The 288,358-nt window shown below is 40.6% G+C and overlaps 5 protein-coding genes across 7 annotated transcripts; 3 read left to right on the top strand and 2 right to left on the bottom strand.

Annotated features, from left to right (window-relative positions):
* Window positions 1-20,500: 20,500 nt before the first annotated feature.
* Window positions 20,501-84,444, bottom strand: GAPVD1 (GTPase activating protein and VPS9 domains 1). 3 transcript variants are annotated; one of them, XM_052648064.1, is made up of 26 exons: window positions 84,323-84,444; window positions 61,417-61,634; window positions 59,321-60,164; window positions 57,521-57,607; window positions 56,520-56,654; window positions 56,180-56,369; window positions 53,522-53,682; window positions 52,938-53,067; window positions 51,716-51,841; window positions 49,435-49,608; window positions 47,476-47,616; window positions 45,825-45,959; window positions 45,201-45,320; window positions 41,031-41,108; window positions 40,529-40,902; window positions 38,793-38,880; window positions 37,721-37,801; window positions 34,242-34,364; window positions 32,981-33,110; window positions 30,881-30,990; window positions 30,416-30,575; window positions 28,640-28,827; window positions 27,918-28,131; window positions 25,913-25,985; window positions 24,517-24,714; window positions 20,501-23,286 (listed from the first exon to the last, which is right to left on the bottom strand). In XM_052648064.1, the coding sequence occupies exons 2-26, from the start codon at window positions 61,599-61,601 to the stop codon at window positions 23,146-23,148; spliced, it is 4,386 nt and encodes a 1,461-aa protein (XP_052504024.1). In that variant the 5' UTR covers window positions 61,602-61,634; window positions 84,323-84,444; the 3' UTR covers window positions 20,501-23,145. The 3 variants fall into 3 exon arrangements, with proteins under 3 accessions (XP_052504024.1, XP_052504025.1, XP_052504026.1); XM_052648065.1 differs by having other exon boundaries at window positions 51,716-51,817; XM_052648066.1 differs by lacking the exons at window positions 47,476-47,616; window positions 49,435-49,608; window positions 51,716-51,841.
* A 17,479-nt stretch (window positions 84,445-101,923) lies between these two features.
* HSPA5 (heat shock protein family A (Hsp70) member 5) lies at window positions 101,924-106,226 on the top strand. Its single transcript, XM_052647902.1, has 9 exons — window positions 101,924-102,004; window positions 102,086-102,315; window positions 102,414-102,645; window positions 103,055-103,192; window positions 103,475-103,587; window positions 103,682-104,072; window positions 104,196-104,433; window positions 104,743-104,910; window positions 105,318-106,226. Exons 2-9 carry the CDS (start codon window positions 102,191-102,193, stop codon window positions 105,878-105,880), a joined length of 1,968 nt encoding a protein of 655 aa, XP_052503862.1. The 5' UTR covers window positions 101,924-102,004; window positions 102,086-102,190; the 3' UTR covers window positions 105,881-106,226.
* Window positions 106,227-107,478: 1,252 nt separating this feature from the next.
* Window positions 107,479-130,620, bottom strand: RABEPK (Rab9 effector protein with kelch motifs). Its single transcript, XM_052649274.1, has 8 exons — window positions 130,595-130,620; window positions 129,354-129,412; window positions 126,790-126,947; window positions 120,030-120,182; window positions 114,612-114,773; window positions 111,332-111,481; window positions 108,066-108,215; window positions 107,479-107,771 (listed from the first exon to the last, which is right to left on the bottom strand). Exons 2-8 carry the CDS (start codon window positions 129,404-129,406, stop codon window positions 107,479-107,481), a joined length of 1,119 nt encoding a protein of 372 aa, XP_052505234.1. The 5' UTR covers window positions 129,407-129,412; window positions 130,595-130,620.
* Window positions 130,621-136,695: 6,075 nt separating this feature from the next.
* PPP6C (protein phosphatase 6 catalytic subunit) lies at window positions 136,696-174,918 on the top strand. The gene is made up of 7 exons (XM_052648505.1): window positions 136,696-136,870; window positions 160,592-160,687; window positions 168,421-168,486; window positions 169,517-169,658; window positions 172,498-172,577; window positions 172,753-172,962; window positions 174,073-174,918. Exons 1-7 carry the CDS (start codon window positions 136,796-136,798, stop codon window positions 174,319-174,321), a joined length of 918 nt encoding a protein of 305 aa, XP_052504465.1. The 5' UTR covers window positions 136,696-136,795; the 3' UTR covers window positions 174,322-174,918.
* A 5,347-nt stretch (window positions 174,919-180,265) lies between these two features.
* SCAI (suppressor of cancer cell invasion) lies at window positions 180,266-287,201 on the top strand. The gene is made up of 18 exons (XM_052649306.1): window positions 180,266-180,483; window positions 181,184-181,228; window positions 234,361-234,492; window positions 248,282-248,377; window positions 248,904-248,990; window positions 250,451-250,549; window positions 255,367-255,463; window positions 256,607-256,705; window positions 256,862-257,014; window positions 257,926-258,027; window positions 258,612-258,713; window positions 260,009-260,087; window positions 261,818-261,917; window positions 263,958-264,039; window positions 275,960-276,032; window positions 278,700-278,873; window positions 279,063-279,163; window positions 287,055-287,201. The coding sequence occupies exons 1-18, from the start codon at window positions 180,266-180,268 to the stop codon at window positions 287,199-287,201; spliced, it is 1,986 nt and encodes a 661-aa protein (XP_052505266.1).
* The last annotated feature ends 1,157 nt before the right edge of the window (window positions 287,202-288,358 follow it).

Raw genomic sequence — 288,358 nt, 5'->3', positions numbered from 1 at the left:
TACAGAGAGAATCAGGTTTTTAACTTTACAGAGACAAGATTTTTGTTTGGTTGGCTTTGGGTTGTTTTTTTTTTTCTCCTGCACGAAGCATGTAGAATCCTAGTCTCCCTACCAGGAACAGAACCCAGGTCCCCTGCCCTGGAAGCGCAGAGTCCCAACCTCTGGACCACCAGGGAAGTCCCTGAGGCAATAAAATATTTGAACTTGGGGTGGTGTCCCATCACTCTGTGACTGGGGGCAGGCATAGATGAGGGTTGGGGTTTGTGTGATGGGTGGTATGAGCCAGACTCCTTATTGATGAGTCAGGGACAAGGGGTCTCCAGCACTGGGGCACCCAGGTGTTGCTTATCCCTGACTCCCCTGCTCTGGCCCCTTAGATCATCCAAAATCCTGCAAGATCAGGTCTCCTAGGGGAAGGGTGGTCACAGCTGCAGGGCCTCAGGCCTGGTCCCGCTCTTCTCGAAGCCGCCTCAGGGGCTCAACCTGTCCCAGCCCAGCATCTCCCAACTCTCATATCTGTCCATAACTAATGAAAAAACCACAGCTTGACTATAACGGTGACTGAGGTTCAGATTTGCTAACCAATCCCTCTCTGCTCCAAATCTCCCCTGGATGGTTCCCTTACTAAATTTGTAGGACACTGGTCTAACTCCCTTCAGGAGGCAGAGGGCCAGGTTGCCCTGCCTGGATGGAGTACGGTGAGCAGCCACGGGTACCCCCAGGGGGCCTGACAGACCAGCACAGCAACTTCTAGGCAAAGTGGACTCCTCTTCACCCAGCTCTGCCCTTGCCAGTGGCCTGGCCATGTGGGCACCTCACATATTCCCCCATCTGCCCCTCACAACCACCTGCAAGCTAGGGATAAACTATTCCCATTTTACAGATGAGAAAACTGAGGAGGGAATTCACCTCCCTATGGTGTCCCAGCTGATAAATGTCAACACCAGCCAACCTGGCCTCTGAGCCTGAACTCTCACACTCAGCCACACAAGTGGACTTCAGAGCTCCATCCCCCTCCGGTGGATCTGCTGGCATGGAGGTGATCTCGGTTGGCCTCGGTCTGTAGTGACTTAAAGCAGGATTTCAGTTCCTGACCAGAGACTGAAGTCAGGCCGTGGCAGTGAGAGCACTGAATCATTGCCACTGGACCACCAGGGACTAGTGTCCAGCAACAAGTCCCTGGCCCATCCGCTTTGTAGAAATAAGCTCCCACAAAGAGACAGAAATTAGTGAAACAAGTAGAGAGTTTATTAAGAGGAAGAAGAGTACGTGTGAATAGGCACAAACAAGCAGATTCAGACAGCCAGGCCTCGCGGAGCTTGAATCACTAACATGGGGCATTTCTTCTGGGTTTCCGTTGGCCAATCATCCTGTTTCTCTTGGTTCTGAGTCCGTACTGGATTTTTCTCAGGGTCCTCCCTGTGTGTGTACATGCATCTCTTAGTCAAGATGGATTCCAGGAAAGAATCCAGTAGGTTGACATCACTCCCTTTTTGACCCCCAGGGAGCTTTTCTGCCCATGTACAGTGGGAAAGGTCTCCACCTCGAGAACAAGAAATATGTGGTCTCCATCTTTTATCTGGGCAGGGCTCAGCCTCTCCTATTATCCTCCTGCTATATCTTCATCTTGGAGTATCTGTCCACAGGGGACAAACTGCAGCTGTTTAGCCTGGGGTCCATCTATCTCCTGCCTCAGGGTGGTGAGCAAGGTGGAGGGAAGTGGAGTCCCAGTGACTACGGCCCTGGCCACCAGATCCAGGCAGGGCTCAGCTGCCAGATGTACCTGGCAAGGAGCTGAACCCGGGCCGGAACTGCCCCTCCAGCCCTAATGGGCTGGTCTTCCCATCCAAGCTCAGGTTTGCTACTGTACAGTGGAGACCGCAATTCCCAGTGGTTCAGGGGAGTCTCCAGCGAGAGCCACCAGGACAACCCTGTGTCCCAACAAGGCACTTACTCCGTGTTGTCCCCTTCTGGGCCCAGGGGGGCCTGGCACACGGAAGGCACCAACAGACACACAGTACCAGACTTGTGGTTTCCCGAAAGGTGAATAATTAGTCAAAACTCTCAAACTCTGAGTGTGGGGTAGAAACACATCCTGGGCCCAGACCCTTAGACCTCACTTGCCATCAGGTGAGCGACAGGGTCACCAAGATCCAGCTCCTGCCTGTAAAACAACAATGAATGCTCCTCCCCCAGCCAGGCTAAAGGTGCAGCTAGAGGAGGGGCAAGGCCATGGAAGGTGCAGAGCCAAGTACAGTGGGCAGACCGAAAGCTGAGCGTGGAACAGACACTGAGAAAACTCCTGTGGCAAATCAAGCCCAATCTTTAAAACACAGAAACGCTGAAGGAATGTTAAGCAATCCACTTAAAAAAAGGGCAAAAGATTTGAATAGACACTTCATCAAAGAAGATATGCATATAATAAGAACAGGAAATTGATGCTCAGTACTATTAGTGGTACTAATTACTTGATGAAAGTGAAAGAGGAGAGTGAAAAAGTTGGCTTAAAGCTCAACATTCAGAAAATGAAGATCATGGCATCTGGTCCCAGCATGTCATGGGAAATAGACGGGGAAACATTGGAAACAGTGTCAGATTTTATTTTGGGGGGCTCCAAAATGACTGCAGATGGTGACTGCAGCCATGAAATTAAAAGACGCTTACTCCTTGGAAGAAAAGTTATGACCAACCTAGATAGCATATTCAAAAGCAGAGACATTATTTGCCAACCAAGGTCCGTCTAGTCAAGGCTATGGTTTTTCCAGTGGTCATGTATGGATGTAAGTGTTGGACTATAAAGAAAGCTGAGCACCGAAGAATTGATGCGTTTGAACTGTGGTGTTGGAGAAGACTCTTGAGAGTCCCTTGGACTGCAAGGGGATCCAACCAGTCCATTCTGAAGGAGATCAGCCCTGGGTGTTCTTTGGAAGGAATGATGCTAAAAGTGAAACTCCAATACTTTGGCCACCTCATGGGAAGAGTTGACTCATTGGAAAAGACTCTGCTGCTGGGAGGGATTGGGGGCAGGAGGAGACGGGGACGACAGAGGATGAGATAGCTGGATGGCATCACCGACTCGATAGACGTGAGTTTGAGTGAACTCCGGGAGTTGGTGATGGACAGGGAGGCCTGGTGTGCTGCAATTCATGGGGTCTCAAAGAGTCGGACACGACTGAGCAACTGAACTGACCTGAACTGAACTGAACTATTAGTGGAGCCAAGTATTGCTAGAGGGATGTGAGAGTCACCATAACAACATGACCCAAACTCAACTCAACTCCTGGTCAGAATGACTCAAATCCCAGAAGAAAGGCCTTGCCAAAGAAGAAATGTGTCCATTTCCAGATTTAAATATCATTTACCAGAGCAACAGCAATGGTGGAAAGTAGGAGACAATGGAATAAACTCTCAAAATTATCTGGGGATGTGACTTCCTACCTAGAATATCACACCCAGCCAAACTATCAATCACACAAGTGCATGGTATAAAGCCATTTTCAGACTCACAAGATCTCTATTATACTGCACGGAAAACAGACTTCAGAGGCGTTAAAGAGTTGGGGAAGAATTAACAATTGGGACATTAAAAAAACTAATCAAACGAAAACATGAGGATCCAAAAAGCTACCAGAGAAAGGAAATGTGATCAAAATTTCTTACAAGGCTCAGATGTGAACAACACTTACATAGATGCTGAGTTCCGATTTAACAAATATTGCTTTATACCTACACTGTGAGCACGGAAAAGAGAAAGGTGAGGGCAGATGAGTAAGAGAATTAAATTTTCATGTTCCATTACAGGAAACGAGTAGAAAATGTCTAAAGCTGCTGGGATGAGAAATAGTGGTACAAATGAATTATTGACAAATATGAATTAAGTGCATGTAAATTGTTTAAGGTCTTCCCTTGTAGCTCATTCGGAGTAATTGCCTTTGGGGAAAGGGACTCTGGAAGGAGGTAGGAATGGGTCAAGGGACAGCTGGCTTTTATTAGGAGCTGTTAGTACTATTTGACTTTTTTTAAAACTATGTGCTTATATATTTTGGGAGAAGGGGGATTGAAATGGTTAAAATACAATGAAGAAAATGATGAGGTTGCGCTGATGGGTCTCAGAAAGACTTTCCAGTTCTGCCAATCTGTGGTTCTACAACTGCCATGGAAAACAAAACAGTGAGGGCCATCAGATCTAGGCCAGCCCTTGACCTCAAGATCTAAGAATCCACTCACAAATTCTTCCAACTGTACTAGTATTTGACTAATATTATCATTAACATTTTAATTACATGGATATATTTCAGAAGGTGTTATGGGTTAAAGTGTGTCCCCTAAGAAGATATATAAAGAAGGCTGAGCACCAAAGAATTGATGCTTTCAAACTGTGATGCTGGAGAAGACTCTTGAGAGTCCCTTGAACAGCAAGAAGATCAAAGCAATCAATCCAATAAGATATCAACCCTGAATATTCACTGGAAGGACTGATGCTGAAGATGAAGCTTCAATACTTTGGCCACCTAATGTGAGAGCTGACTCATTGGAAAAAACCCTGATGCTGGGAAAGATTGAGGGCAGGAGGAGAAGGAGATAACAGAGGATGAGATGGTTGGATGGCATCCCCGACTCAATGGACATGAGTTTGAGCAAAATCCAGAAGACAGTGGAGGACAGACAAAGCTGGCATGCTGCAGTCCATGGGGTTGCAAAGAGTTGGACACAACTTAGCAACTGAACAACAGCAAGATACCCTGAAATCCTAACTCTCAGCACTTGTGAATGGGGCATTTTTTGGAAACAGTCTTTGCAGATGCAATCAAGTTAAGGTGAGGTCATTAGTGTGGAACCTAATCCAATATGACTGATGTCCTTATAAGAAAAAGGGACACACAGAGAGAATAAAGCCGTGTGACAACAGAGGCAGAGGCCAGAGTGATGAAGTTACAAGCACCACCAGAAGCTGAGAGGCCAGGAGGGATTGACCCAGAGTCTCAGAGGGAGCATGGCCCTGCTGACACCTTGGTTTCAGACTTGTGTACTCCAGAACAATGGAACGTGCTGAAGCTGAAACTCTAATACTTTGGCCACATGATGCAAAGAGCCCACTCATTGGGAAAGATCCTGATGCTTTGGGAAAGGAAAGATTGAAGGTGAGAGGACAAGGAGGTGGCAGAGGAAGAGTCACCGACTCAATGGACATGAATTTGAGCAAACTCCGGGAGATAGTGGAGGACAGAGGAGCCTGGCATGCCGTAGCCCATGGAATTGCAAAAAGTCGGACACGACTTAGCAACTGAACAACGACAATCTTCCAGAACTGTGAGAGGATACCCTTCTGTTGTTTTAAGCCCCCCAGTTTGTGGTACATACTGATGGGAGCCTTAGGGAACTAATGCAGAAGAAACCAGAATATTAGCAGGAATTCGCCATTAAATCTATGATCACTGTAGAAAGACTGCATTTTTACTGCAATTGCTTATAACGTCTGGCGTCACAGAGCTTGTCCCTGGAAGTGGCTCAGTCTCTTGCCTTCTAGACCATGCCTGGCTTTGGGACACCTGAGGAACTGGGCTCACAGACGTGCCATTTCTCCAGACACTGTGCCACTGACAGGCTTGAATGTGCTCATTCTTTTCTTAAAAAAAAAAAAAAAGAATATATATATATATATGTGTGTGTGTGTGTGTGTGTAAGTGTGTATATATTTTTTTTCTGTATTTCTTTCTCTTTGGCTGTGCTGGGTCTTTGCTGAGTTTCGGGCTTTCTCTAGTTTTGGAAGCAGGGGCTACCCTCAAGTTGCGGTCACGGGCGTCTCATTAGGGTGGCTTCTCTCATGGAGCAAGGGCTCTAGGGCACACAGTCTCCAGGAGCTGCAGTTCAAGGGCTCTAATAGAGCACAGGCTCAAGAGCTGTGCTTCACGGGCTCAGCTGCTCTGCAGCATGTTGGGTCCTCCCAGACCAGGGATGGAACCCATGTCTCCTGCACACTGGCAGGTGGATTCTTTAACACTGAGCCACTAGGGAAGCCGTCTTTTTTTTTTTTTTTAAACTAATTTATTTGCAGCATGTGGGATCAAACACAGGTTCCCCGCATTGGGAGCACAGAGTTTTAGCCACTGGACCATCAGGGAACTCCCCAAAGAGTTCTTTCTGCTCAAGAACTCCTGCAGCTCAAGAGCTCTGCTCAAGGTGGGGCTCCTGCAGCTCTCAGCCCTACTCTCCAAGTAGAAGGGCAGGATAAAGGTCAAGAGGGAGGTGCTTTTGCAGCTCAAGCAACTGCACATGACCATAGGTTCAGTTCAGTTCAGTCGCTCAGTCGTGTCCGACTCTTTGTGACCCCATGGACTGCAGCACTCCAGGCCTCCCTGTCCATCACCAGCTCCCAGAGTTTACTCAAACTCATGTCCATTGAGTCAGTGATGCCATCCAACCATCTCATCCTCTGTCGTCCCCTTTTCCTCCCGCCTTCAATCTTTCCCAGCATCAGGGTCTTTTCCATTGAGTCAGCTCTTCACATCAGGTGGCCGAAGGATTGGAGTTTCAGCTTCAGCATCAGTCCTTCCAATGAATATTCAGGACTGATTTCCTTTAGGATGGACTGGTTGGATCTCCTTGCAGTCCAAGGGATTCTCAAGAGTCTTCTCCAACACCATAGTTCAAAAGCATCAACTCTTCAGTGCTCAGCCTTCTTTGTGGTCCAGCTCTCACATCCACACGTGACCACTGGTAGACTCTCCCTTTATAAAACACATATATATTAATTTTTGGCTGTGCCATGTGGCATGTGGGGTCTCAGCTCCCCAACCAGAGATCAAACCCATGCCCCTTACAGTGGCAGCACAGAATCTTAACCACTGGACCACCAGGGAAGCCCAAAGGTAGGCTGTCCCTTGAAAAGGTTCTCTTCTCTGTCCCTCCCCGCCTCCCCCCAGTGTCTTCTGGCCCCCATGCCTCTGACTCAGTGAAATGAGCTCATCTGTCTGGAAGACAGGCTTACAGAGAGTTCCAGAGTAAGGGATGGTCTGGAAGGGGGTCCAGGCCGATAGGAAAATGGAGCCTGAGGTCATGAGGCTAGCCTCTCTGGAACTTGGCCTGTGTGTGCGTGTGTGTGCATTTGTGCGTGTGTCCTGTGTGCACGTATGTGAGTGGTTATGTACGTGAGCGTGCATGCACGTGTGCTTAAGTGCATGTCTGTGTGTGCATGTGCACCCATGCGCCTTGTCTGAGTATATATCAGGCTGGAGCAGAGCAGCTCTGTAAATCCACCTAGGCCCACCCCAGATGGCTTTCCACCGCCAAACTTTTGGCCCAGGAAGTTCATTTAAACATTCTTCCACCTCCTTTCTTTCCCTCCATCACTATTGATCACGAAGCTCCCACCCTCTGGGTCCTCCTTTTGGAAAGTCTTTTTCTGCCTGGTGCTCACCAGCTCGTGACCAACTTCCAGGTAGAGTAAAGGATTAAATGGAAGGCACAATAAGAAGTGAAACAATTAGAATTTCTGCCTCATTATCATGGTAATCTTATCAGTCGGATAATGAGGTATTAATGGAGATTTAATGTGCATCTCATAACAGAATCCCTTGGAGAAAACACACAGGGAAATTGCTGTAAATCCACTTAATGATGGAGAAGTCCCAAAACACCATATTCCAAAGGATGAAAAATGCAGGATGCAAATGAGAAAGAATCAAGGTCAATAACACCACGGGGACAGGCCTAATGGCAGATTTGGAGATATATGTAATAAAAATTGCATGTTGCTTTTAAACCTCACCCTCTGTTGTTTTCAAATGTGTATTCCTCGTAATGAAACACAGAAGTGCAGCCAGAATGATTTGTATGTTTTAGAAACCATAGGGGGGATGGAAACACGTCTTGCAACCCATCAGTTCCCCTGCGGGGAGCCACAGGAGAAACGGGGTGCTTTACCAAGAGGCCTCGAGAGAAGGAGGGCAGAGGGAGAGCCCCTTGCTTAGCGGAGGGAAAGCAGCCTGTCTGAGTTCAAGGTCATTTGGGAAACACTAACGGAGAGAGCCACGTTTATTCACACTTCCACTTCTTCATTCAATCAGCATTTGTCAGGCGCCTGCTGCGTGGCTGACCACAAGCAGCTCAGAAAGCTGAAGGACACGACAGATACAGGCAGAAAATAAAAGCTCTAATTCAGAGAGCACCTACTAAGTGCCAGGCATTACTGAAATGCCTGATCCATGGATGATCTCATTAATTCCAACAGCAACACCAGAACGGAGGAACTTAATTAAGAGACCCATTTTTCTGATGAGACACTGAAAGTGAAAGTGAAGTCGCTCAGTTGTGTCTGACTCTTTGTGACCCCATGGACTATCAGGGTCCTCTGTCCATGAGATTATCCAGGCAAGAGTACTGGAGTGGGTTGCCATTTCCTTCTCCAGGGGATTTTCCCAACCCAGGGATCGAACCCAGTTCTTCCACATTGTGGGCAGACGCTTTACCATCTGAGCCACCAGAAGCTCAGAGATATTAAGTAAGTTGTCTCCAGTTGCTCATGGCTTGAACTTCACCGCTATTATCTGAGGTTGAACCCTATGAAAATGATGATATTTCAGTGTTGGGGATCCAGAAAAAGACTATTTTCATATGGTTCAGGCTAACAGTTTACTTTCTGCCTAGGGACCCTTTCTAGATGTGGATGCCTCTAACAGAGGCAGGAGGGAGGGACAGAAACGTGACCTGAGTTGAGAGTCACAGAATTCAAGGAGCCTCACAGGGGACCAGGGCCCTCCTGCCTTAGCCCCTGATAGCCTATGTTCCCACACCAGCCCTAGGGGCTCAGGCCGTGGACGCTGAGTAAGTGGAAAGGAAGCCCTGAAACACTCATCCTGCAAATTAAAAGCAGTTTGTGGATTGAAAAACACTAAGCAAATGTTGGCTATTTGGTTCTTATAATTTATTGATGATAATAAATAACCCTTGGGCCTTCCACACATTTGCAAGCATTGAAGGTAAAGTTAGCTCAATTTTTTATTTTAGGGAACTTGGAAAAGCAGAGTTTCATGGGACTTTGAAAGCAAACTGACTAACTGTCCCTGTTTTAGCTCTAAAAAGCCCACATCCTGGGAAACCCCACATCCTGGGCAAACTGAGACTGTTGGCCGCATCATCCCAGAGGGACACCGGGATGCCCGGGGTCATGGACAGGAAACACCAGGCCAGTTCCACCCAGCGCTGGGCAAGCAGTCCCTATGTGCCAGGCTCTGTGCTGGGTCCCCATGGTAGCAGTAGACGCAGATTCCCCTGGTCAGGGCTGTCTGGGGGACCCTGGGGCCTGCGTCTTAATGGCAGCTCAGAATGTAAGGGGTACAGAAAGAATCTTCACCATCCAGTTTCTGACTGGTGCCTAGAAGAGCCGCTGAACACCCATCCCAACAGCCAGAGGATCACGAACCCATTACACAGATGAAGAAACCGAGTCGTTGGTGCTGGTGCTGCCCCTTGCTCAGAGTCACAAGCAGTCTGTGAGTGCATAACTGCTGAAGAAGGATGACAAGACCCCACTTGAGGGTAGAAATGGCCTCCAGAGAACAGGTCCGTCTGAGCTAGGAAAAATAGGCGGATGGATATTAGGCAACATTTCTGGAGTCTTGCAGCTGTGTTCCGTTTAATCACAGACTGCAAATTGAATGAAGTGAAGACAGTGTTGCCTCTTTGAATTTCCCCCAGGCCCTGTTTAATGAATAAATAGGCATGATTTGTAATTAGCTGATCCGTTGTGCCAATGCTGCGAGAACACCTGAAGCGAGTTAAACATGCCCCCTGCAATCTGGTCGACAATATTAATACGCCCGGCAAACCTTCCTTCCTGGTCCACGGTGCGTGTCACCCAATGATCATACACATTGCTTTGAAGTGGGCGTATTGAGGGGAAAAAAGGGGGGGGGGATTTTTTTTAGCCTGGAAAGATGAAGACACAGGGTCCTCATGAGCCCTGCCTCCCCGCGTGGAATTTTGGAAGCTACAAGTTCAATTTGTTGCCATCAGCAAGTGCTAGGCAACCCACAAAGTCATCTCACCTCCGCACCCTCAACCAGCCTTTCAGAACCCCACGGCTACTCTCAGGAAACCCTTCTGGGCAGGACCGCACCCTGGTCGAGGGTTCCACGGCTCGGCCGGGATTCTCAGCTGTGCGGGCTGCGTTTCTTTGTGCAAGCTGGCGTCTGTTTGCAGGGGCCGTCTGATACCCACCCGCAGCCGCTGAGTCCACAGATTCCTGCCAAACTAACGGGCATCCTGTATCATTTATCCTCTAATTGGGGCTGCTTATCACGAGTTTTGCCTGCTTTCCATGCTAACCATGCGGCTGGTGCTGAAATTCCGAATCCTAACATTTCCCTGCGCGGAGCTGGTGGGAGGGCCCCGGCCGAGGTAGCGTCTTGATTGCCACATTTTCCAGCAAAGGGGTTTCCATTCATCTTCATCATGGGTTCAATCTGTGCGCCGAGAGGAGGCGGCTGCCCCTGTGGGTCCTCTCCACCCAGTCACCTGGAGGCTCGCTCTCATCTGTTCCTCCGCGTTCACAGGCGCATTTATATTCCGCCCGCCCTGCTGCTTTCTCGGGGCCTGCGAGGGATCTCCCGCCATGAAGCCCTCTCCCTCTGGGCCCCGCGTGGGAGTCCAGGTGCCAGCCTATCGCAACCAAGGAGGAAGAGAAGGTCACCCCTTTCTCTGAACGAAGTGAATCAGGAGGCAGAGACTGACTATCCTTGCCTCGACCATGAACCCTAGGAAGTGGACCTGGGCCTCATGGGGATGGATGCGAAAGTGGGCATTTCCCTGCTTCCCAGACTGCCCACTGGGTACAAGATCCGCGCTGGGCCCTGAGGATGCCATGAGCATCCAGCCCTGCCCTCAAGGGGCTCACTCGCCCAAGGAGAACTGCACACCAGGAGCAGGATAATAAGGCACCGTCAGCGGCCCCGTCCTCTACAGTTCACAAAGCTCTCGCCACTCCTGCTTGACATGATTCTCCCACAATCCTATGGGGCTGATATGTTGCAGAGAAGCAGAGAGGGTCCCCAGTAGCTAAAAATAAGGACTCAGGGGATGTCCCTGGTGGTCCAGTGGCTAAGACTCCACACTCCCAATGCAGGGGACCCAGGTTCCATCCCTAGTCAGGGAACTGAATCCTGCATGGGCATGCATGTTGAGTCGTGTCCAAGTTTGCCACCCCACAGACTGTAGCCCACCAGGCTCCTCTATCCATGTCCATGGGATTTTCAGGCAAGAGTACTGGAGTGGGTTGCCATTTTCTCCTCCAGGGAATCTTCCTAACCCAGAATCAAACCCACATCTCCTATACTGGCATGGTGCTCAGTCCGGGGTATTCTTTACCTCTGAGCCACCTGGGAATCCCAGATCTCACCTGCGGCAACTGGGAAAGATCTCTCATGCCTCAACTAAAGATCCCCATGCCACAGCGAAGAAGGAAGATCTCACATGCCCCAGCTAAGAACCAGCACAGCCAAATAAAAAAAAATAAGTATATTTTTAAAATATTAATATATTTTTTTAAAAATAAGGGTTTGTGAATCCTCCAGACCTGGATCAGATCCTGGCTCTGCCACTGATTTTCTGGGTGGCTTTAGGTGAGCCACTTCACCTCTCCGAGCCTGATTCCTCATCTGTAACATGGGGCTCATAATGCTACCCGGCTCACAGGTGAGGGTTCTGTGAGATTCTGTAAAGCACACAGCTCTGCGCTCAGCACCAAAAAATGAACCCAAGGCATTCCTCTGGCCAATAATACTTCCACCCTTGGCAGCACCTCCCCAGACTGTGGGGTGCACGACACCGCAGCTCTCAGCCCTGTGTCCGGCAGCATGCTGCAGCCTGACAAAGCTGGGCTCCAGTGCTGCTGTGGTTACTCGGGGATGCTGCCTCATCTGCAAAATGGGAATAATAACCTGCCCGTTGTGCGCTCGTCACTCAGTTGGGTCCAACTCTTTGCGACCCCATGACGCTCCTTTGTCTATGGAATTCTCCAGGCAAGCATTCTGGAGTGGGTTGCATTCCCTTCTCCGGGGAATCTTCCTGAGCCAGGGATCACCTGCATTGCAGGCAGATTCTTTACTGTCTGAGCCACCAGGGAAGCCCTGGTCACTAGCTTGCTATATAATACTAATTTGCCCCAATAAGGGGTGGGCCAAGAGGAACCCAGTATATTCGTGTGTCTAGCTCAGGGGATACAAGTGAGTTTGGGGGTCTGCCTGGAGCTGTCCTAGAAAAGAGTTCAGTGAAAGGGTGGGTGCAAGGGGGCTGGTTGGAGCTTCTGAGTCCGAGAGCCTGTGGCCTCCTCCGGAGGAGTCTGAGGGGGGCCTTCGTTCCGCAGCCTTTGCTGCCGCGGGTCTGTACCCGTCCTTGGCCACAAGATGTCGCCCAAGCAACAGCAAAGCAGGGGCCTGGGCGAAACCGGCCAGTCCAGTGTCGACTCGGCGAACAGCGAGGCCCCGCCGCAGCCCTCTCCCACCGCCCCGCAGCTCTTGGACGCCTCGGGGGAGGAACCCCTGCTGCCCTGGGTTCAAATCCCAGGATTTCCTACCCGACACGATACTGCTGCCCCCAGAGGACACCGGTTTGTAGACCCCACCTAAATAAATAAATAAATAGAGATAATAATTACTCCTACTCCTTCACGGTGTAGGATTAACCCGTGCCTGCGGAACATGGAGGGCGGGGAGGCGGTGCAAACAGAAGAAAGACCACGTGGCCCGATTCGAGGCTGCAGCCGGGTGGCGCTCCGCAGGGCCCCGGAGACCCTCCATCCCCGCCCGTGGCTCACGAGGGTGCGGAGCAGACACCGGACAGGCGACAGTGTGGCACGTCCTCGGACCCCGGGGCGGCCCTAGACGGTCCAGCAGGGCCCACACCAACTCTTCGTGGCAGCCACCTGGCACCGGGATCTGGACCGCCAAGTGAGGGAGGAAGGGTGAGACCCCTGGGCTCGGGTGTCCGGAGGCAGCTTGGGCCCCGAGCGCAGCCCCGGGAGCTGGAAGAGCAGTCGAGGGCCAGCTGGAGCTGGAGAACCGTAGGCGTCCTGGACGGCCAGCCTGACCTCCCAAACTCCCCGCCGGCCGCCCGGCAGCCCGCCCTGGACTTGGCGTGGCTGTGCCGGCACTTTGCTGGGTGGGGGACTCCTTATCCGACCCTCCATCAGCTCGATGGACCATCTCGGTGAACCGGCCTCTTCCGCTGGGGATGCGCGGTCCCAGCAGGGTGACCCGTGGGCGGGCCCAGACACAGGCGCGCGCAGCGGGACGGGGCTGCCGGGAGCCTGCGCTCACCTCCTTCTCCCAGGTAGAGGTCCGGGGCTTGGGGCGCAGTGTCTTCCCGAGGACGAGCAGAGCTTTCGCCCCGGACCACGTGAAGGGGAGCGGGGGGGGGGGGGGGGAGAGAGCCCCTGTCCCTGCAAAGACTAAATCTGGGAGGAAAAAAGAGTGGAATTCCCGCACCCAGGGGCTACTGTCTGACTTCCTACCCTCCTCCCCGGCCCCCGACACTTGGGGACACCTGCCAGCTGGGGATCGGACAGTCCCTAAGGAGAGCTCAGGTTCCAGAGAGATCACTACTTTGTAGAGAAGTGTAGGGGGATGAGCCTCCTAGAAGAGGGAGGGAAGGATGTAGACATCTGGGGAGTCGCCCGCCCAGAAGAGCTGGAGAGCCTGCTTAGGGAGAGCACTGAAACCAGAGGGCGCTGCAAAGGCGGAGGCTTAGGGGCAGGTGTTGACTGGAAAAAAGTGCACAATCTGAGGGTTGTGAGTTGTTTTATTTGGGGTCAAACGAGGACTATAGCTTGAGAGATAGCATTTCAGACGGCTCTGAGAAACTGCTCCAAAGAGGGTGGGATGGAGGAGGGCAGTATGTATAATTTTATGCAGGGCGAGTACATGCAATCAGGCACATATTTTTTGCAGAGCGTTTCTGCTAGCCGCAAGGAGTGGAGGTCACCGTGAAGGAGAGGAGATGCAAGAACTGGGCTCATAAAATCATCTCCTGAAATTATCTGTCTGCAGACCCGTTCTGCCAGTTTTTCACAGAGCTCAGAGGGCCTCATTCCTCCTGATCTCCACCCTGAACTCCCTTCAGGGGGGTGTTGAAGGTCAGCAGCTGCAGTGGTTCATAATCTGATCCTCGCAGAGGTAGAGGGCCAGTGCCAATTTGTGGGTGATGCAGGTAAAGCACGATTTACTTTGAGGGGCAGGTGTGGAGCTGGAGGGGAAGAAGAGACAGAGGCATAAGGATGAAAATGCAGGTTGGAAGCAAAATAGAAAAGGTTCTGGACAGAAGAGAAATCTTATCAGACTTGACTGACTCTATGAGAAAGGGGGGATGGGAGGCATGGAAATCCATCAGTTGTGATCAAGGAGGTGAAAAAAAAAAAAAGCACATTAGAGCTGTTTCCTCAAGAGACCCTTCGGGGGGTGTGAGTGATCCAGGGATTGGGACAATGAGGAATAGAAGAGGTGGGTAGACTAGACCACTAAAGACTGAAATAGCCAAATCCAGAAAAGAACGGACAACTAAGTCACTCGCCATCTGCTTTTAGGAGGGTTAGGTCATAGCCACTGCAGCTTGTGACCTTCAACACCCCCTGAAAGGAGTTCAGGGCGGAGATCAGGAATGAGGCACTCCTTCATCTGGAAAAACTGGCAGAGAGATATTTTCAGGAGAAAATTTCATAAACCCAATTTCTTGCATCTTCTCACATCTAGGAAAATCACTAAGATCATTCATGGGGCGCCTTCTCATGACCAGCAGCAACCTTTTAGTGAGACACGCGCGTCACTGCGAGCACTGCCTTCACCCAAATCACGTATGTATCAGCCTTCCCCTTCTTCCAGAGCAGGTCCTCAAAGCTGTTTGAGAGCCATCTCCTCAGTAAGTCCCCAAATAAAACTGGACTCACAGCTCTTACACTGTGCCTTTTTTTTTTTCCCCAGTCAACAGTATAAAGGGAAGTTTCAGAAGTTGTGTCACTATTATTCATGACTAAGTGCACAAGGGAAGCCTTTAGTTAAAAACAGGTGGAGCGGTTTTTGTGTTCATAGGTCGTTAGACTGTTCCTGGGATGTCATGACGCAGAACCAACACTGCCCCTCGGCTCTGCTGGCTGATGTCAGAGAAGAGTGCTTCTTTAGGATTACCCGGCCTGAGCCTGGTCACCCACAGTACATCAGTCCTGGTTCAAGTTCATTAAACCAGATTAGAAAGACGCTGGGTGCCTAAACTGATGTGCACTAGCTGGAGTCTCAAGTCCCTTCTTGAGTCAGCTCAGTGGGCAGCCTCTTCCATCAGGGTTTCCAAACACCTATGGTCCATGCTGGCAACCTCCACAGTGCCACTGCCCTCTACTACATCCCTCCTTAAATGCTGGCACAGGAGAACTATTTCAAGACCATATAAACACACACACACATACATGTATATACACACACACATATGTATATACACACATGCCTGCCTGCCTGCTGAGTTGCTTCATTCACATCCGACTTTGTGACCCCATGGACTCTAGTCCACTGGTCTCCTCCTCTGTCCATGGGATTCTCCAGGCAAGAATACTGGAGTGGGCTGCCGTACCCTCCTCCAGGGGATCTTCCTGACCCAAGGATCAAAGCCTCACCTTCTGTGGCGCAGGAGCCGGTCCTTTACCGCTGAGTCACTGGGGAAGCCCCATATATACATACATACATATATGCACATATATACATATTTGTATATCCATGTATAAAGTCCGTGTATACATATATATTCACCAAGACTGGATGTCCAGGACCACTGAGGTAGTAGAGCCCAACTCAGGAAAAACCCTTCAAAGAGGTTTTCATTGGCCTTAGAATTGATTAGTGGCAGATCTAAAACAAGAACCATTTTCAGGCTCCTGGACCTGACATTACAACCACATACCACTTGAAACCAGTGGCTTTCCGGGAAGTAGCAAGAATGATCTAGATGATCCCATTGGTGTGGCCCAGCTTTGCTGTGGAGGAGGTGTTTCGGGGCATCACTGTGACACTGTGCTGGTGGGACAGCCTTAGCACCTCCCCTTCTGTCACTTGTGACTTTCTTATGCATCTGCCTCTCTCTGTCTCCCCCCACCCAACCAGGCTAGCTCACTCCCAGACTGCTACCCCTAAGCTGCTGCAGAAAGAAAGTTGCTCAGTCACATCCAACTCTGTGACTCCGTGGGCTATACAGTCCATAGAATTCTCCAGGCCAGAATACTGAAGTAGGTAGCCTTTCCCTTCTCCAGGGGATCTTTCCAACCCAGGGATCGAACTTGGGTCTCCTGCATTGCAGGCAGATTCTTTACCAACTGAGCCATCAGGGAAGTGCCAGCTGCAGCAGACACAGCCTCAACTGTCGCCATCACAGCCACAGGAGAAAAAAAAGAAAGTTGTTACCGATCAAAAAGTGAGTGAGAGAGGAAGGGGCTGGAACTCACGTATCGACTGAGAGGATCAGAAACAGGAGGGGAAGTGCCCGCTCACAGGTTCTCTCACTTTCAGCAGAGGGCAGGCCGGGGGAAAAAATCCAGCTGGGGGAGAAAAATCCAGTTAGAAGCTGGGGCTGCTGGAAACAACGCTGTTACTTAACACGGGACAGCGAAGGCAACAGAAACCAAACAGCCATTTAAAAAGCTAAAACAATGAGGAAGATTAGATGATAAGTCTTCACATAGAAATGCAAACACTGTGACTATCAAATGTTTAGCAATTTGAGGTTTGGGAAAAAAACAGTTTTTATATAACCAGAAGATTATCAAAAGAGAAAACATTTGGATTTAAGCAAAATTTTAAAAAAAGAAAAAAAACTATCCTTAAAGGATATCAGATTGGCTACTATGTCCTTTATCCTTCTTCATTTTTGGCCGTGCTATGCAGCATGAAGGATCTTAGTTCCTTCATCAGGGACTGGACCTTTGCCCCCAGCAGTGGAAGTGAAGAATCTTAACCACTGGACCACCAGGAAGTCCCTGCCTGGCCCTGTATCCTTTAAAAGGGGCGCCACCCACCTTGGGGATGTGGAGCCAAAACTTGAGAAATTGAACACCTTTCACAGATCACACATTTTTTAGTTAGCATCAGAGTCAGAAGGGGAGTTTGCTAGGCATGCAGATTTTTCCTCCTGTTCTTCCCCCAAAATTGACTCCATGTGCCCTGTGAGGAATAATGAGTCAGCAGTTTATCATCCCAGGTGGACAGTGCACGTGGTCCTCCAGCCCATATTTTGTGAGATGCTGACTCATGCTGCTGCTCTAAGTTCCACAAAAATCAGTCAGTCACCTGGAGTACTTGTTTAAAGATTCCTGTCCCATCCCCATGCGTGCTGATTTATCAGCAAGAGCACCAGGTGATTCTTAACAGTACGTCTGAAAACAGCGTTTTTACAGAACTGCCTAGGGCACTTGGAGAAGGAAATGGCGACCCACTCCAGTGTTCTTGCCTGGAGAATCCCAGGGACGGCGGAGGCTGGTGGGCTGCCGTCTATGGGGTCGCACAGAGTCGGACACGACTGAAGCAACTTGGCAGCAGCAGCAGCAGCTAGGGTACTTAAAAATGGACCTGTTTTGAGTGCCACCCCTGAAGACTGTGGGCTTCCCTGGTGGCTCAGATGGTAAAAAATCTGCCTGCAACGCAGAAGACCTGGGTTTGATCCCTGGGTCACGCAGATCCCCTGGAGAAGGACATGGCTACCCACTCCAGTATTCTCGAGAATTCCATGGACAGAGGAGCCTAGTGGGTTACAGTCCACGCGGTCACAAAGTGTCAGACACGACTGAATGACTAACGTTTTCATTTTCCCAAAGAATGTAGTTTATTTGGTCAGTGAGTCAGATCAGACAGATCTCTTGACTAAATTCACTAGGAATTACTGATAAGGGACATCAGCAGTTATGTATATTAACCAACAGTCTTGGTGACAAAAGTTCTGTCAAAACTACAAATTAGTAGGGCTAAGGAGAGCTGAAGTAAAATGGTCCTTGTTTAAAAATCACACTGGATACTCTTTTTTTACAGGAGCATAAAATTTAATGATTTGGGCCAGCAATATGCTGAAATCCTCGTTAACAGAAATGAGATTACCACGGTTTTCATGTTCACTGTCAACAACAGGTTCAATGACAGAATTGAGAGCTTTTTCCATTTTAGCACAAAATGTGGAAGATGCTTCCTGGATCCTCATAACTGGATTTTCCTGCCTCTCTGATCAGTTTTTCCCCCCTGAAGTCTTTGTACTGTTATTTGGTACCCTAAGAAGATGGAACAGGATTCTTCTGGAATGAAATGACCGGCTCGAAAGCTCTTCAATGAATACTTAAATCTCTAGGTAGAGACACGTTTACAGCCAAGAGGAGCTTCTGACCTGATTTCACTTTTCAGGATCGTGACATATTTTACAGGCAGCACCACAGGGAGGCCCAGCTGAACATCACTAGCTCTGCATCCTGAGGGAAAAGCCACAGAGCCGCTTAGAGAGGGGTGAGTAGGCACAAATATAACGAGAGTCCAGGTGACATAGGGAATTCCAAATTGGCAAGAAAAGTTGAATTCTATTTTCGGTTCTAGGAAAGTCATAGCATTAATTTTAATACTGAACAGACTGAGTGAAAACTGGACCCTAATCCAGTTTTTAAATGTTTCCTTCCAAATTAAGTGCAATCAATATGAACAAAGTGCTTTTCCACCAGCGAGTAGAATGAGCTGGCCTCTGCCACAAGGGTTCCTTGGCTAATAGAAACTCCCCTCAACTGAGATTAATCAAGGCTCCCGTGAATAACATGATTAGGACTTCTGCACTCAGAACCAAGGCTGATGAATAGCTAACCAAATACAGGGTTCAGACAGGAACCGTGTTAAAAGAGTGAATGTGCACCATCTCATCAGCAACTGCTGGATGATTCCAATTCCTGCCTGTACTGTAGTTAACAAATAGATGTTCAGATGAAAAAGTCGAGTGTGAATTCATGGAGAACCTTAGTTATATCTGAGAAGTCAGAGAAATTTTCAGAAATGCTTCCAAATACAAAAGAGATGATGGAAACATAAAACCCAATGAATTCAACTGCTCTCCCTTTTTAATCAATTTTACACAATGATATTGTACATGAGTAATCACATTAGGAGACAGGATGGGTTTCCTGTACATATACAAGATGGTGCAAGCTCATTCACTGAGACTTATAGGTTTTTATCAGTTTCAAGAGGAGAGGCAGTACAAAGCTTTTTCATACAGGTGAAACACAAGAATACGGTAGACAAGACAGAACAACTCAGCAGAGGTGAATTCTTAAGGCGTGTGGCTCCTGCTCACAGTGTCTGCCACAAACCAGGTGTAGAGGACTCTCTCCCGCGTTATTTAACCTTCGATGAACACAGGCCTGGGGGACATGCAGCTTTGGGGTGATGCCACAGCCCAACCACACCAACCTTGACACTGAAGCAAAGCGTATCTTCCCTTCTCCAAGTATTCTCAAGAGTAATAAAGCTATTTCTGGTCACCCTACTCCTTGGGTAACCTACATTCTAAAATATATGATTATTAATCTGGCAACATTCTCAAGCATTTTGGCAAAGTACCTCAAATAGCTCATCACTGTTCATCTACTCAACTAAAAATTCTTTGAGCTTCAAGAAGATCTTTTCTGACTTCCCCCCTAAAGTATGGCAATTACATATAGAATAAACTTATTAGTTAAAAGAACTAAACAGAAGGCAGACTTTTCCTTACTAAATAAAGCAGGAATGGAAAGGGAAGAGAAAGACCAGGACACACATCAATGGAGGAAGTTGAATCCACTAATGATTCTATCACTTCGACACAATCCACTAACAATTCTGAGCGAGTGTGTTCCTACTTTCCCTTTTCACACCCAATCCCATCAGACACAGAAACTGTTAAATCTTCACGATGTTGATCTTCACTTGGCCACGGAATTCCCACGGCAGGCAATGGGGAGCAGTGCCAACCGGCATGCACAGTCAGGTACAGCTACCTGTGGCCAAAACTAGACCTTGTCACTGCCTGGGACGGGTTTTAGTTCTCTCGCTTACGTACCTCAGGAACATGTAGGTTGAAAGTCTACATTAAACAAAAGCTTCCAGGACACAACAGGGAGAGAAAAACCCATGCATCTCATCCACATCTATTTTCCATCCTTCACAAAGCCTAACCCTCTTACAGTGATTTCATATCTGTATAAAATGGCTTTTATAAACAGGTTTTTGAAAAGAAAAAGTAGGAGAAATCAGTTAACTGTGGCTGAGATTTGACCTAGAGAAAGAAAACAAAATGTTTACTAGATTTAAAAAATAATACTTTTACAAATAAAAGATAATCTTTGATCTATAATTCTATCACTTAACTATCTCTGGAAGCAGGGTATTAATACAAAATATGAACTGATTTTTTTCGTCAGATAGCTCCACAGAATTTCAGTGAACATTTAACATTCATTTTCTCTGTAAATTCCATGTAATAATCAGTGGCTACTGAAGGTTTCCTACGTGTGATTTTGTATTTTTGCACAATCCTTCATATAACCTATGTCCTGGGAGGAACTGTGCTAAGAAACAGCTGAAAGACAACTATTCCTTTCCTGAAAGAATAAAATCAGATTACTCCCTATCTCACGCTCACCGCTGCCACACACACAGTTGTTTAGTCACTGAATTGTGTCTGACTCTCTGTGACCCAGTGGACTATAGTCGGTCAGCCTCCTCTGTCCGTGGGATTTCCCTGGCAAGAATACTGGAGCGGGTTGTCATGCCCTTCTCCTGACCCAGAGATCGAACCTGAGTTTCCTGTATTGGCAGGCAGATACTTTACTGCTGAGCCACCTGGGAAGCCCATGCAGGCAGTTACCAACTCCTAAACTCAGAACTCAACACCATGCTAAACCCTGTTACAAAACTACCAGTGACAGTTAATGCTGAAGTAGTCCTGACTCCTGACCAGCTTCCAGAAGAAAACAGCTTAACCTTAAACAGCTGGGCTGTGCGCTTCTCTGCCGGCACCTGAGTCAAGACACAGGCACCCACCTCCATCTCGGATGTAGCTGTGATGCCAAAGCTCTGAGGTCCTCCTCTCACAACTGTCTCAAGCCCTGCAGAGCCCTACCTCCTGCCTCTAGGAGATACAGACTCACCACCTTCTCCACAGAAAAGAGCCCCATGCAGTGTCCACATCTTCATATTTATTTCCATAGTAACATGGAATAGAGTTAGTAACCACCACGGGGGTGAAAAATTGCATTGACTTCTGAGTTAAATCCCCAAACAATAAATTTCAACTATTCCAAGACTTCTGTTCACTTAACATTTATTGAATCAAGTGCTGAACTCCCCCCTCTGCCTTAGAAATCATGTTAAGACAGTTTGTCTTGTAAAGTATCTATGATGGGATCTGACTTCTAAGACCTACATGAGCTTGACCGTTACAGTCCATGAAGCATGACTGTACACAGATTTCTTGATCTAACGTTCAAGAGGACATTTTTCATACTACTTTAATTTTGACCTGCCCCTAAAAGGCAGAAACCGCATCTCACAATCCTCTGCAACGTATCTCAGTATTTTAGAGTAAAGGAATGAGAAGAGGTCAAGGCATTAAAAAAAAACCCAGCTTCTTTAGGCACAGTGGAGCACAGAGCCCCTGGAGAGACAGCCTCTGTCCTTATCTGCTCAAGGCTGTTGGTCACAGTTCCCTTAAACATGCCTGGAAATGCTGCCAGCAACAAGAGACTCAAAGGAGGGGACCAATGTTCATAGAAGAAGTTAAACACGTTTAGGAATCATGCAGAGCAAAACCAGTCAGTGATGGCCTATGTGTAAGACTTGTGCTTGAAGCTTTGGTGGGCCTCCTTGGCCTGTTTCTCAGACACCAAAACCCAATCCTGATTAATGAGCAACACACGATCAAACCAAAATACAGAAACACATATTTTTGTTCAGAAGAGGGAAACAAAGGCACAGAAACCTGCCAAAATAGATTTTTTTCCCCCCATAAGAATAGTATGGTTGACTAAAATAGTTTATCACTAGTAAAACTCGTATCACTAAAGCAGACAATACAAATTAGTTTTTAAAAAAACTGACATTCACTGAATTCCTGGTCTGTGCATTCAATGTGAATCATCATCAAAAATATATTACAGTTACAGGTTTGTAAGGAGTTCTGGCTGGGGTTTCTACACTCTATTTAGCATTTCAGATGAGAAGTACCGCAAGGATGGGCTAGATATCTGCTGTTCCTTTGTATGCCATGTATGATGATTAAACAAACAGTCTATCTCCTACTGCAGGTTCAAAGATGTCCAGGGTGAGAAAGTCTAAGTGATATATTCAATAAGTTCTATACCCCTCATCAAAGGCAGCCCTGTGCATCAAATTCCATACCTAGAAAGTTCAATAAACTGTTACACTTAAATAAATACTTCTGTGTATTTGTTCGCCTTTTGCTTTTAAGCTCAGCTTAAATGTTGTCAAGGAAACCATTTCACAAGAGGGTACATGACAACCTACTATCAGCAGTATTCCTTGTTTATTAGAATCTGAAGATGTCCATATTACATCAAATATAAATATATATCATATTTACATTTCCTTCTTAGCTTTTCAATTTAGGTGAGTGTATTTATAGATAATGCCACTAATGTCACCACTATTATAATCCTCAGTGCAACCGGCATTTTCCTTCTGTTAGATGCATCCAAGATTAGACAGCATCTTGAAAGAGGTGTACTGTTCTTTTTTTTCTTAATGAAAAGAAAGAATGAGTATTCATAAACAGAGATCTAGGAATTTTCTAGGAGATTATTTTTTTCTTTTTGTATTTCAAAATACCTGAAAAATGTGGTCCCTTTTTGCAGTACTATTCTCTATGTGGGGACAAGAAATTAATGAAATATGTAACTCAGAAAGGAAAAGAACCCAAAGAAAAGAGAACCTGCTTGTTAGCTCATTAATCTGTTTAGTAAAGATCTGTTTTAAAAGGTCTGAACACTGTACAATATTATACAAAAACAATCTTCAGCTTTCAAAGCAGCTGGCACATTTTCTAAGAGATCTGTTTGCCCCGCTAGCAGTCTGCTGCCTCGGTGGGCCTTTGTCTTGTTCACTTCCGGTCATCGATAGTCTTAATGAATTCCACGGCTGCTGTGAACTGCATCCACCAATAAGACTCCTCTCCAGACAGACAGCTGGCATAAAAGCTACTGATGTACTGAACAGTGGACAGCAAACAGGGCGGATTTGCCTAGAGAAGTGAAAAATAAAGTCAATTACTCAGCTGGAGAAAACACTTATGGTAACATCTTTCACATGTTTTCCTGTGAAAAAGAGACACCAGTCCTTTTGAAAATAATCCCCCAAATCCTTTTTGGAACTAATCTGTAAACCTGAGTTACTGTGAGGAGCAACAGTGTATTGGAAAGAAGACTTAGGTTCTAATCCTAGCTCAACTATCTAGAGCTTTCTAGCCTAACAAAGCACTTGACCTCACTGGTCCTTAGAGGGGCTGAACTAATCCCAGTGGCTTCACTCAACATCCCAGGATTCCAGATAAGGAAGGAAATGCTGCAGACAAATTGAGTTATATCAGTTTAGTAAGTACGGGTAGAACCAGCCGAGAAAGAAAAAAAAAAAACTAAAAAAAGAGTAGGCCCTCTGCTGCAGGAGGTAGCACAGAAAAGCTCCTGCTCGTTCACCTCCAGGTTCAGGTGTGTTAAATCAGGAGGACAAGCTAAGGCCTGTTCCTTAAAAGGGGCTTAGACTGGCTCTGTATAGAGACTAAACACATCATCTGTGGAAGAGAGCTGAGCAATGGGCAAGAGGAAGAGTGAAGAAGGCTGACCACACAAACTCAGAGTCAGCGCTCTGACTCTGAGCTAAGAGTTCAGGCTGCAGAAATACTGCAACATTAAGAATTAGTAAGCTATATGTCAAATACACTTTAGACATCACCAGAGGGCTGAGCTGACTGGAACACATATTGGGTGGCTGTTGTGCACCCAATCTGCAGGGTCCCCACCTCCAAACCAAAATGTTCAAAATAAACCATTTGAATGGTGACACTTTAAAGTCAAAAAAGGACAAGAGGTGTAATACTTTGAAAAACAATATGGTACACTTAATAAAACATGAGGTCAAAAGAGGAGAACGATGACAGGAAAATGTAGCAGTTTATGTGATAACCACCATGAAGAATTCAACATGAAAGAAGATGGTAAAAACATTACGGCCAGAGAACCTGCCCTCATTCATTCTTTCAGTGATTACCCACCAAACTCCAAGGAAGACCTTCAGGCACTGCTTAAAAAAGCTGAAAATGTTCATCTAGGAATCTAGCTCTTCCTTTCTTTGGAAAACCCTAACTTCTGGACAGAACATAACTTGACATAAGCTACTTTCTTCCTGGGTATCACAGAGCTGGAAACTTGTAAAAGAGTCAAAGTAACTCTTCTCACGGGAGGTAGCGAGGACCTACCTTGATCAACACAAACACCAGCACAGGGACGAAGTCATCGGCCCCTGGAACGGAGTCCTCGTTGGCCAGGCTCAGGAGGTTCATGATCGTGGAGCACATTCTCAGGATGCACTGCACTTTGTCCCGGGGCGTCTTGTAAGCACTTATTGTCCTGATTTCTGACTGTGCCGAGGGCCATGGTGCCTCCTTAAGATAAACCTAAGCGAGACCACACACAGACCGTCATGCAGGTGGAAGGCAGTGACCAGAGCAACCTCCATGTCAGGAGGCGGATGGGTGAAGCCACTGCCTTTTCCCTTTTTCAGAAAAACCAAATTGCAATTTTCCTTTTTTCAGAAAAACCAAATTGCAATTCTTCCCCATCGTCCTACTTCAGGACTGAAGCCTAACTTTTAAGCTTTTAAATTATTTGCTTTGCATTTTAAAATAAAACCACCCAGGGGAATTCCCTGGCCGTTGAGTGGTTAGGACTCTGAGCTCTCACTGCCAGGGGCCCAGGTTCCATCCCTGGTCACTGGGGAACTAAGATCCCCAAGCTGCATGATGTGGCCCCAAAGGAAAAACAAACCCACCCAGATATATAGTAGAGGCATATGATAACACAGAACCTAGAATTCGTAAAATTTTAAGCAATTATCTTTCTTAAAGAGCTAGAATGGGACTTAACTATGTATTGCAGCTGATTCCAAAAGAACCGACACGCTACTTTTAAAATAGCTTAAAAATTAGTATGTACCTGTGTTGCAGCAGCTCTAGAAATCAAGGACAATTAAAAATTTTACGCCAATTAATATCCAGATTCTAATGAAACAACCAGAAAACTCATATACCTAAAGCTGTCCTGTTTTCTGATGTTGTAAGAGGTGCAACACAGGTAAAAGTGTTAGTATCAGGATCTAAAAGGTAGTTCTGAGGCCACACTCAGATTCAGTTCCCTCTCCTGAACAAGAGTTTTCACACTCTCTTTGAAGTTCCACCAGATCCCTTCATACGGGACATTCCTGCAGAATGTTCTGGAAAGAACACTGGCTGTTGCGTGGTTAGGAGTTCGAGGCTCTATATGATTATAAAAGCATCCGTGGAGAGTGTGGCTGCCGCAGGAGGAGTGAGCTGGGAGCAGGAAGCCCTGCCTAAAGGGGGTGGTGTCAGGGCGGGGGCTTTCCCAGGCTGGCCCTCCCTCCACTCACCTCTCACTACTAAGGTCCCTTCCCAGGCTAGGGAATTTTAATCCACCGAAAGACCTTTGAGAATTTTATCGACTGAAGGACATCCAGTGCAAGTGGTTTCTTTATAACTTACTATATTCTGCTTCCCTGAAAAATTGGTAACATGTACATAGTACACCAAGACACTTTTAATTGAATAATACCATCCATACTGTATAAACTGTTATTACCTCTGGTATCTGAAGAGCTCTGTGATTTGCAGTCACTACTTTAGACAATCTCTGAATATGTTCATGAAGAACCCTGAAAATGCCCCAAAACACATATGTAAATATATAATTCAGAAAAGAAGGTATGCAGGTAGTTGTAGTCGGTTTCCTTAAAACACACTTACACCATTTTAGACTCACTTCTAGATACAGATTACCATTACAGTTGAGACTCTCTCTTAGCTATAAGTATTCTTTCTGTCTTGGTCAAAAACTCTCACATTTAGGATCTGCTTAGAAAGGCTCAGTGAGCCAAGGGGACGCAGGGGGAAGAGTGGGAACCCCTCCTTTCCGGACCAGGGCAGCGCCCACGGGAGAGGTGAGGGAATTCCTTAGCCTGGATGCTTCCTGGACAAGCTAACTGGTGAATAGGCCAAGAAGTGGAGGGGTCAAAGGCCAGAAACTGGAGAGCACAGACGCTTTGACGGAGAAGGGACGCTGAGGACGCTCACCTCTCATTTCAGAGGTGACAAGGATTAGGCCTAAAACGGTGAAGGATCTCCCTAAGGCCACACAGTGGTGAGCAGAGGCTACACCCAGCCTCCTGCCTTCGAGTGTTCTTTCCAGAACACAGTGCTAACTCTCTATAAACCTGCAAAGACCACACGGAGGAGACAGAGGCAAAATCGGCTTCAACGGTGCTCTCTGCAATTAGTTTGAATGTTCCCATTCCTTATCCCACCCTGGAAGCCAAAAAGTGGGGCTCTGGAGAGAAAACAGAACCCAGCTGGCAAATTTCGTACAGAAACTTGGGGAGGGGTAAAGAGCCCGAGTCTAGGAACAAGTGAGAGAGGCAGGTGGGAACGATCCTAACCCACTCACACCAAAGTGAGCTCTCTCAAACATACATGAGATATCTTTAAATTTCCATGAAAAAAAAAATCTTACAGCAACCACCAGTGTTCCACTCTGAGGTCCTATTACATGGGCCCCTCAGGGTCGCTGGCACAGTGAGCCACTGTCACTGCCGGGGGTACACGGCAGCCACTGAGCAACACACTTGGGGGCAGAAACCGGGTCGTAAACCAGTGGTCGAGAAAACGCAGAAGAGGAAAAAATTAAAATGCTGTCTCACTACCCCCAAATAACCACTGTTACCCTTCTAGATATTTTTTTTCAAGATTAGTATTTTTAGGATTGTTTTTAAAAATAGGCTTTATTGAGATTTAATTCATATGCCATACACTTCTTGATACTTTGATATTCAAATACATATCATTCCCAATAAATAAAAAGTACATATCAGAAGTCACACACTGTGCTTGATGCCCTGATGGAGAGATGAATGAAGCGTTGTGTTCCTGTACTCATGCAAGGAACCAGCCGGTGGAGGACGGAGGCGTTCATCAAACAATCACACAAACCAGTGATCTGGAACAGGGGGCAGTTTTGCCCCTAAGGGGCACTTGGCAGTGTCTGGAGATAGTGTGGTTCTCACAGCTGGTAGGGTACTACCAGCCAAGGCCAGCCATGACGCTACATGTCCCACAAGGCACAGGACAGCCTCCCACATTAAAGAATCATCTGGCCCGAAATGTCAGCTATGCCAGCGAGAGAAACCATGACCCAAGTGTAAAACTGCAATGGGGGCGAGTGCTTTGCCCTGCCAGGGCAGCTCACCCAGGCAGACAGGCTAGGAAGGGTTTCCCCTGAGGAAGTGAGGTCCGAGTTCTGATCTGAAGGGTAAGAGCAGGTAGTAGAAAGGAGGGGAGAACAGCCGTGGCAGAGTGGACAGCAGTGCCTTCCACAACGGCCAGACCAGTGTACACGCCCCTCCAGCCCAACTCCCCGCACCTCTGAGAACAAGGCACTTCATTCTCTCCAGTCTGGTAACTCTGAGAGGTGCAAAAAGGAAACATGCATTTTTCCTTTATTACTCAGATATTATGTCTGGTGAATAGCTTGTCTAAACTATGGGGCTGGCTGGGATAGCCCTACTTAGTCGATCACAGGCAGGAGCACTCACTGGTCACGGAGTATGTCCCCGTCCTGATTCGGGTAGAAGGCAAGTTTGAAGATCCGGTTCATCACACTTCGCTCGATGGCCAGCTGAGCGTCCTGAAGCTGTTCCTCGCTCGCGTTCTGCCATATGACGTCCTGGGCCATTGCGCCGTACAGGAACTGCAGAAAATCTTCCACCTGGGCGGTTTTGTCATCAGCGGCTGTGAGTTTCTGAAAGTCTCCAATGCAAAATAATACGCTTTAAAATAGAGTATTTGAACGATTTTAAATAGGAAATCATTAGAAAGTAGTTAAAAATAGAAAACTATTAGAATCATAATCCACTACCTATTCAGCTACCATGCTCTCAAAGCCGGAGGTAACTGGGCATGGTTTCATATGGGGAGAAAATACATCCAAATCATTAAAAACAGGGGAAAGGTAAGACACGTGCAGAAGTTTAAGAACAAGAGGTTTGTTACAAAGTGATATGCTTTGTTTAAAAAAAAAAAAGAAAAATTGGGTGCATCCAAAACTTTGTTAACTTTTCCAACTTTTAAATAAACTATAGATATTCAGCCAGGATAAACATGACATTTATTGGCTGAACATCAAGGTTTAAGTACTAAGAAATAACTGGGAATTTAAGGAACTGCTCTTAGACACGTAGGTACTTAAAAAGTAGCAGAAGAAAACTTCCCAAATCTTCCAGCTAACATACAGCTTCACCGAAGGGCCTCTGGTTACCTTGAATGAACTCCCTGATCTTCTTCTCTTTGCTCTCAAGCAGCAACCTCACACAGACGGTGGTGAAGTATCGATTGGCCACCTCTTTGTCCCGCAGAACCCTCTGCAGTAGCCTTTCCAGGTGAGCCTGCGTGGTCTGCAGTCCTTGTCGACAGCGAGTGAGGTAAGCAATGTAGGGGGCCCTCTTCCTGAAAGGAAAGACACTGCAGGACACCAGACACACGGTGCACACCCTCCCTGGAAAGAGTCCTGACTTTTCTCCAAAGGAAAAAAACGACCTCGAAGACTGGCTTTACAAATGAGCCTATCGGGCTGCAGACAACCATCCTGAGAACTGATTATGTTGCCAGCTCAAGAAACAGAGTCAGGACTTCCCTAGTGGTCCGGCAGCTGCAAGTCCGCCTGCCAAAGCAGGGAACATGGGTTCGATCCCTCGTCCGGGAAGATGTCCCATGCCGAGGGGCAACTAAACCTGCGTGCCACAGCTACTGAGCCCGAGCTCTAGAGACCGCGTGCTGCGACTCCTGAAGCCGGCACAGCCTAGAGCCTGTGCTCTGCAACAAGAGACGCCACCGCGGTGAGGAGCCCGCGCACCACAGTTAGAGAAAGCCCTCACGCAGCAATGAAGACCCAGTGCAGCCAAAAATTATGCAAGGGTCGAATGCACACCACAGAGAACAGAACCAACACTTTATAACAACTGTAACTGAAGTATAATGTTTAAAAAGAGCGAATCACTATGTTGTACACCTGAAACTAATTTAACATTGTAAATCAACTATATTTCAATTAAAAAAAATAAGAAAGAAAGAAACAGAACCATTTACTGGTCTGAACACTCAGCTCGCTAACTCCCTAAACACTACTAAATCTCTTCACATCACTGGTCTGTTCTGCATTGGAGCACAGTCTCCATGCTGGTAGAACCTCATACTTAACAGGAAGCTGACTTCTACAAAAGACTAAAATAACAACAAAATACAGGTTGATATACCATGAGATCACTAAATATACCACCAATTATCTGCTTATAGTCTAAATACAACAATCATTAGAGCACCCATTCCCTAGGCCTCTTTACTTCCTAAGCTTCTCAACTTAAATGTCAGCAGTGACAGGCAACAGGCAAATGATAACAATTCCTAGGACTCCTCCTGCTTCCCTGGTCCATGGAAGCAGTCTTTTCTATCACCACTAAAAGAGGGAAATGCCATCCTAGTTATCCTGGCCCTACCTCCACCAAAGATGCTTTTGGGCAAAGCTGAAGTCAACTGTACTCTGTTAGTAAGATCTGAGTGAGTGAGTCAAAGGCGCTCAGTCGTGTTTGACTCTTTGTGACTCCATGGACTATACAGTCCATGGAATTCTCCACGCCAGAATACTGGAGTGGGTAGCCTTTCCCTTCTCCAAGGGATCTTCCCAACCCAGGCACCACAGGCAGATTCTTTACCAGCTGAGCCACAAGAAGCCCAAGAATACTGGAGTGGGTAGCCTATCCCTTCTCCAGCAGATCTTCCCAACCCAGGAATCGAACTGAGGTCTCCTGTGTTGCAGGCAGATTCTTTACCAACTGAGCTATCAGAGAAGCCCTAGTAAGAGCTGCTCGCTTACAACTACACTTCCAGACTAAATATCCACAAATGTTGCTTGGAAATCTACATCCAGGAAAGCCCAGCACTTTGCAGTGAGCCTAGATTCATTTCTGAAATAAGGGCTGAGAAGAAAACACTTGCAGCTGAAAACGGGCATACAAGTGAAACAGGCTGGGGATGTTACCTGTAGTCCTCGGCGATAGACGCCAGCAGCTTCCTACAGGTCCGGTTATCAAAGCGGCACACGCAACGCATTGTTTCCTGAAGCTGAGCCATTAAGTTCTTATCTTGTAAGTTAATTGCTTCAGCTATTTGCACTTTTAAGAAGCAGACAATTTCATTGTCTAAATAAAAAAACATCAGAATTCTGTTACTGTTGAGAAGTTCCATAGGCTTTATATACGCTGAAGCTCATCCCTCAGCCTGTGGGATGTCAGTTATGTCTGTATCATTAAAATTAAGCAGAACCAATTAGAGAACATTTTCACAAACCATAAGTAATCTAAGTGCCCTTAACTGATGCTAATATAAATGTGTTAAGTTGAACTGGATGGAACTGCTGTATAGTTTAAATACAGTTGAATACTGGCAGTTTCATATGGTTCCTATGAAGCATAGGAAAAAAATAAACTCTCACATAGCAACCTACCTTCTGGGTCTGTATGGTCTGGTAAACCGTTTCTTGTTGAGTGGGTTAGCACTGGGAAAGCCACAGAATCCGCAGAGCAAAGCGCGAGCCTCAGTTTCTTTTTTGCATCTCTAAAAAACAGATGAAAACATAGTCATTTCTTTGTCCAGATATGGTCACATTCTATAAACTATTATCATACTTACTATACAAATTAATGGGCTTCCCAGGTGGTGCTAGTGGTAAAGAACCTGCCTGCCAATGCAGGAGACATAAGCAACACGGGTTTGATCCCTGGGTCGGGAAGATTCCCTGGAGGAGGTCATAGCAACCCACTCTAGTATTCTTGCCTGTAGAATCCCATGGACAGAGGAGCCTGGTGGGCTATGGTCCATAGGGTTGCAAAGAGTCGGATACGACTGAAGCAACTTAGCACACACACACATACACAAATTAATAGGCTAGCTCAGGACTCAAATGTTTCAAATGGTCATAAATAAAAGATAATTTTTAACTTACTGACACCTTGCTTAAGGAGTGGGCCTTCTGGTTTTCTGAGAAGCAAGGCTGTAAAGGTGCTCTGAGCAAGGACAATTTGGTAAAGTCACTAGAATCAAACAAATCCTTTCTGACCTTCCAATATCCACTAAATTCTATGTTAAACGTAAGGACGAGTCAGAAAGCCAGATTTTGCCCAAGCTGGGAAGGAATCAACAGAAGTCATCGGGACCATCTCAGCACCCAAACTAAGGAAGCCTTCTACCACATTTCTCAAGAAATGTTGATCCTGCCACAAGAAAAGCTTGTGACAAGAAGACCTTTCTGTTGCCCTGTTGATCAAACCTCTGTATTGAACCAAAACCTGCTCAATTTCTGACCACTGAACCTCTTGTTACCACCTGGCAGAGCGCCCTTCAACAAGACATCACCCTCCTCAACAACGCAGTCCTTCACCCTGGGAGGGTCTTGGAGAGCAGGGATCAGAGCTTCTTCAGAATGGCTGAGGCTGCCTCCCAATAAAAGGAGTCAAAACACCTCTACGAGCAAGCCAGAGTTTGCTCCCATTGCAGGATTATCACTTGTCCACCTCACCTGACTGGTTCTGAGACCCACCTTAATGGTTTGCTTCCTCAAAAATGAGTAACTTACGAATCACCTCAATCAACTGTAATATTTGCCTACTTTGTAAAGACTCCGAATATATATGAAGCAGTGAAGTCATGGCTGGAAAATAAAAATTGTCTCCCACTACCCCCCACCCCATTTTACCACAGGAAAAAAGTATAAAGCTCCATAATATTTAATGATAAAATGATATGTACAGCACAGGGAATACAGTCATTATTTTATAACTGTAAATGGAGTATGATCTTTTAAAATTGTGAATCACTACGTTGTACCCCTGAAACTTAAACAATATTATAAATCAACGATACCTCAATAAAAGTAAATAAAATGATACGCTATTAAGAGTTTACTTAAATTAAGTGGGGGAGGAAGTAAACATGAAACAATACTGGCCATGTATTAGTAACAGATCTGGGGAATAGGTATATTGCTGTATTTTGCCATTTTGTACAAGCGAGAAAGTTTCTAAAATAAAAAGCTGAAAAAGCTAGAAAGACAGAGACAGAAACGGAGAGATGGACAGATGATTAATGCTTTAAAACTGATAATCCGGGGGCTTCCCTGGAGGCTCAGCAGTAAAGAATCTGCCTGCCAATGCAGGAGACAGGAGTTCAATCCTTGATCCGGGAAGATCCCACATGCCTTGGAGCAACTAAGCCCGTGTACAACTCTTCAGGCTCCTAAAGTCATTTTCTCAAACCGTGTTAGAAATCAAGGGAATAAGGAAGATGATAAACTGGGAGGGCTCCAGTAGGCTTACTGGGGAAGTGGGTTACTCAACAATATGTGGTCCCTGTGAGCCCATGAGGTTTGCTTGGTTTTTTCATTCTCTGAATTAAAGCCTTTGATATATGACATCCACAAGGCAAGCAAAGTCTTACCTCCCTGCTTTACATATTTATTAAGGGACTCAAAAAAACACCTGACTTGAAGTGACTGCAATGGTGATGAAAAATTCAAACCCAAAGGTTCTAAATCGTATACAAGAAATACCTGTAAGAGAAGGCTGAATCCTGAGGGTGGGCCGCTTGGCTCGCAGAATCCGGGAGATCGTCAGCGGAGATGTTCTGCAGGGTTTCGTCACGAGGGGAGTCGTGTGCGCTTTCACCGTCACCCATGACTTCTAAACAAATCCCACCCCCCGCAAAAAGGATAAGCAAGTTAATCCGGAATATTCTGGCACTGGTAGGTATTCAGAGCAACTCAACAATAAATTAAGCTGTGCCTTCTGAAAAGAGTTCTTAGAGAGAAAGGGAAAAAAAAAAAAAGAAACTTCAAACACTATATAAATAAACTGACAGCAATGATAATATATCAAGAGAGCAGTTGAGAATAATCTTACTTCTTATCCAATTGTAATCCAAAACAATGAAAACCTTTATCAACTTAATAAAGATAATACTCTGTAACCACAATTACTGAACCACAGAACTAAAAGGGGTCTCAGAAATCATTTCACATAACACCCTCGTTTTACAGACGTGGAATCCTGCCCACTCAGGAAGCAGCTGGCTGTGACCCTCTCGGCCAGGCCACACTGAGACCCCTCATCCTCACTCCAAGGGACACCCCCGCAGTCCTCCCCGCCTGAGAACGAGCCGGGGACAAATGCACAAATGCAGCCAGCACAGACCTATGGTGTCCCCACAGTTGTTTCTCTGTTTCTAATTTATCCATTTAGATAATACATGCATGTATACAATCCAAAGAAATGAAAAGTTCCTTAGTATAACAAAGATACTGTGCCTACGTGGAAAAAAAAATCTCTATTCTCAGGAAATCATTTCAAATGCTTCAGGAAAAACATACATATAAAAATGTGGCAAAACATTAACAACTGGTAAGTCTAGGCAGATGGAATATAACAGACCTTCACTGTACTATTCCAACTTTTTTGTTATTTTAAAACTTAAAAGTGTAGGAGGTTTTCTCAGGCTCCTGTGAGTCCCCCTTGAGCCAACTCATGTTCAGTTTGTCAGAGACTCTTCCAGAGATGCTCTAATAGTAATCTCGGGGATTATACCATGGTTTTTTGACAACTATTTACAGGAGCTACTGAAAGGCTACTTGGAAGAATGGATACATGTGTATGTATGGCTGAGCTGCTCTGCCGTGCACCTGAAACTACACTGTCAATTGACGATACTCCAACATAAAAGAAAAAGTTAAAAAAGAAAGAGGCTACTTTCAGTTCAGACCACTTTCATGGCAGGGATATAAAAGTTCCCATTCCGTTCTGTATCAGGATGGTCACCTGCACTTTCGTAGTTTGCCAGCGCTCCCTCACTGGGGCTGGTGCGTTTAATGGCATTCCTGTATTTGTCCAGAATGTCCTCAGCGACCTGAGCCTGCGCACTGAGTCTCGGGCTGGGATCATCTGCAGGAGGGAAAGGAGGAGGAGAATCAGTGCCCCTTGGTTTGCATCCACTCTGATGTTAGTACGACACCAGTAGCATAATCCCAAAGGCGGATTAGGAGGTAAGACTTAAAAAGAGCACATATCTCAGTGTTATAAGAGGCACCATGCAGCTGCCTGCTCATCCCAGGTCTAGGTCTGAGAGCCTTGCCAAGGCACGAAATCGGGACGATTAGCTCCACTTTCTCATCATCATCAGATTTCTGTATGACATTGTCAAACAGTTCAGTGCAGACTGAATGGATGATGGGATTCTACAGTGTTTACACCCCAATCACTGTTATTAGCAATGCATGCCAACAGAACTTCCAACAAGGCATTTTTATATGCAGGCTTCATTTATTCAGACATCTCTATGCTGAAGGAGGAAAAAAACGTATTCAGACTTAAAACTTCACCCTTTTAAATACTTTTAAATTGCCTTCCTCCACTTTTCCTCCATGAATTTTTCTCTCTACACCGTATTTAAAACCTTCAGGCAATTCATATTTGACCTCACTGAATCTCACCAGGACAGTTACAGGTGCTGGACTAGACAGCACTTCTGTGCATGCAGTGGTGTCAGAGGCGCTCCCAGAGAATCTAGACATTCTGGGAGACTGCCTGAATTGTACCTGGGGTACACAGAGAAAAGGTTTACCACCATCACAGGTGCAGCCCTGGTTACTGACAGGCCCACTATCCTGTCAGCAAAATAAGCACATCAGTTATGTTTTCCTGGAGTCAGATGGCAAAGCCACTAATTAACAGTTAACAAAGCAAAGAAGTGCTACAGATCTATGGGACAAAACAGAGTTCCATGGTGAAATGTAAATTCCTGAGACAGATCTAGGCCAAGCAGGTAATATCCACACTCTGGTAGAATCCCATTTTTTTTTTAAGTCTTAAAACATATATTTAAAAAAAATCACTAGAATTTATATATTCCTATGTGTTAACTGCAGCTAATGTGAATAGCAGCTGACATTTATTGAGCACTTAGCACGTGCCAGGAACTGTGCCAAACAATAACCCTACAAGGGACGTACCATTACCACCCCTATTTTCAAGAAAAGGAAATCAAAGTAGAAAGAGGTTAAGTAGTATGCTCACAGGTTCTTCTTCTCTTTCTACAAAAAACAATATTTAGTGTTTGTGTCTCTGTAAAACTATGGTAAACTGTAGGGAGAAACAACTGTCAAAATAATTTAATTTCTGCTATAATAATTTCAATGCATGTAAGAGAGTCCTAATAAAACATGATCTTCTTCAAAATGCAAACTTACAAAACCTTTATTGTTACAAAATCTTCTTTCTGCTATTGGTTTTGAGTGCTGTTGAAGGCTCTGAAAAAAGGCTAAAGATAGTGAAAGCAATAATATTGCTTATAACCTTTATTTCTATAATGCCATTAAAAAAAATTTATCTGAGGACAATAAACAATAAGAACAAATAACTAAAACATACAAAAAATGCTATATGTACAAGGGGATGAGTGTTCCAACTTAAGTAGTTTTTCATAGTAAAAAAAAAATTGCATATGATTAAATATCCAAAAGCAAGAGAATGGTTTACATTGCCATAAAATCATGATAGATGACCTAAGAGCCAATAATGATTTAAAAAAACCACCTATGTCTAGGAGACACGGGGAGAGGGTTTATGAAGTAACATGTGGTAAAAGGATACAACTCTGATTTAATCATGAAAAGCCATGTCTAGATATGGAAAGATTCAGAAAGAATATGGAAAAAAGAAAAGTTAAGGTAGTGAGATGATGCAGACTGTTAAGAAATTCATAACATTTCAAAAAATTGATTTAATGATACTTTTCAGTGAGTCTAATTAAGAGTGGGTAGAAATGTCTGCACCAGTCGGGCAGCTAAACTGCTTGAATCAAACACAAACAAAATGGAATATTTTATGGGAAAAATTTAGTCAACTTAGCTTCTCCTTTAGGCACCGAGAACTAAGAAAAATGTATTGCCTAAAGACACGAATAAAAAATAATTTTAAACTTCTCCAAAGTTACTAATTCAAACATTTTGAAAACCTGAGATTTCTTCATTGAGTATTCCACTCTGTAAATGGTGGTGTTGGTCTAAAACGAGGAGGATGGGAAGGAAACAAACATGAAAATCTTGCCAAAAGTATGCCTTTCCAATTCTTCTCAATCAGACTAAGTGCCAAGATTCATGTGTGATTTGACTTAACACCTACAACCCTTAGCACAGTGCCTAGCATGAGTCAGATGTTCAACAAGTATTTGCTGGTTGAATGAGGCCTGACTGCTCTCAGCAGGAAACCTGGCCTGAAAGCACAGCTACTGCTGTTAAAAACCCTTTATTCCAAGACAGTCATTTCATTAAATAAACAGGAAGGTAAGCCGGGACATAGAACTGTCTACATGTATTTCAAAGCTAGACATGACGGGGCTATGCAGTGAAATGGGATTCTACCTGTACTATGCTGAGCTCTTTGAGGAGGATGTTCTTTTGAAACTTATCCCATTTTTAAATAAAAACCTTCATGTCACCTGAGTAGGATAACATAATTTAAAACCAACATAAGAAAAAGAGAGATGAGAAATTAATTTCCTCCAGATGCTCTGCAGTCACTGGAGACAGTACACAGCTACCAAGTTCATGGTTGGGTTGTCAATACTACCTCTCATACGTTTTCCTTTCAGGGTGTTCATTCATAATATGCCAAAAAGAAGCTGCAGAAATACAAACGCTGCATGAGGTAAGAACCCAACCCCTAGTTATATATTCCTTGGGTCAGATAACAATGTTAAAATGATTCAAGCTGTAAAAAAATTGGTCAAGTTTACAAATCTACTGATGTTGTTTGAACACTTCTCAGGGAAAAAAGGAAACGATTAGGTAAAACAGAATTTCAGTGATCCTGAATAATCAAGAACTACAGACAGAAATAAACTGAGACTTCTACGATCAACGTCAGAGGAAACTACTGTCAGTGATCCAAAGATATGGCATGCACAGCACTAAAACCGTCACCACACTTTCCTCAAAGGCATGGGAGGTCATCATCCCACTAAGATGTCGGGTGCTAGGGCAGGCCCAGAGGCTCAGGGTCAGGGACCTCATCATAAACGGAAGTTATGACAATGAGGATGATGATGGTGGTGGCGGTCTGTAGGAAGAGCTCACTGTGGCCGCCAACTGGAAACCACAGAGCTATGAAGAACATACTCCCCACTGTACACACACAGACACACTCGTCTAAAAAGGCAACGTTTATGGCACCCAAGAGAAAGTGTTATGAAATATGTGCTCTGGGAATGAAGGAGCCAGGAAGTCCATGGGTCTACAAACCTGTGAGTGTTGAGAATCTGTCAGGCCCCAGATCATCTTTGTCTTTTTCTTGTTTTTCTTTCTTTCTAAATGGTATAGGAGCTGGAAATTAAATAAAGTCAGTAGTGTGACATATAACATACTGCACTACTCGGCAGACAGCAGTCATTCTGGAGTTAACTGGTGTGCCAACATTTCTAAGTGGAAGGAAGGTGAAAAGTTTAAAAGCTAAGAAATCCCGAGTGTCCACTGATTATCATTCTTAACATAGCACTGAAGGTTCTTAAAGAAGTTTTCAGAATCTGCTTTGAGGTCATCTGCCACAGGAAGAAGGATTTAACAGGAATCTATTGGGATTGAATCAAAACCACTGCCTCTTAACCTCTGCTCAAAAAAACACAACACATTCAAAGCTCTGAGCCTCATTCTCTCCTCCTCTAGTGGGCTTGAGTCTGGCGTGAAAGCAGCGCTCCTCAGCTCCTGAGCACCACAGTGCCAAGAAGAGGCCTTCAGAAGAAGACCCCTCCCTTTAGTCCTGGATAATCTCTCCTTCCTAGAAGAGATGCTTTTGCCAACTCAGATTTCAATACCTACTGGAATGATGCCAGGCTATTCACACAAAAAAGCGAACAATGCTACACAACTGCCTTCCAGAATAAACACTAATATTCAGGGTATTATCATCCTCAATGATTATAAACATAAGAAGCTTAAGTTTATTCCAAGAATGTAAAGAATGAATTTTCAATGTTCATTAATAGCATCCCTTTTTCCTGCAGTAATTATTAGCAATACATATGTCAAAAGTCCTACATGTTTAACTTCAATGGAATATAATGTTTAAACAACTGTGACCTGCCTGACTTTCATTTATGAAACCACTGCCACTTCCTGCAAAGAATAGGAACTATCACTTCTAAAGCTGTACCTTAGCATTCACCTGAGTGAAAGCATTTTCTATAACCTCAAAACGGCATGAAACTTAGGCCCTGTGAGAACCTCCCATAGGAGTTGAAATTTTAGCTCTCTGAAAGAGATTTGGGGGCTTTGCTTCTTGTTGCTATTATTGCATTCTGATATCTTATAAAATTACCTTTGGGCATGGCAGAAACAAAACGCTTTCTCCACCAAGGTCTGTTCCTGTCTGATTTCTCATCATCGCTATCTTTGCGTTCTTCAGTCTGTAGAAAAAGTTTGATGTTTTATTTGTAGTTGGACAGCAGGATAGATTACCATGAAAAGGATTTTAGTTATTCTGTGAAATACAAAAACCACTCATTTGTCTTCAAAGCACAACTGTTCTTATTGTGGTACAGGCAGCTTCTGGAACACAGACGTATACCTTTCAAGCATTAGACTGATTGATTACTTGAGGGTAGGCATTATCTCACTACTGTTAGCAAGCCAAAAGGGTAATGAGTCCAGCATAGAGTAGGCACTCAATAAATACTCATAAGGGATGACTAAATGCAATGCAGATAAAATCTAGAGATTTGGAGAGACGGTAGCAGTAGTGTTAATAATAAAACTAAGTATGTACTGTGTGCCAAACACTGAATGAAAAACATGTATTACCTCATTTAAACTTCACAGTAGCCTTGTGGGTGCTAAGTGGCTTCAGTCGTGTCTGACTCTTTGCAACCCCATGGACCATAGCCTGCAAGGCTCCTCTGTCCATGGGATTCTCCAGGCAAGAATCCTGGAGTGGGTTGCCATACCCTCCTCCAGGGTATATTCCCAACCCAGGGATCAAACCTGGGTCTCCTGCATTGCAGATACATTCTTTACTGTCTGAGCTACCAGGGCAGCAAAAGGGCTTAACAAGAATATTTAGTCTCAGGAGATAAAAATATTATTACTAACCCCTCTTTATAGATGAGAAATATGGGGCTAAAAAAGGTTATCTCCCCACCTTCCCCAAAGTTATACAGACTGGATGTGGCACCGCTGCTCAAAGCTAGATGTGACCAACGGCAAAGCTGCTACTTTGATCATCAATTATGGGTTATCATTAAGACAACATGTCAGAAGGCAGAGACTATAATTCCTTTACTAATCTACGATATGACCTAAGACAAATCATTTTATTTCTGTTTTTTCATCGACAAAACTGGAACTAAAAAAACCTTCTCTGAGGGCATCCACGTGAATGGGATATCACAACCTAAGAAGGGAAATGAAGGCACCCAGGGAGGGTTCAGTGGTGGGGGTGGGATATTCATTACATACAGGGAGACTCATCAATTAAGTACCTACATGAAGAATCATGAAAGCAGGCTTCTCACGGTTGGAGAAGGGAATTGCAAACACAGAATGAGAGACATGAATTCTGCTGTTCTTGAACTGGAAATGCTTCTCTACATAGAAAGACAGAGAGATACGCACTGGAGCATTGGGTTGGCACCTGAGTCTCACAAGGCTGGGGGAGGGAGGCTCTTTGTGTCTCATTCCAACTTTTTTTAGTAACTCTGTGAGTGCTAAAAGATTAAAAATAATAACTTTTTGGAAAAGGAAAAAAAGCAGTTCCTCTATCCATCTCTGAAGGAAACTGTGAGGTTTAAATGAGATACAAAATCACTTGTAGAAAAGTTAAAAGTATCATAAAAATGCAAGATACTACAAAACCAAAATAGAGGGATTTTTTTAGTGGGTTAAGGTGCTGGACATACCAGACTGACAAACCACCTTTAGACATGACTACTGTCCCTCCTTCACCCTAGATGTATATATTCCGCATTAATTTCAGGTATCAAGAGAACGAGGCAGATGGAACACTAACTGTAGCTGCGCGTAAGGAGCAAGTTCTTCGGCATGGCCTGTGTCCCGTACCTCTCCTCTTGAAGAGTCCTTACTCGGGGATGAAGATGAAGAGTGAGGCGCAGCCACCAAAGAAGTAGCACCAATGGCTGCGGCTGGAGGGAGTTCTCGCTCTTCATTCCCTGGGCGTCGGTTCCAGCTGGGGTCGCTCATCGGGCGCCGGACAGAAGACACGACGTCGGAGCTCCTGCTGCGAACTAATCTCTCAGGGTACGAGTGCCTTTGCTTAAACGCCTCCATCTCAGCTGGAGTCAGGATATGGGAACCGAAGGTAGGCAACCTGGCCTCGTTTCCTCCCACAGCCCCTTCCAGGATCGGGGGGTCTGGGGGTGGGTGCGACGGCCTGGCATAGTGAACCTTCGGCCTTACCACAGCAGAAGCTCCCCCTGCAACACAGGAAAAACGTTCTCAGCTGAGACACAGCTGGTCCCAAAAGGCATGAACGAAGGGGTTGTAGTTTTGCTCTTCTGGCCGTGATAAAACAGGGGCCAGAAAGTTCACCTGACTACTTTACCTTCATGCGAAGACAGTGGGTCAAACATGGCAAGCAGAGACTCTGACTGAGACGGAGGCGAGGTCAGCTGGTGGGCACCTGAAAGACAGGGGCAGATGGTGTGATCGGGTCAGAAGGCACGACTCAGGCAGCCTCCACACAGCGGAAAAGGCTCTCTCTTCCACAGTCTTCCTTTTTGACCAGTCAGAACTTGAGGGGCATACCAGAAAAAACAGTCTAATCAACAGTATTCTGATCACATCAGATTCACTTTAGGTTTTTATCTACATACATGGATTTCAATTATGTTTAAGTGGTCTAGTACCCATATGCCTATTACTTTTAATGGCCAAGTTATATTGTGATTATTGCAAAGAGCAGAGCCAGAAGATGAAAATCATCAAAACTTTCAGAATGTTATAAGTTTCCTGAGTCCACTTTGCCTTCACCTATAAAAACAAAGACAATACTACCTACAGAAGGAGCATAAATTAAAAGTTCTAAAACTTGAAATTCACTATTGTTCTCAGCAAAAGAGAACTCATAACAAAAGTGAGTCAAGCTACTTTATACCACAAAACAAACTTGAACTTCTAGAATACGTTACTTTAAAGCCACAGAGTAAAAGATGATTCCTCTGAGCATGAGAGCTCGCTCAGTTATGTCCGACTCTTTGCGACCCCATGGACTGTAGCCCACCAGGCTCCTCTGTCCATGGAATTTTCCAGGCAAGAATACTGGAACAGGTTGCCATTTCCTAGTCTAGAGGATCTCCCACCCCAGGGATCGAACCCACGTCTCTTGCATATCCTGCACTGGCAGGCAGATTCTTGATGCCTGTGCCACCTAGGAAGCCCCCTCTAAGCACATGTCTAAACAATCAAAACAAGAGACTATTAAATCACATAAGAATGCAGAGACTAAAACTTACAAATACAGGAAAGAAACTGATGCTCTAAACCTTCTGAGTCTGAGTTCTTTTTTGATAATGATAGTATGATTTTTCCATGTGATTTTCCTTTTGTTCTGTCTTATAATTACTTTCCTTTCTAAAAATTACAGAAATAGTTTATCATTAGGAAAGATAGCTTAGAATGATCAGTTCTCAAGATTTTGGTCTTAGGTCACGTAAAACATGCTTAAGTGAAGTGAAGTGAAGTCGCTCAGTCGTGTCCAACTCTTTGCGACCCATAGATTGCAGCGTACCAGGCTCCTCTGTCCATGGGAGTTTCCAGGCAACGGTACTGGAGTGGATTGCCATTTCCTTCTCCAGGGGATCTTCCCAACCCAGGGCTCGAACCCAGGTCTCCCGCATTGTAGACAGACACTTTACCGTCTGAGCCACCAGGGAAGTTAAAACATGCTTAATTTCTTTAATTATTTTTTTTATATTTTGGCTGCACCGCACAGCATGTGGTATCTTAGCTCTCCAACCAGGTTCCAACCCACATACCTGACAGTGGAAGTGTGGAGTCTTAATCACTGGGCTGCCAGGAAAGTCCCTTAAAATTTCTTAACCCTAAAACCTTACTTATATATAAGGTTATATATATCTAATATAATTAATATAAGATATAAGATACATAAGATATTTTATATATCTCATATAAGGTTGGTTATGTCTAATGATAGTTAACCATACTAGCAATGAAAACTGAAAAGAACATATAAATAAAAAATTTAAACTTTTAATAAATTTTATATTAAAATGTTATACATATTAATTCAATTGAATACACTCATTAAATGGTAACACAAATAACCTTTTTAGGTGAAAAGTAACTATATTTTCCAAAATAAAAAGCCAGAAGAGTGACACTTTCACATTTTTGCAAATTCCTTCATAGAACACACCTAAATTCTCATATCTGCTTCTGCTTTCCATCCGTTGCACTGTGCTGTTGTGGCTGAAGTATATAAGGAAAACCTGATCACACACAGATATGCAAGTAGGAAGGAGATAATATTTTAACAGCCTTTTCAGGAAACTGTGGATATTACTCTTCGAATACTATACCAAACCTTGGCAGTAGTAACTATTTTTTAAAGGTTAGCTACAATTTGGAAGCTGAAACCAGACCAATGAACTTTTTTGTACTGTTACATTAAAATTCAAGTGGTCTGTCTTACACTTTGAAGGAATCTTTTACCCAAGCATGATTTGGTAACATCATGTGTTGGTCATCTGGAAAATATTGGTTCAACTAGATAAATGCAGATCTTTGAAATGTTGACACCATTCATCATATAATATCCAGAAAAAATGATGCTCTCAAGTATCACCACCAATCTCACCAGAAAAGTTTTTAAATAGCAGTAATCTGTCATACTCATGGAGGTAGACACAAAGCTTTCCAAAATTCTGATTTCTCTCTGAAAGCCTGAATTTTATCACTGGCAACAGACTCTACCCTGTCAATTGTTTTCCTTGAAATAACAGGCTCATTTTGTTAATTTTCAAGAAATGTCTGCCAAATACCCAAGTACCAATAACTACAGCTTATCATTCTGTCAAGTAAAAACAATGCTTCATGAAAAAGCAAACAAGGAAAAAAAACAAAAATAAACCCAGCTACTTCAGCTCATAACTCAATCATATAAGCTTTTCCTTAGACACATCATCATATTTCAGAATACAGCAGAAATCCATTAGGGATACTGCCTGTGTCTTCAGAATATTAGACAGATGTGTGGAGATATAAAAATAATTTTATACCAAGGGTTGAGATATAAAAATAATTTTTACTGCTTTATCAAACACATTCATAATTTTTTTTAACTCTGAGAGAAGAATACAGTGATTGGTAGCCTGGTCCTGCTGTCCTGCTTTCTCCTAAAGGCCTCGGCAAATTTACCCATCTTTGCTTGCACACTATCAGTACAACATCAGTACGGTACAAAGGACAATAACCTTTTATTATATGAAAACAGTTTTGACCTCATACCTCCCCAACCCCTCGAGAGGTCATGAGGGACCTCAGTGGGCCATGGACACTACACTCTGAAAACTGCTGGTTTAGAACAGTGGTTCTCAACTGGGGCTTACTGTCCCACCGAAGTGATCATTTGGCAATGATTTCTGGTTGTTCCCCGATAGCTCAGTTGGTAAAGAAGCCGCCTGCAATGCAGGAGATCCCGGTTCAATTCCTGGGTTAGGAAGATCTGCCAGAGAAGGGATAGGCTACCTACTCCAGTATTCTTGTGTTTCCCTTGTGGATCAGCTGGTAAAGAATCCGCCTGAAATGCGGGAGACCTGGGTTCAATCCCTGGGTTGGGAAGATGCCCTGGAGAAGGGAAAGGGTACCCACTCCAGTATTCTAGCCTGGAGAATTCCATGGACTATATAGTCCACAGGGTCACAAAGAGTCAGACATGACGGAGCAACTTTCACTTTTGGTTGTCACGACTGCACAAGAAGGGGATGGTATGCTTCCAACAGAGGCCAGAGATGCTGCTAAACATCCTACAATGCATAGGATAGGCCCCCACAACAAAGAATCACCTGACTCAAAATGTTCACAGTGTTGAGGGTAAGAAACCTGGCTTTAGAATAAACAAAAATGTAAAAATAAAAGTACTTCAAAACCCAGTACCAAAATCCTGTAAAGCAATTATCCTTCAATTAAAAAATAAATTAAAAAAAAAAAACACCATTACACAGTATATAAAATCACTACTTACTAGCACTCTGGTACTTCTTCCCAGTGCTTTCTTTAGGATACGTTTTGTTTTTTTTTTTTTACATTTTATTATGTTATATATAAAATGCTTTAACAAAATTTCCAAGTGATATTATGTTCTAGGTATTTCTCCAAATTATTTCATATTCTTTAAAGTATTTAAAAAACAGCTGTGCAAGTTCTAATAAGTGGTTACTTCAAAATTCACTTAGCCATTCTATTTTTCAGTTCTTAGGTTGTTTTAAGTTTTCTACCAATATAAATATTATGAAGAGTATCTTGGTGCATAAGACTTTCTCCATACATCAATTGTTTCCTTATGACTGATTCCTACAGTGGATTAACTGAATGAAATTTAGCATGTGAACCTTATTTTAAGGCCTTATACACATAACGCCCCAAAGATGTATAGCAATGGATATCACCATCAGCAATGTGTTAAGGTGGACAGTTTCAGTCATGGATGTGATCATTTCTATTAATAAAAGTCATTCTCATTTCCCCTTCTTACCATGGGTGACTTCATCCATGTCTGGACTAGTGACAGAATCTTTACCCCCAAAATCAGAGCTGCATTCAGATCTCAGATCTTCAATCTTATTGGGAATATCCTCAGAAGTTGCACTTATACCTTCAGAAAAAAAAAAAAAAAAAAAATATATATATATATATATATATATATGGTAAAAAAAATAAAGAGCAAGAACAACAAAATAACCACACAAAAAGTATATGAAGTTTGGAGAAATGTATATAGTCTCACATTTTTTTGTGTCCCAGTTCTTTACAAGGGAGTTGTTTGGTATTATACCCTTTCTTGTACTATTGCTTAAATATATTTACCTTGATTTGCACAACATAATCAGAATTACCCCACGACAGCTAAATACAGTGCCAGAGGCTACCAAGAACAGATAGTTATAGAGGGAACACACACAGACTGTCTATCAACTACTCTGACAAGTTCTATAAAGGCACATAGTAACTTCTCATAGTGTCAGATCCCGTAGAAATAACTGTTTCCTGGGAGTTGCTCAGATCTTAAACGAAATATATATCTTTGCTATTGACTTTATAAAGGGGGAAGTGGGAACACACCTTCAAGCCCCTATTCCCTGAAACAAGACAGACATACCCGACACAACACTGAGGCCTGGTGTGCTGGGGCGGGAACTGACCTCCCTGACATCCGTATCATCAGATGTGCTACCCAGTCCAGAGCAGCTCTCCAGTTCCTGCAGTCGCTCTTCCTGCTTTAGATCTGGGGCCTCTAAGCAGAAGTGAGGTACCACATTAGTGATTCTGCGACACATCACAGTTTCAGCTTTTGTGACCCAGATGAAGAAAGCTACTGGGGCATGAATGGACTCAGTGCAAACAGACCTCCAAGTCTGGGCCAGTTAGCGAAGCCAGTTAGATCAAGTGTTAAAGAAGTCAAGGTTGTGGTTTTTATCCCGATAAGGCCAGTTCACTGTACACAGATGAAAACTCTGCTTCCAGATCACTAATCTCAGAGTATTCTTTCTTCTGGTTAAAAGTGAACTAAAGAATACAGGCGAGCTTGCCATTAAATCAACCACTTTCTAAAAAATAATTCCTATGGTGGCTCCGATGGTAAAGCGCCTGTCTGCAATGCGGGAGACCCGCGTTCGATCCCTGGGTTGGGAAGATCCCCTGGAGAAAGAAATGGCAGCCCACTCCAGTAGTCTTGCCTGGAAAACCCCATGGACAGAGGAGCCTGGTAGGCTACAGTCCATGGGGTCACTAAGAGTCGGATACGACTGAGAGACTTCACTTTCACGGATGTTTGGCAGTGAGCTAATCCTACCATCTCCTTATGGACAGGTTAGCATGTCTGAATGTGGTAAGGTTAAAAAACACATATCAAAATCACTTCATATTTTTGAGCCAAGCAGATGAAACAGAATATAATTCAGATACCTAGTTGCTTATATTTGCATCCTGGTAGTTGATATTTAGTTGAAGACAAGGATTTAAATTCATAAGCAGAAAAAAAGCAGAAATGCAATACATAAAAGAAAGTACAAAATACACCTAGCAGGCTACAGTCCATGAGGCTGCAAGAGTTGGACACAACTGAGCAACTAAACCACCGCCACATTTATAATAACCCTTGGGCTTCCCTGGTGGCTTAGAGGTTAAAGCGCCTGCCTCCAATGCGAGAGACCCAGGTTCGATCCCTGGGTCAGGAAGATCCCCTGGAGAAGGAAATGGTAACCCACTCCAGTATTCTTGCCTGGAAAATCCCATGGATGGAGAAGCCTGGTAGGCTACAGTCCATGGGGTCGCAAAGAGTCAGATACGACTGAGCAACTTCACTTTCTTTCTTTGGGATTCCAGAGTCTCAATTTCAATGCATTTCAAAAATACATTCAGTATTTTTGGGTTAAATTCTCCAAATCTAAACATGCTTATTACCAGGTTCAAGCTGTGCTGCTATTCTTCTCTTGCAGTAAGTTAGTGGGAGACACTGAACTCAATGTTCCACGTAGAACCCTGATAAGTTACTAACAATTGCTTTGAAGATAACTGAACCAAGTCAGAAAGCACCTGTTATCTTAGCCTCTGCCATCCAACACTACATTTTTTCTTGATGGACACAAAACATCCTAAACTAATTTACCATTTGAAGTTTTTAACAATGTTATTGCCTCATACTTGTCAAACATATATCTGACAAAAGGTATACATAATATAGAAATTAGGATGCCTTACATTTAAAACTTCTGTGCAAATCAAAAAGCAAACAATGACAGCATACTAACCTGAGTCACTTGGCAATACCTCTACACTCCAAGCTTCGCTTGTTGTCTCTGATATGGTAGAACCAGTGCAGGGGTCAAGAAGCACGGACCCTGAACCTGGCAGGCACAGTAAACTGCCTAACATGTTCTCTGCTGCTGCACCTGCATAACCAACGGGGAGCAAAGGGTTAACAAAGATCCTCAGGGAAAGAGCAGTGATAAAGGAGAAAGGGCAAACACTAAGCTAACAAAATCTCTCTACTCACAAGAAAAAAGCCAAGGTAAGAGTAATTTTGATCAATAAAACCACTAAAAACACAAATTTCCCACTTGGGTCACAATAGCACAAATGCCTTTTCAATCAGTTTCCTATTATTCACCTTGGTCTCCACTGAGAAAACACAGTTCATTAGGTCACATCATTGCAACGAGCTTTCACTCTTGTTTTTCAGCAAATTTTGTGTGTCCTCAGCACTTCTCTAATAATTATAGTCCTTAAGGGATTAAAAACACTCAGAGACATTTAACCACAGAAAATTATACTGGCCAAATGTTTTTTTCTGGCACATTAGCCACATATTCAGAGCAATAAAGTGTATTTGCAGGAAAATACACATCTCCTTTGTAGCATTCATTCAACTGCAAATACAGCTTATTGCCCAAATACAGCTCACCTACAGGGAAAAAAATCACTTTGACATCTGGAACAAAATAATGCAAAGCCAATTGAGAAATCTATTTATACTTCTTAAAAATACAAACAGAAAGATTAAACACTGTTGTACATCTGTGTTAAAAATAGTCAAATTCAGAACGCTCCACTATTTCTGATTAAACCTAATAAAATTCTATTTCAGTAGATGAAGAACTTTTAGAAAAAGGTTACTGGCAAAAATTACCTTTTAAAGACACGTCACAGTTACCAAGGGGAAAAGATGGGGGGCAGGGATGGATAAATTAAGAGCTTGAGATTGACATATGTACACTACCATATACGGAATATATGGTCATTAGGGACCTATCATATAGCACAGGGAACTCTGCTCAATGTTCTGTAATAATCTACATAGGAAAAGAATCTAGAAAAGAGTAGACAGATGTATATGTGTAACTTGAATCACAACTAACACAACATTGTAAATCAACTATACCCTGATATAAAATTTAAAATTTTTTAAATAAAAGAAACATATGTCATGAAATAATTACAAATAAAATAATGTCTGGAACACGCCTAAACATAATCACATAATCAGGAGAGGGGATAAAAAGGTGGGAGAAGAGATGAAACAAACTGGCCAGGTGTGTATGTATAATTGTTGCATCTGGGTGATGGGTAATGGTGCTCAGTGTACGGTTCTCTCCTGTATTTGTTTGAAATGGTCCATGATTTAAGAAGAAAATAAAGACGGTGATTACAAGACTGTGTGACTCTTTCAGAAGGGACAGAACAGGATTCTTAAAAAGGTAACTTTAACATATGGAAACTGTATCTCGCTAAACTTGATACTAGAAAACCAGGAAAAGAAAACTGCTCCTTCTTTGGAGCTGAATTAAACCAGAAGTGAATTCAGGTTTTAGAGAATCTCAATATCATATTACTCTGAAAGGCTTTACAGCTATAACCTATACGAATTTTCACTTTAAGGCAAAGTGTTTCATTTCAAAAGAAGAATATGCTAATCATAGACTAAGAACATATCCTAGGCTCTGCAAACAAGAATTGACAAGAAGATAATTCAAAAGATTGGTTCTTCTTTTTTGTGTGGGGAAGAACCCTTAAATGCAGACAGAGAAAACACTACCTATATTTCAGTAAAGAGAAAAAAAATACACAAATGCCTTGTCACATACAATTATCTCAGTTTTCCAGTTATTAACATACACACCGTGTTAGAGCACGGAAGCTCCCTCCCATGAAGGGTGGGTGGATACGAATAACTGAACAGCAATCTTCCAGAGACATTCACCAGCAGTTACCTGCGATTTCTTGCAAGCGATCTTCATCAATGTTAGGGTCAAAATCACTTCCTAAGACATCTGTACTCCATGTCTCACTCACTGTTTCTGATATATCCCTGTCATCTGTCAGTCCCATCATGTCACGGATTTCAAATTTCCGGAGCTTATCATCAAGATTATCCTGCGTGGTAGCTAGCAAAAGCAAAATTAAGCACTTTAAAAATCACAGCATAGCTACCATTTTTAAAATCAACTTTAAAGAACTTTGTGTCTTTGAACTCCAAGTTATATATTTGAACACGAACATTCAGCACACAGTACCAAAACACGGAATTATTCCCACATGGATGTACTCTATCACTGTCCGAGCCAAGCTCAACATATGTCCTCCCCTTTCTGGTCAGTTAACTGGGGCAATTGATATAATCAGCTGTCTCCCCGTCCTCTGTAGTGTGACACTGTTCAAGAATTGGGATATATGCCCCCTTCTTCGAATTTGGACAGGCCTGGTAACTTGCTTTGTTCAAAAGGATAAAGAGGAAGTGTGCCAGTTGCGAGGTTAGGCCTCAAGAGATCTTACAAACATCTGCTCTCTCATCCTTGCTTCTGCCCTGAGGACAAGCTGAAACCAGCTTTTTAGGGGAGGAGAAACCACACGGAACAAAGCAAAGGTCATCCTAGACTAGCCAGCTCCGCACTGACCAACAGATGCCCAGCTAAAATTAGCAGAGCTCCCTACTTTGACTACCAGTGATCCAAGAGGCATGAGGGCCCAGGTTTGATCCCTGGTCAGGGAATTGCATCCCACAAGCTGTAACTAAGAGTTCACAAGCTGCAACTAAGGGTCCTTCGTGCCGCAACCAAGACCTGGCACAGCCAAATAAATAAATATTTTTTAAAAAGAATACCAGGATCACCTAAAAGATTTGTTAAAGAAGTGATATTCTTTCAACTTCCATCTTAAGCTAATATTCTAGGTTTCTGCTTTTTGCAGAAAATTTAATCTTAAATAATATAGTGATAAACTGATACAGTGGAGAAGGCAATGGCACCCCACTCCAGTACTCTTGCCTGGAAAACCCCATGGATGGAGGAGCCTGGTAGGCTGCAGTTCATGGGGTCGCTAAGAGTCGGACACGACTGAGCGACTTCCCTTTCACTTTTCACTTTCATGCACTGGAGAAGGAAATGGCAATCCACTCCAGCGTTCTTGTCTGGAGAATCCCAGGGATGGGGGAGCCTGGTAGGCTGCCATCTATGGGGTCGCACAGAGTCGAACACGACAGAGTCGAACACAACTGAAGCAACTTAGCAGAAACTGATACAGTAAAACTCAGCCTTACTTTTATTCAACCCACATGTAACCTGACTGGCAACCCTCTTTTTCCTTTCTAAAAAGAGATTAAACCATGATTTCTAGAAATGAGACATGGGAAATGCCTTTTCTTTTTTTTCCTTTTTTCCTAACTCCCCAGGTGTAAAAAACACCCATTGAAGTCACTGCCTCAAATCCAGTTGAGGGCAATAAACATTCCCATAAAATCCACCAGTGATCTTTAAATGAAAAAAATTCAAAGAACTTTTTTCTACAAGGACAACAGCGATCTATCTGCTTTTCATCCTAACCTCACATTATCACCCTACTTGACAGTTCCTGAGAAACAGCTCCTTGACTTGCTTATACTATTAATATTACTTTACCTAGAGTACCTCTAGTTTCAGCCAATGCCAATGCCAGCCAGGCTTCAAGGCTACTATTTTCTCCCAATAAGCTTTTCCCTACACTTTGAACCACATGTATTTCTTACCCAGAACTGCCAATGCACTTTTATGATAATTTTAATCATTTGTGTCCATTTTCTCCCTATTCTAAGTTCCTTGAGCCCTCAGAATTTATCTTTGTACCCCTTAAAATTGTAATACTACAGAACTGAAATACCAAATATTACACAATTCAAGCAATTCATTTTAATTCTTCTGTGTAATTTAAGCCTAAATAATCCACTTAGCAACTAAACATCTTTTTTCTGGCTCCACCATGCAGCTTACGGATCTGAGTTCCCCGACCAGGGGTTGAAGCAGGCCATCACAGTGAAAATGCCAAGTCCTAACTGCTGGGCTGCCAGGGAATTCCCAACCAAACACATTTTTAAGAACTGTAGGAACTATGAATAAATGCCAGTTTAATGGTCATTATATAATCAACTGAACACAGCCAACTCACAGGAAAACAGACTGCTTATTCTGTGACCAGGTAAATTCTTTGCTACTTGAGCAACTGAATTCGACCTCACTTTACCTTGCTCGTGCTCTAACAGCTGCAGAGCTTCAACTCCATTACTCCCAGAAGGTCCTGCTCCAAGCTCTGACACAGATTCCCCCTCCAGGTCTAGTGAGGACACTGAATTAGAACGATTTGAAGGACCTAGAGAGACGTTTATACTGTGAGTGAACTTTACAAGACAGTCATGAGCTGCCATGTAATGTTTCATGCCTTGATAAGAAAATAAAAGACTGATTAAAGTGCTTTTAATGCTGTTACACCCTAAAAATAAACACACCCTTTAGCCAGGAATTCTGCTTTTAGAAATTTATCCTAAGGAACTAATCAAACTCCATCTAAGGTTGCTTGTTGCAGGATTTCTTATAATGTCTAAAAAGTGGAAACAATCTACTTGTGCAATCATAGAAGAAAGTTTAAATATATTATGAAGACATGCCCATTTGAAGTTAAAGAAAGCAGCCATTAAAAACCATGTTATTTAAGAATGCTCAATTACAAAGGGAAATGTTACTGTTACACTGTTAAACCAAAAAAACTGCACAACAGCGTAAGCCTAATTTTGCTATAAATAAACCAAAATGTTAACTGTTATTAATAGAATGGTAAGGTTACAGATGGTTCAATTTTTTCCCTTCATTCTCTAGAATGAATGCGCATTACTTACATTTTTAAAAGTGAGGGGGAAAAAAGGAAAAGTTATTACTGTTTATGTTATCCTAAAATGTTAATCAGCTTGAAACTCTTCCATTAATAAAGCTTGTCCTTGCACATGGAGTGACATAATCTCACTTTACAATCTTGCCTTTTTATTTCCTTTTTAATTCCTATCCTATTTCCATTGTATCTTTCTGCTTCATTAAAAGGTTAAAAGTATACACAACATCCTGAAATATTATGAGTCCATTTTTTCCATTTAGACATGCATTAATCCCTCTAAAGGAGCTCTATAACCTTTGGTATATTTTAATACTAGTGAAATAAAACTCGGTATTATTCAAGTCTCAGTAAAGACATACATCTTCTCTACTTTATATGACCAAAGGTCTCTTGCCATCTTAATTTTATTCAGAGAAATAATCTTTACAGCCAACTGTTCAAGATCATTAGAGGAAAACTTCATTACTCTCTTCAGTGAGAGGCACAGAGGGCACAATTATAATTTATAAGGCTCCTTTAAAGAACAGAAAACAAAATATTACTTGAATCACACAACTCCTTGAATGAAGTAACCCTTCACCTTCAGATATTCCTTCCAGATTATCACTGCAGAGGGAGAAGCGCAAGGTTTTATCAGGTTTACCGTGGAGCTTGTTTTCATCAACAGGGACGTCTCCTTGTCCTCCATCCGAAAGCTGCATGTTGAGGACCTGAAAAAATAAAACGCCATGAGTTTATCACAACGGAAAGATTGCTGATAAGAAAAACAAACCATGGCAAATGCAAATTTAATTTCTTCTTAACATTAAATGAGCATTTTTTTAACTAAAAACCCATTTACAGGGCCTAAGTGCCCCTGGGATGAAAGTACATCAATGAGAAGAACTGAACCTATGCCTTTCCAGGACCCTACCGGTGTCAGTGACTGAACAGGCAATCAGATGTCAATAGGCAGTTCAGGACTGCAGGAACTCGAGGCTTCAGGGTCAGCGGTCTGTCCCTGATGGTTCAGAGGTTAAGACTCCCAGCTTCCATTGCAGCGGGCATGGGTTCAATCTCAGTTTGGAGAACCAAAATCCCTCATGCTACACAGCATAGCCAAAAAAAAAAATCTAAATTTCTTAAGGTTAATAGCTATCAGTGTGTGTAACAATATAATCATACCTCATTTTCTGACATCATCCCTGGAGTAAGCTGGGGACCTGTTCCTAAGGAAATGACCAACACCTCTTCTGGCTGCACCTCTTGGATGGTTTCTTGAGCTGATCCTTCATGGTCCATGTGCAAGTCCATTAGCACATTAGTGCGGCTTCTGCTCCGAGTTGCTAACAAAAAAATTTCAAGTATGATAATTTACAGAAAAAACAAAATGAAGAAAATGGAACATTAATACAAAAATATATTTTCTATTAATGTAGAACACTTGCGCATGCACAAAAAAGACTGGTGAGAATGTGAATAAGAAAAAAATATATATATCTTCCCAGGTGCTCTTCTAGTGACTGACACAAGCTCTCCTTCAAAACTGATCCACAGAAACAGTGATCCATGGTCACCTGACAGGGAGTGACAAACAGATTACACCTGCCCAACAGCAAACATGCCTCAATCACTTTAAGACTTGGGGGTGACGAGGAAAGCATTATTTTATTCTTTTATCTTTTCAAGATATCTTCAACTGCTTCTACAACATAATGACTTAACTGCCACAGGTCTCCCATACTCATAACTACACTCACAAGCATTAGAAAATTTCATATGGAAATCTGATAGCCATACAAAGTTATACGCATTAATTAGGCAACTGTTAATGAAACAGAATCAAAACAGTGTTTTTTCTGAACTGAATTAAACTCTTTTCAAAGATACAGAAGAGTTCTCTATGTTTGAATACACATTTCCTTTCTGCTTTATGGGAACAGTCTAAACTAATGAAGGACCTAATTATTTTGTGGTGCTTTTGCCCCTGTCTATAAGTAAATAAGTAATAGCTTTAGAAGGTGTTTCATCCTATAGATCTCCTAAGAACTTTGGAAAGGGAAAGATTTAGATCGCTTGTAACAATTTCTCTATGAGTTTCAGTCCTCTGTGATAAGTTTCAGTTTTCTTTCAGAGGCCATTACAATTTGATACAACCAGAATACGAAATAGATACTCCTTCTGTACAAAATAATAAAAAACACAGACAAAGCCAAAACATTCAACAATAACAAAAGCCTTTCACCTTCAGTTTGAGTGAAAGCTGACCTACTTGAAGACAGAAATATAAACAATCATGTTCTCTCCAGAGTGCTGCAGATCAGTTCATCAATCGCTCGTACTTTCAAAAACTCAAAGTACACACCCACTTCCAAAAGTCTAAAACAGGCTTCACTCACACCTTTCTTCACTGACTCTGTCTTCTCTTGAATTGTAAGCTTAAATTCAGCTTTATGAACAACTACATGAATCTTACGAAATAAACTTTATAATTTGTAAAAATGCAAGTAATCAAAATTCATGTAGCAATTTACATAAAGCAAAAGCAACATGCACATGGAGCACGATTTCATAAACTATTTCTTAAATAAAAGTTACGTAAGAAGAGGAACAGCCTATTACCCACCAAACGGGGTTACTAGAGTAATATGAGCAGTAAGACTGGTGGCTGAGGAATCCCAGGCAGTGATGGCTGCTAACTGTTGTCCTGGGTTGCGAAGGCATTAAACAGAAAGAAAATCGACCCTCTGAATAACGGACATAGCTCTTATAACAGGAAATAAGTTCAACGACCAGGTCACACAACTGTACAAAATCACAACGGGCAAACATTTGCAGTTTACTTTCCATGATGCCTTTCCTTTTATATAATGACACTTCTGGATGACGAGAAATGAAAGAACTAATGTACACAAGTGAATCATGGAGAAAAAAAAATCTCTGGTTTACCAAACATCACTTGTTTCTTAATGCTAAAAAAAAAACAACCACAAATAGACTATAATACTGAATGTCAAGTTTTACTTTTTTCTTTCTCCAGTTCTGAAAATTGCATTTTGGGATGATGAAAGCCAAACACGTGAAGAACATGCTGCCACACCCCTACTGATGATACTGCGTGTGTGCTTGGTCACGTCTGAGGCTTTGTGGCCCCATGGACTGCAGCCCGCCAGGCTCCTCTGTCTATGGAAGCTCCCAGGCAAGGATACTGGAGTGGGTTACCATTTCCTACTCCAGGGTACCTTCCTGACCCAGGGGTCGAATCCATGTCTCCTGTGTCTCCTGCACTGCAGGTGGATTCTTTACCACTGAGCCATCTGGGAAGCCCAATTCTTAATAAACTTGACAAAATAAAATGAAAGTTTTGCCTTATTTCATAAAATAAAAAAGATCTTAACTCAGTCATAAAAGATTGACTATTACTAATAATGAAAAATAGTAACTATATATTTTCAACTTTACCAATAGAAAACTTCTAAAATAATATTATTTTATTATATTATTTAAAACTTTGTGGAAAGAACAGGGCTACCTAATTCAAATAATGACTACATAGAGCAAATCACATTTTCAAAACTGTCCCAGACACTGAAATATAAGTATACTGTAAGGGCCATGATTCCAATCAATTACGTCTAGATAAAGCTAAAGCCTACTGATGAACTTTAACTAATCCAGTGCAATATATTTTTAATGTTAAAACCTGAATTACTCCCAGTAAAAATGAAGAGAAGAACTTCTCCAAATTACTGAAAACTATACCCCCTATCACTAAGCAATAGCCTAACCTAATAAAGAAACATTAATTTAAAGGAAAGCCTCAATATGAGAAATTCTCTTTACCTATAGGCAATCGATTCTTTTTATTTGCTGGAGTGGTTGCTGGAGACAGCTGAGGTGTATTGTAGGGAGTCATTTCCAGACTGCTGCTTTTTCCTGGCTTCGCCTGGGGTAGATTTGCCAGTAAGTTGTCAAGAGCCATTCTATCTTCTCTCAGTTGATCTCCAGACATCACACTCTTCATAAAATTCACCTGGCAAAAGTAAAAAGGACATTAGCTGGGGAGATCAATTTTTCAAACAGTGTATATTTCTCACACAATGTATTCATCTATGGGTCTGCCCACGTTTAGATAAATGACTTTTGAGGAAAAAAAAATTCTATTACAGAATAAAGCCATTACCAGAGTAATAAGCTGACTGTAGGTTATATAAACCACAGTTCTGCTCAACCCTTCCAGGAGATTAACGGAGGACATTGGCGGGGTCTCCACTGCACGGCCTCCAATCACAACATCAAGGAAAGCAGCAACACAGCTCTGTTCAAACAGGAGAAAAAAATCACTGTGAAACACTCTCCCTTTAAAGTAAGGGAGCAGATGGGGAACACATGTACACCCGTGGCAGACTCATGTCAATGTATGGCAAAACCAATACAATACTGTGATCAGCCTCCAATTAAAATAAATTTTTTTAAAAAATAAAAATAAATAAATAAAGGGAACAAAATTTCTGATTAAGACAAACAAGCACGTAGAAAGCTTTTCTTCTTGAAAATTATATTAAACCCAACACTGGAAAAAATTAAACTCTATAAATTGATATAAAATATCCAACAAGATAGTCTGGTATGTGAAATAAACATGAGGCAAACAGTGCACACAGTCCTACCACTTGTAATTAGGAAAACATATTCCTAAAAATATATTAGGAATATACATATAGACTTCTTGAGGGACGCACAAAAGATTGATAATATAAAGAACCTTTAGAGGAGGAAATGAAGGTTAGACATCAGAGGTGGAAGGGAACAATGCCACGTTAACTTATGAAATCCACTTAAAATTATACAATCATTGCTGATTCATATATTCATAGACTTAATTTTGTAACAATTTTTAAAAATCAAACTTTAAAAAATAATCTTAACAGCTCTTTGGCTCTCATTACAATGGCATCGCCTCAACATTTCAGTAAGTGAGCATTAGTAATCTTTGCTGACATCTTCCTTTAAATGCTACTGATCCAACACTATATCCTCTACAGCCAAACCAAGCATAATTAAAAAGAATACTTAATTTACATATCACTGAGAGAGAAGATTTAATAAAGAGAGCAGGTTCACTAATATTTTAGCAGAACTTTCCATACAGAGTCCTTCACATGACATAGGATCTGCTCTTACTTTGTCAAATTTTCCAAGGCTGCTCTTTGTCCGTGGATCTCCCTCCTCAGAGCCAGTCATTGCTAACTGCTGCAAAAGGCGGCCAACCTGCAACCCAGAACAGAGGTGGGAAGACGCAGGCTGGAGAGACAGTCCCCACTGTGAAAGCATCTCCATTCTACTCTAAACATCTGTTTCATAAGAATATCCACACCATCTAACCAAGCATACAAAAGGGGATCCCCAATAAAACATGCATCTTGACTCTGTCAGCTTTTACTATATTTTAAGGACTTCTGTTTGTTAAATTTTTTTTTATTTATTTATTTTTGGCTAGACTGGGTCTTCATTGCTGCACAGGCTTTTTCTCTAGTTGCAATGAGCAGAGGCGACTCTTGAGCTGCAGTGCGGTGGCCTTTCTTGAGGCAGAGCACAAACTCTAGAGTGCAAGGGCTCCGTAGCTGCGGTGCACACATCCAGCAGCTTCCCAGCAAGTGGGATCTTCCCAGACCAGGGATCGAACCCGTGTCTCCTAATTGGCAGGCAGATTCTTTACGACTGAGCCACCAGGTAAGCCCACTACATTTTATTACGTTTAGATTGAGCTATAATGAATAAGTAGAAATTTCTGCTTTGTCTTTAATACATATTATATCAACAATAGGAAATGAAGGTACATGACCTTTGTTTCTGCTACTGTACTTACCATATCTTTAAAAACTTAATTTGTAAAAGCTGACAAAATATTAAGTACTTTTTTCTATAGTTCATAAAGTACTCAAGGTAAAAAATTTTTTCTAGACTTGAAAGCAAATAATTCCTACAGAACATAAGCTGTTTTGAAAGTAAATATTAACTCTCAGAGCCAGATCCTTACTGTCAAAAGGGAACTGTTAATCTACTCTCTAAAGATATTTTGCTGAAAGTTATTCTCATATAGCATCATCTTCAAATCTGGGACAATCCCCCTTTTTACTCATTTTGAAAGTATGTGATTCTATCTCTACTGGAATGACAAAAATAGAACTATAATGATGTTATCGTAAGAATAAATTTAGTGTTTCAGAGATGACAAAGAAATTCTAATTTTATTTCAGGGATGTCTATGTAATTTCTAAACACCCCAACATGACAGAACTAATAGTGAAAAAAAAAGCTTATCATTGAAAAAAAAAATCATCCAAAGATATATGCTATTCCAAATAAACTCTATCTTCTTCACAGTATTTTTGGGAATAACATATAATTAAAAGAATCCCTTAAGAAATAAAAACATGATTTCAGTAGTTCAGATGATTAGGGGGGGAAAGTGTTAACATAAATCCAAAAATCTTCTTTTGAAAATGTTTAGGTCCAGAAGAGTTTCAGATTTCAAACTCTGTAGATTTTAGAAAGCCTGGCTACATATACACGCAACACGTCCAGTATTTAGGCTGGCATCCTATAATCAGATACATTAACATTCCTGCAGCAAAACACAAATACTCATTAACACGAAATGGACTATAAATTGCCTCTTGTTAGTTCAGGATAGGTTTTGCTACCAAAGGAAGCATAAAAGACCCTCTCAGTTTTTATTATTCTGGATTGTGAAATCATGGGAAAGGGATGGTAGCCTTGTTCTAGAAAATGGAATCATCTAAATATTTAAAGTGTGTGAGGACTCCATTTAAAAATGAACCCAAAACTTCAGAAGCAAATATTTGGGACACTTTGGGAGGAAAAGAATGTTAAGAACATACAAACAATGTCAGCATACTTCTGTTCCCACCCCAAAGCCCAATCAACTGACCTTACACTGAATGCCCAGCAAAAGCATACCTGCATCAGGTTAAACCTCGCCACCTCATTAATGGGAGCATCGGAGATTATTCCATACTGCTCTGGATTGACAACTGCAGGACAAATGAAGCAGGCCAACAGGAGGTCAGTGCACATGGCCCTGACCTCCCCAACTTCCAGTCTGTCTACACAGGAGAGAGTTTTGTACATCTGCGACACGATCCACCTCAGACTGTGTGGGAAGCAGTAAGTGTTCTGTTTGAGATAACCAATAAATTTGTTCACCAAGGCCACAAGTTTGGCCTCGTTGGAATCCACCATCTCTTGAACCTTCTGCCTAAACCTGTCTGAGCCTTTCTCTCCAAAGAGTTTTTCCTGTTGAGCTGGGGAGAACCTCTCAATCAGCTTGTTTGGGTCGATCTCCAGGTGATCTTCGTCTTCAACAAGCAGCTGCATGATCGGCTCATGTAAAGTAGCTGTGAGGAAAAGTTTGGCAGAAAACAGTCCTTCAGAAAAAAGCTTAAATAAGATGCTGAAGGCACAGGTTCCTCTCCTCAAAAGTCGTCTGGGGTTGTCACTTTCTTTAAGTTCAAATTCAATCAAGTATCTCAGCACCTGAAGGAGGTAGCTTTCATCTTCTTGCATAATGCAGTTGCCATAGAGAGAGGTGAAAACTGTGTAAATGACGCTCTGTGTGTTCTCCTGATTAAGCTTCTCTCCAGCAACCAAGGAGGAGGCGATAAGACGAGGATTTTCCCTTAGTCGGCTCAAGAATTCTCCATAAGCAGTCTCCTGGAATCCCAGTTGCTTATACCCATCGACAAACTGTGTGTCTTCCAAAATCTTAGCATGTTGGCAACATTCAGCAGGGGAAGCTTCAGCACTAAAAAACAGAGCAAACAAGCAAAATAACAAAATTAACAACAATGATAATATAACACATATATTATATTGAAGCATGGAAACATGAGTTGGTTACAGTCCCAGCAATGAGATCACTAGGAATTGCTAAAATCTTTTAGACCACCAGCACCTGAATATGTAAAGAAAGTCAAAACCAAAAGGTACAAAGGAAGACAGATTTCTCATATTAAATCAGGTTCCATGAAAAATACTGGGAAATAACCATTACTCTGATTTCTATCATTGAAGATTGTTGCTGTTGTTCAGTCGCTCAGTCATGTCCAACTCTTCGTGACCCCTATGGACTACAGCATGTCAGGCTTCCCTGTCCTTCACCATCTCCTAGGATTTGCTCAAACTCATGTCCACTGAGTCAGTGATGCCATCCAACCATCTCATCTTCTGTCGTCCCCTTCTCCTCCTGCCTTCTGTCTTTCCCAGCACCAGGGTCTTTTCTAATGAATCAGCTCTTTGCATCAGTATTGGAGCTTCAGCTTCAGAATCAGTCCTTCCAATGAATATTCAGGGTTGATTTCCTTTAGGATTGAAGACTAGTTCTGCATCTTTTTGAATTTCGTATTTATGGAATCATACAGTATGTACTCTTCTATGTCTGTCTTCTTTTCTAGACAGTATACCATAGTATCACTATTTCTAAACTTAAAAACTGCTTCTTGAGGGACTTCCCTGGTGATCCAGTGGTTAAGAATCCACACTTCCACTGCAGAGGGCATGAGTGCAATCCCTGGTTGGGGAACTAAGATCCCACATGCCCTGTGGTGCAGCCAAAAAAAAAAAAAAAAATTGCTTCTTGGAACAATAGAATAAAGAAGTATTAACACAGTGAAAAATGAGGTTTCTAAAACTGCAAAGTAGATACAAAATAGCAAAACATGAAAATGTGTATTTTAAATAATATTAGGAGAAAAGTAGGAAACAAGATAACTTACCCTCTATAACAATAAAATGTTATATAATGCCAATGTACAAAATTAAATGGTGTGGTATAAAATGTTAATGCTGAAGTTGTAATTCTCTACAACAGTGCTTAGGTCAATACATTAATAAACAAAATAAGCAAAGACTCACCATTGGGATGCTGATGTAAGTTATCTTAAACAATGCACTTTGTTAGAAATATATCTGTTTATTTGCAGTTAGCAGTTATGTAACTGCCATAAGAAGAATTATAGCGGTTTATAAAATTTCTGAACTCAAAACCTTTTCTTTACCTGGTGATGATAAGCCGATCCAAATTAATTCTCTGTTGCTTAGCAATCCATGCTGTACGATACAACTTTTCGGCTGTCTTAAGTACATCTGCATTAAGCCTCTGAATGAGCTGTTTTTCAGAGTTCACATATAAGCGTTCCTGCTTGAGGTGATGGGCCAGAGTATGAATATCTAGCTTCACCATCTTCAAATGTGGAGAAGGGACAAAGGCTGATCACTAAGAGTGAAAAAGAAAAACAAAATTATTTTTGGGTCTCTCTGCTCAAATATCTATTGAGAAAGGTCTTCTAAAATAACTCATTCTAAAACAGAGAAAATCACTTATTTCCTCTTCTGACCTTTTATTAAGCATTTGCCCCTACTCAGCATTATATTACATGAATGTTCAAGATGCTTAGAGTGGGGCTTCCCTACTGAAAGGCAAGGACCGCCAAGACTAAGGCTTGTCTGCTTTGTTGACTTACAGCTATAATTTCGGGGCTAAGGAGAGGGTTTGGCTCATGCCAGGAGGTAAAGAAGTATTTGCCACAGGAATGAATGAAATCACACAATTCTTGTTCATCTAATAGCTAAACAAACTGAAAAGAATAGCACACATATTTTAGAGCATTATTATTTAAGCTATACCCTTAAAACCAGAATGCCTGCCAGACCACAAATGTTTTATATCAGCAATAGAAGCGTTTGTGGCCCAGATAGCAGAATACAACGTTGTGTCCAGACAGCAGTCATTAAGTTAGAAAAACGCTTCTCATTAAGAATTAAACATTAGTGGTAGGGAAAGGAAGGACTGGGAGTTTGGGATCAGCAGATACAAACTGCTACATACAGAATGAATAAACAAGGTCCTGCTGTATAGCACAGGGAACTATATTCAACGTCCTGTGATAAACCATATGAAAGTGAAAGAGCGAAAAAGTTGGCTTAAAGCTCAACATTCAGAAAACGAAGATCATGGCATCCAGTCCCATCACTTCATGGGAAATAGATGGGGAAACAGTGGAAACAGTGTCAGACTTCATTTTCTTGGGCTCCAAAATCACTGCAGATGGTGACTGCAGCCATGAAATTAAGACGCTTACTCCTTGGAAGGAAAGTTATGACCAACCTAGATAGCATATTCAGAAGCAGAGACATTACTTTGCCAACTAAGGTCCGTCTAGTCAAGGCTATGGTTTTTCCTGTGATCATGTATGGATGTGAGAGTTGGACTGTGAAGAAGGCTGAGTGACGAAGAATTGATGCTTTTGAACTGTGGTGTTGGAGAAGACTCTTGGGAGTCCCTTGGACTGCAAGGAGATCCAACCAGTCCATTCTGAAGGAGATCAACCCTGGGATTTCTCTGGAAGGAATGATGCTAAAGCTGAAGCTCCAGTACTTTGGCCACCTCATGCGAAGAGTTGACTCATTGGAAAAGACTCTGATGCTGGGAGGGATTGGGGGCAGGAGGAGAAGGGGACGACCGAGGATGAGATGGCTGGATGCCATCACGGACTCGATGGACGTGAGTCTGAGTGAACTCCGGGAGATGGTGATGGACAGGGAGGCCTGGCGTGCTGCAATTCATGGGGTTTCAGAGAGTCGGACACGACTGAGTGACTGAACTGAACTGATACTTATATCTGAGTTACTTCACAACACTGTAAATCAATGTTGAATTTACACTTTAATATGTTGAATTTATATTTAAATCAATGTTGAATATATATCTGAATAAAAAATTTTTTAAAGAATTAAACATAAAGATTGTATACTTAAAAGCTGCTATGAAAGTAAAGCTTTAAATGATATCATCATAATAACAAGCAAATGGTAATTACATGAGGTGAAGGATGCATTAACTAACTTCACTGTGGCAAACTTTTGCAATATATGTGTAACAAATCGTTATTATATAACTTAAACTTACACAATGCTATATGTCAATTATACTTCAATAAAGTTGGGAGGGAGCTATCCCCCTCCAAATAAAAACAAATTTAAATAAAAGAAATATATTAAAAATCTTTTCAAAAATGTTGTCCCAACCAATCAGATTCATAGTGGGTTTATTTGGAATTGATAAAATATAATTTGCAGTGAATTCAGATTTGGAAAGAGGAACGAACCTAGCCCACAGAACTCTCAATATGTTTACAGATCCAATGAAAATACGTTTATATATATGAAATAAATATTTTTGTGCTAAGACTTAAAAAAATACCAAGAATTAAATATTATGAGTCAATGGAAATATATTTAAAGCCACTTTCAAATTTAAATAATGAAACAGATTCAACAATTTTTAAAATAAGGTTGACTTCAGAAATTTTTAACCTTTATTTTAATGAACTACTGATTTCTAGGAAAGTTTCTGGAATTATCATCTAACCTAAATTTAACTGCTTTCAAAAAAACACTTTCTTGTACTTTATCAATTACCTAGCAAACTATTTCGGAGAAGGCAATGTCATCCCACTCCAGTACTCTTGCCTGGAAAATCTCATGGATGGAGGAGTCTGGTGGGCTGCAGTCCATGGGGTCGCTGAGGGTCGGACACGACTGAGCGACTTCCCTTTCACTTTTCACTTTCATGCATTGGAGAAGGAAATGGTAACCCACTCCAGTGTTCTTGCCTGGAGAATCCCAGGGATGGGGGAGCCTAGTGGGGTGCTGTCTATGGGGTCCCATAGAGCCGGACACTACTGAAGCGACTTAGCAGCAGCAGCAGCAAACTATTTCAGGTCTCCCGTATTAAGACCCTCAGACTGCTTTCCTCCCAAAGATTTTAAATATGTCTACTTCACCAAGATGATTTGCTATTAAGTCACAAAAGCATTCATGTACATTCAAAAAAACTGCTGCCAAACATATATAATCTTATTAACTCAGTCTAAAGAAAACACACATGACTCTGTAAACTTCCATGAGGGAATTCTAACATCCTCTAGGGGGCTCTAACTCCACAGACCAAGAACAGAATCACTGAACAAATGGTTTATAGTTTATAGTTAATGAAAACAAAACGGAAATGGGCCCTTAAAGATCTCTATCTTTCATTAGTAGTTCTGTTACCTTGGGTACATAATGCATATTATCTAAACTTCAGGCTTTTTTCTCCATAAAACGTGGACACAATACCTACATTTATTTTGTGCCTGGCATGAGCAACACATTAGGTACTAGGGATACAGAAAAAAAACAAAGATAACACGTAGTCCTCAAGGACTTTCTAATCTAATAGAACCCTCATTCTATTAGACATGCAAGTTAGTGGCTGCCCCAAAATATGGATAATATGCTGAAGGCTGTACAATGTACAGTAGGGACAAAGAGAAGGAGCGACTGAAAAGTTAGGTACCGGGAGTCCGGTCTTAAAAGAGAAGTATTTGGGTGGGGAGGCAGGGGTGGGATAAGAATTTGCCTGACAAAAAGATCTTGGGAAGGGGTAGACTTCCAGATACACAGAGCCAATCAAGCAAAAAGCACAGATGTGTGTGATATTCAGAGAACTACACATGACTTCCTACAGTTTGGGGGCATGTGTGTTTGTGTGTGTTAAGAGTGAGGCTGGAGGCAGAGGACTCAATGTATAATGAGATAAGGCTACAGACAGACTGTACACAGAAGCCAGTGTTAAGAAACTGGACTGTAAAAAAAAAGAAACTGGACTGTAAGAGAGGGGGAAAGAGTTTAAATGGATTAACATGATTAAATTTATATTTAAGAACATAAACTCTGGCAGTAAGGAGAAAGATGAGGAGATAGGGATGGAACTAGATGAAGAAACACTACGAACTTGTTGATAGGCAAGAAATATTGTAGTGGCAGTGGAAAGAATCAGACAGATATGACAGATACTGGAGGCAGAAGATACTAGCTTGCTGACACTTATACATGGAGATGGCGAGGAAGATGTTTCCAACTCTGATGACAAGGGTTGGCTGTGGTGGTATATACCACAATTGAGTATTATGTGAGAAAACACTTTATAAACTGAAAATTCTGCCTGGTGTGGTTCTAAGAACTTTACACACTTCATTCTTTTTTTTTTTTCCTTTTATTATCTGTAAATTATTTTTTTATTATTTTTTATTATTTTTATATTTTTTTTATTTTTTTTTTAAATTTTAAAATCTTTAATTCTTACATGTGTTCCCAAACATGAACCCCCCTCCCACCTCCCTCCCCATAACATCTCTGTGGGTCATCCCCATGCACCAGCCCCAAGCATGCTGTATCCTGCGTCAGACATAGACTGGCGATTCAATTCTTACATGATAGTATACATGACAGAATGCCATTCTCCTAAATCATCCCACCCTCTCCCTCTCCCTCTGAGTCCAAAAGTCCATTATACACAGCTGTGTCTTTTTTCCTGTCTTGCATACAGGGTCGTCATTGCCATCTTTCTAAATTCCATATACATGTGTTAGTATACTGTATTGGTGTTTTTCTTTCTGGCTTACTTCACTCTGTATAATCGGCTCCAGTTTCATCCATCTCATCAGAACTGAATCAAATGAATTCTTTTTAACGGCTGAGTAATACTCCATTGTGTATATGTACCACAGCTTTCTTATCCATTCATCTGCTGATGGACATCTAGGTTGTTTCCATGTCCTGGCTATTATAAACAGTGCTGCGATGAACATTGCAACATCCCTCTGAGATAGGAACCGTGCAGCAAAGGGAATTAAGGCTCAGGGACGTTAAGTAACTTGCATGATGCCAAGTGGGCGAGAGGTGACAGAGCCAGCACATTTCACTATTTCCCTGATCTCTACAGGAATGGCTCAGAAAAATCCGGTGGTTACACAGAAGAACACTATATTTTTCAGAGATGCATGCTCAGGTATGTAGAAGTGAAGTGTCAGGATATCTGGAACTCACTTGCACACAGTCAAGAAAAAGTTAAAAGATTTGTAAAACACTGCAAAATATAAACACTGTTGAATCTGGTTGGTGGGTATATGGTGATCAATGTACTACTCTTCAACAGTTTCTTTATGTTAGAAGTTTTTCATAATAAAATGATAGAGGAAAATATTTTGCCAATTCTCAAACTGTACCTTTCTTGATGCCTTAATACAACTTAACAAACTATCTTACCAACTATTGTTGGAACCTAGCCAGGTCCCCTAATCTCAAGGAGCTCACAGTCCAATCAGAACAGAAATTCTGTTCAAGACAGGATGCATAAACCGTTTCTAACGACATAGCAAAATATGAGCCAATCTATGCAGCTTAGAAGCCAAAACCTTCAAGTAAACCTTCACTTAAAAAAAATTAACACATGGCTGCAACTGAGACCCGGCATGGCCAAATACCTAAATATTTAAACATAAAAAATCACGTGACGGTAATACTTCAAATATCCGAACAAGAACTCACCTTCTAAGCCCTTCGAAAGCCCAAAATGTCTTCAAAGACATTTTTGTGAACATATTTTAAATAAATCCAGAACACTAGGTAAACTTGCTAAGCATTTTCTTTCAAGTTCATCACACTATATGACCTACTACCCACCCTTACTGCTATCATATACTATAGTCTCTCCTTCCCCTACAACTCTCAAACTCCAATGATCATTTGACCCCACCAAGAATTTCAAGCCATTAAGCCTATTTTATATACATATATATATATATTTTTTTTTTTAACTAACCTTCAGCCTCCTCCTGTCTCTGCTTCCTTCCTTACCCAACTAGCACAAATCCCATAGTCAATCATTATGATCACTTGCCGAATGCACTCTCAATTTGCTCCGTGCATGCACGCTAAGTTGCTTTAGTCGTGTCTGACTCTTTGTGACCCTATGGACTATAGCCTCCCAGGCTCCTCTGTCCATGGGATTCTCCAGGCAAAAATACTGGAGTGGGTTGTCCTCTTCCAGGGGATCTTCCCGACCCAGGGATCGAACCTACCTCTAGTACATCTACTTGGCACTGGCAGGCAGGTTCTTTATCACTAGTGCTGCCTGGGAAGCCCGCAATTTGCCCCCTCACTTGACTAGCCCTCAATTCCAGTTAAACCTAATGCTCTCCCAACTCCTACTTTCTACCTGTAAATGAAAAAACCGACACACACAACCATGCTAGCATCACTTCAAACTCACGATCACAAGCCCTACGCGGGCCCTCACTGATGCACGACACACGCCTGTCACTCCCACAAGCTCCTCCACCACTCCCCAGTCCCCAGGCGATGAATCCATACCATCCTCTCTCCTCAGATCCCCAGCCCCTTGCCTCCTACTTTACTGAGAAAACTGAAGCATCAGAAGAGATTTTCCACAGGCTCTCTGCTTCAGTCGTTGCTCTCAGCCTATTCTCAACACAGTGGCCACAGTGAGCCTAAGTGAAAGCCTGGGAAAGCCTAAGTCAAATCACATCAGTGTACTCAGAATCCTCCAAAAGCTTTTTTTCTTGGCTCTCCATGGTCTGCCTCTATCCCCCTTTAGCTCTCTGACTTCACCTCCTATTACCAGACCATATAACTTACCATCCAAACTGGGACACTACTGGGAATGAAAGCAGACACTATTAATAATTTCATCAAGACACACAAAGAAGGACATTAGATCACTCTCTTACCAACCCCCATATTCATTCTATTTCAGCCAGATTCTCAAACCTGCCGGGCATACTTCCACTCCAGTATCTTCCCACCTGCTTCCCACCTGGGTCTCTTACTTCCTTTGGGTCTTACAGTCATCCTCTTCAGTGAAGTCTTTCTCGACCACCCTACATAAAATTCCAACCCTCACTCTGTCACATGTTCATTTTATGTCTCCCTGCTTTCATTTTTCTTGTTCAGTTCAGTCACTCAGTCGTGTCCAACTCTTGGCAAACCCCATGGACTGTAGCACACACCAGACTTCCCTGTCCATCACCAACTCCTGGAGCTTGCTCAAACTCACGTCTATTGAATCGGTGATGCCATCCAACCATCTCAGCCTCTGTTGTCCCTTACCCCTCCTGCCCTCAATCTTTCCCAGCATCAGGGTCTTTTCCAATGAGACAGTTCTTCACATCAGGTGGCCAAAGTATTGGAGCTTCAGCTTCAGCATCAGTCCTTCCAATGAATATTCAGGACTGATTTCCCTTAGGATTGACTTGTTAGCACTGGTTACTATACATTTCACTTATTTCTCTTATGTATTTAGCATCTCCCCAAGAAAATATACATTCCCTAAGAGGAGGGATTTATGCCCAATTTGTTTCCAGTTCTGTTCACACTGACTAGAATAGAATCCATCACATCATGCACATCAGTACACATCTGCTGAATGAATATATGAATGAAAAAGAGGCATTTTAGTCACATATTCATGTTAGAAACCTCATAAGCAGAGGTGGAAATAACATAGGAAGAACAAGTGTGTAGTTTCTGATGGACAGGAAAAGAGGAGAGGTAAATACTATGAAAAAAATCAATAAATGTTAACTACAATAAGCACATTGTACTGAAAACATTAAAAGTACTACACATTCAAAATTAACATTTATTCCTTACTTCTTAGAGGATAATTTCCAAACTTGTTAACCTAATGTTTAAGGGCGAGTTTTCCTTTAACCCTCCCCTCCAGTCCTAATCTCACATTATTTCTCTATACAAACCCTCTTATGCCTCTTCATTTTTATTTTCAATGCACCTTCATCCTATTTGCTCCTTTAAATTTTCAAGGCCTAGCTCAATGAAATCTTCCTTCCCAACCATACAGTTTGCCCCAGTGATAAATTCCAACTATGAACTCCTAAAGCAGTGCTTATTCATACCATTAAATTGGAACTGTTATTTTTTATTTTCATCTTTAATGTCTATTGTCCTTCCAGCAAGAATGAAGGGTCCCCTCAAAGGATGAGAATTCTCTCTTAGACCTGTGTATGCCCAGCCCCCAGTACCACAGGCAAACACAAGAAGTTCTCATATAGTTTTGCTTACTGCATTATCACAAATTGCTCTGAGAAAAAGAACTTAAGTAAAAATCAAAGAATTTTTAAATTAACTTTAGGTATATCTCACAGTAACAAACTGATTTTTTTTTCCCTGAAAGCTGCAAGCATTTTCAAAGTTAGATAATTTCTTTTTGGAGGGGTCAATAATTGAACTTTGAAAATCTATATTAACCTCAGTTCCACTTAACCACATTTTCTACAAAAATAAAATCAATTATACCTATGCATCAGAGAAGGCGATGGCACCGCACTCCAGTACCCTTGCCTGGAGAATCCCATGGACGGAGGAGCCTGGTAGGCTGCAGTCCATGGGGTCACTAAGGGTCGGACACGACTGAGCGACTTCACTTTCACTTTTCACTTTCACGCATTGGAGAAGGAAGTGGCAACCCACTCCAGTGTTCTTGCCTGGAGAATCCCAGGGACAGGGGAGCCTGGTGAGCTGCCGTCTATGGGGTCGCACAGAGTCGGACACGACTGAAGCGACTTAGCAGCAGCAGCAGCAGCATACCTATGCGTGTTAAGTCAGATTTTAACCTTTTTAACTCATGTTAGGAAGACTTATCACTGACAGCCTAGAGGGAGATTTTAGTTGGAAGAAGTGAAGCACATTGAGTTTTTGTATCGTTCCTACAATTGTGTAGAGGAGAGGCTGCCAAACTACAGCCTGTGGGTCAAATTCAACCAGTTGCCTACTTGTACAAATAAAGTTTTACCAGAACACAGCCATGTCCATTTGTTTACATATTATCTATGGCTGTTCTCAGGCTACAACAGCAGAGCTGAATAGTTGCCAGAGTCCACCAGAGTCCATATGCCTGCAAAGCCTAAAACATTCACTATCTGGCCTTTTACAGAAAAAGCCTGTCAACTCCTGATAAGCAAGCATACCTACTCTAACACAGAGCATGGGGAGGAAGCACAACCAGATAAAGTGAAATGCGTGAATTAGAAAATGCGTTCAAAGTTCCAAGGAGGAAACACGTATTACACACGTCAGCAACTATGCCTGAACGAACTCCGGCGACTCAAGGACTCAAAAGTAGGGGGAAATCATTTCAAATGTTTTATGGAATGAGAATCATGTCTCATGATTTCGCTGATGAAAATTTCTAATCAAAAGCATCCCAAGTTAATGATATGCAGCCAAGAGTTTTAAACTTATAAGTAACAGCGAGAGTTTATCTAATCATCTGTCTGTTGTTCAGCCGCTCGGTTCTTTGAGATCCCATGGATCTTTGAGATCACCAGGCTTCAGGAATTTAATAAACTCAAGATCAACTCTGTAAGTCAGTAACAGAAAAACACTCACTACTGTATCATTTTTTATAGAAATTATTTCATACAAGACAATGAAAAGGATACTAAAAAAAACAAACAAAAAACTACAGTAAGAAGATCTGAGGGATTTAAGACTGGGCTCTGACTTCTACTGGCAACGTGATCTGTGGCTAGTGATTTCACCTAAGTTTCTGCTTCCCCATCTTCAAAACTGGGATAATGCTCTTACCTCTTACCTACTTCATATGCTAAATAGTATAGTTCACATGAGAAGACTGTGAAGTATAAATAATCTATGATATAGGACATCACCATTCTTATCAATTATGAGGTAGGGTAGGGAATTTCCTGGTGGTCCAGTGGTTAGGACTCTGTACTTTCACTGCCAAGGGTCTAGGTTCAATCCCTGGTCAATGAGGTAAAATCCCACAAGCCATGTAGCACAGCTTGTGGGATCTTAGTTCCTCCACAAAAAAGAGGCAGAGTAATTTTTATCATTTCGCTAGGACACAATGAGACATACTCCATGTCCTTCACACGGCAGAGGCAACCAAAATGAAGCTTTCCATGAAAGTAAGTGTGAAATATCAGACATAACTAAAAAGGTAAGACAGACTACTTGCTCACATGATGAAACCTACCCTCATAAACGCTTACTAAAAGTGGAATTAAAGGCCAACTAGCTTCAATCAAAGAGCATTTTTATTAACATAATATGCCACACATAGGTATGGCTTTTTTTGAGAATAAAGCATGTTTTGCAAACAAATAATTTGGTTAATTAAGATGACCCAATCAAAAATTACAGAGATAATAACAACTAACTGTAACATATCCTGGATGAGATCCTGGGACAGAAAAAGGACATCAGGTAAAGACCAAAGAAATCTGAATAAAGTATGAACTTTAATTAATAATAATTATCGATACCGGTTCACTGATTGCAGCAAATGCACCATGTCAACAGGAACGTGATGCTGGGTGTATGGCAACTCCCTGCACTCTCATCTGGGTTTTTCTGTAAATTAAACTGTTCTAAAAAGTACAGTCTGTTTTAATTTTTTGTTGCATAAATAACATAATTCTAAATCTAAGCATACAATTTAGCAACTTCTCTCAGTAAGAAAAAATATATGAATTTGAGAACTGCACGTGAACACTGTAACTTATCATTAGCTGATGTCACAGAACCTACTAACATCTGGTAACATACTGCACTGTTTAAACTATCACACTAAGAATATTTTTTCTTTCAGTTCACTGTGATCAGAAACAAAACAGAAACCTCCTAACGCAAAAGTTCCACAGCTGTATTAACATTTTGCACTAATTCCTGGTCAAAAGAAGCAAGGCAAATAAATTTCCCAGCCAGAATTGTTTAGGAAATGTCAGTTTTCATATTAATTTCCACTTAATAGCAAAATTTTTAAAGCCATTATAAGTAATAGTGGTTGAGCTTGAAGAGCAGAGTTTTGGCTGGGGGTAGTAAAGTATGGGAGAAGGCAATGGCACCCGACTCCAGCAATCTTGCCTGGAGAATCCCATGGGTGGAGGAGCCTGGTGGGCTGCAGGCCATGAGGTTGCTAAGAGTCGGATACGACTGACCGACTTCACTTTCACTTTCATCCACTGGAGAAGGAAATGGCAACCCAATCCAGTGTTCTTGCCTGGAGAATCCCAGGGACGGGGGAGCCTGGTGGGCTGCCGTCTATAGGGTCGCACAGAGTCGGACAGGACTGAAGTGACTTAGCAGTAGCAGCAGTAAAATGTACTCGTGCCTAGGAAACAATAATAACCACTGGGCATTTCAGGATTGTCCTTACTAGGGACCAACCAGGTACTTTATATAGAAATTCTCATTTAATCTGTGTAACATTCCTGAAAGGTATTCGTACCCACCTTTTATTGATGAGGAAATTAAATATTCTGCCCAAGGTCAACTCAGTAACTAGCAAAGCTAAGACTAGAATCCAGGTGTACCTGGCTTACGCAGATTTTAACCACCATGCCATCTGCCTCCCCAAAATGAGTGCTTTAATTCACCGTCAAGGTTGCTTCTTCTATTCACCCCTCTTCCAACTATTAATATGTCAGTCAGTAGCTGGACAACCCTCCTCTTCTTCGAAAGTTTCAAACTGTCTGACAAAGTCAAGTTTAGTTGGACTTCAAGACTAAATAACCTAGATCCTACTAAAGAAATGGTATATGAAAGTTTAGAAAAAGTTACTAGGGACTAATCCAGATTCAGTTCAGTCGCTCAGTCGTGTCCGACTCTTTGCAACCCTGTGAACTGCAGCACGCCAGGCCTCCCTGTCCATCACCAACTGCCAGAGTCCACCCAAACCCATGTCCATTGAGTCAGTGATGCCATCCAACCATCTCATCTTCTGTCGTCCCCTTCTCCTCCTGCCCTCAATCTTTCCCAGCATCAGGGTCTTTTCAAATGAGTCAGCTCTTCACATCAGGTGGTCAAAGTATTGGCGTTTCAGCTTCAACATCAGTCCTTCCAGTGAACACGCAGGACTGGTCTCCTTTAGGATGGACTGGTTGGATCTCCTTGCAGTCCAAGGGACTCTCAAGAGTCTTCTCCAACACCACAGTTCAAAAGCATCAATTCTTCCCTAACTGGCACCAGAAAATCTTGGTCACCTCACTCTCTGTCTCTAGAAGCTAACTGGGATTTCCTGTGGGCAGGTGACCTCAGACAGTAATCAATATTGTCAAAGTGATCTATGCTCTGACTGTATCTTCTGCCTTCTTCCAATGTGGGAGAACAGAAAATCAAAATGGCCCTTTATTGGGAAAGGTTAGGAAAATTCAAGATTATCATCTTCCTCCAGTCAACCCTTCAGACTATGAAGAGTCTCATCATCTGAGTAGTCTCATTCCTGGACTCTCCTCCCTACTGCAGGAGACATAGGAGACATGGGTTCAATCCCTTGAGTTGGGAAGATCCCCTGATAGAGGAAATGATAACCTGCTCCAGTTATCTTGCCTGAAAAAATCCCATGGACAGAAGAGCCTGGCAGGCTATAGTCCACGGGGTCACAAAGAGTCGGACACACCTGAGCATCCACGTGCACACACGCACGTACACACACGAAGCCTATATCCTCCTTATCTTTACGTGAACTCAAATTTCTCCTTTGAGGCCCAGCCCCCAAATCTCTTCCCACTGCTAAGTGCTGGGGGAACTGCCTCTAACAAATAGGGTACGTCCTTCCTCCCTTATGACACCGAGTGGGAAAGTTACTCCATCTTAAAGTCTCTTTCAGTTCTCCTATTCACACCATGGAGAAAACCTAAGCGAGGCCCCAGTTTGTCTTCAACATTTCCCTAACACTTGCTGTGCTGTGCTTAGTCGCTCAGTGGTGTCTGACTCTTTGTGACCCCATGGACTGCAGCAGCACTCTGTCCATGAGGATTCTCCGGGCAAGAATACTGGAGAGGGTTGCCATGCCCTCCTCCAGGGGATCTTCCCAACCCAGGGATCGAACCCAGGTCTCCTGCATTGCAGGCAGATTCTTTACCAGCTGAGCTACCAGGGAAGCCCAACACCTGCTAATCTCTCCTTTCAATTAAAGGACAGCAGATCTCAAACTCGGCACCTTCCGCAAACAGCAGCAAGCTAAGTTTTATAACACTGCTGTGTTTTTATTGTATTTAACTTGGTTTCTATTTAGGGCAAGAGATAGTAGCCTTTCATTATGGTAATAACATAAAGCTTCCTTAAAAATATTTTTGAGGGGCCCAAAAAAAGACATTTTAAATAAACAACAGTAAAGCAGTGTGCAGATTCAGGAAAAATTCTGATATTACTCAAGGATCAAGCATGGTAAACATTGTTATATACTACTGCCTAAACCTTGACAGAATTGCCAGTTACTTTTTTTGTTCATTATATACGTACATTTCATCATAGTATTCATGTACTGTTTATACTAATGTGACAAGGCAAAAAAAATGACCGTCATTTTTTAATGACCTACTACAATGTTAGCTGTATAGGATTTTAATTACCCACCACTTTTCAGGGACGTAACCAACCCATACCAGAGATGGGTGTCCACTGCAAAATTTTTTTTAATAAATATAATCATGTTGAATTACAATGATTTGTCTACATGTGTTTCCTCTTGCAACATTTATCTCTTTCGATGCAGGAATAGTTTCTTACTCACTTTATGTTTCTTTAAATTACATATTCTAAAAATCATCAGGTATTAAAAATAATGAGCTCAGCTCTTTCCAGAAAATGGACAGACAAGGACAGTAGGGCTGTATTTAACATACTTGCTTCACTCACCCATTCAAGAAATGTTTACTAAACACCTATGAAGTGCTAGGCACTGATGAACAGGACAGGTTAAGGTCTGCTCTCGAGGGACCTGCATTCTCACAGGGATACATGACATTCTGATGACAATTCTGGGTTGTCAGAGACGGGGTTTCTGCATGTCCTCTGTTTAGAATCCTTTGCTTATTCCTCTTAGTGGTCAGTTAAGTCCCACTCAGGCAGCGGGGCCCAGCCCAAACTGAGAAGCCTTTACCAGCCTCCTGAGTCAGATATTTTCACATAGACTATTTGCAACAGAACATTGTTTTCTCAACAAAACTTCGAGTGCCCTGAAACAGGGACACAGTCATCTTGGTATCTCCATGACTCAGCAGCGGAACTGGTGTTTAGCAGGTACTGAATCAATGTATAAATTTATGAATAATTAATAAACAAGCGACTGAATGATGAAGAGCAATGCTCCAGTTAGGAATCAGCCAAGCTGCTGCTAACTCAGTTCCAAAATGATTAAAGAACAGCAACAAAATTTAAGCTGGAGACACCTACTAACTTCCCAATGAGTATGTCTGAAATAACTATTAAGGTACCAAAAAAAGGACGTTTCTTTACAATGAAGAAATGTGTGTCATGAGGGGAAAATATGGAAATGACTGACACTTTCTAATATCTTTGGTTGACATTTTTGAAACAAAAGTAAGACACTGTTTAAAAAAATAGACTTGGTACCAACTATTCCTGGCACAAGTACAAGGATCTGAAAGACACACAGCTCTGAAGATGTAAGTACCTAATTCAAAGTCAGATAGTACCCAAAATTCAAATTAAGAGTACAGCACTTCGTGTTATGACATCAAAACTCCAAACCCTACCAAAAATAAATAAAATCCAAAGGTCAATTTTACCCCCTGCCCCGATCCATTAATTACTTTTCCAGAGCTAAAAAAGAAAAACCATGAAAATAATGAAATTCAACACATAACAAACAGCTTGTAGATTAAGCTCAGGTTTTATTAGACCACCCAACTGACAGAATAAAACACCTGGACAGCTAATATGCATTATTTAGTAAATACTAATGTAGACGCACTATTTTCATTTTAAAATCTTGGCTTTTTAAAATCTTATTTGAAATCATGACTAATGGGACAGTTAAACAAGATGAAGCATGAAAGACATTAAGTTAATCATGGTACGCCTTCCATGGACTTGTTTAGTTGCTAAGTCATGTTCTTTTGTGACCCCAATCAACTGTAGCCTGCCAGGCTCCTCTGTTCATGGGATATCCCAGGCAAGAATACGGGAGTGGGTTGCCATTTCCTTCTCCATGGGATCTTCCTGACTCAGGCATCGAACCTGCATCTCTTCTCCTGTATTGTCAGGCATATTCTTTACCACTGAGCCGCCAGGGAAGCGGCTTTCCATGTACTGCCACATAATTACTAAGAAGGAGATAGAGGTACATGGAGGACTTCCCTGGTGGCTCAGATGGTTAAACGTCTGCCTACAATGCGGGAGACCCGCATGCCTATCAGGTTCCACTAAGTGAAAAAAGCAAACTGCAGAACGATATGCAAGGTAAGATCCCAGAGGCAGTCCAAGGTTAGTTAAAACACAAATCCCAGAGCAAGACTTCTTGAGCTCAAATCTCAGTTTTGCTGCTCACTAGTTATGCAGCCTTTGGCTAATTACTTTTCCTTGCCTCAGTTTCTTCATATGCAAATGGATGTAAAATTGAAACTTTGACGGGCATGTTCATAAGGTTGTGAGGGTTTAATGGGTTAACAAGAGCTAGTGTTAACTATAATTCTGGGGGAAAAAAATTCCAAATCATACAGTATATGCATATGCAGGTAGGGAAAAAATTTTTCATTTTTGCATTATTTTTATTTTTTTTAACAAAGAATATTTATTACTTTAGTAATTCAAAAAATTTTTTTAAGGAAAACATAATAAAAACTTGGCACTAAAAGCTCCCCTGCTTAAAGATCTGCTAGTACAATTACTTAAACACTCAGGACCAGACAAATTCTGTGAATAATAAAAACTGTGAAATTTTGAAGTCCAACAAAAAGGACACAGTACTTAATTTCTAGGTACAGCTGAACAATAACACACTATACACTAATAAGCAGAACTGCAATGGTATTAAAATTATATCCCCTTCTCCTCCAAAGGCAGTAAGTAACACAAAAATATCCACCTGATCTAGAAACGCATCAGGAACTTTCATGTTATATAAGCCTTAATTAATTTAATTAATCCAAAGTTCAGTTCAGTTCAGTTCAGTCGCTGAGTCGTGTCTGACTCTTTGCGACCCCATGAATTGCAGCACACCAGGCCTCCCTGTCCATCACCAACTCCCGGAGTTCACTCAGACTCACATCCATCGAGTCAGTGATGCCATCCAGCCATCTCATTCTCTGTTGTCCCCTTCTCCTCCTTCCCCAATCCCTTCCAGCAACAGAGTCTTTTCCAATGAATCAACTCTTTGCATGAGGTGGCCAAAGTACTGGAGTTTCAGCTTTAGCATCATTCCTTCCAAAGAAATCCCAGGGCTGATCTCCTTCAGAATGGACTGGTTGGATCTCCTTGCAGTCCAAGGGACTCTCAAGAGTCTTCTCCAGTTCAGTTCAGTCGCTCAGTCGTGTCCGACTCTTTGCGACCCCATGAATCGCAGCATGCCAGGCCTCCCTGTATACCACCAGATCTAATTTCCCCCTATTCAACAATCTCTAACGACAACTCACTAAGACATACAGAAATCTGGAGATCAAGGTAAACTAGTGAAAAAAATCCTATAACCCTTAGAACATTCTACAAACCTTTGAGAGAAAGATTTCACCACCCACATGCTTTGAGGAAGCTTTCGTCCCCAGCATAAACTTAAGTTTCTTCCCTAAATACAGTGGGTGCACAAAACTACCAGATAGAAGAGCAGAAAGAGAACTTTGAGCTTCAGCTGCATTTTTGCTGAGTTGTAATACTGGTAAAGCCTGTTTCAAGATCCAAGAGTACACCCTCAAATTTAAGGAAAGCATGTAAACAGCAGACTGACATGTCTGTGTCATCACATTTTCCAAAATGGTACTTCATAAAATTACAAACACTATCAAACTTCAAACAGCATTATTATCACTGTGTTCTACGTAAAAGGAACATTCTGGACCACAAAAAAAGTAAATAAATAAATCTCATTAGTCAAATGGCTTTTCAAAAATAAATTAACCATTAAGACGCCTCCATAAAATTACGGAATTTTTAACTTTAGTTTACATAATGCCTACAAAAAAAGAAGTCAATAAATGTTAGCTATTATTGTCATTACTGCTATCATGATGTTTTGCAATGATGGAATAAAAACTTTACATGAATTTGAGCAAACTCTGGGAGTTAGTGGAGGACAGAGGAGCCTGGCATGCTGCAGTCCATGGGGTTGCAAAGAGTCAGACTTAGCAACTGAACAGCAACAAACAGAAACTTAGAGGAAAGCTTACTTAATAAGTTACTTTCCATCAGAATCCAAGTTGGCCCACCAGGCCCTTGAATAATTCGATATTAAAAAGCACTTTGTTTTAGAGAAATCAAAGTTAGATTCCTTGGGTTCTAAAGAAGGTAAAGATGAAATAAATTCTGTAAAAAGAATTAATCTATTCTTCCCTAAGCCTTTTGGACACAAATCCACATCTGTAAACATTCCGCAATTCTGCCATAAGTGCTATGACTTTCAGACCTAATGTATTTTTGTCAGGTGGTCAGGATTTATAAACAGTGGAAGTAAAATTAAGACATGGGTCAGAGTTCTCCATTAGAAAGTGAAAGGAGACAGTTCAGAGTGGGCTGAAAATAGATGACTTTAGCCTAAGTCCTAAAAACTTTTAAAATAGATGTACTTAGATAAAATTTGAATTGCTTGTGAAGATAATTTGATTCTGATCCCGAAAAAAAGGGAATAGGCTAACATCCCTTGATTAAATGTTCTGTCTTTTAAATTCCCCAATATTAATCCTTTCAAAGATTCAGAGAAAATAAATTGAAAATATAAATTAGGAAGAGAAAAAATAGAACTGAACACGTTTGACAACTAGTCTCCAGCGTGGGTGTATAGGCATTACACCGGAGCAAGACCAAGCAGGCACCCTTTCAGACAGACATCTTACATTAATGAGCAGACATCTTGCCTGTTTATACAGTTACAGTCTGCTTAAAGCCTTGTATAGTTTATCATCTTTTTATTGAAGTATAGTTGATTACAATATTGTGTTAGTGTCAGGTATACAGCAAAGTGACTCAGATATGTATATCTATCTTTTATCTATTGGCAAAGAATCCACCTGCCAATGCCGAAGACCCAAGACACGAGGGTTTGCTCCCTGAGTGGGAAAGATCCCCTGGAGTAGGAAATGGCAATCTGATCCAGTATTTTTGCCTCGAAAATTCCATGAGCAAGAGGAGCTTGGTGGGCTACAGTCCCTGGGGTCATGAAGAGTCGGACACAACTGGGCACACACACAAGAAGATAGATACATATAGATATCTACCTATATATTGATAGATATCTTTTTAAAGATTATTTTCCATTATAGGTTATTATAAGACACTGGTTATAATTCCCTGTGCCATACAGTAAATCCTTGTTGCTTATCTACTTTATATATAGTAGTCTGTATCTGTCAATCCCATACTCCTAATTTATTCTATCAACCCCCTACCCCCTTTCCCCTTTGAGAACCATAGGTTTATTTTCAATGTCTGTGAGCCTGTTTCTGTTTTGAATATAAAGTCATTTGCATTATTTTTAGATTCCACATATAAGTGATATCATAGATTTGTCTTTCTCTGACTTACTAAATACAATATTTTCTAGGTCCACTCAAGTTACTGCAAATGGCAATATTTCATTTTTTATTATGTAGTCTTATCTTTTTTAAATGGCTTACAGAAAAGGTGAATACAAAGATAATTTTGGCTTAATATATAGCATTAAGTTATATTTTCCTTTTGGGTATAAATACTTAACAAGTATCTAGTTTATCTTCAAACTTAGAAAAGAAAAAAGGCATTATAAAGACCCTTAGGAAGTCTGTATTTTCTTAAACATCTGCTCAACCATTTATTTATTAAATATGAGAACTTGAAGTATCAACAGATATTCATCACTTTTTTTGACCTTTGAATTGCAGAGTTCAAAACTGGGTTTCAGCTTAGAAACAACGAAGAATTCCCCTTCTGAAAATATTTTTACAAAATCATAATACATACTGAAACATAATCCAAAAAAGAAGAAAATATAGGTAAACACAAAGAAGGAAATTTTAATTATCTGTAATTTTACAAACCACAAGTCAAACAATTTGTGCCAAAAGCTTTTTCTGTACACAATACAGAAATTGTTCCTTTACAAATGAATTCTTGATTAGGATTTAAGACTTAAAGCCACAAATAATTCTATGCAAACATATAGAATTTGTGTTCTAGGCAGTTCAAATGTAAAAAAACAAAAACACAGCTAAAATCCTTCTTACCTAAGAAAACATTAACTACAGAGAAGGAAATGTGTGGTGAATAAACATAAAGCTGAAGGGGAAAATTTAATTAGTCACTTGAGAAGAAACTGCTTTTCAATAATTTTTGGTCTTTCCTAAGCAAGTAAAAAGGATTCCACTTATTTTTTTTAACTTATTTTTAATTGGAGGATAATTGCTTTATAATGTCATGTTGGTTTCTGCTATACAACACTGTAACTCTGCCCTAAGTATACATATATCCCCTCCCTCTTGAACCTCCCTTCCATCCCCCCAATTTACCCCAAGGATCCCACTTATATCAGACTTTTTTTTTAATATATCAGACCTTAAATCCCTCAAAAAAAATCATACTTTATCCTGGAGAATGTGTAACCAACTCCCCAGTACACTCACTACTAAAAATAATAATAAATAAAAGTGAAACATCTTACAGTTGGGGATGTATCTACTTTCCTGCTTCAATTTTCTGCAAATATCAGGGGGAATTTCTCCAAATAAACTAATCTAAACTGAAGCACATTACATTTAAAGAGTGGCAAATTTTATATTGTTAGGTGCACTCAACAGAAGTTAATACATATTGTTGCCATTTCCAGAATGCCATTCTCAGGCAGTATCACCTTCTATGGTGCTAAGTGTCACCACTGGAAAATTGCTCACAAACTCACAGCAAAGCCGACTGGGGGAAGTGGGAAGTGACAACACTGTGACAGTGCCCAAGAAGGCACCAGAAGAGTAGTGGCTGTTTTAAAGTCAGGGACGTGGCATGAAGGTGGAAAAGGGTGAAAGCACGTTGAAAGCTGGAACGCCAAAAGATAACCAGCAATTACTGAGTGAAAGCCATGTTCCTGAAGCTACTTCTGGGGTTAATCCTATATGACAACTATTTATCACCTCCATTATACAGAGGAGGAAATAGCTTTAGAGAAGTCAAATAACTTACTGCCTAATCATCCAGCTATTATGCAGCAGACAAGGAATTCAAGACTAGATTTGTTTGACTCCACACCCCACACTCTTCATTTCCCCAGGCTGCCTCTCTGGTTCTTCAGCATAGAGACTTCAGGTTCCCTGTGAGCAATGTCAATGGTGGGCTCTAGGAGGGAGAGATCCATCTGGAGGCAAATGGTCACACACTCTCATGGGGAGCCTAGATTTCTCAGCCTTTGTTCATCCCAAACTGCCTTTATACATAATCTTTTCTTCCATTTTTCCTTTTACACACCTAACGCACTAGATGGATGGATGGATGGATGGATGGATGGATGGGAGGGAGGTGGGGGTGAGCTGTTGACTTAGATGTTTATTTGATTTACAAACTCCTCTGTCCTTGTCTTTGTTCAAATCGTTCCCTGTACCCGAGGCCTCTCTCCAGTATCCCTATAGCTAATCACATCTACGACTGAATGTCCAGTTCAAATGACATATCCACACAGCACTCCCCAATCTCCACTGTTCCATTTAGTAGTAGTAGCTCCAATCTAAATTCTCTTGATCTTTTAGGTATAAATATATACAAATATACAAATAATATGATGCCAGATAGGTACATGCTATAAATAAAATAAAGGGGCAAGGGAGAAAGAATGATGAAAGAGGCAGTGTAAGGACACAGAAAGTATCTGGCAAGACCTCCCCAAGGCAGTGATTTGTAACACGGTGTGTTTAAGTCAACACAAACTATTTCAGCACCAACATCTATTTCACAAAAGACTCTTCCTCAGCTTTCCATACCCTCCCCTAATCCTTTCTTAAAAAGTCTGCTGCACTGGTTTTTCATTATAGATATTATTTTAGAGGGGAAAATATCTCACACAAGATGCTGACAGGTGCTTTACAAACAGGTGCAAACTTCCAGTCACACATATTCTGAAAAAATGTTAAGAGTGATTTGTCAGTGAGAAGTCTGAGGCCAAAAAGCAGCTGAACTACAAGAATTTAAAATGAAATTTCAAGAAAAAGACTTAGTAACTCTTCAACTCTAAGCTGTACGTTTACTTTCTGTCATGTATGAAAAGAACAGCAACAGGAAAACAGACTCGAAGAGAGATCCTGCAGTTTTCACTTTATGATAGAAAAATTAGTCTGGGGAATTCCCTGGCAGTCAGTGCTCTCACTGCCAGGGTCCGAGTTTGATCCCTGGTCACAGAACTAAGATCCCACAATCCTCACGGTGTGGCCCACCACCCCGCATCCCAAAAAAGATAGAAAAATTAGAATATCCTCCCCCCCTTTAAAAGTCACACTGCCTACATGACTTAAAGAAAAACAGCACACACTAAAATTTTCTTTCACAGACTTATATAAGAGTTTGGAGGGCTCAATTCCTTTAATCACTTAGAACCAGGAGGTGCCTTCACACAAAAATCTAAGGGCCAAAGTACTCACTTCCCTTTCTTCCTCAGATTATTTTGTTGATTCCTCAGTACCTTGAGTGAAATATCTGTGGTCCATACTCTTTTTCAAAACAATTACTCTGATTACAGTCAGATTTTTTTATTTCCCTGATCACAAAAATTCCCTCTTTCATCTACACTATTGTCCTATCTGCTTTGACTTTTTTCTTATCTAATGATCCAAATATTCTTGCAAGCCAACTTACAGATCCCCAAAACTTATTTCTGCTTCAGAAATTCTTAAGTCTTTTTGAGCCATGGGTCTCTTTGGTAGTCTGGTGAAGCCTATGGACCCCCTTCTCAGATTGCTTTTTAAATGCATAATTAACTATATTCGACCACAAAAGAAACATTATACTGAACTATTAGCAAAAGAATGAAAAAAAAAACCCTGATATTTTAATATATGTGTACCTTTATTATCAAATAACAAGGTCTAACAGTGGGTCTGATAATACCATAATCCAAAGAAATTATAAGCATAAATGATACTTTAAAAATGTTTTACTGGAGTGTACCATAAATGGTATTTTAAGATACCTGCAACAACTGTAAACATGACACAAAAATATCTATTATTTATGTTGGTGACAAAGTCACAGGCATCGCTAACTCTACTGTGGTTTGTTGCTTATAATGACAATACAGTTATCAGATAATAAAGACGTGTTTTGTTCTCATTCTAGTTCAAGGAGCTCCTGAATTCTATCCACCAAATGGTGAATCCCAGGTTTAAAATCCTTTCTAGTTTAAAGCCTCGCTCAAACTGATTTTTAGCACAAATTTTAAAATAAAAACACTGAGTTCTCCTTTGACTTACCTCTCGTCTGAACGGACCACCACGCCTCCCTGTTTTTACGCAGATTTACAGACAGAACTACCTGTTTATTTCTCTGCTTTGCTTAGCCAGCACCCGTTTAAAATTTTGCCAGTCAATGAAAGACGAAGTTGAAGGAAAGGCGATGGAAGCAACCGACAGCTTCTTATTTACAGACCTCCAACAGGAAGTGGAAAGATGCCAAGTATGGTGTGTATGTTTCTGGTAGGTGGGCTGCCCCTCCACCCCCAGACCGTTGAGTCCAGCTTGTCAAGAGTCTCCAAACCAAGACATCTTCACCAGCGGCACTCAGAGGATATTGCACCTTCTCGCCTCCCATTCTCAGTTCTCCAGCTGCCAGGTCGCTCGCCTGTTTCTCCCTTCCCATCCCATCCCCCACGCGTCCCTCCCTCTTGTCCGCCCCAGGCTGCCTGGTCCCCTGCGCGCCGCCTCCTCTCCCCTCTGGACCGAATCGTGTGCCCCCGGCCCCACGTCTCCCCTCGCTGGAAGGAAGGGCCCAGGGCCCAGGGGTTAGCTGCACCCGGTGGCCCGCCGTCAGGCGCAGGCTGCGGCCCTAGGCCGGAGCAGCACCGCCGCCAGGCAAGGAGCCCGCGCACTGGGCGCGGGGTGATCCGGGGCGTGCACTTACCGAGAAGATCATGCGGAGGAGGGCACCGAGGTCTGCGTCGGACGGTCACTCGGCCTCGGAGCCGTCCCCTCGCCGCGAACTGCCACGGCCGCTGCCCCCGCCGCCGCCACTCGCTAGTTGGCTTCCCTGCGTCCTGCGGCGGCGCTGCCGCCAAGTCATCGCGCTTGCGCAGAGCCGCGGGGACCTCTGGGACTGGTAGTTCGGACCCGCGGCCAGCGGCGCCTCTTCCGCTTTTACCCCCCACCCCCCACCCCCGAGTCCGCCGCGGGCTGGAGCGGTCTTCCGCGGCTGGGTTACCGTGGAAGGGCTTCCGGAGACTTGTTCGCCAAAGACCCGCCCTTGCTGTCGCGTACGGTACCGCTGAATGTTAAAAAATCCGTCTGAGCATGTGTAAAGTAAAACAATTTATAGCATTTATGTTTTCGGTGACAAGTGTCACTTGGCCAGAACACATCATTCGAAACCCATATGGCTCTTTCTTCTTACTTTCTGTTAAAAGTGTCACTAATTGCCTTTAATGACACCTGGGTTTTCAGTCTTAAACCTGATTTCCCACTATGTTTATCAAATTTTACATACTGTAAACTTGACCATACAGTTTTTAGGTCGATTGACAATTTATTTAATACAATCTTTTAAAAATAACATTTCACATATATTCAAATGTCAGGTTAACTGAACACTCCTATAAACCTTAGAATTGGAAGACACCTTAAAAGTCATTAGTCCAACTTCCTCCCGGGCATGAATTCCCTCTTGTACACTCCCTCCAGATAGGCGTCCGACTTCTATTTCAACAGTTCAAATTTCAGAGCGCTCACTTCCTTAAGTAAGACAGCCTGCTCAACTGTTGGGCAGCGTTTAATGTTAGAAAGTTCTCCTGCTGAACCAAAATCTATTTCCCTTTTACTTCCTTCCACTGCTAATAGTTATGCTGCTTACAGCAATATAGAATATTTTCCCCCTGATAGTCTTTCAAAAACTTGAACACAATAATTATATCCTCCAACACTAGGCGTCTCCAGACCAAAAAAAAAAAGAAAAAAAGTGATAATTGTCAGTTTTGGAACAACTTAAATATGATTCAGCTCCCAGACTGCTTTCCATTTAGTCATTCTCCTTGATGTATTATCTTTAGAAATTGTCAAAATTTGCCTCGGATTTATTGCCTTTTTTTTTTAATCACAAGAGCATTCCGTGGTAAGCTCGTCAGGTATTATTGCATCATATTGCCATTCAACTGACTCAAGAATTCGATTAGAGATTATTCCACAGCTCTATTATAAAACATTGTCCAAACCAACCAGAGGCTTCCTTTGTGGTTCAGATGGTAGCTGCTGCTGCTGCTAAGTCACTTCAGTCGTGTCCGACTCTGAGCGACCCCATAGACAGGAGCCCACCAGGCTCCCCTGTCCCTGGGATTCTCCAGGCAAGAACACTGGAGTGGGTTGCCATTTCCTTCTCCAATGCATGAAAGTGAAAAGTGAAAGTGAAGTCACTCAGTCGTGTCCCACTCTTTGCAACACCATGGACTGCAGCCTACCAGGCTCCTCCATCCATGGGATTTTCCAGGCAAGAGTACTGGAGTGGGGTGCCACTGCCTTCTCCGTCAGATGGTGGAGTCACCTGTAATGCAGGAAACCTGTGTTCAGTCCCTGGGTGGAGAGGATCCCCTGGAGGAGGGCATGGCAATCCACTCCAGTATTCTTGCCTGGAGAATCCCATGGACAGAGAAGCTTGGTGGGCGCATAGAGTCGGACATGACTGAGCAACTAACACACAAACACACACACAGCAACCAGTGAATGAAAAAAGCAACAGAATATGGTTTATTATTTAGGGTAAAAGGATAATCACACAGATTAAGGATCATAATAATAAGCTAAGTTATAAAGTGCATTCAGATTCTTGGTAAAAATCTTCATCACGTTGATGGGCCATGACTTTAGAAAGGAAGTAACACTTCAAATTTACTGAATGGTTGGATTTCAAGAAAGAAATGGCATATCACTAAGGAAGAGTCCAGCAAAATGAAATGGATCACTGTTTGCTCTCACTTAACACTGAGTACAGTGCTATAAATGGGCTGGAGCACACAGGCCAGGTTAAAGGGGAAGGAAAGAGCCCCCAAAGTTGCAAGAAGTTCTTAAAGGTTGTGAAGAAATTGCAGTATGTAGTAAGTAAAAAGAATACCGGGATGGTCAGTTAGTCATTCTGAGTCCTCTGTCAACCTATAAATGAAGAACTTGACCTAGATAAGTAGTTCTCAATATTTTCTTCCAGCTAGTACATCCAAGGAACACAACCTGCACATCAGAACAATGGATCACCGGACTCCCTGGTGGCACAGTGGATAAGAATCCACCTGCAAATGCAGGGCACTCGGGCTCCATCCCTGGTCCAGGAAGATTCCACATGCCACAGAGCAACTAAGCCCCAGAGCCGCGACTACTGAGCTGTGCTCTAGAGCCCCGAAAGCCAGAACGACTGAGCTGTGCTCTAGAGCCCTGAGAGCCACAACTACTGAGCCTGTCTGCAGCCTGTATACCTAGAGCCCAGGCTCCACAACAAAAGAAAGCAGCGCAATGAGAAGCCCATGCCCAGGCAACAAAGAGTAACCCCTACTCGCCCCAGCCAGCTATGCAAAGCAGTGAAGACCCACCGCAGCCAAAAAAAGGAGAAAAGGACCACTGTAACAGTAATTCTTATGGAATATGAAGATTATTCTGAACACTTTTTACACAAAGGAAAGTGAACTCAGGAAATGAAAGGATGTTCAGAATCAATTAATAGTACACTTTACAGGAAGAGAGGGCTTCCGTGATAGCTCAGTTGGTAAAGAATTCGCCTGCAATGCAGGAGAACCCCAGTTTGATTCCTGGGTCAGGAAGATACCCTGGAGAAGGGATAGGCTACCCACTCCAGCATTCTTGGGCTTCCCTTGTCGCTCAGCTGGTAAAGAATCTGCCTGCAATGTGGGAGACCTGGGTTTGATCCCTGGGTTGGGAAGATCCCCTGGAGAAGGGAAAGACTACCCAGTCCAGTATCCTGGCCTGGCGAATTCCATGGATTACAGTCCATGGGGTTGCAAAGAGTCAGACATGACTGAGTGACTTTCACCTCACTACAAAGGGAGAGAACCCCCATTTTGTTCACCACTGTCTCTCTGGAACCTGCCATGCGACCTACTTAGGATGTAATACATATTTTCTTTTTTTAAAAAAAAATGAATGGGATGAATAAACAGTGAGCTGTGGTTAAAGCCATTTTCTTTCCACTACATCACAGAACTTTCCTTGACATACAGAGAAAATGAAATTACATGCTCATAGCCACAGAAATCATGCCGGATCTAGATTAGAGGTCAGTTCTTGAGACTCTCGACCTCATAATCCCCAGACTACTCTGCCACAGAAGCAGAGAGCAGTGACGAACTCCATTTGTTTTTAAGTGTTCTCTTTCCTTTTGTTTGTGCACAGCCAGTACTTGGAGGCAAGATGAGAAAGCAGGTGCTACGCTAAGTGATTTGAGGGGCTTTTGGTATTTCCAGATAAAAATATTTTTTCCTTATGTCCATGATAGCTCCCTGAAATGTCATCATTAGTGATAGAAACATTGAATCCTGGATGTTAGAGCTGTATCAGAGATCATCTAGTCCAAAGTTGCATTCATTTGAATTTGGAGGCTGTTCCTCAAGAGATCCCGATTAAAAAGTACATGCCCCTGGAAAAAGTAAAATTTACATTATTGTGCATCTATACATAGGAAAGAAATATGACAGTTAATTGAGAGAAAACTATACCAGAAAGAAAAATAGGGTCATATCTAGAAAAAAATAAAAATTAGGAAGAGGAAGAGCAAGGTGAAAGAGAAACAAAAACAAAGACTTCATTTATGTGAAAGTTTATTTGGCATGTGTTTGGGAAATGAATTAGTTTGAAGCAATGGTACATACTTGGTTTGTGCAAAGATTAATTTTAGTGTCTCATCTGAGCCAATTAGATTATAAACTAGGTGATAAGTAAATATAGGAATAACATGAATAGAAACCAGTATAGCAGAGAATTTATAATTTTACTATTAATTAATTCTGAGACTGTATTTTCAACTGTAAAACAGAGACATCATCAATCCCCTCTATCCCATTTGGTTGTTATTAGGATAAAACCAGAGGATGCAGGCCAAAGCTTTTTATCATGTCAAAATATAAATGTTACACTTTGACATAATTCAAACTCAAACAGCTGGCAAACATTCAATGCTAAAGGCTAACTTGGTTGTTTTCTGTTTACTACATTTCTTGTATAAAGTCTACTTTCAATCCAACAAGTAATATATTCATTCTTGTTCTTATAAAATATATATATATGATACACAACATGGATGGGCCTAGAGATTATCCTACTAAGTGAAGTAAATCATACAAAGACAAATATGTGATAGCACTTATATATAGATTCTAAAAAATGATACAAATGAGCTTATTTACAAAACAGAAACTCACAGACTTAGAAAACAAATTTATGGTCACCAAAGTGGAAAGGTGGGAAAGTGAAAGTGTCTGACTCTTTGCGACCCTATGGACTGTAATCCACAGAATTCTCCAGGCCAGAATACTGGAGTGGGTAGCCTTTCCCTTTTCCAGGGGATCTTCCCAACCCGAGGATCAAACCCAGGTCTCCCACATTGCATGCGGATTCCTTACCAGCTAAGCCACAAGGGAAGGCCAAGAGTACTCGAGTGGCTAGCCTATCCCTTTTCCAGTGGATCTTCCTGACCCAGGAATCAAACTGGGGGTCTCCTGCATGGCAGGCGGATTATTTACCAAACTGAGCTATCAGGGAAAGGTGGGGGAGAGGGATAAATTAGGAGGTTGGGATTAATATATATACACTAGTAAAGTAAATGTTGCTCAGTCGTGTCTGACTCTTTGCGACCCCATGGACTGTAGCCTACCAGGTTCCTCCATCCATGGGATTTTCCAGGCAAGAATACTGGAGTGGGTTGCCAAAGATAATCAATAAGGACCTACTGGATAGCACAGGGAACTCTACTCAATATTTTGTAATATAGAAAAGGAATCTGAAAAATAATAGAAGTATGTATAACTAAATCATTTTTCTGTACACCTGAAACTAACAAAACATTGTAAATGAACTATACTCAATATAAAATGAAAAACTTTATTTTAAAAATGAATAAAAAGAAAATTAAAAATTTTAAATGTATACAATATAAAGAGGTCAAAAATTCCTCTTGATTCCCATCCAATTCCATCCAGGAGCCAAGCTTGTCACCTTGATAGGTATCCATCCAGATTTGGCGAATGGTGGGGTGTTTAACACAAATAGAATCACATTGTACATATTGTTCCATGTTCTGTAACACTTTTTTCATGTAATAATAAATCCTGGCATCTTTCCATATAGATACATAAAAATCTAATTCATTGTTTTGAATCTTACACAATATTTCCGTAGTATACTCTATCCTAGTTTAGTTTAGCATCTCCAATTGATAGGCATTTAGGTTGACTCATCACACTTTGAATAACAAAAAAATACATGTGAATTAACTATATGTTATGTCTTAATGGGAAAATTTTTCTAAACCTCTGGAAAATCCAGGAAGACAGGCATGGACGCTGTCCTATACACAGGTGGCAAAGAGTTCCTTCACAAAGTCCTTTTTTGCACGTACACAGTCCGGTTGAAAGTAGAGAACAAGATTGCAGCCATAGCCTTATTCCACGCTCTGTGCCCTTGGCTGTCCTGCACTGGCCCCCGCTGGCAGGTTCAGAAATACAGATATTCAGAGGTCGGTTTACTGTGAAGCTGATGTAGCTTTTGATTTAAGGCAATGTATTAATGTATTCACATAGTCATTTAGTTTTGTAACATTTGCCAAGGAATTTTAAATTATTGGCTAAATTGAGAACAGATAAAAGCCTAAAATTTGAGACTTCTGGAAATGATAAAAATGACTCCTGTAGAACAGGATCATAAATCATGCAACTCATACTTCAGGGCAATGAAATCTACTATAAAACTTATTTTTCTACCATTGCAAGTTATGTACAGAATGATAGGAGCTATAATGTTAATGCAACGTAAAACTCTGGTGCATTATCTGTATTTGAATTTAACTGACGACTAATTACAATGTATGGGCTTCCCCTGTGGCTCAGCAGTAAAGAATCCGCCGGCAATGCAGGAGACACAGAACACAAGGATTTGATTTCTGAGTTGGAAAGATCCCCTGGAGGAGGAAATGGCATCCCACTCCAGTATTCTTGCCTGAAAAGTCCCATAGACAGAGGAACCTGGCGGGCTACAGTCCAAAGGGCTGCAGAGTTGGACAGGACTAGGCGACTAAGCAAGCACTCAGTCACAATGTATGAAGAATCTTAAATAACAAAATTTTTTTTGTTGTTTTTATTTATTTGCCTGTGCTGTCTCAGTTGCAGTTGAGATCGTTAGTTGTGGCACGTGAACTCCTAGTTGAGGCATAAGAGATCTTAGTTCCATGAACGGGGATCAAACCCAGGCCTCCTGCATTGGGAGCATGGAGTCTTAGCCACTGGACTACCAAGGAAGTCCCTTACAGTGTATGAAGTATCTTTAATGTAATCATATCTTATAGCTTTCACTGATGACTTGTTTCACTGTCTTGTATTACTCTTAGTTTTAAGTCCTTAAAGTTTTCCAAGTTTATTAAGCTCCTGATAGATAAATGGAGATTTTTTAATAACAAAAATGTCTAGACCAAAAAAGTAACATGCTTACACTTTATGTACTTTTTGAAAATCATAGATATCAACACTTTTAATGGCTACATATCAAACTGATAAATCATAACATCATTTCAAAATGGAAATTGTTTACTCCTGATAGCAAATTTTAAATGCAAAATTCATGCAAATTAAAAAACTCTACAATACAGAAATAAATAGAAAATTAATACTTTATAAAGCTTATTTTAAAAATACATGGCATAGGACTCATTGAGTAACTTGCTTTTTTATTTAATAATAGTTTATTTTGCTAAGTTTATAAGTTAATTCTAAAATTTTTGTGGGGGACTTCCCTGGTGGTCCAGCTAACACTCCATGCTCCCAAAGCAGGGGGCCCAGGTTCGAGTCATGGTCAGAGAACTAGATCCCACACGACACAAGACCCAGTGCAGCCAAATACATAAAATTTTAATAAAAAATAAAATTTATATGGAAATACAATTGCCATGATTAGCCAAAGACACTCCTGAAGAAGAGCAGTGTGGAAGGACTTATCCTACCAGATACCAAAATTTATTACAGTTGACTCTTGAACAATGTGCGGGGTTAGAGATACCAGCCCTCTGCATAACAGAAAATCCAACTGTAACTTATAGTTAGCCCTCTGTATTCACAGTTCTACATCCACAAATTCAACAAACCTTGGATTCTGTACTACTGTACTATTTCTTATTGAAAACAATCCATGTGTAAGTGGCTCCATGCAGTTCAAACCTGTGTGTCGCTCAAAGTCCAGCTCTATACAGCTATAGAAATTAAGACAGGGGCTCACAAAACACTGATATGAAAAATGGTGTTGGGACAATTGAGTATCCATATGGGAAAAAATTCATTTTACTCACACTATGTATAACTTACATATATAAAAAAATAAATTCCAAGTAAATTATATAGATCTGAGAGAGACAGGTTTAAAAATGTAAGTTTTAGGGACTTCCGTTGTGGTCTAGTGGTTAGGACTCCGCACTATCAAAGCACTGGTTTAATACTTGGCTGAGAACTAAGATCCCACATGCTGCAGGACATGGCCAGTTAATTAATTAAAACAATAAAAATTAAGTTTTTAGCAGATAATTAAGAACAAGATCTTCTTGATCTCAGGATAAGGAAAGATTTCTTAAACAAGACATAAAAAGCACAACCATAAAAGAAAAAAAATTGATGTTTCCCGTTTGTCAAACTATCTGGCCATCAAAGATAGCATTAAGTTCTAACTTAATTTTAGTGATGGTTACATGAATCTATCCATCAGATAAAACAGTATAAGACTGCTTTCTAGCCTCTGCTCTCAGTAGGGATGTTCTTCTCCGGAGGTTCGGGTGGGTTGGGGCGAGCTGCCACCAGGCCTCTCAGGGCCAGGTCCCTGGCATGCAGACTCCCTGGGTCTGGAGAGGTTCCTGTCGCAACCCTGCTGGCCCGAGGTTTCTGCGTCCTGAACACTGGAGGGCGGTGTCCTGGTGTGGCCTCCACCACGCTGACGGTGAGAACTCAGGAGGCCCCAGAGGCCCCAGGTCTGCCTTTCCATGTTAGGAGATGGGACGATGGGGGTGAGTGTATTGCTCATCGATTGTATGTCAGGGAATTTTTAATAGAAGAGGGGATTTTTTGCGTGTGAAAGGGAAAGGCTTCACAGTATAACTGCAGGTATGTTGACCTTGTCAAAGAGTGAAATCAGGTCAACGTCGAAGTGCCACTTAAGGTTTAGATCTTGATAATTGTGTCAAGGTGCAGAATTTGGCAGAAATGAGTACCACCAGCCTTGCAGGTGAAAGATGGAGGCTTGAAGCACAGATGGCTGCCAGGTGAATACTTACTATCTGGGAGCACACAGATTATCTAAGGCTGTCCTTGGTGAGGAATTTGACAACTTGATATCAGGAGCTGCTTAGACTATTTAAAACTTCCAAGGTTACTAAAGACTACTGCTTTTGGACAGTCCATAAATGTACATATAAAACAGTGGGGCTATAAATTAAATAATAATGCTTCTTGGAAAAAAAAAACTGTATAGGATTATATACAAACATACACACAGGCTAAAAAGATGGTAGAAACTGAGTGCAATGTGTGATCTAGTTAAAAGTAATGGTCTGATGTCAACTTCCTAGTTTTTCCAACTGTGTAAGATGTCACTTTACACCTTACATCCTCCTTCTTGGAGGAACCTGAGTGAAGGGTACATGGGATTCTAGTATTTTGCTGCTGTTTTTGTTGTTCAGTTGCTCAGTCATGTCCAATTCTTTGTGACACCATGGACCGCAGCACTCCAGGCTTCCCTGCCCTCCACTATCTCCCAGGGTTTGCTCAGACTCATGTCCATTAAGTCAGTGATGCCATCCAACTTTCTCATCCTCTGCTGGCCCCTCTCCTCCTACCCTCAATCTTTCCCACCATCAGGGTCTTTTCCAGTGAGTCAGTTCTTCGCATCACATGGCCAAAGTATTGGAAATTCAGCATCAGTCCTTCCAATGAATATTCAGGGTTGATTTTCTTTAGGATTGACTGGTTTGATCTCCTTGCTGTCCAGGAGACTCTCGAGTCTTCCCTAACACCACAATTCAAAAACACCAACTCTCACATCCTTACAAGACTACTGGAAAAACCATAGCTTTGACTATACAGCCCTTTAATGGCAAAGTAACCTTCTGCAAGTCTGCAATGCTTTCAAAAGTAAAAGGTTTTTAAAGACACTAGGAAGAGTTGAAAACAAATGCCACAGTGTGGTGAAAGGATATTTGCAATACATATAACTGAAAAAATGACTAATATGTAGAATATAAAGGACTAATTACAAAATAAGAAACTCTAAATCGAGAAAAGGACAATTTCAGAAAATAAATCAAGAAAGACAAATATGTCATATCGTGTATATGTGGAATCTAAAAAAAAATTACACAAACTTATTTATAAAAACAGAAACAGATTCACAGACTAAGAGAACGGACTTCTGGTTACCAGGGGCAAAGTGTGGGAGGGAGGGATAGATTGGGAGTTTGAGATTGACATGTGCACACTATTATATTTAAAGTAAAGAACCAATAAAGACCTACTGTTTAGCACAGGGAACTCTGCTCAGCATTCTGTAATAACCTACATGGGAAAGGAATTTGAAAAAGAATAAAGGAAAAAACAAGAACACACGCCTGGGGTTTTTGAGCCACTTTGTACTAGTTCGTCTGATTTATACTAACAAGTATGTATTCTCTGGTGAACATCTTCTCTCTGGATGTGCACTGTACACCTGACTGACCCCCAATAAAAATCCTGGAATCCTAGGCTCAGATGAGCTTCCTTGATTGGCAACATTTTGTACATGTTGTCACACGTTGTTCAGTTCAGTTCAGTTCAGTCACTCAGTCATGTCTCACTCTTTGCAACCCCATGAATTGCAGCACGCCAGGCCTCCCTGTCCATCACCATCTCCCAGAGTTCACTCAGACTCATGTCCATCGAGTCGGTGATGCCATCCAGCCATCTCATCTTCTCCTCCTGCCCCCAATCCCTCCCAGCATCAGTCTTCTCCAATGAGTCAACTCTTCCCATGAGGTGGCCAAAGTATTGGAGTTTCAGTTTCAGCATCAGTCCTTCAGTACCCAGGACTGATCTCCTTTAGGATGGACTGGTTGGATCTCCTTGCAGTCCAAGGGACTCTCAAGAGTCTTCTCCAACACCACAGTTTAAAAGCATCAATTCTTCGGTGCTCAGCTTTCTTCACAGTCCAACTCTCACATCCATACATGACCACTGGAAAAACCATAGCCTTGACTAGACAGACCTTTGTTGGCAAAGTAATATCTCTGCTTTTGAATATGCTATCTAGGTTGGTCATAACTTTCCTTCCAAGGAGTAAGCATCTTTTAATTTCATGGCTGCAGTCACCATCTGCAGTGATTTTGGAGCCCAAAATAATAAAGTCTGACACTGTTTCCACTGTCTCCCCATCTATTTGCCATGAAGTGATGGGACCAGATGCCATAATCTTCATTTTCTGAATGTTGAGCTTTAAGCCAACTTTTTCACTGTCCTCTTTCACTTTCATCAAGAGGCTCTTTAGTTCCTCTTCACTTTCTGCCATAAGGGTGGTGTCCTCTGCATATCTGAAGTCATTGATATTTCTCCTGGCAATCTTGATTCCAGCTTGTGCTTCTTCCAGCCCAGCGTTTCTCATGATGTACTCTGCATATAATTTAAATAAGCAGGGTGACGATATACAGCCTTGACGTACTCCTTTTCCTATTTGGAACCTGGAGCAATTAATCATGTCTTAGGTTACCCCACTGAGAGCAGATTCTTAGAAATCTGGACTTCTGATTTCCCTGTGCGTATTTTGCTAATTTTATTTTGTTGTGCTTGTTCAGTCACTAAGTCATGTCTGACTCTTTGTGACACCATGGACTGCAGCACACCAGGTTCCTCTGCCCTCCACTATCTCCTGGAGTTTGCTCAAATTCATGTCCATCAAGTCAGTGATGCTATCTAACCATCTCATTGCTATGTTATGTAATATATGTTATGTAATAAACCATAACTGCTGCTGCTAAGTCTCTTCAGTCATGTCCGACTCTGTGCGACCCCATAGATGGCAGCCCATCAGGCTCCACCGTCCCTGGGATTCTCCAGGCAAGAACACTGGAGTGGGTTGCCATTTTAACTATGAACCCCATAAAAGAAATCAAAATGACCAATAAAAATATGAATAAGTACACAACTCCATTTAAAATCAGAGAAATTAAAACCACAATGAGAAGCGAGTACACATGCCTCAGACTGTCAAATAAAGTTTATATCAAGTGTTGACAATGACATGAACACGTGGACTTCTCATAAACTTCTGGTGAGACTGTACACTTGGAAAGTAGTTCAACATGATCTACTATATTTGAAACATATTTAAACCTTTTGAAGATATTTAAACCCTAGACAGCATGTTAAAAAGCAGGGCATTACTTTGCCAACAAAGTTCCATATAGTCAAAACTATGGTTTTTCCAGGCTTTGGAAAGGAAATCAGTCCTGAATGTTCATTGGAAGGACTGATGCTGAAGCTGAAGCTCCAATACTTTGGCCGCCTGATGTGAAGAGCTGCCTCATTGGAAAAGACTCTGATGATGGGAAAAACTGAAGGCAGGAGGAGATGACAGAGGATGAGATGGTTGGATGATATCACCGACTCGATGGACAAGTTTGAGCAAGCTCCAGGAGCTGGTGATGGACAGGGAAGCCTGGTGTGCTGTAGTCTATGGGGTCACAGAGTTGGACACGACGGAATGACTGAACTGACTGAAACCTTTTGATCCTTGTGTATGCTCAGTCGCTCAGTTGTGTTGGACTCTGCAACCCAATGGACTGTACCCATCAGGCTCCTCTGTCCATGATTTTTTCTGGCAAGAATACTGAAGCATGTTGCCATTTCCTAGTCCAGGGTATCTTTCCCACCCAGGGATCAAACCTGCATCTCTTACACCTCCTGCATTGGGAGGAGGGGGGGCCTCCTCCTCCCAATGTGTAGCCTGGGAAGCCCCCATACTACACACCTGATCTTAGCCAAAACCCTGGTCATACACTGTAGAGAAATTTGTGTACGTGTGTACCAAGAATCATGAAGAATGTTCACAGTAGCATTGTTCATAATAGCCAAAATACTAAATACAACCTAAATTGTGCTGTCTTGGGGATACTAAACAATTGAATGAATTAGAGCTACACATAACAATAAGGATAAAACTTTAAAACAATGTGAGTGAAAGAAGCCAGACACGAGTATATATACTCTTGGGTTCCGTTACATCAAGTGAAAAAATACAAAGGAATCTAAACCATGATGTGTGAGGAGGTATTTTTACATGGTTAAGTTCTGAAGACTGTAACAATAAAGTCACTTTAAAAAAATATATTTATTTACTTATTTTTGGCTGCGTTCAGTCTTCATTGCTGCGGGCAGGTTTTCTCTAGAAACAGTGAGCCTGGGCTACTTTCTAGTTGCCGTGTGCGGGCTTCTCATTGCAGTGGTTTCCCTTGTTGCAGAGCACGTGCTCTAGGATGTGCAGCCTTCAGCTGCTGCAGCTCTTAGCACACAGGCTCAATAGTTGTGAGCACACAGGCTCAATAGTTGTGGGCACACAGGCTCAGCTGCCCCACGGCATGCAGAATCTTCCCACACCAGGGATCAAACCTATATCTTCTGCATTGGCAGGCAGCTTCTTAATCACTGGACCACCAGGGAAGTCCAGAAAAGTCACTTTTTTTCATGGAGGAGGGGACTGTGCTAGGGGAAAAAATGAGGACTTCTGGGTACTGACAACATTCTATTCCTTGGCCTAGTGATTGAATACTTAGGGATTCACTTCATGTTTTTCATTAAACTGTACATTTGTATTTTCTGCATCCACATTGTAATTTATAATAAAACGGTTTAAAATGTATAAAACATTCACCATGTAGTAGATACTCAATTCAGGGCACCCAGTATGACATTAAAAAAAAAAATGAAGGCAGCTGATTTGTGACAATCTCCAAGAAACACAGCCAAGTGGATAGAGGAGCAGAAACCATTTGTGCACTATCCTCTACCATTGGTTTTAAAACTGAGTTACACACACACACACATTGCATGTGAATAAAACATCTCTAGAAGGTACTATCAGAAAGCAGTGAGAGCAGTAACCTTCACTTGTGTAGGGTAACAGGGCTGGGGACTGGGTGGCAGGCCAACTTATTTTCACTGTATACTGTACCCTTTGAATTATATGCTACGTATATATATTTCCTATTTTAAAAATTTAGAAATTTAAGACATCAAATATTGTCACTCAAAATCAATAGGTAGCTCTTTATGTTCAGTCCTTCCTCTTTTCTTTTTTAAATTGATTTGGCTGCACTGGGCCTTAGTTGTGGCATGTGGGATCTAGTCCCCTGAAGAACAGGGATCAAACCCAGGCCCCCAGCCTTGCAAGGGTGCACCTTAGCCACTGGACCACCAGGGAGGTCCCCTCCGTAGCTTACTGTACTTCAAAGGAAAACTTTTAAAATGAACATTTTATGTATAAAATACTTTATAATTAATCAAGTACCTCAATCATAAGTAGCTTTGTAAGGAGGCACAATTACACTCATTTTAAAAGCGAAGTCACTCAGTCATGTCTGACTTTACAGACTAGTAAACAGAGCTTTAGAGGGATTCAGTGACTTACCCTAAAGTGAAGTCACTCAGTCGTGTCCAACTCTTTGGGACCCCATGGACTGTAGCCTACCAGGCTCCTCTGTCCCTGGGATTCTCCAAGCAGGAATACTGGAGTGGGTTGCCATTTCCTTCTCCAGGAGATCTTCCCAACCCAGGGATCGAACCCGGGTCTCCCATATTGCAGGCAGACGCTTTACCATCTGAGCCACCAGGGAAGTCAATGCCAATTCGTGACAGAATTCGAACTCATTTTTATGCCTGCAAACTCCGTGATCCTTCTTCTCTATCACGCTGACACAATATATCCTCCTAAATCCCTTTCACCAAAAATATTTATGTGAAGAACAGAAAACACACCATCTGTTACTTTTCACTTGTGTGTGGGGAAGGTTCTCTATTAACTATTAAAGTCACTTTTTAAGTGAAGACAAAAAAACTTATTGAATGATACATTGCACTATCAGAAGTACTAAAATATAGGATTCATACTTCCTATTACTCTCAGCTTGGGTATTGGGGAGATATACTTTTCTCTCACTCTCTTGTTGTTTAATGAAGGCTGAGGAATTATTCGGTCTCTTAATCAAAAAAGACATCTTATGCAGCCAATACAAGAGTAATTAGATGTAACACTTTTCAAAGCATTTCCAAACATTTTTGTCAGATTCAATGAGATCACCAAACACTACTTTCCATAGAAAGTAATCTTGAAAATTCACTCTCAAGAGGTGGTTTGCTTGAAGACTTCTAAAATTTATTCTCATAGTATATTTACATGATAAATAATAGCATTACCACTACTGTACAACTTTCACATACAATATCTCATTTGATCCTTGAAACAAGCCACCAAGACAAGGAAGGACAGAAATTCCTGACATTCAATAGAAGAGGAAACTGAGGCTCTGGGAGGTTGCGTGTTTCCACAGTCATATGCCTTCTTAGCTGAATATTCTCTCCAACAAAGTATGTGAACTTACCAGGGTGTAAATATTCAACTTGTTGATTACATTGGCCTTTTCCTTCTTGCGCTATGCCTTTAATTCCCTTTCAGAAAGGAAGATTTAGGAGCTAAATAACATCTAATCCTAATCAACTGTAACTCTGCTTAGCTTTCTGAGATCAGATGGGAAATAGAAATTTATTTTCTTATCCATAAGAGCACAAGTAAACTGAGCTTGTTTAAATTACTGGATAAAAATCTACATTTGTCTATCACCAATATCAAAATACTTGCAAACTATGTAACTACTCTATATCCTAAAAACTACAGAGGTCTTATAAACCTGAAGTTCAGGATGACAATCCAGACTACAGAAATTAAAAATTAACCTGCCAAAGCTCAAATTCTGGTTCTGTATCTTTTCAGCTGTGTGACCTCCTGGCCAAGTTTCTTTACCTCTTAGAGCTTCATACTCCTTATCGCCAAAGTAGGGATTTAACAAATATTTACCTAAGGATTAAAAGAAATATTGCACTTACAGCATTTAGCATAGTGTTTAGCACTAAAATATTGATAACTTAGCACTGTTATTATTATTGGTATTTAACATTCAGCAAATTATTTACTGATTTTCCTACTCCATCCATAAATGATTGCACCTTGGAATACACTATAATTTACCTAATATATTTGACTTTTAAAAATACTACAACCACCAATATGTTCAATTCTCTTTAGCAGTTAGCCAGATACCACTTTTCTAAATCTCAGAAAAGGAGAGCTGCAAAGGTTACTCCATTAATCAAGGATGAGGCTGAAATTGAGAGCTGTTTTTAAAGGATATGGACTATGATACATACAGAAAATTTGCTTGAAATGATATGTAACTGCAATGTGGTGGAATGGGGATGTCTATCTTGATAATGGACTGATGTAACCTGAAGAAGGGTAGTTGTTACAGCAGTATTACAAGCTCTGTGAAAGAGATGCATGATGCAACTTTAATTGTAAAAATGGAGTCAACACTGAGTCACCAGCATAACCTTTGAGGAGCACTAAAGGAGAAAGAAAAATTCCTGAGTACTGACTCCTAGGCTCAGCATCTTAGTCAACTGTGTGTAAGATGTTTCAGTGCTATTTGGACATAGTATTGCTCATACCAATGAATCTCAGGAAACCATTTAGTGCAAAAAATACTGGAGTCACTAGCTCCCGACTGTGGTTAAGTCCCACAAATTTATTGTAAGCATCTCAAAATATTTTTTTATCAGGCCTTTGACCCATCTCTAGTAGGGCCTCTAAAATGATATGTTGCATAAGTGAACTTAATTTTAAAAAACTGTTGGGAGCTTCTGTGGCAGTTCAGTAGTTAAGACGCTGCACTTCCAATGCAGGGGACATGGGTTTGATCCCTGGTTGGGGAACTAATACCCCACATGCTCTACACTGAGGCCAAAGAATAAACAAATTTAAAAACTTATTATGAGGATTGGCTAGAGAGTCAAGCTTACTTGGATATCAATAATAACTCTATTACTTAGCAGCTCTGTGACAATTAATCTCTTTAGTCTCAATTTTCTCATCTGTAAGATGGGAAATGCCAAGTATTGAACTGTAAGGACCAAAAGGCAAAAGAATAATGTTTGGCACATAGTAAGGCTAAAGTAAATAGCAGCCTTTATACTTTTTGCTACAAGAGTATGGCAATATCCAGAGGTCTTTGTCCATTAAATACGTTTAGCACAATAGGACCTTTTCCAGAAGTGAAAGTAAAAAGGTATCAATAAAGGATGAAGAAGGCATTGTAAATGATAAACTGAGCCACAAAAGGAAATGATGGCAAGGAGAGGGAAGACAAGAGGTGACAAGCTAGAAAAATGATACATGCCAAGGTGGGAGTGATGGCATTAGCACGCTCTTAAGGGCAGGGTTGCCATGTGTAGGGGACTCTGTATAGGAGCCAATTACTTTGGTCAGGTCTGTGCCGGGACTTACCGTGGGGCAAGGCAATGTGGGGAGACCTGGGAAACACGGGTGCCGGGGCATGTGAGTAGCAGGAGCCATGATTCGCGACCGGGCAGTGCCCAGCTTAGGTCCCAACTAGAGAGCAGCGGCCTGATGAGCAACAAAAAACCCCAGGACACTAGTACCTGTGGCAGCTATAAAGGACAGAGAAATTTGTTCGGAGGTGATTACAACATCTACGCTGACACCTGCCTGCCTGGGACGGGATGGAGGCGGGGAGGAGAAAACAGCCGCTTCCCTCGAGAGGGACGGAGGAAGGTCAGGCAGGCGGGTCGTGGAGAAGGCACTGACTCAAGCCCTACTGCCTCCAGGGGATCTGGCACGCCGGACGGGCCGGATCCCCTCAGGGCCCAGCGTGGAGGTGGGACCTCAGCTGTTACCGGCGGAAACCACCTCGGTGCGAGAGATCCCGTCACTGACAGGCAGCTGCTAAACCAACGGAGCGGGAGCACGGGGCGGATGTTGTGTCTCATTGGTGATTGTTGGGCGCGCCCAACAGCCAATGAGTCAGCCCGGGGGGCGTAGCGATGACGTTTGCTGCGGAGGAGGCCGCTTCGAATCCGCAGCGGCCAGCTTGGTGGCCTGGACCAATCAGCGACGTCCAACGAGCTGCGCCTTCGCCAATCCGAGGCCTCCACGACGGGGCTGGGGGAGGGTATATAAGCGGAGTAGGCGACGGCGCGGTCGACGCTGACCGAGACATCACAGACGCTTCAACTTAATCTTTACGTGCGTTTGAGAGGTAGGTGCTGAGGCCTGTCTTTTCGGACCTGCCCTTCGCATTGTCCGCTGTTCTCCTGATCCGGGGCCCTGTCATCCTCAGCTCAGTAACGTCGGTGCGCTCCTGTGTTTGCGGCCTGTGGCTGGTTTTCCTGCGAAGCCCTATAGCTAGCTGCCTGCTGACCTACTGGCCGACGGTGCCGGAAAGATGAAGCTGTCCCTGGTGGCCGCGGTGCTGCTGCTGCTGCTCGGCACGGCACGGGCGGAGGAGGAGGACAAGAAGGAGGACGTGGGCACGGTGGTCGGCATCGACCTGGGTACCACCTACTCCTGGTAAGTGGGGTTTGGGGAGAGGGGAAAATGGGGCGTGGCCTCCTGGGCTGCCCAGAGCATCGTGGTGCTGATTCCTTCCGTTCGGTTTTTTCCGCCAGCGTCGGGGTGTTCAAGAACGGCCGCGTGGAGATCATCGCCAACGATCAGGGCAACCGCATCACGCCGTCTTATGTGGCTTTCACTCCTGAAGGGGAGCGTCTGATCGGCGATGCAGCCAAGAACCAGCTCACCTCCAATCCTGAGAACACAGTCTTCGACGCCAAGCGACTCATCGGCCGGACTTGGAACGACCCGTCCGTGCAGCAGGACATCAAGTTCTTGCCTTTCAAGGTTCGAACCGGTTTTTTCCTTCTAAATAGATAGTGGGTGGTGGTGATGGGAGTATTTAGGATTAAAAAGTTTAGGCACGAGCAAGGGGGATATAGTTGTCGTGTGTATGTAATTTTATTTTATACTCCTAGTATATTTCAGAACTGAAGATAGTAAAGTTGGCAAGGAAATTTCATGCAAAACTATTCTGTCGACAATAGTTTAGGATTAAGAGAGTGATTAAAACTGAAGTGGCTTGTAATTGTAAGGCACCTTCTACACCTTAAATATTTCTGCCCCAAATAGTCAGCTCAAAGGGTCCAAAATAAACCCAACTTTGGAGAGGGAAGTGTGTCTCAGTTCTCTTTCTTTTAAAGTTTAAAATGTCATTGCTTCTATGTCTGAAAATAGTAATTATTCTCTCAAATAGGTGGTTGAAAAGAAAACTAAACCATACATTCAAGTTGATGTTGGAGGTGGGCAAACAAAGACATTTGCTCCTGAAGAAATTTCTGCCATGGTTCTCACTAAAATGAAGGAAACTGCTGAGGCTTATTTGGGAAAGAAGGTAGGTATTTTCTAGAACCGTGTTGAGCAGTTTTATTATTACTGTTTTTGATTGTGTTGTGTAGATCTTTCATCATTTTAAAAGTCTGACATCCATGTATATCAGTTTTAATTACTTGCATGTTTTACTGGAGATCAAACAAAATACTAGGGTCTTTTCATTTATCACTTACTGCTTGCAAGTCCACATACATATAATTATATATCTTAAAAATAAAATGATTGTAACTTAAAGATTAAACTATGATAAAATATGTCTGACTATCTTTTGTTATCATTTTAGGTTACTCATGCAGTTGTTACTGTACCAGCATATTTCAATGATGCCCAACGCCAGGCAACCAAAGATGCTGGAACTATTGCTGGATTGAATGTCATGAGGATCATCAATGAGCCGTAAGTGTTAAACTCAAAAGTATGGCACATTTGCCAAATGTGGAAAGGTAAAAGTTAAGTAAGGTTTGTTTTTTCTTTCTCATTCCCCTAACAGGACAGCAGCTGCTATTGCTTATGGCCTGGATAAGAGGGAAGGGGAGAAGAACATCCTGGTGTTTGACCTGGGTGGTGGAACCTTTGATGTGTCTCTTCTCACCATTGATAATGGTGTCTTTGAAGTCGTGGCCACTAATGGAGATACTCATCTGGGTGGAGAAGACTTTGACCAGCGTGTCATGGAACACTTCATCAAGCTCTACAAAAAGAAGACTGGCAAAGATGTTCGGAAGGACAACAGAGCTGTGCAGAAACTCCGGCGTGAGGTAGAAAAGGCCAAACGGGCCCTGTCTTCCCAACATCAAGCAAGAATTGAAATTGAGTCCTTCTATGAAGGAGAAGACTTCTCGGAGACCCTGACTCGGGCCAAATTTGAAGAGCTAAACATGGTATGTTCCTTGTTTTGCTAATGAGATCTAGTTAGACTCTGAGTTTGGGACAGTGCATTTAGGGACTTCGACTGTTTGTTGGTATGACAGGCATCATCACAGTGATTGTGTCTCTTACTCTAGGACCTGTTCCGTTCAACCATGAAGCCTGTCCAGAAAGTGTTAGAAGATTCTGATTTAAAGAAGTCTGATATTGATGAAATTGTTCTTGTTGGTGGCTCTACTCGAATCCCAAAGATTCAACAGCTGGTTAAAGAGTTTTTCAATGGCAAGGAGCCATCCCGTGGCATAAACCCAGATGAGGCTGTGGCATATGGTGCCGCTGTCCAGGCTGGTGTGCTCTCTGGTGATCAAGATACAGGTAAGTCTGTCAGCATTGTCCACAGTGCTTCAGTAGCTTAATGAGAAGAGTATTAGCTGTTGCTTTAGAAAGCAATAGAACACAAGCAGCAAGCTCAAAGAGCTAGTGAAGGGTACAGTGATGACAAGACCTGGAAGTCTCAAGATCCTTAGCAGCTGTATTTAATTCACTGCTTCTGAAATGATTTTGCATAGAACCTAACCAAATGGCAAGATGGAGAAGATAAAGTTTCATTGATCGTGGGGACTGCTTGGTATTGCTCCTGGGACTCCTGAATTGGAACTTAACACAGTTAACTTATTTTTGCAGGTGACCTGGTACTGCTTGATGTATGTCCCCTGACGCTTGGTATTGAAACTGTGGGAGGTGTCATGACCAAACTGATTCCAAGGAACACTGTGGTGCCCACCAAGAAGTCTCAGATCTTTTCTACAGCCTCTGATAATCAACCAACTGTTACCATCAAGGTCTATGAAGGTAATTGCTTACATTTGTTAATACCATGATATGTGTTTGAAGAGTTTGACTTTTTTTAATATACACTGTTGAAATGACTAGGGAGAGAAGTGTCTGCTGTTTCCAGGTGAGAAGGCCTTAATTTAGTGTTGAGTTTGGTAGAGCCAGGACTAAAATCTGTTTTTTGTCTGGCACTCTTTTCCATTAAGCTTCTAAAATACAACGAGCAAAGTTCATACTGCTTGCTATAAAGTAGACAAAATTCTGTTAACAGTACTAGTAACTTAATTCACTGCTCTTTTCAGATCCAGTACAACCCACTTTAAGTTGATAAGAGTGCCTTTCCCACTGCAGACTTAAATGTAGAGATCCAAATGTACTAACGTTTATCAGTGACAACTAACAATTTTTGTGTGTGTGACTTCTAGGTGAACGACCTCTGACGAAAGACAATCACCTTCTGGGAACTTTCGATCTGACTGGAATTCCTCCTGCACCCCGTGGGGTCCCACAGATTGAAGTCACCTTTGAGATAGATGTGAATGGCATTCTTCGAGTGACAGCTGAAGACAAAGGTACAGGCAACAAAAATAAGATCACAATTACCAATGACCAAAATCGCCTGACACCTGAAGAAATTGAAAGAATGGTCAATGATGCTGAGAAGTTTGCTGAAGAAGACAAAAAGCTCAAGGAGCGCATTGACACAAGAAATGAATTGGAAAGCTATGCCTACTCTCTTAAGAATCAGATTGGAGATAAAGAAAAACTGGGAGGTAAACTTTCCTCAGAAGATAAGGAGACCATGGAAAAAGCTGTAGAAGAAAAGATTGAGTGGCTGGAAAGTCACCAAGATGCTGACATTGAAGATTTCAAAGCGAAAAAGAAGGAGCTAGAAGAAATTGTTCAGCCAATTATCAGCAAACTCTATGGAAGTGCAGGCCCTCCCCCAACCAATGAGGAGGAAGCAGAAGACAAAGATGAGTTGTAGACACTGCTCAGCTAGTGCTGTAATATTGTAAATACTGGACTCAGGAACTTTTGCTAGGAGAAAATTAAGAGAACTTAAGTCTCGAATGTAATTGGAATCTTCACCTTGGAGTGGAGTTGAAAATGCTATAGCCCAAGTGGCTGTTTACTGCTTTTCATTAGCAGTTGCTCACATGTCTTGGGGTGGGGGGCAAGGAAGAATTGGCTGTCATCAAAAGTGGGTTTAAAAAAGCTGGGTTAGGGCGTGTGTTCACCTTGAAAATGTTCTATTTAACAATTGGGTCATGTGTATCTGGTGTAGGAACTTTTTTCTACCATAAGTGACACCAATAAATGTTTGTTATTTACACTGGTCTAATTTTTGTGATAAAGCTTCTAATTAGGTTAGTCATTTAAGGTTAGACTCTCGTGTGTTGGGAGTGTTCAGGGCTTTGAGGTAAGGAAACATTTCTTTAAATATTCAGTCATTTTGGGAAACCTGCCTAACCTAATCTAAGAAAAGGGGTGGGAGGTTGGTTCATCCATATGCTTAACTAGGCAAGGACCATTTCAAGAGCGGAGTTTTCTTGAGCATAGTTGAAACTTCCTGCTTCCCCTTACCTTTCAAAAACTTACAGTAGCCTTCTATTTACTCAACACTTTACAACTGCTTGGATTCTCTTGAGATTTGATAAGTGATGAATGATAATTTTACACACTTAGATTCAATTCCTAATTTTAGGATGTGAAGGTATATTTTTGAATCTCAACCATGTCAATCTCTACCTCTGGTACAAGAGTGAGAACAATTTAAGTATGATAACCAAGGGCAGGCTGTCGTGCTAACATGAAATACAGTTCAGTCCAAAGATGGACATTTTATACATGGGGCAACAGGCTGCAAGGTTAATTTGTGGAACAGACCTGACGTGTGATTTACTCTGAGGCCTGGACCTCTGTTGTGTTGCCCAAAGCATCTGGACAGGAGGTCCTTTCAGATCAGTTTCCATACAATCATTAAAAATGACCTGAAGTAGTGTGTGCAGAGGGGTAGGGGTAGGTGGGGAGAGACAAAGGCCAATCTTTGCCCCTGTCCCCAGTGGCTCTCCATACCCAAAGTCCACAGTACACCTCTTTCTGAGGAGCTGCTAATATTGAAAACAACTCCCTGGACTTCCCTGGTGGTTGGTGGCTAAGACTCCATGCTTCCAATGAAGGAATCCTTGGTCAGGGAACTAGATCCCACATGCTACAACTAAAGATCCTGCATGCTGCAACTAAGACTTGGTAGAGTCAAATGTTAAAACACCAGCTTGGGAATGTCCACTCACATTTCTACAACTTTTGTTGTATCTTGCAATTAGGATATCTGCAACATTTTTGTGATTAGTATTCATAACCGGCCAGTTAGTTACCTGGATGTATTGCTGATAAAAACCCCTTAATCAGAGGTTTTTGCCCTGCTTGGGCTATCCAGTTCATCTCTTCACCTACCACAGTAGGTAAGAGCCAAAGGGATACATACATAGTGCAGACAATTTTGGAGGTATGAAAACAACTGTTTCACTGAACTTTTCTGAAAGTAACTGACATTTAAAAGCAGTAAAAACATGGGTTTTATTAATCAACTGCAGTCACAATACAATCGTCATAGATTTCCCCTTCTGTATTCATTCCACCGAACACAAAACAGAGCAGTGTGTCAGCCTGGCTTTCTTCATGTGTGTCACCACCTTGAGTCACTCCTTTCTCAGTGGAATCCCCTTTCTCAGCATCACAGTTTACAGTGGCAGAATTTGAATCTTCTTTCTCAGAAGTACACATCCCGGGCCACGGAATGATACACATGGAATGGTCCAACCGACCAGCAGGTGGAGAATTACCAAATTTAAGCAAGGTCCAACGCTGCCTTTCTATTTTCGGGTAAAAAAAAAAAAGTCTGTTAAAAAATTTCCAAAAATGTTCAGTGATGTGCTATATCACTTGAGCCCTAAAAGAAACAGGAAAAGTGGGGGGCAGGGGGACCCTAATGGTACTCTTACTGCTTTGATGATGTCATTCCCTGAAAGTCTTATTCCTGAAAGTTTTTATTCCTTTTACTCCTTTGGCCTTAGATGTGGAGTGGCCAAATTGAAAGACCGAAGCATTGTGATAGTTTCAAAGAAGGGCGATACTTGTTTAAAGACCCACAGTGAACATCTGCTCACCTATGTGATACTGGTACATTGTATTCAGGGCTCCTGTGGGAGTCATTCCTCCGAAGACATACAGGTGTTTCCCCACAGCCACAGCTGAGTGGGCAGCACAGCCTGTGGGAGCTGCCCCAGTGGGCCTTAGCTTCTGCCACTTCATGTCACCTGCCAAGAGATGGAAAGTGGGCAAAACCTGGCGTAGACAATGGTTTCAGACTGAACCTGTCAGATGTCTGCAGTTTGCAAACCAATCCCTGAACTTCACTCACTAAAGAGTTCTCAAGATAATAGAGCAAGGTTTGGCGTGCACAAAAATTACTTGGGGCGGAGGGGGGAGCTTGAAATTCTGTCTGGATAGTCCAGAGAGGGAGGGAGGGGGCTCAGTCATCTATAGTTGTAACAAGCATCCCAGGTGATTCTGATGTAGGTGGTCTTCGGATCACACTGAGGAATGTGATCTAAGCTTTGGTGACCATCACCATTAACTCCTTAGGAGCCCAGGAGCAGGTAGGGGTGTGTGTGTGTGTGTGTGTGTGTGTGTGTGTGTGTGTGTGTGTGTGTGTGTGTGTGGTGTGTGTGTGTGTGTGTGGTGTGTGTGTGTGTGTGTGGTGTGTGTGTGTGTGTGGTGTGTGTGGTGTGTGTGTGTCTGTGTGTGTGGTGTGTGTGTGTCTGTGTGTGTGTGGTGTGTGTGTGTGTGGTGTGTGTCTGTGTGTGTCTGTGTGTGTGTGTGTGTGTGGTGTGTGTGTGTGGTGTGTGTGTGGTGTGTGTGTGTGGTGTGTGTGTGTGGTGTGTCTGTGTGTCTGTGTGTGTGTGTGGTGTGTGTGTATGTGTGGTGTATGTGTGTGTGGTGTGTGTGTGTGTGTGGTGTGTGTCTGTGTGTGTGTGTGTGTGTGTCTGTGTGTGTGTGTCTGCGTGCGCACAAGTGCACACACATGCATGTCTAAAACTAACAGTTACTTTGCAACTGTGTGAGTGCTGACTAGACACTTCGAAAATCTGGTTCGCTTTATTATCAGAGCTGCATAAAATTGCTGCCACTCACTTCTGCCTACTTGCTTTCTGCTTGCAGACGAAGAAACAGGATTTGAGAGGGGAAGAAGCCCCACAGCCAGCAGGTGGCACAGCTGGAACTGCACTCAGGTCTGACCCCCAGATCTGCGTTCTCTACACTAACGTCCTGCCTCCGCACCTACTTCCTTCCTATTTCTGCAGATAGTTGCAACTTTTCAGACAAGCATTTAAAGGAGGCAGGACCTCACCAGATTTTAGGTTTTAGAGAATAACCTGGGTAGGAAAGGAGGAAAAATAGCTAGGAAATAGTTCCTCCTACAAGAGAAAAGGACTTTCTTTTTTTTAAATAAGCATTAAAACCCTGTTTGCCTGCCTGCAAGGAATGCTCCTGTGAAGATATTTTCCATCTGTCAGTTCAAGGCAGGGGTCCAGCAACTGGGTTGGAAGGGAGAATCACTGAGTCCAGCCAAATATCCTTGCCAATGTGGGAATCCCAGCCAGTGTCAGCCAGCCTCCAATGTCACCAAATCAGAGAACTCACTGTTTGGCAAGGTAGCCTGATACTTGCACAGCACTTCTCATGCCCTCTGCCCATGGTTCCAATTCCTGTAGTCTGGAGCAATGCAGAATATGTTCATTTGTTTTTTTGTCCACTTTTTCTTTATTTTTGGTTGCACTATGTGGCAGGCAGGATCTTAGTCCTCCAGCAAGGGGTCATACCTATGCCCCCTGCAGTGAAAGCGTTAAGTCTTAACCACTGGACCACCAGGGAAGTCCCTATCTGTCCACTCTTAATAGATATACGCTGGGCTAGAAGAAGCACAAGCTGGAATCAAGATTGCCGGGAGAAATATCAATAAACTCAGACATGCACATGTCACCACCCTTATGGCAGAAAGTGAAGAGGAACTAAAAAGCCTCTTGATGAAAGTGAAAGAGGAGAGTGAAAAAGTTCACTTAAAGCTCAACATTCAGAAAATGAAGATCATGGTATCCCGTCCCATCACTTCATGGGAAATAGATGGGGAAACAGTGGAAACAGTGTCAGACTTTATATTTTTGGGCTCCAAAATCACTATAGATGGTGACTGCAGCCATGAAATTAAAAGACGCTTACTCTTTGGAAGGAAAGTTATGACCGACCTGGACAGCATATTCAAAAGCAGACACATTACACTGCCAACAAAGGTCCATCTAGTCAAGGCTATGGTTTTTCCTGTGGTCATGTATGGATGTGGGAGTTGGACTGTGAAGAATGCTGAGTGCCGAAGAATTGATGCTTTTGAACTGTGGTGTTGGAGAAGACTCTTGGGAGTCCCTTGGACTGCAAGGAGATCCAACCAGTCCATTCTAAAGGAGATCAGCCCTGGGATTTCTTTGGAAGGACTGATGCTAAAGCTGAAACTCCAGTACTTTGGCCACCTCATGCGAAGAGCTGACTCATTGGAAAAGACTCTGATGCTAGGAGGGATTGAGGGCAGGAGGAGGAGGGGACGACAGAGGATGAGATGGCTGGATGGCATCACTGACTCGATGGATATGAGTTTGGGTAAACTCCGGGAGTTGGTGATGGACAGGGAGGCCTGGCGTGCTGCAATTCATGGGGTCGCAAAGAATCGGACATGACTGAGTGACTGAACTGAACTGAACTGAACAGATATACACTCATCATCTGCGACCCGCCAGACATTGTATTCAATGATGGAAATACACTAAGGGAAAAAGAGACAAAGTCCTTGCCCTAAGGGACCTCAGAGTCTGGAAGAATGACCTCAAAAGTGTCCAGGCTCTTGGGACTTTTTTGGGGTCATTCAAACGCTTAAAGACATTACTCATGTTTATCCCTAACTTTCCTTTTCTCATCATTTTTTAACAATTTAGCATGACAGTTCTGATTGTCTACCTTCAGACACACTCTAAAAGTTATCCAGAGAATTAAAGGCTACAACAGAAATCCAGTCCTTCAGGAAGCACAAGACACAATGAATTTTAATGAAAGAGCAGGGTTGTTGGAAGGATAAGAAAGAATTAATGGATAGGTCTTGGGTTGGCCTTTTATCTTACAGAAAAACTTGGAGAGACTTTCCAGTCAACCCAATACATGGCAAACAGGAAAGACGTGCTTTTATTATTATTATTATTATTCAGGTCACATTTGAGAGAATCTAGCGAAGATTCTACTGGCTGGTTGAGAGCAAGGCTCTAGTCAAAGTATATTTCATTTACTTTTAAGCAGACAAGCAAGCCCCCATGCCCTCTACCCTACTTACTGATATCAATGCAATGGAGATCATCATAGAAATTGTCCCCTGCCAAGCCTCCATGGATGAAGAGCTTTGTCCCTGCTGCCACCATCACGTGACCATGTCGGGGGGATGGAGGTTTTCCCTGTGTCTTTGGTTGTGACCAGGTTAGGGTGTCTGGAAAAACAAATCCCATGACATCAGGTGACAAAGGTATGAAGCAAAAATGTGAGGACTATACCTAAGCCTCACCTCCCAGTAAGTGGAGATGCGCTGAACAGAGAGGGGCCTGGGGGTTATTCACTGCAACTTGCCAGCCCAACCCAGGCCTCCCTCCATCCATAACCTTTACAGCCTTTGCTGGTGCGTGTCCAGGACTGGAGAATTCACTACCTAATATGCCTACCCCTTCCACTGGGCATTAAGGAACCACTTTGTGTTTTGAATTTAAAAAATACCTCCCTTAAGTTTCTTTAACCTAGAACTCCCCCAAAATTAAAAAGAATGAGCTTCCTTCTGGGACAGGCCTTCAGAGTATTCTCTTTTTCAAAACACTATCCTTAATTGATTTGCTGGAAGAGTCGGGGGAAAAAAATTGACTACTTTTAAAGTTAGCAGGGCCTCCTGAAGTGGTTGTATAGGATAATGATTAGAATATAGGATTTGGAGTTAAAACTGGGTTATTTCACTGAATAATTACGTGGCCTTGCACGTGTTAATTTTCTAAGCTTCCGTTAGTGCAGGTATAAAATGAAGAGAAAGAGAATACCTGGTAATACCTACCTCTCAGGGTTGAAGTGTGGATTAAATGATGATGTATGTAAAGCACAGGTGCAAAGAAAGTACTCAGTACATGAGAGTTATTAATATGAGTATGATCCATTAGGATCTATTAAGCGCACATACGTTCTACCTGTTGATAACCCTTCATATCTTCAAAGTTGTACATGTATAGAATTGAGGAAAATTAATCACTTCAACATACCAGAAAAGTCTTAAAGGAGTGCTACAAAAATTATCTTAGACAAAAGCCTGACAAACAATTTATCTCTGAATTACCATTTGCGACATGCCTGAAGGTTGTCCACAGAGCCCTCAGTGTTCCAAGAAATACAATTTGAAATAACCTGAGAAAGTTGATGCATATGCATACTTAAGTGGTAAGTATGTTTACCACAGTATTGTTTATATTAATAATAGGGGAGAACCAGAAATAGCCCCTAAGTCCATTAACAGGTGAATGAGTGAGTTATTGCTACAGTCAGAATATTATGTACTCATTAAAAACACTGAGAAAACTTTGTGATTACTGGGGAAATGCTTAAATGAAAAATACAAGACACAACAGCACATCTAGAATTATCTCTACTATTTTTTAAAAAAGGGCCATAACTGCACTGAAATTTTAACAATTTTGAGGTTACAGAATTATATATATATACCCACACACACATATATGTAGGCACATATATGTGCACATATATTTTTTCTCTCACAGTTTTATGTATTCAAAGCCAATATTTTTTAAAAACTGCTTTAAAAGAATCAGAGTCCATTTTTTCTGGAAAAATTCATATCATGACATGTATTAATTTTTAATCTAAACTTCAAGTTTTCAATTTTGCTTGTTGCCTTTTTTCAAAAAAGGTTTAAAAACACATGAAAATTATTTTTGTTACATGATATTTGTAAAGCATTATTCATAAATGCACACTACTAAAAGAAAGAAATGTAAATAAACGCTACTTAGACAAAAGATTGGCAAGAAGTCTTACAATATTAAATATTCATCCCATTTTGACCCAGTGATTCCACTCCTCAGCATTTATTCCACATTAAATGTTGTGTGTGCTGTGCTAAGTCACTTTAGTCATATTTAACTCTTTGCAACCCTATGGACAGTAGCCTGCCAGGCTCCTCTGTCCATGGGATTCTTCAGGCATGAATACTGGACTGGATTACCATGCCCTCCTTTAGGGGAGTCTCCTGACCCAGGGATCAAACCTGCATCTCTTGCATCTCCTGCATTGCCAGGCATGTTCTCTACCATTAGCACCACCTGGGAAGCCCTAAACATTGTAACACGTACATAAATTAATGTACATATTCACTGTAACACTGTCAGCAAAAAGTCAATCTATAGGAAAATGACGGAATGAATAAAGGATGCCCACAGAAAGATATGCTTTGCAAGGAAATTGTTGGCTTAGGAGAGATCTATGATGTGTGATTAAATAAAGAAATAATACAGTGAAAATTTATTAGGTGTTTCCTATGTGTAATGGCAACCCACTCCAGTGTTCTTCCCTGGAGAATCCCAGGGACGGGGTAGCCTGGTGGGCTGCTGTCTATGGGGTTGCACAGAGTCGGACACGACTGAAGCGACTTAGTAGTAGTAGTATGTGTCAGAACTGCTATACACTGTATCACATTATCATTTAATCTTTCCAATTCTTTGTGTTAGGCACTATTACCATCTCCATTTCATGGCAAACTAAGGCCTAGAAAGATTAAGAAATTAGTCTAAAGTGATACAGAAAGTAGATGTCAGATCTGGTTCCAAGTCCACTTCCTGTGGCTTCAAAGTTTACCCTTTCAACTAAGATCTACCCTTGCATGCATGTGTTTAGTCGCTCAGTTGTGTTTGACTCTTTGTGACGCTATGGACTATAGCCTGCCAGGCTCCTCTGTCCATGGGATTCTCCAGGCAAGAATACTGGAGTGGGTTGCCATTTCTTTCTCCAGGGAATCTTCCTGACCCAGGAATTGAACCCAAGTCTCCTGCATTGCAGGTGGATTCTTTACCACTGAGCCATCAGGGAAGCCCCCAATATCTACCCTTAGGCCCACAAAACTAAAAAGCAGAACAGTGTTTATAATTAGTATTTTCACGTGTGTGTTTTAAGTTTTCATATAATTTCAAAGTCCATAGAAAATTCATAGGTGTTCACATATACATGTCCATATGATTTATAAATGCACAGAAAAATCTGGAAGTTAGACTATTAGGAATAGCTAACAGTATTTACCTCTGTCTGGGCAGTGGGAAGAAAAGGCCTAAGCAGAAACTTTTTTCTTTTTTGCTTGATAAACTATATTGCCTACATTTTTAAAATTGATCAGTTATTCCTCTTTAAATGCAATTTTAGCTATGGGTAGAAGATATCAGCTAAGAGATATACTGAAGAAGTCTAGAATTGAGACCCACAGCCAGGTTGTCATTTTCTGTTTCCTGCATCAGGTAAGCTGCAGACCAGGGCAGCCCTGACCAAGAGGTGACCACAGGGATCTCCCACCCCATTCATACTTGCATCAAACACATGAAGCTGCACATCCTGCACGGGCTGGGCACCTCTCTCTCCGCCCCCAAAGACATACAGCTGGTCTCCAATGGCTGCCGATGACGTGTGGAATGTTCTTGGGGATGGCGGTGGGCCGGTCACCTCTGGGGTAGTCCAAGTCCTGGTATCTGGTCCAGAGAGAAGGTAGGCATCTAAATCCCCAGGCTGGGGGCCTCAGACATTGACTCTGAGGCTGGGTAGGGTCACTTGGCAAACCCCAATCCCCAAGAGGGACAGGGTAGGTCTAGGCAGGGATCTCCTGCCATCAAATTCAAGGAGGGGTAGGGGACAATACTCAGAATGTGTCCAGATAGACCCAAATTCCCACGAGTGAAAAGCCACAGGTACAATTAAGAAGGAGGACAATTTGTTTTTGGAAGCATTAAACATCCTTTCTGCACCCTATTCCCCTTTGCTGACTATCCTGCCCTGTGCTCACCCAGAGGAGCCCAACATGGAGCAAACTCATTCCCACTAGATGCAAGAAAGGAGACGTGCCAAGTTCCTCAGGATATGCGGCCATTAAAAAAAGTGCACAATATCATTACAGTCTTAGTAGTAGTAGTAGTAGTCGTAATAGTAATTGTCCCTACTAAACACCGTGTGCCAAATAAATATTTCTTCCCTCATTTTACAGATAAGGAATTGAAGCAGAGATAGATTAGGTCACTTATTTAAGATGCCATGACCAGTAAATGGCTGAGTTGGGATTCAAATTCCATTTCAACATCAGTTCAGTTCAGTTCAGTCGCTCAGTCGTGTCCAACTCTTTGCGACCCATGAATCGTTGCACGCCAGGTCTTGCTGTCCATCACCAACTCCCAGAGTTCACCCAAACTCACGTCCATCGAGTCAGTGATGCCATCCAGCCATCTCATCCTCTGTTGTCCCCTTCTCCTCCTGCCCCCAATCCCTCCTAGCATCAGAGTCTTTTCCAGTGAGTCAACTCTTCGCTTGAGGTGGCCAGAGTACTGGAGTTTCAGCTTTAGCATCATTCCCTTCAAAGAAATCCCAGGGCTGATCTCCTTTAGAATGGACTGGTTGGATCTCCTTGCAGTCCAAGGGACTCTCAAGAGTCTTCTCCAACACCACAGTTCAAAAGCATCAATTCTTTGGCCCTCAGCTTTCTTCACAGTCCAACTCTCACATCCATACATGACCACTGGAAAAACCATAGCCTTGACTAGATGGACCTTTGTTGGCAAAGTAATGTGTCTGCTTTTGAATATGCTATCTAGGTTGGTCATAACTTTTCTTCTAAGGAGTAAGCGTCTTTTAATTTCATGGCTGCAGTCACCATCTGCAGTGATTTTGGAGCCCCCAAAAATAAAGTCTGACACTGTTTCCAATGTTTCCCCATCTATTTCCCATGAAGTGATGGGACCAGATGCCATGATCTTCGTTTTCTGAATGTTGAGCTTTAAGTCAACTTTTTCACTCTCCTCTTTCACTTTCATCAAGAGGCTTTTTAGTTCCTCTTCACTTTCTGCCGTAAGGGTGGTGTCATCTGCATATCTGAGGTTATTGATATTTCTCCCGGCAATCTTGATTCCAGCTTGTGCTTCCTCCAGTCCAGCGTTTCTCATGATGTACTCTGCATATAAGTTAAATAAGCAGGGTGATAATATACAGCCTTGACATACTCCTTTTCCTATTTGGAACCAGTCTGTTGGTCCATGTCCAGTTCTAACTGTTGCTTCCTGACCTGCATATAGGTTTCTCAAGAGGCAGGTCAGGTGCTCTGGTATTCCCATCTCCCTCAGAATTTTCCACAGTTGATTGTGATCCACACAGTCAAGGCTTTGGCATAGTCAATAAAGCAGAAATAGATGTTTTTCTGGAACTCTCTTGCTTTTCGATGATCCAGCAGATGTTGGCAATTTGATCTCTGGTTCCTCTGCCTTTACTAAAACCAGCTTGAACATCTGGAAGTTCACAATTCATGTATTGCTGAAGCCTGGCTTGGAGAATTTTGAGCATTACTTTACTAGCATGTGAGATGACTGCAATTGTGCAGTAGTTTGAGCATTCTTCAGCATTGCCTTTCTTTGGGATTGGAATGAAAACTGACCTTTTCTAGCCCTGTGGCCACTGCTGAGTTTTCCAAATTTGCTGGCATATTGAGTGCAGCACTTTCACAGCATCATCTTTCAGGATTTGAAATAGCTCCACTGGAATTCCATCACCTCCACTAGCTTTGTTCGTAGTGATGCTTTCTAAGACCTTCACACTGACTTCACATCCCGGGATGTCTGGCTCTAGGTGAGTGATCACACCATCGTGATTATCTTCAAGGTCTATGTATATTCCATTCTTCTGACTTGAGAATGAAGTTCTACCACCTGGGCGGGTGAATAGAAGCTCATTTTTTTTCAAAAGGAAGCACACATTTTACAGAAACACAAGCAGTAACTGAGCACCTTCCGTGGGCAGAATCATTGCCCTAAGCACCCCACCATCTCCATTATCCTCAGGCAATCCTGGGAGCAGGTGGAAAGTATCCCCACTTGGCAGATGAGGGAACTGAAGCTCAGAAAGTTTAAATCCTTTCCCCCAGGTCACAGTGTTGATGAGCAGTAGGGCAGAGCTCTGAACACAGATCTGTCAAAACTCCTATAGTCATTCCACTACTTCTTTCTTTCTTCCTTCCTTCCTTTCTGCCATGCTGCATGGCTTGTGGGATTTTAGTTTCCCGACCAAAGATTAAACCACGGCAGTGAAAACTCCAAGTCTTAACCACTGGACCATCAGGGAATTCCCAGGAATTATATCTTGACTGGGAAATTCTGTGTCTGGTTGTAAAGGTCTTCATTCAATACACAAAGTGGTGCATGAAGCATTTGTAGTATATGTGGGACTCAAAACATGAACCCGGAGACCAAACAAGTCTCAGCCTAGATCCAAAGGATAATGGGGACTTCCCTGATAGTCCAGTGATTAAGACTCCTGGCTTCCACTGCAGGTGTCTTGGGTTCGATCCTTGGTTGGTGAACTAATATCCCACAAACTTCATAGCCAAAAAAAACAAACAACAAAAACTAAAAACTGAAATAACAAAGCATAATGTAATTGCCCTACAGATCTTGGGGAGCTTTTAGATCTTAGGAGGAGTTAGAAAGCATACAACCTTCAGAATAAGAAAAAACAAACCAAAACGAAACAGAGGAATTATGGTACTGTCATAAAACTGAGATTGTGTGGCTGCCAAGTCAAATGCTAGCACAAATAATCAGAAAGGAGTCCTAAGACTGAGGAACTTGCCTTAGTAACACAAGAAATTAATGATTCACTTACATCATTCACATTTCTTGGTCATGGTGTCAAACTATACTTTCTAGGACAGGAAAGGATCTGGCGGAAAGTCAATTTCTTTGACAGAAGCTTTCCAAATTCTCACTGTATTTTATTTAAAATAGATGCCATCACTGAAAAATTGAGAGGTCAGGGTTCTGGAATTGATTTCCATCTGTCAAACCATAGCTACATCAACCACAACAATTACTGAATGTTAACTATGAGCCAGACGTGAGTTAATTCTTGCCAAACCTAACAAGATAGAAATTATTACTATCCCAGAATAACAAAGACCAACTGTTGTACAAGTAAACCTATCGTTGACAAGTAAACCTAACCAGGCAAGAGCTGACTGTTACATGAAAACAAACTGCATATTTAAACAATTAGATACAATCGTTTGTTTTTTTTACTTGCCCATCAAATTAGCAGTGCTTAAAAATGATAAATTCAGTGCCAGTCAGGAGTGAAACAAGAACTATTAAACACAACTGGAGAGAGGATAAGTTGAAAAAAATCCTTCTGGAGATGGAGTTCCCTGGTTGCCTAATGGTTAGGATTCTGAGCTTTCACTCTCTGGGCCTGGGTTCAATCCTGGGTCAGGGGATTGAGATTGCACAAACTGTGCAATGTGGCCAAAAAGGAAAATTAAAAAAAGTCTTCCTGGAGAACAATTTGATAGCATGTACTAAAAGCCTTAAAGTAAAAAAAAAAAAACTTAAGTCCAGGGTTTTATCTAGTTCTTTTATTTCTGGGCATGAATTCTAAGGCAATAATTTGAAATACATTTTCAACGACTTCTGAACAAAGATATTCACTACTTTGTTATTTATAATGATAAAAATCTGAAGACAACCTACATGTTAAAAAAAACAGAGGAATTATGGTATTATCATAAAATTGAGTGTTATACAGCCATTAAAAATGATTTTAGCAAAGCTTTGTTGATAGGGAATGATTTCTGTGCTAATTATGAAATTAAAAAGACACAACAGTGTAATGGTGAAATACAAAGATCTCAGGTTTACAAAAATGCAGAGAAAAGACAGAAAGGAAGTACACAGAACCGTTATTAATAGCCTTAATATCATAGGATTGTGGATGGCTTTTGTCCATTTATTTACACTTTTTAGATGTTTTTCAACGCATATTGAAAAATTTACATAGAACAAAACAACAGAAAAGTGTTTCTAACTGACAGAAAGTCAGGTCCACCCCCATGGGTGGTTCAGCAACATCCTTGCAGCAGTGATGTCCCCAAACTATTTCCTCTGTGACAAAACTGCCAGTGAGACGAGTCAGGAACTTTGTACTTTTTGGCTAAAAGAAACATACTAAGAGGATCTCGATCAGGGTTTCTTAACTTTGACACTATTGACATTCTAGACCAGATAATTCTTTACTGCGAGAGGCTGCCCTATGCATTATAGCAGGGGTCCTCAACCTCCAGGATCTAATGCCTGATGATCTGAGGGGGAGCCGATGTAATAATAATAGACATAAAGTGATAATAAATGTAATGAGTTTGAATCATCCCCAAACCATGACCCCACCCCGCTCCCACCCCTGTCCATGGAAAATTTGTCTTCCACGAAACTGGTCCCTGGTGCCAAAAAGGTTGGGGATCACTGCATTACAGGATTTATGGTAGCATCTCTGGCCTCCACCCATTAGATGCCCTGCCCCAAGGTGCAACATGCCAACTGTCCCCTGGGGGGCACAATCACCCCCATTTGAGACCTCTGATAGAGGTGACTTGGATTCTAGCCTGCTCAAGGCTCTGATTCCCTGATGACTTGAGGAAAGTCATTCCCCATCGCTAGACCAGGTTGCCCACTTGGCATAACTGTTTTCTGAAGTCTCTTTCAGCTTTGACTTTTCAGAAGTTGATAATTTGTGCAACTTAGGAGGAAAACGAAATATCCTTTATGATTTTCAGATTCTATTAGAAGTGGAAATGTCTATCTTTCTATGAGGTTAGCTAAGGTTAAATGGATTAGTCAGTAAAATCCAAATGGGACTTCGGTACAGGAATTGAAATTGGATTTACTTATTCATTTTGGTAAATAAAATAACCATCAGCTACTTACCAGGATTCAGAACTTGCAGGCAGTTTCGATTTCCTGACTGGTCGGCCCCTCCAAACACCCAGATGCTGTGAGGTGTGCAGGAGGGAGTGAAGCTGGTGTGCTCGTACCGGGGCAGGAGGCCCTCTGAGGTGGCTAAATCCCACTGGTGTGTTCCTAGAAAACATTTTATCCAATTCCTAGATTGGGGCTGCCAGTGCTTGATAGTGGCTGACAAACTTGGGGGAGGGTGAAAAAGGAAAAAGGGGTTAAAAGTATAAGTGAACAACCAGCAGATCACTTAAAGAGACTGTGGTCAACCTCCAGAACATTTTACATCAGACATTTTGGGGGCTATCAGCCTGTCCATAAACCCTCTTCTATGGGACCTGCCCTACCTCCCCATCCCAGGGATAGATCCCAGGAGACTGGGTTATACTACACCTTGACTTCCTAGCTTTAGCTGATAGGGTCAAAGGTAGTCATCGGACCCAAGATGAGCCCATCAGAGCCTCTCCCCCAAGAATTTGGAATTCAAATAGATTTCTGGGTTTGGGTGCCCATCTTCTACCACATGTGGAGAAGCAGAGAAAGCCACAGTGTGGGGAGGAGAAGAATGAAACACCTACATCAAGGAGCAGATCCCCCCAGAGACTCCCCTGGTGTCCAATGACTGGGACTCTGAGCTCCCAAAGCAGGAGGCCTGGGTTCGATCCCTGGTTGGGGAACTAGATCCTACATGCCACAGCTAAGAACGCGCATGCCTCAACTAAGACCCGGTTCAATCAAATTGAAAAACAAACAAACATATTTCCCCCATCTTCCTGCAGAGAGTAAGGGAGAAAACAGGCAGTTTTTGACAGCTTTCTAAGTCCTGCCTCCACTCTCTCCTGAGGCTAGGCCAAATTCCCTCCCCAGGGATTCTCTCTCTCTCTGGTTTTTAATTTTTTTTTGGTTGGTGAAGAGAGTTTCTATTACCTCTAGGTAAAGGACTTCTGGCTAAAACAATTCCACAGACTATTAATACCTGACTTCTTAGTGATTTTAATTAGTAAACCACTCACATAGGGCCTTCACAGGTACTGTCTTGTTAGATCATTACAAGTGCCAAGTGAAGTGAGTTATTATGGGACACTGAACCCCAGATGCTTTAGGTGGTTTAGCCAGAGTCACAAAAGTAGTAACAAGTCGCAACAGAATTGTAACTGTACTAGATGTTAAACTTCTTGAGAGATGAAAGAGATTTAATTTACCTTTGAAATCCTAGTACAGTGTGTAGAAATTCAAATCCCTACAGAGGGTTGGAAGAAATTGTGGCGAATGAGAGCCCTACTGATAGGTGGCAGGTCAGTTGCAAAAAATTGTCACCATGCAGACATCCAGGCTTACTGATGTCAGATCTTCCAAGACTAAAACAGAGGCCAAACAACTTCAAGTTTTACAAGTAGACTCCTGCACATGTGGTTGATACACAACTAAGATCAAAACAATAACAGCCATGATACATGAACCTAATACAACACGTTAACAACACATTTTGAACTGTGGTTCTGAAGAAGACCCTTGACAGTCCCTTGGATAGCAAGGAGATCAAACCAGTCAATCCTAAAGGAAATCAACCCTGAATATTCATTAGAAGGACTGATGCTGAAGCTGAAGCTCCAGTACTTTGGTCCCAAAGAGCTGACTCACTGGAAAAGACCCTAATGCTGGGAAAGACTGAGGGCAGGAAGAGGAGATGACAGAGGATGAGATGGTTGGACAGCATCATCAACTCAACAGACATGAGACTTAACAAACTCTGGGAGATAGTGAAGGAGAGGGAAGCCTGGTGTGCTGCAGTCCATGGGGTCACAAAGAGTCGGAGACAACTTAGCAACTGAACGACAACACACCAGTTTTCGTTTGCCATTATGTAGTACATAGTAGTCACTCGTTCGTTCATTCATTCATCCAAATACTTCTAAAGCACCTACTCTGTGCTGGGTGCTATGATAATGGCTGGGGATGCAATGAGAAGTAGTATAACCATGTTGAGAGTTCTCTGATGGCCTAGAGGTTAGGATTTGACGCTTTCACTGCTGTGAGCCAGGTTCAATAAGCTGCATGGCAGGGCAAAAAAAAAGAAAAAAAAATATATTTATAACCATGTTCCCTGTTTCCAAGGAGCTTATACTTTGGTAGGGAAGATAAACAAGAAAACAACCCCATGTGAACAGGGTTGTGAAGAGGGATAAAGATGGGAAAGTACAGGATGCTATGGAAACACAGAGAGTGACTGTGACATTGTCATTTATGTTAGGAAATATATATTTGGCCTTCATCTGTTCTAGGCAAAGAGCTGTGAAAACCTTTGTGATGACCTAAGTAATAAGACTGGTAAGTGTCTTTTGTTATTGATAACAAACCTCCTGTTAACCACACCTTAGTTTATGGGTTTTTTTTGGCCACACCATGAGGCATGTGAAATCTTATTTCTCGTACCACAGATCCAACCCACTCCCCCTACACTGGAAGTACAAAGTCTTAACCACTGGATCACCAGGGAAGTCCCTGAGTTTATGTTAATAAGGTGACTTTTGGAAAACCCCTAAAGATGGGGGCTGGTTGCCAGGGAAGAAAACGTGAGACTACAAGGTTGAATTTTCAGCCACAGACAACCCCACCCCCAGCTCTTGAGGAGAGGAGAGAGATGGAGGTTGACAATCACCAATGGCCATAATGTAATCAATTTCTCCTCCAGAAAAAAGGCAGGGTTCAGAGAGTTTCCTGGTTGGTGAATACATGGAAGTGTTAAGGTAAGGCACCTGGATGGGGCACAGGAGTGCCTTTCCCCACAAACTTTGCTCTAAGCATCTCTTCTGTCTGGCTGTTTTCCTGAGCTTGATGGCCTCTTGAGGAAATTAACCGGAAATTAATGGAAGCTGAGGAGGGTGTCAGGGGACCCTCCCATTTAAAGGGGTTGGTCAGAACCACCGGTGGCCTTGTGATTGGCATCTGAAGGGGAGCAGGGAGAGTCTTGTGGGTCTGAGCCCTTCACCTGTGGGCTTGGAGTCTAACTCCTGGTAGAACTGAGCTGAGTCGTAGGACATCCAGCTGGTGTTGCAGAATTATCTGCTGTGAGGAAAAAATCCCCACACATTTGTCAGTCAGCAGGGAAGTACTGAAGATGTGTCAAGAGGCGGCACAGGAATAGAGACGAAATACAGAAGAGTCGCTCCTTTTCAGTGGCAGTACCTAAACTAGTCCAGATGTACCAGGGCAAGCTTCCTAATGAAGTGACTTTTCTTTTATTCATTTTTGTTTATGGAAAGTAGTCAGATGACAAGGAAAAGCCTTCCAAGGAGATGAAATAATATATGCAAAGGCTTGGAGACCAAAAGAGTTCAAGGAACCAAAGGATATTCAGTGGAGCAAATGTGGGTATGTGGGTTCCAGAGGGCCAGGAGATGAAGTTGGGGAAGGCTTGAAACTGGGGAGTGACATAACCATATTTATAAAATACTCACCTGAGTATCGAAAATGCACAGTACAGGGGGTAAGTTTGGAAGCAGGCAGATCAGTAAGAACGCTGTTTCAAGAGTGTAGCTGAGAGATACTGTGGCTTGGACCGCAGTAGTAGCAATGCAAATGGAAAGACATGGATGAAAATAGAGACATTTAGGATTTGGTGATGTGGATGTAAGAGGTGAAGGAATCAGTGTCTCCTAGAGAAACATCTGATAAATGAGTGGCTGGCTGTCCAGGGCTCCAAATGGACTCTTTTCCCCAAATCAAAGGGGGCTTAGTTTGGTGGATATATTCCTGGAGTCTGTTGAGTCTTTAGGGACTTCTCAGTGATGTTTAGTGAACTAAAATGGACTGGAATGGGTGAATTCAACTCAGATGACCATTATATCTACTACTGTGGGCAAGAATTCCTTAAAAGCAATGGAGAAGCCCTCATAGTCAACAAAAGAGTCCGAAATGCAGTACTTGGATGTAATCTCAAAAACAGCACAATCATCTCTGTTCATTTTCAAGGCAAACCTATTCAATATCACAGTAAGCCAAGTCTATGCCCCAACCAGTAATGCCGAAGAAGCTGATGTTGTATGGTTTTATGAAGATCTACAAGACCTTCTAGAACTAACACCCAAAAAAGATGTCCTTTTCATTACAGGGGACTGGAATGCAAAAGTAGGAAGTCAAGAGATACATGGAGTAACAGGTAAATTTGGCCTTGGAGTACAAAATGAAGGAGGGCAAAGGCTAACACAGTTCTGCCAAGAGAACACACTGGTCATAGCAAACACTCTCTTCCAACAACACAAGAGAAGACTCTACACATGGGCATCACCAGATGGTCAACACCGAAATCAGATTGATTATATTCTTTGCAGCCAAAGATGGAGAAGCTCTATACAGTCAGCAAAAACAAGACCAGGAGCTGACTGGGGCTCAGATCATGAACTCCTTACTACCAAATTCAGACTTAAATTGAAGAAAGTGGGGAAAACTGCTAGACCATTCAAGTATGACCTAAATCAAATCCCTTATGATTATACAGTGGAAGTGAGAAATAGATTCAGGGGATTAGATCTGATAGAAAGAGTGCCTGAAGAACTGTGGACAGGGATTCATGACACTGTATAGGAGGCAGTGATCAAGACCATCCCCAAGAAAAAGAAATGCAAAAAGGTAAAATGGTTGTCTGAGGAGGCCTTACCAATAGCTGAGAAAAGAAGAGAAGATAAGGCAAAGGAGAAAAGGAAAGAGACACCCATCTGAATGCAGAGTTTGAAAGAATAGCGAGGAGAAATAAGAAAGCCTTCCTCAGCTATCAATGCAAAGAAATAGAGGAAAACAATAGGATGAGAAAGACTAGAGATCTCTTCAAGAAAATTAGAGATACCAAGGAAACATTCCATGTAAAGATGGGCACAATAAAGGACAGAAATGGTATGGACCTAACAGAAGCAGAAGATATTAAGAAAAGTTGGCAACAATATACAGAAGAACTATACAAAAAAGATCTTCATGACCCAAATAACCATGATGGTGTGATCACTCATCTAGAGCCAGACAAACTGGAATGTGACATAAAGTGGGTCTTAGGAAGCATCACTATGAACAAAGCCAGTGGATGGAAGTGATAGAATTCCAGCTGAGCTATTTCAAATCCTAGAAGATGATGCTGTGAAAGTGATGCACTCAACATGCCAGCAAATTTGGAAAACTCAGCAGTGGCCACAGGACTGGAAAAGGTCAGTTTTCATTTTAATTCCAAAAAAAGGCAATGCCAAAGAATGCTCAAACTACCACACAATTGCACTCATCTCACACACTAGTAAAGTAATGCTCAAAATTCTCCAAGCCAGGCTTCAACAGTATGTGAACCCTGAACTTCACGATGTTCAAGCTGGATTTCAGAAAAGGCAGAGGAACCAGAGATCAAATTGCCAACATCCGCTGGATCATGGAAAAAGCAAGAGAGTTCCAGAAAAACATCTACTTCATCTTTATTGATTATACCAAAGCCTTTGACTGTGTGGATCACAATAAACTGTGGAAAATTCTGAAAGAGATGGGAATACCAGACCACCTGACCTGCCTCTTGAGAAATCTGTATGCTGGTCAAGAAGGAACAGTTAGAACTGGACATGGAATAACAGACTGGTTTCAAATAGGGAAAGGAGTACGTCAAGGCTGTATACTATCACACTAATTATTTAACTTACATGCAGAGTATATCATGCAAAATGCCGGGCGGGATGAAGCACAAGCTGGATTCAAGATTGCCTAGAGAAATATCAATAACCTTGGATATGCAGATGAAACTACCCTTATGGCAGAAAGCAAAGAAGAATTAAAGAGCCTCTTAATGAAAGTGAAAGAGGAGAGTCAAAAAGCTGGCTTAAAACTCAGCATTAAAAAATGACGATCATGGCATCTGGTCCCATCACTTCATGGCAGATAGATGGGGAAACAATGGAAACAGTGAGAGACTTTATTTTGGGGGGCTCCAAAATCACTGCAGATGGTGACTGCAGCCATGAAATTAAAAGATGCTTGCACCTTGGAAGAAAAGCTATGACCAACCTAGGCAGGATACTAAAACGCAGAAACATTACTTTGCCAGCAAAGGTCTGTCTAGTTAAAGCTATGATTTTTCCAGTAGTCATGTATGGATGTCAGAGTTGGACTATAAGGAAAGCTGAGCGCCGAAGAATTGATGCTTTTGAATTGTGGTGTTGGAGAAGACTCTTGAGAGTCCCTTGAATTTCAAGGAAATCAAACCAGTCAATCCTAAAGGAAATCAGTCCTTAATATTCACTGGAAGGACTGATGCTGAAGCTGAAACTCCAATACTTTGGCTACCTGATGCAAATAACTGACTCCTTTGAAAAGACCTTGATGCTGGGAAAGATTGAAGATAGGAGGAGAAGGGGACGACAGAGGATGAGATGGTTGGATGGCATCACCAACTTGATAGACATGAGTTTAAGTAAGCTCCAGGAGCTCACACACAGCAATTTCCCACTGGTTACTTATTTTATATATGGTAATGTATATGTTTGAACTAATATTCTTAGGAATGATCATGGCCAGCAGCACAAAGCCCTGCTCTCTAGCCAAAGGGCACTTGCTCTGTAGCTTCTGGTCTCTTTTTTTTTTTTAAACCATGCCACATGGCAAGGTATCCTTGTTCTCCAACCAGGGATCAAATACATGTTCCCTACAGTGGAAACTTGGAGTCCCAACCACTGGACCGCCAGGGAGTCCCCTTCACTGTTGGTCTTACCCAGATCTATGGTGTGCACATCTGAGAAGCTTCTGTTTGGATCTGCTCCCCCAACAATGAAGACCTTCCCTCTCTCGGCATCACCAACAGGGGGTAAATATGAGCAGCTGTGACCCACCCGTGCACAGGGGCTGTCTCCAACCAGGGTCAGGGTGTACCTGCCAAAGGGAAGATACATTCAGGAGGCCTGAACAGAGAATAAATGCAGCAGTGTGTTCTTTGCACTCCTCATGGAACAGTCACCAGAGAGAAGGGTCTTATACACACACAGACTTTTAAAATAATGCCCAGCAAAGCAGCATTTTTGTGATTAATAACAGTACCTTCCCTTTGCACATAACCTTTGATTTTTTAATTCTGTCCCTACTTCATCTCACATTAACCTCCTGGGGATGCCTTTGACTAGTAATTGTCCCCATGTGGTAGAGGCAGAAACTGATACACAGATATGTTCAATGGTATGTCCTGGCACAAGATGGTACTTATGAGCACGGCTTGCCCATTCAGACAGACCTAGTGCAAGTCCTAGTTCCCATGCTTTCTCCAGGTATGCCCTTTTAGAAGTCACTTTAGTTTCCTTATTTGTAAAATGAAGACAGCAATAATTAAACCTGTGAAGAATGAGATGCACTCTTACATGGCAGGGAAGGACTCAGTAAATGATAGCCGAGCTTTATGTATAATCACGTGAGAACCAACAGCACCAAAGCTCCCACCACTAGCCAGTGATGCTTCCCTCTGCCAAGTAATATTCTCCATCGTTCGTTGAATTTTAAGAGCTTTTCCAGATTACTCATGAAGCTTGACCTGATGGAAGCCAAAGCTAGCTCTCTGAAAAATCAAATATAGGATCCATTTATTCCGCTCTGTAAAGTTATTCTGAATGCTGACACTTCAACCTTTCTGGTTGGAAAAGAAAATTCTGTAGCTGTTTTTCTGGCATGTGGGACTCTTGGCTCTCCCCTCCTTCTCGTGCCTTTCTCCTGGCCTGGCTTCCCCACACTCATTCCTTTTGGTTCTCTATCCGCCTGTCTGGCTGCACTTTCTGTTTCCTTCTCTGACTCCTTTCCCTCCAGCTTTCTTCCAACCCCCATGGATTCTCTTTGTCTTAGTCTAGGTTTGCTTATCTGATCAATTCTATATGTACTGATGGCTTCAATTACCATCTATCTACATGTTCATCAGTGATTTCAAAATCTGTTTCTTTTCCAGATCTCTCTTTTGATGTCCAGATTCACGTATCACATTACTGCCCGAATGACTGCTAACCATGTACCATGCCTACTGCTAACTTCGCTACAACCCTGGTTTCACTCAACTTGCACAAAACACCTTTGAGGACAGTACTGTTATCATCTGAGTTTTACAGCTATGGACCTGAGGCTTAGAAAGGTTAAATAATTTATTCAAGGGCACACAGTTCTCCAGCTACATGGTGAATAAGACAAAAGAAGTCCCTGCTTCATAGCCCTGCCAGGCTAGTTGGGAAGAAAAACACTAAACAGATAATTTCACAAATAACTACTTCATTTCTGTGCTATAAAGGATAACTGGATATACAGTATAAGAACATACCACAGGGGGTCCCTACTCTGTAAGAAGAGCTGGGTGGGCACAGGGGTGGGCACAGAAGACTTCCTAAAAGCCCCATTTTAACTGAGATCTGAAGTATGATAAGTTATTAATAGCTGGGCAAAGAAAGGGACAAAAGATGGGGGGAAAGGGTGATCCAGGTAGAGGGACCGGCCAGTTCAGTTCCTCAGTGGAACAGTGCAAACCACGTTAAAGGAAGAGAAAGAGAACAAGGTGTGAGCAGCGGGTCGTAAAGTTAGAAAGGTAGGTAGGGACAGATTATGCAGGGCCCAGTGGGTCATTTTATGGACTCTGGTTTCTATCCTAAGACCAACACAGAGGAACAAAAGGCTTTTACTCCAGAGAATACCATGATCAGATTTACGATGGGTAGAGGGCAAAAGTGGACATGGAGAAGGCAGATCAAAGGATCTCCTCCAAGGTCCTGCAGAAGCACTACCTCCCCTCTACAGCCCTCTGTGAGCCTTGCTTCAGCACTGATCACTTTTCATCACCATCATCAGGTTAGTCCGCAGCCCCCCCACCCCCCACACTGAGACTATTCATTCACCTTTGTACCTTCAGCACCTACACTGTAACTGCCCAGGTCAGGCCAGTGTTAGCTGTTGAATGAAGGGTGGGCTGAACAAGCACTCAAGAAACAGTGAAGCCAGTTTAATCTAATTCCCTGAAAACCTTAAAAAATGAGTCACAGCTTGGGGGAAGACACAGTGCTGGAGCTGAGGATGCCAGATGGCCAGTGTCTTACTCGTCTTGGTAAATGGATTCTAATAAAATCAACATCTGCTCTGTGATAATTATTGCCCCACTACCTTTCCTCCGAAGACCTCGGACAGTTTGAGTCTAATTACCAGAAACTGCAGACAGATTCATCTCTACCCTTTTTCATAGATGATCAAATATGTTAGTCAACTACTTATAAATGAAACAAAAACTCATGTGTTTCTCTGTCTGAATCCTTCCTTACAGACCATGTTTCTTTCCTGGGCTTGTCTCCAGGCTCCAAGACTGGCAGCTGCTTCATGATGTCCTATGCATAAGACAGAAAGGCACTCTTTAGACATTGACTACTATCTTCTACCTAACACACAGAGGTTACTTCCCATTTAAAAGAAAATTCCTGTTGATATACCCATTTCTAGGGCCTGATCTGAATAAGTACTACCAACCTTTTGATAAAAACTTACATTTGGGAGGCAACAATAACACAATTTTCTTAATCCAATTACAGAATGTTTTTTGCTTGAAGTTTTCTGTGTCTGTGGTTTTCATGGGGAAAGGGCATATATCAAAATAATTTTGGAGGTCATAAGGTATTTATATTTATCAAAAGATAAAACACTTTAAAAAGCTGAGAAATACCAAACTGTAGGATAACTCTTGGCCCAGAATGACATTCAAAGCCTTCTGGTCTCAACCTCCTTTTCAGGAGCTCAACTCTAAATTTCTTGCTCTATTGAGCTGTTCTTACTACATTTGTTCCTTTGAAATGCCAAGCCCTTTCATAACTTGCAACTTATGCTGCTTCCCTTACCTGAAATGTCTCTTCCCTTCTGGTCAACTAGTAAACTCCTAGTTAACCCCCAAAGTCCAGTTCAACTGTCCCATCCTTAGTGAAACCTTCCCTTATTTGTTGTTTTCCTCTGACATTCTCAAGTTATTCTCCATCCAAAGGTAAGCTACCGTAATTGCAGAATCACCCTGAATGTAATTATCTATTTAAAAGTCTCTAGACTAGATTCTAGACTAAATTCCAAGGGAGCTGGGCCTCTCCGATGCATTCAGAGAACCAACTAGTGCCCGGTATAGGGCAGAAGTGAGGGGTGAGTGAATGATGAAAGAAAGTAAGATAACATTTCCGGGAGGTGAATGGATAAATCCAACCTTCAGCCTAAGCCACTAACTGCTGTTCCCAAAGCCCAAAGCTCAGTGGGGTAAACTTCACCTGGCCCGGGACCTCCCGCAGCAGCCCCTGCCAGTCCCATCCCCCAGTCCCATCCCCGCGTGGCAGCGATCAGCGATAGGAGACAGGGTCAGGAGAGAACCGGCTGGTTCCAGTCCGTCAGTGTGGCTGGGCCGGAGCCTGAGGATGTCTACCTGGCGTTTACCACCCGGCCTAGCTCCATTCCCCTAAAAGATGCAGCCGCCCCCGCCCGGGATCGCTTGAAACCGGGGTTCCGGAGCACCCCGACCCAGCTCCGGACTGCATTACCTGCGGCGGTTTAGGCCAGTCCCGGGCCGTGGCTCCGCCCCAGTGGGGGCGGGTCTTAGACCTTCGCCCCTCCTCCAGACCCCGGAAGAGCGCGGCGGCCAACCGCTCCCAGCCTGTAGGGCTGGCTCCCCGGGGCGCGCCCTTGGAGGGGAGCGGGAGGGGTCCTGGTGTCCCAGGTGAAGACCTGCTTGTGTATTTCTCCAGAGCTGAACTGGCCAGGTCTTCCTGCGGGCCCTACCTCCCCGGCGGAGTAAATAAGGCACGGCTACTTGGAAACGACTTCCAAGCGAAACGCCAGGGGTTGGGCATCTATTTAGGTGACCCAACTCCCCGTGGGCTATCTTAAAGGAGCTAGGATATTTTCATTTCCAGCGGTTGTTAGAAATGGTTTCTGAAAGGGAGAGTTGAGGTTGCTTTCCCGGGTGTAAATTTCTCTGCGCGATCTTTAGGCCAATTCAAGCTTTGGCGCTTTTAAAAGCTGACTCGTTCCACAATTAGCATTTGTAACTATGGCAGGCACTATGCTGAACCTGCAAGGAGATCAAACCAGTCAATCCTAAAGGAAATCAACCCTGAATATTCATTGGAAGGACCGATGCTGAAGCTGAAGCTGGAATACTTGGGACACCTGATGAGAAGAACCAACTCGTTGGAAAAGACCCTGATTCTGGGAAAGATGGGGGCAGGAGGAGAAGGGGAGGACAGAGGATGAGATGGTTGGATAGCATCATTGACTCAATGGACATGAGTTTGAGCATGTTGGTGAGTTGGTGATGGACAGAGAAGCCTGGCTTGCTGCAGTCCATGGGGTTGCAAATGAGCATCTGAAGAACAATGCTGAACCGGGCAAACTTGCCCCCGGCCTCTTGGAGTTTAGTCTTAACTAGAGAGAGACAGAAGGAAGGAGGGAGTGAGATGAAACAGAAAAACCAATAACTAGGTACGTTCATAAAAAAGTGCACGGAACAAAAAGTTCATCAAGAAGAGTATCTATTCTCGTGGAAGTTACTCTTCTTTGGGCCCCAGTGTCACCAGTCTGTAAAATGGAGCTAATAAGGTTTCTGTCACAAGGCTATGGTGAGGAATACACGAGCTAATGTTTATAAAGTGCTTAGTGCCCAGTGACTGACACAGAGCTTGTTGTTCAGTGTTTAGCAGCTGAGTCGTGTCTGACTCTGCCTCCCTATAACTGCAGAATGCCAGGCCTCCCTGTCCTGCATCTCCCAGAGTTTGTTCAAACTCATGTCCATTGAGTCCATGATGCCATCCAACCATCTTGTCCTCTGCTGCCCCCTTCTCCTCCTGTCCTTAATCTTTCCCAGTATCAGGGTCTTTTCCAATGAGCTGGCACTTTGCATCAGATGGCCAAAATATTGGAGCTGCAGCATCAGTCCTTCCAATGAATATTCAGGGTTGATTCCTCTAGAAATGACTAGTTTGATCTCCTTGCATTCAAGGGACTCTCAAGAGTCTTCTCCAGCACCACAATTTGAAAGTGTCTGTAAAATGTAATGCTATTCCTAGCTGTAAATGAATTCTAGACACCAGTCCTGAGTTAGAAGTGTTCATCTGCATTATTGTTAGTCTCTTTCATAACCACAGGTTCCCAGTGGCTTTCCAGAAACTGGAGAGCTGGTTCAACTGTGTCTATGTTCCTGAGAAACCCACAATCAGGAGGACTGAGTTATATCCTAGGAACTGGAAGAAACAGCTAAGGAAGGAAACCACAGGAGCTCCCGTGGTACAGAGCTTCAAACTATGCTAGTGGAGTGGGAAGTGGACAGACGTACTTGGGGTCACATACAGGCTCCAGTGCTAACCATCTAAACTTGGCATTTGGCAAGTTCATTATCCTCTCTGAGCTCTAGGTTCTTCATGTCTAAAATGGAAATAGTAAATTATCTACCTCAAAGAGGGAGTAGTTGAGAGTTAATAGTACAGGTGAAGGACCAACTTGGTAAATCTTTTTGCTACTTGAATCTATAACAGACATATATTTACTTATTTACTGGCCACACTTTATGGCATGCGGGAGCTTAGTTCCCTGACCAGGGACTGAACCGATGCCACCTATGTTGAAAGCGTGGACTCTTAACCGCTGTATTGCTAGAGAAGTCCTTCTGACAAAAATTTATTGACAAAATGGAATTTGCAGTCTGCTGCTCTCTCTACAGCTCATGTATCTAATCCAAACACCTGGAGTCTTTGTGAGTTCCCTTCTTAATGGAAGAATTTCCATGACTGCCAAAGAGGAGCTTCCTGCTCTCCTTCAGGAAAGAAAACTAAAGGCCAGGTTGGCTCTGCCATATGTCCATGTGCATCTAGATGGAGATTTCTGCTCACAGCTGCAAATTGCTCTGATGTTCCTTGTGTTTTTGAGATAAATCTGTTTCAAGGTGCCATGCTGGAGTTGCACATGAACAAGAAAAATTGGAAGAGGTTTGTGGGCAAAATAGCAACCAGTATTCTTTTTATTATTGGAATATAACTGCTTTACAATGTTTTGTTGGTTTTTGCTGTACAACAAAGTGAATCAGCTATTAATATATGTATGCATATATCCCCTTTCTCTTGAGCCTCCCTCCCACCCTGCTACAACCAGTTTTCATTGTGGGACCTGTCCTTTCAGACTAGAAATTACATTTCAGAAAGTGTTGGAAAGAACTTTATTTATTTATTTTTTTTGGAAAGAACTTTTGAGATCTATTTGTAAACTGAAAGTTGAGGCCCAGAGAAATTAAAATGACTAACCCACTGAAATGGCAGGACCAGGAGCCCAGATCTCCTGTTTTGTGCAAGGGAGACTAAGAACATATTCCAGTCAGCAAGCTCTGTACACTCTGTCGCAAACCACCCAGTGTGCCCGTCAACTCTTCTAAGAACTCATCCGACACTGAGAATGTCAAGAGGGAGTTTTTCTGAATGAGGTGAGTCTGCCAGGAGGGAGCTTCTACCTGCCAGACAGTTTGGTAATGTGAAGACTGCCTCTTATTTTCACTGGAAGGGGATACCATCTGCCTTCATTACCTACCTGTTCACTGACTTATCGACAAGGGAAGCAATGAGGCTCGTGACACCTTCCTTTCAAGCATTTTATTGTTTTAAAGAATGTTCATATCTATCTCCCTGTTTTTCTCCCTTCCCAATTCTGAGAAGAAACCTTTTTTTAATTTTTAAAAATTTATTTATTTGCCTGTGCTGAGTCTTAGTTGCGGTATGCGGGAACTAGTTTCTCGACCAGAGAACCAGAGATTGAACCGGGGCCCCCCGCCCTGGGAGTGTGAAGTCTTAACCACAGGACCACCAGGGAATTCCCTGAGGAGAAATCTTGAATAGGATTAATTCCCAGTTATTGAAGTTCAAAGATGAAAAGTGATTGTCAGTTTCTTCAAAGAGGACTGTAAAAAAAAAAAAAAAAAGTCAAACACCAATAACATCGTTTCCTCTTTTGGGATTTTTTTTTTCTTCCAAAAACTCTGAGCCTATTATCTCTATACTCCCCACCCAAAGTCGTCATCTTCTTTTTTTTTTTTAATGTTTATTTATTTGGCTGTACCAGGTCTTAGTTGCAGCATGCAGGAACTTCTGTCTTCGTCATGGCATGCAGGAGCTTTAGTGGCAGCATGCTAATCTTAGTTGTGGTGTGTGGAATCTGGTTCTCTAACCAGGGATGGAACCAGGGCCCCTCCATTAGGAGTGCAGAGTCTTAGCCACTGGACCACCAGGGAAGTCCCCTGCTTAAAGTCTTGTATGTTACCTCTTTAGAAAGATGTTTTCTGCTCAGCCAATATTCAGAGCTAACACCTTGTATTCACTGTACACAACATTGTTTTAAACCCTTTCTATATACCAACTGTATTAAACTTCAGTACAAGCCTAGAAGATAAGTATTCTTTTTTCCCCTACATATTGAGGGGGAAGGTAAGTATTCTTATTCACTCCCTATGAAGCAAGCACTGTTATTATCTCCACATTGGAACTGAGAAAACTGGAGCACAGAAAGGATAGATAACTTTACCAAAGTCACACAGGGAGGACTAGAACCTGGGTTTGAACTTTAGCCATTTGGTGCTAGAGTCTGCACACGTGATGTCCATATGTTGCCAACATAATGTAGGCCTCTTCTACTCCATTTTTCTTACTCGTGGCACCCCATTTTCTCCCTTTTTACCATGAATTATACTTTGCAATTAATTCTTGCTCATTTATTTTTGTTATTAGAATGTATTACCCATAGGGCAGGAATCTTATATGTTTCATTTATATCGTAGGTGTGTACGTGCTAAGTCGCTTCCGTCGTGTATAACTCTGCGACCCTATGGAGTGTAGCCCGCCAGGCTCCTCTATCCATGGATTCTCCAGGCAAGAATACTGAAGTGGGTTGCCATGCCCTTCTCCACAGTCACAGGTACTATATAACTATTAATTGAATAAATGAAGAGATGTATGCTTGTGGGTGCCATTCTGCAACAAACTTTTAAGGATTAATTTTACTTTGAAACAATTTCATACTTACAGAACAGTTACAAGAATAATACAAAGAACTTCACCCAGATACCTCAATAAAATGTCATCAAAATACACTTTAGGGCCAGAGGATGGATCCAGGATTACTTGAACAACAAATATTTATGGAGCACCTGCTGTTATTGGGTTATAGAACTGTCTCCTAACTGGTCTTTCAGCTGCAGTTGCTGCCTCCTACACAGCAGCCAGAGAGATCCTTTTAAAACAAGTTAGATCGTTACTTCTCTGCTCAAAAGTCTGCAATAATTCCTCATTGCATGAAAAGTAAAACATCAGTGTTCTTTTCTCTCATCTCCTCTTCTACTCCTCTCACCTTGATCCAACCACACTAATCCTCTTGCCATTTCCCTAAGATTCTAGACATGCTTTTTTTTTTTTTAATCTAGAGTTTCTGCATCAGCTGTCTTTGTAATTTTTCTCAAGTAACTAGAGAGCTATCTCCTCTGCTTCTTTGTTGATTCCTAAACATGCATCACTACATCTCCCCTACTCTGCTGTGTTCCTTTTTTCCCCCTAGCAGTTACCAGAGAAGGCAATGGCACCCCACTCCAGTACTCTTGCCTGGAAAATCCCATGGACTCAGGAGCCTGGTGGGCTGCAGTCCATGGGGTCGCACAGAGTCAGACACGACTGGGGCGACTTGGCAGCAGCAGCAGCAGCAGTTACCACTTTCTAATATACTCTACAGTTATTTACTATAGTTATTGTTTATGTTCTGTCTCCTTTACTAGAATATAGATACAGGATGAGGATATCTTTGTCTGTTTTGTTTGCTGGATACCCCAAGCACCTACAGGGTACCTAGCACATAACAAGTGTTCAGTTAATAGCTGTTGAGTGAAGGAATGTTGAGGGTGTACTAAGTGCCAGGTCCTGATTTAGGTGCTGAGGATACAATAAACTCTCAGCCCTCGTGGGCCACCCAGACCTATTTCAGCCTTGGCTCTCCCGCCTATCCCTGTGAGAGCTGGACAAGTTACGTAACCTCTCTGAGCCTTCCTTTCCTATCGAGTGTTATGAAGATTAGACAGAAAAACAGCATCTGTATAGTATTTGGCATAAGAAGAGTTTAAACATTTGTTTCCTTTCTTTCTAGGCTGGAAAGTTGGTAGCCTGACATCTCTGCCAAAGGTTTATTTAGGCAAGGTTTTCATACTGCCTTGGCAACCGTGCAAACAGGTTACTCTCTGGCCAGGCTTACCCCATTTTTAACTGAACATATTCTGGCGAAGAGAATGCTTAAAAGAGTAGGAGTGAGAAACCAAGGAATGGCTAACGTCACCTGCTTTGCCGTTTTGCATCTTAAAAGCCTCCCTGAGTCCCCAAAGAGGTGAAAGTCAAGACGAAGAAAAGGAAAGGAAAAGAGGAGCAGCTAGCCACTACAGAAAACTACAAATCCCAGCACTCCCTGCGGCAGATAACTACGGGTCTCAGCGGGTTCCGCTCCCCGGACCCACGGGGCCTCTTGGGGGGCCTGCAGCCTGGGTTCAGCGGGAGAGGGCGTGGGGCGTGTCGAGGCAGTGGGGAAAATCGGGTCAAGCTTGACGCCGCTGCGCAGACGCCTCTCACGGGCCGGACGTGACGTAGGGAGGGTTCCGGCTTCGGCCTCCGCCGCTGCCGCCGCTGGTACCGCCGCGGATACCGCTGCCGCCGTCGGGGCTTCTTATTTCTAAAATGGCGCCCCTGGACTTGGACAAGTACGTGGAGATAGCGCGGCTATGCAAATACCTACCGGAGAACGACTTGAAGGTAAGCCCGGCCGGGGCGGGAGCGCTGCTTTCGGGGCTCGCCCCTTCCGGCAGTGGGGCGCCCGCCGGCCCGCCCTTCCTCTCTCCGCGGGACCCTCCGGCGGCATCCCGTCCTATCAGGGTGGAGGGCCTAACGCGATGCGAGGCGACCGGGTCCGACTTGGGGTCACGCGCGGGGCGGGGGGAGCCCGAGACCCCCGAATGCTGTCCCGGTTCTCTCGGGGGGGATCCCGAGGGATGTCGCGGCCTCTGCCCCCGGGTTTCCCCCTCAGCCCTCACGGCTTTGCTTGCAAGGCACCTCTCCTTTTACCCCGATCTCGGCTCTCGCGGCCCGGGGTCATCCCCTGCAGGGGCGGTGACGGGAGCGCGGGGTGGCCGGCGTCTGACAGGAGATGTCGCCGGCGCCCGGAACGCAGCCCCAGTGTGTTCAGGTGCCTGAGGAATGGGTATGGGAAGGGGCAGGGGGGTCCCGAGCGGTCTGGTGGTGATGTGAGAACGTCAGGTCGTCCCTCTTTCCCGAGCGCTTCTCCCAGGTACTTTCTCAGAGTGTTGGTTTTCTCCTGCTAATTCCATTATGAACCCGTTTTCAAGTACATCGTTGGGCGGTAGTTTAAGTGGATAAAGTAGGGGGCTGTCAATAAATACAAATACTTTTCTGTCAAGTCCACCCTCCCCCGAAATCTCTTCTTAGCTCAAGATTGAATTTTCAGAGTTTTCCAAGGGAGGAGAGTTGTTCCTTGTACTGCCGAGTCCGAGTAACAGTAAACCTCTGTTTGAGTAAAGGAATGAGTGTAAGAATAAAGGAATGTAAATCTTTGGGCTACTGCTCTTTTTGACAAGTGTTTCTTTGCGTTTGTTAAAACCAATTCTTAGGCCACTAGCAGTCTTTACCTTGCCTGTTTTTTTGTTCATTTAAGTTGATTTGTTGTGTGCTAAGTGGGTAAAGTGTTGATAGTTTTGAGTTCATTTTATTCTTTAAGCCGTGAGTTTACAGCAGTTTATCTTTGTGAGTTTTCTTCTAAGGAAGATACTTTTTTCCATCTTTTGGTACAGGGAGTTGAACATCTGTTAACAGTATGCAAAATGCTTGAGGCCACAGGAGCTGTTGTGAATATAACTTATTTGTACTTAGGTGTTAATTATATGCTATTTGATAGGAGTGTCATTCTTGTCCATTTCCCCCTTTTTTAGCAGGATAATTTAATTAAAACAGGGACAAAGCCAGTAATAATAAAAATTAACTTTTATGCTCTTTTTTAAAAGTTATTTTTATTTACTAGTTTGGCTGTGCCATGTCTTATTTGCAGCATGTGGGGTCTTTAGTTGTGGCATACAAACTGCTAGTTGTGGCATGTGAATCTAGTTCCTTGACCAGGGATTGAACCCAGGCCTCCTGCATTGGGAGCCACTGGATTACTAGGGAAGTCCATGTTTTTGTGAGAGTCATTTTGAAGCTTCTTTCTGCTGTATGACTTTTTAGAAAACAGGAATTTTCCTAAGGGGAAAAAAAGAAAAACAACCCAACATTGCGACCCAGTTCATATGAAAACTAACCAGTTGTCTTTTAGTAGCATTGTTAATTCCATTGGTGAAGTTGGCTTTTGCATGTTGGTGTAATGAGGTGGCATTTTCTGTTCTTAAGCAGTTTTAACCTTTATGTTTATAATGAGTAAGGTGTTGCTTATTATGAAACATATCTTGATCTTGGGTATTGAAATGATAGGAAAGATAGGTCAGCTTAGTTTTCTTTGACCTCTTAGTTTTATAAACATCAGATTTCCTTCCCAGCCTAAAATAATGTATTTGTTAAACCATTTCATTTCCCTTTACAGCACAATGGGACTGTATTTAGTGTGTATCTGTTTCCTAGTAAATCCACACCCCCTCCCCCCTCCAATACTAGAAAAAAAAGAATTCTAAATTTTTCTATGTAAGTAGAGGCTTTTCTTCTTTGTCTTGAAAATATTTTATCAGATTAATTTTCTTGTGCTGCATCTCTGGTGTATTTAAAGAAATTTAATTCTGTTTCTCCCTCTTGGCATGAAGTGCAAACTAAAATTAGGTGGGCCAAGAAAGTATTCCAGGAGCATTTCTTCTGACGCTTTAAAGCCAAAATAAAATATTCTATCAAAGGAAGAAAAGAAATCATTGGGGCCACTTAATGATCATTATTCAAAAGTTTTGTTCTGGTAGGAAAATAGAAATTTACCTGTGTTTTGAATTGACTGGAAGTTGGAGATACTAAATAAAATAATAAATGCATAGGATGTTCTAGATCTAGTCATGATCTCTCTGCATCTACCTTGGAAGTGGTCAGATCATTAGTCCTGGATCAAAAGTACATAACTGTTTTAAGAAATAAGAATGATATGTGAAAGTGTGTGGACCACAGGGTAACCTTTCTTAAAAAAAGAGTTCATGTGATTCTCACCCACTATAAAGATTTCAGAGAGGATCATAGAAGACACAGATTCCATATCTGGCTAAGTGGAAGAAGGAATGATAAAAGACAGGCTTACCGAATACTTAACACTTAAATATTTTGGCATGAGAAAGGATCTGTAAAGTGGAGATTGTCTGATCTCTCTGACAGTTCTTAAAGGTGCCATGTAAGTAAAGAAATGGCACATCCAGGTGCCATTCAGTTTTTTCCTTTTAAACTGAAGAACTGAAGATGATTTCTGTGGTCGGGGCTGGGAGAATCCTAGTGTCTGCATCAGACATACAACACAGGAATAGTAACCACTTCTATGGATTAATCATTTAATGCAGTCTTTTTTGGAGCTCACTTTTATGTTTACTTTGAGCCATCTGTTTGTCATGTAAGACCACCTGCTCTGCAAAGTTGTACCTCTGTTTGAAATGCCTCCATAAAGCCTCAGAGAATCCTCCCTTGCTTTTTCTGAGATTTGATGGAGAACCTTTTGTACCTCCTTGTTCGGCCTCTGTCTAATTTAATAGATTCTCATATGTGGTAGTCATGATCCTTCTAGGCTTGAAACCTGTTAGTCTTGCCACTCACCTTATTGCCTGTCTTATTGATCATTCTGTTTACCTGAGTTATTTGGTTTTGCATATTATCTTTGCAGGTATTGCAAGGAAAACTGAACACAGTACAGCAGTTAGAGATAGACCATGGCTTTGTATAGGACTAAAATAGTGTTTTCAACTCCTTCTGATAATGCTTGACATTTTGTCTTGTCTTTTTGGCCATAGAATCACATTCTATCCGATCTTCTGAAAATAGTCTGTAGTAGTGCTGTCTAATAGAAAGAAAATGCTCATAAATGTGAGCCGCAAATTATATTTACATTTTTAAAAGTAAAAACATATACAGGTGAAATCCATTTTTAGTAGTATTTTATTTAACACAATTTCAACATGTAATTAATATAAAATAACTAGTGTAATATCTTGTCTTTTTCTGTATTAAGTTTATGACGTGTGATATATATTTTACATTTATGTTGATAACACATCCCAGTTTGGATCAGCCACATTTTAGGTGCTCAGTAGCTACATGTGGCAGTAGGTTTCCTATGGGACAGTGCGCGGTTCTAATGACTCCCCAGTCCCTTTTCTAGAATTTCAGAACTGAGAATCAGTGTTTACCTAGTTCTGTATGCGAGAAACTGAGCTTCGTAGAGTTCATGATCTGCCTGAGGCTGTCCAACTAATAAGGAATTAAGTTTGAAAGCCTCTTTGTGCCGAGCTCTTTCTGATATAGTTAATAATCTTTTTAGGGTGGCAAATAGCATATTTTTCTAAATACTGTATGTCTTCCACTTCATCACCTTCTTTTACTTTCCATTCTGAGTGGACTCATTGGAAAAGACTTTGATGCTGGAAGGGATCGGGGGCAGGAGGAGAAGGGGACAACAGAGGATGAGATGGCTGGATGGCATCGCTGACTCGATGGACGTGAGTCTGAGTGAGCTCCGGGAGTCGGTGATGGACAGGGAGGCCTGGCGTGCTGCGATTCATGGGGTCACAAAGAGTCGGACACGACTGAGCGACTGAACTGAACTGAGCACATTGGAGTACTCTCTTCTGACTATATGCCTTGTACTTCCCTGCATCTTTGCTTCTGCTGAGTCTATTTCTTTCACCTACTTACTTAATACTTACATAGCAGAGATGTTAACTTATTTAATACTGTGTAAGTTGGGTATTAACATTTGCCCCATTTTACAGACAGGTAACTCAAACACAGACAAATTAAGTAACTTTTCAAGTCATATAGCTGGTAATAAGTAAGTGGAGTAGCGTGGATGCAAACCTAGGCAGGCTGGCATTAGGGTTCACATCCATAACTACCACTTATGCTTCCTTTATACACCACCCTTTATGCCCCTTTATTTTATTTTGAAAAATATTAATTGTTTTGGCCTCATCACATGGCTTGTGGCATCTTAGTTCCCTCACCAGAGGCTGAACCAGGTCCACAGCGTAAGAGAGCCGAGTCCCAGCCGCTGGACCGCCAGGGAATTCCCCTCCATGTCCCTTTTTAGCTCTAGCTCAGATGTCACTTTCTCCATCCAGGGCTCTTGGATTCTGCAGTCAGAATGATTAGTAATGGTTAGAATTTACACAGCTACTTAGTTTTCAGAGCACCGTTCTGTCCATTCTACCACTGTGATAGAACAGATATCAGAGCCAGGACTTGATAAGGTTTATGTGATTTTTGCCCTAGTGACTCAGCAGAGTACATATCTGGATTTATTTGCTATTAAACATTTCCATTCGCAATTTCCTGGCTCCGTGCTTTCACTGCCAGGGTCTGGGTTCAGTCCCTGGTTGGGGAACTAAGATCCTGCTAGCCACTTGGCAAGGCCAGAAAAAAGAAATTCCATTCTTTTTCTATACTGACCTTTGCCCCATAGCACTTTTTGTTCCATTTTACTACCGCTTATATGGTTCTGTCTTGTATGATAGTAAGTATGCCTGTCTTCACCATTAGACTACAAGCTTTATGAAGGGCCAGGATCATATCTTGTTTATTTTGGTATTCTCTACAGTCTTAAACACTACCTTGTATGTCCTGCATTACAACAGACATTTCTTTAAATGTCCCCTTGTGTCAAATATTATTCTCTGTGGATTCTTGAGAGAGAATTTGGTACTTCTCAATGTCTTTGAGGGGCTTTCAATATAGTAAAGGAGATAGAAGGGTAAACAGGTGATCGTTGCAGTGTGTGGCAGTGCTAAAATAGAGAGCTGTTCATCATATCAGAGAAATAGAAGAAGCAGCATTTAACTCTTAAACCACACATAGTTTCACAAAAGGAGGAGCAATGAGAGAATGAGCCGAGTTTTTTCAGGTAGACAAAACAGGAAGGAAAGAACGTGAAGCAGAAGAAATACCGTGTACAGTGGTATAGCTTAATCCCCAAGAACACAACTCGACGTAGTTTGGTATGGCTGGAGGCGGTGCAGCAAAGACAGGCAGAGGCCACATCATGGAAGACTAGGCTGACACACGTGGATTTTTATCTTTTAGATGGATAAACACTTCCAAAAGGTTTTTTTTTTTGTTTTTTTTTAATATTTGTTTACTTATTTGGCTCTGCTGTGTCTTAGTTGTAGCATATGGGATCTAGTTCCCTGACCAGGGATTGAACCCACGTCCCCTCCATTGGGAGCGCGAAGTCTTAGCCACTGGGCCACCAGGGAAGTCCCTTGAAATATTTTTATATTTTAGGGAAAAACAAATAATCATACTATGACTTGGTGCTATCTTTTAAAAGATGGCTAACTAAAAAGGTAAAGTAGGTTGAAAGAAAACCGTTCGAAGGATACACTATTGTATGTAGTAGGAATGTGACAAAATCAGAGATGATGTCTGAATCGAATTTGGGAAACACTACATAGACAGACACCAACCACAGAGGAGGGTCCTTGAAAGGGTTTTGAAGGGGACAGTGACAGGTTTTAGAAATATTCTGGCAGCATTGTGGACTTTGGACTGGAATGAGACAAAAATGCCGTCGAAGCAGTAGACCAGGTGACATGAGAGCTTTTGAAGTAAGCCAGTGTCAGGTGGCTGTGGTGTTTAAAAGGACATGAGGGAGGTATAACAGGACCTGTTGACAGTGTGTATCTGGGTTATGAGAGAGAGGAGTTCGGGGTAATCTCTTAGTTTCTGGCATGGATTACTTAGTAAATATGATACCTGGATGAAGGAATACGAGGGGATTTGGTTTGGGCCATACTGAGTTGGAGATGCTGCCAAGCCAAGACACTGAGTTAGAAATGTTGAGAAGACTCTTGGATCAGTTCTGTAGCAGGTATTCATTGATTGCCAAATGTGCCGCAGACATTGTTCTAATGTATTAAACTCACGAGAAAGGTCTAGATCAGTGGTTCCTAATTGGAGGTGATAGTGCCCCCCGCAAGAGGATATTTGGCAATGTCTGAAGACATTTTTAGATTTTTGCAGCTGGAGTTGCTGTGGCTATCTAGTGGATGTAGGGGCCAGACGTCACTCAGTTAGTCACTCTTTGCACCCCCATGGACTGCAGCACGCCAGGCTTCCCTGTCCATCACCCAGTCCCTGGAGCTTGCTCAAACTCATGTCCATTGAGTTGGTGATGCCATCCAACCATCTCATTCTCTGTCGTCCCCTTCTCCTCCTGCCCTCAATCTTTCCCAGGATCAGGGTCTTTTCCAATGAGTCAGTTCTTTGCATCAGGTGGCCAAAGTATTGGAGCTTCAGCTTCAGCATCAGTTCTTCTAGTGAATATTCAGGATTGATTTCCTTGAGGATTGACTGGTTTGATCTCCTTGCTGTCTAAGGGACTTTCAAGTGTCTTCTCTGACACCACAGTTCAAAAGCATCAATTCTTCTGCACTCAGCTTTCTTTATAGTCCACCTCTCACATCCATACATGACTGCTGGGAAAATCATAGCTTTGACTAGATGGATCTTTGTCGGCAAAGTAGTGTCTGCTTTTTAATATGCTGTCTAGGTTGGTCATAACTTTTCTTCCAAGGAGCAAGCGTCTTTTAACTTCATGGCTGCAGTCACCATCTTCAGTGCTTTTGGAGCCCAGGAAATAAGTCTGTCACTGTTTCCATTGTTTCCCATCTATTTGCCATGAAGTGATGGGACTGGATGGCATGATCTTCGTTTTCTGAATGTTGAGTTTTAAGCCAACTTTTTCACTCTCCTCTTTCACGTTCAAGAGGCTTTTCAATTCCTCTTTGCTTTCTGCCATAAGGGTGGTGTCATCTGCATATCTGAGGCTATTGATATTTTTCCTGGCAGTCTTGGTTCTAGCTTGTACTTCATCCAGCCCGGCATTTTACATGATGTATTCTGCATATAAGTTGAATAAGCAGTGACAGTATACAGCCTTGATATACTCCTTTCCCAGTTTGGAACCAGTCTGTTTTTCCATGTTTGGTTCTAAGAGTTGCTTCTTGACCTGCATACGGATTTCTCAGGAGGCAGATAAGGTGGTCTGGTATTCCCATCTCTTTAATTTTCCACAGTTTGTTGTGATCTACACAGTCAAAGACTTTAGTGTAGTCAGTGAGGCAGAAGTAGATGTTTTTCTGGAATTCTCTTGCTCTTTTGATGATGGATGTCAACGGATGTTGGCAATTTGATCATTAGTTCCTTTGCCTTTTCTAAATTTCAGCTTGAAAATCTGGAAGTTCTCAGTTCATGTACTGTTGAAGCCTAACTTGGAGAACTTTGAGCATTACCTGGCTAGTGTGTGAAATGAGTGCAATTGTGTGGTAGTTTGAACATTCTTTGGCATTGCCTTTCTTTGGGATTGGAATGAAAACTGACCTTTTCCAGTCCTGTGGCCACTGTTGAGTTTTCCAAATTTGCTGGCGTACTGAGTGCAGCACTTTCACAGCATCATCCTTTAGGATTTGAAACAACTCAACTGGAATTCCATCACCTCCACTAGCTTTGTTTGTAGTGATGCTTCCTAAGGCCCTCTTGATGTCGCATTCCAGGATGTCTGGCTCTAGGTGAGTGATCACACCATCATGGTTATCTGGGTCATTAAGATCATTTTTATATAGTTCTTCTATGTACTCTTGTCACTCTTCTTAATATCTTCTGCTTCTGGTAGGTCCATATCGTTTCTGTCCTTTATTGTGCCCATCTTTGCATGAAATGTTCCCTTGGTGTCTAATTTTCTTGAAGAGATCTGTAGTCTTTCCCATTCTATTGTTTCCCTCTGTTCTTTGCATTGATCACTGAGGAAGGCTTTCTTTCTTTTTTTTTTTCTTTTTGAGGGAGGCTTTCTTATCTTTCCTCGCTATTTGGAACTCTGCATTCAGATGGATGTCTTTTCTTTTCTCTTTTGCCTTTTGCTTCTCTTTTTTTCTCAGCTATTTGTAAGGCCTCCTCAGACAACCATTTTACCTTTTTTGTATTTCTTTTTCTTGGAGATAGTTTTGATCACAGCCTCCTGTACAATGTCATGAACCTTTGTCTGTAGTTCTTCAGGCATTCTATCAGATCTAATTCCTTGAATCTATTTGTCACTTCCACTGTATATTCGTAAGGGATTTGATTTAGGTCATACCTGAATGGTCTAGTGGTTTTCCCCACTTTCTTCAATTTAAGTCTGAATTTGGCAATAAGGAGTTCATGATCAGAGCCACAGTCAGGTCCCAGTCTTGTTTTTGCTGACTGTATAGTGCTTCTCCATCTTCGGTTGTAAAGAATATAGTCAGTCTGATTTTGGTATTGACCATCTGGTGATGTCCTTGTGTAGAGTAGTTTCTTGTGTTGTTGGAAGAGGGTGTGACCAGTGCTTTCTCTTGGCAAAACTCTGTTAGCCTTTGCCCTGCTTCATTTTGTAGTCAAAGGAAAAAGTTGCCTGTTACTCCCCGTGTCTGTTGACTTCCTGCTTTTGCATTCTAATCCCCTATAATGAACAGCACATCTCTTTTTGGTGTTAGTTCTAGAAGGTCTTATAGGTCTTCATAGAACCGTTCAGCTTCAGCTTTTGGCATTATTAGTTGGGGCATAGACTTGGATTACTCTGATATTGAATGATTTGCTTTGGAAATGAACAGAGAACATTCTGTCATTTTTGAGATTGCACCCAAGCTCTGCATTTTTACTCTTGTTGACTGTGAGGGCTACTGCATTTCTTCTAAGGGGTTCTTGCCCACAGTAGTAGATATAATGGTCATCTGAATTAAATTCGCCCATTCTGGTCCATTTTAGTTCACTGATTCCTAAAATGTTGATGTTCATTCTTGCCATCTCTGTTTGACCACTTCCAATTTACCTTGATTTATGGACCTAACATTCCAGGTTCCTATGCAGTGTTGTTCTTTACAGCATTGGACTTTATTTCTATCACATGTCACATACACATCTGGGTGGTGGAGTTACTTCTCCACTCTTCTCCAGTAGTATATTTGGCATCTACTAACCGGGGGAGTTCATCTTCCAGTGTCATATCTTTTTGCCTTCTCATACTGTTTATGGGATTCTCAAGGCAAGAATACTGAAGTGGTTTGCCATTCCCTTCTCCAGTGGGCCACATTTTGTTCTCTCCACCATGGCCCGTCGGGTGGCCCTACGCAGCATGGCAGGACAGCAGACCCTCACAACAAAGAATTACCAGTAGTGCCGTGGTTGAGAAACTCTGATTTTTACTGAAGATACAGATATTTCCTTATGGATTGTAAGAGTGTGGATGTCATTATCATCTTGGATTTCCACTCTTCATTCCCAGTGATTTGTATTCTAGTAGAGACTATTCGGAGAAGGCAATGGCACCCCACTCCAGTACTCTTGCCTGGAAAATCCCATGGATGGAGGAGCTTGGTGGGCTGCAGTCCATGGGGTCTCTAAGAGTCGGACACGACTGAGTGACTTCTCTTTCACTTTTCACTTTCCTGCATTGGAGAAGGAAATGGCAACCCACTCCAGTGTTCTTGCCTGGAGAATCCCAGGGATGGTGGAGCCTGGTGGGCTGCCGTCTGTGGGGTCGCACAGAGTCAGACATGACTGAAGCGACTTAGCAGCAGCAGCAGAGACTCTATTCAAAGGCTGTGTAAAATATAATCTTAGATTTTTATTTCTTAAGAAATTTTATAAACCCCAGTATGTAAAAGTAAATAAAGGAAATAGTATGTTTTATATAACAAGATCAGCTAAACAAAGAATTACAAAACTTTAAAACCTAGAGTATTTGAGGGAACAAGAGGGAACAGGGAGACAAGCAGAGGATGGAATGGAGCTGCAAACAGGTATCTTGAGGAAAAGGTAGAGGAGGGAGAAAAGGTCTCCTAAGAATAGGCCCATGAGCCTCTGCTTATTATTACTATTATTATTTTTGGCCGTCCCTCGATTATAGGAGACTTCCCTGAGCAGGGATGCAGCCCGTGCCCCCTGCAGTGGAAGTGCAGAGTCCCAGCCACGGGACTTCCAGGGGAGTCCCAGCCTCTGCTTTTTCAGGCATTAGGAATTCATTAGTCACTGTGGGGAGAAATGGATAGTTTGCCCTAAATTTGGGATAAGATTAAGAATCTTGCCTCAGTGACTGTTTGGGGCAGTAAAAGAGAAACCAGGCTTCCTACAAACCGAGCAGCAAAACAAATCTGTGAAGACTCTGGAGGAGCTTCTCCCATGGCAGGGTTGGGCTCTGTGTGTGTCGTTGATTGACATACGTAGAATTTGTGCTGAGATTTCACAGACTCCTTATTTTTATGTGTGCTTGACATGAATTTATAAGCTGCTGCTGAACTGGAGAGATGAGAGGCATGGCTTTGGCTTAGAGGCCTGGTGCTCTAAATCCTCAGTTGGGAGTGCAGAAGTGGCAGTTATAGGAGACAGCTGTTGCTTTGCTCAAGCTAGCGTGCCTGGCCTCGGGTGGAGGGTGCTGCCTCGGTGCTTTACGTGGTTCCCTGGACGCTCACTGACTTACGATCGGCAGGGTTTCACAGTGATGCTCTTTAGCTTATGGTCTGCTGCTACTCTCAGATCAGCGCTGGGGGTATGGGCCGGTCACCAGAGGTGACTTGCAGTTCAGGAGGCACTATGGGTCAGGAGAGCCAGTCATATTTGGGTGCAAATTCTGGCACATTCATAATGGGAGCTGTGGAGTCCCTCACGAATCTGTGCTGTGATTAGTTTCAGAATGTTAAATGAGAACTCACTTTGTTCTAAAAAAGATACAGAGTGCTTTACAAAGAAGCATTCAATATAGCAAGATAAGTTATTTTTAGAATAAGTAAGAAAAATGAGACAAAGAAAATAAAGATAGGAACTTGTGGCCAGTTGTAAAAGGAAGAAAAGTACCTGTAAAATAAAAGCTATGATGACCAAGTTGCTTCTTTGAGATTAGGCCTTAAACTTTCTAGGAGCCTAGAGAAAGATGGAAACTGATCAATTAAAAGAATTTACAGAATCTGTAAGATGATAAAAAATAATCTCAGGGAACTCGCATCTATTCCTGATAGAAGCAGCACAGGGACATTCCTCCACCAGTCCTCCTTGAAGGCAGCTATTTAATCACAACATCCTATGCGCCTTGTTTATAGTCCACACAATGACAACCTCAGTAGGGGATTGTTTCCTAGTCCTTTACTGCGTACAGGCTGATGGCATGACATTAAAGTGCAATTTGGGAAAAAGCAATTGAGGAAGGAAGCAGTGTAACACAGGGTGAGGACAGGCCTCTCTAGAGGACAGTCTGGCTTAATTCACCGAGTTTATAAGTAGGTTGGTTTGTTTGGGTAACATCTGAATATCTGTCCTTTAAAGGGATGTATGGCTTCCCAGGTGGCTCAGTGGTATAGAACCCGCCTGTCAGTGCAGGAGACGGGTTCGATTCCTGGGTCAGGAAGATCCCTTGGAGAAGGACATGGCAACTTGCTCCAGGATTCTTGTCTGGGGAATCCCATGGACAGAGGAACCTGGCAGGCTAGAGTCCGTGGGGTTGTGAAGAGTGGGACACGACTTAGCGACTAAACAACAACCGAAGCTGTATTGCGTGTGGGCTTTGACCTTCTCTGATGAAAGTTAGGCCTGTTCTTAAAAGATGTGAAACCTGAAAGGGAGACTCGGTGGGACAAGTGCCTGAGAACGTCCTGGCAACAAACAAAAAACTGCCCACTCTTGTACAAATTACAGCAAAACAGTTCTGCAGGTAACCTTGGTGGAATTCCCTTTGAGGAGGCTTGGTGAGTGTACCTGAAAAAAATCGCAAGTATTGAGTAAGGCATTAGATCTAAGAAAAGTGGGTGAGTTCCTGAGATGTTTTCTTTTAAAAATTGTATAGTTTCACTATAAAACTGTTAGAGGAAAACATAGGCAGAACACTCAGTGACCTATATCAAAGCAAGATCCTCTATGACCCACCTCCTAGAGTAATGAAAATAAAAACCAAAGTAAACAAGTGGGACCTGATTAAACTTAAAAGCTTTTGCACAGCAAAGGAAACTATAAGCAAGGTGAAAAGACAACCCTTAGAATGGGAGAAACTAACAGCAAATGAAACAATTGACAAAGGATTAATTTCTAAAATATACAAGCAGCTCATACAACTCAATACCAGAAGAACAAACAACCCAATCAAAAAGTGGGAAAAAGACCTAAACAGACATTTCTCTAAAGAAGACATACAGATGGTTAACAAACGCAAAAAGATGCTCAACATCGCTCATTATTAGAGAAATGCAAATCAAAACTGCAATGAGATATCACCTCACAACGGTCAGAATGGCCATCATCAAGAAGTCTACCAACAGTAAATGCTAAAGAGGGTGTGGAGAAAAGGGAACGCTCTTGAACTCTTGGTGGGAATGTTAATTGATACAGCCACCATGGAAGATGGTATGGAGATTCCTTAAAAAACAAGGAATAAAACCACCATATGACCCAGCAATCCCACTCCTAGCCATATACCCTGAGGAAACCAAAATTGAAAAAGATACATGTATCCCATTGTTCACTCCAGCACCATTTACAATAGCTGGAACATGGAAGCAACCTGGATATCCATCAACAGATGAATGGACAAAGAAGTTGTGGTACATATACACAATGGAATATTACTCAACCATAAGAAGGAACACATTTGAGTCAGTTCTAATGAGGTGGATAAACCTAGAGCTTATTATACAGAGTGAAGTAAGCCAGAAAGAGAAAGATAAATATTGTATACTTATGCATATATATGGAATCTAGAAAAATGGTACTGAAGAATTTATTTGCAGGGCAGCAGTAGAGAAACAGACATAGAAAATAGACTTATGGACATGGGGAGAGGGGAGGAGAGGGTAAGATGTATGGAGAGAGTAACATGGAAACTTACCATATGTAAAATTGATAGCCAACGGGAATTTGCTGTATGGCTCAGGAAGCTCAAACAGGGGTTCTGTAGCAACCTAGACGAGTGGGATGGGGCAGGAGATAGGAGGGAGGTTCAAAAGGGAGGGGATATATATATACTGATATCCCCTCTGATTCATGTTGAGGTTTGACAGAAAAGAAAATTCTGTAAAGCAGTTATCCTTCAATTAAAAAATGAATAAATTAAAAAAATTGTATAGTTTCAGAAACTACATTTAAAAGTATAAATTGCTTCTCCACTAGGCTAACTTAGAAAAAGTAGTGCTCTTTATTCTGACTGATTGAGAAGCGAGGTTGTAATGGAAGGCTATAGAAACAGTATAGGCCAATCATGGCATATTTGTTCTTTGGAACCATCCTTAAGCTAGACGGAAGTGAATTAGGGCTTTTAAAAATGCAAAATGTAAACTTTGGGAGCAATTACAAATAATGAGAAATTATATATCACAAGTCTACTGGATTAAAATAGAAATAGGTTGCTGTACAACATTGATCTTTTGAGACTGGAAGGACAGCTACCTCTATCCACAAGAAGTAGATTTGAGTGGTTAAGATCAAGGTGGTAATTATTATTATAAAATAGGTAGTATGTATTACTAATTAAAAAATAATAGCTTTATGAGACATAAGTCACATAAAATAAATTTTTAAAGTATATAATTCAGTGAGGTTTTTTTCTCTACTGGATTTTAGTATATTTACAGAGTTGTGCAGCCATTGCTATAATCAATATTAGAACATTTTTATCACCCCATAGAGAAACTATACCCATTAATAGAAATTCCCCATTTCCCCTTCCCTCAAACCTCAGCCCTAAGCAACCACTAATCTATTCTATATCTTTTCTGTTTGTTTTCAAAGTTTATTTATATATGTATATATTTTGCCACTTTTATTTATTTTTTTAATCGAAGGATAATTGCTTTACAGAATTTTGTGGTTTTCTGTCATACATCAACAAGAATCTGCCATAGGTACACCCACGTTCCTTCCCTCCCTCTCTCCTGTTTCCCTCCCCTCTTATGAATTTGCCTTTTCTAGACATTTCAGGTAAATTGAATCATATATTATGTGGTCTTCTGTGACTAGCTTACTTAGCATATTTTCAAGATTCATCTATGTTGTGACATGTATCTGTACTTTATTTCTTTCTGTGGCTGAATGATATTTCATTGTATGGATATACCACATTTTCTTAATCCATTCGTCTGCTGATAGACATGAGTTGTTTCCCCCTTTGGACGATGGTGAATAATGCTGCAGTGAACCCTGGTGTCCAGGTGTCTGTCCGAGTTCCTGCCTTCAGTTCTTTTGGGCATGTACCCAGAAGTGGAATTTCTGGGTCACGTGGTAATTCTGTGTTTAGTGTTTGAGGAACTGCCAAACTCTTTTCCAAAGTGGTTGCACCATTTTATATTTCTACTAGCAATGTGTAAGGGTTCCAGTTTCTTCACATCTTTGCCACTTGTTATTTTTTGTCTTTAAAAAATTATAGCCATCCTAGTATGTGTAAAGTGGTATCCCGTTTTTTTTTTTTTTAAGTTTTATTTATTTTTGTTTATTTGACTGCACTGGGTCTTAGTTGCAGCATGTGGGATCTAGTTCCTTGACCAGGAATTGATCCCAGGCCTGCTGCATTGGGAGTGCAGAGTCTTAGCTACTGGACCACCAGGGAAATCCCCCCATTTTGGTTTTGATTTATATTTATTTTCCTTATGACTAGTGAAGTTGAACATCCATGTGGCTATTGGCCATTTATATTTCTTCTTTGGAAGTATATCCAAGTCCTTTGGCCATTTAAAAAAATTATTTACTTATTTACTTGGCTGCCCCTGGGTCTTAGTTGTGGCGCACAAGATCTTCGATCTTCGCTGCAGCATGCTGGATCTTTAGTTGCGGCATGTGGTATCTACTTCCCTGACCAGGGCCCCTGGAACCTGGGCCCCTTGCATTGGGAGCACAGAGTCTTTTCCACTGGACCACCAGGGAAGTGACCTCGTATTTTTTAAGTTAGGTTGTCTTTTTGTTGTTGAGTTGTAGGAGTTCTTTTCATATTCTGGATATTAAACTCCTATCAGATAAATGATTTCCAAATATTTTCTCCCATTCTACAGGTTATCTTTTAACTTTGTTGATAATGTCCTTTGATGCACACAATTTTTTTATTTTGATGAAGTTTATTTTTTCTTTTATTGCTCATGCTTAAATCCAGGATCATAAAGATTTATCCCTATGTTTTTTTCTAAGAGTTTAATAGTTTTTAGCATTTATATTTAGGTCATTGATCCATTTTGAGTTAATTTTTGTATATGATGTGAGGTAGGGGTCCAGCTTCATTCTTTTGTGGAAATCCAGTTGTCTTAGCACCCTCAGTTGAAAATATTGTTCTTCCTGGTAACATATTTTTAACATTTTTTTTGTATAGATAATAATTCATATGGTTCCAAACTTAAACAGTGTAAAAGACTATATAAAAGTTACATCTTTCTCCCATTCTTGCCTCCTACCACCCAGTCACCCAGTTCCCTTCCTCATATTGGATAGCCAGTATTAGGATTCTTATGGATCCTTTCAGAAACAACAGTTTAGGCATGACAAGTAAATATAAGCAAGTGTGTGTATTTATGTGTGTGTATACTATATATATTTTTGCTTTAATAAAGGAGGTAGCATATATGTTATTCTGCATTTTTTCAATTAAGGCTGTTTTCTGGTTTCAAGAAATGCAGTATCCACAGGAAAATATGAAGGATAACCTAAAATATACCTGTTTCCTTCCACCAAGAATAAAATTTTTTCATGCTTTTTAAATTTTTTTATCCTTTTTTAAAAAATATTTATTTTATTTATTTAGCTGTGCCAGGTCTTAGTTGCAGCACGCCAGTACTTCTTTAGTTGCGGCATGCAGACTCCTAGTTGCGGCATGTGGGATCTAGTTCCCTGACCAGGAATCAAACCTGGGGCTACCACATTGGGAGCATGGAGTCTTAGCCACTGGACCACTAGGAAAGTCCCTTTCAGGCTTTTTTAAAAAGTGAAATAAATAAAGATGAAGGTGGAGTTCCTTTTGTTTAGCATCTCCAGCAACTGCTGTTTGGGGTTTGATATATATTCTTCTAACACGACTGAGCGACTTCGCTTTGACTTTTCACTTTCATGCATTGGAGAAGGAAATGGCAACCCACTCCAGTGTTCTTGCCTAGAGAATCCCAGGGATGGGGAAGCCTGGTGGGCTGCCATCTATGGGGTCGCACAGAGTCGGACACGACTGAAGTGACTTAGCAGCAGCAGCAGCAGCATACTTTATAATTCAGTGTATGCTTTTCTGGAGTGGATTTTGTATGACTCTGTGTATGTAAAGCTCCATAGTGTTTTTTGCATGCACTGCCTTATTTAATCCTTAGAATATCCCCTGGTTGGTATTTCTGTTTTGTGGACAAGGAAACTGAGGTACAGAGAGATCAAGTAACTTAGCAGGGTTATGCAGCTCAGTAACAGACAGTGAGCTAAGTAACAAGGAGTAAGAAGTAGAGTGTGCCCTTAGCCTCTGAACTGTGCCGTGGTGTTACTTGTGTATGATGTTCTCTGAGTGATACTTGTTGATTCAGGAATAAAGGAGTTTTCCCTCTTGGCCCTACTCTGTTTCTTCAGAATTTGACCTTCCATCAGCGCTGAACATAGTTGATCACTCCGCTTTTGAAATGTTTTCCTCATGGAACTTCCATAAGACCACACTCGCATGGTTTCCTTTGTACCTCATCAAATAGTCTCTTTTGCTGGTTCCCCCCCACTGACTTCTATGGGAGGTGTTAGGACTCCTGTTTTTTTGAACTTACCCTTTTCTCTGTTTATAAGCAGCCACTTTAGGTTGTCTCTTCTAGTCTCATGACTTGAACTGTATATTTTCTCACAGTCTCCAGGTTGGTCTCTCTAGTTTGGATACTTTTCCTTGAAAACAGGACTTATTTGATCAGCTGTTTAAAGCATGTCTTAGGTACCTTGAAGTCTCATAGGCATCACAGACTTATTGTGTCAAAATCAAGTTCTTACAGCCAAATAGTGGCAACAACCCACATGTCCAGCAGCTGATGGATAGATAGCAAAATGTGATAAACACACACAGTGGAATATTATTCAGCTATAAAAAAGAACAAAGAAATAATGCATGTTACAATGTGGCTGAACTTTAAAAACATATATTAAGTGAAGGAAGCCAGTCCGTAGACACAGCAGATGAGGTTATGGGAATTGGGAGAGGGATGCTATTGAGTACATTAGTGATCTTTTTGGGATGATCAAAATATTCTAAAATTGATTATGATGATGGTTGCTCAACAGCAAATATGCTAAAAACCACTGAATTTTACACAATAAAGGGGCAAATTTTATGATATGTGATTTTTATCTCAATGAAGTTGTTAAAAAGACCCTTCAAATTCCTGGTTCCTCATCACTCAAACCAAACCCACACAAATCAAACAATCTACTTAGGAAAACATAATTGAGAAGCATTGGGCTTTCTAAAATCAAAACTTTGGTTTGCAAAAGACACTGTCAAGAGAATGAGAACATAAGCCATGAACTGAGAGAATATATTTGTGAAAGACGTATCTGATAAATTCAACAGTATGAAAACAAACAACCCTATTAAACCTTATTAAAAATGGGTCAAAGACCTGAACAGGTACCTCACCAAAGAAAATATATAGAATACGGATAAGCATATGAAAAGATGCTCAATAGAATATGTCATTCAGTTCAGTTCAGTTGCTCAGTCGTGTCTGACTCTTTGCGACCCCATGGACTGCAGCATGCCAGGCCTCCCTGTCCCATCACCGACTCCTGGAGTTCAGTCAAACTCATGTCCATCGAGTCGGTGATGCCATCCAGCCATCTCATCCTCTGTCGTCCGCTTCTCCTCCTGCCCCCAATTCCTCCTAGCATCAGAGTCTTTTCCAATGAGTCAACTCTTCACATGAGGTGGCCAAAGTACTGGAGTTTCAGCTTTAGCATCATTCCTTCCAAAGAAATCCCAGGACTGATCTCCTTTAGAATGGACTGGTTGGATCTCCTTGCAGTCCAAAGGACTCTCAAGAGTCTTCTCCAACACCACAGTTCAAAAGCATCAATTCTTTGGCGCTCAGCTTTCTTCACAATCCAATTTTCACATCCATACATGACGACAGGAAAAACCATAGTCTTGACTAGACAGACCTTGGTTGGCAAAGTAATGTCCCTGCTTTTCAATACGCTATCTAGGTTGGTCATAACTTTTCTTCCAAGGAGTAAACATCTTTTAATTTCATGGCTGCAGTTACCATCTGTAGTGATTTTGGAGCCCCAAAAAATAAAGTCTGACACTGTTTCCAATGTTTCCCCATTTATTTCCCATGAAGTGATGGGACCAGATGCCATGATCTTCGTTTTCTGAATGTTGAGCTTTAAGTCAACTTTTTCACTTTCCTCTTTCACTTTCATCAAGAGGCTTTTTAGTTCCTCTTTACTTTCTGCCATAAGGGTGGTGTCATCTGCATATCTGAGGTTATTGATATTTCTCCCGGCAATTTTGATTCCAGGTTGTGCTTCTTCCAGTCCAGCGTTTCTCATGATGTACTCTGCATATAAGTTAAATAAGCAGGGTGACACTATACAGCCTTGACATACTCCTTTTCCTATTTGGAACCAGTCTGTTGTTCCATGTCCAGTTCTAACTGTTGCTTCCTGACCTGCATATAGGTTTCTCAAGAGGCCGTTCAGGTGGTCTGGTATTCCCATCTTTTTCAGAATTTTCCACAGTTTATTGTGATCCATGCAGTCAGAGGCTTTGGCATAGTCAATAAAGCAGAAATTGATGTTTTTCTGGAACTCTCTTGCTTTCTCGATGATCCAGCAGATGTTGGCAATTTGATATCTGGTTCCTCTGCCTTTTCTAAAACCAGCTTGAATGTCTGGAAGTTCACAATTCATGTATTGCTGAAGCCTGGCTTGGAGAATTTTGAGCATTACTTTACTAGCGTGTGAGATGAGTGCAATTGTGTGGTAGGTTGAGCATTCTTTGGCATTGCCTTTCTTTGGGATTGGAATGAAAACTGACCTTTTCCAGTCCTGTGGCCACTGCTGAGTTTTCTAAATGTGCTGGCATATTGAGTGCAGCACTTTCACAGCATCATCTTTCAGGATTTGAAATAGCTCAACTGGAATTTTATCACTTTCACTAGCTTTTCTTGAAGTGATGCTTCCTAAGACCCACTTGACTTCGCATTCCAGGATGTCTTTAGGGAAATGCAAATTAAAATAACAGGGTCATAACTCCTACACACCTGTGACACTGACAACACTGGCAAAAGCAGAAGCTGTCGCTAGTTGTTGATGGGGATGCAGACTTGAGGAGCCATTTGGAAGATCTTTTGTCACTTGGGCTTCACTGATAGCTCAGTTGGTAAAGAATCTGCTTGCAATGCAGGATACCCCTGTTCAGTTCCTGGGTTGGGAAGATCTGCTGGAGAAGGGATAGGCTACCCACTCCTGTATTCTTGGGCTCCCTTGTGGCTTAGCTGGGAAAGAATGTGCCTGCAATGCGGGAGACCTGGGTTTGATTCCTGGGTTGGGAAGATCCCCTGGAAAAGGGAAAGGCTACCCAGTCCAGTATTCTAGCCTGGAGAATTCCATGGAAAAGTCCATGGGGTCACAAAGAGTCGGACACAACTGAGCGACTTTTGCTTTCACTTTACCAGGCTAAACACCCTCACTATATGTTGTATCAGTCATGCTCCTTGGTGTTTATCCAAATGGACTGAAAACATGTCCACCACAAAACCTATACACAGGTGTTTATGGCAGCATTATTCATAATTGCCCAAATTTGATAGCAGCCAAAGTATCATTCAGTAGATGAATGGATACACTGGTACATTGAGACAATGGAGTGTATTCAGCGCTAAGAAGAAATGATCAAGCCATGAAAAGACAGGAAGGAAGCTTAACTGCGTATTACTTCGTGCAAGATGCCAACCTGAAAAGGCAACACAGGTATGATTCCAACTATGTGACCTTCTAGTAAAGGCAGAACCAGGTGATAGTGAAAAGATCAGTTGTTTCCGTCTTTTCCCTATATTTGCCCTAAACATCTCTTCCATCTAGGTGTTAATTTGTATCCTTTTATCACATCCTTTAATAAGCTGATAAATGGAGGTGCTTCCCTGACTTCTGGGAGCTGCTCTAGCAAATATTCAAACTCACGGAGGAGGTCTTTGGAACCCCTGATCTATAGCTGGTTGGTTAAAAGTGCAGGTGATATAACCTGGGCTTGCAGCTGGTGTTTGAAGTGTGTGTGTATGTATGTTGGTTGGCGATTTGAGGGGGCCAGTCTTGTGGGACTGAGCTCTTAACCTGTGAGATCTGACACTATCTCTAATAAATAGTGTCAGAGTTGAGTTAAATTGTAGGATACTCAGCTGATGTTACAGAGAATTGCATATTGTAGGGAGGAAAAAAACCTCCATACATTTGGTGACCAGAAATGTCAGAAATATGAGTGTTCTGTGTAACTAGAAAAGAAGATTATAAGACAGAGTCGCACAGTAGGGAAGAACTGAGATTCTCCCTACGTGGGGAAGAAAAAACTGAGTTGTTTTTTTTTTTTTAACAAATGCAAAATAGAACTGAAGGACTATGATAGAACTGAAGATATTCATCAGTATCTTTTCCTGTTATGAATAATGAATGGATTATATGTCAAGACTAAGGACTGTTTATTGAAGCCTCTGAGGTTTGTAGGGAATTCAGCACAAGAAAGAGCTCGCTACTCCAGGGCCAGAAGGACTCCAGGCCAAAAGGAAGATCTTTCCTTTGAGGTGCTAACTGAAGGTCAGAACTTATCCTAGGAATAAGAATGACTCTTTTTATTTTGAACGTTTCTAAACAGCTTGGTTTCTCCTCATTTTCTTTTCGGGGCCTCTTTTCTTACTCCTTCCTCCCATTGTGGCTGCTCTCTGGTGCTTACCTGTGTATAAAGTATTGTGGCTATAACTGTTAAAGTGTGTCTCTGCTACATTTAAGTAAGTCATAGCATTTAGATTCCATAATTAATGTTTAAAATCATTTCGTTATGCTTGTGTAGTTTAATTGTCCTTTCTTGGCTTACCTTCTTAAAATCTAATTTAATGAGATTTTAATTTTAATACAGCCTCTGACTAGTATTAACTAGTCTCATATGGAAGGAGGTTTCCCCTTCCAGTTCTCTTTACACAGCAGACTGTACCCTTCCTTCTCCAGAGAACTGTTGTTAGAATTGTTTTCCTTCTGTGAAACCTTTTGGTTTGAGTGCTTTCAGAGGACAAATATTTTTCAAATGCAGACATTTAGAGCTGTTTTTGAAAGGTAGAGTGACTCTTCAATATAAATTTCAGATTTATATTTTATAATTAATTTTAGTTAACCTTTTTATTTTGAAATAATCATAGATTTATATGCATTTGTAAGAAATAATACCAAAAGATCCCATGTACCCTTTTTACAGTTATTTTAAAAAATTATTTATATATTTGGCTGTGCGGTTTTTAGTTGTGGCGTGTGAACTCTTAGTTGCAGCATCTGGGATCTAGTTCCCCGGCCAGGGATTGAACCCGGGCATCTGCACCGTGCATTGAGAGCTGGGAGTCCCAGCCCTTGGACCACCAGGGAAGTCTCCCTTCATCCAGTTGTCCCTGGCAGTAACGTCTTGCAGAACAGATATCACAACCAAGACACTGACATTGATACACCCCACGATCTTGTTCATCATTCTCCAGTTTTGCTTGTACTTATTTGTATATTTAGTTCTTTGCAGTCGTACTACATCTATAGTCTCATGTATCTGATACAACCTTTAAGACCGTTTCGTCACCCCAAGGAGTCCACGTGTTGTCCTTTTTATAACTGTACCCACTTCCCTCCTGTTGCTCCTAACTCCTAGACCCTTGGCAGTCAACCAGTTTGGTCTCCATTTCTGTAAATTTTTAAATTTCAAGAATGTTATATAAATGGAGTCATATAGTATGTAACATTGTGGGGGTAGGGTGTTTTTTTTCCCACTGAGCATAATTCCCTTGAAATTTATCCAGATTGCCATGTGTCAATAGTTGTTGCCTTCTATTTCTGAATAGTATTCCATTGTGTGAATGTACTATAACTTAACTAGTCCTTGTGGAAGGACATCTGATTTATTTCCGGTGTTTGGCTGTCGTGAATTAAGCTTCTGTGGACTGCTGTGTACAGGTTTTTATGTGATCATAAATTTTCATTGCCAAGAGTGCAGTTGCTGGATCATATTTGCTAAGTGCATGGTTTGTAATTTACTTAAAAAAGTAGCAGATAAAAACTTTTTCCTTTGAAAATGATTGACTTTTACTTTTGTGTGTGTGTGTGAAAAACATCAGCTGACAGTTCCTTGCAAAGCTGTCTGTCTTCTAGAACCTGTTACCTGTGTAGCTGAGCAGTTGAACTGAACTGAACTGAACCTGTGTAGCCAGGGAGTTTGCATTTTGGAATAGGCATTGTGAGAGGAAGGTGAAAGCTGACAGATCAAATCCCAGAGTCGTCATAGAGTAGTTTCCTTTTCTGTGAAACAATACATGTATTTTGTTCAGTTGCTCAGTCGTGTTTGATTCTTTGCGATCCCATAGACTATAGTACGTCAGGCCTCCCTGTCCTTCACCATCTCCTGGAACTTGCTCAAACTCATGTCCATTGAGTCGGTGATGCCATCCAACCATCTCGTCCTCTGTCGTCCCCTCTCCTGCCTTCAATCTTTCTCAGCATCAGAGACTTTTCTAAGAAGTCGGCCCTTTACATCAGGTGGCCAAAGTGTTGGAGCTTCGGCTTCAGCGTCAGTCCCTCCAGTGAATATTCAGGATTGATTTCCTTTAGGATTGACTGGTAGGATCTCCCTGCAGTCCAAGGGACTCCCAAGAGTCTTGTTCAGCACAACAGTTTAAAAGCATCAGTTCTTTGCTGCTCACCTTTCTTTATGATCCAATTCTCACATCCATACATGACTACTGGAAAACCATAGCTTTGACTATATGGACCTTTGTCAGCAGAGTAATGTCTCTGCTTTTTAATACACTTTCTAGAGTTGTCATAGCTTTTCTTCCAGGGTGCAAGCATCTTTTAATTTCATGGCTGCAGTCACCATCTGCAGTGATTTTGGAGCCCAAGAAAATAAAGTTTCTCATTGTTTCCATTGTTTCTCCATCTGTTTGCCATGAAGTGATGGAGCAGATGCCATGATCTTAGTTTTTTGAATGTTGAGTTATTACATGTGTTAGTTTTTGTCTTTTTTGCACTTGGTCTTCAGCTTTGATGTTGTAGTAAAAGATTGCATTTTATTTTTTCTTCTTATAGCGGCTATGTGACTACGTTTGTGACCTCCTGTTGGAAGAATCAAATGTCCAGCCAGTATCAACACCAGTAACAGTGTGTGGAGACATACATGGACAGGTAAAATTTCATGAGCAGAGTTTTAGCTTTTGTACCGTCTGTCCATAGTCCGTGTGTGTTTCCACTTGTGCTGTAAAATATTAAAAAAAAAAAAGGGAGGGGGGCAGCTAGTCGTTGGCTAGGATGCCTCGGTCTGTGTGACACTAATGATTCCTGGTTACTGTTAAACTAAATAAAAGCAGTAGTCAAATTATTCATGGAATTTGTTGAAATCACACTTAGGAAGTGAACTGAGTGAAGCATTATTGTTCTGTGGACAGGAGGAGATAGAAAATAACTACAGACTAACTGCTCATAGTTTTTTATGGTTGATAGGAGATGCTTTGGTTTGGGGCACTAATTTTCTGTTCATTCTGCGCATTGCTGTTGTATTCATTCTGTTCACTTAATGTCATATTTTATTGAAAATTCATCATTTCCTTAGTGGGGATGAGAAAAACTGTTCAGAAAAGCTATTGGTGCATGATTTCACAGCAGTTCTGTGCTAGAATGGAATGAGAAAGACAGTTCACCTTTTCATCTGCTGGGATTTTGTTTGTTTTTAAGAATTTCAGAGCATTGACAGGAGGGGTACACCTCATTTTTGGACTCTTACTGTCAATGTTTAGCCTGATTAGGAAACTGTGTATTTGTGGAGTGTTTTTTTCTTTTTTCCTGGGTAATGAAAGCTGAACAAAACACTCATAGCCTGCTTTATGCATGCAGTGGAGTTGGGGCTAATATATTGTGACATAATATAGTATATAATAATAATAATAATATATTGTGAACAACTTTGGATTTATGAATGCCAGCATGACCTTAACTATGACTGCCTAACGGAGCAGAAAGGTGTATAGATTATTTGTGATTGAGTTGGGTTTTTCAGTCTGTTCTCTGGATGTTTGAGGTTATAGTAAATGACATCTGCATGTTATCAGCTTCTAAATAGAAACCCCTTATGTCATATTTGATCTGTTAAAATTCTAGTTCTCTAAAGTAAACCATTAGGAGCGTAGTTCTTGATTTCTGTGTAACTTCTCTCCTAAAGTATAATAAATATTTCTATTTTGCTAACATAAAGGTATTAATACAGGCAGTGCCTTTAACATATTTGTAAATTGGAATAAACCAAGCAGTGTTTTCCTTTGATTATAATATTAAAATTGAGGGGTTACCTGTGTTTGGCTGCACTGTGTAGGTCGTGGGATCTTAGTTCCAGACCAGAGATTAAGTCCGCCCTCAGATTCAATCAGCAGTGAAAGTGCAGAGTGCTAACCACTGGACCACCAGGAAATTCCCCAAGGACTTTTCAGTATATGAATTACAGTCATGGTCAAAGGTCTGGAAGGTAGAGACAACTTCATACTACTAAAATTAATTAATAAAGACCTGGACTGTAAAAAAAATAAATAAAATAAAAATAAAATTAATTAATAAATTTACACTTCTGTGATATATATACCTCAGTCAAATGTACAACTCTTGCTTTCATTTATCTTGTGTTTTGAGATTAATAAATTATGAGATAAATAAATTATGCTTTCTCATAAATTCCATGTCAGTTTTTTTTTTTAAGGGTTCCATGACATTGGATCATTTTGTGGAGAAGGGCTGAGACTGAAACATTGAGGAATTAGCCTAAATTCACATAGCTACTAAGGCAGAGCTGAGATTTGAAACTCATATAGGCGCCCAATAGCCCATGTTACTATTATTATTATTTTTGCCTGCACAGTTTGCTTACCCACCTGCTGTCACTTCCCTGACTGGGATTTGAACCTGGGCCACATCTGTGAAGGCTCAGAATCCTAACCACTAGGCCACCAGGGAACTCCCAGTCCATGTTAAGACTGCCACCAAACTGAACAGTGTTTCTCTTGTACTTGACCCTTTAAAACAATTGCTCATCGAAAGCATAGGACTTGAGAAGCTTCTAAATGTCTGTAAAGTCAAATGTAAGATGTGTCTTTTGGGACTTGTACAGTTTTCTTCCCTTGGGCCAGTTCTGGAATTACAGGATTGGATTATGACTATAAATAAACTCATGGAAAGTGTTGGCATGCATACAGTGCCAGGAAGCATTGAAACAGTATAATCTAGTGAGGAGGTTGCAGAGTTCAGTGGCAGACAGAGCTTGGTTTAACTTCTGCCTGGGTACATAATAGCTGTTTAAGAAGGACTTCAGCTAGCTCTTCAGTTCTTTAGATATGTGGACCTTTGAGGATCTGTAAGATGGCACAGAGTCAACTGAGGGTAAAACTGCTGGTGCCACCGTGATCCAGGGAGTGTCACCCAGCCTATGCTGGCTGTCCTTGTATTCTTCACCGGCATGCATGCATTTACAGTAAAATAAAATGCCAGTCTCATATAAGAATGTCCTTGATGAACTAGTAATATTAATTAATAGTAACTCTTAACCATTGAGGAGCTACATCTTTTGAACAGCCCCTGTGATGAAGTAGGAAGTATGCATAAAGCACATCTACTGCATGTCAAAGAAAAATGGTTTCCTCTAAGAAGATTACTTTTGCAGTTTTGTATCTCCATCTGAAATAGCCTCTTTTTTTTTCTTTTTAATGGAATGCTATTTTTACTTGAGAGAATGAATGACAAACTATGAGTATTTGGCAACTATTTTGCAAAAGTGAATGAAGTGAGCCAGTCACTTTAAGAGGAACAATTGATAATATTTGTTGCTGATGCCAGAATTTGAGTTTTCAAGAAAATAATTGGAATTTTAGAAAATTTGAATTCACCACCATGAAGCTCCTAGCTTCTGATACCTAAAAGACTTTTCTGATGAGATGAGTGATAATATTAACAAATATTTTTTTAATGATTATAAGGAAATACTGTTTTTCATTTTCCAAATAACCAGAGTATATTACCCACTCAAAATGTTAGACCAACCTATCTAACACAGTTTGAGAAGAGACCAGTTGTCCAGTTTTGATGTATTAGAAGAAAAATATGCACCATTATCTCTAAAGGTTATTAAAATTCTCCGCCCTTTTGTAACACATACCTGTATGAAGCTGGATTTTCTTTGTATACTTTAAACAGCATATCCCAACAGATTGGCTGTTCAGTTCAGTTGCTCAGTCATGTCTGACTCTTTGCAACCCCATGGACTGCAGCACATCAGGCCTCCTTGTCCATGACCAACTCCTGGAGTTTACTCAAACTCATGTCCGTTGAGTTGGTGATGCCATCCAACAATTTCATCCTCTGTTATCCCCTTCTCCTCCCGCCTTCAATTTTTCCCCAGCATCAGCGTCTTTTCAAATGAGTCATTTCTTCACATCAGGTAGCCAAAGTACTGGAGTTTCAGCTTCAGCATCAGTCCTTCCAATGAATATTCAGAATTGAATATTCAGATTGGCTGTAGAGGCAGGCTATGGGAACCCAAGCTGTGCTCTTTTTTTGCCAGGCGTTAAAGAGATTTAAAAAAATGTAAAACAGTGCCAGTCTTTTCATAAATTTGTTTTGTTTTGCTTTGGAAAACAGTTTATTCTTCATTAAAAATATGTGTATGTTACCACTTAGTTATTGATTTTTTTAATTTAATTTTTAATTTGGGGGTATTGTTGATTTACAATGTTATGTTAGTTTCAGATGTATAGCAAAGTGATTCAGTTATACATATATGCATTCTGTTTCCATATAGGTTATTACAGAATATTGAGTAGAGTTCTCTGTGCTATACAGTAGGTCCTTACTGTTTATTTTATTGTAAGTAGTATGTATATGTTAATCCCAAACTCCTAATTCATCCCTCCCCGATTTTTAAAATAAATTTCAGTTCAGTTCAGTTCAGTCGCTCAGTCATGTCTGACTCTGTGACCCCATGAACCACAGCACGCTAGGCCTCCTTGTCCATCACCAACTCCCGGAGTCTACTCAAACCCATGTCCATTGAGTCAGTGATGCTATCCAACCATCTCATCCTCTGTTGTCCCCTTCTCCTCCTGCCCCCAATCCCTCCCAGCATCAGGGTCTTTTCAAATGAGTCAGCTCTTTGCATCAGGTGGCCAAAGTATTGGAGTTCCAGCTCCAACATCAGTCCTTCCAATGAACACTCAGGACTGATCTCCTTTAGGATGGACTGGTTGGATCTGCTTGCAGCCCAAAGGACTCTCAAAAGTCTTCTGCAACACCACAGTTCAAACACATCAGTTCTTCGGTGCTCAGCTTTCTTTATAGTCCAACTCTCACATCCATACATGACTACTGGAAAAACCATAGCTTTGACTAGATGGACCTTTGTTGGCAGTGTAATGCCTCTGCTTTTTAATATGCTGTCTAGGTTGGTCATTACTTTCCTTCCAGAGAATAAGCGTCTTTTAATTTCATGGCTGCAGTCACCATCTGCAGTGATTTTGGAGCCCAAAAAAATAAAGTCAGCCAGTGTTTCCACTGTTTCCCCATTTATTTCCCATGAAGTGATAGGACCGGATGCTATGATTTTAGTTTTCTGAATGTTGAGTTTTAAGCCAACTTTTTCACTCTCTTCTTTCAGTTTTATCAAGAGGCTCTTTAGTTCTTCACTTTCTGCCATAATGGTGGTGTCATCTGCATATCTAAGGTTTAAACATTAGCAAATGATCACTTTAAAATTCTAATATGGTTAATACTGATTCATATAGTGTAAAAACAAAAGCCTTTGAGGACCTATAATTTTTAAGACTATTCTTGAGTCCTGAAACCAAAAAAATTAAAAACTACTGAGTTGGCCAACTATTTCCTTGCCTCTAATAATGGGGTAAAATCCACATCTCAAGATTCATTTTGTTTTAAAATAAGAACACTTACAGAGTGTGTGTGATATGAAAAACATACACTAGGTGGTAGAAATTATTTGTGAAATAATGCGATGTGCTCCCAGTAATGTATGACAGTTACTTGTCTCCATATGTCTTTAGTAACTTTTTATTATATATCTATTTTTAAATTTTTTTCTTGAAGGATGGTTGGTTTACAGAATTTTGTTGTTTTCTGTCAAACCTCAACCTGAATCAACCATAGGTATGCATATATCCTCTCCCTTTTGAACTTCCCTCCCATCTCCCTCTCCATCCCACCCCTCTAGTTTGATACAGAGGCCCTGTTTGAGTTTCTTAGCCATACAGAAAATTCCCTTGGCTATCTATTTTACATTGGGTAATGTAAGTTTCCATGTTACTCTCTTCATCCATCTCCCCCTCAGCCCCCCTCGCCCCAGCTCACCTTCCTCGCCTCCCCTTGCCCCGCTTCACCTCCCCTCCTGTCTCCTCCCTCTCCTTGCCTCCTTCCCCTCCCCTCCCGTCTCCTCCCTCTCCTCGCCTCCCTCCCCTCACCTCCCCTCGCCCCCCCTTGCCTCCCCTCTCCCCAGGTCCACAGGTCTGTTCTCTAGGTCTGTTTCTCCACTGCTGCCCTGTTTAAGTAAATTCTTCAGTACCAGTTTTCTAGATTCCATATATATGCGTTAGAATACAATATTTATATTTCTCTTTCTGACTCACTATAGTAATTCTTTATTATATTAAAGACTTTTGGAAAAAACTTTCAGTGTGGAATAGAAACTATGGGTCCCTGAAGCAGAATTTTTGGTCATACATTAAATATATATAAATTAAATGGAAACTTACAAAGCTTTTGTTCAAGAACATGTTGCTGCAGACATCCAGAGTAATGTCTAAGGACACTCACTCTTCTACAGTACTTTTAAAGAAGCAGCTATTGGTGTGGAGAAAAGGGAACCCTCTTACACTGTTGGTGGGAATGCAAACTAGTACAGCCACTATGGAGAACAGTCTTGAGATTCCTTAAAAAACTGGAAATAGAACTGCCATATGACCCAGCAATCCCACTACTGGGCATACACACCGAGGTAACCAGAATTGAAAGAGACACGTGTACCCCAGTGTTCATTGCAGCACTGTTTATAATAGCCAGGACATGGAAGCAACCTAGATGTCCATCAGCAGACGAATGGATAAGAAAGCTGTGGTACATATACACAATGGAGTATTACTCAGCCATTAAAAAGAATACATTTGAATCAGTTCTAATGAGGTGGGTGAAACAAGCCTATTATGTGAAGTAAGAGTGAAGTAAGCCAGAAAGAAAAACACCCATACAGTATACTAACGCATATATATGGAATTTAGAAAGATGGCAATGATGACCCTGTATGCGAGACAGCAAAAGAGACACAGATGTATAGAACAGTCTTTTGGACTCTGTGGGAGAGGGAGAGGGTGGGATGATTTGGGAGAATGGCATTGAAACATGTATAATATCATATAAGAAACGAATCGCCAGTCCAGGTTCGATGCAGGATACAGGATGCTTGGGGCTGGTGCACTGGGATGACCCAGAGGGATGGTACGGGGAGGGAGGAGGGAGAGGGGTTCAGGATGGGGAACATGTGTATACCTGTGGCGGATTCATGTTGATGTATGGCAAAACCAATACAATACTGTAAAGTAATTAGCCTCCAATTAAAATAAATAAATTTATATTGAATATGTAAAAAAAGAAACAGCTATTTTATATAACTTACATGTTTCCTTTCAGACTTGTGTGTACATACTCAATATTTTACATAGTAAAATTGTATAGTTATAGGTGTAATTTTGTGTTCTGTCACACTTTGCTACATAGTTTCCATTATAATAATTATTTATGACTGTGAAGTCTGGGTCTTACTAATATTCCTCTATGTTGCTCATGAAGGTTGTTTCTTCTCTTATTAGAAATCGTGCTGTGATGCATTTTCTTTATGTTACATACCTTTTTTTTTTCCTCCTTTAAGGATATAATCACAGAAGTGGAATTACTAGGCCAAATTACGTGTGTGTGTGTGTATTACATATACACATATATACACCAAGTGTGTGTATAAATATATATATTTTTTACTGCTTATATTGTGTGTGATTGTTTATGCATATGTGATACACACATGCATACATATATGTGAGGTGGGAAGTGAGAAGTAATATTACTACGTAAATTTTACTTTCAAATGTGAACAACAGATGTGAAGGAAATTATTCATAGTAGTTGGTATAGTCAACACCTTTAATCCAAAATTCTTTTTCAGAAAACCTGTGATATTTTTTTTAGAAAGTAAGATTAGGATAATCTAGTTGACTGAAGTTATCAAGCACACATTTTTTGTCAGTTAAATTTTCAGGCAAATAGAGTATGATGAAATATACTTTTTGTTTTTTTAAACATACTGATTATTGAGAAGACTCTCCACAGCTGTAGAGCCTAAGGGTACACATCTCTGAAAGCAGAGTATAAGAAGGTAGGTTTATCTGTTCTGTAGGACACTATGAAGTGTCATGTAGACTCATTCTTTGAAAGAAATTCTTATCCACTTGTTTCCTTAACTTTTGTCTCTCTAAAATAGATGCAGAATGAGGGACAAGATGATTGGGTTAGCTTATCAACAGTTAGGTAGCTGATACATGATTTCAAATTCTCTAGTGATAGACGGGGAGATGTATGAAAGAAATTTGAGGGGTTTGCCATGACATTGATGAGCTAGGAATGACTTTAGTGATAACCGAGAGCTTCATTTTTTTTTTTTAAAGCTTGGAAGCTGTGTGCTTGGCAGTTTAGTTTGCGCTTTCTTTCTTTTTATGAATGTACATATTTGAAGTCTTAATTCACCGCTTCTTTACACAGTTTGGCCTCAGTTTCATATTTTACTCCTTCACAGGAATTTGTAATCAGCATATATTGCCTTTCTTTTATAGTTTTATGACCTTTGTGAACTATTCAGAACTGGAGGTCAGGTTCCTGACACAAACTACATATTTATGGTATGTAAACTCCAGTGATATCAACTACTTACTTTATTTTATATTTTTTCACCTACTTATTTTAAATGGAGGAGATCTGTGTTACTACATGTAGATTATATAATACTTTCATTGCCATGTGACAGTCACTATTTAAATATGTGAGAAAGTGATTCAGTACTTTGCTACATTTTCCTGTGTCCTTTAGTTGAGAATAATTATTTTTGTAAACTGCTGTGCAGGTAGGACTGGGTTATAGCCTTCAGTAATGGTTAGGCAAAAACAAAATAGCTTGGAACCTCAGGTTTAAAGCATAAATCTTCAATTTACTGTTATTTTGTCATTTTTTTGAGCATTCATTTTCATCTGTTATTAATCTGGATTGAAGAATGTACACATTTACACATTTACTATTAAAGTAGATACTTGCTTTCTTTTTGGAATAAAATGTTACTGTTTAATTTTTTTTGAGTTCTGTTATTTTCCTTCTGAAAATTTCTGGGTTACTTTCTTATTCTTTTAGCTGTTTTCCTATGGTCTAATATTGGCCCAAGGAAACATAAATGGGAAGCGTAGATAGTATGTCATTATATGCAGTTGTTAAATACAAAGCTGAGTGTAGAACACTGTTAATGATATTTGCTCTAAGAAAAAAGAACTATTTTCAAATTGACAGCTCTTTTGATACAGTTAAAAAGATTTTTGAAATTCATTTAAAGTTTTTTGATTCACTTTTTTTTACAAACGTTTATTAATGTAGGTAATAGAGAATTAAAAAAATAGTGGTTTTATATAGGAAGTCCTTGAGAGAAATGCACAGCAGGTTGCTGTAAGCCTTCCGTAGCATAAGACTAGCACAAACATTTAGTTGGAATAGCTTATTTACTTCCGTTTCAATTTTTTGTTAAAACCCAATTTCCAAATAATTCAGTGTGTGACTCTTTATTTTTGCTATTTTGTACTGTGTCTCTGAGTTTGTGCACTTTGGTATAATTTTTTTAAAATATTGTTGCTATTACATTGTTTGTAACTGTAAATTTTTACTTTACAGGGTGATTTTGTAGACCGAGGTTACTATAGTTTGGAGACCTTCACTTACCTTCTTGCACTAAAGGCTAAATGGCCTGATCGTATTACACTTTTGCGAGGAAATCATGAGAGTAGACAGATAACACAGGTGTATGGATTTTATGGTAAGATTTTCTGTTCTCTGACTCTGAATATTGTCTTACCTTCCTCTTTGGGGAAAAAACGCCACGTACGTCATGCATGTGCTTTTAATAGTAAAATTAGAAAGACAGATAATCTTTTTCCACTCTCATTTTAACTCCATTTTTCCCTCAATCAGTTGAAAATCTGACTACGTAGAGAGAACCATTCTATTTCTTTTTTTACTAAAGTATATAGTTGATTTACAATATTAGTTTCAGATGTGCAACACAGTGATTCAATATTTTTATAGATTGTACTCCTTTTAAAGTTATTTTGAAATATTAGCTATATTGCCTGTGTTGTACAGTATATCCTTGTAGCTTATTATTTTATACATAGTAGTCTGAGAGAACCCTTTTAACTTTTTGGTGTATGTCTTTCTAGATCAGTGCCTCAAAATGCAGCCTTCAGTTTCCCTCATTGGAATTATTGGGGGCGCTTGCTAAAGTTGTAGACTGCTGGGTGCTGCTGTAGACCGTTTGGGGTGGAGCCTTAGAATCTGCTGAAAAGGAATGTTTTGCACACTCAGTTTAAGAGCCTGTTCTGTATACTGTGTGTGTTTGTATACATATCTGTGTATGTATACATCACATCAAGCTAAAATGTGATCATACTTGGTTTTTTAATACTGTGACCAGCTTTTTCACTTCATTAATATTGTTTTTATAGCTGCACTGTAATACACTGTATGGATGTACTGTAAATCTGTGTGCTTCCTCCAGAGAATACTGGAACTCAAGTCATTAAAAGCAAAATAGCTACTTCTATAAAATTTTATATGATTGAAAGCTTTAAAAAATGAGATTTGGAGCTCTTTAAAGGAGGTAGATAGAACTGTTGAGATATTAATATGAATTTTCTTTGAGCACAATTAAGGCAAATATTGAGAGATTTAAAAATATTAATCTCATACCCATTTAGTTTTAGACTTTATATTTTGAATTATCTTCTGTCATTGTAAAGATAAATTGAACTCTCTTACTGCTCATTTTGTCAGGCATTGTCAATTATTAAACTGAGAAATTTTGACAGTTTATTGTTATTTGTTTATTTATGGTCACCCTTTGTTTCTTGGGGGAACCTTAGTTCCCCAATCAGGGGTTGAATCCAGGCCATGGCAGGGAAAGCCTGGAATCCTAACTACTAGGCCACCAGGGAACTCCCTGAGAATTTGTTGCTTATATAACTTTGTTAATAGAAATTGAAAAGTTAGATGGCTAATATTTATCTCCTTTCTACAAGTTACTTCTTATTTACATTCTCAAAATGCCAAATACCATTTGGAATAAAACTGATTGATGCTTTTACAAAATAATCACTATTTTGGATAACATATAATATGTTGTTAGCTCAGTGAAAGCAGCTGACTCCAGCTGTCCAAGATTACTATTATGCATATACTTACACCCCAGAAATTGACCAGCATTATCACTGTAGGGCAAAAGGAATAACAAGGGGAGAGGAAGGAGGACATTTTAATCATGATGCCTTGACTGAAGAAAATGACGGCTGCACAACATAACGTACTGGATGGTTTTGATCCCAGGCTGTGCTCTGGTGCTCCGAGATGGTTTTGTTTAGTAAGAGGAAGCCCGTCTGCTCCTCAGGAGGAAGATAGACTTAGTCATCATGGAACTTCATACTGACTTTAAAGTAAAAATGTCCACATATAGCTGTTATCTTGGGCCTTCAGTTCATCCTGATAAACATGGTTGTAGTTAGCAGTTATTATGAACCAAGTGCTTTGCTTATGTGTCAGGGTGAAAAATTGACAAGTTGATTCCTACTGGTAAACCGTGCTCAGTGTTAGAGATGTCTCCTGAGACGTTTACATAAGGATCCTGCCTTACGTAGAGATACAATTTAGAAAATTATGAGGGTTGACAGTACCCCACAGTATCAATAGTGACATGTGTTTTTTTTTTTTTCAAAATTAAGAAACCGAAGAGCATAGCTTCCTTGGTATTAACTGAGAGAAGAGATTAATATACTCTATTAACTGTTGTAGATAGCAGAGAGAATGTTCAGCTGAGAATATATAAGACCTAGTGATAACTACCAGGATACTTACTAGAACTCAAGTGTGTAGTTGCACAATCTGCAGAAAGTCTCAGGAGAGACAACGTAGGTCAGAGAAATGTTGGAAAGGGGATTACCCATGTTCTTGTGATTAAGGGTCCTCTAATGTGTTTGGTTATCCTGCTAGCATAAAGTAGTCACGTTAAATATGTTACTGTGTTTGATGGAATTGCCCAGAATTTTTTAAAAGTTTATTTATTTTACTATGCCACATGGCCTGTAGGACCCAGTTCTCTGACCAGGGATCAAAACTGCACCCTTAGCAGTGAAAACAAGGAGTCTTAACCACCAGACCACCAGGGAACTACTCCCAGTGTTAATGATAAGACAAAAATGTTTGCTCTGGGTTATGTGAAATTAATATTTAGCTCTTCTTGATTATAGCATTTGACCAATAATTTCAGCTGCTCCTTAGGGCCACTTTCCTAGACCAGTTAGCTACTAGTCTCCTGACTACATGGAGGGTCTGCCAGGGCTAAATATGTCATAACTTGCCACCCTAGTTTAAGCACCAGCTCTGTTGTCCTAGTGTTAGATATGTCCTTTGTTTATTTTATTTCATTTATTTACTTTTTGGCCGCGCCTCACAGCTTGCAGGATTCCCAACCAGAGATTGAACCCAGGCCATGGCAGTGAAAACGCTGAGTCCTAACCACTGGATCTCCAGGGAATGCCCTTGTATTCTTTATTTTTATCAGCATATTCAGAACTTCATTAATGAGAACTCTGTTTCTCTCATAGATGAGTGCCAAACCAAATATGGAAATGCTAATGCCTGGAGATACTGTACCAAAGTTTTTGACATGCTCACAGTAGCAGCTGTAAGTTTATGTAAATCTTTTAAAAAGCTTAAGTATTTTTCTGCCAGTAACACTTTGCATATGTTTATCTAATTCCCATCTCAATTATATTGCTATCATTAGCACTCATTGATGAATTTAGGTATGAATGAGTTTATTGTTATATATTCAACTCTTCATTATCTTTTTTTGCTAGTTAATAGATGAGCAGATTTTGTGTGTTCATGGTGGTTTATCTCCTGATATCAAAACACTGGATCAAATTCGAACCATTGAACGGAATCAGGAAATTCCCCATAAAGGAGCATTTTGTGATCTGGTTTGGTCAGATCCTGAAGATGTGGATACTTGGGCAATCAGTCCCCGAGGAGCAGGTTGGCTTTTTGGCGCAAAGGTCACAAATGAGGTAAAGCCGACATTTTTGTAAAAGTGGTTTGTTGGTGCTAATGGCATATGTAAAGAACTATGGGTGTTAAAGATCCCAAACTTCTTGTCTAGTTTACCGAAACTGTGGTGCCTGTGGATATCAAATTTCTTGTCTGGTTTATCATATGTCTTTCCTTAAGGTTAGATGAGATCATGTAATAATAGCACCTCCTTTAGCATCACTGGTACTATGTGTAAAATAAATTTCCCTTGTCTTTCAAACAGTGCAAGTAATGAGATAACAAGGGCAAGATAGGCAGCTTTTTTAATATGTATTTCTTAGTGTATATATATATTTTTTTAATTGAGATATAATTGACATATAACATTGTATTAGTTACGTATACAACATAATGGTTTGATATGTGTGTTTATTGAGAATAGGCAGATTTTTTGAGGTTCAACTATTTTCATTTAAAAATACACACACATACACAGGGTGAACTGATCCAGCGTAGTGGAGTCAGAGAGCTAGATTTATCCTGTCTGAGCCTCTGTTTCTTTCAGTTGCAAGAGAAGGATAATAAATCTTTTTTGAAATTTAAGAGCCATGCTGAAGCCTCAGTAAATGATCGATATTGATAGTAATATGTGTGTGTGCTCCGTCGTGTCCTACTCTTTGTAACCCCATGGACTGTAGCTTGCCGGCTCCTCTGTCCATGAGATTTCCCAGACAAGATTACTGGAGTGGGTTGCCATTTTCCTCCTCCAGGGCATCTTCCTGATCCCTTGTACCTTGTGTTTCCTGCATTGGCAGGCAGATTCTTTGCCACTAGCGCCACCTGGGATGCAGACTGATAGTAATATATTTATTATTAAACCGTAAAAAACTGCTTCATATCTGATTGTACTTAAAGAATGCTTTTCTTTCAGAAACTTGTGTCTAATTATGTGATTATTTCTATAACTCAGGCCAAAGTGGCTAACTTACGGAAGTTAGTGGGGAATAACAGTAGAATGGGTTCTATTATCATGAGAGTTTTAGTAGATACAGGATTTATACTTTATTTAAATGCTTATTTTCTTATATGTGTAGGTTGATTTATTTTAAAATGTGCTGGATACTTAACGGAACCTTTCTAAATTGCAGTTTGTTCATATCAACAACCTAAAACTCATCTGCAGAGCACATCAATTAGTGCATGAAGGCTATAAATTTATGTTTGATGAGAAGCTGGTAACAGTATGGTCTGCTCCTAATTACTGCTATCGTTGTGGAAATATTGCTTCAATCATGGTCTTCAAAGATGTAAATACAAGAGAACCAAAGTTATTCCGGGCAGTTCCAGATTCAGAACGTGTTATTCCTCCCAGAACGACGACGCCGTATTTTCTCTGAGGCCTTCGCCCCATCCTGCTGACCCATTTTTCTGCCCTCTTCTTACCCCAACTTCCTTGTGTTACCCTCTACAATATACTTTTTATTGAGCACTTTGCTGCTGAAATGCTGCCTCTTGCCTTTTTTTTTAAATTTTAAATTATCTAAATTTATTGTTTGTTATGGTGTCTATAGCAACGTTTTTCTATCAGTTTTCTCCCCTGTCCCATCCCCGCCTTGGACTCACTTGAGAAGACTTGAGAAATGTCTTAATACTCACACTGCTGCATGTAGCTCTTGCTTATTTACCGGTCTGAGGGAAACAGAATGTGTTTCCTTTTTTAAAAAGCCAATTGACAGAACAGACTACTCTGAAATACTCTTCCTTTTGTATTATTCAGTCTTCTGTTTTAGTTTGGTAAGTTTTAAGAAATTTCAGCAGCAAAGTTGTTATCCAGTGGGCACGATGGACTGCAAATGACTCGAGTTATGTGTACCGTCCCAGCTGTAAACTTCATTGTCCTTTGTTGGATGATATTTTAAATGGATATAAAATAAATTGGTCTAAAGGGCTGCCCTTTGTTGTGTTTTTAAATTTTAGTTTTAAAACTGCTATAGCTTATGACTTTGTACATTAAGATAATTGTATTGATCTTTTTCCAGATTCCTTGTATTTTTTAATAAAGTAATCCTAAAAAAAACTCAGATAGGTTAAAGTGTTAGAAATTTTAAACAGCATACGTTGTTAGCTTAAAGTTATTCTTTCTTTTTTCCTAATCAGAGTTCTTGACCCTTTGGCTATTAAGTTTAAAACTTCAACTGAAATTCAGTACTATTTATTTTTAAAAAAATCACTAAACTGTGCCTAAATAAATAACTGCCATATTAATGTTTTGGTTTATATCCTCTCTAGTAATAGAAAAACATTTAATACTTGTAATACTGATGTGTTCATTTGATACCAGTTGAGTAGAATGTGATCAATCCAGTTTACAGTCTATCATGAGTATCATTAAGTAAAATATATGTACTTTTCAATGGGAATCATTCTTTTCTTGCTGTAACACTTGACCTTAACTTTTAGAAAGTGTTCATTTTTTTAACTGCAACTGGAAAGGTTGAAAAGTCAGGACTCTTGTATTTGTGGACTGTACTCTGAAGCAGATTTTTTAAAGTGTAGAAAAAATACCCAAATTGTCCTTTTTGTAAAGGTCTGTGGTATCATGTTTTGGCTTTGTGTAAGTAATTTGAATATCCAAAGGGTTGTGATGATCGGTTCTTGATAGGCAACTGTCCGCTTAATAAGGACAAGTGTTCCAGTGTCTCTTATGACTTTGGTCATAAATGATGCTAGAATTAACCATTTTGTGAAATAGTTGGTATCCATTTACTACTATAATTAATTTTTTGTCATTCCAGGAAATCTTTGTGAAGCCAGCCAATTAATAAAGCACTTTAGCATCTGTTCAGGTAGTTTTGAAAACCAACTTTTTCCCATTCAGGATAAGAATTTCCAGGTTACCTAAAAATGCAATAAAAATCTTTATAGTCTAAGCTTCTTGGCACATAATTTTTCATCAGGGCTTTTCCTTTATTAAATGAGCACAATACTGTTTTAATTTTGACCCCCTTAACCACACAGCTCCTTGTATAGTTTTTAATTGTATAGCTGCAAGAAAGAAGTGACTAAGACATTTGCTGCAAACACTTGAACTGTTGGGTCAGTAGCTTTGTGTTACTGCCCTGACCCCAGTGTAATTCAGGGGGAAAGGTATTTTTTATCTTACAGGGATATGTAGCTATGTATTTTACTAATTGTGAAACACTGGAAATGAATGATGCAGACAACTTGGTGTGGTCTTGGACAGCTCTCTGCAGTATTTTTTTTTTTTTTTCTGTTACCATAAATTGTATTTAAGTGCTTGCTCTCATCTGCTTTTAAGTTGTACCAATAAAATCAGTAACCCTCAGCCCTTCACATTTGACACTGCTTAGCTTAGATCGATGTAGTTGTTTTAGTTATCCGTGTAATGTGACTTTTATTTTTAAGTCATGGTGTACTGCATTTGTTTGTCACTAGTTGGGCATGTGCCAATATTTCTGTCCATTCCTTAACTGCCATCTCTGTTTTGCCTGATTTTTTTCTCTTCAACCGAATAATGGCTTTTTGCATGAAAAAAAGTTTTTAATATTAGACATGTAAAGGGAAGAGAGAGTGAATGTATTGGACTTTCTAAGCCTAAAAGGAATATTTGGATCCCTCTAATAAAAAGGGCTATGTACTATTTAGAGTAATCATGTGGTGGAAAATACTTGCAAGTCACAGATTTGTAGCCAGGAGGCTCTGTTACTCCCTGTGTCTAGGCTGAATGTAAAATCCCTTATGTTGTATTAATGGGGGTAATAACTTTTTATTTGCCGATGATATACTTGGTTTCTAATAAAATGTCCTAGGCTCTAGTGAGAACTGTCTACTTTTAATTGCCAATTACTCCCCTTTCCTCATTTTTCTGATATGCTCTTGGCTAGCTTTTTCTCAGTTAATGCTTTTTCCTGAAAAATCTCACCATTTTAAATGTGTTTATTTGAGTGTGATCCTAAAAAGCCTGGATCAAGAGCACATCTCTGATATGCAGCCTGCATCAGCTCCTACTCCATCTGGATGTCTAGAACTGTTGGACGATTTTGATGTCTTAAACCCTGGGTTTTGCTTTTGGAATAAGGTTTGAAATACTGTTCTTCGTATTAAGATTTGTGTGTTTTTGCTTTGTAAGCCCAGCATCAGGTTTTGGAAAATGCCTGTACTGTGAAAGCAAATCCGAACTCTCTTCTGAGCCTCTTTCATTGTCAGAAATAGAATTGCTTTCCATCAGCCTCCAAAAAATTGTATATCTGGAGTGGAAGAGATTTATCAGAAAAAATCCAGATTTTTAAGTGTACTTGTTTTCTAAATGCCAATGTTTGTAAAGCACCTTCAGTTCTTTGGATGAAAGGTGCTATATTCTCTCAGTGTAAATTAATAAAAAGATTATAGGAAGTTTGTCAAAAAATTTTATCTAATGTAGTCTGTAGTATGTCCCAACAAGAAGTTAGCATTTTATATAACACAATTTAAAAAAATGCTTATTCCTTTACTTGGTTGCTTGCCTAGTAAACAGAAGTGAAACTTCTCTTGTTCTGCATTTGACTCTAAGTGTCCCAGTTCTTTAAAGGCAACATTCATTGTTCTGTCCTGGATCCACTACCCAGAACCCTGCTTCATGAGATCGTCACAACTCTTTCACTTGCATAATTAAACAGTGTGAAGTCATGCTGATGAAATATACAGTAGTAAAACACCAAACAGAAGCATTTGGAAAGTCCCCTAGCATGAAACCAAACACAGTAGATGCTTGGGGAAGGAACCTGTTCCCCTCTTACTAGTTTTCCTGTTAATCACTTAGTGAATATGTGCCTTTTTCACCCTTGTGATAGTAAGTTTATGCTTGTTTGAACCATTCAGATGTTTTCTTAATTCAAAAATGCATGAAGGTTATGAATTTTTTTTGCATGTGTGTCAACAGAAATACTTATTACGTAAGTATATTTCACTCAGTCCTTGGGGATCCACTGTTCTCGGCACTTTGCTCTTTTTTATATAAATGGAAATGCGTTATTAAAGACCGAATGCAGGCATTATGGAATAGTGGAAAGAATACAGGTTTGGGGATCAATCTAGGTAAGAACCTCAGGTCTGCCAGGCAGTAAGAACAGCTAACCTGTATTGAGCACACTTAACTGAATACTACTGTACATGCCCTATTTTGTGTCATCCTTAAGATGGCTCGATGACTATATTACGTCTTTGTTCATTTTTTCTTCAGATGCGGAAACAAATCATAGGAAGCTTGCCCAGGTTTGCGCAGGAGAGCTGGAACCTGAACCCCTTTAGGGCATCCTAGAGTAGTACATCTTACACAATGTTAGTTACTGTAGCTGTGTGACACCCGGGCAAGTTGGAGTCTAACCTTACAAATTCTGTGTCTAGGAATATCGTACAGGGTTGGTCTCAGGATTAAAAACAGCACTCAAATACCCAGTCCCTGACCCAAAGTTGCAGTTTATTGAGAGCACACTTACATGCCATTTGCCCGAATCCATTGTAGTTAGGAAGTAAGAGTAATCCAAGGCAATAATAATTGCTGACATAGTGTAGTTTATAGAAGTACAACAAATTTGGAGAAGGAAATGTTTGATTAGGCTGGAGTAGTTGGGGAAGGCTTAAAAGAGGAAGTGTGAATTAAAAGAGGAACGTGAACCAGAATGATGGGCCATGCATTTCATATAGTAGAAGCACAGAAGCAGGGATTACTAGAACTTGGACACGATTCGGAGATAGAATTGAGGGTACGTACTTCTTGAGAAAGCTTAAGAAATGAATAGCTGCAGCTCTATTGACAATACTGTGTGTTGCAGAAGCATTGGTCAATTGTGAAAAACCTTGAAAACCAGGCAAGATAGTTTTAATTCATGTTTTGAGAAACATAGTGAATGACTTTCAAAATTAGTCTTCCTAGTAAGTTGATCTCACCAGGACTCCTACCCCATCTTTCCCAGTCTTTGACAAATTATTCTAGGGTTCTTTCCTTTTTCTGGCTTGGTAATAGGGTGGATACGACTGGTTGGGAATTCGGTGACTGTGGTTCTGTAATTTGAGGATTATGTAAAATACTAATTTGGGGAGCCAACATGTTCAATTGTTTTTCCTTGACAATGCCATTTTAAAGGTTCCATTACAATTTACCATCATTTCACTGAAGGAAGTATGTACAAAGAGCTGTCTCGGAATAAAAGACAGTCCTTTACACCAAATAAATTCGACTTTATGAAAAATTAATATTATTTTTGCCATTTGTGATCAGTAAGAGATTTGTCCCAAGCCTTTTGGTGTGTATAACTCTAAGCTGTTATATTATTGATGCACAAAAGCATGTTTCACTGAAACAAGTAGCTTAAGAGTTTTATGCCTCCTCTCAGCTCCAAATAGATTCTGAGGATCTACCAAACAAAAACTACAGAGGAATGCAGCAAGGGGAAGGGGATTCCACCAAAAAGGAAGAATTTTGTTAGTATGTTAATGAGTTATGTCTTATTTTGAAGGATGGTCTTATTAAAGCAGAAAAGATGACTGCCATTTATTATGCTTAAGTGCTGGTAGTCTTGCATGCTTAGGTCTGGCGACAATACTAAAAATGCAAAGGAATTTATTTTAAAATCGATTAGCTGGAGCAGAGGTCACAATTACCTTCAGTATCACAAGATGGTTAGCAACACATTCAGGGGTCAATTCTATATAGGCATTTGAAAACGGAGCCTATTGCTTTAGATTATGGCATTAATTCTGTTTGCAGGGTTGATTTTCCTTTCTTGGTAATTTACTTTATAAACCTCTTGCTTTCTTGGAAGCCTGCACCCGAGCCTGTCATCTTTTCTGCAGCGTACTGAGCACATAAACCACGCTTTATTTTGATAAGATTCTTACAGTTTTCTTGTTGGATTTTCTGAAGCGCCTCTGAGTTCTGAGCATTACAGCATGATGTAGTCAGGGACCGGATATGAGGTGGTTCAAAACGAAGCTCAGTTTGGAGACTTCGCTTACTGTCGCACCTGCCAGAAGAGTTTGGGAAACTGCAGCGCTTGGTTGTTGGGTCTGGCGTAGCGCAGTGTCGGGCGGGGGGGCGGCGCCAGCAGGTGTGTGGGATGCAGGAACCTGAGCCAAAAGAACCTGCCCGCAGGTGTCTGGCGCCGAAGACGCAGTTTCTACTTTCGACCGCACGGTGGCGCTTAGACATCCCCGGCCTTGCTAGCAGTCTCTAAGGCACCTCCGCCGCCACCTGCAGTCTCAACCAAACTCTAGGTGGCGGGATGTGACGGCCCCAGAGCCCAATCGACTGCCAGGTTTTCGGCTACACTACAGCTCTAGCCAATGGGAGCCGAGGAGAGGCGCGGAGGAGGCGGGTCTCGCGGCAAGCCTGGCAGAGGCGCGAGGCCCTCCGCCCGCCTCTCCGCCTACTCCAAGCCTCCGCCGCCTCAGCTTCCCGAGCGAGCCCTGCGGCCGCCGGAGCAGCTCCCGCGGCGGAGCAGGAGCCGGATGGTCAGAGGAGCCCGGCAGCCCCAGCAGCCGCGGAGTCGCCTGGCCCCCAGGTGGGGCGGGGGCGGGATGGACGTCGGGCTTGGGGATGGGGCGGGGGCGCGGGAGCGGGCCCAGGGCAGCAGCTTGGGGCCGTGAGGCATTCGGGGGCGCCGAGACTGGTGGGGCGGGGGGTTCAGGCTCGGGGAACTCGGGGGTCGCCTAGGGGGCGGCGGAGCGGGCTGGCCGGCGGTCGCACCCTCCCGGCCGGATGAGAGGGGTGTGTGAGGGAAGGGGCGCCGACGGGTGAGACTCGGGGCGCTGGGCCGGGAGGGGCAGGAACGCGCGCGCCCGGTGGAGGGGGCCGTGGAATGCGGGGTGCGCCGGGCCTGGAGGGGCGGGGCTCGGAGGGGCACTGCCCGGGCGGGAGGGGGTGGGCATGGGGAAGCGGAGGGGTGTGCGGGGTTGATGAGGCAGACAATGAGTAGGAGGTGGTGGGTGGTTTTGGGGAGATGGGCTGTGACGAATAAGGATGAGGATGGAGTGAGAGACCAGGAGACAGAGCAGGGTTTGGGCAAAGCAGACATTAGGGGGTCGCTGGGTTTCGGGTTAATAGGGAAACAGAGCATAAGGCATTTTGTAAGGTCAGGTATGGGCTTAGCGAGTCCAGGGTTCTCGAGCGCGGTCCGTTGAGTTGTTGACTGGAACAGTATGGCCCGCAGATGTGTTCTGGTATGTTACTTTTAGTTACCATCTTATCTGTTTGGTCTGTAGACTGACTGGCACAGTGGAGAAACCACCCCGAAAACGGAAAAGCAGGTAAGGCAAAATGCCTTCCTAATTTTTCTTCGTATTTTTCCATTTGCTTGGGTGCACCTGTGCTAGACTGCATAATTATACACTGTCAGATGAAGTTTTTTATTTAGCTCCTTTCTTAATGAGTGTAGCTGTCTGCAGGATCTCTCTTCTGAGGACCTCAAAGTATTAACCTGTACACTTTTTTTTTGTATCTAAGATTATATGGCAAACAGATGTAGATAATTGAGAAGTCCTATTTTTTTTATGTTAGCTGTAATTTCAACTTCTTCACCAGCTCTGTTTAAAAAGCTAAGGTTTATTGAACACCTACTATGTGCCAGGTACGATGTGCAGGTGATTATTTGTATTATCTTCTGTAATCCTTGAAGCTCCCCAAGGAAGTGTGTACAGGTAATCACTGTTTTACACAGGAGAGAACTGAGACTCAAGGGAAACTGAGCATTTCCCCAAGATCATACATCTGATAAATGATAGAACCAGGATTTGAAGCCTGGTAGTCTGACTCCAGAGCTGAAGCTTTTAACGTTATAGTGTAATGCCTCTAATAAATAAATAATTGAAAATAGGTAACTTTTAAAAAATACATTGTAGATGAAGTGTAATAAACAGCTGAACCACAGGAAAATAGATACAAAATAGTCCTCAGCAAGTGCATTATTCCATGCGTCCATTCTGTTTTCTGAGCACATTCCACCTGTCAGGTACTTTATAGCAATTCTGTGTAGTCATTTGAAGATTTCTTTTTCACAGATGTTGGTATTGGCCTAGAGAAAGTAAGTTACAGTAGTGAGGATGTGACCAGTGGGACCACTGTAATAGTACTTGCTAAGTTATCCATGTCAGTACCTGGAAAACCTTAACAGTAAGTAGATATGAAATGTTGATGGTGGAAAGTGTCAGTAGCCAAAGTTCCTTTGTCACTCTTTAGGCCTGTACTGGGCAATATGGTAGCCATGAATGGTGTTGAACACTCAAAATGTGGCTCAAATGACTGAGAAACTGAATTTTTAATATTATTAGTTGTAATTAAATTTAAAAATGGATACTTAATTATTGGAAAATGTTTATATCTGGAACGACTTGGGTATGTGAATCTGCTTTTTCATCTGTAAATTCTGAAGTCTAAACACGGATCAAATGTATCCAATGAAAACTTAATGTCCAAGGTGAGGCATATATTTTAAGTATTAAAAAACACACCAAATTTCAGATTAGTACAAAAAGAACATGGCAAACTTCTCATTAGTAATTTTTATGTTGATCACTTCATGAAATAATATTTTAGATATATTGGATTAAATAAACTATTACTCAAATTAATTTCAGTTTTTTCTTTTTACTTTTTCTAACATTACTGGGAATTTAAAGATCACAAATATGGCTTACATTTACTTTCTTTTCAGTAACCCTTGTTTAACTCTTATTACACCATTGCCAGACTCTTAGAGTAGCCTCCTGACTGGGTTCCCTACCTTGAATCTGTAATTGATTCACATACTATGCAAGTTGATCTTGTAATTCTCAAGCTTAAGGTCCTTATGTGGTTCCCCTTGTTTACTGAACATAATTCAGACTTTTTAGTGTCATCGTGAAAAGAGACTGCCCTCTATTATGATAAACCATAAAGGAAAAGAATATTTTAAAAATGAGTGTGTGTATATATATGTGTGTGTATATATATAATTTTATCTGAATCACTTTGCTATACAGCAGAAATTAACACAGCATTGTAAATCAACTATGCTTCAGTTAAAAAAAAAAAAAGAAGACACTGCCTTTATTTCACGCCTCCCTGTCTTCCCAGCCACAGCTGAGTTTTGTGGCCTTGAAAATTCTCTGTAAAGGAGCTACTATACGTCTCGTATTAAATAACTTTCTGGTGAACCCTTCACAGTGAATTAATTGCTGAATATAACTCTGTGTTCTGTTCGCCATTCCCAGAACTTATGTTTAGGTTTTTGCACGATTCCTCTTTCTCCCTGGAATACTTTCTGTTTGTTCCTTGGCAAGCTCCCCCCTTTTAAGACTTCCCTCAAACATCGCGTCTTCCACACGGACTTTCTACCCTGTCCTTCACCTTCTTTGCTTCGTTTGTTTCTATGATAGCCTGTAGATACACCCACGTGTAATGGTTTGGGCTGAATTTGAATCCTAGCTCTATCAATTTCAAGTTTTGAGATGATATACAAGTTTATTAACTTGTATATCTGAACCCCAGCTTCTTAATTTGTATAATGGAAATAATAATAGTTCAACCCTGATAAGGTCATTAAGTGTTCAATGTAGTGCCTAGCACATAGAAAGTATCCAATAAATTTTAGGTTAAAAAGCACATTGAATGCCTTTTATTTTCCACCTCTTTTCTAAACATACACAGTAAAAGGATTGAAAATAAAGATGTTAAGGCAAAGAAGACACGAGAGAAGAATAATGAAATTAAATCAGTGGCGAAGTTAGTATATAGACTAGAAAGTACTTCACAGTTCCTAAAGGTTGGTTCCATATTTAGCTCTGTTTTCTTAGAACAAAGCTAAGAAGAAAATAAGGCTCAACTTCCAGATTCGTGCAATCTGTAAAATCAAAAACATGTTCAAGGGAGGCACGCTTTTTTTGACTCTTAGAGAAAATTTCTCTCATTGATTTTTATAATGGGGACACTGGTTTTGTGGGGAGAAATCCCCAGTGATAAATATACTAGAGAGTTTTTTTTAAAGATTGCTTCTTATAATGCTGCTCAGTCCAGGTTTAGATGATACCAGTGAACATTCTGCAGAGAGCCAAAGCACCTGGGTTTAGATATACTGCCTGCTGATGGTGTGGCTTGGTTCAGAGGCAAGGAGGGATGCATCAACCACCGGCACTCTGTTGCGCCTCAGCACCCAGGATGGTTCCTGGCACCTAGAGAATGTTGGATTGAATTTTGGAATGAATGAATCCTTAAATAATTGGTTTCATGAATATTATTTCTTATAACCAAGTTTTGGTAAGCATCAGGCAGCACAGAGTTTTAAATTCTTGTTCTCAGTTAGGAATCCTGAGGGCACACATTCTGCATATCTGAGGTTAGATCCTGATCAAGTCAGCATTTTGACCTGAATAGACCGCCAGTATGTATCTCTAAAGAGATCCTGTGGGCAGGACCAAGATTTTTCTCAGAAAACAGTTCTGGGATTGCTCTGAAGGTATAAAAAATAATGGCCGGGCAAGATCTAAAGATAGATTATAGAGAGAGGATATAATGGTTGTAGCCAGATATTATTTATAGCTGTTTTTATGAGTTGTATACTGTGGCCATAAAATCCTCAATATCAAATGATGGAACTTCCTGGTGAACATTTCAATATGAGTTAATTGCTGGATGTAGCTGTAAGTATCCCTTTGAGTTGGCCTGCTGTGTTGAGTTGTGGACTGTTACGCTGTATATCCTATCCCATTTTAGGAAACAGTTGCCAGGTGTGATTTTTATTTTAGGATAGTTCCTGTGAAGTCATTCTTTTTGATAGACAGTAGTTAGTGGCTGAGTTATCTTTTGAGAACATTCCTAGTAGACTAAACTATAAGACAGTTGAAGAAGAACTTGAGATGACTTGAGATAAGCGCCTCATAACTCACTGTTACCATTTCTTTGTTCATTCTGCCTGCCCACCACCCCCAACTAAAACTTTTGTTTCCTTGTTTTAGTTCCTCTTTGTACCCCTAGCACTGAGGGGTGCTCAATAAAAACCTAGGGAACTAACAGATGAATCGGTGGTCAGAGGGAGTTAGTGCGGGATGGGGCTTTGGTGGTCAAAAAAATGTGATACTGTTTAATGCCCCCGAAAAACTGTACTTGGCTGAAAGCAGTTTTAAGATTAGGAAACTTAATCTCTATCTGGTTTTGAAAAGTTCCAAAGGGCTTCAATATGTCTGCTAATACGTTCTGGATTATGAATTAGAGAATCCTTTCAGATCCTATTAGGAACAGGACCCATTTGTTTGGATAAGATTAAAGCTTTATTGTGTGATTCGGATTTTGTGTATGTGTGTGTGTGTGTGTGTGTGTGATGTATTTAAAGCAAAAGGATCCATACATTTTGGTGGTGTATGTAATTTGTTTAAATTACATTTGAATTCAAAAAACACAAGAAAACAAAACCTTTAAATGCTTTCTAGTTCTGGGTACTAGGGATATAGACATGAATCTGGCCCCTGCTGAGGAAAAGCTCATATCTTGTCCGGGAGACAGACACATAAAAATGAGATGACGTAATTGACTTTGTATATATCCAAAGAGTTTATAGTAATTCTTCGTATTGGTAATGAGGGCAGCTTCTACAGACATTTCATCTAAACTGTGAAGGTTTAGAGGATAAATTTTGGCAGTAGTGTGACTGTTGAAAATGACAGGCTAGAGCTGGGATGTAGGCTGAGTAATAATGCAGTCTTCATTGTTGTTTAGTCACTCAGTCATGTGACCCCACGGATTGCAGCCCGCCAGGCTCCTCTGTCCATGGGATTTCCCAGGCAAGAATACTGGAGTGGGTTGCCATTGCCTTCTCCAGGGGTCTTCCCTGACCCAAGGATTGAACCTGCATCTGCTGCCAATGCAGGCGGATTCTTTACCACTGATCACCTGGGAAGCCCTAGTGATGAAGTCTTAAGAGAGATGAATTCAGAACAAGTGTTAGGTGTGGGAAGAAAGACGTTTTTAAATGCTTGGGCTGTGATGTCAGTTTAGAAATTACGCAGTAGTTCTCCTCGAGGGGTGATTTTCTCTCCGAGGGGCCTTTGGCAATGCACAACAGAGGATGAGGTGGGGATGGCATCACCGGCTCGATGGGCATGACTTTGAGCAAGCTCTGGGAGTTGGTGATGGACAGGGAAGCCTGACGTGCTGCAGTCCGTGGGGTCACAAAGAATCAGACATGACTGAGCAACTGAACTGAACTGAGAGACATTTTTAGTTGTATAAATCAGGGCATTTAGTGGGTTGAGTTGAAGAACACTGCTAAACACCAGCCTAAAGGACAGCTTCCCAACCGAGGAATTGTCCTGCTCACATTGTCTGATGCTGAGAAATCCTGAATTAGAGTTTGAATCCTGGCTCTTCCTAATACTAGCTTTGGGCTCTTGGATAAAGTATTTAACCTCTGAACCTGTTTGCTGTTTTGCCCAATGCAGGTAATGATAGTACCCACTTTGTGGAGTTATTACCCTCCTCTAATAACATATAAACTTGTCTGTTTACCTTACTATTCTGTTCCCAGCACTTAGAACAGTGCCTCACATGTGATAGATACTCAGTCACTCTTTGTTGGATAATTCAATGCATGACTTATTGAAGGGATTCACTGAAGTAATGAGTGTAAAATACATGATACCATTACCTGACATCCATTAAGAACTCAGTATGATCGCTGTGTCTATCCTTAGCTTAAATCTCTTTATTTTGCCTTCGCTTCCAGTATTTTTAAAAGTCAGCTTTATTGAGGTATTATTTACATATGATAAAATCCACTAATTTTAAGGATACAGTTTGAGGAGTTTTGACAAATGTATGCAGTTGTATAACCACCCATTGCAGTTATGATATAGAACATTGGTATCCTGTGCTTCTTGTATGACTCACATTTGTTCATGTTTCCTTGCAGTCATGGTTCTGGCAACAACTGGTCTTTTTTTCCCTGTCACTGTAGTTTTGTCTTTTCTAGAATTTCATGTAAGTGAATCCTTCCATATATGGTCTTCTGTGTCTAGCTTCTTCCACTTGGCATAATGCTTTTGAGATTCATCCGTGTTAGTTTGTAATTGTGGTCAATTTCTTCTTATTGCTGAGGAGCATTTCATTGTTTGATTTTACTGCACTTACCATTCACCAGCTGATGGACATCTGGCTTCCTTTCTAGTTGGCTAGTACGAATACAACTGTTATGAACATTTGAGTTAAAGTCTTTGTGCACACATATGTTTTCACTTCTCATGAGTAAGTGCCTAGGAGTGGACGTGCTGGGTCTCATAGTAAGGGTAGTTTAACTTTTTAAGAAATATCCAAAGTGGCTGTACTATTTTGCGTTCCCACTAACAGAATGTATGGGATTTTATTTGCTCCACATCCTTGTCAGGACTTGGTATTCTTTTTCCAGTTACATTGAGGTATGTAATTGGCATACAGTAAGCTGCATATAAGTCTTCCCAGGTGGCTCAGATCGTAAAGCGTCTGTCTGCAGTGCGGGAGACCTGGGTTCGATCCCTGGGTCGGAAAGATCCCCTGGAGAAGGAAATGGCAACCCACTCCAGTACTCTTGCCTGGAAAATCCCATGGATGGAGAAGCCTGGTAGGCTACAGTGCATGGGGTTGCATAGAGTCGGAATCGACTGAGCGACTTCTCTTTCTTTCTTTAAGCTGTATTTGAAGTGTACAGTGATAAATTTTGGCATTTATGTATCCCCTTTGCCATTCTGGGGATGTGTAGTGACATCATTATGTTTTTGTTTGGCATTCCTTTAAGTCCTTTTGTAGTTTTCCTGTTCAGATCTTTTGCCCATTTTTTTGGTCAGTTGTTTGTCTTCTTATATAGTTATAGGAGTTCTTTATATTGTACTGAAAATTCTTCATCAGGTATGTTCTGCAGCTTTTCCCCCCCACCGTCTGTGGCTTGCCATTTCCTTTTTTTCACAGTATCTTGAGGAGCTTTTAGCTTGAATAGTAGGTTGAAATGGGAACGCATTTAATTGAGACAGCAGATCCAGGATTAGGTTCGGGTAAGAGCGTGAGTTTGTTCTGGCTACATGGAGCATAAAGTGCTGCAGTGTGCCATCTTTAACAGGCTAATGAAAACAGGGGTCTGGAGCTGTGAGGAGCGATTAGGGCTTGAGATGTGGATTCAGAAGTCAGCAGCAGATACTTAGGGATCCGAGTCATGGAAAGGAATGAGACAAGCCAGAGAGACCGTGTGGGGTGGGGCAGGCAGATGGCAGCAGGCTGTTGCCGTGAGCACACGGTGAGGAAGCAGGCCGCCCAGCTTCGTCTCTCAGATGTCGTCTCTCTGCTGCGTTACCTGTCCGCTGCAGTCTTTCTGTAGGTGGTCATCAAACGAGGAGTGTGTCTGTTTGGGGGAGACAGATCTCTGTACAGTGTACCCTCTTTGGTGAGAAACACATTCTGGAGGTAGTTATGTGGAAAACTGGGGGGATGTCTTCCAATCTACATTGAAATTTAGGAATTTTAGGGAGTTTCTTTGTGCCGACGTTGGCCTAAGCAGTATCCCCACGGAAAGGCAGTGGCCGTGATCAGGCTGTTTCTTGTGGACAGGTGTCCGTGAGAACCTCAGGTGAAGTGCCAAAATTAAATTCTGTGAAAGCACACTCGGGGTCGGGGGGTGCCTAAGAGTGGATGGTCAAAGTAGTCAATATTTCCATGGTAATATTTTATTCAAGAATTATACCTCGAGTAGCTCAAGCAGTGGTTTTCATAAAGAGCCCAGAGGTTCCTTGGCGGTGATTCAAGGGCTCCTGGAGGTTAGAGTGCCAGGAGGAGGCAGAAGAAGATTAAGCAGGCTGACTTGCCTACAAGACTCTAGATCTACTTTTCTGTATGTATGTGTCTATATTTTGTTAAATTTTGTTTGTTTTTTGGCTGTGCTGCATCTTTATTGCTTCGCCCAGGATTTCTCTAGTTGTGGCCGGCGGGGCTGCTGTCTCCTTGCACTGTCCGGGCTTCTCATTGCAATGGTTCCTCTTGTTGTAGAGCACGGGCTCCTGAGCACAGGCGCTCAGTAGTCATGGTGCACGGGCTTAGTTGCCCCGTGGCATGTGGAATCTTCCTGGTCCAGGGATTGAACCTGTGGCCCTCACGTTGGAAGGCACTTTCTTAACCACTGAACCACCAGTGAGGTCCTCTTGTATATTTTTAATATGGAAAATTTCAAATAATAATAGATAATCTTAGAATAATAATCTTAGAATAGTACAGTGAACCTGAATTGTTCGTCACCCAGCTTGAACAAGTATCAGCTCAATCCTATTTCATGTGTACACTTACCTACTCCACCTGAAGCGTATTCTATACATGTTATTCATCTGTAAAAGATTTAATATGTATTGTTGAAAGATAAAGACTTTTCACATAACTGCAGTTCCATTAACAATAACTTAAAAGTTAGCGGTATTTCCTTAGTATCATTAAATATCTCATCAGTGTTCAGATAGCCATGGTTGACTTATCATTTTTAAAAAATCTGTTCAAATCAAGATCTAGATAAATCAGGACTTGGCAATTTGTTGATTAGATCTTAAGGTTTTTTTTTTAATCTATAGTTTGCCCACTTCATCTCTTTCCCCCCATGCTATTTATTTGTTAAAGAAAGCATGCTTGTTATTAAGAGTTTACCACAATCTGAATTTTTAATTTTCTAAAAGGTTGGGGTATGATTTATAATGATGAAACTCACCTATTTTAGTGTTCAGCTTTGTCAATTTTGACAAATGCACACACTTGTGTAACCACCACTACAATCATTATATAGAACATTTTCATCACTCCCCCAAATTCCTTTCTGTCCCCACTGACCAATTGGCAACCACCAACCAGTTTTTTCACAGTCTGAGATTTTGCTGATTTGGTCCCCATGGTATCATTTAGCATGTTTCTCTGTTCCCTGTGTGTCTTATAAATTGGTGGTTAGAACTAGTTTTAGAGACTTGATATTATAGATTCAGGTTTTGTTGGTTCTTTCTTTTTTGAAAGAATGCTTAGTAGGGGTGGTATGTAGTTCTTTCAGGGCCTCTTTTTTTTTTTTTTTTTGCTGTTAGGAACTCATAGTAATCAGTGTCTGTAATTTCACTTGAGGTTACAGATGGTGACATTCTAAATCTTTCATTCCTTCTTCGTTGCTAGCTGGAATGCTTTTATAAAAAGAAGTTTTCTTAAATTTTTTTTAAATTTTATTTTTGAAATTAACATACAGTCAAATGAAAAGTTCTATGACATTTTAACACACGTACAGATTCCTGTAACCACCACTGCAAGAAGAATATGAAACATTCCCATTACCCGCAGAACTTGCTTTTGCTGTACTATCGGAGCCACATCCTCCTTGCACCCCCAGCTCCCTGGCAGCTGATCCGTTCTTCATTGACTGTTTAATTTTCCTTAGGTACAATTTGTAAAAGGAAAAGCAGAATAAAAGCTTGTCTCCTTACCCTTTCCTTTTTATAATTTATACCAGATTTCAACATGAATTGCTTTCCTGGCATGCTTCAAAGATGACTGACTTTCTTCTTATCAACTCATGGATATAGACATTTCAGTGAATTTCAACCCATTGTGATTATTTTTCTTGATGATCATATTGACCAGTGGAAGCCTCTTCTAAATTGGCTCTTGGATTCTTTTGAGAAGAATCCAGTAGACTTTAGCAGCTTCTTTCCAGACCCATTGTATGTTTTCTGCTCAGGCCTAGAATCAACTGTTCCACAGAGAGGCCTTTTTTTCTAGCATCTGTCAACTTCTAACTCTCTGTTTTATATTCTGAGAGTCTATCTGAAAGAAAGGATTGTAGAACCTACAAGTAGTTTTGAAAACAACAAATCCAAAAGGATGGATTATATAATATATTCTTTCATAATCTATCAGAAATGTATTTTTTCGTTTAGATTTTTTTTCATAAAAGTTGACTAGCACACAGTTGGGACATATTTTAGGTTAAGATCCTGAAATACAGGTAATCTGCAATGCTGTTTATGGTTGGATCTGTTGAGAGATTAAGTAAATGACTTGCGATCATGCAGTAGATCTGATTTTTCTTTACTGTGGAAACTGTGGGTCCAGTCTAAATGGGTGGCTTTCCTGCAAGACCAGGATTTTTGCAGGGAGGATAATGAATTCAGGCAGATACACATGGTCATGTAACTAATTGCTTAATAGTCTATACAGTAGGAGAGTATAACCTGGAAAATTTTGGGGATAATGTATTAGTGATGGAAAAATCTTAGCATTTTGATGGAGCAACTTGTCTGGAATTTTTCTGAAACCACCAAGATGAGTGAATTGTAAAATATATCTATAAAGTAGTAAATTAATTGACCATATAGTCAGGAGAAGGCAATGGCAAGCCACTCCAGTACTCTAGCCTAGAAAATTCCATAGACGGAGGAGCCTGGTGGGCTACAGTCCATGGGGTCGCTACAAGTCGGACACGACTGAGCGACTTCACTTTGACGCGTTGGAGAAGGAAATGGCAACCCACTCCAGTGTTCTTGCCTGGAGAATCCCGGGGACGGGGGAGCCTGGTAGGCTGGGGTCACACAGACACAGACACAACTGAAGCAACTTAGCAGCAGCAGCATAGTCAGTATGAATCTTATCTCACAAAATCAGGTAACCAGGAAGCATTACTGTATATATATTATTTATTTTTGACTGTGCTGGGTCTTCTTTGCTTTGCATGGGCTTTCTCTAGCTGCAGCAAGCAGGGGCCGCTCTTTGTTGTGATGTTCAGGCTTCTCATTGCGGTGGCTTCTGTTGTGGAGCTCAATCTCTAGGTGAGCGGGCCTCAGTAGTTGCAGCACATAGGCTCAACAGTTGTGGTTGGCAGGCTTAATTGCTCCGTGGCATGTGAAATCTTCCTGGACCAGGGATCAAGCCTGTGTTCCCTGCATTGGCAGGTGGATTCTTATCCACTGCACCACCAGGGAAGTTCTGTATTATTCATTTTAAACGAAATTAAATCCAACCTTGAGACATCACCTCTGCCCCAATTCTATCAAACTCATGAAAAATTCAATCTCAGGGATTAAGAATGGCATCCACCCCTCCTCGGGGTTGTACAGCGTCTGAAAGGCTTGTGAGAAACCAGAAGAAGGGTGGAAGGTTAGTTTTCAGTCCGCTGTGGCTGTGCGTGGTAAGCCGGTTGTCTAGGTGGGTGTGGGTCCTTCATGTTTGGCGGCTCTAATGGTTATAACTGACGTGAAAAGTCTTTGCCAGGTTTGGGGGATCTGGTGTAGAGGTTTCAGCTTTCCCAGGTACAGTGCACACCTGATTCCCTGTAAAGACTTGTTAACTCCTAGAACATTGCTAGGAAGTGGAGTTGCAAGTCTCTTTTTGTGAGTCCCAAAGCTCTTCCCCTTCCCAATTAAATTACCCTCTTTTTTCCTTTTTATTTCTACCTTTCTGCCCTCAAAGGCACTTTCTTTCCACCTTTCCCTCAGCGTAATCTCCTCAAGGAGTTCACATTTTCAGAAAACAAACACAAACCTCCCTTGAGGCAGGGACTGTTTTCTTGGGGATTGAGGAATACAGTGAGAGTAAAACATCCATTGGTGTCTTAATAACTTATCCAGCTACCTAATTTTTTTCTTTTTTCCTCTCAATAATTCTTTTACTCCCTGTGGTGGTTTTAAAGAACTGTGTATAAATTCTTTAATTCTCCTTTCTTTAAAAGATGGAGCTTGGGAACTTCCCTGGTGATTCAGTGGTCAAGACTCCACACTCCCAATGCAGGGGCTGTGGGTTCAATTCCCCAGCCAATGAACTAAGATCCTGCATGCCACACAGCATGGCCAAGAAAGAAAAAAAAGATGGAGCTTAATTCTCCATTTGAGTGTGGGGTGAACTTGGTGACTCACTCCTAGGGAATAGAATACAGAAATGATGAGGTGTCCTTTCCCATATCAGGTTGTAAGGAGTCTTTCTCTTTATTCTTGGGTGTTCTCTCCGTTTTCCTTCCTTCCTTCCTCCTTCTCTCACTCTTGGCTGACTCCCTCTGGTGGACGCTGGCTGCCATAGTGAGAGACAGCCACTTGCCATGTTGTGGAGACACTTGGGCAGCCTATGGGGAAGGCCACATGTTAAGGAAGCAAGGCCTGCCAGCAACCACATGAGTGAGCTTGGAAGGGGATCCTATATTAGTTGAGCCTTGAGATGACTATAGCCCTCGCCAACAGCTTGACTTATTATCCTGGCGTCGCAAGGGCTGAATTACATGAGTCCATGATATTTTTTTAAGAATCTCTTCCAGCTCTATTGGCTCTATTGTACCCCAGAGGACCTTAGTCTCTCTCTCAAGCTTTTTCTCTTCGTGGATAGGTCTCTGATGTGGGGTGGGGTGGGGCATGTGTGTGTTTTGGAAACAGCTGTCTTTTGATTAAAGGCATTGAAGGATAGTTTACTTTCAGGCAGTGATGTGACGTGTCCCTGTGCTAATAATCAATCTCCAGCCAATTGTGCATTGTCATCTTCAGAGCCTTTGTTCTCTCCCTGGACTTTGGTCCCACAGATTGAGAGGTAGTCCCCTGCTCACATTCACTCTTATTAAGGGAAGAGCAAAAGGTAGTTGTCCAGTGAAAGCGTCTGTGTTAGTCACTCAGTCATGTCTGACTCTTTGCGACCTCATGGGCTGCAGCCTGCCAGGCTCCTCTGTCCATGGACTTCTCCAAGCAAGAATGCTGGAGTGGGTTGCCGTTTCCTTCTCCAAGTTGCCCAGTGAAGGGGTCAGTTTTCCTCTGTCTGGTACCTGTCACTGGATTTTGAACTCTGTTTCAGCTCTTTCTTAGTTGTCTGGGAAGAGCAGGCAAATCAGTGTCAAGTAAGCTGTGATGGTGGCTGATTTTATGTGTCAACTTGACTTGCCTACAGGGTGCCCAGATAGTTGGTCAAGCATTATTCCTGGAGAGTTGGGATGTCTTTGGGTGAGATTAACTTTTGAACCATAGTCTTAAGCAGTACAGACTGCCCTCCTCAATATGGGTGGGGCCTTATCCAGTCGACTGAAGACCTGAAACCAAAAGGCTGAGTAAGAAGGAACTCCTGTCTGACTGCTTGAGTTGGGCCCTCAATCTTTTCCTGCCTTTGGATGCGAGCTGGAACCTCGCTCTTCTTGGATCTTGAGCTGGCTGGCTCCCAGACTGGAATTTAAACCATCAGCCCTCCCGTTTCTCAGGCCTTCAGAGTGGAATCATGCCATCAGCTTTCCCAGATCTCCAGCTTACTGACTGAGGATCTTGGAACTTAGTCTCCCTAATTGTGTGAGCCAGTTCCTTATTATCTGCACACACTCACACCCCTCCTTGTTTCTGTTTCTCAGCAGAATCCGGGCTAATACACAAGCCTAGTCTTTTTTGTGTCCTTTGTTTCGTACCTGGTTTTCCGTAATGCTCCTTAAGCTGTCGTAGCTTCTGCGTTACCAGCTGTGGGTTCACTCGTGGACGCAGCCTGCCATGAAATGGTCATCTTCACCACGACCTGAGCTTGTGTTTTCATGAACGTGGCTGCTCCTTTGGAAGCATTTCACTCTCAAGCTAGGCACCATTCGTTATATTCTTGTTTTACAGTTGGGTTTCTTTCAGTCAAGTTCTCTCCGTGTATTCCATGGGCCTTGAAAGCATATGTGCCTGTTGGCAGTATCCTGAGAGTTCTTCCTGGATGGGGGGCCCATGTTGACAGTGCTCACACATGGTTTCCCAAAAGCTTGCAAAGTGGCTGTCAGAACTCTTAAACTATTGTGATCATTTCCAAACTGTAGAGTTATTACATATAGATTTTTAGAGAACAGCTGTCAAAACTGAAGATTTTAGATTTAGCATTATTGCCATTAGCCTGTCTTGTTAATTGATATCAAGCCATTTACCTATTAGAGTAACTTCTGGCTGGTGATAATAAAAGTGTCATCCACAAGTAAGAGGATTCTTACTTTTTTGTAAAATAGGAACATGCATCTGTATTGTCCTAAGCCAGTTTTGTTTTTATTTTTACGTTTCTTTTTTTTTTTTTTTGCCTGCACTGGGTCTTCACTGTGGCGTGTGGGGGCTTCTCTCACTGTGCTGCTGGCTTAGTTGCCCTGCTGCATGTGGGATCTGCATGTTCCCAGCCACAGATAAAACCCACTTCCCCTGCATTGGAAGGCAGATTCCTAACCACTGGACTACAAAGGAAGTCCTTCCCAAACCACTTTTAAATCTTCAAGATATAAGTTATAAAGAAGGGAAATGCTTTTAATAATTTATAAAAGAATCCTAGAATTTGTATTGGAAGAGATTAGTTATTGAGTCCAACCATAAGCACAGCAGGAGAAACCCTACCATAACATGCCTGAAAAGAAAGTCCTGAAAAATACCCTAGTCTCTTCAAATATGGTTTACTTTGTGTTTACCAACACCTGTTTCCTAAGATCTTCACCTAAATCACCTGAATGTCTCATGTATGTGCTCTTGCATATACATGCCCTTGTAACAAGACCAGTTCCGTTCAGTAGAGGTGTTAGTGAACTCGTGGTACTTCTGCCATTATTGATTTTTCTCAATAACCAGATAATAAAATTACAACCATTTTCATATGGATGGCCACAGGAGCTTTACTTTTAAAAAAAGGGTTCTTATACTTGAAAATGTTGGAAACCACTGAATTAAATATCTCTGAAGCTATTTCTAGCTCTAGTTTGTGAAGAAAGGACTGTGGTTCTGGGATGGAGTCTTTGTATGAATGTGTTCAGAGAGTATATAGCATAGCATTCTGGTGAAACCCCCAGATCTTTGCCTGGCTTCTACCTACCCCTTTTCATTTTTTTTCCCTTGCCTACCTCAGGGATTTGATTCATCTCCTCCCCGCCCCCCACAACTATTATGCGATGTTTTCTCTGCCCATAAACCCTCCTTGAAACAGGATGCAGGTACCTCAGCTTTTCCCTTAGCCTGTTACTCGGAATGTATCTGATGCATTTTTATTTTTACAGATGTTTTACTCTCGGTGACAGTAGGGAGTGAATTGAATGCACAAAAACTTACGAATTTTTGAATTAGAGTTTTACTAAAATGAAGAGATTTCCCTAATCTTCACTGTAAGGTACATGAGAAAAACTCAGTTTTCTGGTAATTGCTAGAATTAAAGCAGTGGACTAAGTGATGTCAGAGTGTCTTCCAACTCACGTATGTTTAATTTTCAGTGAGAGATTGATCAGCTTTCTTATTTTATCTTTTTTTTTTAAAATTCTGAGAAGTAGCTACGGATCTTTTCGTCTCTTTTTCTATATCATTTGGCCCTGAAGATAGTGACTCTCAGGCCACTGAATTCATTTCATCACAGAGGAGAAGCTCAAGGTTATTTTCAATTTCTTTACCCATTGTTTTTTGCAGGAAAAGTCTATTTAATAAAAACCAATAATCACCAACACAAAGTCCACTTGAGTATATTTTGAACATAACCATTCCGTTGGCATGGCAGACTGTGTTTCCCAAAGATGTCTGCAGGTGTGTCCTTCATCCTACATGCTCTTACGGTGTGACCTTGACCTGCCTTCCACCCAGTGATGAGGTCCGTGTTCCCGTCTCCTAACCAGCACAGGCCCTTCCAACTGTCTCCACCAATAGAGCGTGGCTCCAGCAACACTATGTGACTTCTGGAGCAAGGTTATAGAAATGCCATGTACCTCTACCTTCCTCTCTTGGGATAGGGGCTTAGAACCTGGCTTCCAGCCCCAGTGAGTGGCTGAAGCTCCTGGCCCTCAGCCCCAGCTGAGCTCCCAGCTGCCATCAGCATTGGTCCTAAAAGCGGGTCGTAATCCTCCAGATCCCCATCCTGGTGCCCCAGTGAGTGCCCACAGAGAGCAGAGAAGAGCTGTCTTTGCCAAGCCCGACCCAAGTTGCCAACTCACAACCACAATGAAAGATTGTTTTAAGCCACTAGGTTGTATAACAGAAGATAACTGGCATTCCGTTTTGCCAGAGGTTGGAGTAGAGACCATGCTATATACTAACCGGCCTCAATTTTAAGAATAAGATACATTTCTACCTTCAGGAGCACTGTCAGTATCAGAAGAAAAACAGATTCTTTATCTTCTTTGTTTATAGACTTTTATCTCATTGACTTTCATTTTACATGTTTATTATATTTTGGTTTTTAAAAAATTAGTAAGTAGTACAAAACAGCAAAACTGAACAGTAATCTCCCTGCCCAGATAACTCCATTCTCGTGTCCTTGTAGTTCAGAAGGTTATGGCGTGTTAGTAATATACAGTGACTTTGAAATGACTCCGGTCAGATGTGTTACCTTGGAAAGCAGCATCCTCTTTGTGAGTCAGTTTCTTTATCTGTAAAATGGTTTCTACTTCATAGGGTTGTCAAGAGACTTCAATGATTTATACACATGTAGGGAGTGCCTGTCACAGAATACTGGCTATTCATTACTATGCCCATCACTACTGCTGTTATTGGCCTTACTATTTTTAGACTAGGGAGGGGAAGGATAACCAACAGAAAGATTTCAGTCTGAAATGATGGAGTGAATACTCCAGAGAAGTTAGGCACAGAGGGATGTTGGGAAGCCTGAAAGGACTTGGGAATTATTTAACATGTTTTAGATTTTTCAAGGCTTAAAGGTTTACCTGAAAGGTGAAGAGCAGAATGACCTTTGGGAAAATTGATGAGAGACAGTGGTAGAGAAATTTCAAAAATGGGGAGGGACTGATGCTGGTTTTTGGGCTTCTTGATAATGACTGGCATTTACTGATTAGGCAGTGATGTCTCAAATATATTACCTGTAGTCACTAGTTTATTTTTTAATCAAGCTCTTTCAGTTTATTGATGGATACTTTGCATACAGTAAAATGTATAGATGGAAAGTGTTCAGTTTAGTGTGTGTTTTTATCAATTCTTAATTGTTTAGTGTTTCAGTTGGTTACAGAGTAGAGTAAATGAACTAAATGGAGGAAGGAGACCTAGGGAAGATAGCCTAATCCCTAGGGTTCTGGTGCTTATTAGCAGATCACGTTTATATTTTTTTCTTCATTAGAAAACAGATGTTATCATTCCCATTTATAAATAGAGAAACTGAGGGTCATGAAAATAAAGTGATTTACCCAAAGTATCACAGCTAGAAAGTGGCACAGTCAAGGGAGAGTAGTTCTTGTCTGACTCTGTAAATCTTTTTTGCTGTTACAGACCGAAAGAGTGACATTGGAATTTGTTTTTTTAAACTTTGCTGGAGGTAATTTCCTATGAGGGTTTATTAAAGTCCCATAAGAAAGTGAAAACCGTTCTTGATGTGGATGTCTTCTGGATTCAGATGTTTCAGACTTCCTTAAAGCGTCTAAAACTGGTGTTTTCTATTTTGCCAATTTTTATAATTGATATAGTGTAGTTTTAGCAAGTGTTCCTCTCCAGTGGTTCAGGTAATTAGATTAAAGTAGTTGTGGGCAACTTAGTGCATTTTTACTTTCAAGCATCAAAGAAAGTACAGACCATTAAGAACGAAAAGAATCCTGTTTCTGGACATTTCATGCTATTGCAGGACTTGTAGATACAGGATTTAAAAGCAGAAAATTTTAAGTGATGTTCATTCTACTGGATAACAGCCAGAAGCCTCATGCTTGAGACTGGATGATGGACAAGTAATTTGCCATGTTACCACGTGAGGAACATCTTTAGGTACAGGAATGTAGTCTCTAATTCAGTCAGCCTAGAGTTCCTGAATGGCCCAGCTTTTTCTTTCTTCCCTCATGTTTTATGTGGGGATTTCTTTATTCTTTGCAGCATGTTCTGTTTTTTTGTTGTTCTATTTGAAATTGACATCAGATAAAGAAATACATACAGTATGTGAAAGAGTAAATGAGAATTCACCATTTTCTTTAAAACTTTGCTTCATTATTTTATGAAAAATGCTAGCACAGAAAATGAGATAGTTAAGACAGATTTCATGTGCAGAAAATCATTTGTTCAATAGATACTCTCAGAGTATTTAGATATGTCAGGCTTTTTTTTTTTTTTTTTTACTTCTGGGAACTTATAATGGGTAACTAATTTACTTGACATTCTCAAGAATCCTGAAAATGGAGAATAGTTTTAATATATCGTTGATGGTTTCATCTCTTAGTTTCTTAACAAACTGGTGCAAATCTAAGAGTTTTTATTTGTGATAAAAATTTTAAACATCTGTGAGATAATAATAGAAAATATCTGTTGATCTCTACCCTCAGTTCCTGACATGGAACCCCTGAAACCTTCATAATTTCCTTAGTGATGAGTGTCTTTGTTCTGATGAAGTGACTGGTTGGGCTCCTGGGTGAGGGCTGGTGACCAGAAAGAACAGGCCATGATTAGAAGCTTGGTGTTTTCAGCCCTGCCTCCCATTCCTTTGAGAGGAGAGTAGGGCTGAAAATGGAGTTAATGATCAGTCATGCCTGCATGATGAAGCCTTCATGAAATCCCCAGAGTATGGGGTTCAGAGAGTTTCTAGGCTGGTGAACACCGGGAAGTGTGGGAGAGTGGCGTGGAAGCCCCTGGATAGGGCCTGGAGCTCCACACCCCTCTCCTTACCTGTGCATCTCTTCCATCTGGCCTGAGTTGTATCTTTTTACAGTAAACTTGATCCAGTAAGTAAAATGTTTCTCTGAGTTCTGTGAGCCACGCTTAACAAATAAATCAAACCCAAGGAGGCTGGTCATTGGAACCCCTAGTCTGTAGCTGGTCCGTCAAAAGCATGGGGGGTGACTTGTGCAGTCTCTTGGAATTGAGCCCTTCACCTCTGCAATCTGATGCTTGCTCCAGGTAGACCGTGTCGGAATTGAGTGGAATTCCTTCAGGTGACAGGGAATTGCTTGGTGGTGTGGGGGCAAACTTCCACACAATTGGTGACCAGAAATGAAGTTTTTGTGTGAACAGTAAAGGAGATTCATAGGAGAGGAATAGTACGGAAGAGCTGGATTTTTCCTACATAGAAAGGAAGAAGCTATATATATATATTTTTTTTTCTTAACATCCCAGGTGAAATCCAGTATTTCATACTACCATTTATCCGTACTCCTGATAACTCTTTCTGTGTTCTTACAATTAAAAAAAAAAAGTGTGTACATGTTGGTGGGCGACACACATTCATTCATTCCCCATTTTATGTTCTCTCTTCGTCCTTGGCTATCATATAATAGAATATTAGCTCTGTGCGGGTAGGAATAAAATAAAAAGCACTTAAAATATCCAGAACATAGTAGGTGTTCAAGAAATGTTTTGTTTACTAAATAATGTTTAGTTATTTTAAAATGAAATCTAATATGCATACAAAAAGCGTATATGACATATGTGCACTTTAAAAAAAGAATAATTAATTAAAAATCTTTGTTTCTACTGGCCAACTTTCAAAATAGTTCATTGTCAATATTCTTGAAAGTTCCTCCTATGCCTCTTTAGTGGCATTCACTTGCTTCCTTTCCCAATCACTACTTGAAAATGGTTTTTATTCTCTTGAATTTTCTTTATGGTTTTACATATATGGATGTAAACTTGCCAACAAAGGTCCATATAGTAAAAGCTATGGTTTTTGCATTAGTCATGTATGGGTGTGAGAGTTGGGCCATAAAAAAGGCTGAGCACTGAAGAGTTGATGCTTTCGAATCGTAGTGCTGGAGAATCCCTCTTGAGAACCCCTTGAACTTCACAGAGATCAAACCAGTCAATCCTAAAGGAAATCAACCCAGAATATTCATTGGAAAGAGTGTTGCCAAAGCTCCAATACTTTGGCCACCTGATGCAAAGAGCTCACTCATTCCTGATCCTTGGAAAGATTGAGGGCAAAAGAAGTGGGCAGCAGAGGATGAGATGGTTAGATAGCATCACCAACTCAGTGCACATGAATTTGAGCAAATTTTGGGAAATAGTGGAAGACAAGGGAGCCTGGCGTGCTGCTATCCATGGGGTCACAAAAAGTTGGATACAATTTAACAGTGAACAGCAATAATGTACTTGTAAATATTCTGCTAAGTTTTAGATTTGTTAAACTTTATATATATATGATGATGATGTTTAGTCACTCAGTTGTATCTGACTCTTTGCGACCCCTATATATGTATCTATGTATGTAAATATGAATATATGAAATCATACTGCTTGTATATATGTATGTAAATATGAATATATGAAATCATACTGCTTGTATTCTTGTCAGTTTGCTTCACTCATTCAACATTAGGAGCTTGAGATTCTTTCATATTGACACGTGTAGACGTATAACCTTATGTAGAACTCAACTACGTGTCTGTGCCACAAGTATCCATTCTCTGATCTAGGAGTAACTGAACTGTTTCTAAGGTAATGAACTTAGATGTACCTATGAAAGCGATTCTTTAGGGTAAATATCTAAAGACTTTCTGAGTCGTTGGGTTTTGTCAACTCAGCATTGATGTCGTTTTCCCAAGTGGTTGTACCAGTTTATAGGTCTGTCCTCTACTGTGAGAGTTTCAGTTTCTCTACTTTGTTGCCAGCACTTGGTGTTTTAAAATTTTAACTGTTGTGGTATGTGTATAATAATATTCCTCTGAGTGTGTGTGTTTTAAGAAAACATTTGTTGTTTCATTCTTAACCACAATTACTTCTTGGGCACCTCACTGCTTCTCCAGCCTTGGGGTCATACTGGACACCATCACTTCATTTCCTGTACCACACGATTTTCATGTGGTGGTTATTTTTTCGTAACAAGCAACCTCTGAAAAAACCAGCTTCAGCAACCTAGATGTCCATTGGCAGACAAATGGATAAGAAAGCTGTGGTACATATACACAATGGAATATTACTCAGCTATTAAAAAGAATGCATTTGAATCAGTTCTAATGAGGTGGATGAAACTGGAGCCTATTATACAGAGTGAAGTAAGTCAGAAAGAAGAACACCAATACAATATATTAATGCCTATATATGGAATTTAGAAAGATGGTAACGATGACCCTATATGTGAGATAGCAAAAGAGACACAGATGTGAAGAACAGATTTTTGGACTGTGTGGGAGAAGGCGAGGGTGGGATGATTTAAGAGAATAGCATTGAAACATGTATATATATTGTCATATGTGAAACAGATCGCTAGTCCAGATTTGATGCATGAGACGGGGCACTCAGGGCTGGTGCACTGGGATGACCCTGAGGGGTGGGATGGGGAGGGAGGTGGGAGGGAGGTTCAGGAAGAGGAACACAAGTACACCCATGGCTGATTCATGTCAATGTATGGCAGAAACCACTACAGTGTTATAAAGTAGTTAGCTTCTAATTAAATAAATTAATTTTTTGAAAACAAAACAGCTTTATAAAGAGACGGCATTATGGAAAGGAACATAAAGTGATACAGTGTTAACACTGAGCTACTGAACCCTGAGCTTGTAGTTTGTGGAGTATCCGACAGATGTCGCTGTGTTTCCCTAGAAGTTTAAAGTAGCCCATGGCATCCTTGTGTGTTTTCTGTGGTGCCCTGAGGTGTGTTGAGTGCACAGTTTGAGAACCACGGCCTTGGAATATTAATCATGGTTATCTTTAGGGAGTAGGAGTTTTGCTTACTTTTTTATACTTTCTGGGTTTTCTATACCTCTTTTATAATGAGCACATAACACTTAAGAGACATCAGGAAAGATACTATATGTGTACTGTTTGTAAAATAAATCATTAACCAAAGTCTATACTTTTTTTTCCTCTTAGTTTTTACCTAATGCCCTTTTTCTGTGCCACATAGGATACCACATTAGTCATCATGTTTCCTCAGGCATCTTGACAGGGACAGTTTTCAGGTCATTCCTATTTTTGATGACCTTGACAATTTTGAAGCATATTGGTCAAGTACTTTTTTCAGCTGTCTTTCAATTGGGGAAAACCACAGGGGTAAAATGCCATTCTTATCACATCATATTGAGGGTTCATGCTATCCACAGTCCCAGGTATCCACATAAATCACTGTTAATGGTAATCCTGACATCTGGCTGAGAATCAGAGTTCTTCATTGTAAAATTATTCCTTTATTCCCCTCTTTAATACTGTATTCTCTGGTAGGAAGTCACTACGTGCAGTCCACACTCAAAGAATGGGTGTCATGCCTCAATTCCTTGAAGGCAAAATACATGAATTATGTTAAATTCTTCTTTGTGGGAGAATTGTCTGTTCTCCCATTTATCTATTTATTACTTATCTGTTTATGTGTTCAACTATTTGTATAATTGAACTCATGGATTTTTTTGATACTTTGGGTTATAATCCATTACTGTTTTATTTTGTTGTTGTTGCTGAATAGTTCCAGCTTGGCAATTGAGAGCTCTTCAGTTGGCTGCTGTATCCTTTTGACATACTCCTGCCATTGTGGGTTTATTAATAAAATGAAATAAATTTTGTTAGATCACTTTCTTACTGTCTAGCAGTACAAGATGCTCCAGGCTCATCTTGTATATTTCTTGGCTTAGTTGTAGAATCAGACATTTCTCCAAGGAGCCTTGTTTCCTTTTATTAGAGGATGGTATTTGCTGCTGGGGTACATGGTATTAATTAATTTGCATTCCTCTGATGATTGATGAGGTCAAGTACCTTTATATATGTTTATTGGTTGTTTGTGTATCCTGTTTGTTATGTAACAAGCCTGTTCAAGACTTTTGTCCAACTGCAGAGTTGAGTTGTTGTAGCAGAGAGTGTATGATTCACACAGCCTAAAATATTTACTATCAAGCCCTTTATAGGACAAGTTTGCATACCTCTAGAGTTATGAAAACTATTTTGCTGTCAGTTCTGGGTTGGTTTTGATTGGTTGATTTTTCTCATCAATGATGGTCGTATTTTCCTGCATCTTTGGAAATGCCTGATAATCTTTGACTGGGTGCCAGACACCATGGAGGGTTTGAAATTTTGTTCTGTTGCTTTTTTCTTTTTTCCCTTGAAAATTTTTGAAGATTTTCCCCAGAGATGCAGTTGAATTATTTGGAATTATCTTGACCCATTTGGGCCTTGGTTTTAGGCTTTGTTGAGTGGAACTGCTGTTGTCACTATGGCTTATCATTCTCTACTGCGGCAAGACCCTTGTGAATACTCCACCTGGGAATTACAAGGTTTTCCAAGTCTTGCTGGTGGGAACAGACACCATTGTTGGCCCTGTGTAAGCTCCAGGCATGGTTCCCTCTAATGCTCTCTGATGATTCTTTCCTTTCTCTTTGGTGGTTTTCTTCCATGCGTGGGCTGATGTGTGTTCAGTGGAATACTGGAGAGGAACTTCTGGAAGATCTCCAGCACTTTCTCCCCTGTGCGATATCCTGCCCTGTGAACTCTAGCTGCTTTGGTCTCCCTGGACTCTCAGCTCTGTCTTTTCCCCTGACGTTATCCCTTGGGCTCTGCCTGGGTTCTCCTTCCCTGCACCACACCCTGGAAATGCTCTCAAGGCAGTGGTTTAGGGGCAAGTAGAGGACTCACTTTTTTTGTCCTCAGAGGTCACTGGGTTTTTTGTTGTTGTTGTTGCTTGATGCACAGTGTCTTGAAAAACCATTATTTATCTATTTTGTCTGCTTTCTTTTGATTGTTTAATGTAGGAAGGTAAATCTGGTCCCTGTTACTACATCTTGGCCAGTATTTGAAATCTTTTTTTAAATCCTCAGTGGGTGTTTAATTTTGTCAAATTCTTTTTCTATGTCTGATTTTTTTCTCTCTTTTTTCCCCCTGTTAATGTGTGTTGAATTACATTGATTTTTTTTTCTCTCCCCAAGGTTAAATCAACCTCACATTTCTGGAATAAACTCCTCTTCCTCATGATATATAATCCTTTTTAATATATTTCTGTGTTCAGTTTACCAGTATATTTTTAGGACTTTTGCATCTGTGTCTGTGTTCATATACTATCCTTCCTTAAACATCAGGGCTGTCCTGGTTTATGAAATGGGTAGGGAAACATTCCTTCTTTTTCTCTAGAAAACTTTGCTTACTATTGGTGCTTTTTCTTCCATATATGGTTAGACAAATTCTCTGGTGAAACCATGTGGTGATTTTATTTGGGAAACTGTTTAATTACAAATCTGTGTTTTTAATAGATATAGGACTGTTGAGATTTTTCTGTCTTTTTAATTAAGATTTAAAATTTTTATTTCAGTTTTGGTCAGCTGTTTTTCTAGGAAAACAAATGAGCCTTTCAAGGTCATACATCTAAAAATGAATAAACCTTCCAATCCTGTGCTTTTTCAAACTATGTCATATCATCTTAATATATACTTGTAAATTTGGATACTTTTTTTTTTCTCCTCTTCAGTAGATAGTAAACTAGCAAGCTGGTTCTATCTCTGGTAAAACTCAGTATCATCTGAAGCTTTGGACCAAATAAATGTTTGAATTAAATTAAAGTGTGTGTGTGTGTGCGTGTGGTGAGTCTCTTCAGTCGTGTCTGACTCTTTGAGATCCTATGGACTGTAGCCCTCCAGGCTCCTCTGTCCGTGGGACTCTCCAGGCAAGAATACTGGAGTGGGTTGCCATGCCCTTTTTCAGGGATCTTCCCGACCCAAGGACCAAATCCAGGTCTCTTACATCTCCTGCCTTGGCAGCAGGTTATTTACTGCTAACGCCTCCTGGGAAGCCCAAATTAAAGCATACTTGGGGTTTATTGGATTTTAAATGGAGAGAAATTTATTTAAGTGCTGGTTTCAGTACTTCATTTGTGCGCTGTCAGTCTGTGAAATATACATTTTACCTCTTTTTCTGTGGGTAATGTTGTTTATAGAGTATATATTGAATAAAAAGATAGGTATAATGAATTGAAAGTATAGTTTTTAAATTTTGGAAGTACTGTTTATATTATTTTAGTTATTTTTTTCTAGATTTCACTCAATTTTATTTATTTCCTAAAACTTAGAATAGACATATATGTATGATTCTAGGGCAATTGAAAGAAAGAAAAATAACTCTAGTTCAGAATATGATTTACCAGAACCATTTTTTATTTCTGTTCAAGAGAGATTGTAACTTGAATTCTATTATCAGGGAGATTTAGTGACTATCTGACATTTCAATACCTTAAAATGTGTCCATCCTTTTATAGTAGATCTAGTTTAAGATTCACCTGTTAGGGAAGAATGTGAGTTTGAAGTGGAGAGGGTTCAGTTGAAGGTCTGTTTCTATAAAGAATGTAGTCTGCTGCCAAAAGAAATATTACCTAACAGCAGTTTACATGCGCCAAGAGAGGCCAGAAAAGTATTGTAGTAGAAATTGCGCAGGAGAGCTGTCAGACTAGATCCCTGAGGATGTCAGGCCGGAAATAAAGCTTATCATGCTAGAAAAGATTTCACTGGATGGCTAGGCCATTGGAAATGAATTTTCCAATTCTTGTATTTTTCGTTGTTTACTACGTTGAATAGACAACCAGATTTACTTACACTTCAGTATTTTAAACTGTTAAAAAAATTTAAATCAAGGTTTTCTAAGATCATTCGAATAAATATTGACTTATTTATATATTTTTCCTATGAGTTATTTAATTTTTGGAGATTAAGATTTGGAAATGCATTAAGAGAGGGGTTTTACGTTCCTGGGGATAAAATAGAGTAAGTAGTTGAAGCAGTTTTCTTTTCTGTGCCAAAAATGGAAATACAGAAAACATAAATAGGCAGTTATACCAAAGTACTTACCTGTGGTTCTGCTTCTAAAATACAACATTCCCATCTCCACTGTACACATTCAGATATACTACTATACAGAACGATTGAGCCTAAAAGACTTTGAAGAAACGTCTATTGGGATTGCTTTATTTTCTGGGGAGGAGAGACAGGGCAGGTCTGTTGAGATCCACGTAGTTCACCCAGTATCATGAAGGGAACAGAGCATTTTTAGCGCTTGGGGAAATATAACTTTTCCTTAATTATTGTTGTGTTAGTGAGTTATTTGACATTTTGCGTGTGAGGTGATGGCTTGGTTTCCTCACCACCAGATGGCTTCTCAAAGTTGGGGTGTTGTTTTTAGTCGCTGCCAGCAAAAGTAAAACTGTCAAGCCCCTTTGAATGTCATTATCGTTTAGGAAATAGCAACAGTGTGGATGCTTTAAATTAGAGTAGTTTTAAGTTCTTAAAATTGAGAGTAAGTTATTATGAAATTATTTAAGCTTTCTAGGCTGCTTCTCCCCTGGTGACATATTCTTCTCTCTTAAATTATGTGTACCCTTTGAGGTTCACAGATAGATTTTAGACTCATGTTATATATACATATACTAAAAGGAATATAGATGGTCCTGTAACTTCAGTTATATGCAGTCTTTGTGACTATTGTATGTTGAACTCTTCCCTACGGCAAGACTTAATATCAGTCTGGTTCACTTCTGGGTCATAGAATATTGATATTAATAATTTAAGAAATGTATTCAACTCATAACATCATTAAAGAAATTTTTGGAGAGACCCCAAAAAAGTGTCACTTAATTTGAGAAATTTTTCTTTTTATAAAAAGTTTTGTTTTAAACTCAGGTGGCAGGTATATTATAGCCTGTGAAGTGAAGTGAAGTCGCTCAGTCATGTCCAACTCTTTGCGACCCATAGACTGTAGTGTACCAGGATCCTCTGTCCATGGGATTTTCCAGGCTACAGTACTGGAGTGGATTGCCATTTCCTTTTCCAGGGGATCTTCCCAACCCAGGGCTCAAACCCAGGTCTCTTGCATTGTAGACAGATGCTTATAGCCTATACAGCAGAGCAGCTAGGATTCTAGTGCTTGCATGAAATCAAATGAAAAAGAAGTAAAGACTTGTGTATGAAACTGAGTATGCTGAACACATACCTCTGAAAATGTGTTATGTAAGTAGCTGAACATGCTGATTTCTTTTGAAATTTGCTGAGAATAAGTTTGAAATCAGAAAAAAAGAAGTCTTCCTGTAACTGGAGTTTCTGAGTCTAAACATACTCTTCATGTATTCCTTAAAAACCTAAGTGTTCAAAACTTACTACAAAGCTACAGTAATCAAAGCAGTGTGGTCCTGGCATAAAGATAGGCATATAGATCAATGGAATAGAATTGAAAGCCCAGAAATGAAACCTGTACATCTCTGATTTCAACAGGAGTGCGAGGAGAAATTGGTGATGAAATGGTGTCTTATCTGTCAAGAAGACGTAAAAGTAAATCTTTGTAGCTTTGAATTAGGCAGTGGTTTCTTGGATCTAACACCAGAAGTGCAAATGGCAAAAGAAAAAATAGATAAATTAATACTGTGTGAAAATTAAAAAAAATTTTTTTTTGCTTCAAAGACAACTTCAAGAAACTGAGAAGACAACTCACAGAATGGGGGAGTTATTTTGCAAAGCATACATCTGATAAGGAACATATCCAGAATATTAAAAAATTCTTACAACTAAGCAATAAAAAGACAAATAATCTGATTCACAAATGAACAAAGGATTTGAGGCATTTCTCCAAAGAAGACACGTATGTGGCCCACAAACACATGCAAAGATATTCAGCACCATTGATCCCTAGGGGAATTTGAGTCAGAACGGTGAGATGCCACTTCATCCCCCTATGAGGGCTATAATAGAAAAGAAAGACAATTGCAAGGGTTGGTGAAGATAGGAAGAAACTGTACCCATACTACAGGCCTGGTGGGATTGTAAAGGGATGTAGCTGCGTTGGCACAATTTGGCAGTTCCTCAAAAAGTTAAGAACATAGAGTTACCATGTGACCCAGCAACTCCACTTCTAGGTATATACTCAAGAAAAGTGAAAACGTATGTTCACACAAAGACTTGTACACAGATTTTCAAAGCAGCATGTTCATAGTAGTCAAAAAGTGGAAACAACCTGAATGTTCATCAACAGATGAATAGTGAAATAAGATATGGTATTTCTATACAACAGAGTATTACCCAGTCATAAAAAAGATGAAGTACTGACACACACTACAATATTGATGAATCTTCAGAACGTTATGTTAAGCCAATCACTAAAGTCTACATTGTGTGATTCCATTTATATAAAATGCCCTGTAGAGGCAAATCATTAGAGAAAAAGTAAATTATGGTTGCCAGGGTTAGGAGTAAGGAAAAGTGAAGAGTGATGAGTAACAGGTGTGAGATTTCTTTAGGCGGTGTTGAAAATATTCTGGAATTAAGTAGTGATGGCTGATGTAGAATTTTTGTGAAAATTAAAAAACCAATGAGTTGGATAGTTTAAAGAGTTACGCTGTATGGCATGGTGGTTTATATCTCACGTAAGCTGTTATTAAAAATACCCTGAGTGTTATAAATAGCTTACTGTAATTACTAATCACAGATTGCTCATGATAGAATGTGAATTGGAGTCATAAAGCTGTTAACCACTTACCACTTCCAGATCAGGTGATGACTGAGAAGCAGCTGAGAAAAAAATTGCATGAGCCTCCAGCAGACCCCAGATAAAACTTGGCATTATAGAGTTGCTGCTGTCTGATAAAACATAAGGTAGCATTTTTGTTGTTTAGTTTAGACTTTTGGGGGATAGGCAATTTTTATCTACATTGAAGACTGTTCGGAGTTTGAAATACATATTTTGTGCTTGTGTTTGGGTGGGTTAAAACAATGATGACAATGTTTTATGTGACAAGATGAAACCTTGTATTTTTAATTCTTTTTGTTGTCAAATCATTCACTAAAACAAATGAGAGAAAGAAATGTTTTGGTGACAAATGTCCTACCTCATTAATGCATAGGCAGAAATAGATACTGTCTTCTGGGAAGCAACTTGAATTATTTTCAAAAAGTTATCTGGTGATTTGCCTGATTGGATCAGGTCGCTATTTTTATCTTTGACATTTGCTATTTCTGATGAGTATTTGTTTTAAAAAATGGTTGAGCAGTGACCTGGGTTTTTGGAATTATACCAACTCTGCTATTGTAATTTTATACAGACATTTCCTCAGCTTTATCAACTTTCATTTATTGCTAGTCTGTACTAGATTTTAATATGATAATGAAATTCAAAATTTATACTCTTGTGATTATCCGCTTTGTTTCCTTAATCATTAAAAAAATGAACTTAGTTTTACAGTACAATTTGACCCATGGGGTTATGTTATTTGAAGTAATGCCAAAACTCTCCTAACTTTGTGAAGATGCATGTCCAAATGGTTAATTTGGGAAAGTATTTGACTTCAGGTCCAATTAAACCTTTGTGTTGGCTCTAGTCAGTACCTTTGAGATAATTATCCTAAAGTGACTTTAACTTTCTTCTGTAATATGCAGAATTAGGAAATCTTTGGGGGGGAATTGTGAAACATTTGGATCCTCAAGCCTGGAGCCTCAAGGAAGTATTGGCAAGGGTACAACTGGAAGCCTTAAAAAGTTACTCATTAAAAAAAAAAAGTTACTCATTTAAGGTACATTCATGACTGTGCTTCATTAAGATTTGGACTTAACTGTTTGTAACTAGTTACAGTCAGGTAATGGATATACTGCCTGCTGGAAACTCCTTTGTCATTTTTCTTGTTACTCTGCCAGACGGGTTTTAACATAATAGGAAGACTATGATGTCAGTTCTTTTGTACTTTGGACTAGAATGATTTTGGTCCCTTGTCAACTTGACAGCTAGCCGAAGCCCTTTCTAGTGACTGGCCTTATATTGTAGATTTTTGTGTGTCTCTCTACTTGTTCTAATATCCTGTTAGGGTGCATATTGCCAGTTGTATGTGAAGGTGTAGCTATATGGAGCATAAAATTAGATCCACTTCCTTCCTTTGGCTCACAACCTAAATTTGGTAGGCGAGAATCTCCTTTCCTAGATGTCATTAAAAATAGAAGATACCCATCTGTCTGGAATGGTCTAGATACAGTTCTGCCTACAGGCTTGGGGAGGAACTATATAACGTAGACTTTCTTTCAGCCCTAGGATTCTTAGAAAAAGTTATTTTCTTTGATCCAGAGGTCCAAGTGTATACAGTTTCCAGCACTGATTTTAAATTATCCTGTAAGTTTGTAAAAATCAAGAAGAGCTAAGAGAATTGAATTTTGAGGAGAGATTTAAAAGATAATATGAAACAATACACTTGATTTTTAAAAACTGGCTTTGAAGTAAAATCTAGTTCCCACGCTGTACTTAAATTTTACTAGCTATGTGAGAAAGTTACTTCTTTGAGATCGTAACCTCATTTATAATGTTGGAATAGTAAGCCAACTTCATTGGATTGTAGAGGAGTAAATTAGATGAGTTAATAGTATTTGTAAAGCACTTTCTTCAGTGCCTGTGTGTAGAAGTCATTTCTTGGTGGCAGTTACTGTTCATGGTAATAACTACTTTTTGTTCCTTTTATTCAAAATTATAATTTTGAATATATAGCAGCCACCTTGCTGTTAAAAAAATCTTAATTTTGAGCTCAGGATTTAATGTGGGCTCAGAGATGAACAGGGAATTCCTAGGGGTATTTGGAGTCATGGAGATCATTTAGAAGAGTAGTAATGAAAAACCATCCCTAAAGGTACCTGTCTTTAGGGATGCAGAAGAAACAGAAAAAGCCATCACTAAGGTGAAAAAGAGAACCAGGAGAATAACATCGTGGTGAGATTGCTCACCAGGTCAAATATTTTCTCCAGAAGTTCATTAAAAAATATTTAAACACCCTGTGATGTGAGTTAAGGGAAGGACCCTGAGGAGACCACTGAACTGGGCAGGTGGAATCTTTGAGAGAATAGAAAAACAGCTGTAGACCCAGATTTTCTTGGGCAGAAATGTAAATGTATAAAAGTAGTGAAAGTGGAGGCCATGAGTACAAGGTGGATCCTTACGAAAATTTGGTTGCATAGAGGAGGGAGACAACTTGACGGGGAGGAGAAAGGGTTTGGGTTTGTTTCTTTTGTTTAGGAAAGGTAAAAGTGAGCATGTTTGGAGTCTGAGGGAGAAATTAAACGTACTGTCCAGAGGATACATGGTGGGCAGGTGGTGGTGTGAGGCAGGTAGGAATGGAATCCAGTGCACGGGTGGAGGCTGAGAAGAGCAGCTGTCCTTTGGCAGAAGAGGAAGACAGGGGACAAGGGAGGTGTGAGGCAGGAGGGAAAGAGGACATTCCTGTCTGATGACCTCTGTTTAAACGGGGAAACGGACGGTAAATTCACTGACCTTATAACAGACCAGCGGGCCTCAACCTGGGACGATTCTACATTTGGCCGTGTCCGGAGGCGTGCTTTTGTTTTTGGTGGCACCGGGCCTTAATTGCTGTGCGTGGTCTTCCTCTGGTTGTGGCGAGCAGGGGCCGCTGTCTAGTTGCAGCACACAGGCTTCTCATTGCAGTGGCTTCTCTCGTTGCAGAGCATGGGCTTGAGGGTGCGCGGGCTTCCGTAGTTGTGGCCCGCAGGCTTGGTTGCCCTGAGGCATGTGGAATCTCCCTGGACCAGGGATCTAACCCGTGTGTCCTACACTGGCAGGCGGATTCCTATCCATTGCACCACCAGGGAGGTCCAGGAGACGTTGCTGATGGGGTATGCTCCTAGCATCTAGTGTGTGGAGGAGAGGGACGCTGCTGGCGGGACGCTGCTGGCCTGCTGCAATGTACAAGACAGCCTCCCCCATCACAGAGTGATCAGGAGTGCTTAGAGTGCTGCCACTGGGAACCTTGCCCTACATCAGAACGTTTCTGCAGCGTGATCTTCAACAAAAGGCAGAACACTTGAACATCAGCTCAATGTATCCCCTCTTAGAAAGTCACAGGGTGTATTAAAGTTGGAAAAATCCTCAGGGGACAATCTAAACTGTTTGACCAACTTGACTCCCCCAAACCCCTATTACAATGACTTAACCTTCTGAGAAATACATTTAGGAAAAGATCATACTTTTATTTCTTGTCTGGCTAGTACTGTGTGTTCATCCTTATACATAAAGCTCTTAGCTCACAATCTATCAACAGCTGATAGCTGCTATTATTACTGTTTTCTCCCCACTTTCAAATGTGAAATCCTGGGCCACTTCTGACAAGTGTGTTACAAGTTGAAATTTTGAGGTAAATATAGGCAATGTGAGCAATCAACACAGAAAATAACAGCTACTTCTCATAGGTCTGTAGAATACACCAATAATTGTGCTTTAAAATCTTACATTGTGTGGTCGTTCCCCAAAGATTTAGACATAGAATTACTACGTGATATAAGAATTCCACTTCCGTGTATACCCAAAGGATGAAAGCAGGGCCTTGAACAGATAAAGACCCCAGTGTTCATAGCTGCTTTATTCACAATAGTCAAAAGGTGGTGACCACCCAAATGTCCATGTACGAGTGAATGGATAAACGGAATGTGTTGTACACATGTATTGGAGTGTTATTCAGTGTCATAGCAATTGAATTCTGACACATGCTACAGCATAAATGAACCTTGAAGACATCATGCTAAGTGAAATAAGCCAGACACGAAAGGATAAATATTGCATGATTCCACTGATAGGAGGTACTTAGATTAGTCAAATACATAGAGACAGAAAGTAGAATGGTGGTTGCCAGGGGCTGGGGAAGGAGAAATAGAAAGTTGCTCAGTGGGTACAGAGTTTTGGTTCCGAAAATGGAGAAGTTTAGGACGTGAATGGTGGTGATGGTTTCACAACAGTGTGAATGACCTTCATGCCACGCCACTGGACCGTATAACTGAGGAATGGGTAAAATGGTTAAGTTTTATGTTCTGTATAGCCACAGTGAAACAAACACAAGAGAACCACTCACATTAGAATATGTAACAGTTACCACAGAGCAGTCAAGGGCTTTACTGATGGTTTTATGCTGTGCTTAGTCACTCAGTCGTGTCTGGCTCTTTGTGACCCCGTTAACTATAGCCCACCAGTCTCCTCTCTCCGTGGGGATTCTCCAGGCAAGAATACCGGAGTGGATTGCAGTGCTCTCCTCGAGGAGATCTTCCCAACCCAGGGATCGAACCCAGGTCTCCTGCATTGCAGTTGGATTCTTTACCGTCTGAGCCACTAGGGAAGCCCGATGATTTTTATAGAGCTTCACAAAGGTCATTAGACTGGTTTATTTATTTATTTATTTTTTAGACTGGTTTTAAACTGCAGATACTGTTCCAATCAGACGGTTGCTCATAAACAAAAAATAATTGATTTTTTACCAGGGATTAATATAAATTTAACACCCCTTACTAACATGCATGTAATCTTCCCATGTTCATTTACTCAATCTGCTTTTTTAAAAATTGTCTAAAAATGTTTACATCAAAAATAATATTGAATACATTTATCCAGGGTAATGGTTTTTCTTAATCTATGATTTTTCCAATAGAGAAGAAATGGGAAAAAGTAGTGAGAATTTTGTGGAGAAGCAATGGCACCCCACTCCAGTACTCTTGCCTGGAAAATCCCATGGACAGAGGAGCCTGGTGGGCTGCAGTCCATGGGGTCGCTAAGAGTCGGACATGACTGAGTGACTTCACTTTCACTTTTCACTTTCCTGAATTGGAGAAGGAAATGGCAGCCCACTCCAGTGTTCTTGCCTGGAGAATCCCAAGGATGGGGGAGCCTGGTGGGCTGCTGTCTGTGGGGTCGCACAGAGTCGGACACGACTGAAGTGACTTAGCAGCAGCAGCAGCAGCAGTGAGAATTTTGAAATCGAAATATGTTTACGGATTAAGGGATAAAAGCACATGTACACAACCCAGGAATTATCTTCAGCTAAAACAACAACAACAAAACCCTCAGAGCTTCAGTTCTAGCCTCTGTAATTGCTTTTGGCATAATAGCTATTACCTCAGATAGACTGAAAGTTTAATAACTAGATTGGAGGTTTCCTTTGCAGTAACAAATAGGAAAAACACCACCAAAGAAGTTCTCTCCCACATCTGACCTCCTCCATTTCTTTCTTTTTTTTTAAATTTATTGAAGTATATAGTTCATTGACAGTGTTGTGATAATTTCTCGTGTACCACAAAGTGATTCAGATACATACACACATGTACATATATATATATATATATATATATAAAAAAAATACCTTGCATCTGCTAATCCCAAACTCCCAGTGTATCCCTCCCCCATCCTCTATTTCTTAATTTACCAGCATCTTACCACCATGCCTCTTTTTCAGTTTTAGCATTTTGGGTTATTGGGCCACCAAATTTTTTTTGGTTATAACATTGAACAGTACCAAATGATAAAAACAATCTTGCCATTGAAAAGAGTTTATCTTTGAAGGCTTATGTTTGATTTTGTGCACTAGTATAATTATTTCATAGTAAATAAATGTTACGGTGCTTTAGTAAGTCTCTTTTAATCCAGGTTTAACATCCAATAAGAGATCATTTTTATTGTTACATTTCCGTTATGTTCTAAATATGTTTATATTCTTAAATGTTGATATTGAAATGTTGAAATTTCTATTGCTTGTTGGCTGTTACTTAATACTTGATGGTTTATGCAGCATCTGTAATTTCTTCTTCCTTGAAATGTAGCTATATTTTAAGCAACATATCCTTCTGAAATACCCAGCCTATTTTTTGCCAGGAAGAAAAGGCTAGTCCTTGGGGGCACCAAACTTCAAATAGGAGTTAGAGTAGACTAACAGAACACATGCAGTTCACACAGTTCTTTCTCTTCTTCCTGCCTCAAGTCACAAGACTCCAAGGAATAACATCCTGATCTTTAATATGAATTATGTATATATCTAGGTATAGTAAATGTTCATGTATTAAATGTAGAATAAAGAAAATAAAATTTACCTATTTTTAGCAAATTTTGCATTGCTTCTTTTTTCACTGTTCCTAAAAGTTGGTAGTTTTTGTTCTTATTGAGGAGCAGAATTACAGAGATAAACCAAAGAATTCTCCCCCACTCCTTTAAAAATTCCTTCTTTACTTCTATCCCCCCCAAATACTTTTTTTTGGATACTGATTTATACTTTATAGGCAACCCATGCATCTTTAAAATTTTTGAAGTGTATATAAATTTTAATGTCATGGAATATGATCCATGAAACAATTTAAGTGAAAAAGGCAAGGTGAATAGTTTGTATCATATTCCATTTTCATTTAAGAGAATCACCATATATTTGATCATGCAAAGAAAAAGGTTTGGAATGGTGTACAGTTGTCATCCTAGAGAATTGAGATGGTACTCATTGATAATATTCAATGACTACTGCCTCAGGTAGGATTCCCCAGAAGCAGAACTTTGGATGAGGTTTCACGGGACAATGACTTCCCTAGAAATAGTTTCAGGGAAACCTGGTAGAGAGTGAGGAAAAGGAAGCTGAGGGTACTAAGCAAGTGTAAAGCAAAGCCCCAAGGAGGACAACTTTGGCTTAAGTCTTTCCGGGAAGTTCTGGAGCTTATACCTAAATGCTGCCACTATCAGGGCAAAGAAAGAAAGCAGAGACTTTATACTTCTGTCCCCGTCCGTCATTGCGGAAGGACCTGTCCTGATGGGGAGAAGTGGATAAACGTGCGGGCAGCCTGAGAGTAGCCCTCCTACGAGACCTGCAGGTGCTGGCTGTTGGGAATGAGAGCACCGGGTTAGGGGAGATGTAAATAGAGGAATGAAAGCAGGTGAGCTGTCACCCAAGTTACAGAAGTTTAAACAAGCTAGAGAGTTCTTTCTGATACAGTAATCCCACGTAAACAGTCCAGGGCTAGTGTGGTAGTGCCACAGGGTTCCAGGCTCCTTTGCTTTGTTGCCCTAGCATCACCGGGTTATTGCCTGCATCCGCACGGTCCAAGATGCTGAACATTTTGTCCATATTCCTGTTCACAAAAAGGAGAAAGATCAGAGGTAGAGGTCACATTACTTCCTCTAAGGACAAGTTCTGGAGGTTATACACATCACTTTAGCTCAAATCAGATTGGCCATAACTTGATTGTGTGTGTGTGTGTTAGTCGCTCAGTCATGCCCAACTCTTTGCAACCCCATGGACTGCAATCCACCAGGTTCCTCTGTCCATGAGATTTTCCAGGCAAGGATACTGGAGTGGGTTGCCATTTAACTGGATACCCAGAATAGTAGTTTTTACGGTTGACCTTATGCTCTGTTGAAAATAGAGGAGTCTTATTATGCAGCCTTTTCTGTAGGAGGAGAGAATGCATTTTATAGGCCTATTACAAGGATGTTCATTTCTACTTCATAGGGATGTGGTTTTTTGACTTGTTCTTTTTTTTTTAGTTTCAGCAGCAAGCATCTGTTTTTTCTTGTAACTGTCACAGGTTGGGGTCTCCTGGAAGCAGAATTTGAGACAGAGTGTAATCTATGGGATGTTAAGGAGTGTCCAGATGTTCAGCAGCTGTGGAAGAAATAGGAAAGAGTTAGGATTTGGCAAGTAGAGAAGTTGAACTGTGATGTAGTCCTAAACCACATCTAGGCTGCCTCCACAGGGAGCTCTGGAGCTAGAGTGGCCTTTTGGAATTGTTCTGCATTGGGCTGTCTCTTTGGTTGACGTATTTCACTTAGCATGATGCTTTCGATGTCCGTTCATGTTGTCACCAATGGCAAAATCCTTTCTTTTTTTTTTATAGTTGAATAATGGTAAGTTGTGTGTATACACACACCACAGTTCTTTATCCACCCATCCATCGGCAGGTGCTTAGGTTGCTTTCATGTCTAGACCATCGTAGAAAATACTGCAGTGAACACGGGTGCGTATATCTTTTTGAGTTGGTATTTTTATTTCTTTTGGATGAATACTCAGATATGGAATTGCTAGATAATATGGTAGTTCTATTTTTTTTAGTTTTTTGGGAACATCTGTACTGTTTTTCATAGTAGCTGCACTTATTTACATTCCCACGAACAGTACACAAGGCTCCCCATTTCTCCATATCTTCATCAGTACTTGTTATTTCTTGTCTTTTTGATAGTCGTTTTAACAGATGATAAGTGATATCTCATTGTGGTTTTGATTTGTACTTCCCTGATGAGGGCTGCTGCTGCTGCCGCCAAGTCGCTTCAGTCGTGTCTGACTCTGTGCGACCCCATAGACGGCAGCCCACCAGGCTTCGCCGTCCCTGGGATTCTCCAGGCAAGGATGCTGGAGTGGGTTGCCATTTCCTTCTCCCCCTGATGAGGACATCTTTTCATATACTTATTAGCCATGGTCTTCCTTGGAAAAAAGTCTGTTCAGATTTTCTGCCCATTTTATAATCACTTTTTTTTTTTTTTGCTATTGAGTTGTATGAGTTCTCTCTAATTTTGGATATTAGCCCCTTAGCAGATATATGGTTTGCAAATATTTTCTCCCATTTGCCTTTTCATTTTCTTAATGGTTTCCTTTGCCGTGCAGAAGCTTTTCGGCTTGATATAGTCCCACTTGTTTAATTTTGTTTTTGTTGCTTTTGTTTTTCATGTCAGATTCAAATAATCATCACCAAGACCTATGTCAAGGAGTTACTGCGTATGTTATCTTCTAGGAATTTTATGGTTTCAGGTCTTATGTTCAAGTCTAATCCATTTTGAGTTGATTTTTGTGTATGGTGTAAGGTAGTGGTCAAGTTTCATTCTTTCACATATGGCTGTTGAATTTTCTCAACACGATATGTTAAAGAGACTGTTCTTTTCCCATTATTCACTCTTGGCTGCTTTGTCATAAGGAATGTCTGTGTGTGTGTGTGTGTGTGTGTGTGTGTGTGTGTGTGTGTGTGTGTGCGTGCCATATGTGTGTGGGTTTATTTCTGGGCTCTCTGTTCTTTTGACATATGTGTCTGTTTTTATGCCAAATTCCATACTGTTCTAATCACTGTAGATTTTTAATGTAGTTGGAAACTAGACGTGCGTGGTGCTCCAGATTTGTTCTTCTCTCTTTAGACTGCTTTGGCTGAGAGTTTTTAAGTTGGGAGATAATGATAACAGTTTTGCAGTATAGAAGGCGTGATTGGTGATGCTGCAGAAAGAGAACAGTTGCTGGGCTGATGTCCTTAAACAATAATAGGGATATGAGAGCTAACACATAAATAGAGATGAGTGCAGTTCAGTCAAGGTAATAGAAGGGAAGACTGAGAAATGTGTATGGTTACAGGTGCAAGTAGGTTGGTGCAGATGTGGTTGAAAGTCTGTGGAACCGTACTTTCCTGATTGCCTCTTTTTTCGGTGAAATATAGAACATTTGCCATCAGCTGCAAAGTGAGGATGGGGATGTGCTGTTGGATGTTGAGGAGCAAGGAGAAGGTGTGGCATAATGCTGTCGAGAAGTAAATGGTGAGTGGACTCGGGAAATCTAGTGGAGTGCCCGGTTTGAGGTCATAAATTGAAAATGAGACCAGTCAGCTTGATTGTCTGTTTTTCTTCAGCCATAGTTAGCTGACCAGATGCAAGCTCAGAGTAGGTGTTTAATCAAGTAATAAAATGGGAATTGTTCATTTTGAAAGCTGTTTTCAGGAGATTAGTGACCTGCATGGTATTTAGAATGTCAGCTTTTTAATTATACCCATTTTTGGAAGGCTAAACTTAGTGACAGGTCATTTTATAAAGGAAAAAGGCACGGCGTTGTTCCAAAAAGTTTTCTTAGTTGAGAATTACAGGTTCTGATTCTAGCCAGCTTATGCAGAAAAGGAATTTATTGGAAGATTGTCAAGTACTTCATAGCATTTGATGAAAAGACTGGAGGATCTAGTTCAGAAAACAGGCAGGAACAAGAGACTTTGTCAAAAGGCCTGGAATTACTGCCAAAGTCATACCACCTGAAGAGAGCTGTATGCTTAGTGATACTGTAACAATCTGAGTGTGTGCCCCTAAAATACATGCATTCAAATCCTAACCCCCAAAGGTGGTATTAGTAGGTGGCACCTTTGGGAGGTGCCTCTGTCGTGAGAGTGGGACCTCACAGGTTAGTGCCTTGTAAAAGGGGCAGCAGAGAGGTCCCTTAGCGCCTTTCCAAGTGTGAGGATACTGCAGGAAGTGTGCACCCAGGAGAGTCCTCAACCAGCCATGCTGGCACCCTTGTCTCAGACTTCCAGCCTCCAGCCCCGTGAGAAATAGATGTCTGCTGTTTATAAACCATCCAGTCTGATATTTTCTTGTAGGAGTCCAGGTGGACTAAGACGGGCGCTGCTGCCACCCTTCTGAACCCTGCCTGTGCATCTGTTGCAGGAATGACTTCGAACTCAGTGATTTCTGGGTCTGGCTCTATCTCAGGGAACTTTAAATGATTACTCTGGCTCTTTGATCAACAAGGCAGTAAGGAGTTCAGTAGTAGAAGTGGGGAGAACCAGTTGTGAGACTGCAGTATAAATGATATTGATTTAGATTCGGATAGTGACAACAGAGAGAAAAAGAAATGGACAGATTCATGACGTAGCCCACTCGGTTGCTACTGAAATTCTTTTTTGGGGAAAAATTCTTCCTTTTCGTCCTTTTTCCTCCCCTTTTCTCCTCCTCTTTTCCTACTTCTCTTCCTTCTTTTTCTTTTAAGTTCCAGACCTTTCTAGAGGCTTTGATGCAGTCTTATCTTGCACAGAGTAGTGTAACAAATCTAGTAGGTATTTCATAAAATCCTTAATTCATTAAGAAAAATCTTCTAAGCTCCACTACGCACACTGAGTTGCTAAAGGAGGTTGCTAGCTGTAGTCATTCTAGAAGTGAGTTCACGTCTGGACACTTAGAAATGATTCCTTTCTTCCAGGCCACTACACAATTGCTGACGAGCTCACCAACTTTTTTTCTAGGTGTGGTGAATTGACATCACCTAATGAAACTCCAGTACTTTGGCCACCTCATGCAAAGAGTTGACTCATTGGAAAAGACTCTGATGCTGGGAGGGATTGGGGGCAGGAGGAGAAGGGGACGACCGAGGATGAGATGGCTGGATGGCATCACTGACTCGATGGACATGAGTCTGAGTGAACTCTGGGAGTTGGTGATAGACAGGGAGGCCTGGCGTGCTGCGATTCATGGGGTCGCGAAGAGTCGGACACGACTGAGTGACTGAACTGAACTGAACTGAATCTCACTTTCTCACTTTCTAAACTTTTTTCCCCGGGACTCATTAGTCCCCTTCTTTGTTCTCTTATTATATAGCGGTTATTGAAATAGGCCAAATGCATACCCATTATTTAAAAATGTAATGAGAAAGAAAATGGTATCTTTTAAAAAAAATCCTCCTAAGACAGTGATTTTTAAATGGAACTAATCATCAGAAATGGCTCAAACAATTAAAAAAGAAAAAAAGGAAATCCCAGCTGTTTTTAATCATGGTATCTGGAAGTAGGTCCCAGAAATCTTTATTTTTAAAAAAATAAATATTCTAGGATAATCAGAGGTTAAAGCGTCTGCCTGGAATGCAGGAGACCCGGGTTCAATCCCTGGGTCAGGAAGATCCCCTGGAGAAGGAAATGGCAACCCACTCCAGTACTCTTGTCTGGAGAAGCCCATGGAGGGAGGAGCCTGGTAGGCTACAGTCCATGGGGTCGCAAAGAGTCGGACACGACTGAGCGACTTCACTTTCACTTTAGGAACTGTAGCTTTATGTTATTCAGATGAGCTATTTCTTTTCAAGGACAAAGTTCGTCTGTCTTAATATAAGTTTTCCATTATAGATTACGATTTGAATTTCTCAGCTTGATTTTAAAATAAGGCTTTGAGATTAGTTTCATAAGATTAGGCTTCCCAGGTGGCTCAGTGGTAAAGAATCCAGATAGTTTTTTTTTTCTTTGAGGGGAGTGATAGAGGTGGATTCCATTCATTTTTCTTTTACCCTGTGTTGCTGTTGTTCAGTTGCTAAGTTATATCCGACCCCATGGACTGCAGCCCACCAGGCTCTTCTCTCCTCCACTGTCTCCCAGAATTTGCTCAGATTCATGCCCATTGAGTCAGTGATATTATCTAACCATCTCATTCTCCGATGCCCCCTTCTGCTTTTGCCTTATGCTGAAGCCCCAATACTTTGACCTTCTGATAGGAAGAACCAACTCATTGGAAAAGACCCTGCTGCTGGGAGGGATTTACCCTGTTACTGTTTTGTAATCATACAGTTCTTCTTTCATCTCCCTAAGTATAAGAATCTTGTTCTCTGTATTACAAGAATATAGCCTTCTAAGCTTCAGCTTTGAGAAAGTTTTTATAAAGCTAGATCACTGCTTCTCAGACTTAATGTGTGTATGCATCACTTGGGGAGCTTTTAAAAATGCAGACTCTGATTTAGTAGGTCTGAGAGGCAGCCTGGGATTCTGCATTTCTGATGAGCTGTGCTGTGATGCTGATGTTTCTGGTCTGCAGATCTCATTTGAGTCATAAGAAGCGAGATGATAGTTGTATTATTCTTTAAGCTTTCATCTTTGTGTGAGTTAGTCTCCCTTGGGGCATGTTTGGGAACTGTTTAGTTTGACCAAAGGTTGGGAAGTCAATTTTAAGAAGGTTGGGAAGTCAATTTTAAGAAGATTGGATTATGTAACCTTTTAATGCTTTTTTCCCCATATTCTTGAAGGTTTTAGTACTATATATAGCCTGAGGCTTTTAGTTTCAGGCTTTGGAGCTAAATAAAAGAAGTGTCAAAAGTAGTATAATGTTTATTGAATCACTAAATGTGCAGCAGCAAAACTGGTTTATCTACTTGAGGTAGTCTGAACTACCAGTATTTAGAGTAAGAGAGCAATGATACAATGTTGAAAATTATTTTTAGATATGCAGGCTATATCTAAGGATTGGGGAATTTGTGTTTTGCACAATGGAGAATGCTTCGGCTGTTACATGGTATGTTAGAGCAATGGTTCTTAGGGGTGATTTTACCTTCCAGAGCACATTTGGTAATGCCCACAGGTGTTTGCCTCTCAGACGGTAAAGTGTCTGTCTACAATGCGGGAGACCTGGGTTCAATCCCTGGGTTGGGAAGATTCCCTGGAGAAGGAAATGGCAACCCACTCCAGTACTCTTGCCTAGAAAATCCCATGGATGGAGGAGCCTGGTGCAGGATACTCCGTCCATGGGGTCGCAAAGAGTCAGACACGACTGAGCGACTTCACTTCACTTCACTTCACAGGTGTTTGCAGTTGTCACGACAGGAAGGGTGTAGTGGTGCTACTGTATCTAGTGGGTACAGGCCAGGAATGCAGCTAAACACTTGAGAGTGCACAAGAAAGCCACCCACAACAAAGAATCATTTGGCCCCAGATGTTAGTAGTGCCAAGGTTGAGAAACCTATGTTAGAGAATCTTCACAAGTACTTGATTAATGTTTACATTAAAAGTAATACAGAAAATACAAATAGAAAATAATGATCCATACACCAAATTTAACCAGTGTTAACATATTTGTTGTCACATTTGACTTTAGGCTTTCGATTTAAGCGATATCACTCCATTATTTTGGGGGAAGTAATGCATAATTACTACTTTGAGTTCAAACAGTGTAGAAAATTCAAGGTTGAAAGTGACAAAGCTGTTCCAGATCTCACCATGCAGGAATCATTGACACGAGGTGAACATTAGCCCAGATAGCTTTCCATGCATATATACAGAAGAAGAGACGTGCTTTTATAAAACTAAGGCCATACTGTGTATGAACTAAATGTTTTTTTTTTGAAAAATTTTAAATCTAGAGAAAATTTTAAATGGAATAATTAACTCCAGTATACTTATCACTTAGCTTCAATAATGATGAATTCATAGCCAATCTTACTTCATCTATATCCACACCCACTCCCCTGACCCTGAATATTTTGAAGCACATCCCAGACATCACATCATTTCATCTATAAATGTTTCAGTACCTGTCTCTAAAACATGAGAACTCTTTTTTTTTTTTTTGAGACATTAGACATTATCAGGCTTAATTTCCCTGATTCATTTTCTCTCCTTCTCCTTCTCTCTCTCGCGAATTATGTTTTCTTCCAAATTGGGTTTTTTTTGTTTCTAATGAGATCTCATGTAATGGAAGAGCGGTAATTGTGCAAAGGAAGAAGTGGGTGCTGCGTAGGCCAAAACATAAGCTATCTGCCACAAACAGTTTTTTGTGGATTTTGTTTGTCCTGTGAAGAATGTCTTAAACTATTTGGCAATGCCATGTAAAATAATGAAATACTTTATTTCTCTCTTTTGCTGTGTTTATTTTTCAAGTCGTCTTTTCATCTTTTTCAGTATTTCTCTGAGATTGCTTCCCGCCTTGGTGTGTTTGCTATAGCGGTGGCCTCTGGGGACGAGTGGAGGAAGCTACCTGCAGGGATCATTTAACTGGTGGTTAGCTTCTTGAGGGCTAGGAGCAAGTCTTACCTTACAGCTTACCTTACCTAACAAGCAAGGTAACCTTTCTGCTTGTTGCCATTATCATGTCCTCGGTATTTGTTGGATGCTTGTTATTCATCTTGAGGGTTGTGCTGATATTGATTGGTATATTACCATTGAAACCATTTACAATGAAAAACTAAGTATGCTCATTTAGCTTCAGCATATGTGCATGTTGACTATCGGTGACTCTAATTCAGTTGTTAACCTTTGGTATCTGAATCTGTGGGCGGCCTCCATGCAAAGAGGTGAAGCAGGGAGGTAGCTCAGTAGTAAAGACTCACTTGCCAGTGCAGGAAATGCAGGTTTGATCCCTGAGTGGGAAGATCCTCAGGAGAAGGAAGTGGCAACCCACTCCAGTGTTCTTGCCTGGGACATCCCATGGACAGAAGAGTGTGGAGGTCTACAGCCTGTGGGGTCACAAAAGAGCTGGACATGACGTAGCAGCTAAACAATAATGTGCCTGTTGACTATAGGTGACTCTAATTCAGGTACCTTTGATGTCTGCGTCTGTGGGCGACCTCCATGTAAAGAGGCAAAGCAAGGAGCTCTGCTTCCTCCAGCCACAGTCTCTGGTTTAACACTTAACTCATGGCATGACCATATGTCCTGGTTTGCCTGATGCAGTCTAAGTTTTTGCAGTCTTGATGTCATCCCTTTTCATTCACCAGATTGTGCCAGTTTAGATGGTAAATTAAATGGTCATCCTACAATAAAGGCATTTAATGTGTGCCTGGCTAGCCTTTCTTCTTGGGCTTCCCTGGTGGCTCAGTGGGTAAAGTGTCTGCTTACAGTGTGGGAGACCTGGGTTCGATCCCTGGGTCAGGAAGATCCCCTGGAGAAGGAAATGGCAACCTACTCCAGTACTCTTGTCTGGAAAGTCCCATAGACTGAGAAGCCTGGTAGGCTACAGCCCATGGGGTCGCAAAGAGTCAGATACGACTGAGCGACTTTCCCTTGGCTCTCTTTGGAACACTTTATTTACATGCATTCTCATTTAATCCTCATGAAATCCTGAAGAGGCGGATCCTTTTTCATCCACATTATACATATGGAGAAGTTGGGGCATAAAGAGGTTGAGTAACTCGACTAATGTCATGCAGCTCTATTTGCGTACTTAGTGACAGAGCCAGGATCTAAGCACAGGCAGTTCAGCACCAGTGTCCTTAACCGCTCTGCTATGTCGCCTCCGTGCTGGACCCAAATATATCTTTGTAGAACACATGCTGATGTATTAGAAGTCAGTCTCCTGTTAATCTGCATATCTTTACATCAGAAGTCTGGTGAAGCATTAGGAAATTTGAGGGATCTCCTTGTCTTCACAATATACTTGTACCACTACACCAATCTGATTATAAACTTTTCCTCAGAAGAGTGAACATTTACCTTCATTCTCTGGGTGCCACCTGTTTGGCATTCCTAGATGCCCACGGGATGAACAACTCCAGCTCTTGCAGATTCTTAAGTCTCTGCAGCAGTCACCTTTTTCTTTCTTTCTTCTGGTCATCTTGGGTATCTTAAATACACACACACACACACACACACACTACCTCCAGCACCCAGAACAGGGCCTGATACACACACACACACACACACACACACACACACTACCTCCAGCACCCAGAACAGGGCCTGATACACACACACACACACACACACACACACACAAACCTCCAGCACCCAGAACAGGGCCTGATACACACACATACACACACCCTCCAGCACCCAGAACAGGGCCTGATACACACACACACACACACACCCTCCAGCACCCCCCACACACACACACCCCCTCCAGCACCCCCCCCCCCACACACACACCCCCTCCAGCACCCAGATCAGGGCCTGATATATGGCACACACCTACCTTTGATCAGTTCATTTTCTGGAGTTGTGTGGGAACAATATTCAAAGCCCTTGCACAAGGTGCTTTGAGGAAAGAGATTTCAGACAGTGACTGCTTTCAAGTCCCTTACAATTTAGTAAGTGTAGATGAATAACTGGTATTTGGCAGCTGAGCTATAATAATGGAGTAATTTAGAGTTCAAAGAAAAAAAGTTTCTGACAGTGTTGATCAGGAACATTTTGAGAAGATGGAGACACATAAGTCAGTCTAATGACTTCTAAATTGGCTAAAAAAAAAAAAATTGCTGCATCCAGACCTGAAATTTGGCAAAAGTAGAGAGCTGTAGAAGAATAAGATTTGATCAGCCCAAATGAGAGGACTCAGATCAGTCTGACACTTGATCCTCTCATGGAAACCCTCAGTCAGCAATGTTGCTCTGTTTTTGTGACATCACTATCATCATCATGGCACATGGACCCTCCAGGTGGGTTGGAAGCAGTGAGAACAGAGGGAGTGCCTCAGCAGCAAAGAATTTGATTTTTTTAAATATAGAAGCCTGATGTTATTTGATTAAAAAAAAACAACCTTCAGCGTTTACTGTCTATTCATATATACAAGATTTTTTTCTTTAATACCAGTGTCTATTTTTATTTTAATATAATTGTATTTGCTTTTTTTTTTTTACTTGATGTCTTAATAAGAAAAAGTATTTCCATTTGAATAGAATTTCTCACAGTGGTGAGATAGGGCAATATTTGTTATCCTTACCTTACAAGTGAGTAATCTGAAGTTAGGTTAAACTGCCAGCTGAATGACTTGGGGAAAATGGCACAACTGAGACTTGGGTCTTCAGAGTCCAGATCCAGTATATATCATCCAGCCTCATGTTAACTTACTAGATTAAAATTTTTATCAAAATGAAGAAGAACAATGAAAGTTGTGATTATCTCACATTATAGCTCTTTGTTAATGAATATCATTATAGAATCTAGTTTAACATAATTAGTCTATTTCCATTTTTCAGTTGACAGGCATATTAACACCACTTTGATGATTGTAGATCCAATAAATTGTTCTAAATGAAAGTCCTATAGGAGGAGGGAGCTCCAAGGGGTTTCCTTGGAACCTATGTACAGATTAGAAAAGGGCAGTCTTGGGAATTGCCTGGTGGTCCAGTGGTTAGGACTTGGGAGCTTTCACTGCTGGGACCCGGGTTTGATGCCTGCTTAGGAAACTAAGATGCCACAAGCCATGTGGCATGGCCAAAAAGAAAGAAAAAATCAATCTCTCTTTAATACGCTGTCTCGGTTTGTCATTAGTCTGGAAGAAGGGCCTGAGAAATTTGGTACCTGGGCATTTCTCTTACAGTTGTCTTTCTGGGTAGATTGGTCAATCAGAAAAATGCATCCCTGCACCTGCAGTGGGCGGGTTCAGCGCCCACCAGATACTGGCCTTGGGAAACGAGTATCTGGATTCCAGTCTCTGCTCTGCTGCTTTTATGTAGTGCTTGAAAAGCAGCAGCCATGAATCCTATTTACATTTATTTATGAGGAGCTGGGGCTTCCCTGGTAAAGAACCTGCCTGCAATTAGCCCCCCATCACACTCTCCGTTGTGTTTTCTTCATAGTTCTCCTTAGCCACTTGTTGCTAGTTGTTCTTTCTAGATGGCTGCCTGAGCGACTTCTGTCGTGATGTCTCTGCTTTTAATACACTGTCTAAGCTTGTCATAGCTTTCCTTCCAAGGAGCTAGCGTCTTTTAATATCATGGCTGCAGTCACTGTCCACAGTGATTTTGGAGCCCAAGAAAATAAAATGTCACTGCTTCTACTTTTTCCCTTTTCAAAAGTCTAGGAATTTCACTCATTCTTTGATGTGATGATCAGATAACCAAAGTCATAATTCATTAAAGTTGTAACATATTTATTATATATATATATATATCTTCAGTTATTGCTGAAAGAAACAATAACTTCCTCTTTTGTTGAAAAGTTTATTATTTTCTTTCCTCTGCTTCCAGCTTATTGCGGGTAAAAAATGCAGTTTAGGAAAGCAAAATTGTTACAGTATAAATCACCAGTATCTTTTGATGTTTTTTAAAAAGTCTTCATATTACAATACAGATCAGGTAGCCATGACTAACATTTGCTTGTCTAACAGTCTTCTCTCAGAATGTGCTGAGATGTTGGGTTTTGGGTGGCCTCAAATGATTTCTATAGTACCCATTTTTAGCTTCCTACCTCCATGACCTTTGACTCCTGCCAGCTTTGTGATTAAGAAGGAAAAGTCTGTGTGGCCTGCACTTCTTTACCTATTGAATAGGAGTAGTGCGCTGGTTAGGAGGAGTACATTAGCCAGTGATTGAGACTCTTGCCTGAACGTCTTGCTCCCTCTTGAGTTTTTGTGTTGTGGATAAGTGACCATTTACATCAAGCTGCGTTGTATCTGACTGCTGCCTCTGTGGGTTTTCCACCCAAGACAGTTTTTATGATTATTTTAGCCTCAGGCTGCTTCAAGTTGTGTTTCCTCACATCATTCTCCAGGGTATAAATATTGGTTTCTTTCATTTTGTATAGTTTTGTGTTTCTTGCCCCATTAGCTTCACAAATAATTTGTTACATGTATCTTGTTGATGGTTGTTTTTTTTTTAGATGGCTGCCTGAGCTACTGACTTCCTTTCCTTTTTGTTAGGCTGTGTGCTATGTTCCAGTTAAATAAGTACTGGAATTTTTGTATGCGTACGTATTAGGTAAACACTTCTGTTTCTCTGCATTTGGTAGGCAAAATGGTATCTTTGTAGCCTCCTGGACAATATCTTACAAATGGCCTTCTGGTTCTGTGTAAGTGCATCACCACTGTTCCATGGCCTCACTCCTTTGGCTTTTTTTCTTAACCTCTCTTTGCCCTCAGTTCATCCAATTTCTATCTGTACTGAACCATGAGAAGCTTGGTACCTGTGCATTTCTCTTACAGTTGTTATTACAGCTTAGAATATAACTGCTATCACATGTTGGAATAAGTCAGAAAAAATAGTTATCAGAAAGTAATTTGTATATAATTTAGGATATTTTTCTGCTCTCTTTGATAGATGAAAGTGCTTTGCACCCTGGTTCCTATTATATATAGAAATGCCGTCTACACCAAGCTTCTTGTTCCTTTTTCATTGAATATAGCAAAACCATTATCATCACCCCCACATAAACACATTCAACATTTATTTGTACTTGGTATTTTTCAATTTATACTCTGTTTTGAGTGCATTTGTAACAATTTTACAGTACATTATAATTCACAGGGCAGTCTTATATCCATTAGTTCATTTTATTGTCCAACAGCTTTATGAGGAAGCAATTATTAATATTCCATTTTTATAGCCGAGAAAATGTACTTGTGTTTGTTTTCTGAGACATCAGAAAAATACTGATGCTTAATTATGTAGCCATTTCCTGTCTTTTACCTTCTTAAAAAATCTGAATGCATAAGAAAATGGTCTCTTTCCTACCATGTGATTTCTATAAGTATCTTCTCTGCTTTGTCAGAATGAATCTTTTTATTATATTTTGGTTTCACTTCCTGTGTACTTCCATTCTCCTCTGGGCCTATGTCCCTTTTAAGTCTAATCACAGGGTCATTTCCTATCTTTTTGAAACATCACTAAGCTGCAGAATAATAATGATGGTGATGTTATACATTATATAGTGTTTTCAGACTTCTTTCACACCTGTCTTTCACAACAGCTATCTGAGGTAGGCAGAACAAGTGTAAATTGGTTCTTTTTGTGGATTAAAAACCTGAAACTCTAAGTGTTAGCTAAAGTTACTTGTGTGTTTACAGTCACAAAACTAGGAAATGTTTGGAACAGGAACGCCTCTTTAGTCTGAGCCTGGGGCCCTTCCACTGCTGTTGCTCCCTGTTATAATATATTCCTGTCATTTTCTCTCCGCATTTCCTTCATGCTTTCGTATTGCCCACTGTTTACTTAGAGGGAAATCCAGAGTAGCAGTTTCTCTTGTAGCTTTGTCAAGACTTCCTATAAAAAGAAATTTTAAACAAAGCAGGTCCATAATTTGCCAGATGCTCTGTGCTTAGGTCTTTGAGCATCTGTGCTGTTTGCTCCTGTGCCCATGTTGTCATGTTAGGACTGTGCTGTGTAGGGACTGGTGTCCCAGGGCTGCTGTAACAAACCACCTCCCAACCTCGTGGCTTGAAACAAGAGGCGCTTGAGTTCTTCCATGCAGGAGGCCATCAGTCCAAAATCAGGGGATTGGCAAAATAGGTTCCTTTGTAGAAGCTCAGAGGGAGAATCTGTACCATGCCTCCTGCCTCACTTCTGGTGAATCCTTGGCTTGTATTCAGTCAGTTCAGTCACTCAGTCGTGTCCAACTCTTTGCGACCCCACGGACTGCAGCACGCCAGGCCTCCCTGTCCATAACCAGCTCGTGGAACCTGCTCAAACTTACGTCCATCGAGTCGGTAATGCCATCCAACCATCTCATCCTCTGTCGTCCCCTTCTCCTCCCGCCTTCAATCTTTCCCAGCATCAGGGTCTTTTCAGATGAGTCAGTTCTTCGCATCAGGTGGCCAAGGTATTGGAGCTTCAGCTTCAGCATCAGTCCTTCCAATGGATATTCAGGACTAAGTTCCTTTAGGATGGACTGGCTGGATCTCCTTGCAGTCCAAGGGACTCTCAAGAGTCTTCTCCAGCACCGCAGTGCAGAAGCGTCAGTTCTTCAGCTTGTATTAGTAGCTGTGTAATCCAGTCTCTGCCTCTTTCCTCGTTTGCCTCTCTTCCCTCTGTCTGTGACTCCGCATGCCATTCTCCTCTCTGTGAGTGTCTCTGCATCCCTTTTCCTCAGCTTATAAAAGCACCAGCCATATTGGATGAAAGGCTCGCTCTGTTCCAATGGGGCCTCATGTTAACTTACATCTTAATTGTATCTCCAAACATACGGTTTTCAAATAAGTTCACGTTGACAGGTACAAGGGGTAAGGACTGCAACATATCTTTGGTTGGTGGCACAATTCAGCCCATAACAAAATATGTCCTTTTCTTTGTCTCTGCATTTATTGTTACCCATGTGGTATATTTATACATATGCTTCCATAAACGTTTATAGAACTAGCCTTATTTACAGATTACCATATGGATTTTCCCTCCCATAATTGATATAGATATGTATATATTTCATTCATAAGTCTGAATTTGCCATCTACTTTGTAGTAAACCAGTGAAATTGTGTTCAATACTTTATATTAAAATTTCAATTATCCATGGTCTATTAATATCACAAACATTGGAGACAATGACAACTGGTTTATATCATATGGACTTTGTCTTATAATTTTGCTCTTTTGTATTGCTCTTCTATTAACCCTTGGTGTCAAGATTGTGTTAGCTTTATTAAAATGAATGCTGGAAGGGAAGTGTGTTCAGTGTTACATTTTTTAAGCATTTGACAAAACTCACTTTTGAAACCACCTGAGTCAGGTGTTTCTGCTCCTTCTTCCTTTTCTTGTGCATAATAAATGTATGGCTCAGTGAATTTTCACAGTGTTAACTCCAGGTCAAGAAATAAAATATCTTTAGCATCCCTCTTATTTCCTCCCTCCTGGCTGAAAGTAACCACTCCTGATCAGCGTGTCAGTACCTTAACTCTAGCTTTACTTGTTTTGTGCCTTGTGTACTGGAGTCACATGATAGATGTTCTTTTGGGTCTGCTTCTTTTCACTCAGCGTTATGCTGGATCCATCCATATTATTGCAGGTGGTTGTAGTGCGTTCATTTTCATTATTCTCTAGTCTGTCTGTATAGCCAGTCTGTCATGCAATGGAAGGGCCTTCCTCTCTCTCTGAAAGCACGCAAACCACACACAGGATGTGCTTAAGCAAAGACCAGCGATATGTCTCTCCTTTCAAAAATCCATTAGTTCACTGGTACCTCTAGCTTCAACCCCCAGTGTTTATTGTAACCTTTTCCCTTTCCCTGTTTGTGTTTCCTTTGTCTTACAGAGAGAACTCTGGGTCCCCTTTTCCCTGATAGATTTTCTTTTCTTTTTTCTTTGTAAATTTTATTTATTTGGCTGTGTCGGATCTCAGTGGCGGCAGGAGGGACCTTTGCTGCATCACGTGGGATCTTTTGTTACAGCCTCCCCGGGCTCTCTGGTTGCAGCATGCGGGCTTAGCTGCTTCACAGCCTGTGGGACCTTAGTTCTCCCATCAAGGACTGAATCATTATCCTCTGCATTGCAAGGCAGATACTTAACCTCTGGACCGCCAGGGAAGTCCCTAGATTCTTTTATTTGATGAATCCCCTGTGTACGACAAATCTCTTTCCACTTTCGAACTCTTCCATGTGGAGATGCCCTCCTCACCCTGCTCAGGCTCTTATTCCCCCGGCCAGTCCCCCCCTCGCAGTAACACTCCTCGGTGCTCCCAGGCTCCATCATCCCACGCAGGCCGGCCCTTAGCATGGATGTGGATAGTCTCCTCACAGTCAGTGCTCTGATACCCAGCAGGCCACCCTCTGTGTGGTCATCTGCTGTCCTCTGCCTACCTCAGGCTGTAGGACTGGACCGTCTGGGAATGAGAGAGGGCCTCTCTAGATTCTTAAGTTTCACTTTAATGTTTCTGGCTGTGGGGTTTTTTCTCTCTTTCTTTTTTTTCTTTAACATTCTTTAAGTTCTTTTAGTTTGAGGTCTTATTTTTCTCTAATTCTGGAAAGTTTATAGAAGTTTATTTCTGCTAGTATTTCATCACCTTCATATACTTTTTTCTTTTCTATATATTCTGTGATATGGATGTCGATTCCTTCATTTCTCTATTCCTTATCTCTTCAATTTTCTTTTGTGTATGTTATCTCTTTCTGATGTCTTCTAGCAGAGTAGAAGACGTGGTGGTGTCTTAGCTTATTAATTTAAACGTGGTGTTTTATCTTATTAATTTGTTCAGCTGTATCCTTTCTGCTCTTCAGTCTATTCAGTGTATTTCCTTGGTTATATTTTTCATACACGGTATTTTTATTTGCTTCATTGTGATAGTTTCTTCTTGCTTTGTATCTAATATCCTTTCCTGTTGAATTTATTTTGAACTTTTATTTTCTGATTTTCTCTTGTGAACTCCTGTGTCCTGGGGATAATAGACACCTTGGCTCATGAACTCTGTGAGGGGTGGGGAAAGCCCAGTTTGCGCCTAATTTGTGCATCATTTTCCGGGTTTAAAGAGTGAAGCCAGGGTAGGGGAGTCGCTTGGGGGAGATGACTTACCCAGGGTCACTATAGTATGGAATCCCTTCCCAGACTCTGCACTTTTCCGGGTCTGTTTCCCTTTATTAAGACCACCTAGTGCATGGAGTGTAGAAAGAGGTGGTGGGAAGAGGAAACTTGTGAACATGTAGGGACCACCCAGTGACGCCCACAAGGTTCTAAACTACTTTCCCACCAGCTGACTCCACTGCCACCCACGTGGTACCCTGAAGCCCCTCGACAGATCTAGGCTTGCTGTCAATTTTCCTGCCTTGCAGCCACAGTTGTCTGAGCCTGTTGGAGGGAAAAATATTTGCCAAAATAACTGTACCACACCCTAACTCCCAACTCTGGTGTCTGCTCCTTGTCTTCCCTGCCTATTTTTTCACTCTGTACTGGGACTGAATTTCCCTTTGTTGTCCCAGGGATTTCTGTGTGTGAACACAAATGATTTTTGTTTTCTTTAAAATAGGTTCATGCTATATATATGATCTAGCAACTTGCTGTTTTTAAATTGGCTACATGATTGATTACACAGGAAGATAGCTTGGATTCAATAGTGAATAGCTTTAAAATATATGCATGTGTAAGTGTATGAGTATGTGTGTGTGTCTGGTTTTATATCTCTTTTATAATGAACTATATATATATTATTGCCTTATCATCTTAAGTATAATTGTAAGTTAGTGATAGGGTATAGAGTGTAGTCATTCATGTTCTGTGACGTACTTAGCCATTTCCTCTTTTCTTTTTTTTTTAGTTTCTTAATAGCTTTTAAATATTATGATACTGAAATAAACCCGTTAGAGACAAAGGGTTTTCCATTTATATTAATAGGATTTTTTTCCAGGATGGATTACAGAATGGATCAAATAGATATATAGGTTAAAGGATTTTTTTAAATTCTTAACTATGTAGAGGAGTGCCTGAAACATGTTAGGCATTCAAATAATGTTTATTGGATGGAAAAATATTATAAAAACTGCTTTTTAATATGGATGTACCAATTTTGATTACCGTACACAAGATGAGATTGTTCTGCACCATCCTGTAATTTTTGGATGATTTGATTGTAATCAGAAGATGTCTCTATCTTTAAAAAAAAATGCTATCAGATAATATATGTAAGGTCTATTTCTCTTTTATTTTTGCCTGCTTGATAAATGGACACATGTTTTCTTGCAGAACTGAATTTGCTCTTAAAGAAATCATGTCCTCTGGAGGTGCTGAAGATGACATCCCACAGGGAGAGAGGAAAACAGTGACAGATTTTTGTTATCTTCTGGATAAATCTAAGCAACTGTTCAATGGGTTAAGGTCAGTGGACTCTTGATGCCTTAAACTTTATCTAGTTCTGTATCTTTTTTCCCCCATGGCTGATGTGTGGTAAGTTTCTGAAAGTTATGGATAAAATGTTATATAAATATATGTTCCAGAAATGCTCATGTTTTTAAGGGTTGTTGTTTCATTCTCAAATGAAAAAACAATAGGAGAAGAGTATATCTTATAGTGTTTTACTCAAATTGAGTGAGCTGTTTTTAAGATGGTTTTGTGTACATTACTGCACATCATACCTGTTCTACATCTGATTTTACAGTTTGCAATATCTAAGGAGCCTGGGATGCATGTGCAAGTGAACCTGGGGCCTCTCTGTTGTTACATCTTTTTTGTGTACTTGGTTATTTACTTACTTGTTTTATCCTTTCTTTTTCTTAGGACAAAGTATCTAAAGTAATGATGACTGAAGTAAGGATGGAGTTTTTTCAAGATAGTGTCTTTCCTTTAGTTGTGCATACCCTGACTAGTAGCAGAAGCTATATGCATTTTTGTCAAAATGTGACTTTAATTGTGTATTCTTGTGGGTGGCAGGTAAATAATTTTGTACCATTTTGTGTTATTTAAATTGTTTAGCCATATTTTCAGTTCATGAGATTCTTAAGATACTGATTTACTTCAGACTTAATGCTTCATTCTATAGGTAAAATACTAAGGATAAATAGTTGTGGGGTTTTTTGGGAAACTTTTTATGGGAGTGAATAATTGTAAAGATAGTGAGTTATTTTTGTTTAATTATTTTTTGTTGAAGTATAGTTGATTTACAGTGTTGTATTTAGTGAGGTATTTTTAATTTGCAGTTTATTTCTGAATAAAAATGCAATCTTTTCACATAGTTTATACTTGTTTTCTGCTATTTGGAATTGTACTGGAGGAGTTTATTTTAAAGAATTTATCTTTAAAAAACATTTACAGTCAGAAAGATAATACAGGGTCATCAGATCAGTCCTCCATGACCACTCTGTCTAAAGCTCTGCTTTCAATTGCCCTCTCATCTCTGTATTCATTTAATGTTCTCCATGAAAGTCATCACTACTTCAAGTTATCTTATTTATTGCTTATGATTTTTTTTTTATGTTACAATGAAATGTCCCAAGGACCAGTACCCTGTGTGTCACTGTTTCTCTACTGCCTAAGCCAGGGTTTTGCCCATTACAAGTGTTTCACAAACATTTGTTAAATGAAGGGTTCCAAAGACAGTGCTTTTAATTCCTATACTCTGCTGCTGCCTTTTGCTACAGAAGAGATCCTTGGGATCACTATCTATCACTATCTATCACTAATCTATTTTGCTTTATAGATTAATTATGTCTTTTTAAAGAATTATTTACTTTCACTATTATAATTCAAAAAGCAACCCCTGTAGGCCCAGGTTTTAAGTCTTTTTTTTTTTTTCCTACAATGTTGTAGAACTTTAAATTGCATACTTAAAGTTTTTTTCTTTGTTCCACTTCATTATCCAGGTATATCTTGTTTTTTCAACATTTACTTAGCCTCCAGTATGTACCATATTCTATATTAGGTATAGATAATTTGAAAATAAAACTGACAGTCCCTGCCCTCAAATAATCTGTGAAGGAATTATAAAAATGCAAGATAGAAAGAAAAAAAAAACCCAACCCTTCAAGCCCATGGCCACATTCTACTCAATGCTAGCGTCAGATTTACCCTATCTGTTAAGCAAATTTCCTGCATATCTCCATGTTCTTGCTTCTTAAGGCAGTAAGAAAACTTAAAGCATTGGTAGATTTAAGGAATAAGAAAGCATTTAAAAGTTTGCATGAAAATCCCTACCGTAACTTCTGACATGTGCCCCTCAAACTCTTTATTCTCAATTCTTAAAACATCATCATTGTTATAATAACTCTGACACCTTTGTTTATGTAGTAACATGTATCAGTACTGTGTTCCTTTTATTAGACACTAATATACCCTGGTACAGATTTGTTTATCCAGTCATGAGTTGTTGAACATTTATTTGTACTTTTTGGCTATTATGAGTAATAACGCATGAACATTTGAGTATAAGGTTTTGCATGAACATGTGTTTTCAGTTCTCTTGAATACATATACCTCAGAGTGAAAATGCTGGTGCATATGGTACACTAACCTTTAGAGAAACTTCTAGACTGTTTTTCAGGGAGGCTGTACCACCAGCAATGTATGGAGTTCCAATTTCTCCACATCCTCCAACACTTGTTTTTGTCTGTCTTTATGATGATAGCCATCCTAGTGTGTATGAAGTGGTATCTCCTTATGGCTTTGTTTTACATGTCCCTAATGACTAACGATGTGAGCATCTTGTCATGTGCTTATTGGGCATTTTTATGTCTTATTTGGAGAAAATGTTTAGTCTAATCCTATGATCATTTTTCAAATAGATTTTATCTTTTTATTTTTAAATTGTAGTCATTTTCTATATATTGTGCATACAAGTCCCTTGTGATGTGTAATGATTTGCAGATATATGTTTTCCCATTCTGTGGTTATCTCATCAATTTCTTAATGCTGTCCTCTGAAGCCCAAATGCTTTCATTTTAATAAAGTCCAACTTGTCATTCTCTTTCATCACTTGTACTTTTGGTGTCACAGCTAAGAAATCACTGCCTGACCTGAGGTCACTGAAATGTTTTCTTTTAATGGTTTTGTGGTTTTAGCTCTTACACTTTAATATGTGAACCATTCTGTGTTAGCTTTTGTATATGATATGAGATCGTAGGCATTTCTTTGTGAGAAAACACATTTTTACAGTTGATTATATTTCTTTCATTTTTTTTCCTTTGTTTGTTCCTTGTTTTTCCTTACCTGTTCATGCTTGTAATGCCCAGAGTGAATTTCCAATTTAAATCCTCTAGAACCTCTACCCTCTTTTGAGTTTCATCTCTATTCGTTTTCTCAGCATTTTTAGAAAATGTCTTCAATTTTCCCATAATACACCCAGCATGTTCAACTTACCATTTTGTATCAGTGGTTTTTGCTAGACTGCTTTTGAAAAAAACCAGATATTGTGTATTTGATCCAAAGTTTACTAACTTTTCTACCTATATATGCAAATAAGACAGACACTAGAAATTTTGATGTGTTTGTGAACGGAAATTGTTTTTTAGTATGTCTGAGAAGCATATTAAATTTAGCAGTGACATTTCTCTTCTTAGAATTATTTTCCTGATCTGATTCTGAATCATAAATGAATCATAAAGTTCAAGTGGTCTCCCGCTGGAGACTCTGCTGGACTCAGTCACCCTGCGGCTGCTGTAATAGTAACGACAGAACACATATCCACACAGCACTCTACAGTTTATAAATCACTTTCAGCTGCATCTTTATCCTTTGGCCACATACCAAAAATGTGTTATTTCTTTTTCAATGTTTTGCTTATGTAAATATATTTTACCTACTCAAACCTGTTACCATTTTTATTTTTTGTTCGTTTGTTTGTTTTGACTGCACCTATGGCTTTTGGGATCTTAGTTCCCTAATCAGGGCTTGAACCCCTGCCTGTGGCACTGATAGCACTGAGTCTTAACCCCTAGACTGTCAGGGAGTTCCCTCATTTTGATTTTTTTAAAGTGCCATAACACAGGTATAACACAGGTTTTATTTATTTTTAAACTAACTGCAGAGTGAACTTGTGTCTATGGAAACAGGAGGAAACCTTAATACATGGAAAAATTGAGATCTAATCTTTAGGGCTATTTATTCACTGTCAGAGAAATTTATTATAATGCTTCAGTTCAGTTCAGTCGCTCAGTCGTGTCCGACTCTTTGCGACCCCATGAATTGCAGCACGCCAGGCCTCCCTGTTCATCACCATCTCCCGGAGTTCACTCAGACTCACGTCCATCGAGTCAGTGATGCCATCCAGCCATCTCATCCTCGGTCGTCCCCTTCTCCTCCTGCCCCCAATCCCTCCCAGCATCAGAGTCTTTTCCAATGAGTCAACTCTTCGCATGAGGTGGCCAAAGTACTGGAGCTTCAGCTTTAGCATCATTCCTTCCAGAGAAATCCCAGGGTTGATCTCCTTCAGAATGGACTGGTTGGATCTCCTTGCAGTCCAAGGGACTCTAAAGAGTCTTCTCCAACACCACAGTTCAAACGCATCAGTTCTTCGGTGCTCAGCCTTCTTCACAATCCAACTCTCACATCCATACATGATCACAGGAAAAACCATAGCCTTGACTAGACGGACCTTAGTTGGCAAAGTAATGTCTCTGCTTTTGAATATGCTATCTGGGTTGGTCATAACTTTTCTTCCAAGGAGTAAGCGTCTTTTAATTTCATGGCTACAGCTTAGGATACTTTTTTCAATTTAGTTCTTGTGTTAGGGGAAGAACACACTGAAACTGCCCACCCTGGCTAGGCACCATAGTAACCATTTACATGAGTTACTTAATGACAGGAGGTCCCAGTAAGGAACACGATCTAATAAGCCACTACCAACTGGAAGAGTTCAGGAAAGGTCAAAAGGGAGACACCACATGTCCTACCACCTCCCAGAATCCTTCTCGCTGGCATCCATCTTGGCTGAGCAATCCAGGAGAGACTCTGAGTCAGAATGATTGGCCAAAGACAACCCATAAATTAATCCTGTCACCATAAAACCCGAGACTGCAAGCCACGTGGCAGAGCAGTGCAGTCCTCCTGGGTTCCCTTACCCACTAAGAGTCTCTTGCTTTCTCAACATGTGTGTCTCCTCAGACAGTTCATTTCCAGTGTTAGACAAGAGCCCCCTTTTGGTCCCTGGAATGGGTCCCCCTTCCTGCAACACCTGAGCACCTAAAACAGTATTGGATTCAGGGATTTATCTTTTCATACAACTCAATATCAAAAAAAACAACAGTCCGATTAGAAAATAGTCAGAGGATCTGACTTGTTCTTTTTCCATAAAAACATATACAGATGGCCAACAGATACATGAAAAGGCTCTGAACATTGTTAATCATCAGGAAAATGCAAATCAAAACCACACGGGATACCACCTCACACCTATTAGAATGGCTTACAAAAAGAATGGCTTATCAAAAAGACAAAAAAATAACACGTTAGTGAAAATGTGGAGAATGGGAGCCCTTGCACACTGTTGGTGGGAATGTAAATTGATGCAGTAACCACAGAAAACAGTGTAGAGGTTCCTTTAAAAGTTAAAACTACTGCAGCATCCAGCAATCCTGCTTCTAGACATTTATGCAAAGAGAATGAAAACACCAACTTGAAAAATTATATACACCCCCATGTCCATTGAAACATTATTTATAATAGCCAAGATATGGAAGTAATGTATCCATTAACAGATGAATGGGTAAAGAAGTTGTAGAATATATATATATGTGTGTGTGAATATTCTTCAAGCATTAAAAATTAAGGAAACATTGGAATTTATGATAACCTGGATAGACCTTGAGGGCATTATGCTTAAGTGAAGTAAGTCACACAGAGAAGGACAAATACTATACGATCTCACTTTATGTAGAATCTGAAAACAACAACAGCAAAAACCAGAACAAAAAGCAAAAGAAACAGCTGAGCTCATGGATACGGAGGACAGACTGGAGATTGTGCCAGAGACAGGAGACGGGGGCACGCATGCAGTGGGGGAAGGAGGTTGGAAAGTACAAACTTTCTACTATATTCATACATAAATATATCATAGGGATGTAATGTACACCATGGAGACTATAGTTAACGGTTTTGTTGTTTAGTTGCTAAGCTTTCTGACTCTGCAACCCGGTGGACTGTAGCACACCAGGCTTCCCTGTCCTACACTATCTCCGGGAGTTTGCTCAAACTCATGTCCATCAAGTCGGTGATGCTAGCCAAATATCTCCTCCTCTGTTTGCCCCCTTCCCCTCTTGCCCTCCAGTCTTTCCTAGCATCAAGGTCATTTCCAATGATTTGGCTCTTATTTGGTGATACTGTGTTGTATATTTGAAAGTTGTTAAAATGGTCGATCTTAAAGCTTCTCATCACAAGGAAAAAAATTTTGTAGCTGTTAAGGTAATGGATGTTATTATTGTGACTTACTGTGATCATTTCATGGTATCATTTTGACTGAGAAAAGTGAGTAAGCAAATTCACCAGGGATTTATTTGCAGTGTTTTGTGGGAAGGGTTCCCTTCATTTTAAACAAGCCTTAATTCTACAAAAACTATATCTTGGATGAGTAACATAGATATATTCTGTCTGTGCTCCTGGGGTTCTGTTGAGAGGGATGTGGCTAGTGGCAATGCAGGCCTGCAGTTTACTGAAAGATTAATACTCTTTTCAATTTGAAAGAACTTTCATTTCGCACACACAGAATAATGTAGAACTATTATTTATTTATTTATTTGGCTGCGCCTGGTCTTAGTTGCAGCACATGGGATCCTTAGTTGCATTTGGGATCTAGTTCCCTGACCAGAGATCGAAGCTGGGCCCCCTGCATTGAGAGTGTGGCATCTTAGCCACTGGACCACCAGGGAATTCCCTAGAACTATTAAAAAGATGTTGGTGGAGATAAAAATGAAAAGTCGACCACACTATACAGTTAAATTTTAAAAAGCAAATTGTGAAAATGTTTTACATGATTCTGCTTTATCAGAAATTCTCTGTCAGAATTCCATTCTGTGAGTCATACTAACTCTTCGTGGGGACTCTTTGCTCTCAGCTTTTGGTCTCTTTTCTAGGTACTGATTTTCTCACGGTGTCTGGTGCATGTGAGTGTGTGTATTTCCTGTGCTTGTTTGTGTAAATGCAAGTGTTCTGTTCAGGGTTAGACTTTGATTGGAAGCGATTGGGAGGTCTCGCTTGCTCAGCTCTGTAGGTCTGTGTTAGCTGCCGGTGGTGGTGGCTTGGAGGTATGTGTGGCGTTCTTCCCCACACTAGTCTCCAAAGAAGCTCTTTGATTTACGGAAATTAAATGTTTCTGCTTTCAAGTGTTGATGTAGTTTTTGTGCATTTCTTTTGAAACAGAAGAGATTCTTTGGGAATAACTAAAAGAAGGGTTCTTTTTTTGCCCTTGCCCCCCGTATTTGTGTTGATCTGAATAGAAAACAGGATCTCAGTGCTTACAGAGAACAAGAAATATATTGGTAGTGGTTCTGTACTACCAGCTTTGGAACTTGGGGAAAAGCGGTGAAGTAGAGTCTAGTCAGAATAGCATCAGCTTTTAACATGGCGCCTCTGATTGCCCACCATCCCATCACTGTTAGTGCTTGTCTTTTGGTTAACTTTCCTTTGTGTATTTTCTTTTCTTTCTTGAGTTTGTATATTGAAGTGTAATACACTTGCAGAAAAGTACATGAAAGTATAATTTTTGCAAACTGAACATGTTCATGGGGCTTGTACTTGTATGACAGAACGTACAGCACAGCACCAACCCCTTTGTATTCCCTCCTTTGGGCTTTTTAACTGTATATGAGCAGAGTGAAAAAGTGAGTTTCAGTGCATGCAAGGCTAGAGTTTCTATATATTGTCTTATTGATATACAATAAACTTTCTCTTTACTCTTGAAGGTGTATCTTTCCGCCATATACATATTAAGCTATTCATCCAAGTTGCGAGAGCCTTTTCATTTTCCCAGCCATGAATATCTTAATGGAGTATTTTTCCTGACTGAAAGTACCTTCTTGTAATATGTACATAATAAATAATCTCTTCTATCCACTCACTGTGTAAGAAAACACAGTCCAGAGAGTGAGAAATGGATAAAATGAATGGTGTTTTGCTTATAATAGCTTTTGCATGTAGTTACAGTAGTAATGAAGTGAGAATGATGTTAGAAATAGCTTTGAAGACTGTCAGAAAATGATCAAAAGCCTACGCGCTTGCAGGGTTCTAGTTACCATGGTGACTAAGACTGTCGAAGCAGGATGGAATACTTAGTGGGATTATATAAGGCAGCGTCTTGAGACATGTATTTGAGATATGCAGCTGTGTCTACCAGTAGTATCCTTGACTTTTGAAACAGCACAGGCCCACAGTCACTAATTATTTGTCCCCAGGGGACTAAATGCCCAAAGCCAAAATAAATGTTGGAAGCAATAAACATACATACATACATATGCAAAGAAGTGCACCAAAGTGAAGTGTATTGGTCTTAAATAAAAATTATGGCAGAAATTTTTATTAAACATGCTCCTTAATATTTCAGAATAAAGAAGAAATCATCACCAGTGCTTTCTTCAACATCCTATTTTTAGAATGCCTTGATTGCCATGTAGGTAGGAAAGGATAAGGGAGGGATTAATAGTTTTTTCCCTTTGTGCCCTTTCTCCCCTCGTGCTCTTTCCTCTCTCTTCCCTCTCTTTTTTTTCATCTTTCTCTTCCTTCTTCACAATATTAATGCTTTCCTAGAGAGAAATTTCCAAGGACAGGTAATAGTAAAGTGCATGTTATTTCAGAAGTAATACCCTAAACTATCTGTACAAGCTTGGGATACCTGCTTTTATTTTGTATGGTTTGCTACCCGGAAACGGTTGCACTTGCAGTTCAGGTAGATGGCCACCAGGGTGCAGTAGATGTCGTGATCCTGTGATCTAGAAGACCATTGACTGACAAAAATTTAATGAGCCACAGATGGGGTTTAAAGTTTTTCTAGTAGCCAGATTTTCAAAATGTAAAACAAAGAAAAAAGCTCAAATTAATTTTAACAGTATATTTATTTGATTCAGCATATCCAAAATATTTTCTTTCAACATGTAATCGATATGGAAAGAGTATTGAGATCTTTTACATTCTCTTTTTTTTATACCGAGTTTTTGAAGTACACTGAATAGTTTATACTTTCACACATTTCAGTTCAAATTAAACACATTTCAAGTACTCAGTAGCCACACGTGGCTATTGGCCCAGGCAAAATTCCTCCCCCTTTTAGCTTCTGTCCTCAGAATGGTCCACTGTGCTTTCTGGTGAATACATGCTGGCTGTTTTGGGGGGTTTCTTCTTCACGGTCCATCCCCTGTCCCTGTGGTTTCTGGTCTGTCTTCCTGCACAGATGCTGATAGCCTTTAAGACTTTTGGCTATTGGTGATTTGTTCCCACCCACTCGTATTTTGGGATTTGAAGGTTACCTTATCACTTATTATATTAGTTTGCTAGGGCTATCATAACAAAATGCCACATACTAGGTAGCTTAAACAACAGAAATTTATTCTCTCACAGCTCTAGAGGCTGGAAATCCAAGATCAACTTGTTGGCAGAGTAGGTTCATTCTGAGGCCTCTTCTCCTTGGTTTGCAAATGGCCATTTTCTTGCTCTGGCCTCAAGTGCATCCTAGGTGACTCTCTGTGAGCCCTAATCTCCTGCTTATTAGGACACAGCTTGTTGTCAAAACAAGTCTAAATGTTGCTGTCAATGGCATCCCAAGAGTGAGCTCCCAGAGAAGGACTTCACTAATGTAGAATCAAAATCTGGGTTATTTTTCTCTATGGCAAAGAGGAGAGAGTATTAGATTACAGACTCAAAGGGGTTATGAATTTCAGTCATAGCTCAACAGTTAACTGGCCATGAGTTCCCAGGCAACCCATTTAAGCTCTCTGCTTCTTATTTTAGTATGTATGTGTATTTACATATATTTGCACATATCTGCCTTCAGTGCTAGAGATTGCAGGGACGGGGGAGCCTGGTAGGCTGCCGTCTGTGGGGTCGCACAGAGTTGGACACGACTGAAGCAACGCAGCAGCAGCAGCAGCAGCCTGCAGTGCGGGAGATTCAGGTTCTGTCCCTGGGTTGGGAAGATCCCCTGGAGAAGGAAATGGCAACCCACTCCAGTACTCTTACCTGGAGAATTCCATGGACAGAAGAGCCTGGAGGGTTACAGTCCATGGGGTCGCAAAGAGTTGAACACGACTGAAGCGACTAACATTTTGCTGAAGAAAGCATGCATTTAGGACCAGACTAAAGAAAGAGAAGCTAATGAAAGAGACCATTAGAACAGAAAGAAGAAAGGATTACAAGATGCTGAAGAAGTGGTGAGCCAATAGGGAACCTCTAGGAAGGTGACCCTCTAAGGAGGACTGATCTGAGGACTAGAAAATGGCTGTTGGATTTTAGGTGTCAGTAGGCATCAGTGTGGATGAATTCCATGGACAGAGGAGTCTAGTGGGCTACAGTCCATGGGGTTGCAAAGAGTCGGACATAACTGGAAGTGACTTAGCATGCACGCATGCCACAGGTATCAGTGATCCTAGCTAATTTACTTTAGTAAAAATGGTTGATTTGTAGAAACTTGTAAGAAAGTTCCTATGATTTGACATCTCAACTTTACATTTGAATCATCTCTCAGAATTAGGTTGAATCATCAATCTCCACTACATTTCTTCTCATGTTCTCCCAACTTTTTGTTGATAGAGTTGAGGATTTTAAAAGAGAGTGAGATTAGTGTCATACTTTCAGCTTCCTCTCAAGACCTGTGAAAAGAATATGACTGGCCAATTTATAATATAGGTGCCTTTGCAAAATGTGAAATATAAGGTCATTTAGCTTATGGGCTAATTCACACAGCCCCATTTAATTTAATTCCATGGACCATTAATTTCCCATCTCTACTGACAGTAATAATGACCAAATGATATATTCAGAGTTTAAAACTAGAATCAAGCTCTGAATAGTAGAGGAATTTATCTAAAACTCTTTATAAGGTACATTAGTTAATTTTGTTTAGACTCATCATATGAGAGTTGTTTGAATATTAGCTTCTATGGTATGTTTCCCTAGAAAAAGTGTGACCATGGGACTTGTCCTTTAGGAGGTTTTTTTAAAAAAACTTAAACCCTATTTTGAAAAAGAAATTGCTGTCTATTTTATAGCTGATACTTCATACTGGAGTGGTAGATTCTGTAAATTCTTTCAATGAAAATAGTATAGAATCTAGTCAACATTGTTCACAGCTATAAATCAGAAAATACTTGTACATTACAACTTATGTTTGGAACCTTGTTCTAATCTTTTAGACCACTTTTTTGTGCTTTTAGCCTTCATGGAGAAGTCCTTTCCCCTAAAACCGTTTCCACTAAACACCTGAAATTATGTAGTTGTGAAATAAAATACTGAGCTCTAATTCTGTTTTCTCCCTTAATATGATGTATTACTGAGGTTTATTAAATCTGTCAGTTTTGAAAATGCAAAAGAACTTGTAGGCAAATGCTTAGTTGAAAATTTGCCTGGAGACTTTACATGGTATCTTTATAGAAGCACTCAAAGGTTGTCAGTTTTCCTGAATTTAATGTTGTCTAAAGCTTTTATATAAAATACAGTCTTCCTAGCAGTAACTACTTGATAAGAGTCTTAAAGATTCTAGCAGCAATTTCAATTTAAAAATAACTTATTAGCTCTTTTTAATGCAACCTCTCACAAGAGATCCATGGAGATGTAAAAAAGGTAAAAACTTGGGATGAATTTGGAAACTATCAATAGTTATCTATAGTTAACCTGTAATCTGAAATGAGTTTCTCCTTATCCTAAGGATAATGGAAATAAATTTAAAACTGAAGTTACTAGCTCATTCTTGTAATGTAGTATCTGAAAAGTTTGGGTAGAAAAACCTTTTGCTTTTTTCCTCATTGTCTTAACATCTTGTATAGAAATGCAAATCTTCTTTTACTCATTCCACTTACAGAAATTTGCCTATTATTCAAATCATATAACTCTTCAAGTTTATTAGTAGAATAATGTTTATTGCAGCATTTTTATGACAGGGAAAAGCTGGAAGCAGTGTAAATGTCCATCAGGAAGAGATTGGTTGAGTAAATTGATTCATTATATACTATATTATACACAGTAAATATTGATATAATTCTATATGCATTAAAGAAACGTGATATATTAAATTAAGGCATGTTACAGAATATTTAGTGTGATCCCACTTATGTAAAATAATAGAAAGACTGACATATTTAAATGCATATAGAAAATGCATTTTTAATTGTGGCTATTTCTGCAGACTAGAAGGAAAAAGCAGTAAGCTGTTTTTTTATTTCTTGTTTTATACACTGTATAGTATTTTTGTTTTCTAAGAGATTTATTTTCAAAATTGAAGAAAAAGAAAAAGATAAAGTCTCTTACAGATTGCTTATAAAAGCCATTCCCTTCCCCTTGTCTATGCCCACACTGACACTGGGTTGGGCCATGAATTTGCTTTGGCTGATGGGACAGTACAAATATGATGCAGAGACTTGAAAGGAAAATTGCACAACAGAGCCACCCTCTGTTTTGCTACTCTTGGGATCCTTGCAACCACCCTCATGTAAACAGAGGTAGCCTGTTTTATAATGAGAAACACGTGACCTGGCACCCTAGCCACCAGCCAGGCTATACATTCAAGGGAGACCATCCACTACTAGCTGTCCACAGTTGCATGAGTGAGATAAGTGTACCATGCTCTAATCAGTGAATGATTATTATTCCTTTATGATACAAAATGCTCTCAAGATTTCGTTGGCTCTATTTGTTTGATTTAGGTTAGCCTCCGTGTACCAATAGCTAAACCCACAATATTTTGAGACACTTTCCTCGCTCTCTTGTAGACTCTGTTACAAATACCTTGAGTTTATCAGGCTTCTACAAGACAGCCAAATCCTTTGATTCTTTCCCCACATCTATTTTGTCCCTTTGAAAGAATGTACTTGGGGCCACTTTCGTAAATGTTTTCACAAGCTTTCATGCAGAGGTTTTCCCCTAGGGATGAGACTGTCTTACGTGGCATTTATAGCTATCATTTCTCAGTTGGGTCTTTTACACTTAACACATTAAAAATTGTGTTTTTCAGTATTGAAAGTTCTGGAATTTGTGGATTTCCTCTTTTCCTTTTCAGCCTACTTGCAGCTAGTTCTTTAGTGAGTTTATCTTTCCGGTATTTTGTGAAGTGTGTCTAATAGCATACTGTTCCCTGGTTTATTTGTATAAATCCACAAGTTCATTAGTCACATTATCTACTTTCCAAGTTATTGCAGGCAAATGCATTTTGCCTCTGTTTTATATGTTAGCCTTCAGTAACAGTTTCTTGCAGTTCAATCGCAGTGCCGGTGTCCCATACATATTTCTTAGCCAGTCCTGATTCTGGTTTCTTTTTTAGCAGCTTTTCCTAAATAAGGCTACTGTAGTAACTCCAAAATTTTAGTACCTTACTAGGGATTTATTTCTGACTCTCATGTTATAGCTACAAGTTGCCTGCAGTTCTGAGGCCCCATTAAATGTGTTTGACTGTGTGTTCCAGGCTGAGGAACAGCCTTATCTTGGTCTTAGTTCAGAGAGAAAAGTAAAAATGCTGAACCATGTAATACCTCTTATATCTTCTTCTCAGACATGTTGTAGATAACTTACATTTCACTGGCCAAAGCAAGTTATATAACCAAGCCCAAGGACAAGGATATATAGTTTCATTTTTGGGAGGGGCGGGAACAGTTGAGAACAACAATACCACCTGCATATCCACTTCTAGATTTAGTCCCTAAAGCAGTGTTTTTCCAAGTGCTGAGTTCTTAGCTGAAGACAGACTTGGAAGTTAACAGTATGTAAGATCACCCAAGGTCAGGGGAGATAGAGCTGGAAACCCCATGGGAGAAGATCTACAGAGGAGATGAAGAATGAACTGTCAGAACCAGGAAAGAGAAACAGGAAAGAACGTGTCCTGGACCCCCGCAATACAACTGTTTTTGCTCTAAAAATTGTAACTTTTAAAAATAAATAAGGCTGAATGCAAAATGCTTTAAATCTGTCCAGTTTGTATCATCATAAGACTTAATTTCCAAGGAGTATACAGGTTTTAAAATTAATAGATGTTTACTTGTCATTACAGAGATTTGCCACAATATGGACAGAAGCAGTGGCAGTCCTATTTTGGAAGAACTTTTGATGTATACACCAAACTCTGGAAATTCCAGCAGCAGCATCGGTAAAGGATTTTTAAAGTTTTATGTTAGTCACAGTTTTGACCTTTACTACCTCCGTGCTTTTTATTTGTTTGTGTATCTCATTTCATCTTTGTTACCAAAAGAAAATAAATTGATTTTTCCCCCTATTTATTTTTTTCAAGTGTAATAGTATCTGATTTTTAAAGACAATATCATATTTGAAATGATTCAGATTAAGTAGGTAGGCAGATTCGTGATTTCATTCTGAAATAGGTATTGTTTATTGGCCAAAGCTAGTGGGGGAGGGGGTTGCTTCTAATTTCCATGAACGTAGCTCAGAGAAGTTTATTTTTATATTTCAGCATACTCTAAATAGACACTTTATAAATGGTTTTTGAATTTGAGTGCTTATGTTAAAATCTCATGAAAAATTCATGAATTTCAATTTATGTACTCAGAATTTCATGATGAATTGGGTGATACTTTATCCTGTGAAATTAACAGATTTGGTTATTTTTGAAATTTATAGTCTCTCATTTCTATTTTCTTATCTCCTATGTAAAACAGACAAGTCTTGGATAATCGATATGGCTTGAAGCGGTGGCAAATAGGGGAAATTGCTTCTAAGATTGGGCAGCTATACTACCATTATTAGTAAGTGAACTGCAAATGGGAAAAATAAAGCATTCTCCTGATTTAAACACAGCATGCAGAAGTATGCATCAATACATATCCGGTAGGAGGGAAAGCGGATGAGTTACACTTGAAATTCTAATAGTTCAGATTATCTTGATTAAGACAGCATTTTAAAGTGACCTTCCATAATCAAAGTGACATTATTTGCTTCAAAGGCTTACCTTCCAAATGGTTCATTCGGTCAGATTCATTTGTAAACTTAGAGTATGACCCTTGGTTTTAGATAAGAAAAATACTAAATGAATTTATGGTTCTTAATGGCTTCACTTGAATCTTGATCCCTTACGGAAACATAACATAACTGGTATGTTTGTTTGAATGAGTGGTTTTCAGGAGGATACTTTAAAACCGGTCCTTGTATGCTGTGTCTAAAAGGGTATGTGAAGTCAATAAAGATACTTTTGACTACATCTGTATAGTCCCACCCATGAGTCAATGAAAGAAGAGAGCTCCATTTAGGATCCAGACATCACATTATCATTAAGTTGTGTGAGGCATTTCATAAAAAGGCTTGGACCATTTGTAGTTTAGTTGGCCAGAAAATTCCTTCCTCTTCCTGTCTTTTGGCATGCCACTCAGATTCCCACCATTAAAATCACTTTTCCTGGTAGAATATTTTCTTAAGAAATCCCTTGTAAAACTAGCAATGTTATTGTGTGTAACTATGTGCTGTGCTTAGTTGCTCAGTCATGTCCGACTCTTTGCACCCCCATGGACTATATAGCCCGCCAGGCTCCTCTGTCCATGGGGATTCTCCAGGCAAGAATACTCAAGTGGGTTGCCATGCCCTCCTCTAGGGGATCTCCCCAACCCAGGGATCGAACCCAGGTCTCCCACATTACAGGTGGATTCTTTACCGTCTGAGCACCAGGGAATCCCAAGAATACTGGATTGGGTAGCCTAATGCCTTGTCCAGCGGATCTTCCCAGGAATTGAACCGAGGTCTCCTGCATTGAAGGTGGATTCTTTACCAGCTGAGCTACCAACTATACTTCAATTAAAAAAAAACACAACCAGAAATGTTGAATAGAAAATCCAACTTATCAGCATCCTGTGAAGATTAATATGTATCAGGGTCTATTTCTCAGTCCACTGGTCCCAGGCCTTTAACCCCAGGAAAGATTTAAGTGAGTAGAATGCTGTTTGGAGAGGCCCTTTGAAGAATGAGAATAATGTCTACTTTGGGTTGCTATCAAAAAAGGCTTGGGAGCAGAGGGGAGGTATTTTTTTTTTTAATTATAATTATTATTGTTTTCATACATCTTAAGGGTGATATGATTATTGCTTTGGTGATTCAAATCTAGTGTAGTCGTTCACATCCCTTCCAGTAGAGGAAGAGAGGAGTAACGAAACAAGTATTTATCATGATGAAGAGTCTGAAACACTGTCATACTTAAGATTTTCTTTCTCTCTCGTAGCCTACGCACATCTGAGACCAGCTATCTGAATGAGGCTTTCTCCTTCTATTCTGCAATCAGACAGAGATCTTACTATTCTCAAGTCAATAAAGAGGACAGGTATGCACCTACTGTTTTTAGAAAGAGGAAGATAAAGCACTGAAACTTTTTAGTGTGTGGAAATTAGGCAGAAAAGCACACATTTATTTGTAACTTTTATTCATTTAATGGGCTTTATTGAGTGCCTGCTATATTTGAGGCCTTCTTAAGCATATGGAAGTGTGTTACCTAAAAGCAGTAAATATCATGGATGTTGTGACGGATGTCACAATACCAGGGTAGGGTCAGAGCCCAAAGAAGGGTGGGTTATTTCTTTATGAGAGATTGGGGCACATGAAGTCTCATAGAAAAGAAACAGCTCCAAAATGAGGCTTAGCTGATACCTTTGTTCTGTAGCCTATATCATCTTAGTTTGTATACATTCAAAACCTGTTGGAAACTGCCATTTGTCTTTTATAAATACAGTACCATTTTGCAGTCATGTAGCTTCAATGGCACCCCACTCCAGTACTCTTGCCTGGAAAATCCCATGGACAGAGCAGCCTGGAAGGCTGCAGTCCATGGGATTGCTGAGGGTCGGACACGACTGAGCGACTTCACTTTCACTTTTCACTTTCATGCATTGGAGAAGGAAATGGCAACCCGCTCCAGTGTTCTTGCCTGGAGAATCCCAAGGATGGGGGAGCCTGGTGGGCTGCCGTCTATGGGGTCGCACAGAGTTGGACACGACTGAAGCAACTTAGCAGCAGCAGCAGCTTTACTGTCATGGAAAAAAATCATGTTAAAGTTATTCATCCCCACTTGCTATGTGTCTGGCTTGGGTGGGAGAAGAAAATGAAAAGAAGCTGGACAAGTATCTCTTTTCTTTTTAGATGATTACCTTTTCATGGGAGTCTCAGACACATTTAGGGTACAGGTAGATTCAGATGAGAATAGAGTTGTTGAAATCAGAAATCTGCTGGAGAATCTTTGTTGCTATGATTCAAGAATTATTGAAAGATCTGAATGTTCTCCCTACTCCCAGTAACAGAACTCACTGTCATTATCTAAGTGAAAAGATTATATTCTGTTAGAAAAAGAATGATGTAGTTTTGACATTTTTCTAGAGAATACTTTGTGGTTGGCTGTCATAAGCTTTCCAGCTAAACAGCAACATTTTTGGGAAAGCCCCACTCTGGTAAATCCCCTTCATTCCCTTGCAAATCTTGTTCAGACTTGTCTGGAGAAATTTTCTTGAAACAAAGTTATGTAGATGCTGAATTCTGCATTTTCCCCCAAGGTCTCTTTGGCTTTGCCTTACTTCATGAAGTTGCATCAGTTACTTTTCTTTCAGAATTTCTTACGGCTTGCTTCACGTATTTTCACTACAGATATATTTCTTCCAACTCCCTTTTTTTTTGCATTACTGTTGTATAATTTCTCTGAATTCTGGGTGAGGTAAATTATTTTTCAAAAATACAGAAGGGGTATATAACACTTTATTGAGTGAAAAATACATATAAGCAAAGAACTATTTTAAGCAATAGTAAAATACCTTGTATAATTCACTTTTATGCATTTTCTAATTTGACACAAGGGAAATTGGTCTTAGGTCGCTTGGCTTAAAACCCAATAGTTTGACTTAATAAAATCACTTTCTGTCCTAAGAGCAAACTAGCCCATGTAACTTGTTTCTCTGTGCTGCCTCCTAGAGGGGGGCAGATGAACAGAGCTAGAATCACTTGGAACCAGGACGATGAAATCTCTTAGGCTTAGTATCAAACTAACTTAGAATCAAAGGACACTTCAGTATATAAAATCTTGGTTTTGTTCCCTGTACCTTAGGAAGGAGTTTGTTCAGTTGGTAAAATTGGTTGTTTCCTAGTTCACACAGGGCTAGGGGGCCATCAAGGTAGCAGTTGGTGACAGCTGCTAAAACCAACAGCTGGTAGATTAAAACAAAGTAAGAAAGTATTCCACAATTTCACAGTTGCTTTAAGAGGCGTCTCTCCTCCAGAAGTCAAGTTCTGCCTGCATTGTCTCAGTACCGAAGGAATATGTCAAAGCCAGGAGGAGTGGTACGTTCCAACGATCCCCAAAGTGACTGCCTGTCACCAAATACAAACAGCTTTCAGAATATCTCTGTTCCATGGCCTGTCCTGTTGAGTGGAGGAGACATTTGCACATAATCACTTGTCCGAGCTGTAAGCCCCAATGTTTATGAAGGACGAACGCTGAACCTAGTTAGAGTTACGATAAGGAGAAGGTGAAGTTTCTGAGCGCACAGAGGCTGGAGGAAGACGTTGCAGTCAGCCACCTCGAAAAACAATTTCTCAGGCAGATGTGTCAAGAGTCAGCATCTTACAGTTAGTGGTCCTAGCAGGTTGGACAAGGCTGCAATTCTGGCATGCCAGAAGGACTTTGTCAGAGAGAATCTTGATGGCCCTTCTGGAGGTGACAGTACTGGAGTTTTGTTTGATAGTGGAAAATGTAGATCTGAGCTTGAAAACCTGGCCACATCCCAGTCTCGATGCCTATGAGGAGGACTTGATGTGGACCCTTCCCAGTGAGATTCACAGAGGACTTCTTCCTCTGCAGCAGGCAGAAGGCTGGGGGCCGTCATTCAGGTTTTCAGGCTTGATAGGATTGCTTCTCAAGTGTATTGAGTGGATGACCTCGTATTTTCCTGCCTACTGTCTTCTCGTCTTCCTCTTTATAGTCTTAATATAAACATTACTCTCTCTGGGAAGCATTCTCTCACCAAGATCCAGTCTTGTGGGCTCAAATAGCATGTTTTGTTTCTCCTGTTGATAAAATCTTGCCTTTCTCTGCCCTCTGAAGCCGAATTTAAAAAATATGGAGACAGAGTTGAGGAAATAGAAAGGTGGCTTAAAGTCCTCAGCCAGCCTAGGGGAGAACACAGTAGGCTTCTGCCTCCAGAACTGTGTTGTCCCCCCGCCCCGTGAAGAATCTGGGGCAGAAAAGCAAATTTAGTTACAGGATGCTGATTCAGTTCAGTTCAGTTCAGTCGCTCAGTCGTGTCCGACTCTTTGTGACCCCATGAATCACAGCACGCCAGGACTCCCTGTCCATCACCATCTCCCAGAATTCACTCAGACTCACGTCCATCGAGTCAGTGATGCCATCCAGCCATCTCATCCTTGGTCATCCCCTTCTCCTCCTGCCCCCAATCCCTCCCAGCATCAGAGTCTTTTCCAGTGAGTCAACTCTTCGCATGAGGTGGCCAAAGTACTGGAGCTTCAGCTTTAGCATCATTCCTTCCAGAGAAATCCCAGGGTTGATCTTCTTCAGAATGGACTGGTTGGATCTCCTTGCAGTCCAAGGGACTCTCAAGAGTCTTCTCCAACACCACAGATCAAACACATCAATTCTTCGGCGCTCAGCCTTCTTCACAGTCCAACTCTCACATCCATACGTGATCACAGGAAAAACCATAGCCTTGACTAGACGACCTTAGCCGGCAAAGTAATGTCTCTGCTTTTCAATATGCTATCTAGGTTGGTCATAACTTTTCTTCCAAGGAGTAAGCGTCTTCTAATTTCATGGCTGCAGTCACCATCTGCAGTGATTTTGGAGCCCCAAAAAATAAAGTCTGACACTGTTTCCACTGTTTCCCCATCTATTTCCCATGAAGTGATGGGACGGGATACCATGATCTTCGTTTTCTGAATGTTGAGCTTTAAGCCAACTTTTTCACTCTCCACTTTCACTTTCATCAAGAGGCTCTTTAGCTCCTCTTCACTTTTTGCCATAAGGGTGGTGTCATCTGCATATCTGAGGTTATTGATATTTCTCCCTGCAATCTTGATTCCAGCTTGTGTTTCTTCCAGTCCAGCGTTTCTCATGATGTACTCTGCATAGAAGTTAAATAAGCAGGGTGACAATATACAGCCTTGATGTGCTCCTTTTCCTATTTGGAACCAGTCTGTTGTTCCATGTCCAGTTCTAACTGTTGCTTCCTGACCTGCATACAGATTTCTCAAGAGGCAGGTTAGGTGGTTTGGTATTCCCATCTCTCAGAATTTTCCACAGTTGATTGTGATCCACACAGTCAAAGGCTTTGGCATAGTCAATAAAGCAGAAATAGATGTTTTTCTGGAACTCTCTTGCTTCTTCCATGATCCAGCGGATGTTGGCAATTTGATCTCTGGTTCCTCTGCCTTGTCTAAAACCAGCTTGAACATCAGGGAGTTCACGGTTCACGTATTGCTAACGTCTGGCTTGGAGAATTTTGAGCATTACTTTACTAGCGTGTGAGATGAGTGCAATTGTGCAGTAGTTTGAGCATGCTTTGGCATTGCCTTTCTTTGGAATTGGAATGAAAACTGACCTTTTCCAGTCCTGTGGCCACTGCTGAGTTTTCCAAACTTGCTGAATTAGCAATGGTTAAAATAAAAACTAGGTGTGACCAGGCCTGCTCCCTCTTCTCTTTCTTCTTTGTTCTCAGGAAAGAAAAGAAAAACGCATTCCTCTTCTTTCCCTTTTAACTGCAACACTATCATTGTAATATTTATTCCACTGTTTTAAGTATTTATCTGTCTCCTCTATATTTTACATACGTTTCTGTCTATAAGATCTGTGAGGAAGGGACTATGTCTATAGTTTCTTTTTCTAATAATTTTAATCTACTATTTAGCATAGTACCTGGTGCATCTAAGTTTCAGTAGATAGTTGTTGAATAAATTAATGTATGAATGAACAATGTAATGAATCATTGAGTAAAAAATGTATTAAAAAACTATAGATTATATGAAACAGTGTTTATAACTGTGCAAAATAGGATCAAAAGAGTTTAAAAACTATCAGAAAGTTAGAAAAATCAAGTCACATAAATTTGTTTTTAATCTAATGAATAATTTTCCATTTATCTACCATAGACCTGAGTTGGTAGTTAAGAAGCTACGATACTATGCAAGATTTATAGTAGTTTGTCTTCTTCTCAACAAAATGGATGTTGTGAAGGATCTGGTAAAGGTAAATGTATTTTAATTAAAATCCTGATTTCTGATTATTTGTTGGTAATTTTGTTTTTTAAAATAGATAAGGTTAAAATAATTTTGATAATTAAATCATTACAACTTTCAGAGCATGGTAACTTCTGCCAAGGGTAATGATGAAAAATTTTTGCAGCTCTCTTCATGTTTCAAACATACTTACCAGAGATAATTGTATTAATTTCTTGCTTTTGTCCCCTCAGCTCATTTTACATTTCATCACTCATTAATGAGTGGTTGGCAAATGCAAACAAAAGTTAAAATATTTAGTTTAAGATAAAATAATTGAAAAATTAGGTTAAGAACAAGTACAGAATGTTTTATAAAGGTGATGTATGAATGAGTTTTGGTTATTCCTTCTTTTAGTATGTCTTCTTCATTCTGTCCTTCATTAATTCAGGTAATCAGAGTTAACTGCATTCTAGATTCACTTAATTTCTGTAATTATTCCTTGCTGCGTTCTGGTTACACTCTATTCAGTTAGTGATTTCAATGACATACGTCTTGATTTTTTTGGTGTTTAAGTATAACATGCTAGTTTTTTTTTAATTGAAGTGCAGTTGATTTACAGTATTGTCTTATTTTCAGGTGTAAAGCAGAGGGATTCAGTATAACATGCTAATGTTTTGGTTTTTTTTTTTAATGAAGTATAGTTAATTTACCGTATTGTGTTAGCTTCAGGTATCTAGCAAAGTGATTCAGTATAACATGCTAGTTTTGACAAACTTTCTTTCTCTATCCCCAGTTACTAATAGGACTGTTTCCAAAAGAAACAGTATAATATCAATCCCAAAGAATTTATGTTCATTTTTTAATGTTAAAAATTGGGGGGGTTACCTTTAAGAGTTTCCTTTTAATAAAGCCATTGCTGATTAGCACTGAGCAGTGTGCGTCACTAGGTCTATGAAGATCTTATTGATGTGTATCATTTTGGAATTTTTGATTTTGAAGCAAGTTCGTGTAATTGTCACTCTTTGTTTTGGTTGTAATTGGTACTGTATATTGATAATAATCAAACTTCTTAACTATAACAGTTTCCATCAGGATTATAGTACAATATAGGCATCTATTTTATGTTTTTTTTTCCTGTAACCATTTTTCCTTTGTGATACTGTGAAATCAGGAACTGTCAGATGAAATTGAAGATTATACTCACCGCTTTAATACTGAAGATCAAGTGGAATGGAACCTGGTACTTCAAGAAGTAGCAGCTTTCATTGAGGTCAGTTCTTGACAAGAAAGGTTGTCAGAATTATATAAGTAAATGCCTATGTGGTGTACATATTTATTATGTGAATATGTAAAAAAGAAGGAATAGTTTATTACAGTGATGTTTTGTCTTGGCAATAAACCACTTACAGTATTGCTTGTTCTCCAGGCGGACCCTGTAATGGTATTAAATGATGATAATACCATTGTTATCACATCTAATCGCCTTGCTGAAACGGGAGCCCCATTGCTGGAACAAGGCATGATTGTGGGACAGTTGTCTCTGGCTGATGCACTCATTATTGGTAATTGTAATAACCAGGTAAAGAATTGTGAAGGAATTATGCTTAAAATTCACCTTAAAAAATAGCGCTTTTGATTGTTACAGAATTATGATTTCCTTGTAAATATCCTAACATCCATTCAATCCCTGGTTGGAGATCTTCATCCCACAAGACCTCCCAAACCCCACCAAAATTGAAACCTTGCCTACATGAAGTTCTGTAGAAGTACTATTTAATATGAAAAAGGATACAGTTTTTTTGTTTCTTTATTTATTATTTTTTTTTTGCCATGCCATGTGGCTTGTGAGATTCTTAGTTCTCCAACTAGTGATTGAAATCAGGGCCTCGGCTATGAGAGTGCTGAGTCCTAAACACTGGACTGCCAGGGGATTCCCAGGATACAGACTTAAACATGTGTAGTGCTAAAATGTAATAAAGTGATTTTAAAATGGGCCATGGTCATACTTCAGCCTCGTTGTTTTGCCAACAGCCAGCATGTTTTATGGGATATAATACAGGTCTCTGTGTTTACATGACTGCTTTTTAAAAGAAAAAAAAAATCTGCCTGTGGAGCGACTTCCCTGGTGGTTCAAGTGGTTAAGATCTGCATTTCCACTTTAATACCTGGTTGGGAAAGATCCCTCATGCAGTGTGGTGTGCCGAAAAAAAAAAAAAAACAGAACTGGAAATTGATGGATTAATAGATAGGGCAAGATGTTACAAAGCAAATATAAAGAAATGTTAACATTATAGAATCTGGCTATTGAGCATTTGGGTGTCACTGTATAAATTTTTTCAACTTTCTGTCTTTTAAATTTTTTCATAATAAAATGCTGGAGAATAAAATATCCAGTGTCATCAGGTACATATAAAAGTCAAAAATAACAATATGATTAAACACTTTAAGGTCTGTGTACTACATTAATGGTCAGACTTGTTTTCCTTGCAGGTTAAGTTCAGTGAACTAACTGTTGACATGTTCCGGATGTTACAAGCCCTGGAAAGGGAGCCAATGAATTTAGCTTCCCAGATGAATAAACCAGGAATGCAGGTGATTTTTCTCCCTACATTTGCAGTTCGCTGCTTCTGCTCTTCATGGAATGCTATTATTCACCACATGCCACAAGTGTGAATAAAGAACTCTGATGAGACACAGGAGAGAAAGATCAGCATAATGACAGTTTTAAAAAAGATATTTGATAAAGAGGAGGGTAAAAATAGACATTGATAATCTACGCGTCAGGTACGTTTTGTAGTCATTCCTCTCTATCCACGAGGCATTGGTTCTAGGAACCCTCTGGATACCAAAACTTTCAGATGTTCAAGTCCCTCATGTAAAGTTTTTGCATAATGTTTACATATAACCTATACACATCCTCTCATATACATTGAATCATCTCTAAATTACTTATAACATCTAACAGAATGTAAATTATATGTAAATAGCTGTAAATACAATGTAAATGTTATGTATGTAGTTGCTGGTGCACAGCAAATTCAAGTTTTGATTTTTGGAACTTCCTGGAAAATATTTTTCAAATATTTTTGATCTGTGGTGGGGTGAATCCATGGATGCGGAACCTACGGATGCAGAAGACCAACTGTGTTTGCATTGTTTTCTGTGTGTAAATATAGGAATCAGCTGACAAGCCTACCAGGCGAGAAAACCCCCACAAGTATCTGCTCTACAAACCAACCTTCAGCCAACTATACACTTTCTTAGCAGCATCTTTTAAGGTATATATCATCCAGTACTTCTTACTATGTAAGGGAAAGATATGGCTTAAATGGAATCTGAGAGTCACTCTTCTCTCAAATATTTGAGTCAAGAATTTAGGAGAAATATGAAAATGAAAACTACCTTTAGAATATCCTAACCATAGCTATTTTTGGAGTAGAAATTGCATATGACATTAGGAATGATCCTTACCATTAATTAATGAGAATATTGATTAATTATCATTCTACTTCATCTGGATTTTTCTTACTCAGCTGCTTTAGGCCTAACAGTCAATGCAGAACTGAAAAGCAGGAGCAGACTGTATAGGTGTGTTCCAAATTCAGGCTACTCTGGGAAACATTTTGGTCATCTGAAAGAACCACGGAATAGGGGATTCCGCTCAGTTTGTATATAGAAAGGCACAGACGGAAGCTTGTCTTTTAGACCTGTAGTCGGGATCTTTATGTCTCCGATTTAGGTTTTCAGAGAACATTCTTTAAATGATGTTTTTGAAGCAGAGAATACCTTCAAAACTTTGGGCCATAGTTATAGATTAATAATGAATCTCTGCTGTGTAGACAATTGCAAGTTGGAAGTAACAAGAATGATTTTTCTCTTAAAGAAGACCATAGTATGTTAAATTAGGTCCTCATTTTCCCCACAACTTGATTATGTGTTTATTTTTGGCTGTGCTGTGTCTTTGTTGTTGCACGGACTTTTCTCTACTTGCAGTGAGCAGGGGCTACTGTCTAGTTGTGGTGTTTGTTCATTGCTGTGACCTTTCTTCTTGCAGAGCACAGGCTCTAGAGGGCACGGGCCCAGTAGTTGTGGTTAGAGGGACAAGTGGCGTTCAGCCACCCGAGATTGAGCAAAAACAGGTCTGTGATGCCCTTAGATGTACGGGGCTGCACACGCACTACACTGACTGGCTCAGCATGTGCCTACCCTATGCTGGCAGGCGTGGGTAACCCGTTGAACCCCATTAGTGATGGGGATCAGGGATTGCAGTTATTCCCCATGAATGAGGAATTCCCAGTAAGTATGGGTCATAAGCTTGCGTTAAGTCCCTGCCCTTTGTACACACCGCCCGTCGCTACTACCGATTGAATGGTTTAGTAAGCCCCTGGGCTTAGTTGCACATGGAATCTTCCCAAACCAGGGATCGAACCTGTGTCTCTTGCATTGACAGGTGGATTCTTGACCTGTGAGCCTCCAGGGAAGCCCTCCTCACAACTGTAAAATGTCACGAACTTTCAATGAAACTGTTGTTTTCTGTTTGTCGTTTTGTATGTGTGATTTTCTTTCATTTCAGGAGCTGCCTGCCAATAGCGTGCTTCTGATTTACCTGTCAGCCACTGGCGTTTTCCCCACAGGTCGTTCTGATAGTGAAGGTACAATAAAGGAATGCTCCCTGTTGTGAGCAGGGCTTGAATTCTCTTTATTTTCTACAAGGCGATGGCCCATAGCCCACGAACCGTCTCACGCTTTCTAGAGAGGCTCCTAAATTTGAAACGGTCTATTTGCTGAATTGGCGGTCTTGAAGATACCTATTTTATTTGCTGAAGTCTTATTCATGGAAGTTAAAAAAATCAGTAAATTCACATGCTGCATACATATGTTACTAACAAATTTGCTAAAAGCAAACATATATATATATTATACAGGGACTAACCAATTACTGCTTCACATCACTGAATTTTTCTGAGCCTTTTGTGCGTTAGAGAAACTGGTCAGAGGCTTCACTGTGGCTGACAGTCTTGTAGAAATCAGTGTACTTTTGTACCTGTGAAAGTTCAAGTCCTTGACATGATTTTGTTTTGTGTCCTTTCTTTGGTCTTACCAATTCAATCTGTAGAAATTTGGGATGCTATTTCAGAATAAAACCATGAAATGGTCCAGAACATATGAGTTTAGAATATATGAAATTGGTCAAAATTGATAAGTAAATTGGAAGTAAACAAGGCAGTTAAATCTTTATCTGGACAGAAATTTTTTTCTTAACATCCTTAGCATTTTCCTCCTCATTTGTTTGTTGAAATTTGCATTCCTTTATACAATGCATGTCCCTGCCATCTTCCTTGCATGACCTACAGATCCTCTTAAAGTGTTAAAATGAAAACAAAACAAAATAAATCTCAATCTTTTCACTGCAGTAGTTTTTTAAGGGATAAAGCATAACATTAATATTAAAAGTGTTACAAAATCATGAACTAATTTTTTGGTAATAAAGTTAGTGATTTTATTTGTAAATAATTATTTCCATGTCTTATAACATGGTATTAAATCAAATATTCTGCACCCCCACCTAACATGTTGATATCTTTTGTTTTACTTTTTTCAAAGTACAGTAGGTACTAACTGAATGGGCCTTTGAGAGAGATTATTTCTCACATCTCGTAGTTGCTGTTCCATTTACACAAGAGTTTAACTAACTGATAGCACCAGTGGGAAAAGGCTAATTCCCGAACTGGAATTACAGTGGTTGATAAAATAGTAATGATAATGGATTTTTCCCCTACACTGATATTTGATAGTTCTTTTCTTACATGAAGTTTTTGTCAATGAGAATTTTCAAGTCTTATTTCAAGTCACTGCATTTTTTACAATTAGTGACTCACTTAAAATTAAGAAATCACTGAACCTTGGTCTCCCACACTGCAGGCAGTCTTTACTGTCTGAGCCACCAGGGAAGCCCTAAAATTATATTTTAAAAAATCATTAGGACTTCATTCTGCAACTCTTCTATTTAAGTAATTTTATTTGTTGAACTTGAGATTTTAATTTTGCTTAAAATGAAAAGATCATTTTGAACATCCCAGATCTCCATCCCCCTTTTTTTTTTTTAACCCAGAATAATGGGATACAGTAGATTTTTGTTTTGTTTCTCATTATTATCTGAAGAACTAATGACAATGATCTTTTAAAATGCTGAAACAGGCAACATGCTGAAATATTTAAATTCTGTGTTAACTGAAGTGTTCAATTTTAAATTAATAAAAAATTTTTAAAATTATCTTCCACTTGTATCAGTGAGAAATTTACCCGGTACCTTTGTATTTGAACATCATATTAGTGTTACTCTTCAACTGAAGTCTAGGATTCTTCCCTTCTGTTTTTATAGGTCCTTATGATTTTGGAGGGGTACTTACTAATAGTAACCGAGATATTATAAATGGAGATGCCATCCACAAACGAAATCAGTCCCACAAGGAAATGCATTGGTATGTATTCTGGTGTCTTTCCTATTATAAAAATTAAAGTTATATCTTATGTTAAGTGAAGTGGGGACTGTTTTCTAGTACTAGAAATGTCCCCTCAGACAACTGTTCATAACACTTATCTGGATTCCAGCAATATTTCAGGCTCTGACTACCTTAGACGTTTAGAATTGTTGGCTTATACTTAAAAAATTTTTATTGAGTATCTGTTATTATGTCAGGCACTATTATGTCCCTGGAGATCTGTTCATTCAAGTTGGAGGAGGCAATAGATACGTACATAAATAATAACTCAGGACATGATGCATGTTAATATCAACATAAACATTTTAATACAAGGTTCTGTTGGTATAATACAACAAAACTGAAGCTAGCTGTATGATTTCAGGTAAATTTCATCCATGAAAGTTTGCTCAACACATTCACTGCTTGGGCTATTAGTAGCTCTAGGATTTCTCTAGCTGAGAGATAGCAATTTTATTATAGAGGAAACTACCTTGCTTGAAACTGCATTTCTAATAACACTTTACATAAAAACATAGCTCTTCAAATTAAAGAGTGGCTAAGGAAGGGCAGAGAGGGAAATTTTCAATTATTATACATGCAATAGTGAAAGATTCCCCAAGCCATGTGTTTGGTGCTATAGTTGACCTTACTTGTAACTGATATATATTAGAAAAACCTGTTTTGAGATATCTTGGGGTTTGATGATACTGCTCATTGACACATCATTTTGTATATTTACATTAATATTTATTCACATACATGCATTGTCCACTAACCCTGGGAAAGAGCATGCACACCAATATTGTGATCTTAAGAAGTGATCCTCAAATGCATGTTACTGGACTTTGGGTCCAGTAGTTCTTCTGTGGACCAGTGAATCTGTATCTATAACAAGCACCCCAGCTGATTCCGATGCAAATGTTCAGAGGAAATGTAGGCAATAATAAGAGGGGAGCCCTCACTTACCGTCTGCAAAATTGAGATATAGCTTAAAATAGCCATCCCAAACCTTTTCAGCACTAGGGACAGGTTTTGTGGAAGACAATTTTTCCATGGCACAGGGTGGAGGAGATGGTTTTTGGATGATTCAAGCATATTACATGCATTGTGCACTTTATTTCTATTATTATTATATCAGCTCCAACTCAGATCATTAGGCATTAGATCCCAGAGTTTGGGGACCCGTGGCTTAAAACATGAAAAATATTTAAATTGGATATGGATTTTGAGAGACTCATTGAAATAGAAATCTGGTTGTGTTAAATGGCAACCCACTCCAGTACTCTTGCCTGGAAAATTCCATGGATGAGGAGCCTGATAGGCTACAGTCCATGGGGTCGCAAAGAGTAGGACACAACTAAGCGACTTCACTTTCACTTTCACCTGTTCTTAGGAGGAACCTTTTAAAATACTAGATAAGTCCCTAAATGCTGCCCTCTGAGATTTTCATGTGTGTTTAATCCATCTCTAAATATATAGACTTCTCTTTAGCTTGCATATTCTCTTCTAAAAACATTTATTTATTACTCATTTGGCGGTGCCAGGTCTTCTTGCAGCATGCCGAAGTGTTCATTGTGAGACGTAGGCATCTCCCTGGTCATGGCTCATGGGCTCTAGCGGGCAGGCTCAGCAGTTGTAGTACAAGGGCTTAGCTGACCTGTGGCATGTGGGATCTTAGTTCTTTGACCAGGGGTCAAAGCCACGTCCTCTGCATGGGAAGGCAGATTCTTTTTTTTTTTTTTGGGAAGGCAGATTCTTAACCAATGGACCACCAGGGAAGTCCCTAGCTTGAATATTCTTGAATAATTATTATGTCCTGGTTTTTTTTTTTTCTTTTTCCCCCAAATAAAACTGCTCACTTGTCTACCCCAATAAATACAGGCTTTTTTGGTCTTCTGCTTAGTTAACCTTTGTTTTTCTCTCAGTGCTGTGATGAAAAAGAGATGTGAGTAGATCAAACTGAAGAATAAGATTTCTGAGGCTTGGCCTATAGAGTTATACAGTCATTCATTGTTACCATCGTTGTTGTTTTCCCAGCCTCCATCCTGGAGATCTCTACCCCTTCACAAGGAAGCCGCTGTTCATCATTGTGGATTCATCCAACAGTGTTGCTTACAAGGTAAGTTCTGCGCACTCCATCACACATTAGACGCTACAGCACCACCCCGAGGTAACCAACCTGAACGTGTGCCTTTTTATTTTGCTTTATTTTATTTAATTTTACACAATTTGTATTTAGTCTTTCTTTTCTTTTGAGGTTGTGCATGCTAGTCAGGATCTGGTGCTATGACTAGAAACAAGAAGAAAACGCATGAATGGACACTCAGTGGAAAATAATAAATCCTCCTGCAGGAAAAAAATATTCAAGATTTCCAAGATCTCTGGTGGGAGGTTTATTTTTGTTATATAACGCAGAATATTTTCTTTTATAGAGGTGGAAGTATATGGGCAAATTTTCTTTTCCAGTTTTCATACTTTTTCCCCTCTACACACTGAGCTACTCTAGTTTAAGTGAAATTTCTATCCCATGTTATGTAGTTAGTCATTGAATATCTACACAAATTGTTTTAGATGCACTTAATTTTTTTTTAAATTTGTGACAGTAAGTGAAAAATGATGACCCTGAAATGATGCTGAAATAAGTAGCAGGGACCAAATGTGAAAATTCCATGTTTTGTATTTTGCTATTGAAACAGATTTTCAGTGGTTGTGTAAAGAATGGCAGCAGCAAGACCCTTTAAAGTTGGATGTTATAATTCACACTATAGTATTTTATAGGAAAATGAAAACAAGAGTTTTTGGAGTCCTTTGTATGTAGTTCATATATTTCATTAGTGTTCAGTATGCTCAGAAATATGCTAGAAACACTGATAAGCCAATTAAAGTTATTTCTTTTGTGGGTGTTCATATAAATAAATGGAGACGCAAACATTAATAGGTTTATATCAGAAGAGCAGTAGAAATGTCTGCTAGCCAAGAAAGCTGGCCCGATGCATATGTTTCCATCGAATTTTCATGCTTAGTTTCACTTTTTAAAGTCTGAATTCCAGGAGCATCCAATCCACCCTAAGTTGTTCAGCATGTTTCCTGCCACCCATTTTGTCCAGTTTAACATTACAGCTTTTGATTTTTAGGAAACTTAGCTGTGTACTTTCTTAAATCCTGTGTGTGCTGTTGTCATTTTTTTAATCTTTTTGAGAGAGCGGTAAGTTGCTGAAGGAAAAGGTTTATTCGCTACTCCAATTAAACATATAAGCCAGAGGAGTCCAGGCATTTTGTGTCTTCACAGTGTTCAAAAAAGTGTTCTGTGTCTTTGTCAATGAAAAGGAGTCATTTGCTTCTGTTTAATGATGTAACAGAGTATGTTGATGCACCAGATCAAGTGAATGGCTTACTATGATTTTGTGTGCATTACAAGTATTTTAGCAGTCTGTTAATTTCTACTTAATTTAATTGGACATTATTTGATACCATCTTTTATAATCTCAAGAATATCATTCATGTTATGTACCTGTTCTTTCCAGTGTCGTTTGGATGTAGAATGAGTATGGGATGTTGATTGTTAAAAAACACCACTGTGCATAATTGGAATTATATATCATGATTTAATTCTAGATTTCTATACCCTGAGCCTAGGAGAACAGTGGAATAATGGAAAGATTTTTGTGTTTGTTTGGTGTTGATGGAACATGCACTATTACTCCTCTAAAAAATTAAATTATTGAGAACAAACTGATCATTAGAAATGAAATGGGGAGCCCATATGCAGTGGGCAAATCAGAGTCTTAACCAATGGACTGCCAGGAAAGTCCTGCACAATGGTTTTAACAGCTAAGCCACACAGTAAAGTTTTTCTTTCCTGTGCAACTTTCTACTTTGCCTGGAGCAAATAATATTATCTTTGCTCCTTATTGTTTTTTTTTCCCCCTGAACTTATCACAAATTCAACCCCAAGCTCCTCACCAGTCGTCTAATCTTTCCTGTTGTTCAGATGCATCATTTTATCTCTGGGACAAATGATCTCCCAGAGCCTCTGGACTGGTGCCCTCTACACATACTATACAGCTCTCATCCCAGAATCTCTTATTATTATTCTGGGAATTCTTTATCTCTCTTTTATATTGGATTCCCTGTTTCCTGAATCCCCTATCTTCCTCTTGGACACTCTATTACTGTCTCATTTGGTTTATTCTTTCATTTTGGTGCAGCATCTCTAGCAAAATTTAGCCTTCTGGGAAAGGATGAATATGAGATAAAACAATCGAAGTCTCATACTTCTGCAAATGTCTTCGATTTACCCTCACACCTGAATGATGGTTTTGGTGTCAGAAGTTATTTCCCTTCAGAATCTGGGAAGCATTGTTGCGTTGTTTTCTATCTTCAATATTTCTAGTATTTCTTTCTTTTTTTCCCCTAATATTTCTTAAGAAGTACAAAGCATTCTAATTCTGGATCTTTCATCTGACCTTTGTTCAGTCCCTGGAAACATATAGGCTCTTCTCTTTGTCGCTAGTGTTTTCAACTTAACAGAGTGCCCTGGTCTGGCTTTACTTTTAACTATGGTACTTGGCATGTAGTTCATGAGTCCTTTCAGTCTGGAAATTCTGCCCATTTTCTTGAGTTTTTTTCAGTGATTTCCTCCCCTCTGTTTTCTTCTTTTGAGAATTTTTGTCATTCAAGTTTTGGACCTTCTGGTCTAGTCTTCAGATTTTTTTTGCCTGTTATTTTCCAACTTCCAGTCTTGCTCTTTAGGAAATTCCTTCGCTTTTATCTTCTAAACCTTTTATTGAGCTTTTCATTTGTTTTCTAGATGTTTCTTTCATGAAGACATGGACGGGTGTGTGTAAAACATATACATGCACATATATAATTGGTTTTTATCCTGGTTGAAATACGCTGTCTTTCCTTTGAGAATGTCAAGGATCATTTTAAAAGTTCTCTCTGCATGGTATCTCTCTCCTCCATTATGATTTGCTTCTAGTGCTTTTCCTTCATATTTCATTTTAGAGACTCAATTTTTGCTTTTCTGATCAGATTTAAGAATGGAAGCTAGCAAAATGGTTGGAATCTCTGAGGTTGTGGGCAGAGTCGTCACAGTGAGCTGCTCAGTGTGACAGTCTAGCTCAGGAGCCATGGACCAGTACCTCCTGTCAGATCATCAGCAGCATTAAAATTAGAAATAAATTTCACAATAAATGTAATGCTCTTGAATTATCCCCAAACTATCCCTGCACCCCTGGTCTTCCACGAAATCAGTCCCTGCTGCCAAAAAGGTTGGAGACCGCTGATCTAGGTGGGCCTTTTCGTTGAATCATTTTGGGTGTCAGTATGTTTAGGTCTTTCTTCCTGATTGGGTCATACTCACTGGAGCAGACTCAACTGTTCTGCCCAGAATGTAAAGATCTATTAGCGTTATGCTCTGTTCTCCTTGAAGTCTGTGTGAGTTTATATTAATATCTGCTTATACATATATCTTTATATACCCAGTGCCTCATACTTTAAAAATTCTTAATAAATGTATGTTGAATGATTATTTGAAGATAGGCACCATTATCCTTATTTTACAGTTGAAGAAACTCCCCATGGAGCTTAAATATCTCGCCTGATTGATTCCAGCAGTCTTGCTCATTTCAGTGCTCAGGCTGTTTCTACATTTAGAAAGAGAGGTGCTTTTCATGCTAGTCTGAGTCTCGTTTCAGAGGAGATGGATTGAAACGCCAAGATCTCTTAACAGAACAAGTGTATCCCACATGTTGACTCTGAAATTTCCATCAGGGTCTAGGCCTCATCTGTAGTGATGTACTAGTGGGGTTAAAAAAACAACATCTATCATTTTGGCCAACATTTCTTTCAGTTCTGCTTTTTCTTCCCCCCTTTGGAAGAAGAAAATCCTTTGAGTAATTATTTATGACAGAGCTGGATGCCTGCCAGTGAACATGACTTATACATTTGTCAAAACAGTCATATTTATCTCAGCAGTTTTTGTCCTAAAGCATTTGACTGATAGCTGTACGTTGCTGTGGTCTATGAAGGCATACACACAAAATTACATAAGAGTTCTTCTGACAGTCAGCCACACTCCATTTCCTCCTTGCTACCACATCACCTCATTTGTGTTGTGTGTGACCATCGCCTCATTTGTGTTGTGTGGTTATCTAGGTTTTGTTTCTTTTATATTTAACCTGTTGGGAGTTGCTGGACTTCTTGAATTTGTAGGTTAGAGTTTTTCATTACTGCTGGAAAATTCTTAGCCATTATCTCTTCAGACCTTGGCCATGCTCGGCTTCTCTCTCATCTCTTTCTGGACCTGATTTTACATACATCATTCTCACTGTGTCATCCACGTCTCTTGACCTCTCTTCTATATTTTCCATCTTTTCATTTCTCTGGCTGAAACTTGGATGATTTCTTTCAATTTAGCTTTCAGTTCACAAATTCCTTTTTTTTCAGCTGTGACTAACTTGGATATTAAACTCATTTATTGAGTTTTATATTAGTTGTGGTATTTTTCATTTCAGAAAGTTTTAGTTGGTTCTTTTTTCAAGTGATTCAATGCCCTTTTTATAGTTCCCTGTTTTCTGTTTTCAAGTTTCTTCTTTATTTCTTTAAACTTAATAGGCCTGCTTATCATATTATTTATTATCCATCCGGTAATTCTTACACCTGAAATCTGCTTTTGCTGCCCAAAGATGCCCATTGCTGTTTCTGTGTCCCAGTATGCTTGCTTATCTTTGATTAGATGGTTCTTGTATCCTTAAAATTCTCTGTGATAAATTCACTGAACCCTAGAATGATGATATTTTCATCCAGAGAGGATCTGCATGTGCTTCTGCTACAGAGGCGCAGCTTCGGACTATGTGTTTGGGATTACCTAGGTGGTATGAATTTGGGCTGCAAACATGCAAGAGGGCTGGCTTATAGTTAAAACTCTAGGGCTGTTTGGTTCCTTTGCTTGCTCTTTCTCTATTCTGCTCAGCACCAGGAAAATTTTCCTTGTGATCTGTGGAGGCATGGTCATGGCAGTTAGGGAAAGTGTGAAATTTGGATTTTGTTCACCCTAACAGTGAATTCCGTGGACTTTATAGTCCATGGGGTCAAAAAGAGTCAGGCACGACTGAGCGACTTTCACATACATACATAGAGTAAGAGTATAGCCCTTTGGGATTCCAGTTTAGCAAGGCTGGTTTTCTATTAGACTCTCATTTTAGACCGACCCTGAGCTCTGACTTCTATCCCCTTCTCTGTAAGGCCTTCAAAATCTAAGTTCAAGTGGTTCAGTTGCCTTAGGGCAGGGGAGGCCTTGTTGTTCTTTAGTTGCTAAGTTGTGTCTAACTCTGCGACCCTATGGACTGCAGCGCACCAGGCTTCCCTGTTGTTCACCATCTCCTGGAATTTGCTCAAACTCATGTCCTTTGAGTCAGTGATGTTACCTAACCATTTCATCCTCTGCTGCCCCCATCTCTTACCTTTAATCTTTCCCAGCGTCAGGAACTTTCCCAAAGAGTTGGCTCTTCGCATCAGGTGGCCCAAGCATTGGAGCTTCAGTTTCAGCATCAATCCTAAAGGCCTGGTGTCAAGCTTATTTTCTCAGTCTCCTCTACAGGTTTTTCCTCATCTTTCTGACCTATCCCTGGAGTATCCCTGGGCCCCACCCTTGTTCTTCTTTTCTAGCTACAGCTGACTCCTTAGATGCCCTTAATAGTTTCATGACTTGAATTACTATCTCTGTGCTGACAATTTCCACATTTCTATCACCAGCCCAAATCTTTCTCAGTTAACCCCAGACTCGAGTATAATCTACGTACTCCACATCTCTCATTGGTGACTCCAATAGAGATTGCAAGGCTGACATGCCCAGGACAGTTTCTAGACCTCTTCTGTGTCCAGCTTCCCCATACCAGTTAATGACTATAGTCCTTATCGACCATGCCAAAGCCTTTGATCGTGTGGATCACAATAAACTGTGGAAAATTCTGAGAGAGATGGGAATACCAGACCACCTGACCTGCCTCTTGAGAAATCTGTATGCAGGTCAGGAAGCAACAGTTAGAACTGGACATGGAACAACAGACTGATTCCAAATAGGAAAAGGAGTGCGTCAAGGCTGTATATTGTCACCCTGCTTATTTAACGTCTATGCAGAGTACATCATGAGAAACGCTGAGCTGGAAGAAGCACAAGCTGGAATCAAGATTGCCGAGAGAAATATCAATAACCTCAGATATGCAGATGACACCACCCTTATGGCAGAAAGTGAAGAGGAACTAAAAAGCCTCTTGATGAAAGTGAAAGCGGAGAGTGAAAAAGTTGGCCTAAAGCTCAACATTCAGAAAACGAAGATCATGGCATCTGGTCCCATCACTTCATGGGAAATAGATGGGGAAACAGTGGAAACAGTGTCAGACTTTATTTTTGGGGGCTCCAAAATCACTGCAGATGGTGACTGCAGCCATGAAATTAAAAGATGCTTACTCCTTGGAAGAAAAGTTATGACCAACCTAGATAGCATATTCAAAAGCAGAGACATTACTTTGCCGACTAAGGACCGTCTAGTCAAGGCTATGGTTTTTCCAGTGGTCATGTATGGATGTGAGAGTTGGACTGTGAAGAAGGCTGAGCGCCGAAGAGTTGATGCTTTTAAACTGTGGTATTGGAGAAGACTCTTGAGAGTCCCTTGGACTGCAAGGAGATCCAACCAGTCCATTCTGAAGGAGATCAACCCTGGGATTTCTTTGGAAGGAATGATGCTAAAGCTGGAACTCCAGTACTTTGGCCACCTCATGCGAAGAGTTGACTCATTGGAAAAGACCCTGATGCTGGGAGGGATTGGGGGCAGGAGGAGAAGGGGACGACCGAGGATGAGATGGCTGGATGGTATCACTGACTTGATGGATGTGAGTCTGAGTGAACTCCGGGAGATGGTGATGGACAGGGAGGCCTGGCGTGCTGCGATTCATGGGGTTGCAAAGAGTCGGACACAGCTGAGCGGCTGAACTGAACTGAGCCCAAATCCTTAGTTTCATTCTGAACTTTTCCTTGCCTCACACCCACATTCCACTTCAGAATGTTTTCTTGGTTATAACTAATATGCCCAGAATCTTACTACCTTCAGTGCCTCCACCGTCTCTCCCCTGAATTAATGCAGTAGCCTCGTAACTAGGCTTCCTCCTCCTGCCCTTGCTCCCCTGCAGGGGTGCCTGTAAATCAGATTATGTCACTTATCTACTCTGAAGGCTCCTCATCTCACTAAGGGTAAAGACTTCATGCTTTTTGCTCTCATGCTTCTCCTCCACCCCCCAAATGCATCTCTGATCTTCTCTTATGGTCTCCTTATCACAGTTCTCTTCAGCCACACAGACCTTGCTCTTCCTCAAACATACCTGACACTCTTCTGCTTGGGATCTTTGTGTTCTGTTCCTTCAACCGTGAATCCTCTTCCAAAGAACACTTTTTGTTTTCCAGGCATTTAATTAACTGAAGCCTCTTAATAGAGCTTTCTGTAATTTTGTTGTTGTTCAGTTGCTCAGTTGTGTCCAACTCTTTGTGACCCCATGAACGAAAGCACGCCAGGCTTTCCTGTCCTTCACCATCTTCTGGAGTTGTTCAAACTGATGTCCATTGAGCCAGTGATGCCATCCAACCATCTTGTCCTTTCTTGTCCCCTTCTCCTGCTGCCTTCAATTTTTCCCAGCATCAGGGTCTTTTCCAGTGAGTCAGTTCTTTGCATCAGGTGGCCAAAGTATTGGAGCTTCAGCTTCAGCATCAGTCCTTCCAGTGAATATTCAGGGTTGATTTCCTTTAGGATTGACTGATTTGATCTCCTTGCAGTCCAAGGGACTCTCAAGAGTCTTCTCCAACACCACAGTTCGAAAGCATTAATTCTTCGGTGCTCATCCTTCTATATGGTCCATCTCTCACATCTGTATATGACTACTGGAAAAACCATAGTTTTGACTGTATAGACCTTTGTCAGCAAAGTGATGTCTCTGCTTTTTAATACATTGTCTAGTTCATCATAGCTTTTCTTTCAAGGAGCAAGGGTCTTTTAATTTCATGGCTGCAGTCACCATCTGCAGTGAATTTGGAGCCCAAGAAAATAAAGTCTGCCACTATTTCCCCATCTATTTGCCATGAAGTGATGGTACCGGATGCCATGATCTTTGTTTTTTGAAGGTTTGAGTTTTAAACCAGCTGTTTCACTCTCCTCTTTCACCTTCAACAAGAGACTCTTTAGTTCCCTCTTTGCTTTCTGTCATTAGGATGGTGTTATCTACATATCTGAGGTTATTGATATTTCTCCCAGCAACCTTGATTCCAGCTTGAGCTTCACCCAGCCTGGCATTTCACATGATGTACTCTGCATATAAGTTAAATAAGCAGGATGACAACATACAACCTTGATATACTTCTTTCCCAATTTTGAACGAGTCAGTTGTTCATGTCCAGTTTTAACTTTTGCTTCTCAGAAGGTAAATATGGTGATTTGGTGTTCCTATCTCTTTAGAATTTTCACCAGTTTGTCAACACAGTCAAAGGCTTTAGTGTAGTCAATGAAGCGGAAGTATATGTTTTTCTGGAATTCCCTTGCTTTTTCTGTCATCCAGTGGATGTTGGCAATTTGATTTCTGGTTCCTCTGCCTTTTCTAAATCTGAAAGTTTTAAGTTTATGAACTGTTAACATCTCACTTGGAGAAATTTGAGCATGACCTTGCTAGCCTGCAAAATGAGTCTATTGGGTGGTAGTGTGAACATTCTTTGGCATAGCCGTTCTTTGGGATTGGAATGAAAACTGACCTTTTTCAGTCTTGTGGCCACTACTAAGTTTTCCATACTTGCTGGCATATTGAGTGCAACAGTTTAACAACATCATCTTTTAGTATTTGAAATAGTTCAGCTGGAATTCTGTCATCTTCACTAGCTTTGTTCAGAATGATGCTTCCTAAGGCCCACTTGACTTCACAATAAGGAATTCATGATCTGAGCTACAGTCAGCTCCCAGTCTTGATTTTGCTGACTGTATAGAGCTTCTTGATCTTTGGCTGCAAAGAATATAATCAATCTGACTTCAGTGTTTACTATCTGGTGATATCCACGTGTAGAGTTGTCTCTTGTGTTGTTGGAAGAGGGTGTTTGTTATGACCAGTGCGTTCTCTTGGCAAAACTGTTAGCCTTTGCCTTGCTTCATTTTGTATTCCAAGGCCAAACTTGCCTGTTACTCCAGGTATCTCTTGACTTCCTACTTTTTTGCATTCCAGTCCCCTATGATGAAAAGGACATATATTTTGGGTGTTAGTTCTTGAAGGTCTTAATAGGTCTTCGTAGAACCATTCAACTTAAGCTTTTTGCATTTGTGGTTGGGGAATAGACTTGGATTACTGTGATATTGAATGGTTTGCCTTGGAAACAAAACAAGATCATTCTGTTGTTTTTGAGACTGCACCCAAGTACTACATTTCAGACTCTATGAGGGCTACTCCATTTCTTCTAAGAGATTCTTGCCTACAGTAGTATGTATAATGATCATCTGAATTAAATTCACCCATTCCTATCCACTTTAGTTCACTTTTTTGTGATTGCCCCAACCCATTCTTGCCTGGAAAATCCCATGGACAGAGGAACCTGGTAGGCTGCGGTCCATGGGGTTGCAAAGAGTCGGACACGACTGAGCGACTTCACTTTCACTTATTTAAAATTATATGCCTCCCCAGCACTCTAGTCACCTATCTTTATTTTTCTCATAATCATAACAGTTAGCTTCTGTTACCATGTGCTATTTTAAGCACTTTACAAATACTAATACATTTAATCCTTGTAACCCAATGTGTTATTTCTGTTAACCCCGTTTTACTGATAAAACCAGGGCAGAAGATGGCTGATTTGGAATTGAAATACATTCTGATTATGAATCTTTGCTTTACTGCTAGCTGTACTCTGCTGACTTTGCATATGTAGCACTTGTCAACCTCTGTAATGTTATATAACTTTATTTATTTTGTTTACTGCAGGTCGCTACCTGCCACCTCCACCCCCATCTAAATGTCAGCTCCAGAAAGACAGGATTTTTTTTTAATCTGTTTTTTTGTTTGTTTTGGTTTGTTTTTTCTTACTGCAATACCCCTAGCACCTACAACAGTATCTAATTTGTAGGTTCAGTGAGTATCTATTGAAGAAAAGAGATCTTTGAAAAGGTACTATGTACTTACTATTTTAAAGTTGTAAAGTTGAGTTCACCAATAAGCTCTTTTAAACTTTTATAATCTATGCAATTCTAGAGCAGTGTAAAATGTCAGAAATACCCAATTTATTCTATGACAGGCCAGAAGACATATGACCTTGAGCAACTGAACAGCAGCAAATACACCTACTAATAGAATCATCTGCCAAAAGAGTTTATCTGAAAAAGGAGATTACATATATGAAAATCAGTCAATACTGTATTCCCTGTTACCTTGTACCCATTTTTCTGTTGAAACAGTGGTCTTTTTCTTATGGATTTGGAAAAGCTCTTTCTATATTAAGGAGATTAATCCTTTGCAAAGTGAGTTGCAGATATTTTCCCCAGTTCATCTTCTGGCTTTTGCTTTAGTTTATGCTGTATTTTACAATTCACAAGCCTTTGGTTTTTGTAATGGGTTTGTCAGTCTTAATTACAACTGTCAGGAAGATATTCTAGATTAGAGAAGTTACCCTTATTTTCTTATATTTTCTTTCAGCACTGTTGCTATTTAATTTTTTATATTTAAATTGATTATATTAGAAATTCATCCTTGATTTTGGTATGAAGTATGGAGTTTTCTAGATAGATGTCAGTTTTTCCTGCCAGTGCCAAACCACCATCCTTATAATATATCCTTAAGCCTCATCTATTTCGGGGTCTAATTCTGAACTCTTCATTTTCTTCCATTGGTTTTTCTGCCTCCTTTTATGCTAAGGCACTTATTTTTAATTACTGAGGCTTTAAAATATGTTTTAATATCTGATAAGTCTAGTTTCTCCCCTTTACTCTTTTTTTTTTTTCCCCCTTTACTCTTTTTAGCTTCATTTTTATTTATTTTTTGACCACATCACATTGCACATGGGATCTTAGTTCTTCAGCCAGGGATTGATCTTGTGTCCCCAGCAGTGGAAACACGTTATTCAGGAATTCTTAACCACTGGACCACCAAGCAAGTCCCCCTGCTCTTCTTTTTCAGAATTTTCCTGGCTAATGTGTCTTATCCAAATGCACTTTCTAATTTCTTTGAATTGCAGGGGGGAAAAAAATCTGTGGCCATTTTTGTTAAGGTTGATTTAAATTTTAATAAATTAGTATAATGACATCTTTAGAATGGGTTTCCCTCTAAGAACATAGTATGTCTTCCTGTTTGTTCAAGTCTTCATGTTTATCATTCAGAAGTAGTTTTTTAGTTGTTTTGCTGTTTTTTCACTTCTTAAGCTTACTCCTAGGAGTTTTATCTCTGTTGCTTTACCACACAGTTTATGATTTTACTTCTCATGTAGCTCTGCCTTTATGGAAAGGACAGTATTAATCATGCAGGAGTAGTGAGCGTCAGTTTAATTCTCACCATAAAGTAACCCATTGATCTTCTGGTTTTATGCATCATTCTGTACGATCTATTAACATGATTCACAGCGAGAGACGAACCCAGCCTTCACATACCTGTAAGTCAGGTTTTACAGCCTGTGAAGCTGAGAGCCAGTTCCTAGATCTTGGCAAATCTGCCCTTGTAAATCCTAGGTGTGCTGCTCAGTGGAGTGGCCTCTTAAACAGCCAAGCGACCTCTCCCTGTAACACTGCAACCATGTGTGTGCCTTTAAAAATCAATAGTTCACTTAATGAATGTCACCATTTTAAGAAAGCCTATTATGCACGTTAGTTATACTTGAATCACAGCCTCTTCAGCCATTACTGATATTTCTGCATCTACTTACGAGTAAAAGAACCTGATCTATACACTAGTGATATGCTTTGGAAAATTACTGAGTAACTGTCATTGGTCAAATCTTTAATGAAAGTTTTAAATTCTTGTACATTACAGAATTTCACAAACTTATTTGGACAGCCACTAGTCTGCTTGCTTTCTCCTACAGCCTATCCAAAAGCTTTACAAGGTATGTTCTTTCATTCCCTGTTATATCCATAGGTCACAAATCAATTATGTCTTCATTTTGAATAATACTGATCTGATCTTTGTCTCCCCCATCTATAGTGGTCAGTTTTAGGTTTATAGTGTTTAATGTGGCAAGTATCAGTCTGAAATAAACCCCGAAGACTTGCCAACAATCAGACTTCCTGAATGGGCTACAGTTAGGCCTTGAGATAGGTCTAAAAGAAATGATAAAACGTCCTTGAGAAGAGAGTGGTTTTGGTTCCCTTGCTATTGGGGAACTTAAGATTTGTGAATATTAAAATTCGTTTTGTAGGTGTGCTTGTCTTCATCCACATAGTACGATTTCTTCTATATCTGGCTCCATATTTTAAGTATCTTTTAAGACCATGAGAAATCTGGTCTAGGACACCTCTTAATCCATGCCCAAGGATTAGGATAACCTAGTTGGCACAACTTAAAAGGTTTCTTTTATTCACATTTTTACATCACTGTATCTTTAACATAAAAAAAACCTCTTCTCAGTGTGCCAGAGAGACAGGTCAGTGTTGTGCGATTTCTCAAGTGGCTGAGAAATGAAAATTTTTTTGTCTTGAATAATTTGTCCTCAGTAAGCAACACACAAAATCTGATTCTAACGCCTAGTCATTAAACTAGGTAAAATACTAAACAAACCTTACTCCTGTTTTAGCAGTACTTGTCACTGTTTCACTATCTTCCTAACCGTGAACAGTGCTGGTGTCTCTGTGGGGGATGGCATTTTACTGCTACTTCCCAGCCAGAAGTCCTGTCTGCTGATATAGTTTGACACAGGAGGTGATGGTCAGCATTTGAATGCCTGAGAGAAGCTGGAGACTTTTCACCGTTGTTTTAAGGTAAGTTCTGCTATTTCACAGGGAAAAGCGTGTAGAAACACTAAGTTCATGTATCTAGAAGACAGATCACTAAGGGATAGAACTTACCTTCAAACAACGGTAAAGCTCTCCCGCTTTGAGGACTTGGTTAACCTGTTTCTTACCATTTCTGAAGAAATGTAAGCCCCTTCCAATGGCGAGTACTTTTTGCTGTCAGTTTTTTCCCATCATGAAACAGCTTTATTTTAAATTGCATGAACAAATGGGTTAATACCATGATTATTTAATCAGAAAGGTTTTATTGTGAAGAGGGTAAAAACACAGATTCTAGAGGCAAATTGATCATATTTGAATCCCAACTCTGCCCCCTACGAGCTGTGTGACCTTGGGAAGTTCCTCAGGCATTCTGTGCCTCAGTGTCTTTCCTAATAAATGGAGATAATAATAGTACCTACCTCCTTAAAGAATTCTGAGTACACAGTAAGTAGTCAATATGTGTTAACTATTGTCGTTATTATAATGTGCTTAATTTAAATATGTGCCCTTAACGTGTCTTAGTCCAGAATCCTATCTTTTGTGCTATGAAAGTGGATGAAGTGATGTCTCAAGTGGAGTTGAAGGATGCGTAAAATTAGACAAGCAGATAGGAGTGAAATACGGTTGAATAAGAGTGTTCTAGCAAAGAAATAGCATGTGAGCATGTGAATAATGAATTGGAGAGGAGGTTTGATGAAAATGGGGAGATGATGGTGGCCAGATTAAAGACAATGGCTTATTAGCTGGCTCCAGAAGATAATCGTTCCAGAGAACCAAGAGGACTTGGTGATGGACAGGATGAGGGAATCAAGGAGAGGAGGGAAGCATGGACTTCCAGGTTTCTGGCTTAGGTGATAGTAGCAATGATGATCCTGGATAAGATTTATAAGAGAACAAACAGGGGGAAAGAATCTGCTTCCAAGTCTCAAGTTTAACGTGTTGAGTTTGAGGTTACCTTTGAGAGTTACGTTTAATGTCATAATCAGGGGCTACTGAGTCCAGTAGAAATATAGGAATCACATGTATGATTTTAAGTTTTCTAGTAGCTACTAGAAATACCTTTTTTTAAAGTCTTTAGAGACAAACAGGTGAAATTAAGGTTAACGATAAATCTTTCTGTACTGAGGCTTTGAAATCCCATGTATATTTTACACTTCACAGTGTGTGTCAGTTTGGACACTGTTTTGAAGTGCCTGGTGGCTGCTGTGGAACAGTGCCATTCTGGACCTAAGGAGCTCAGTTAGGCTGCAGCTAGAGAACTCTGACTTAGTAGGCACATAAGTGATAACCAAAGTCATGTGCATAGGGGACATCAACAATGTGGAAAGAGAAAATACTGATGTTTATGGGATAGGTAAAGAAAGAGCAACTAACAAAGGAGAATGAAGGTGACTGGCAGCTCTAGTGCTCCTCAGAGGGTTCCATCAGGAACTGCCCATGATCCAGCGCTTGCCATATTTGCATGGAAGTTGTTAGCTGGAGGGCAAAAAGCAAAGGACTATGTTTATTTTCCATTTCTCTTAAGTTGATAAGGCTCTATCTTAAGTTTGTTCAGCAGAAACCAATATACCTGGGTTTTGCTTTTGTAGTTCTAAGCCAAATCTACGTGGCTGAATTATAATTTAATGATATTCATATATATATATGAATGTTATATATAACATTATTAATGTTAACATTATTATAATTAGCATTAATTTTATATATATATTAAAATGTTCCTCAAATGCCTCTCTTTTGTGAAACTGTTTTCTATATATTTAACATGTTTGTTATTACAGATCAATCTCAACGAGGTAGCCTGTTCACTCTCTTTTTGAACAATCCTCTAATGGCCTTCCTATTTGTCTCTGGACTGTCAAGCATGCGTAGAGGCCTATGGGAAAAGTGTCAAGAATATCTTCGAAAAATCAACCGCGACATTGCCCAGCTACTGACCCATTCACGTTCAATAGGTACCCTACTACTATAACTGCACACTTAACAGAATGTACTATCCTGGTTTAAAATTGTTTAAATTGTTTGATGTAATGGTATTTGTTGAAGGTAGGAAAGTTGAGAAGGTTTTCCTGAACATGTCTTCCCTTTTGAAATGTATCTTCCACTTAAGTATCCTTTTACTATCACTTTTCTCCTCTTTGCAGATCAGGCATTTCTCCAGTTTTTTGGAGATGAATTTCTTCGCTTGCTTCTCACAAGGTTTATCTTTTGTTCAGCCACCATGAGGATGCACAAGATTTTTCGGGTAGGCAAACAAGATCAATCTTGCCATTTTAGGTGTTTAAGAATCATGTTTTACCTGCATTAAGTAAACTTTGAATAGATCCAAAATAATATTCATACATTAATATGTAAGGTATGAAGATGAACAGTATCAGGCACATCTGAGTATCTGCCACTCAGTTTAAGAAGCAGAAAGTTTTCGTTACTTTTGAGGCCCCTCAATGGGCCTTCCTGATCTTATCTCCCTCTCAAATGAAGCTAAAACCCTGAATTTTGTAATTGTCATTATAGTTTTGTCACATGTCACTCATTATCTTCTGATAATGGCCCTTTGGGTTGTGTCTGGTTTGTTATTGTTAAAAATGACGCCACTGTGAAATCTTCCATCAGTTACCTGGCACACATACAGATTTTCTCTGGGAAACATACCTAGGAGTGGATTACAGGGTCAGACAGTACAGGTGTATTCAGCCTTACTAGTTAAAGGCCTGGCTGTACAGTCCACGCTTGCACTAGCCATGTGTAAGAGTTGCTGTTTCCAGTGGTCATGTATGGACGTGAGAGTTGAGCCGTACAGAAGACTGAGCACTGAAGAATCAATGCTTTCGAACTGTGGTGCTGGAGAAGACTTTGAGAGTGCCTTGAACTGCAGGGAGATCCTACCAGTCAATCCTAAAGGAAATCAACCCTGAATATTCATTGGAAAGACTAATGCTGAAGCTTAAGCTCCAAAACTGGCCACCTGATACGAAGAGCCAACTCATTGGAAAAGACCTTGATGCTGGGAAAGATTGAAGGCAAAAGGAGAAGGGGACGAAAGAGGAAGAGATGGTTGAATGGCATCACCAACTCAATGGACATGAGTTTGAGCAAGCTCCAGGAGATGGTGAAGGACAGGGAAGCCTGGTGTTATGCAGTCCATGGGATTGCAAAGAATCAGACACGACTGAGCAACTAAATAACAACAATCCTTGCCAACACCTGTTGCTGTTATTCCTTATGTTTCATGTGAATCTGGTGGGTGTTAAGTAGTAGGTCCTTGTGGTTCCCAGTGTCATTTCTGGAATGACTGTTGAAGTTGAACAACTTTTCATATGTGTTCTTTATGAAGAGTGTGTTTAAGATTTTGGTCTATTTTGCTCGAAGTAGTTTGGTTTCTGTGTAGTCATGTAACTATTAACATGTAACATTTATCAATCTCTTTTTTCAGTCATCAGTTCATCTCAGTTTTTGATGCATTTTGAAGTAAACTGTGGACTTTACCCCTCAACACTTCATCATGCAAATAAATAACTGGATTTTATAGTTATGTATTTATTTTTTTACTTCTTTTTTTTAATGTAAACTTTACATATAATGAAATACATACAACTAAAGTGTACCATTAGGTGAGTTTTAACAAATAGATATATCTTGGGCCTTCAATAAAAATAAATTAAATTTTAAAACTTCATACACCTTTGTAACTCAAACCTCAGTCAAGTTTTACAATAGCATCATTCCAGAAAACTTTCTCCATATCCCTTTCTAGTTAGCCTGCTACCCATTATCCCAGAGGCAATGCTGTTTTTTTAATTTTCATTTCAGATTAGTATCAGCTATTTACACAGTGTACTTGAATTACACTGTGTAAACCTTCTTTGATCAAGTGTATTCTTAAGATTCATCTGTGTTGTTTCATGCAGAAATAACTCATTCTTTTGAGTAGTTCCATTTTCTGAATATGTCACAGTTTATTTAAGCCTTCTCTTTTTGATGAATACTGGGGCAGATATAAACTTTTGACTTTTATAGATAAAGAGGCCACGAACATTCCCAAAGGAATCTTTTTTTTCCAAAGACTTCTGTTTTGAATTTTCTTGGCCATAGGATATGTATGTCTTTAGTTTTATAAGAAACTGCCAGACCTTTTCCTCAAACTAGCTGTACCATTTTCTTTTCCCAGCAACTGCATATGAAAGTTGCTTTGTACCCTTGCCAACACATGATGTTGTCAGCCTTAAATTTTTTTTAATTTATTTATTTTTAACTGAAGGATGATTACTCTACAGTATTGTGTTGGTTTTTACCAAACATCAACATGAGTCAGCAGTAGGTTTACTCGTGTCCCCTCCCACTTGACCATCCCTCCCAATCCCACTCCTCTAGGTTGTTACCCAGCTGGGTTTGAGAACCCTGAGTCATACAGCAAATTCCTATTGGCTATCTATTTTACATATGGTAATGTATGTTTCCGTGTTACTCTCTATACATCCCCACCCTCTCCTTCCTCCCCAACCCAGAATTGTCCATAAATCTGTTCTCTATGTCTATGTCTCCTTTCAGTTCAGTTGCTCAGTCTTGTCCAACTCTTTGTGACCCCATGAACCGCAGCATGCCAGGCCTCCCTGTCCATCACCAACTCCCAGAGTCTACCCAAACCCATGTCCATTGAGTCAGTGATGCCATCCAACCATCTCATCCTCTGTCATCCCCTTCTCCTCCTGCCCTCAATCTTTCCCAGCATCAGGGTCTTTTCGAATGAGTCAGCTCTTCGCATGAGGTGGCCAAAGTACTGGAGTTTCAGCTTCAACATCAGTCCCTTCAATGAACACCCAGGACTGATCTCCTTTAGGATGGACTGGTTGGATCTCCTTGTAATCCAAGGGACTCTCAAGAGTCTTTTTCAACACCACAGTTCAAATGCATCAATTCTTTGGTGCTCAGCTTTCTTTATAATCCAATTCTCACATCCATACATGACCACTGGAAAAACCATAGCCTTGACTAGATGGACCTTCGTTGGCAAAGTAATGTCTCTGCTTTTGAATATGCTATCTAGGTTGGTCATAACTTTTCTTCCAAGGAGTAAGCGTCTTTTAATTTCATGGCTGCAGTCACCATCTGCAGTGATTTTGGAGCCCCCAAAAATAAAGTCTGACACTGTTTCCACTGTTTCCCCATCTATTTGCCATGAAGTGATGGGACCAGATGCCATGATCTTCGTTTTCTGAATGTTGAGCTTTAAGCCAACTTTTTCACTCTCCTCTTTCACTTTCATCAAGAGGCTTTTTAGTTCCTCTTCACTTTCTGCCATAAGGGTGGTGTCATCTGCATATCTGAGGTTATTGATATTTCTCCCTGCAATCTTGATTCCAGCTTGTGCTTCTTCCAGCTCAGCGTTTTTCATGATGTACTCTGCATAGAAGTTAAATAAGCAGGGTGTCTCCTTTGCTACTCTGCAGATAGGTTCATCAGTACCATCTTTCTAGATTCCATATATATGCATTAGTATATGATATTTGTTTTTCTCTTTCTGGTCAGTCTTAAATTTTAACCAGTTTGGTGGATTTATAGTGGTATCTCAGTGTAGTTTAAACTTATATTTCACTGATGAATGAGGCTATTGGACATCTTTTCAGGTGCTTATTAGTTATATTTTATCCTGTTCTGTGGTATGCCTTTTTGTTTTCTTAACAGTGGCTTTTGAAGACCAAACTTTTAAAATTCTGATGAAATTTGAACTGATCTTTTTTTTTCTTCCTTTTGTGGTGTGTTTTATCTGAGAAATCTCTGCTTAGCTCCAAGTCACAAAGATTTTTCTCCTATGTTTTCTTGGAGTTTTATAGTCTTAGCTTTTATATTTAGTTCTGAGTTAACTTTTGTTTACAATGTGAAGTCAGCTCTTTGGATCAGGTAGCCAAAGTATTGGAGCTTCAGCTTCAGGATCAGTCCTTCGAATGAATATTCAGGGTTGATTTCCTTTAGTATCGACAGGTTTTATCTCTTTGCTGTCCGAGGGACTCTCAAGAGTCTTCTCCTGCTGCTGCTGCTGCTAAGTCGCTCCAGTCGTGTCTGACTCTGTGCGACCCCATAGATGGCAGCCCACCAGGCTCCCCCGTGCCTGAATTCTCCAGGCAAGAACAATGAGTGGGTTGCCATTTCCTTCTCCAATGCAGGAAAGTGAAAAGTGAAAGTGAAGTCGCTCAGTCGTGTCCGACTCTTAGCGACCCCATGGACTGCAGCCTACCAAGCTCCTCTGTCCATGGGATTTTCCAGGCAAGAGTACTAGAGTGGGTTGCCACTGCCTTCTCCGATGAGTCTTCTCCAGCACAACTCAAAAACATCATTTTTTCGACGCTCAGCCTTCTTTATGGTTCAACTCTCACATCCATATACAACTACTGGAAAAACCATAGCTTTGACCATATGGACCTCTGTTTGCAAAGTGATGTCTCTGGTTTTTAATATACTGTCTAGGTTTGTCATAGCTTTCTTAAAGGAACAAGTGTCTTTTAGTTTCATGGCTGCAGTCACCATCCGCAGTGATTTTGAGGCCTGAGAAAATCTGTCACTCTTTCCACTTCTGTTCCTATTGCTGAGAGTTTTGTTTTTTCACCAGGAATGGGTATGAAAGGTTGTCAGATACTTTTTTCTGCATTACTCTGATATATATTAATTCTGTTAACATAGTGAATAGCATTGATTGATTTTCTAACAGTAACCATCATTGTATATTTGAGTTAAACATATTTTGTCGTCATGTATCCTTTTGCATTGCTGAATTCAATTCGGTAATACTTCATTGTGGATTTTTGTGTCTGTTTTTATTAATAATTATGGCATTTAATTTTCTTTTCCTGTGATGTCTTAATGTGATTTTGTTATCAAGGTAGTGCTGACTTCATAAATTCAGTTGGGATGTGTTTGATTCTCTTGTCTTTCTTAAAGAGTTTGTGACTGACATTATTTCTTCCTAGAATGATTGATAGAATTCATCAGTAAAACCATCTGGATCTGGAGTTTTCTTTTGGGGGATGTTTTAAATTATGAATTCAATTTCAAAGTCTATTCATGTTTTCTCTTTTCTTCATAGTCAATTTTAATCTCTTGTGTCTTGCAAGTCATTTTTCTAGTTTATTGCCAAAAAGTTTTTGGTAATATTTATTATCCTTTTAGTTTCTGTAGAGTCTCTAGTGATCTTTCATGCCTTGTATTGGTAATGTTTCTTAAGTTTCTTTTTTCTTTTTCAGTCTAGCTAAAGGATTTTTATTTTAATGTAAATTTAATTTTTATTTTATTTGTAAATAAAGAGCTTTGCTTTCATTGATTTTTTTTACTGCTGTTTGTCTCTTTTCTATTTAATTTATTTCTATTAATACTTTGTTTTCTTCTTTTTGATTACTTCAATTTTAATTTGCTCTGTTAGTTTCTGTGTTTTAAAACTTAGATCTAAAATCTTTTTTCTCTTTTAATGCAAGCACCTACTCTTTTTTTTGTGGGGGGAGGGCTGCACAGCATGTGCAGTCTTAGTTCCCTGACCAGGTATGAAACCCACGGCCCCTGCATTGGAAGCAGAATTTTAACCAATGGACTGCCAGTGAAGTCCCCAATCACCTCCCTAGGGATACTTGAAATGAATATATATGCTGCTACTGTTATATGAGGAGTTCTATAAATATCTATTAGATCACAGTGGTTTATGTTATTCGAGTTATTTATAGCCTTACTGATTTTCTGAATGATTGTTCTGTTATTGCAACGTACAATGTGTATTTTCCTCAGGCTATTTTTAAGGTTTTATATTAGTCTCCTACAGTTTCATTATGATGTACTACCTGGATATGCATTTCTTTGTTGTTTTCTTCCTGCTTGGGGTTTGTTTAGCATCTTGAAGCTGTCTAAATATCAACCTATTTAAGATATTTGGAATATTTTCAGCCATAATTTATTCAAACGTTTTTTCTTCACTCCTCTCTTTCTTTCTTTCTGGGACATCAGTTACATACATGTCAAATGACCTAATATTGTCCTTCAGGTCCTGATTTTCACTTCAGTTTTTCTTTTTTAAAGTGAAAGGTTTATTTAGATGCTTTTCATTTTTAAAAAAATGTCTATTTTCTGTCTAAGTTACTGCTGCTGTCTTCAACTTTACTGATGTTTTCTTCTGCAGTAACTAATATGCTTTTAATCCTCTAACCCTTGAGTTTTTCATTTCAGCGATTATATTTTTCTCATCTGTAGTTCTTTGTGTTCTTAAAATATTTTCCATTTTTCTCCTCCTCATATTTATCTTTTCTTTTGTTCTCTAAATGAATGGGAATAGCTAAAGTTTTTACCTACTAATACTATATTCTCTATCATTTATAGGTTTGTTTTTATCATTTTTTTAATTAATCAGGAGTCGCATTTATAATTCTTTGTATGTTAGGTAATTTTTGTTAGACTGTGAGCACTGTAAATTTTCTAATGTTGAATTCTGGATTTTGTTGTTTTTCTTTAAAGAGTGTTGGGCTTTGGTTCTGGCAAGAGTTAAATTACTTGAACATTTCTTTGATGTTTCCATGGCTTGTTTTTAAGCTTTTTAAGGGGAACTTTAGTAAAGTGATGTTTAGCATACAGGTGCAGGCTTATTTCAGCCTATTATTTTTCTGTGTTCTCTTTCATATATCCCTGTTTCAATACATATTCTCCACTCTAGAGGTGTGTGGTCAGAATTTAGATGTGTCTGAGCCTTGTGCAAGCTGGGAGAATTGTTCAGAGTACAGTAACTCCCTACCAGTTCCTGGTTTTATTGTTTTCTTGTTTTTTGTTTTTTTAGGAATTTTGAACTTTTCATTATTGTTACTCCTCATAGTATTTAGTGTGGTAAAATGAAAATTTGGTCTCTGTAATATGTAATTACTGATGGCTACCGATAGAAGAGAAATATAAATGACATTAGAATATATGGACTGTCATATTAGATGTATAGAAAAGTAGTTATTCAGTTTTTCAGTAAATTTTAAATGTTTGACAAAATTGTAGTCTATATAAAGTACCAAATGAAGATGAATTTCCAAGTGAGAATCACTTGATTCTTGAAATTATTTCCTTTTGCTTACATGTAATTACAAAAACTACGTTGGTCCTTTTCTGGCCTTTTTTTTCCCCCCATGATCTTTCATCTCTCTTTCCAGGGACTCTTTTTTTTTTTTCAGTCTCTTTGCAAATATGCTCAGAAATCCCAGCCATTTCCATAGCTTTAATATTTATCTTTATACAGATTATATCAGTGTATTTATTAATGTATGCATATAGTATATGCATACATATATGTGCATATGTAATAATATATATGCAAATAGAATAGTATATAAAAATAGTATGACAGACTGCTCAAACCTGTCTTCTGAGATACAGCCCTGAATTTTCAAATTCTGGTTGATGGGTAGTTCTCTTTTATGGCCCATTATCTTAAATAAAATATACCTAAAACCTGAAAGTTATATACTATCCCCAAAATATCTCCTCCTTTACATCTCTTTTTCTCTGAGTAACTCTCAACTCTTCTTTTGAGCCATCCTTTCCTGAAATCTTTGTCATTTTTGACTCCTCCTTCTCCTATAATTAAAATGCAGAGGTCCATTAATTTGACCTTTTCAAGCTTTCTCATGTCTTTTCTCTCATTCAGATTTCCACTATAACATTCAGTTATTTATTCATTAAATAAATACTTGTTTAAATTCTATATGTGCTAGCATTTCTGCCCCCCAACAAGTAGGAATTATGTGGTTTCCATAATATAACATAGAAATGATAGGTCCCATTAAATACTTGTGAAATAACTCACTAAATGAAAATATTGGGTTGAACCATAAGAAATTATTGTTTTTCTAGGGTCAAAATGGTCAAATGTCAACAATTTTGTATACTCAACAAAAATATTTCTGATATGAAGGAGAAAAATACATGTTAAGTTATCCTGAAATAGTAACTTAATGACAAGTTCAAGTATGTTAACAGTTCAAGTACAAGTTCAAGTATGTTAACACTAATATTAACATGTGTACAGTAATATTAATGTGTATAATTAATGTTAACAGTAATATTAATGTGTAAAATTTTCTTTCTTCAAACTATGTAACTTGACTTTTCTCTTATTTGTTTACCAGGAAACACGGAATTATCCAGAATCATATCCACAACTGCCAAGGGATGAAACAGTGGAGAACCCTCATCTCCAGAAGCACATTTTGGAATTAGCATCCATTCTGGATGTGCGAAACGTATTCCTTGAGAATACCATAGACGACTATTAAAGCAAAAATCCTCTTGTTGAAACACGTTTTCATTTGCCACAGATTTTAAATGGTGCAGTTTTCTAATGTGATGACAGATACATAGTGGTGTTATTTAGTTTTTATTTTTCAATTTAGGACCACCATTTTAAAAACAAACTGAAAAAAAAAATCGTTCAAACTTTTAGGGTAACTTTTAAAATACAGTCTTTCAGGTGTTTTATTAAAACCTCGATTAATCTTGGAATTTTTATTTTTTGGTTTTGAGGTATGGGTACTTACCTCTAACATCTAATCCTGCACTCAAATAGTTACTATTCTCACCCTGAGAAGAGTAAATCATTTATTTTTGTATAATGAGGAAGATCCAACTCTTATACTTGGACCTTAAATGTGTGGATTTGGAAAATATATAATTGTTCACAGAGGTGAAACTAGCCAGCATGGACTACTCAAAATCAAGATCATAGCCCTTCCATAATATTTCTTTTCATTCCAAGTTAGTATCAATAGGTAGAAAAATGTGTGATTCTTTGAAGCATAATCAAGTCATAGTTCTTGAAAGTATTTAATTCGTTTAAATGCCGTCAAAATTTCAGAAACTGTAAAGCATTGATTTGTATCTGAAAAGCTAAATCTTTAATTGGGGTCTTTAGATGATAAATATCATTTGGAATGTGTGAGTCCTGTGCTGTCATGAGATATATTTGCATGTTTTGTTTTCTTTGTAGTTTTTGAATGCCGGAAGTGAAAAGGAAGTGAAAAAGAGCAGCTTTTAAATCTTTCCGTCAAAAAATCAGATTGTTGGTTTCATGATCCAGTGTTTCCTTAGGAATTCCATTTAAACTCTTATTAATGAGATCAAGTTGGAAGGCTATATAGATTGAAGTTTGTGGCATACACTGCAGAGTTGGTCATCTTTTTGCCTGGTTCAGATTGATGAAACTTCAAAGTAAGTCAGAGATGTTATTAATATTAGTTGAGGGTAACTGAATTTATTATTTAACCTAAAATGGAAGTTGCTTTTGCATTGGCAATTTGGAACTGAGGTTTTTAGAAACTCCTTATATTCACTATTTTCTACTTCATGCACAAGTTTTTTTTAATTATTTTATATAGGACTCAGTGTATAATATTTATAAAGATTTTTCAGTTATTTTCTTCCTTTTTATCCCCTT

This window comes from Budorcas taxicolor, chromosome 11, assembly GCF_023091745.1.
Source record: "Budorcas taxicolor isolate Tak-1 chromosome 11, Takin1.1, whole genome shotgun sequence".
Classification (NCBI taxonomy): Eukaryota; Metazoa; Chordata; class Mammalia; order Artiodactyla; family Bovidae; genus Budorcas; species Budorcas taxicolor.
This window is presented reverse-complemented; position numbering and strand designations above follow the sequence as displayed.

What these genes read in the sequence shown, in the direction of transcription:
- PPP6C (XM_052648505.1), top strand. Translation starts at nt 136,796, where the DNA reads ATGGCGCCCCTGGACTTGGACAAGTACGTGGAGATAGCGCGGCTATGC. An exon ending in ACATGCTCACAGTAGCAGCT is followed by an intron (nt 172,578 to 172,752) that starts GTAAGTTTATGT and finishes TTTTTTTGCTAG; the next exon opens with TTAATAGATGAGCAGATTTT. An exon ending in GCGCAAAGGTCACAAATGAG is followed by an intron (nt 172,963 to 174,072) that starts GTAAAGCCGACA and finishes TCTAAATTGCAG; the next exon opens with TTTGTTCATATCAACAACCT.
- GAPVD1 (XM_052648064.1), bottom strand. Translation starts at nt 61,601, where the DNA reads ATGGTGAAGCTAGATATTCATACTCTGGCCCATCACCTCAAGCAGGAA. An exon ending in ACAGTCAGCTTATTACTCTG is followed by an intron (nt 56,370 to 56,519) that starts GTAATGGCTTTA and finishes TACTTTTGCCAG; the next exon opens with GTGAATTTTATGAAGAGTGT. An exon ending in CCCACTGTCTTCGCATGAAG is followed by an intron (nt 40,903 to 41,030) that starts GTAAAGTAGTCA and finishes CCTGTGTTGCAG; the next exon opens with GGGGAGCTTCTGCTGTGGTA.
- RABEPK (XM_052649274.1), bottom strand. Translation starts at nt 129,406, where the DNA reads ATGAAGCAGCTGCCAGTCTTGGAGCCTGGAGACAAGCCCAGGAAAGAA. An exon ending in TGTGCACACCATAGATCTGG is followed by an intron (nt 120,183 to 126,789) that starts GTAAGACCAACA and finishes AATGTTTTCTAG; the next exon opens with GAACACACCAGTGGGATTTA. An exon ending in CCTGCAAGTTCTGAATCCTG is followed by an intron (nt 114,774 to 120,029) that starts GTAAGTAGCTGA and finishes TCTCTGGACCAG; the next exon opens with ATACCAGGACTTGGACTACC.
- HSPA5 (XM_052647902.1), top strand. Translation starts at nt 102,191, where the DNA reads ATGAAGCTGTCCCTGGTGGCCGCGGTGCTGCTGCTGCTGCTCGGCACG. An exon ending in TCAAGTTCTTGCCTTTCAAG is followed by an intron (nt 102,646 to 103,054) that starts GTTCGAACCGGT and finishes TCTCTCAAATAG; the next exon opens with GTGGTTGAAAAGAAAACTAA. An exon ending in CTCTGGTGATCAAGATACAG is followed by an intron (nt 104,434 to 104,742) that starts GTAAGTCTGTCA and finishes TTATTTTTGCAG; the next exon opens with GTGACCTGGTACTGCTTGAT.
- SCAI (XM_052649306.1), top strand. Translation starts at nt 180,266, where the DNA reads ATGGGAGCCGAGGAGAGGCGCGGAGGAGGCGGGTCTCGCGGCAAGCCT. An exon ending in CCCCGAAAACGGAAAAGCAG is followed by an intron (nt 181,229 to 234,360) that starts GTAAGGCAAAAT and finishes GTTTTCTTGCAG; the next exon opens with AACTGAATTTGCTCTTAAAG. An exon ending in CAGCTATACTACCATTATTA is followed by an intron (nt 248,991 to 250,450) that starts GTAAGTGAACTG and finishes TCTCTCTCGTAG; the next exon opens with CCTACGCACATCTGAGACCA.